At 43.0% G+C, this 252,286-nt stretch overlaps 7 protein-coding genes across 35 annotated transcripts in view; 2 read left to right on the forward strand and 5 right to left on the reverse strand.

The window, feature by feature from the left end:
- The window catches only part of LOC106576966 (calcium/calmodulin-dependent protein kinase type II subunit gamma), a 114,535-nt gene extending 87,610 nt beyond the window's left edge, over positions 1-26,925 (reverse strand). For 5 of the 26 annotated variants that reach the window (XM_045700804.1, XM_045700796.1, XM_045700801.1 and 2 more), the window contains exons 1-2: positions 26,597-26,921; positions 24,417-24,511 (exon numbers count right to left, since the gene is read on the reverse strand). In XM_045700804.1, coding sequence (XP_045556760.1) covers positions 24,417-24,511; positions 26,597-26,661 — 160 coding nt within the window. In that variant the 5' untranslated portion in view covers positions 26,662-26,921. Of the gene's footprint in view, positions 1-24,416; positions 24,512-26,596 lie in introns of all 26 variants that reach the window. The other 21 variants (XM_045700803.1, XM_045700799.1, XM_045700802.1 and 18 more) reach the window with 13 other exon arrangements.
- Positions 26,926-39,119: 12,194 nt separating this feature from the next.
- LOC106576967 (arylsulfatase I) lies at positions 39,120-43,117 on the reverse strand. Its single transcript, XM_014154576.2, has 3 exons — positions 42,312-43,117; positions 41,666-41,998; positions 39,120-41,416 (listed from the first exon to the last, which is right to left on the reverse strand). Exons 1-3 carry the CDS (start codon positions 42,614-42,616, stop codon positions 40,321-40,323), a joined length of 1,734 nt encoding a protein of 577 aa, XP_014010051.1. The 5' UTR covers positions 42,617-43,117; the 3' UTR covers positions 39,120-40,320.
- Positions 43,118-67,240: 24,123 nt separating this feature from the next.
- On the forward strand, positions 67,241-178,007 carry kcnq5a (potassium voltage-gated channel, KQT-like subfamily, member 5a). Of its 4 annotated transcripts, XM_014154577.2 has the most exons (15): positions 67,241-67,876; positions 139,236-139,326; positions 143,015-143,141; positions 149,831-150,006; positions 150,226-150,351; positions 152,123-152,233; positions 152,353-152,448; positions 155,010-155,104; positions 156,270-156,296; positions 161,441-161,676; positions 163,367-163,475; positions 166,616-166,747; positions 167,633-167,737; positions 171,434-171,560; positions 173,167-178,007. In XM_014154577.2, exons 1-15 carry the CDS (start codon positions 67,539-67,541, stop codon positions 174,277-174,279), a joined length of 3,009 nt encoding a protein of 1,002 aa, XP_014010052.1. In that variant the 5' UTR covers positions 67,241-67,538; the 3' UTR covers positions 174,280-178,007. The 4 variants fall into 4 exon arrangements, with proteins under 4 accessions (XP_014010052.1, XP_045556771.1, XP_014010054.1 ...); XM_045700815.1 differs by lacking the exon at positions 156,270-156,296; XM_014154578.2 differs by lacking the exon at positions 167,633-167,737 and having other exon boundaries at positions 67,242-67,876.
- A 7,802-nt stretch (positions 178,008-185,809) lies between these two features.
- ddx43 (DEAD (Asp-Glu-Ala-Asp) box polypeptide 43) lies at positions 185,810-209,516 on the forward strand. The gene is made up of 17 exons (XM_045700816.1): positions 185,810-186,346; positions 186,506-186,561; positions 190,034-190,157; positions 193,046-193,234; positions 193,404-193,485; positions 193,706-193,868; positions 194,990-195,108; positions 195,296-195,406; positions 195,641-195,782; positions 195,901-196,001; positions 196,177-196,264; positions 198,329-198,456; positions 202,546-202,655; positions 208,186-208,324; positions 208,472-208,559; positions 208,664-208,805; positions 209,302-209,516. Exons 1-16 carry the CDS (start codon positions 186,010-186,012, stop codon positions 208,793-208,795), a joined length of 2,109 nt encoding a protein of 702 aa, XP_045556772.1. The 5' UTR covers positions 185,810-186,009; the 3' UTR covers positions 208,796-208,805; positions 209,302-209,516.
- cgasa (cyclic GMP-AMP synthase a) lies at positions 208,889-211,707 on the reverse strand. Its single transcript, XM_045700817.1, has 5 exons — positions 211,121-211,707; positions 210,817-211,033; positions 210,443-210,703; positions 210,204-210,303; positions 208,889-209,988 (listed from the first exon to the last, which is right to left on the reverse strand). The coding sequence occupies exons 1-5, from the start codon at positions 211,559-211,561 to the stop codon at positions 209,610-209,612; spliced, it is 1,398 nt and encodes a 465-aa protein (XP_045556773.1). The 5' UTR covers positions 211,562-211,707; the 3' UTR covers positions 208,889-209,609.
- A 2,583-nt stretch (positions 211,708-214,290) lies between these two features.
- On the reverse strand, positions 214,291-227,409 carry eef1a1a (eukaryotic translation elongation factor 1 alpha 1a). The gene is made up of 8 exons (XM_014154581.2): positions 227,166-227,409; positions 225,586-225,760; positions 222,940-223,119; positions 222,440-222,736; positions 219,614-219,764; positions 215,781-216,037; positions 215,214-215,448; positions 214,291-215,108 (listed from the first exon to the last, which is right to left on the reverse strand). The coding sequence occupies exons 2-8, from the start codon at positions 225,727-225,729 to the stop codon at positions 214,984-214,986; spliced, it is 1,389 nt and encodes a 462-aa protein (XP_014010056.1). The 5' UTR covers positions 225,730-225,760; positions 227,166-227,409; the 3' UTR covers positions 214,291-214,983.
- A 6,116-nt stretch (positions 227,410-233,525) lies between these two features.
- slc17a5 (solute carrier family 17 member 5) lies at positions 233,526-248,457 on the reverse strand. Its single transcript, NM_001173835.1, is given in 11 exon segments — positions 233,526-234,339; positions 234,595-234,685; positions 234,911-235,058; positions 235,258-235,390; positions 235,465-235,626; positions 236,081-236,199; positions 236,489-236,575; positions 236,733-236,820; positions 237,019-237,252; positions 237,428-237,621; positions 248,276-248,457. Coding segments are annotated over 11 exon segments (1,479 nt in total). The 5' UTR covers positions 248,361-248,457; the 3' UTR covers positions 233,526-234,201.
- Positions 248,458-252,286: the final 3,829 nt, after the last annotated feature.

Below are 252,286 nucleotides of genomic sequence, written 5' to 3' on the forward strand. Positions count from 1 at the left end.
GGAGAGTTAACAGTCTAGCCAGACACCTAGGTATTTGTAGTTGTCCACATAAGTCAGAACTGTCCAGAGTAGTGATGCTAGTTGAGCGGGCGGGTGCGGGCAGCGATCGGTTGAAAAGCATGCATTTAGATTTACTAGAGTTTAAGAGCAGTTGGAGGCCACGGAATGAGTGTTGTATGGCATTGAAGCTCGTTTGGCGGTTTGTTAACCTGTTGGGGAAAGGGGGCAGTATTTGCACGGCCGGGTAAAAAAACGTGCCCGATTTAATCTGGTTATTACTACTGCCCAGAAACTAGAATATGCATATAATTATTGGCTTTGGATAGAAAACACCCTAAAGTTTCTAAAACTGTTTGAATGGTGTCTGTGAGTATAACAGAACTCATATGGCAGGCAGAAACCTGAGAAGATTCCTTACAGGAAGTGCCCTCTCTGACCATTTCTTGGGCTTCTACACTCTCTTTATTGAAAACTGAGGATCTCTGCTGTAACGTGACACTTCCTACAGCTCCCATAGGCTCTCAGAAGGACCGGCAAAACGCTGAATGATGCCTTTGCAGGCCCTGGCTGAAAAACAGTAGCGCATTTGGATAGTGGTCGATCAGAGAACAATGAGACTGGGGCGCGTGCACGAGGCGACACCATGTTTTTATTTTTTCGTCTTTGAACGAAAACAGGGTTTCCCGGTCGGAATATTATCGCTTTTTTGCGAGAAAAATCACATAAAAATTGATTTTAAACAGCGGTTGACATGCTTCGAAGTACGGTAATGGAATATTTAGAATTTTTTTGTCACGAAACGCGTCGGGCGCGTCACCCTTCGTCACCCTTCGGATAGTGACTTGAACGCACAAACAAAACAGAGGATATTTGAACATAACTATGGATTATTTTGAACCAAACCAACATTTGTTATTGAAGTAGAAGTCCTGGGAGTGCATTCTGACGAAGAACAGCAAAGGTAATCACATTTTTCTAAAAGTAAATCGGAGTTTGGTGAGGGCCAAACTTGGTGGGTGTCAAAATAGCTAGCCCGTGATGGCTGGGCTATCTACTCAGAATATTGCAAAATGTGCTTTTGCCGAAAAGCTATTTTAAAATCGGACATAGCGATTGCATAAAGGAGTTCTGTATCTATAATTCTTAAAATAATTGTTATGTTTTTTGTGAACGTTTATCGTGAGTAATTTAGTAAATTCACCGGAAGTTTGCGGTGGGTATGCTAGTTCTGAACGTCACATGCTAATGTAAAAAGCTGGTTTTTGATATAAATATGAACTTGATTGAACAAAACATGCATGTATTGTATAACATAATGTCCTAGGAGTGTCATCTGATGAAGATCATCAAAGGTTAGTGCTGCATTTAGCTGTGGTTTGGGTTTATGTGACATTATATGCTAGCTTGAAAAATGGGTGTCTGATTATTTCTGGCTGGGTACTCTGCTGACATAATCTAATGTTTTGCTTTCGTTGTAAAGCCTTTTTGAAATCGGACAGTGTGGTTAGATTAACGAGAGTCTTGTCTTTAAAATGCTGTAAAATAGTCATATGTTTGAGAAATTGAAGTAATAGCATTTCTAAGGTATTTGAATAACGCGCCACGGGATTCCACTGGCTGTTGAGTAGGTGGGACGATTTCGTCCCACATACCCTAGAGAGGTTAACACAGTGTCCAAAGAAAGGCCAGATGTATACAGAATGGTGTCGTCTGCATAGAGGTGGATCAAGGAATCACCAGCAGCAAGAGCGACATCGTTGATATATAAAGAGAAAAGAGTCGGCCCGAGAATTGAACCCTGTGGTACCCCCATTAAGACTGCCAGAGGTCCGGATAACAGGCCCTCCGATTTGACACACTGAACTCTATCTGAGAAGTAGTTGGTGAACCAGGCGAGGCAGTCATTTGAGAAACCAAGGCTGTTGAGTCTGCCGATAAGAATTCGGTGACTGACAGAGTTGAAAGCCTTGGCCAGGTCGATTAAGACGGCTGCACAGTACTGTCTTTTATCGATGGCGGTTCTGATATCGTTTAGTGCCTTGAGCGTGGCTGAGGTGCACCCGTGACCAGCTCAGAAATAGGATTGCACAGCAGAGAAAGTAAGGTTGGATTCGAAATGGTCAGTGATCTGTTTGTTAACTTGGCTTTCGAAGACTTTAGAAAGGCAGGGCAGGATGGATATAGGTCTGTAACAGTTTGGGTCTAGAGTGTCACCCCCTTTGAAGAGGGGGATGACTGCGGCAGCTTTCCAATCTTTAGGAATCTCGGACGATACGAAAGAGAGGTTGAACAGACTGGTAATAGGGGTTGCAACAATGGCGGCGGATAATTTTAGAAAGAGAGGGTCCAGATTGTCTAGCCAAGCTGATTTGTACGGGTCCAGGTTTTACAGCTCGTTCCGAACATCTGCTGTCTGGATTTTGGTGAAGGAGAAGCTGGGGAGGCTTGAGCTAGTAGCTGTGGGGGGTGAGGAGCGGTTGGCCGGGGTTGGGGTAGCCAGGAGGAAAGCATGGCCTGCCGTAGAGAAATGCTTCTTGTAATTCTCGATTATCGTGGATTTATCGGTGGTGACAGTGTTTCCTAGCCACAGAGCAGTGGGCAGCTGGGAGGAGGTGCTCTTATTCTCCATGGACTTTACAGTGTCCCAAAACTTTTTGGACTTAGAGCTACAGGATGCAAATTTCTGTTTGAAAAAACTAGCCTTTGCTTTCCTAACTGACTGCGTGTATTGGTTCCTGACTTCCCTGAAAAGTTGCATATCGCGGGGACTATTCGATGCTAGTGCAGTCCGCCAGAGGATGTTTTTGTGCTGGTCGAGGGCAGTCAGGTCTGGAGTGAACCAAGGGCTATATCTGTTCTTAGTTCTACATTTTTTGAAAGGGGCATGCTTATTTAAGATCGTGAGGAAATTACTTTTAAAGAACGACCAAGCATCCTCTACTGACAGGATGAGGTCAATATCCTTCCAGGATACCCAGGCCAGGTCGATTAGAAAGGCCTGCTCGCAGAAGTGTTTTAGGGAGCGTTAGACAGTGATGAGGGGTGGTCATTTGACCGCGGACCCATAGCGGATGCAGGCAATGAGGCAGTGATCGCTGAGATCCTGATTGAAAACAGCAGAGGTGTATTTGGAGGGCAAGTTGGTCAGGATAATATCTATAAGGGTGCCCATGTTTACGGATTTAGGGTTCCTTGATCATTTCTGTAAGATTGAGGGCATCTAGCTTAGATTGTAGGACTGCCGAGGTGTTAAGCATATGCCAGTTTAGGTCACCTAACAGAACGAACTCTGAAGATAGATGGGGGACAATCAATTCACATATGGTGTTCAGGGCACAGCTGGGAGCTGAGGGGGGGTCTATAACAGGCGGCAACAGTGAGAGACTTATTTCTGGAGAGATTCATTTTTTTTATTAGAAGCTCGAACTGTTTGGGCATAGACCTGGAAAGTATGACAGAACTTTGCAGGCTATCTCTGCAGTAGATTGCAACTCCTCCCCCTTTGGCAGTTCTATCTTGATGGAAAATGCTGTAGTTGGGGATGGAAATCTCAGAATTTTTGGTGGCCTTCCTAAGCCAGGATTCAGACACGGCAAGGACATCAGGGTTGGAAGAGTGTGCTAAAGAGATGAGTAAAACAAACTTAGGGAGGAGGGCTCTGATGTTAACATGCATGAAACCAAGATTTTTACAGTTACAGAAGTCATCAAATGAAAGCGCCTGGGGACACTCAGGGCCTGGATTAACCTCTACATCACCTGAGGAACAGAGGAGGAGTAGGATGAGGGTACGGCTAAAGGCTATCAAAACTGGTCGTCTAGTGCGTTGGGAACAGAGAATAAAAGGAGCAGATTTCTGGGCGTGGTAGGATAGATTCAGGGCATATTGTACAGACAGGGGTATGGTAGGGTGTGGGTACAGTGGAGGTAAACCTAGGCATTGAGTGACGATAAGAGAGGTTGCATCTCTGGACGCACTAGTTATGCTGGGTGAGGTCACCGCATATGTGGGAGGTGGGACAAAAGAGGTATCTGAGGCATGTAGAGTAGGACTAGGGGCTCCACAGTAAACTAAAACAATGATAACTATCCTAAACAACAGTATACAAGGCATATTGACATTAGAGAGAGACATAAAGCGAGGCAGAAAGCAATCACAGGTGTTGATTGGGAGAGCTAGCTAAGACAACAACGGGTAAGACAACAACAGCTAATCAGCTAAGACAACAACAAAAGGTAAAATGGCGATGAATGGGCAGAGGGTCAGTTAACTACACACAGGGCCTGAGTTCGAGGCTGGGGCCGACAGATAAACAAAATAAACAAAATGGAGTACCGTGATTAATGAACAGTCCAGCAGGCATCAGCTATGTAGCCAAGTGATCATAGGGTCCAGTGATCAGCAATAGATGAAACAGGGAATCCGGTAGGTAGTCGTTAGTACACTAGCAAGCGGGAGACACGGCGTTCAAAAAAGGTTAGCAGGCCGGGGCTAGTGGAAGCGTCTGCACCGACGTCCGGCAAAGGCCGGTTGAGGGCGCAACGGATGGAATTACATCGGCAGACCAGTCGTGATGGAACGGCGGGGCTCCGTGTCGACAAAGGGTCCAGGCCAGTTGGCAAAAGAGGTATTGTAGCTGGAGTAATTTCGTTTGCTAGCCGGGAGATACGCCTGGCTCGAGGCTAACTGGTGCTAGCTTCGGGACAAGGGCATTAGCCACTATAGCCACTCGGTAGCAGCTAGCTAGCAGCAATGATCCTATGCAAAGGTCCAGAGCTTACGGCAAGAATCCGGTGGTGTAGTGGATTCTAGTCGTGTTAGTGAAGAGTCCACTGAGTAGGCCAGGAGATGGGCCTGGCTCAAGGATAGCTTCGGGGCTGGGCCACTCGGTAGCAGCTAGCTAGCTGCGATGATTAGGAGTAATGGTCCAGGGCTTGCAGCAGGAATCAGGTGTTGTAGTGGAGTCCGGTATGCTCAGGGTTGATAAAGCGCTGTGCAGACTGGCAAGTATTATCCAGGCTAAAAGCGGCTGGTGTCTGTGCTAAAGGTAAAGGCCGCTAGCTTGACTGGGAGAGATGCGAGGCGGGGGAGACGAAGTGAATGAACACATTTGTTTATGACAATCAGCTTTGATATCAGCAATATGTAGCGTTATGGTATCACAGACAAGGTACTAGGGTAGTGAATCTTCTTGCATTGTAAAGTGCTCTAGCGTGTAATTTACATTGTTTTGCGAACAGTAATCAACAATTTCAACATTTCCACATGCCGTGTTGCATTATTCAAGTTTGTTAACTTCTGTGCAGCATGAGTGATGATTCAGCCCAGACTCTCAGTGAGAGCAGTGTTTCCTCATGGCAGGCTAGATCTAGCAATGAGTAAGTGGAGCAGTCAAGGTGCTCTCATGCTATAAGGGCACATCGACTGCGTTGATAGACAGACTTGACTATCTCTCAATCAGTAGACGACGTAAGACATTTGACAGAAGTACCGAAAGTAACAAAAATTCTAGTAACGAACCATTTTTCATGTTCTAGTATCGGAAAAGTACAGAGGCAACATTAGTGTGTGTGTGTGTGTGTGTGTGTGTGTGTGTGTGTGTGTGTGTGTGTGTGTGTGTGTGTGTGTGTGTGTGTGCGTGCATCCTGTCACATCTGTGTCTAACAACACAAGACACCCTCAGATGGTTGTGGGCACTGGGCACAGAGGATAGAATGCTCTGATTGGCTGGTTGTATTAGAGCCGGGACGATGAACCGAAAATTATGGTGAAAAAACTGTGGTGAACGTTCATGTTATTAATGTATGGTTCTATTTTTCGTTATTGCATCAATTCAGGCAATTTCTCGCGATATATGGATATTTTGTCCATATTGCCCAGTTCTAGGTTGTATCCAGGGGGGCAGAGCCTGGAGAAGAGAGTTTATTTGTGGCCAAACAGTGGTGAGGTCTGGAAGGTATCAGGGCAGGCAAAGCTAATGACTTGTGACACCTCACATCACACAGATCAAGATGATTAAGTAGGCACAGAGAGAAAGAGAGCAGGATAGACTGCAGAAGGCCACCTTAGTACCAGTACACACCATTCTTCCAGCCAAATGAAATCCGAGCTCAGATTGACACCACTTCCATTCCAATTCTCCAATAAGACCAGCCCCTACACCAGCCAAGAACACCCTGTCCCACTCCAGACTGACAGTTCCACCACCAGCACTCCAAATCAAATCAAATGACATTTTATTGGTCACATACACCTATTTAGCAGATGTTATTGCGGGTATGCTCCACCGCAAGCACTCCACTGGATCAGACGCTGGTCTCTTCATCTCTCTCTACCGCCATCTCTCCTCTCAGGGCCACCTGGGTCTGCTCTTCTCAACCCTTCATCCCTTCAGCCTCAGGCCCTCCACTCCACTCACCAGCTGTCTGAGCAGACTGAATTAGCAAGACAAAAGGCCGCGCACAGAGACAGAGATGGAGAGAGAGAGGGAGAGGTAGAGAAAGAGATGAGGAAGGAAGGAAGCAAAGGGAGATAAGGGAGAAGGAAGACAGAGCCATCCACGAACCTAAAATCACAAAAGGTCTCCAGTATAATTGTAATAAGTCATCACTTGCTTTATATATGGTCTACAGAGTACATGATTCAAGTATTAATACAAAGAGAAGACAAACGACACACTGTCTTACAATGACTACACCTGCACCACCCAGCAGTGGCAGTCTCTCTGTTCCCCTTATACAAGTGTGTGTGTGATCTATTCATCTCCTAGGAATAACTCCAGACCCCCCCCCCTCCCCGCTATCCCACAGGAGGAGGGGTGAGAAGAGAGATAATCCACTATTTAAAGCTTATACTGCTGACAAAGAGCCTCGGGGGCTAAGACCGACGCCATGCACCTCTCTATACCTCAAGCCCTCAGTCTTCATCTCTGTCTCTCTCCCTCTACGTGCGCCTTGTCTCTCCTCTATTATGACATTCTATCCTCTCGCCTGCCATGGTAACATTCACCTGACCCCCTTTTTCTGCCTGCCAGATCATTCCCTCTCTCTAGTGTACTTCGTCGCCCTCTCATTCCTTCTTTCCTCTCTTCTTTCCCTTTTCTAACTCTCTGTGAATCTCTCACTTCCTCTTATATCATTTGAACTCATTGACTAAGTCAGTGGAAAATGTGCCTGGAATGCACACACACATAAACACACACTCCTCTGAAAAGGTCAGATCGTCCACCAACCGGCCGGACGAATCCCAATCCCACAAGTCCAGTGTGGCTGGTGTGTGAGAACACCCAACCTCACACACTGTCAAGCTGTAACAAACAGGTGGCTGATATGCATTTAACTTAGCACGACTTCATGGCTTCCACATAGAGAAGCAGCATGTTGTTTGACAGATGTGCCATGTGTGTTTGCACAGATAGAAGATCTACACAGACAGGGTACTGCACCATAGCACCATGCTGCTATTACAAATGAACATGATTTACTACTGACTAAGTTGTTTCTCAATACCTAGCCGCGGTTATGTCAATATTGTGATGAGATGATACAGCGGTGTACACCGGCTGATGTAAACAACCATAGCCTTGCCTTGTGATACACTGTCAACCAAGCGAACCGGGCTAGTAACACGATAACCTGTTTTGTCGCTTGTCTCTTTCTGCCTCTCTCAATTTCACACACTCGCACACGGGTCCATGCTATCTGGGATTCTTGGGACGTCTCTACCCTATTGAAGTTGACATTTAAAATGGTTAAGGTAAAGGTTAATATCGGGTCAGGTAAGGGCTATGGTTAGGATAAAGGTAGGGGTTAAGGGTAGGGTTTAGGGTAGGGACGTCCCAAGGATTCCGGATAGCACTGACTAGAAGTCGACCGACTAATCGGAATGGCCGATTAATTAGGGCCGATTTGAAGTTTTCATAACAATCAGTAATCGGTATTTTTGGCCACCGATTGCCTATTTTTTTTCAATTTTGTTTTACACCTTTATTTAACTAGGCAAGTCAGATTAAGAACACATTCTTATTTTCAATGACGGCCTAGGAACAGGGGTTAACTGCCTTGTTCAGGGGGGATTCGTTTTTGCAACCTTCCAGTTACTCGTCCAACGCTCTAATCACCTGCCTTACATTGCACTCCACGAGGAGCCTGCATGGCAGGCTGACTACCTGTTACGAGAGGGCAGCAAGAAGCCAAGGTAAGTTGCTAGCTAGCATTAAACTTATCTTATAAAAAACGATCAATCTTAACATAATCACTAGTTAACTACACATGGTTGATGATATTACTAGTTTATCACACGTGTCCTGCGTTGCATATAATCAATGCGGTGCCTGTTAATTTCTCATCGAATCACAGCCTACTTCGACAAACGGGTGATGATTTAACAAGCGCATTTGCGAAAAAAGCACTGTCGTTGCACCAATGTACCTAACCATAAACATCAATGCCTTTCTTTAAAATCAATACACAAGCATATATTTTTAAACCTGCATATTTAGTTAATATTGCCTGCTAACATGAATTTGTGTCACTTCTCTAGCGTTCCGTGCAAGCAGTCAGGGTATATACAGCAGTTTGGGCCGCCTGGCTCATTGCGAACTGTGTGAAGTCCATTTATTCCTAACAAAGGCCGTAATTAATTTGCCAGAATTGTACATAATTATGACATAACATTGAAGGTTGTGCAATGTAACAGGAATATTTAGACTTAGGGATGCCACCCGTTAGATAAAATACGGAACGGTTCCGTATTTCACTGAAATAATAAACGTTTTGTTTTCGAAATGATAGTTTCCGGATTCGACAACATTAATGACCAAAGGCTCGTATTTCTGTGTGTTATTATGTTATAATTAAGTCTATGATTTGATATTTGATAGAGCAGTCTGACTGAGTGACGGTAGGCAGCAGCAGGTTCGTAAGCATTCATTCAAACAGCACCTTCGTGCGTTTTGCCAGCAGCTCTTCGCAATTCTTCAAGCATTGCGCTGTTTATGACTTCAAGCTTATCAACTCCCGAGATTAGGCTGGTGCAACCGATGTGAAATGGCTAGCTAGTTAGCGGGTGCGCGCTAATAGCGTTTCAAACGTCACTCGCTCTGAGACTTGGGAGTGGTTGTTCCCCTTGCTCTACATGGGTAACGCTGCTTCGAGGGTGGCTGTTGTCGATGTGTTCCTGGTTCGAGCCCAGGTAGGAGCGAGGAGAGGGACGGAAGCTATACTGTTACACTGGCAATACTAAAGTGCCTATAAGAACATCCAATAGTCAAAGGTATATGAAATACAAATCGTATAGAGAGAAATAGTCCTATTATTCCTATAATAACTACAACCTAAAACTTCTTACCTGGGAATATTGAAGACTCATGTTAAAAGGAACCACCAGCTTTCATATGTTCTCATGTTCTGAGCAAGGAACTTAAACGTTAGCTTTTTTACATGGCACATATTGCACTTTTACTTTTTTCTCCAACACTTTGTTTTTGCATTACTTAAACCAAATTGAACATGTTTCATTATTTATTTGAGGCTAAATTGATAGTATTTATGTATTAAAATAAGTTAAAATAAGTGTTCATTCAGTATTGTTGTAATTGGCATTATTACAAATAAATAAATACAAATTTGGCAGATTAGTATCGGCTTTTTTTGGTCCTCCAATAATCAGTATCGGCGTTGAAAAATCATAATCGGTCGACCTCTAGCACTGACCCTGGCAAACGCAAACACACACATTAGCATGCAACCACACACCCTGGCGACAGAGCAGTGTGCTTCGGTAGTGAAGACAACAGCAAGACCATAGCAACCCTCCAGACACCACCATCACACTGCGGCACAGGGAAAGCCCTCTGCTCTTTCGCTCCCCTCTCTGTCTCTCTATCCCGCCCTCCCTCTCTCTTTTAAACCCTCTCTCTCTCTCTCATCCCTCCTCTCCCTACTCTCTGCATCACTACCACCTGCTGCAGACTTGTCCTCCGCCTTTTCTGTCATTTCCACTCCCTAACCTGCATGAATTATGAATCATCCATCCTTCCCCTGCGGGTGCATCCACTAACATTTACAATCACACATACAAACACACAATGCTGGTATTTGCATGCATACACACACACACACACGCACACAAGCTAGATAAATACATGACAACATTATCCCTCACAACCCTGGCTCCTTCACCCCCAACCACCGCCCACACCAAAGCCCACCCATGCCAGCCCTGTCGCACCTCCACCCTCACAGCCCAGCAGCCAGACTGCTGAAATCCTCTCCACTTCATCTCGGAAATCATTATATGGGTGAAAACTGGTCAGACACAAATCAAGCTTCATGTATGTATGTGTATATTATGTACACTGAGTATACAAAACATAATGAACACCTGCTCTTTCCATGACATAGACTGACCAGGTGAATCCAGGTGAAAGCTATGATCCTGTATTGATTTCACTTGTTAAATCCGCTTCAATCAGTGTAGATGAAGGGGAGGAGACAGGTTAACGGAGGATTTTTAAGCCTCGAGACAATTGAGACATGGATTGTGTATGTGTGCCATTCAGAGGGTGAATTGGCAAGACAAGATATTTAAGTGCCTTTGAACAGGGGTACGGTAGTAGGTGCCAGAACCCTGTAAGAATCCGGGATCTAGCTGTCAGACCGTTTTTGAATAGAGCTCAGAAATGCAGTGTAACTACATAGCATTTCGTGTCTCCTTATGTTAAAGGGTGAAAACAGTTTCCATGGGCAAACCAATCCCCCAAAATGTGTGTGATTGCAAAATCGAATGCTTCAAACAGAAAAGAGTCACCTCACCGTGATACCTAAAACTTCAATCGAAACTGTCATCAATGTGGTTCTTTGATAATTATGCATGATACCTGTTGGATGCGCATTTGGTGTCGAGCTGTTAAATTACGGCGTGATATTTTCACACATCATCATCTGATCCAGGAAGGAATTTTCTGAATGACAGTCAAGTGACGACTAGCTACTGCGAGAGAGCATGCCATACAAAAACACCCCAAGTGCTGGGGAAAAAAAGGTGTTTGTTAGGAATGTCCAGAATATGTTGGTGTCTCATTGGTTACGCCGGTGAAGACAGCTGTGCCTGAATCCACGTTGGATCTAATATCCCCAGAGAACTGAGGTTGATCATCTGTTGTTGTCTGCCATACTTACAGCAGGGTCTCCTTAGATTTAACAGAGAAAGCATCAAGGTATGAGTTCATGTTTTCATATGTTTTTGTGCCTCGGACTGGACAGAGCCTACTGTGCGCAATTGTTCCTATGAATTACTCTGGATATAATGACAACAAATGACATAGCCTAGTGGGCTTCTTCACCATATGATCTGGTAATGAAATAACATGACAAATACATTTGTTTCATGTTACACCTACAATTTTAAACAATACAAGGGGTTTGAAGTAGCCAACTTGAACTTGAATTTGGAGCTCAGAAATGTAAGTGCTGGAATAGGCCTACCTTGAATATCAGACATTTCCTCAATTTGGTGCTTGAAAAGTCCTTGTAATTATTGTAGCCAATTTATAAGTTCTCCTGCTCCCTTATAATTATCTGGGATTTCTTTTTTGATCCGTTTTTGTGAGAGATGTGGCCACTTTCGTTTGTTTCCCATCGCCTCAATTGATGGGTGTTGTGCTCTGTTGCAGTAAAACCCATGTGTGGTTATTATGAGTACGACAACATCTAATGCTGGCTTTCCATACAAATCCTTCCATTTCAAAAGGAACTGTTTTTTGGTTGCTTTCTCATTATAAAAACCACCGATGGTGAGATTTAAATGGTGAGATTAATGCTAGCGTTATTCCTGGCTTTATTATGTGTGCTCGCGTCGGCCTCATAGCCTACAGAAAAATCGGCATGCATGCATCCAATCTATTTAGCCAAGCAAGTCCACATTATTCTCATATATTTTAGAATGTAATAATCATTTGAATATCAATGCATTGGATGGTCTAAAACATGTATTATTCTTAAAGGGGTAATGGCATACTTTTTTGTTTTTACACTTTTTGCATGCTTTTTGGGTAGGAGGGTTCTATATTAGACCCTATATCTACAATTATATAAATTATACAAATGTATGACATTGAAAATTACAATTAAGTGCTTGAAAGTGTCCCTGAAAGTCCTTCAATTTGACTTGCCAATGTCTGTGTGAGCCCTGCTTAAAGGATGACTAGCCCTAGGCTTATTTCGTTGTATTGTTGGAGTTATGGGCGAATTTGCATATATTCCTCTAAGTACACATGTGGAACTGCATAAAAAAAACATTTTTATTTATGTTTCAAACCATTTTAAAATGTTCATTCCAATTCTTTTTTATTTAACCTTTATTTAACTAGGCAAGTCAGTTAAGAACAAATTCTTATTTAATGCCACACACTATTTATAGAAACATGGATACGGATATGAATATAGGCAGTGTGTTGGCACCTGTGTTGGCATACGTGTGCATTGTGTGTGTGAGTGTGTGCATGGTTGGCATATATTGCTACCAGAGAGACAGAGAGCTCCAGCTGTTTTAGAGGATTACATGTTAAAGTGTATGCTCCTCACCTCACCTCCTCTCCCTTTCAACCTCCCTTCAGAGACGGTAACGCTACATTCACTAGATGTATGTATGCAGCGCCGCTCACATCACGGGCAACCAAGTGAGACGCAACCTTGTCAACAGGGTGTGCACAATTAGTGTGGCTGAATGAGGCCACTAGCACTGATAGGGATGTACACAAACATCAAACATCCTACACAGCACAGAATAAATAGGCTGCTGGGTTACAACAATGGTATTCCACAGCCTCACTCAGCCAGTTAGGAGCTTCCAGTTTGAGGTCAAGGGTGAACTGGGAGAGGTGGACTAGGGTCAGCGCGAAGGCCGCTTAATTAAAACGCTCTTCAAACTGAAAAAATAGTTGTCGCCAAAACTAGGGTTGTGACTTCTCACGCAACAGAGAAGTATTGTAGAGAGACAAGTTGAACAAGTATTTTGTTCACCGAGACAACTATTTACTGTTGCAATACCTCCAGGGTTAACATGTCACACACATGATTATGGTGTAGTGTCAAGACACACGTGTACTATCCAGGTTTGTGCAAATATAACATCATTAGCTCATGGTCACGATCAACCTAATCACCATTCATTACCCCCCGAGTGACCCTACTCTGCCTTTGTTGCCGTACAGTGCGAGCAAACTTGTGTTCTACTCATTACTGACAGACAATAACTTCCTATACACCACCATCTAACCAAGCACTTTTAAATGAAGGGTTTGGTCTCTGTTTGACTCTTGTCTGAGGTGGTCTAAGCTGCGATGGCTACCCGTCAGTGACTGAGTTGATGACTACACAGTTTGCGGGTCAGCTTTCTCCATTTCTCCATAACATTCGAATTATTCCACGATCTGACGACGGATCAGCTCGTAGAGAGATATTATCACCTACGGCAGCAAATATTGAGGTGGCTTATTCTAACGCTTACCCTATAGACCCGTTTCTGTGTTTACAAACATTACCGCATGAGGGTGATGCGCGCAATTTGGTGACAGAACAAGGGGGAGTTCTTGTAGAACGCCAGCAAAAAAAGCCTCTATTTACATGTTGCTTATGAGTGCATTTCACACTATTATAATTGGATTTGAAGGCTCGTATGAATGTCCTGCTTAATATAATGTCATCATAGCAAATCAACTGCATTATACTTTAAAAAAACACTTCAACTTCAACCAGTAAAATGGATCTTTGGCTAGCTTTTGCTACAGCCTATCTCAATGAGCGTTAGCCTTCCAGCTAACAACTGCTGCATCCAAAATAGTTTTTGCAAAGATCACAACCAAATACAATCTTAGCGACTGTTCAAGCAAGAATCAAAACATCATTGTAAGCTTATGAGAACCCCAAAAAGTTATTTTGTTTAGAAGTTATAAAAACGCTATGTTGAATGGGCGCAGATGGTGACGGCTTTCTAACAGCCGCCAAGAGTCACGTGCATCTGTGCATTACGTCAATGTTTCGTGTACTGGAAAAGGGTCTATTAAAATGCACAAAATGGAGCTTTAGCACATCATTGCGCACGTTAGGCTACACATAACTAAATATGTTGAGGCAAAAATTTGACATTAGCCAAATAACCAAATAAAACTCAATTGAATGAACATGAAATTGAAGTCAAAATCATTGAAATATAGAAGCTTATGTAGCCTATACTGTAGATAGGCAATTTATATTTTAATGCAGTCATCTCAGTTTAAATTTTTATCCTTTGCTTGTTTATAACCATTGCAGTCATTAGCAACTTTGTATTTGTAGTCAACTTCCTTGTGAAGTTATCGGCGGTCACAGAGAGACAGACAAACATCTTGACGCCATGTTTAGCAGAGATATTCTGTGTATAAAGTGGCGCGGTAGGGGAAAAAAACGAATCTAACGACGCACTTAGCTGTACTACGAGTGGTCTGAGGCAGGTGGTAAATAACAGCTCTGAGATTTAACAGTGCTTTTAGGTTCTAACGAAGGACAAGGCCATTCCAACACTGGGCCATGAAGCAAGACTCTGCATGCTTTGTGGGGCATCTAGGGCCACTGGGGCATCTAGGGCCACTGGCCAAGACACTAAAGTGCCTACATTTATCTTGTGCACACGAGGGGCAGACATCCTCTTAAGAAATACTGCAGCTGTCAGTGAGGGACAGGAGCGACAGCATACACATAGATTATTATGACAAAAGGTCCATCAATATTTACTCAGAGGAGCACCAGAGAAGGGTGTGTGTGTGTGTGTATTTGCATGTTATACAGTCTCAAGAGGATAAAGACAGACTTATAAAGAGAGAGAATAGACAAACATTTAGAGAACGATTATAAACTGTTGAGGATTACACCCCCACATTACCCAATAGGGCCCTGCCTTATCTCTCACAAAGAGAAACAATTGTGACCAACGAAAGCATCCCTCACTCAACTATTTAGTGACTCTTGTTGGTGGCACAGACAGACTGAAAAAGGCTACAATAAACCAGCAGATTGTCCAGCAGCAGCACACAATGTTAGACAGTGTAATCCTGTCCATTGGGAGTAGTTGTAGTGTTAGACCAGGTCACTGCAGACTACCGGCCAATAAACATGGTTCTCTGCTCTGTTCTGTTAAATGGCCATATAAACTGAGCCATCCAAACAGAACAGCAGCCAATGAAACCACTTTATATAACCGTTTAGTCATTAGGCCCCTGAATGTAAAAAAGAAACACAGAAACACTCCATAGTTACAGTACTTATCTTGGGTAACTAAGTGTGGACTGTGTATAGTATATAAAAGTGTAGTGTACTATAAGGCTGAGCGATATATCGTGAACACCAGTATACCGGTATGGATCCACATACAGGTAAGGATATTCACAATACCGTCTATAACGATATTTTGATACAGTAAATTGAATGAAAAGTTCTACAAATTGTACTATTTCGCTGTGAGTTTTGTACTAGTTGTTAGAGTATAAAACCCTCAGAATTGGAAAAAGACCATTAAAAACACTTAAAATTCATTTGTTGAGATTCAAGTACCGATCATAAACATATTTAGAACCTGTTTTATTCCGGAACATAAAGTAACTTAAAATACTGCCATACTGCCAAAAAGGAGAAAAATATTGGTATATGTTATTTTGGCCATATCAAAATCAAATAACATTTTATTGGTCTCGTACACATATTTTGCAGATGTTATCGCAGGTGTTGTTTCTAGCTACAACAGTGCCGTAATACCTAACAATACAAAACAATACACACAAATCGAAAAAAAATAAAAGAAAGGAATGAAGAAATATAGAAATACCAGAACTAGCAATGTCAGCATGTGGAATATAAATGTATATGTACTGTATATGATGGTGTGTATAGACAGTATAGACAGCATATGAATAGAAAAGGTGCGTACAACAGTAGTCGGCTCCTCTCCTTGTTCGGATGGCGTTCGGCGATCGACGTCACCGGCTTTCTAGCCATCGCCGCTCCATTTTTCATATATCCATTTGTCTTGTCTTGTTTCCTTACACACCTGGTTTTCATTTCCCCAATTAAGCTACTTGTATTTAACCCTCTGTTTCCCATCATGTTTTGTGTGTAATTGCTTCATGTTGCTGTGGTGTCTTTTTACGAGCTTTACTTTTGTTATGTTCCGTGTTTTGGAGCGCATTTGATTTATGTTGTGCTCTCGTTTTGGAACTTTAATAAAGTGCGCCTGTTTACATCACGCTACTCTCCCGCACCTGACTTCGCCTCTTTTACACACGCTGACACAGCCCTTGTGTACTGTAGTGTAGTATGGTATAGTATAGTAAATCATACTTTATCATGTTTATATTTAGTGATTTCTGTATAATGTCTGGTGTTCCAGATCAATACAGGCCAGACTTGGTCAAGTAGACAGTAACAGTAGTGGTAGTAGGGTTGATCATTGCCAGGCGACAGGTTGATTGACGGTGTCACGACGTGTCTCTGCGATCCGGCTGGGATTATCCTATTACGTGCCTCAGAGGCTTGGAGATCCACAGCCATGGCCTGGTCTGGCAGGCTCACTATGAAACGCAGGTACCTAATACTACACTACACACACTTGACACAGAAACCCTTTCCAACCACAGAGAGAGAGAGAGAGAGAGAGAGAGAGAGAGAGGCAGGGAGAGAGTGGAAAAGAGAGAGGGAGTGTGTGCACGTACGCAGGCCACACAAACACCTTCACATCCAGAGCAACAATTCAGCACACTTTTCAGAAAGGGCCTTGATTCTTCAGGGTAGTCATGGACCACCCCGCTCAGAGGAAGCAAAATGAAAGTAGCAAACACAAACCCAGTAATTCTTCATACTGAAGCCAGGAATAAGGACACACAGTTCTGCAGTGCGTGGTGATTCCTCACTCTGCCTGAATCCAGGGTAAAGTGGACTGAACAGTGCCTGTACATCCCCACGTCCAGCCACCTACCCCTAACTATGAGTAATCATGACTTGACACTTCTCAGTTCTGGGCGTGAGGAGTTTTCATTCTCCTTGGATTACACACACACACACACCCACACACACATCTCTGTTCCTTCATCTCTGGGGGTTGGGGTTTCAGCCAAGCGGGTGGGCGGAGAGAGAGAGAGACACACGATTTCAGTTTTTTAAAGGGAGAGAAAATACCAACTTCAGGCATTCAGTCTCTGTGCTGAGAGAGATTCCATATGCAGCAGCAGCAGAGGAATGACAAGTGGAGAAAAGCAACAAAAACCCGAGGCTTAGGACCCACAAATCAGGACTACAGTATGACTCAAATACAGAAAACACTAAACACACAGTTGATCGCAGTGAGCCGATTTGAGGATTCCAGCAGAAGTAATTAATCAGATCCAGTCTAATATAATAGAGTATAATGTAATGTAGTCTAATGGAATGCCACTAGTAAGATCCCCACCACAGAACAAATGAGCACTTCATTTGTGAGGTCAATGTGTGAGTCAGAAAAGTACTGGCTGTGCTGAAAAAGATGCTGAGGAACAGAAAGACACACTGTCCCCCAAATGATCAGAATTTATTCAGTCACAAGCGAGCTACAAATTTGCTCCCAAGCTATCTTTATATAAGTAATTAGCGTCGTTCTTTTTTGGGGGCCCATTTTGAAGGACAACATCAGTCTTTTAATAGCGTTATCTGTAGGGATGAAATGATTCACCGATATGCATCGGTCCCTGGTTCAAATGTTTAAAAAGCGAGTGCATCAGTCTGCTGGAGCCCGAACCGATCCAAATGAAGCGTGCATCGGTAAGAAACCCATTCAAAAATGACGAATCTCCGCTTCTCTTAACGCATTTTACTCATATAAATGTTTTCTGCCTTATTCCGAAAATACCTCGTATCTGTTGTGACTGAACTGATGCGTCTTCTCATTCCTCCTATCAAACTTTTATGCATGTAACTGCGTTACATTGATCTAGTCAAGTCAGATAACAACTATGCTCACAGAGCGGGAGACGCAGCTGTTCGCGCCAAAGAGAGCTAGGTGTACCCTAACCCTGCTCTAATATTCGCAGGCTACATCTGCGCAGCACCTTCAGCATTCAGATGTTTGTAAAATGGCTTTCGCAATATTAAATCATAGGCTTTATTAATTGCGGGACAACCAATGTAATTTCCTGGGTCATTGTTACCAAATGCGCTGTAGAGAATTGTGTTTTACAGGCTACCAGAGTGGACACAACTAACATCTTGCTGATTGCACATCTAACTGCTGATTGGGGCTTTCAATTACCAGGTTCACTGTACAAAATATTTTTGGTAGTTCTGCTTTAAACAGCATTTGGTCATTTTTACATGAACTGGGTAAAGGTGTAATTTCACTTAGGACTGCAATAATTTTTGCGAGCTGGGAGAAGAGAGCAGTTCTCCTTCATGAAGTTCCAAACGGTCAAACCATTTGCTTTTGAGATGGGGGTGGAATCCAAAGCTGTGTTATATTAATTGGCTATGTACTGTATGTCATATCTCATTTCGAAAGATAAATATTGACATACTCCTAGCGCAAAACATTTTCATCTGCTACATGACAGAGTTAATCAGTGGGTGATGAGGATTTAGATGCTCAGTCTGCCCTATTGCTCAGCTCACAAATTACATCAAGTACTATTTGAGAAGGTCCGGTCACACAAATTTCCTAGGTGGCAAAGGTCCGGATGGATAATGTAATTTATCGGCGTAGTAACAAACCCCCACCTCGCAACCCATGCGACCCGGAACTGTTCACACCCCTCTTGTTGGCGGAGAGAAAATGTTGCCGTTTTAAACCTATTCTACACATTTTGCATTTTAAGCAAATTTCCTGCAATTCTATGCATTCTCCATGTCGTATTTGTGTTTATATGATACCAGTGGTCGAAGCCCGACCGAGTAAGGAGGAATCATTCATTCATTCATTCATTCAATCAATCATTAATTCATTCATATATCACACACACACACACACACACACACACACACACACACACACACACACACACACACACACACACACACACACACACACACACACACACACACACACACACACACACACCAGGGCCACTCAGCTCCTGAGCTCCATCTATATAAGAAATTCATTTAGAAATGAAAATGAATGTGTTCATGCAACAATTGTTAGTGCATTGAATCGTATTGAACCAAATCGCATTGATTCGTTCCACTAATCAAATCGCACCGAATCGTTTCAAACTAAAAGTATTGTTCCTGTATCATGTCGGAGCCCATGTACACTACCAGTCAAAAGTTTGGACACACCTACCTTCTTTATTTTTACTATTTTCTACATTGTAGAATACTAGTGAAGACAACAAAACTATGAAATAACACATATGGAATCATGTATTAACCAAAAAAGTGTTAAACAAATCAAAATATATTTCATATTTGAGATTCTTCAAAGTAGCCACCCTTTGCCTTGATGACAGCTTTGCACAATACACTTTTGGTCCTTTAAAAAACCTACAGTATGTAAAATATTGAGTTATATAGCTTGGAAAATAAACATGTGATTCTGGGTGACAACATCAGGCTGTTTGTTTCCAACAGTAGGGCTGGTTTCCTCAGGAAATTCAATCCGCTTCATGTTTTGTTTCCTTGCCACGATACCTCTGAGTATAACGATACTGGTATCGTAACAACCCTAACCATGTCCTAACAATGCTAAATATGTGCAAATAGGGACTTTCCTTATGCATACACCTAATGATATCTCTCGAATCACAATAATCACCCAGCACACAAGATGCCTGGGAGAGAAAGGTCTATTAAGGACAGACTGAGAGAGAAAACAGGACAGAAGACTGGGAAAAGGCCTTTGCCATTCAGGCGTGAGAGAGAAGCCCCAGAAATACACATCGTCACATAAGTGGTTAGTAACACACACACACACATCCATGCACACACCCACACCTCCCCCCACTGCTGCCATCCAGTGAAAACACACTTGCTCCCCACTAATTGGCCTGTGTTTATGCCCCACAACATAAGAAGGGGAATGGGCTGTATGAGGGGGCATTATGGTTATGTTATGATATTTCATCCCACATCTACCCTGATCCAAACCCTGCACCCACATACTCTCTCTTAAACACACAAACACTAGGCTTGGTGTCATAAAAAATTCACAGTTTGTCCTATTAAAAATTCACCAGGGCAGTACTGCCACGTTTATCAGGCCTCCGCCAATCGACCTCCAGCGAGCAGCGCAGAGGAAGCCTTCCAATGCCCTGATAACAGGCCTGCCTGGGCCACGATACGGCAGCTGATCTGGGAGAGGAGGACATTGAGGGAGAGAAAGAGAGAAAGAGAGATCGAGATGGGGAGAGAGCAAGAGAAAGAGGGAGGGAGGGAGAGAGAGAGATTGGGAGGAGGGAAAGCGAGAGAGACAGGGAGAGCAATGGAGAGAGAGAAAGATGGAAAGAGGTAGAGAGACAGGCCCTCTCCTTTAAACCATTTCCATCCAGCACAGCCTCGTGCTAGCGTCAATTATTCAGCAGCACAAGTCCATCAGCCTCGACACCATCCAGGGCCTCTCAGGCTGCTCAGGCTCAGACTATAGGGTTCTGGATCAGGGTCCGCTTAAGTTCCATCCCATCCAGCCAGGCATATAGCATCAACCAGCTAGCTAACCCCCCCGTCCCCCTCTTATTCCCCATCCAGCCCCTCACGGCCCCTCCAGCCCACAACAAACACTGTGAGTGACAGGGTACATTTTAAAAGGGGCATAATGACACACGCGCACAGTCGCACAGACAGGCAAGCAGGCAGACGTACACACACACACACACACACACACACACACACACACACACACACACACACACACACACACACACACACACACACACACACACACACACACACACACACACACACACACACACACACACGGTGGAGCAGGAGAAGGTTAACCCCTGTAGTACTGGTCAGAGCCCCCCAGGAGAGGGTGTCCAGAGGGTCAGCTGCCGTATCGTGGCCCAGGCAGGCCTGTTATCAGGGCATTGGAAGGCTTCCTCTGCGCTGCTCGCTGGAGGTCGATTGGCGGAGGCCTGATAAACGTGGCAGTACTGCCCTGGTGAATTTTTAATAGGACAAACTGTGAATTTTTTATGACACCAAGCCTAGTGTGTGTGTGTGTGTGTGTGTGTGTGTGTGTGTGTGTGTGTGTGTGTGTGTGTGTGTGAGTGTGTGTGTGTGTGTGTGTGTTTAAGAAAGTGTGTGGATGAGATGTTACTGACTGTCAAAAGCCCAGACCACATTTAATATACACCCAGTCCTACTGGCCTGGGCAGCTCAGCTTGCCTTGATACACTGGGCTAAGAAACATACAATGACATAATCTTACAGACATGAGAGTTTATGGCATGAAATAGTGCATTATGCAAAGGGTGCACTGTGTATTAAACCAACCAATATGTACTTGTGTAAAAAAGTATTGTATAAAGGGGTGTGTGTGAGAGGGTTGACATCCAGCACCTCAGCTGACACTTAAAACACTCATCGGCTGGGCCGCACTTCACATGGTTTGGATTAAGACTTGGAGTATTGACATTTGAGCAGCTGGTAGACCGTAGCAATCAAATAGCCTGGAAGAGGATGGCTGATGGAGAGGTATACTGTTGCTTCCTCGCAGTCCAACCTACAGTAGGTGCATGGAGTAAGCAGCAGACTTTACATGTGAGATCCACAGGCATACTCACTGACCTATACACGGCTGGCCCCTGACCTCACATAAACAGTAACACACACACACACACAGAACGGGATTTAATCTGACCCCACATCACGCACTCAATGTATCTGCACAAATGCGGCAAAGCTCCCAACTCGCACGAAAGATCTGTTCGCCATTGCTTTTTACAAACACACATCACACAAGATGAACACACACACAGTCATACAGAATGAACACACATTCCCATTGACAATGCTATTTTCCCTAACCCCTAACCTTAACCGCAAAACCTAACCTAAAACCTAAACATAACCCTAACCTTTAACCATTAACCCTAATTCTAACTTCTGGTCCCCACACATATAGTTAAAAATGCCCCCCCCACACACACACACACAAACACACACAAACACTGAGCACTGTAAGCTAATAGCAGCAGCCTAAGCTTGTTTGTCTTCTCTAGATTGTTCCCGTCTTCCTCCTGTTAACTTTATACATAAAGCACTGCTGGCAGTGGAGGCTCTGCCCCATGTCTAGATGGATGGTACATCTGAGGGAAATTATTACAGCTTCTGTTTCTGTAAAACATATTGGCATGTCCAGGGCCTTCAGCTCTGATTAAAGGGATATTGTGACAATTTATCTACTTTCCCAGCATCAGATGAACTCATGGATACTATTTTTATGTCTCTGCATGCAGTTTGAGGGAAGTTGACGGTAGTTTCGCAAGCAATTGCTAACTAGCGTTAGCGGAATGACTGGAAGAATCTGGGATCAGCTAGAGTTAGCGCAATCAGCTAGCTGATCCCATAGACTTCCAGTATTTGCACGAATGCTAGTTAACAATGGATCACAAAACTTGCTTAAACTTCCTTCAAACTGCACGCAGAGACATAACAATGGGGCAGTCGGTATGAGGAGCTGTAGGGAGATAAGGGGGGCAAGGGGATCTGGCTTAACTTGGCCCTCCTCTCTTCTCCTTTATTCAGCTCAATAGGACTGGAGCGTTCCTCTCATTCTGTGCTATTCAACGTGATGAACAGTTTCAAGAACCCAGTTGCCAGGTTACTTGACGGGATCTCTGCCAGACGCAGCTGAAACACAGCAGGTCTAATTACTAGTTGTTGTTTTTTCAAGGCAATTTTAAAGAAATTCTTTGTTTACTGGCCTATCCGTTGAGACCGTTGCAGAGGGGGGCAGAGGGGAAACTGGGGCTGATTGTAATTCAGCTGGCATCCCCAGAGGACAGCACAATCTGACACCCAGACCTGGCCTCTGTAATTCTCATAATAATCAAACAACCTCCACTCCCTCTCCATCGCCACAGCTAAAGCCTTCTCAAGACATGGCAGGGAGGCCATTATCTGCAACAGTGTGGCCACTGTTGAGATACTGTTAAGACTTGCAGTTGAAGACTGCTTGGTTTAATAGGTCAATACCCAGTCGGCAGAGCTACAGTAAGACTGTGCTTCAGGAAGATTTGTTCTTGGAGTAATTTACTGGCAGCCGGGCCTGACGCAAGCAAGGGCTTCGACAACAATGCCCCCGAAAAATTGATGACGCAAACATGGAATTGCAGCGTAATTACAGTCTAACAAGCATGGCGTAGTTACTTGAAGTTTCAGTGCCCTTAGTCATTGCAATTTATGCACTAACGCGCGCAGTGACATAGACAGAACGGCCAAAAAAATCGAATTAACATCTCCATCACAATGTCAGGCGCAAACAAGAGATGGGCCCACTCGATACCCAAACGCACAAGTATCAGTAGTGTCCCGAAATAGATCCATAGCCTTTTGTCTCTGCTGCTGTAGCAGCGGCAGATTGGCCACGTCTGACGTATCTCCATGCAGTCCTCCTGGCCAAGGCTTGATTAGAGCAGATGTGACAGTCTCCTCCGGCCAAGAGGACGTGTTTTTCTGACTGGACTCCATGTCTCTGATCAGGAGATCTCACAAGGTGGAAGGGGGGGGGGGGATATTGTGAGAGGCGTAACGTAAACTGAGATTCACCAAAATTGCATAACGACATGAATTTACAGTCAACCCTCCATTATGGATTCAATTATCCCGTTCCTTGACTAAATCATTTTGTGATAAGAGGTGAGGCCTCTTAAAGGTCACTTATTCATTTATGTATGGTCCAGATTTCTGTGAAGAAAACATGAGCAGCAAAGAGTAGAAATGTGACTTCAGCTATGACTAAACAACACAAAGGTGATCCAGATGCTTCTAAAAGGCCTCTGGAAGTCTATATTCACAAACACACTTGGTTTCTGAGCTACAGTGTCACGGGTAGGCAGGCACAGCAACAATATGTCCTGCTGGACTGGAACATCATGAGATGAATGCTTCTGTTTATCTCATTGAACAAGGAGCTCCCAAAAATATGCTGCACTCACCTACACTATGCAACTTGGCACACACCCTTCGACAAGTTGATGTATGTAATGTTAACCTAAAATGCAATTGTATTATGTTGCTTGAACTAGATATTTAATGGATCAAGCGCTTTCATGTGCACACGGGTAATTGAATAAACTAACAATGAGAAAACTACCTCCAGTGTCGATCTCCTATTGGACTATATCTGATTAGTCAAAACAATGCCACAGGCATCAATGCACTCAACATAGTAAGTGGTGTAATATTTCCCCTTTGTCTTACCTCTTGCTGAGAGTTTTTTCGTGTTGATTATTTTAGCAGCAAATTCCTGGCCGTTGGACTTTTTAACGCATCGCCGGACAACGGAGAAGGCGCCCCTGTAGTGAGACAAATTAATAAACAAAACAGCTACATGAGCTCAAGTCACAACTCTCACTACCGCAAACAAAACACAACCCACCAAAATCAGTACTGTGTCTAGTTTAATCCATCTCTGAGAAATAAAGAAAATGGTAGAAAGTAAAAATAGTGTTACAATTGACCCCACTCTCCCCTACATGTTTTAAATTAGAAACGTTGCAATATGAATAGGTTACAACTAATATACAGTAGTAGAGCTAAATAACCCGTCGCTGTGGTACACAGGTGCAAAAAGGCAGTGCAAAGCAGTGCATGATGATAACTGTTGTTTGGCATGTGATAATAAAATGATGTGTCATGTGATAGAGAGCAGTAGTAATGCCGTATTTTTGTAGGCACTCACTCCGCCATGGCTCATTGGCCAAAGCCTATGGAGAAACTAATGGGGTTTTGTAGTTTTTTTGGGATAAACACTGAAAATAAGGTCTGTGGTAAACACAGGTTTAGGAGATTGTATACGTTTTGTTCTGAGATAATCTTAATCAGCTGTCACTTTTTGTGAATTTTGAAGCCTTCTAAACCTGTGTTAACCTCAGAGGTTATTTTCATTGTTTATCACGAAACCCAATTCTCTCCCCATAGGAATGGCTGAACAAACCAAAGGTAACTAATTTCCGGTTTATTAGGACACATTGATATTTACGATGACGGTCTACCCCGGCCAAACCCCGGTCAAATCCTAACCCGGGCGATGCTGGCCAATTATGTGCCGCCCTATGGGACTCCCAATCACGGCCAGTTGTGATACAGCCTGGAATCGAACCAGGGTCTGTAGTGACACCTCTAACACTGAGATGTAGTGCCTTAGACCGCTGCGCCACGCGGAAGCCCTCACTTGCTGCTTGTGCGTGAAAGTCAGCTCAGAGCAAATTGTAATGTGGATGGGCCGAGTCATAAGCCTACACAGGAACTACTGTGCAAAGAAACGTGAGCTATCTGAGATTATAAACTGGGTGGTTCGAGCCCTGAATGCTGATTGACTGACAACCGTGGTATATCAGACTGTATACCACGGGTATGACAAAACATGTATTTTTACTGCTCTAATTACGTTGGTAACCAGTTTATAATAGCAAATCAAATCAAACCAAATAAAATTGTATTGGTCACATACACGTGTTCAGCAGATGTTATAGTGCATGTAGCGAAAGGCATCTGGAGTTTGTGGTATATGGCCAATATACCACGGCTATGGGCTGTATCCAGGCACTCCACGTTGCTCTGAGCAGTGGTATATTGGCCATATACCACAACCCCTCGTGCGTTATTGCTTAAATAAACCAAAGCATGAGACAATAACGAAAAGTCTACTGTAGGCTATCTGAATTGTGTAGTAAGCCTATCATAGGTCTGTCTATATTATGATGTCATCATGCATACTTGAAACCGGAAAAAAATGTTTATAGATGGTTGGACGTACACCATTGCCACTGCTAACTGCAAAAAATAACGCAGACGGGTTACACCGTATTTGTCTACTTGGTGGTTTGTGTGTAGCAATTATTTGTTACAATGCACAGAATGAAACACAGTGGATACATTTTCGATGTGGATGACATAGTTATAGCTGTATATCGTTACACAAGTAGTGCAGCATTCCTTCCTGCGTGGCTCACTACCAATTACAAAATAATACTGAAAAGTGAAATTATAATAAATAGATACGAGGGGTGGGTTCGGGGGGCTTTAAAATGACTTATATGAGAAAGTCCTGCCTTAAAATAAATCAACACTATACATATATATATATATATATATATATATATATATATATATATAATCCGCTACATATCTATAACACACAGCCAGGGTAAGTTCCGTACAAATCGCATGCATGCTCAAGCCATTCGGTACTAGCTCGAGATGTATTCTAATATAATGTTGTTCGACTATAAAACGGGCTTAATTAACGACCGTGGGGGGTGCCTTCCCTGTTTTTTACAACCTGTCTTGTCAACAGTGGACTAGACACGCACAATGATAGTCTACAAAGCAGTACAGGAAAATGTAAAATAGGACTATATAATGTTAATGTCGCTTACTTTCCGAGCTCTTCGTACAGCTGATATTCGTCTGTAAATCTGGTCGAGGTTACAATTGTAGCCATGTTGTGCAGGAGGGTATCGCCTCTCGTTTCGGTGACTGCCTCGCTCAGGATTCGGGGGGAGATCTCGTAAACGCAAAGGGAGATACTAAAAAACTAAGACGTCTAAATGGGATCCTTGGGAGGACTCTGAACTCTGACGTCACCCAATTGAAGTTTACATTTAAAACGGTTAAGGTAGGGGTTAAGGTTAAGTTTAGAGTTAGGTCAGGGTTATGGTCAAGATGAGGGTAAGGGTATGGGTTAAAGTCAGGGTTAGGGTTCAGGGCTTAGGGAAGGGACGTCCCAAGGATCTATGTTAGCATTAACCAGGGGAGAAGGCGGAGGAGAGCGGTAGTAGCAGAGACGGAAGAGGAAGCGAGACACCCCACTCCCTTATTTTTTCTGGTTAAATTACCTTCAACTACACAGAACAGCCAGCTGCTGTCGCGCTTGGTGTCTTTGGGAACAGAGAACTGACAATATTTTTCAATGGTAAACAGCTTGAGTGAACTATCTTCATTTATCCACCATCTTTGGTAGTAGCCCTGGTGGTGATGGCTGTGGTAGAGGAAAAAAGGCTAGCAACGCGAGATCCCTGGTCTCGAGCGCTACGGATCTAGGATCAGCTTCCTCTCATACATCCTTTAGGTATTATAAAGTAAAACTGACCCCAGATCATCAAAATGGACGGCGTTATCCTACAAGGGAAGGCAAGAGGTAAAGTAAAAAGATATGGCAGCCCAAAATGAGTGATCACATTAAATTACAATCTAAATGTGAGTGTTGCAGATTTCCCATATTTGTCAGTATATGCATTTCAACTGTAAATATACTGTAAAGATAGGCCTGTGCCTACTATTAAGATATTTATCTGAAAAATCATAGTATGAAGTGACTAGGCCTACCAGTAGGCCTTGACTGATTTTGGTTGATGTTGTAGGTTGAAATGGATCTATCAGGAGTAAAACTGACATGCCCTGCATTGAAATTGATTTGATCACAATCAAACACATCTTGCAAAAGCACACAAATAATGGCGCTGGAGGGAATGACACCCTTTTTACGGGTTCATGACCAATTGTTCTATTTTGTGTATTTTTTTGCACTGATCTTAACTTTTTTTGTCATGATGGTTCCACCATCATTTCCTATGACCGAAAATAGCTTCTGGACATCAGAACAGCTATCCCTAACCTCCATTTGGATGAGGACCTCTACTTCAATGAGTCAGAGGCGAAAGACATATTGATTGTTGCAACCAGGCCCAAATCCCCGACACTCGAAGAAGGAGATGACGCTATAGAGTCCGGGGTGCGGGATACCTGATAAGACTATGTTGGAGAGTGGATAAATCGCCTCTACCCACCGTTCTATTGGCAAACTTGCAGTCACGGGAGGATAAACTGGATGAGCTCTGTTTGAGACTATCTTAACAAAATGCTCTGAAGAACTGTAATATTCTATGTTTCTCCGAGTCGTGACTGAACAAGGACATGGTAAATATAAATCTAGCTGATTTTTCTATACATCGGCTGGACAGAACGGCTGTGTCGGAGAAGCTCAGATGAGGTGGTGTGTGTCTCTTTGTTAAAAATAACTGGATCATGATTTCTAATATAAGGAAGTCTCGAGGTTCTTCTCACTTGAGTTAGAATACCTCATGATAAGCTGTAGACCACACTATTTACCAAGAGAGTTTTCATCTATATTTTTTGTAGCTGTCTATTTACCACCACAAACCGATGCTGGCACTAAGACAGCACTCAACATGCTATATAGGGCTATAAGCAAACAAGAAAATGCTCACCCAGAGGCGGCGCTCCTAGTGGCTGGTGAATTTAATGCAGAAAAATCAGTTTTACAAATCCGTTTTACATTATTTTTTACCAGCATGTCACCTGTGCAACTAGAGGCAAAAAAACTCTAGATCCCCTTTAGTCCACACACAGAGACGCATACAGAGATCGATCTCACCCTCGGTTTGGCAAATCTGACAATAACTCTATCCTCCTGATTCCTGCATAAAAACAAAAGCTCAAACAGGAAGTACCATTGACTCGCTCAATACAGAAGTGGTCTGATGAAGCGGATGCTAAGTTACAGGACTGTTTCACTAGCATAGACTGGAATATGTTCCGGGATTCATCCGATGGCATTGAGGAGTTTACCACATCAGTCACCAGCTTCATTAATAAGTGCATCAACAACATTGTCCCCACAGTGACTGTACGTACATATCACAGGATGTTTCCATGTGTTTGAAACCATTCCATTCACTCCATTCCTGCCATTATTATGAGCCATCCTCCCCTCAGCAGCCTCATGTGGTACATATCCCAACCAGAAGCCATGGATTACAGGCAACATCCGCACAGAGCTAAAGGCTTAGAGTTGTCGCTTTCAATGAGCAGGACACTAATCCGGACGCTTATATGACATCCCGCTACGCCCTTCGACGAACTATCAAACAGGCAAAGTGTCAATAAAGGACCAAGATAGAATCCTACTACACCAGCTCTGACGTTCATTGGATGTGGCAGGGCTTGCAAACTATCACGGATTACAAAGGGAAACCCAGCCGCAAGCTGTCCAGTGACGCAAGCCTACCAAACGAGCTAAATAAACTTTATGCACGCTTCGAGGATAGCAACACTGAACTATGCATGAGAGTACCAGCTGTTCCAGACAACTGTGTGATCACGCTCTCCGTAGCCGATGTGAGTAAGACCTTTAAACAGGTTAACATTCATAAAGCCGCAGGGCCAGACGGATTACCAGGACCCGTACTCAGAGCATGCGCTGACCAGCTGGAAAGTGTCTTCACTGACATGTTTCAAGCAGACCACCATAGTCCCTGTGCCCAAGAACGCCAAGGTAACCTGTCTAAATGACTATCACTCCGTAGCACTCACATCTGTAGCCATGAAAATGCTGGTCATGGCTCACATCAACACCATCAGCCCAGACACCCTGGAAGCACTCCAATTCACATACCGCCCCAACAGATCCACAGAGGACGCAATCTCTATTGCACTCCACACTGCCCTTTCCCACCTCGAGAAAAAGGAACACCTACATGAGAATGCTGTTCATTGACTACAGCTCAGCGTTCAACACCATTGTGCCCTCCAAGCTCATCACTAAACTAAGGACCCTGGGATTAAACACCTCCCACAGCAACTGGATCCTGGACTTCCTGACGGGCCGCCCCCAGGTGGTGAGGGTAGGCAACAACACATCCACCACACTGACCCTCAGCATAGGGCCCCCTCAGGGGTGCATGCTTAGTCCCTTCCTGTACTCCCTGTTCACCCATGACTGCGCGGCCGCGCACGACTCCAACACCATCATTAACTTTGCAGACGACACAAGGGTGGTAGGTTTGATCACTGACGACAATGATGCAGCTTTCAGAGAGGAGGTCAGAGATCTGGAAGTGTTGTGCCAGGACAACAACCTCTCCCTCAATGTCAACAAGACAAAGGAGCTGATCGTGGACTACGGGAAACGGAGGGCCAAGCATGCCCCCATCCCCATCGACAGGGCTGTTGTGGAACAGGTTGAGAGCTTTAAGTTCATCGGTGTTCACATCACTAAGGAACTATCATGGTCCACACACATCAACACAGTCACGAAGAAAGCATGACAATGCCTCTTACCCCTCAGGAGCTGGAAAAAATGTGTCATGGGCCCTCAGATCCTCAAACATTTCTACAGCTGCACCATTGAGAGCATTTTGACTAGCTACATCCTCACTTGGTATGGCACTGCTTGGCATCTGACCGCAAGGCGCTACAGAGGGTAGTGCGTATGGCCCAGTACATCACTGGGGCCAAGCTCCCTGCCATCCAGAACCTCGATATCAAGAGGTGTCAGAGGAAGACCCTAAACATTTTCAAAGACTCCAGCCACCGAAGTCATAGACTGATGCACCAAGTCTGGAACCAACAGGACCCTGAATAGCTTCTACCCTCAAGCTATAAGACCGCTAAATAGTTAGTTAAATAATTAACCAATTGCCACCAGGGATATCTGCATTGACCCTTTTTGCAATAATCCCTTTTGACTCATCACTTACACTGCTGTTACTGTTTATTATTTATCCTGTCCATATCTACGACCCTGCCTCACACAGGAAGCGGCGCAGGTCCTAATCCAGGCACTTGTCATCTCCCGTCTGGATTACTGCAACTCGCTGTTGGCTGGGCTCCCTGCCTGTGCCATTAAACCCCTACAACTCATCCAGAACGCCGCAGCCCGTCTGGTGTTCAACCTTCCCAAGTTCTCTCACGTCACCCCGCTCCTCCGCTCTCTCCACTGGCTTCCAGTTGAAGCTCGCATCCGCTACAAGACCATGGTGATTGCCTACGGAGCTGTGAAGGGAACGGCACCTCCATACCTTCAGGCTCTGATCAGGCCCTACACCCAAACAAGGGCACTGCGTTCATCCACCACTGGCCTGCTCGCCCCCCTACCTCTGAGGAAGCACAGTTCCGCTCAGCCCAGTCAAAACTGTTCGCTGCTCTGGCACCCCAATGGTGGAACAAGCTCCCTCACGACGCCAGGACAGCGGAGTCAATCACCACCTTCCGGAGACACCTGAAACCCCACCTCTTTAAGGAATACCTAGGATAGGATAAAGTAATCCTTCTAACCCCCCCCCCTTAAAAGATTTAGATGCACTATTGTAAAGTGGTTGTTCCACTGGATATCATAAGGTGAATGCACCATTTTGTAAGTCGCTCTGGATAAGAGCGTCTGCTAAATGACTTAAATGTAAATGTAAATGTAATCTACCTCAACAACTTTGTACCCTTGCACATCAACTTGGTACTGGTACCCTGCGTATATAGCCACGGTATCGTTACTCATTGTGTATTTATTCCTGGTGTTATTATTATTTTTTTTAAATCTACTATTTCCATTTTTTTGTGCTATTGGGAAGGGCCCTTAAGTAAGCATTTCACTGTTAATCTACACCTGTTGTATACGAAGCATGTGACAAATACAGTTTGATTCGATTCAAGCAAATTCATGCCTGCCCTGTCTCTCAGAACATCTAATTCCCAGTCCACTCTGAGGCTCAACCTTCCTTTCAGATCACAACGCTGCCTTTGCATGTCACGTTCACACCCAACCACACATTTCCTCCTCTCCTGCACCATGTTCCTACTGATGGCCTTTCAGCATCTTCCTCTGTTTGCCCTGACTATACTGTAGGCTGTGGGATGGCGCTCCTCTAACATCTCCTGACATGAACTCATGTTGTAACATATGTGTGTAGAGCACAGTCGATAAGTAGAGAATGGGCAAGGGTTCAAGAGCTGAGAGCATGGTCTTCATCATCACCATACCCTCCCTGTGTCCAGCTGCCACTGGCCTCCACCAGCTTCCATATTCACCCAAGGGATATATGACTACCATCTCTCCAGGAATCTGGAAGAGCTGCCTACTGTAGCATTCATTATCTGTGTGTAACACCCTGGCCATAGAGAGGGGTTTTTGTTCTTTATTTTGGTTAGGCCAGGGTGTTACATTGGGTGGGCGTTCTATGTTCTTTTTCTAGGTTTTTTGTATTTCTTTGTTTTGGGCCGTGTGTGGCTCCCAATCAGGCACAGCTGAAGTTCGTTGTTGTTGATTGGGAGTCACACATAAGGAGCATGTTTTTCCTTTGGGTTTTGTGGGGGATTGTTTTCTGTCTCGTTCGTTTTTGACCAGACAGGACTGTTAGCTATCGTTGCTTTTTGATGTTTTGTTTATAGTGGTTCATTTTATAAAATATTTCTAATGAATCCACAACCTCCGCTGCATCTTGGTTTTCTTGCGACGACAGCCGTTACACTGTGCTACTGTCTCCATCATAACACACCCATAAACCCGAGAGCTGCTGCTGTGAAAGAGAAATCTGTGTCTTGGGTTATAGGTTGAGCAAATTGAAAAAATGAATTGTCTCTTTTTTGTCTTAGCGTAGTATTAAAAGTTGCACTATGCAGAAATCGCTCCACCATTTCCTGGTTGCTAAAACTCTAATAGTTTGACTAATTTCAGATTTTGTGACAAAATAAGATAGTATAGTGTAGAGAATCATTGCACCATCTAAACCACTATAAAATATATTTTCCATAACCAAAAATATTGTTGTTTCAGCTGTTTGAAGCTGGCGTACAAAACTGAAAGTAAAAGACACAAAAACAAAACTTAAGAATGGGAAGCAAATAAATAATGCACATAGAACATATCTACCAGTCCTAGACTAGCTTTCAAGTAGAATGATAGATCTATAACTCACATTTTTATGTGAATTTGGTAGGGTTGCCCAAAAAGTTACGTATTGCCACGTTAACTGTAGGTTGTTGGAGCATCATTTTTAAAAGGCTGAATTGAATTATGCCTGTTATGTAATATCATGCTCACTGTAAAGATTTATCTGAGCTTTAATGATTTTATTATGAGGAATATTAATAGGACTTGTTCACAGTATGTCTGTGTGCACACATGCGTGCAACTGTAGAGAGAGAGAGACAGATAGAATGCTCTGCAAGTGTATTTGTATACAGCTGTGCTTCTGTTCATCAATGTCTGTTCAGAGAAATTACAGTGCATTTGGGGTATTCAGACCCCTTGACTTTTTCCAGATTTTGGTACATTACAGCCTTATTCTAAAATTGATTAAATATTTTCCCCCCCTCCATCTACACACAATACCCCATAATGACAAAGGAAAAACAGTTTTTTAGAAATGTTTGTACATTTATAAAAAATACAAAACAGAAATATCACATTTACATACAGTGCCAGTCATAAGATTGAACACACCTACTCATTCAAGGGTTTTTCTTTATTTTAAAACATTTCTACATTGTAGAATAATAGTGAACACATCAAAACTATGAAATAACACATATGGAATCATGTAGTAACAAAAAAAGTTTTAAACAAATCAAAATATATTTTATATTGAGATTATTCATAGTAGCCACCCGTTGCCTTGATGACAGCTTTGCACACTCTTGGCATTCTCTCAACCAGCTTCATGAGGAATGCTTTTCCAACAGTCTTGAAGGAGTTCCCACATATGCTGAGCTCTTGTTGGCTGCTTATCCTTCACTCTGCGGTCCAACTCATCCCAAACCATCTCAATTGGGTTGAGGTCAGATGATTGTAGAGGCCAGGTCATCTGATGCAGCACTCCATCACTCTCCTTCTTGGTCAAATAGCCCTTACACATCCTGGAGGTGGGTTTTGGGTCATTGTCCTGTTGAAAAACAAATGAAAGTCCCACTAAGCGCAAACCAGATGGGATGGCGTATCACTGCAGAATGCTGTGGTAGGCATGCTGGTTAAGTGTGCCTTGAATTCTAAATAAATCACTGACAGTGTCACTAGCAAAGCACCCCCCACACCATCACACCTCCTCCTCCATGCTTCACGGTTGGAAGCACGCATGCGGAGATAATCCGTTCACCTACTCTGCGTCTCACAAAGACACGGCAGTTGGAACTAAAAACCTCAAATTTGGACTCATCAGACCAAAAAACACATTTCCACCATTGCTCGTGTTTCTTTGCCCAAGCAAGTCCCTTCTTATTATTGGTGTCCTTTAGTAGTGATTTCTTTGCAGAAATTTGACCATGAAGGCTTAATTCACAGGAGTCTCCTCTGAACATTTGATGTTGAGATGTGTGTGATATATTAACTCTGTGAAGCATTTATTAGGGCTGCAATCTGAGGTGCAGTTAACTCGAATGAACTTATTCTCTGCAGCAGAGGTAACTCTAGGTCTTTCTTTCCTGTGGCGGTCCTCGTGAGAGCCAGTTTCATCATAGCGCTTGATGGTTTTTGCAACTGCAGTTCTTGAAATGTTCCGCATTGACTGACATTCATGTCTTAAAGTAATGATGGACTGCCATTTCTCTTTGCTTATTTGAGCTGTTCTTGCCATAATATGGACTTGGTCTTTTACCAAATAGGGCTATCTTCTGTATACCACCCCTACCTTGTCACAACACAACTGACTGGCTCAAATGCATTAAGAAGGAAAGAAATTTCACAAATTAACTTTTAACAAAGCACAGCTGTTAATTGAAATGCATTCCAGGTGACTACCTAATGAAACTGGTTGAGAGAATGCTAAGAGTGTGCAAAGCTGTCATCAAGGCAAAGGGTGGCTACTTTGAAGAATCTCAAATATAAAATATATTTTGATTTGTTTAACATGTTTTTGTTTCTACATAATTCCATGTGTGTTTTAATAGTTTTGGTGTCTTCGCTATGATTTTACAATGTAGAAAATAGTTAAAAATAAAGAAAAACCCTTGAAAGAGTAGGTGTCTCCAAACTTTTGACTGGTACTGTAAGTATTCAGACCCTTTAATCAGTACTTTGTTGAAGCACCTTTGGCAGCGATTATAGCCTCGAGTCTTCTTGTGTATGACGCTAAATGCTTGGCACACCTGTATTTGGGGAGTTTCTCCCATTCTTCTCTGCAGATCCTCTCAACCTTTGTCAGATTGGATGGGGAGCTTCACTGCACAAATATTTTCAGGTGTCTCCAGAGATGTTCGATCAGGTTCAAGTCCGGACTCTGGCTGAGCCACTCAAGGAAATTCAGAGACTTGTCCCGAAACCCCTCCTGCCTTGTCTTGTCTGTGTGCTTAGGGTCGTTGTCCTTTTGGAAGGTAAACCTTTGCCCCAGTCTGAGGTCCTGAGCACTCTGGAGTAGGTTTTTGTCAAGGATCTCGCTGTACTTTGCTCATCTTTCCCTCGATCCTGACCAGTCTCCCAGTGGCTGCCGCTTAAAAACATCCCCACAGCATGATGCTGCCACCACCATGCTTCACCGTAGGGATGGTGCCAGGTTTCCTCCAGACGTGATAGTTGGCATTCAGACCAAAGAGTTCAATCTTGGTTTCATCAGACCAGAGAATTTTGTTTCTCATGGTTGGAGTCCTTTAGGTGCCTTTTACTGAGGAGTGTCTTCCGTCTGGCCACTCTACCATAAAGGGCTGATTGGTGGAGTGCTGCAGAGATAGTTGTCCTTCTGGAAGGTTCTCCCATCTCCACAGAGGAACTCTGGAGCTCTCTCAGAGTGACTATCGGGTTCTTGGTCATCTCCCTGACCAAGGCCCCTCACCCCAGATTGCTCAGTTTGGCCAGGCGGCCAGCTCTAGGAAGAGTCTTGGTGGTTCTAAACTTCTTCCATTTCAGAATGATGGAGGGCACTGTGTTCTTGGGGACCTTCAATGCTGCAGACATTTTGTGGTACCCTTCCCCAGATCTGTGCCTCGACACAATCCTGTCTCGGAGCTCTACGGATAATTCCTTCGACCTCATGGCTTGGTTTTTGCTTTGACATGCACTGTCAACTGTGGGATTGTCACGCCTTGATCTGTTTCACCTGTCTTTGTGATTGTCTCTACCCTCCTCCAGGTGTTGCACATCTTCCCCATTATCCCCTGTGTATTTATACGGGTGTTCTCAGTTTGTCTGTTGCCAGTTCGTCTTGTTTGTCCAGCTTACCAGTGTTTGTCCTGTCAGCTCCTGTTTTTCCAAGCCTCTCTTTTTCTTGCCATCCTGGTTTTGACCCTCGCCTGTCCCGTCTCTGTACCCGTCTGCCTGTCCCTGACCCTGAGCCTGCCTGCTGAACGGTACCCTTGCACCATCTCTGGATTATTGACCCCTGCCTGCCTTGACCTGTCTCTTGCCTGAATGTTACTTTGAATTTTATAAAGCAAAGAAGTTAAAATGTTTACCTGCGACTGTTTCTTGAGCAACAGAGAACAGTATTTAGATATTGCCGTCTATTCATTTTATTAAACCATTGTTTATTCAACGTGTCTGCATCTGGCTCTTCCCTTGATTCCTGATAGGGACCTTATATAGGAAGGTGTGTGCCTTTCCAAATCATGTCTAATCAATTGAATTTACCACAAGTGGACTCCAATCAAGTTGTAGAAACAACTCAAGGATGATCAATGGAAACAGGACGCACCTGAGCTTGATTTTGAGTCTCATGGCAAAGGGTCTGAATACTTATGTAAATAAGGTATTTCTGTTTTTTACTTTTTTACTTTCCGAAGGCACTGTATCTTTATTTGTGAGTGTGTGTTAAACAATGAGTGTTTGTGTATGTTTTTTGTTGTTGCGAGATATAGTGTTAATGTGTGCCTGTTTGTGAGTGTATTTCTCTCACTGACGCAATGCTTTGTCTCTGGACTGGGCATGCCTTTTACAGGCAGGCAGCATTGTGGAGGGAGAGTGCCAGTGATTACAGAGTGTTTGCGGTGAATACAGGAGCTGTGCTCTGGCTTCTTCTGTAATTACAGGGAGGCAGACTGATATGAAAGCCTAATTAGAGCGGTGCAGAGGTGCCTCAATATTAATTGCAGCATTTTCTGTGATGTTCCTGTCGGACGAGACTTCAGCAGGCGGTGTGCTGGGTTGAGTGGTGGGTGGTAACAGTGGGATGTCAGATCCTGGGAGGAGAGAGGGAAGAGGAGAGAGGGAAGAGGAGAGAGGGAAGAGGAGAGATGGAGGAGGGGGAGTTGCACTGTTAGCCACTTTCCCCTCTGCCAAAGAAAAGCTGAATGTATCATGGGTGAAGGAATGCATCGGCCTAATATGGAAACAGTGTCCGATTCCAAGTCAGTGCCCATTGACCTTTCCTGAATGTAATCCATTTCATTTTTTTTACCTTCTTTTAACTAGGCAAGTCAGTTAAGAACAAACTCTTATTTTCAATGATGGCCTAGGAACAGTGGGTTAACTGCCTTGTTCAGGGGCAGAACGACATATTTCTACCTTGTCAGCTCAGGGATTCAATCTTGTAACCTTTCGGTTACAAGTCCAACACTCTAACCACTAGGCTACCTGCCGCCTCATTGCCAATTGCCAATATTATGTGCACTTATTATGTATTCCAGTGCTGGTGTATTGCTGCAAGGGTGGTTGTCTCCTAGATGTAAAGCTGTTGTGAAGCAGTAAGTGTTATAACTGGTATACAGTACCTTAGGTGAAGGCATATCAAAAGGTCCCGAGTTTCAGACTAGTCCTCCATACGTATAAGCCTTGATTCTTCTTCTTAAATTGGTCACGAGTCCTTCATCCACACCACATGTACATTGCACACACACACACACACACACACACACACACACACACACACACACACACACACACACACCCCATTGGGCAGCAGAGCCAAATTTGAGCTGAGTGAGGAAAAAGCCTCTCATAAACTGAGACAATATAGCCCTCCCCTCTCTTCCTGTTTTTGTTGCTCTGTCGTCATTGTATTACATTGCATTATTTATATGCGTAGCAGACACCTCCAGCCACGGCTGGCTGAAGAGCTTCTACGTTCCACAGCAAACAACTCTGCTGCACAGCAGTGGAGAGAGATACAGTAGTGGAACCATTGAGGTTGAGTGACTCACTCAACAAGAATTATGCCAATTTGGCTGGTAGATGGCCTCTCCTCTCTTCCTAGGTCATACTCCAAGGAAGGAGTGAACTTTGAAATGGTGTGTAGAGCACAGCTGATGAGTAGAGGATGGGCAAGGATTCAAGAGATGAGAGCATCGCCTTCCTCATCCAGCCCTATTGACTCTCTCTTACAGAGGAAAGGAAAAAGGACTGTACTCAATTCTGCACTTCTTTCCAAATGCCTGTTTGTTATCACTCTATCTACACAGAGTAAGGATGAGCATGACATTGTTATCACCAACGAAAAACAATACATGAAGTATACTATACTGTATCTGAGTCGGTCTGTCTTTCACCACAGGGAAACGATGAGCAAGACATTATCGGCAATCATATGGTGAAACCCCAACAGAAGACATGGAGGTATCTGCATAAAGCTCTTCCTTCCCTTTTTCCTCGCAGCTATTGGATATCACTACTGTACGCCCACAGGCTGTCTCTGTTGATTACAACACCATAGGATTCTTCTAATGACCCAGTTACCAATGGACACTGTCAATGTGTTTCTGCCCATTCATTGTCATCACACAGTTTTAATGAGTGACTATTTAACTGTGTTTCAGTGTGTTAATACTACAGTATGTATCCACTATCTACACTATCTTCATGTGTACTACACACGACTTCACTCAACACGCTAGAGGTATTTGAAGGCAGAAAGTCCAACTCTGAACATCTGCCATTGTCTCTGTGAGCTCATTACAGGTCACTTCCTCCCAGCTGGCCTTCTGGACACCTCAGCGATTTATAGGTTCTGTCGGTTCCTCATTCCTGCAGGACTCACTGTGTCACTACACAGGAAATAACTTGCTATATGCCTTTTGACACAGACTGACGAGGCCTCTAAGTGGCTCATCTCATTCCCAGATTCCAGTTTCAGTATTTTGGCTGCAAGGATAGTACTATGCATGTATCTACATGGAATGTGCACACACACACAGACACACACGCACATACACACAGACGCTCAACACAAGTGACAAATCGCCCACACATTCTGTCAAAGAATATTTATAAATGGAAAGCAGCAAAAGGCAGAACACATTTTGGTTAGCATCAAATTATACATAGGCACTTACTGGTATGTTATGACATGTTCATCTTCACAAATGAGGAGAATACAGATAAGACAGGGAATGCTTCAAATGGCCTTGCTGCCCCTTAGGGAGCCTTCCTCCTTCTTCTCTCCTCCTCCTTACTGTTTATGTAACTCTGCACATCAGTTCTCATTTCTCACAAACATATTCATCCTCCCTTTCACTTATGAACTGACCTGATCTCTGAATGAAATCAGAAAGATTCAGGAGGAAGAAGACGAGAAGAAGATGACGAAGAGAGAGGAGGAGGATGAAGAAAGGTTTCCTACTGCTGTGGGAAAGAGGCAAAGAGCAAGAGAAAATTTGATGAAATTAGAGAAAGATAGGGAGAGAGGACAAGAGGGAAGGGTGAGACTTGGCTAGAGAGGAGGAGGCAGGGATGTAGTAGGCAGCTTGATGCACACTCGGTCAGACTGCTGTGCGTGGGTTTGCTGCAGGATTGCTGAACATAGCCTACATTATCTCCAGTACATGCATAATCACACACATTCGTTTCTACACAAATGACTTACAGTCAAGAGATGCAAGCTTCACATCTGATCTGATCTGGCTTCTGTATTGTTGCATGTCCAAACCTTGGTCACCCTGATCCAGTTATATCTGCATTATTTCACAGTCTGGGATTTGCCAGCTGGCATATCACACTTACTTACAGTATGAGCTACATATGTCTGGAACATGGCTTAAGTTCTAGGTGTACTGTACTGTAACAGCACTGAAGAGCACAACGGCCACGGTATCTCTGGCTTAGCTTATGCTGGCCAGTACCCACTTTAGAATTTTGACGCAGTGAGGTGTTGTTTAGAGTTGGTTTGGGAGTATTTGATAAGCAGCGTGTAGCCTAGAAGGTCCATTCTATCACCACATACAAATAACAAAACAACAAATGAAAGAAATATCTCTCTGGGTGTCCGAGTGTCATTCTGATCGTGTCCTTCTGTTCATGGGCAGATGAGACATCAAAACATCACTCTCAACATCAATCTCACAGTTGCACAAAGTCACCCTGCCAGGGGACAGCCAGTGACTAAGATCCAGTCTCATGTAGGCCGGTCAGTCCTGCCTGTACATCCACGTGCTTCTTCCCTCCCTCTGTGGACTAAAAGAAGAGAGAGGACCTCTGCATCCGGGAGCCCACCTTCTTAAAGAGGGCTTTCAGTTTGCACACCTTACAGTGCCTCATTTTACTACTCTTCCCCTTCCCTTTCCCTCCCTCCCCGCTGCCCTCTGGCCCCTCGCTGCCTGGCTCACCCAGCCACGGTGTCCACACCCCCCCATGGAGCTGGGGGTCCGCCATGTGGTCATCGGGGGGGTTTCGGGGCGGCACGGCCGTCTGGTTGTACTCGGCCAGCCTGGCCAGCAGTATTTTGACCACCTCAGGCCTTGCATCGGCTAGGTCTGACCTCTCATAAGGGTCAGCGGTGATGTTGAAAAGCCACACAGACTTCCCCCTCTGATCCCGACGTTTCTCCATGCCCTGCCACTGATGGGGCCCCCCGGGCAGGGTCTGAGGGGGCACCCAGTCCCCATCACCCACATTTCCCGTCAGCAACTTCCAGTCCCCGGCCCGGATTGCCGCCCGCAATGCCGTGTCCCAGATGCCAAAGCCGTTAAGGGCCAGGGTCCTGGAGTCTGCCTCCCCAGGCCGTCGGGATACCGGGTCGATGTTGAACAGGATCTCAGTGCGGGGGCAAGGCAGCCCCTGGCTGATGGCCCCCCACACATTGTGGCCGTCCAGCTGGCCTCGGTCCTTCTCCGGTGCCCCCGCCAGAGACAGCAGGGTTGGGTACCAGTCAGAAACATGGATCAGCGCCTTGCTCACCTTTCCTTTCCTCTTCAGGAGTGGGCTATGGACGAAACCCACCGCCCGTACTCCCCCCTCCCAGTACGTGCCCTTCCCCCCACGCAGGGGCCAGTTGCAGCCCCCAGAGAGGGGCTGGCCCCCGTTGTCTGAGGAGTAGACCAGGACAGAGTTCTGGTAGAGGCCACGAGTCCTCAGCTCCTGCACCAGCGCCCCCACACCCTCGTCAACACAGCTCACCATGGCTGCGTAGTGTCGTCGCGGGCGGTTGTCCAGGGCACTGTAGCGTTGCAGAAAGTGGTTTGGTGCCTGGAGGGGTGTGTGGACAGCCTGGAGGGCCAGGTACAGGAAAAGGGGCTTCCGAGGGTCATGGGCCCTCAGGATCTTCTTAACCCTGGACAGAAAGAGGAAGCAACCAGGTCTGGGTTACATCTTTATATAACTGAGACATTATGTAAAATACATAGATTCCGTGGTGTCCAAACCTTGGAAATAGCCCAAGATTTTGAAATTCACAATTCTAATCAAATGCAAATCAGTCTAAAAACCTCTTCATTCCGTTTCCAACATGCACAATAGTGTTTACTACTAGATAAGCTCCTTCTCATAAATATCACCAGATGTGTGTAAGACCTGGCCTCACCTTTCTATGTAGAGCGTTGTGGAGTAGTTACCGCTCATCTCCCAGGCTGGTCTCTCCCCATCGTGCAGGTCGAAGCCGCAGGCCTCAGCCTGGTCACAGCTCTGGTAGGAGAAGTGGTCACCGCTGCCAGTCAGGGAGCCCAGGAAGCTCTGGAAGCCGCGGCCCGTGGGCAGGCAGCCCGGCCGGCAGAAGCCCAGGTGCCACTTTCCTACCATGTGGGTGCTGTAGCCCGCTTCCTGCAGCCGCTCAGCCAGGGTGGGCGCATCCGGGGGCAGGCACAGCGGCTGGCGTGCCCGGATGATAGAATGCTGGAGGCCCGTGTGAATCTGGTACCTGGAAGAAACGGGAAGTGGAGTGGAGGTCAGGGCGAAGCCAAGATTATGTAATTTCCCAAACCACGAAGGGAAAGATTCCCAGAACCAGTGAGACATCCCTCCCATTTATTAACAGGGATCAACGTCACCACCTTCACACATTTGTTCTAAACACATACAGTACATGTCTATTCACAACCAAATGCAACGTGTTGACAGATCACTCCTCTATTTAGAAGAAAGGTTATAGAAGTGTGAGAGGAATTAGATCATTCCGGATAATACTAGATAGGCCTAATAAGCCAGTGCAGTACAGAAAGTACATTACTCACCGCCCGGTCATAAGCTGGCTGCGTGAGGGTGAGCAGATCGGCTGGACATAGTAGTTCTCCAGCTTCACCCCTTCTCCAGCCAGCTGGTCCAGGACCGGAGTGTGGATGTCCGAGCCATGGTAGCCCACGTCCCCATAGCCCTGGTCATCCGCCAGGATGAAGATGAGGTGGGGAGGCATGGTGCCTGGGATCCCCCCAAAGCCCGAGTCATCCTGGGTCTGACCCCCTCGCATGCAGCAGAGAAAGCCTAGTACGGCCACTCCGAGCAGGGGGAAGCCTGACTCAACTGCCCCTCTCATAACCATCGTCAGTCTGGAGGTTAGTCTCTGTCTGGGATCAGCTACTCCGATTTAGAGCAGCCTTGCGGAGCCCTCCCTGCGCTCTGTCTGCACAAACAGTGGGGGTGGTGAATGCAGGAGGCTACCTGTTGAGGCCAGTGAGTTGCATGGGGAGCATGGTGAGTGTACGTACACCCGAAGAAGGATTCATCTTTCTTGCCCCTACCGCTCTGTTGTCTCCCTATTCATCTCCCGTTGCATAAGACGTCCTTGATGTGGTGCGAGTAGGTGAGGGTAGTGGATAATGTTGCTGTCTGTGAGATAGTTTGGTGTGTGTCACACTTAGTGTCCCTCACACTGCTCTGTCTCTGTCTCTGTCTCAGGTTCTGTCTAGGTTGTGTCTGTCTGGGCTATGTGTGTGTCTGTGTGTGTGTGTCTAGTCGTAGGTACATAGGCTTCCCCTTCACAGCAACTTGCCACATTCTTCTATCCCTACAGGCGCCTCCTGGGTCGGCTGGGCAGAACTGGGCCACTATCTGGCACACACACACACACACACACACACACACACACACACACACACACACACACACACACACACACACACACACACACACACAGGAACATCTCTCGGAAGGATTTATTTTGCCCCCGAGTGGGTTCATTCAGTTGGTGCTGAGCTGTAGGTTAGAGACCACTAACACACACAAACACACACACACACACACACACACACACACACACACACACACACACACACACACACACACACACACACACACACACACACACACACACACACACACACACACACACACACACATAAACTCCGAAAAAAAAGAAACGTCCCTTTTTCAGGACCCTGTCTTTCAAAGATAATTCGTAAAAATCCAAATAACTTCACAAATCTTCATTATAAAGGGTTTAAACACTGTTTCCCATGCTTGTCCAATGAACCATAAACAATTAATGAACACACACCTGTGGAACGGTCGTTAAGACACTAACAGCTTACAGACAATTAAGGTCACAGTTATGAAAACTTAGGACACTAAAGAGGCCTTTCTACTGACTCTGAAAAACACCAAAAGAAAGATGCCCAGGGTCCCTGCTCATCTGCATGAACGTGCCTTAGGCATGCTGCAAGGAGGCATGAGGACTGCAGATGTGGCCAGGGCAATAAATTGCAATGTCCGTACTGTGAGATGCCTAAGACAGCGCTACAGGGAGACAGGACGGACAGCTGATCGTCCTCGCAGTGGCAGACCATGTGTAACAACACCTGCACAGGATCGGTACATCTGAACATCACACCTGTGGGACAGGTACAGGATGGCAACAACAACTGCCCGAGTTACACCAGGAACGCACAATCCCTCCATCAGTGCTCAGACTGTCCACAATAGGCTGAGAGAGGCTGGACTGAGGGCTTGTAGGCCTGTTGTAAGGCAGGTCCTCACCAGACATCACCGGCAACAGCGTCGCCTATGGGCACAAACTCAGGACTGGCAAAAAGTGCTCTTCACTGACAAGTCGCGGTTTTGTCTCACCAAGGGGGACAGTCGGATTCGCGTTTATCGTCGAAGGAATGAGCGTTACACCGAGGCCTGTACTCTGGAGCGGGATCGATTTGGAGGTGGAGGGTCCGTCATGGTCTGGGGTGGTGTGTCACAGCATCATCGGACTGAGCTTATTGTCATTGCAGGCAATCTCAACGCTGTGTGTTACAGGGAAGACATCCTCCTCCCTCATGTGGTAGCCTTCCTGCAGGCTCATTCTGACATGACCCTCCAGCATGACAATGTCACCAGCCATACTGCTCGTTCTGGGCATAATTTCCTGCAAGACAGGAATGTCAGTGTTCTGCCATGGCCAGCGAAGAGCCCGAATCTCAATTCCATTGAGCACGTCTGGGACCTGTTGGATCGGAGGGTGAGGGCTAGGGCCATTCCCCCCAGAAATGTCCGGGAACTTGCAGGTGCCTTGGTGGAAGAGTGGGGTAACATCTCACAGCAAGACCTGGCAAATCTGGTGCAGTCCATGAGGAGGAGATGCACTGCTGTACTTAATGCAGCTGGTGGATACTGACTGTTACTTTTGATTTTGACCCCCCCCTTTGTTCAGGGACACATTATTCCATTTCTGTTAGTCACAGGTCTGTGGAACTTGTTCAGTTTATGTCTCAGTTGTTGAATCTTGTTATATTCATACAAATATTTACACATGTTAAGTTTGCTGAAAATAAACGCAGTTGACAGTAAGAGGACGTTTCTTTTTTTGCAGAGTTTATAATGGTTTTGAAACTCCCCCAAAAGCTATTGAAAAACACGTGGAAGATACAGATGTATGATCTTAATTTGATCACCATGTTGCAGGAAAACGTTTTGCAGGACATTTGAAATGTGTAGTGTATTTGAGGTTTAAAAAGGCTTGTGAAGTTTACAATTTCCACTTTGAAATTTCACCTGATTTTCCCTTGCGAAAAATGCATCAACCCCTAAAATAAATTTCAATAAATATAATCCACATAATAATGCAAATTTCCTGTTGCTGTAGGATTATTTTCCTGCTGCGGCAGGTATCCTAGTGGTTAAGAGTGTTGGGCCAGTAACCAATAAGTCGCTGGTTCGAAACCCAGATCCGGCAAGGTGAAAAAATCAGCCGTTCTGCCCTTGAGTGAGGCAGTTAACCCCCAACAACAACTGGTCCCCGGGCGCCGATGACGTCGATTAAGGCAGCCCCTTGAACCTCTCTGATTCAGAGGGTCGGGTTAAATGCGGAAGACACATTTCGGTTGAATGCATTCAGTTGTGCATCTGACTAGGTTTCCCTTTCCTGTAGCAAACTGTCTCAAATTATGATCCTGCATCTGTATAGTTCACGGTGAAATACAATGTTGACACCTCCTGGCCACAAGGTAAACTACAAACCCAAGCTCCAGCTGCATTGACAAGTACAGTGCCTTCTAGAGACACAGCTGCTGCTTTAAAGCAACATGTGAAAGGTCTGCTGTGCGAAACAACAAGTAGAATCAATGCCTCCCATCCCTCACATTTCAGTTTAATCATAGATAAGCTTTGAAAACACAGAGCATCAATAGATCCGTCTGACGCTCTGATGCTCACACGCCAAATCATATTGATTTATTAAGTTACCTTTCTGTAACCACAGGAAAGTGGCGGTTTTGCGCTCATTCAATTCCCAGAAGAGAAGATTTATGAAGGAATATTTTCTCCATACAGTATTAGTTATATTAGGCCTAATAGTGGTCAAATTGAAGTAATGATGAAAGATTTATTTTCAGTTCTGAAGCCTGTAATTGGATCAGAATATCACACTAATAGCTGGATTATTAAACGCACATTATGTGACAGAGAGTAGATCTTCATTAGGGTAAGTCAACCTAGTACAGTGCAGTATATGTGTAGTACCAGACAACCAGGTCCTATTTCAGAGGACATTCTCTCACTATTAAGATCTGAAGCAAATATGACATTTCAACAAAATAATTTGTCTTTCATTACTTAATACCAATTGAACGAAACCACCATTGATGACAATTCAACTTCCCATACGTACACAAACAGTGAACTCCATCTCGTGATCAGCGAGTACAGAAACACTGCATCCTGTATAGTGAGCAACATACCCTGGCTGCCTTCCACTTTGTGGGCCTATCGACCAGCCGGTCTCTGGTTCGCCCCCACAACACTACTTTCCCATAAAGCTGAGAGAAAATCAATGCCACAGAAACAAGTCCATTTCCTACAATAGGGCCAAAGGAGATACAGTAGCTATTTGATTTGATTTCACAGCCCTTTAAAAAAAATGATAGTCATACAAAGAGGAGATGTGGGGAGCAGTGGGAGGGGGTGGGGGGGGGGGGGGAAGAGTAACAACGGTACGAGAGAGGTGGGAGATTGGAGACGGAAACATAAACAGACAAACACTCAAAAAAAAGAACAGTTGTTACACAGAGCCATCAGTGTAGATCAGGTCTTGGCAGGAAGGAGCAAACCCGGGGTTGGATAGGGATGAGAGGGGATAGAAATAAGAGGTTCATGGAAAGTGACAACTGTCTTCTTGGGGGAGAGGGTGGCTGTATTAGGCAAGTGCAGGGTCTTGTGCTGCTCCTTCCTCTGCCTGGCTGCTCTCCAAGGAGCCACAGAAAGATGTGGAATAACCGAACATACAGAAATAACATCTACCAGTTTTCAAAAAGACAACACACTCTCAGGACATGAGTCATATAAGATCTCATGGAGATATTGTTATAAGAGTTCATAAAATAAATACAGTATTGTAAATGTTTTGGTGAGCTGAAAAGAAGCCCCTCTCCGAATGTGGTAGGATCATGTCAGACAAAACCATTTGGTGATTTCTGTTTACCATAGGCAGAAGAGCTAGGCTTAGATAATACAACCCTAGGTTGTGTGTGAATTGACTCTGTCATAGTGCCTAATGCCTCTTCTGCCTAGCGTGCAAGCATGTGTGTTCTCCATGACATAGACACCAGTGACCTCCCAGACATGTTTTGGAAAGAAAGAAGAGTATATATGGCAGGCAGGGTCTCAGGCAGACTGGCAGGCAGGCAGGCAGATCTCAGGGAGAGAGAGAGAGAGAGATGTATCTGGATAAATAGGGTTTTCATTCTCCTCCTACAAAAAAAATGTCTGAGGTAATACATACATTCACAACACACTGATTTCTGATAGAGACGCTGCCTTGTTCTTGGTTCTACATTTTGTGGGTGTTAGCAAGCGGTGGAGAAAACCATAGTGGTAACCAGTCATCAGCAATTTAAATTAAGTGGAGATGAGAACCGCTGAGGTCACACACGATTAAAGAGACAGACAGACAGACAGACAGACAGACAGACAGACAGACAGACAGACAGACAGACAGACAGACAGACAGACAGACAGACAGACAGACAGACAGACAGACAGACAGACAGACAGACAGACGCAGAGGAGGACATCAAACATGACACATGTCAGTAAGAATCATGTAAAACTCGCTGCACTATATTTGTATTTATTATAGACCTCCATTAGTTACTGCCAAGGCAGGAGCTACTCTTCCCGGGGCCCAGAAAAATCAAGGCACTTCTATACCATAAAAAAAGGAAAAAAGAAATACAATACATTTCACAACAGATTTCACAACACATTAAGTGTGTGCCCTCAGGCCACTACTCTACTACCACATATCTACAACACAAAATCCATGTGTACGTGTGTGTATAATACGTATGTTATCGTGTGTGTGTGTATGCATGTCTGTGTGTGTGTGTCTCTAAACAGTCCCCATAAGGTCTATTTGTATCTGATTTTTAAATCTGATTTTACTGCATGTGTTACTTGATGTGGAATAGAGTTCCATGTAGTCATGGCTGTATGTAGTGCTGTGCACCTCCCATAGTCTGTTCTGGACTTGGGGATTGTGAAGTATCCTCTGGTGTCATGTCTTGTGGGGGTATGCATGGGTGTCTGAGCTGTGTGCTAGTAGTTTAAACAGACAGCTTGTGCATTCAACATGCCATACAGCCTAAAGGAGATGTTTCACAATTGCTGCTCTGAAATTCACCTTATTCCATTACAGTCCCACTGGTGACAGGATTCATAATTCACACAGAGACACATTAATGCTCTTACACACATGCACACACACAAACACGTAGATCGAGTGGCTCGGGGTCATGTATAGGCCTACATGCATTGAGAGATATACTAGTTCTGTGTCTCCCTGAAGTGAAGATAGTTTTGATAACTGGCCACTGACCTTGTAATGCAGTCCCAGTAGTACTCTGGTATCATTTTGGGTATCACAATGGAAACCCAATTCTTTCCCCATTAATCTCCATTTCCATAGGAAATATGATATTCTGAGCAAGACAAGGGCCATACCAAAACAAGCCTTTAAACACCATTCCATCATTGCATGAAATGAAAAACTTTGTTAAATGAACTAGTTTGTACTGTACTGTACTTTCTCCTCCTTCCTCATAGGCTAGCCCGTGATTGCATCCTCCCCATCAAGCCTGTCCCCTGAGGAGAGCGTCGCTCCGTTAGACTGATCAATAAGGAAGAGGATTACACAGCCCCAGAGCTGCCTACAGCCAGTGTTGCTAACTAGTTTTCACTGAGAATCGCTATTGGCTCTTTGATTTGTCGCTAGGTGACGTTTTGCTATTGCCGCGACGACTCCAAGAGCAACAATTTGTCTTGCTGAGGCAACAACTACGGTGCCCAGATTCGCGTTTCGCCCCCTCTCCCGCCGCACACCCCCTCTCTGTGTTTATCTGCCTGTGTGTTCCCTGTGTCTGTGACTTCTGTTGCGCAGACAGCTTCTCCCTCTCTCGTGTGTGGCAGAATATAATGGAAAAGGCCCTAAATGCTGTCAAAACCATAGAAATCCTCGGTGTCAAAACTCCCCAAAGGCAGCTTGAAAATTAGCTGAATTTGTCGCTGGAAAGGGCTGAAAACACAGTAATCAGTCTGCTCGACTGTGTTGGAGGGCTGCCCTATGCATAGATAGAACAACGAGTTATTGCACACGACGCACTTCACAGAGTAGGCGTTCCCCAACGGAAATATGCAAATGTTTGCTAGAACGCGGGAATCGGATCTCGCTAGCTCGTGGTTGGCTCTTCTCACCTCCTTGCTTGTTCTGCCCACTATGGCTGCTTTGTTACCATTTCAAACGACAGGCTTTGGTCTATCTTGGTTCAGTTAGAAAAATCTTTGGCCAATTGGTGACAGCGCCATCCGGTGGCTTAACAGAGCAATGCATGCAGACTGTTGCGCGGATATCCCTGTAGTAAGGGGGTGTAGGGTTCTTTGACCAATTAACAGTGGTGGAGGTATTCTATTTCATACTTGAGTAAAAGTAAAGATACCTTAATAGAAAAGGACTCAAGTAAAAGTGAGTCACCCAGTAAAATAATACTTGAGTAAAAGTCTGAAAGTATTTGGTTTTAAATATACTTAAGTATCAAAAGTTAACGGAATTGCTAAAATGTACTTAAGTATCAAAATTAAAAGTAAAGTATAAATCATTTCAAATCCCTTCTATTAAGCAAACCAGACAGCACAATTTTTTTTTCTTTTTTTTTGCCAGATACTAGGGGCACACTCCAACACGTAGACATCATTTATAAACAATGCATTTGTGTTTAGTGAGTCCGCCAGATCAGAGACAGTAGGGATGACCAGGGATGTTCTCTTGATAAGTGTGTGAATTGGACCATTTTCCTGTCAAAATGTAACGAGTACTTTTGGGTGTCAGGGAAAATGTATGTAGTAAAAAGCACATTATTTTCTTTAGGAATGTAGTGAAGTATAAGTAAAAGTTGGCAAAAATATAAATAGTAAAGTAAAGCACAGATTCCCCCAAAAACTACTTAAGTAGTGCTTTAAAATATTTGTACTTAAGTACTTTACACCACTGCCAATACACGACCCATTGCTGCTGAAAAAAGGCATCTCAAATTTGAAGAGGGTTTTTTTCATTATGAAGGTAAGAGTTTCTCCTCATAGTGCCCTATCCATAGAGAGAGACCATATGAGGATGGTTACAATATACATACTTCACTGATAGACAGTCAACCAGCTGGCCCATGAGAAAGCTGTGTGTGTGTTTATGTGTGCGTGCATGTGTGCGTGCACATGCACAGGTGTGTGACTCACAGCTGGCAGCAGGCATGGGTCAAAGAGGGCCACATGGCTCTCTCAGGTCCATGCCACTAAGCAGCTGGTACAGGCAGTAGCTGTGAGTGGGTAAAATCACTGGGGAAGCCAGAAGAAAAAGCCATATTACAACCTATGTTTTGTGATAAATGCATTGTTTGCTCAATAACCTGTTAGTTCATATGCCTTATAACTGTGATATATTTGTATAATTTTTTTTAACTAGACAAGACAGTTAAGAACTTGTTATTTACAATGACGGCCTAACCCGGCCAAACCCGGACGACGCTGGGCCAATTGTGCGCTGCCCTATGGGACTCCCAATCACGGCAGGTTGTGATACAGCCTGGAATCGAACCAGGGTCTGTAGTGACGCCTCTAGCACTGAGATGCAATGACAAGAAGAGGCCGAGACAAGAAGACGCAATGGCAGAATAACTTCAACCACACCATTGTTCATCACAAAACCAGAGAGCAACCTCTGTCCGGTGAAGTCCACAAAGCATACTGCATGTAACAAACAGACCTACAGCATGGTCAAGCAAGTTAATGTTTCCGAGGGACACCATGCACATATAACACTTTCAATGTATATAACACTGCAATTTCAGACAGAGATTCACATACAGAGTACCTCAGTAGTCTATAGTAAAGATCTGTGTGGCGAAACAGGAGACAACGCTCCTTATACTAGTGGGTGTGGACAACCTACCGTCAATCATACCTTAACATTGTTGCATTGGATTAGATACAAAGTATCTAAGATGAGAAAAACATGTCTAGACTGTGGTTTCTCACTCTACTATCTCGGCCTTGAGCCTGCGTGACTATCAGCAGGTGCACACAATTCTCAGCCTGAGAACTAAAGCAGTACATCTCCATTTACCCAGTACTTTTCCATCATTGTATGCTTGCAATGCACAAAGGTTATCACATATATACAGTAATCATGGCACTGGTGTAGGTTGGAGTGAACTGGGTTGGGATAGGGTAAACAGGTCCGGAGGGGAATCCAAGGGAGTGATGATGAGTTGAATCCAGAACAGGGTAGCAGGGTGGTGAGATGTGGAACAGGAGACAGGAACCAGAGTCAGAGCGGCAAAGCTGCAGTGAGAGGAGAAACAGCGTCAGGGAAGGAAATAGGCACAGCAGGATACAGGATCTTAAATAACAACAAATAGCTAGAAGCATGAATGACTGAATGGAGATTACAATCTGGCAGAGTGGAAGTGGCAGGACTGAGTATTTGCAGAGGTCTTGATTATGGAACGGGTTGCAGCTGGTGGAGAACTGCTCTGACTCCAGCACACCTGTCTCCAACCACACAATCACACACACAGAGAGAGAAGAAGAGGGAGAGGGAGAGAACTGGGGGAATGGCTGCAGGTCAAGGAGACACCGGATGTCCACTAGGGGGTGTAGCAGGAGCAGATTTGACATTAATTAGCTGTATCAAGGTGTGTTAGTGCTGGAGCAAGCGCGGGCACACAGGAGGTCCCGTGAAAAGAACGTGCCCCCTAATGGAAACCAAATGCCCGTCCAAATGATTCGTTCTGGTGCTGGCCCTGTATCTGTGTGTGTTTGTGCATGTGCGTTCATGTGTGTGTGCTTGTTCTCTGTTCTTAATGTACGAGGTCACGTAGTCTGGTCATCCTGCTCATCCCTGAGGAAGGTATGCATTTGTATGAATCTGTGTGTATGTATCTTGAAGGAGTTCCCACATATGCTGAGCACTTATTGGCTGCTTTTCCTTCACTCTGTGTCCCAACTTATCCCAAAACATCTTAATTGGGTTGAGGTCGGGTGATTGTGGAGGCCAGGTCATCTGATGCAGCACTCCATCACTCTCCTTCTTGGTCAAATAGCCCTTACACAGCCTGGAGGTGTGTTGAGTCATTGTCCTGTTGAAAAACAAATGATAGTCCCATCTGGTTTGCGCTTAGTGGGACTGCGTATTGCTGCAGAATGTTGTGATAGCCATTTTTAAGGCTAGGCGTCCCGCTAGCGGGACAACTTCCGGTGAAACTGGAGGGCGCACAATTCAAATAAATAATCATAAAAATTATGGATATTAAACATTTAGATACATACAAGTGTCTTTCATCGGTAGAAAGCTTAAATTCTTGTTAATCTAAGTGCACTGTCCGATTTACAGTAGGCTTTACAGCGAAAGCATGCCATGCGATTGTTTGAGGACGGCGCCCCACATCAAAATAGTTGATGACGCTTGTCATAATTTATTTAATCTGTAGCCTAATACACTGGAGGACCACACACCATATCATCATGCGACTCCAATTTTACTTCAAAATTATGGTTATTATATCAATGTGTGCACATAAACGCGTTTCCACCACCATATCTCACATAATTCATTTCAAAATGTTATTTGTCACATACACATTTTTAGCAGATGTTATTGCAGGTGTAGCGAAATGCTTGTGTTTCTAGTTAATTTTACCTCACAAAAAGATTCCACTATGTTGAACGAACAAATTGTCTGTCGGCATTTATAAAATTGTACTGGCAGCCCGGTCGTGACTTTTTTCATGCCACAGGTAATTCATCCATATTAAATGGTTGGATGGAAAAGTTGTTAGTGAGATTTAAACATGAACACATTAAAAACGAGTTGGCTACTGCTACTCAAACACAACAGAGGCATGGCAGTACCACTCATATATCGGGTTAGATATGGTGCTTTTGCGCCGTTATTCAAATTACATTGTCACTGCAGCCTAGAGTAGAATTTTGAAAATAATTATGCAATTATTCATTTCATTGTGTTGTTGTAGGCTAGTCTAGGTAGGATAATTGCATTGTCCCTAAACAATATCAATAGGGGAGCTTTTTGAGCTGCGTGTTTCATGTTTTCATTGTTCTTTCATGCGCAGTTACACACCTGGCCTCTCCACTGCCTATCAGCTAATCTTGTTTGTTCTTATGGATTCATTTTGAAAATTGATGCAGCATTGAATGCTTTTATGTGTGGAAAGATTGCTAGTTAGCCTATTGCAGGTCTAGACAAATGATCCACCTACCACTACTGTCACTATGAATGGTGGATAGAGGGCAGGATAGAAAGACCGGTAGACTACTGACCTGTGGTATAGTAAAAGTTAGCACATGGAAAAGCATTGTGCATAAGGGAAGTACCAAAACACCTTGATATAAATTTGGCTAGGATGGAAGAAAATATCTCATCTACATACAGTACCAGTCAAAAGTTTGGACACAGCTACTCATTAGAGTTTATTTTTATTTTTACTATTTTCTACATCAAAACTATTAAAAAACACATATGGAATCATATAGTAACCAAAAAAGTGTTAAACAAATCAAAATGTATTTTATATTTGAGATTCTTTAAAGTAGCCACCCTTTGCCTTGATGACAGCTTTGCACACACTTGGCATTCTCTCAGCCAGCTTCATGAGGTAGTCACCTGGACGCATTTCAATTAACAGGTGTTCCTTGTTAAAAGTTCATTTGTGGAATTTCTTTCCTTCTTAATGCGTTTGAGACAGTCAGTTGTGTTGTGACAAGGTAGGGGTGGTATACAGAAGATAGCCCTATTTGGTAAAAGACCAAGTCCATATTATGGCAAGAACAGCTCAAATAAGCAAAGAGAAATGGCAGTCCATCATTACTTTAACCTGTTAGGGCTAGGGGGCAGTATTGACACGCTGGATAAAAAACGTACCCGATTTAATCTGGTTACTACTCCTGCCCAGTAACTAGAATATGCATATAATTATTGGCTTTGGATAGAAAACACCCTAAAGTTTCTAAAACTGTTTGAATGGTGTCTGTGAGTATAACAGAACTCCTATGGCAGGCCAAAACCTGAGAAGATTTCAAGCAGGAAGTGGCCTGTCTGAGAAGTAGTGTTTCATCTTGGCTCTTTTTATTGAAGACTCAGGATCTGTGCAATAACGTGACACTTCCTACGTATTCCATAGGGTCTCAGAGCCCGGGAAAACGTTGAACGATATCGAGGCAGGCTCTGGCTGAAACACTTTATCGCTTTTGGCAAGTGGCCACTCAGAGTACTATGGGCTTAGGCACGTGCCCGCTTCGACCGAATGCTTTGTTTTCCTTTGTCTGTTTATCTAAACGCAGATTCCCGGTCGGAATATTATCGCTTTTTTATGAGAAAAATGGCATAAAAATTTATTTTAAACAGCGGTTGACATGCTTCGAAGTACGGTAATGGAATATTTAGAATTCTTTTGTCACGAATTGCGCCATGCTCGTCACCCTTATTTAGCCTTTAGGATAGTGTCTAGAACGCACGAACAAAACGCCGCTGTTTGGATATAACGATGGATTATTTTGGACCAAACCAACATTTGTTATTGAAGTAGAAGTCCTGGGAGTGCATTCTGACGAAGACAACAAAGGTAATAACATTTTTCTTATAGTAAACCTGACTTTGATGAGTGCTAAACCTGCTGGGTGTCTAAATAGCTAGCCCTGTGATGCCGGGCTATCTACTGAGAATATTGCAAAATGTGCTTTCACCGAAAAGCTATTTTAAAATCGGACATATCGAGTGCATAGAGGAGTTCTGTATCTATAATTCTTAAAATAATTGTTATGCTTTTTGTGAACGTTTATCGTGAGTAATTTAGTAAATTCACCGGCAGTGTTCGGTGGGAATGCTAGTCACATGCTAGTCACATTCTAATGTAAAAAGCTGGTTTTTGATATAAATATGAACTTGATTGAACAAAACATGCATGTATTGTATAACATAATGTCCTAGGGTTGTCATCTGATGAAGATCATCAAAGGTTAGTGCTACATTTAGCTGTGGTTTGGGTTTATGTGACATTATATGCTAGCTTGAAAAATGGGTGTCTGATTATTTCTGGCTGGGTACTCTGCTGACATAATCTAATGTTTTGCTTTCGTTGTAAAGCCTTTTTGAAATCGGACAGTGTGGTTAGATTAATGAGAGTCTTATCTTTAAAATGGTGTAAAATAGTCATATTTTTGAAAAATTGAAGTAATATCATATCTAAGGTATTTGAATAACGCGCCACAGGATTCAACTGGCTGTTGAGTAGGTGGGACGCAAGCGTCCCACCTAGCCCATAGAGGTTAAGACATGAATGTCAGTCAATGCAGAACATTTCAAGAACTTTGATGTTTTTCAGAGGCAGGGACTGGGAGACTAGTCAGGATCGAGGGAAAGATGAACGCTGCAAAGTACAGAGAGATCCTTGATGAAAATCTGCTCCAGAGCGCTCAGGACCTCAGACTGGGGCGAAGGTTCACCTTCCAACAGGACATCGACCTTAAGCACACAGCCAAGACAATGCAGGAGTGGCTTCGGGACAAGTCTCTGAATGAGTGGCCCAGCTAGAGCCCAGACTTGAACCCAATCGAACATCTCTGGAGAGACCTGAAAATAGCTGTGCAGCGACGCTCCCCATCCAACCTGACAGAGCTTGAGAGGATCTGCAGAGAAGAATGGTAGAAACTCCCTAAATACAGGTGTGCCAAGCTTGTATCGTTATACCCAAGAACACTCAAGGCTCTGAATACTGAATACTGAATAAATGTGATATTTCAGTTATTTTTCTTTTGGGGGGCATTATGTGGTATTGTGTGTAGATTGACGAGGGGAAAAAAACTATTCAATCCATTTTAGAATTAGGCTGTAATGTAACAGAATGTGGAAAAAGTCAAAGGGTCTGAATACTTTACAAATGCACTGTATACAGTATCAACACAAGAATGTGCTGCATGTAGTATAGTAATACCATGTATAGTAGACTGTATAATGTTCTAATAGTAGAGTCATGCTCTAGGGATGTATTAACAGTAATACAATAGATTACATTCTACTGTTAGGTCGCATTCCCAGTCAATGTATCATGTTTCTCTATAAAAGTGCACATTGTTACAAAACATTAAGGACACCTTAATACGGAGTTGCACCACCCCCTTTTGCCGTCAGAACAGCCTCAATTTGTCAGGGCATGGACTCAACAAGGTGTCAAAAACATTCCACAGGGATGCTGGCCCATGTTGACTCAAATGCTTCCCACAAGTGTGTCAAGTTGGCTGGAGGACCATTCTTGATACACACAGGAAACTGTTGAGTGTGAAAAACCCAGCGTTGCATTTTGACAGAAACCTGTGCGCCTGGCAAAAGAACTTCAATCTTTCGTCTTTATCATGACACAAGGTGAGACCCAGATGCAGACACAGGAGGCAGATGGTTGGAGTCTTACAATATTTATTAAGCCAACAGGGTAAGGCAAGAGAATGGTCGTGGACAGGCAAAAGGGTTAAAACCAGTTCAGCGTCCAAAAGGTACCAAAGGGCACGTAGAATCAAGGTCAGGGCAGGAGGGAAAGTAGTCCAGAGTCAGGCAGGGATCAAAACTGGGAAGACTATCAAGAGAATAGCAAAAGAGTACGGGAAAAACACACTGGATGACTTGACTAACATACAAGATGAACTGGCACAGAGACAGGAAACAGGGATAAATACACTGGGGAGAAAAAGCGACACCTGGAGGGGGTGGAGACAATCACAAGGACAGGTGAAACAGATCAGGGCGTGACAGTCTTGCCCATTCATCCTTTGAATGGCACACAATTCATGTCTCAAGGCTTAAAAATCATTCTTTAACCCGTCTCCTCCCCTTCAACTACACTGATTGAAGTGGATTTAAGTCACATAATTAATGGATCATAGCTTTCACCTGGTCAGTCTGTCATGGAAAGAGCAGGTGTTCTTAATGATTTGTTCACTCAGTGTAGATGATAGATCATGCAAGTGGATAAATGATGTGAATTGGTATCAATGTTATAGTTGACATGTCATACTGTGAGCCCTCAAATAAACCTACTGCAAGCATCATCCATTGTTAACCTTGTTAAGCTCTGCAATAGTTAAACTAATTATCCACACAGCCTAACTATATTCCTATGTAATGTAAATGCTGGGAGTCGAGAAGCAGGTGCAGTTAGTACGTTTAATATAACAAAGAACGATATAACAGGAGTAGCGTCTTGACATGAAACAAACAATACCGTCTAAGGAAAGAATCTAAGGGAGTGCCAGATAAAGGGGAGGTAATGGAGTCCAGGTGTGCCTCATGATGAAGCGCGTAATGATTGATGCCAGGACCGGTGGTTAGTAACGGATGACACCGGCCAAAGTGACGGCCCCGAGGATGAGAAGCGGGCCGGGCTGCGAAGATGGAAATCCCAGATGTTGGGATCCAGAATGTCCTCCACCGGAACCCAACACCGCTCCTCTGGGCCGTACCCCTCCCGGTCCACCAGGTACTGGAGCCGAACCCCACGACGGCCAGAATCCAGTAGGGATCTGACAGCATAGGCAGGACCTCCCGACGTCCAGGGGGATGCGGAGGGGTGTCAGCCAGCATCAGCCAGGGGACCATGAACCACCGACCTGAGAAGGGAGACATGAAAAGGTGAGATACAGTAGTCACTGGGAAGCTGTAACCGATACGTCACCTCGTTGACCCTCCGGAGAACCTTGAACGGCCCTACAAACCGGGAGCTCAGCTTCTTGCAGGGTAGGCGGAGTAGGAGGTTCCTGGTAGAGAGCCAGACACGATCCCCAGGATGGAACATGGTGTCTTACTGCAATGGCGGTCTACCTGCGCCTTCTGACGGTGGACGGCGAGCTGGAGTCTCACGCCACACTTCTGCGCCCCGGAACCACTCATCCACTGCAGGAGCTTCAGTCTGGCCTGGGGTCCACGGAGCCAGGGCCAGCTGAAAACCAAGAACACTGGAAGGGAGTCAGCCCAGTGAACGAGTGACGTAATGAATTCTGGGCATACGCCGCCCATGGAAGGAGTCGGGCCCACTCTCCCTGCCAGTGACACCCCAGCTCCTGGTTCATCCTCGTCACCTGCCTGTTAGATTGAGGCATATACCCGGAAGTGAGGCTGACCGTGACCTCGAGCTTCTCCATAAAGGCGCTCCAGATCCGTGATGTGAATTGGGGGCCATGGTCGGAGACGATGTCCTACAGAAGGCCATAATGCCGGAAAACCTGCTGGAACAGTACCTCCGCGACCTGGAGAGCAGTAGGGAGCCCAGAGAGATGGATGAAACGACAGGATTTGGAAAATATTTCCACAACCACCAAAATGGTGGTGGGGAAACTGTCTGAGGGGATATCGGTGACAAAGTCAATGTGTAGATGAGACCAGGGACACTGAGGCATGTGAAGGGGAAGGAGTTTCCCTGCTGGAGCATTGCGGGGAGATTTGGTTTGGGCACATACGGAACAGGAGTTGACATAGCGAATAACGTCCTGCGCCAAGGTAGGCCACCAATACTTCTCGGAGATAGATTGAATAGTACGAGAAATACCAGTTGATCTCTTATCCCCATGGGAATGTAGATGTGCTCAGGAGGACAGGTAGTGGGTGCGGGCCTGGCGAATGTCCACAGCTACGTCCCAGACCACAGGAGCTATGACTTGAGGGGAAGGGATTATGGGTGCACTCTGGACAGGACCCTCTCCCGAACCGTAGAGATGGTCATCAAGCCAAACCTTAATCCAGAAAATATATTTTTTTAAACTATCGGCCTATATTGAATCTCCCAATCCTCTCAAAAAAAATTGAAAAAGCTGTTGCGCAGCAACTCACTGCCTTCCTGAAGACAAACAATGTATACGAAATGCTTCAGTCTGGTTTTAGACCCCATCATAGCACTGAGACTGCATTTGTGAAAGTGGTAAATTACCTTTAAATGGCGTCAGACCGATGCTCTGCATCTGTCCTCGTGCACCTAGACCTTACTGCTGCTTTTGATACCATCGATCACCACATTCTTTTGGAGAGATTGGAAACCCAAATTGGTCTACACGGACAAGTTCTGGCCTGGTTTAGATCTTATCTGTCGGACAGATATCAGTTTGTCTCTTTAAATGGTTTGTCCTCTGACAAATCAACTGTACATTTTGGTGTTCCTCAAGGTTCCGTTTTAGGACCACTATTGATTTCACTATATATTTTACCTCTTGGGGATGTCTTTCGAAAACATAATGTTAACTTTCACTGCTATGCGGATGACACACAGCTGTACATTTCAATGAAACATGGTGAAGCCCCAAAATTGCCCTCGCTGGAAGCCTGTGTTTCAGACATAAGGAAGTGGATGGCTGCAAACTTTCTACTTTTAAACTACTTTTAAAACAGAGATGCTTGTTCTAGGTCCCAAGAAACAAAGAGATCTTCTGTTGAATCTGACAATTAATCTTGATGGTAGTACAGTCGTCTCAAATAAAACTGTGAAGGACTTCGGCGTTACTCTGGACCCTGATCTCTCTTTTGACGAACATATCAAGATTGTTTCAAGGACAGCTTTTTTTCCATCTGTGTAACATTGCAAAGATCAGACATTTTCTGTTCAAAATTGATGCAGAAAAATTAATCCATGCTTTTGTTACTTCTAGGTTAGACTACTGCAATGCTCTACTTTCCGGCTACCCGGATAAAGCACTAAATAAACTTCAGTTAGTGCTAAATACGGCTGCTAGAATCCTGACTAGAACCCCCAAAAATTATCATATTACTCCAGTGCTAGCCTCCCTACACTGGCTTCCTGTTAAGGCATAGGCTTATTTCAAGGTTTTACTGCTAACCTACAAAGCATTACATGGGCTTGCTCCTACCCATCTTTCCGATTTGGTCCTGCCGTACATACCTCCATGTATGCTACGGTAACAAGACGCAGGCCTCCTAATTGTTCCTAGAATCTCTAAGCAAACAGCTGGAGGCAAGGCTTTCTCCTGTAGAGCTCCATTTTTATGGAATGGTCTGCCTACCCATGTGAGAGACGCAGACTCGGTCTCAACCTCTAAGTCTTTATTGAAGACTCATCTCTTCAGTAGGTACTATGATTGAGTGTAGTCTGGCCCAGGAGTGTGAAGGTGAACGGAAAGGCACTGGAGCAACGAACCGCCCTTGCGGTCTCTGCCTAGCCGGTTCCCCTCTCTCCACTGGGATTCTCTGCCTCTAACCCTATTACAGGGGCCGAGTCACTAGCTTACTGGTGCTCTTCCATGCCGTCCATAGGAGGGGTACGTCACTTGAGTGGGTTGAGTCACTGACATGGTTTTCCTGTCTGGGTTGGCCCCCTCTTGGGTTGTGCCGTGGCGTAGATCTTTGTGGGCTATACTCGGCCTTGTCTCAGGATGGTAAGTTGGTGGTTGAAGATATTCCTCTAGTGGTGTGGGGGCTGTGCTTTGGCAAAGTGGGTGGGGTTATATCCTGCCTGTTTGGCCCTGTCTGGGGGTATCATCGGATGGGGCCACAGTGTCTCCTGACCCCTCCTGTCTCAGCCTCCAGTATTTATGCTGCAGTAGTTTGTTTCGGGGGGCTAGGGTCAGTCTGTTATATCTGGAGTATTTCTCCAGTGTCCTGTTTGAATTTAAGTATGCTCTCTCTAATTCCCTCTCTTTTTTTCTCTCCTTCTTTCTTCCTTTCTCTCAGAGGACCTGAGCCCTAGGACCATGCCTCAGGAATACCTGGTCTGATGACTCCTTGCTGTCCCCAGTCCACCTGGTCATGCTGCTGCTCCAGTTTCAACTGTTCTGCCTGCGGCTATGGAACCCTGACCTGTTCACCGGACGTGCTACCTGTCCCAGACTTACTGTTTTCAACTCTGTAGAGACAGCAGGAGCGGTATAGATACACTGAATGATCGGCTATGAAAAGCCAACTGACATTTACTCCTGAGGTGCTGACCCGTTGCACCCTCTACAACCACTGTGATTATTATTATTTGACCCTGCTGGTCATCTATGAACATTTGAACATCTTGGCCATGTTCTGTTATAATCTCCACCCGGCACAGCCAGAAGAGGACTGGCCACCCCTCATAGCCTGGTTCCTCTCTAGGTTCCTTCCTAGGTTCTGGCCTTTCTAGGGAGTTTTTCCTTGCTACCGTGCTTCTACACCTGCATTGCTTGCTGTTTGGGGTTTTAGGCTGGGTTTCTGTACAGCACTTTAAGATATCAGCTGATGTAAGAAGGGCTATATAAATACATTTGATTTGACATTGGCTTTGCCGTTCTTTGAACCTGGGCGATAGGTCAGCGTGAAGTTAAATCTCGTAAAGAAAAAGGCCCACCTCGCGTGGCGCAGATTCTGCCTACTCGCTGTCTGTATGTACTACAGGTTCCGATTGTCGGTGAGGATGACGAATAGATCCTTGGCGCCCTCCAGCCAGTGTCTCCACTCCTCTTATGCCAACTTCATCGCCAGGAGCTCGCGATCGCAGACGTAGTAATTCCTCTGCAGGGGACAGTTTCTTAAAGTAATACAGACACGGATACAATTTGTGGATTACCTTGAGACAGAACTGCCTCCATGCCCACCTCTGAAGAGTCCACCTCCACCAAAGGGTAATGTGGGATCTGGGTGTTTGAGCAATGGGGCGGAGGTGAAACGTCCCTTCAGTAGGCGGAAGGCCTTGTCAGCTGCTGGACTCCACACCAACCTATGGGGGACCACCCTTGAGAGGTGAGAGGAGCTAAAGTTCCTGATGAAACAGCGGTAGAAGTTGGAAAACCCCAAAAACAGTTGTAACCCCTTTATGGTGGTTGGGACTCGCCATGACCTGACCGCATCTACCTTCTTGATATTCACTCCTAAGGCTAATTTAGTAGCCTTGGAAGGAGACAGCCTCCTGATGAAACTGGCACTTCCCAGCCTTGACAAACAGTTGGTTAGCCAGGAGCGGTTCCAGGACTACGCGGACGTGAGTGATGTGATCCGCCAAGGTAGCCGAGTAGACCAGGATGTCATCAATATACACGACCACCTGGCGACTGAGCATGTCCCGGAACATCTCGTTGATGAATGCCTGGAACACTGACTGAGCATGGCTAAGCCAAATGGCATCACCAAGTACTCGTAGAGACCAGACAGTGCTAAAAGCTGTCTTCCATTCATCCCCCTCCTGGATGCGGATGAGATTGTATGCATGCCGCAGGTCCAATTTGGTAAAGAACTGGGCCCTGCGGAGCTGTTCGATGGCTGCCTGCACCAACGGGAGAGAGTAACAGTACTTGGTTGTGATCTCATTGAGTCCTCTAATCAATACACGGATGTAACCCTCCATCCTTCAGACGCAGGAGAAGTGGACATGCGGCTAAAACCTTGTTGGAGTGCCTCATGGATGTACTCCTACATGGCCATTGTTTCAGCCACTGACAGAGGGTAGATGCGTCTGCGCAGAGCCTGCAAGCAGGTCGATGGCACAGTCCCAAGGGCGATGAAGATGGACTCCACGGTGAGGGTGAGTGGTTTGGTGATGTGTGTGATGGTCCCTGAACCTAATGGCCAATTATCGAGGGCTTGAACCGGGAAAGGAGAGGAGAGCGGATATGAGGTGATGTTAAGAGAGGGTCGGGTCAATAAAGTCTGCCGTGGCACCGGAATCCACTAACGCAGTAGAAACAGTACATGAGGGACAGTCAACTAGCATGCAACACCAAAAAGGGTTTGGCAGAAAGTGATACTCACACCTGCCCCAGGACGTGGAAGATCACATGACCATCCCTCTGCTCTCATGGATCCTGAGTTGGGACATACTGGACACTGCTGGAGCCCTCCTTGACCACAATAGAGACAAAGCCCCAGCTGTCTCCGTCTGTGTTGCTGCGAGGCGTGTGACCCCTACCTCTATGGTAGGGGGTCACACGTTCTGCTCTGATTCAAAGTGTTCCCTGAGGGAGGGAGAGAATTGATGAGTGCTGATGATCCCAAAGTAGGTCATCCAGACGGATATCGCAATGAGTGCGTCCAAGGATAGGTTGTCTCGACAGGCCAGTTCTGTCTGGACCTCCTCGCACAGTCCTCTTCTGAATAGCATTCCGAAGCGCTGGCTCATTCCATCCGCTGGATGCTGCTACTGTCCGGGAAGGTGAGCACGTACTCGGCAGTAGTCTGGTCCTCCTGCAGTAGTTGGAGTAGGCTTTCACCTCCCTCTCTGCCCTCCAGTGGATGATCGAAAATACATTTGAACAGAACTATAAACCCCTCGTGAATCTAGCTCCTCTCCCAGACGGCCGTGGCCCATTCCAACGCCTACCCAGTCAGCAGACCGTGGCAACCTTGGACCTCTCGGTGGTTTGCGCTCCCATCTGGTGCGCAAAGTAGAGGCAGCACTGTAGTAGGAAGCCACGGCATTTAGATGGGGTGCCATCATATTTATCCGGGAGGGACAAACGGGCATCGCTGACCTGGACGGGTTGTTGAATGGGCTGGTGTGCTGGCTCCACTGGTGGTAGAGTATCCTCTGCTAGTTGAAGGCAACACCTCTCGGGTATGTTCAAGACGTTGAACCTCTTCCATAGCCGTCCCCAGTTGTGCTAGCTGGTCATGGTGTTGACAAAGTAGATATCTCTGCTCATCAACCGTCTGGGAGGTGTTCTGATTTCCTGCTGCTTCCATTTTGTGAGGCAGTATTCTGTAACGTAGACACTGGGAGTCGAGAAGCAGGTGGTAAGTTTAATATAACAAAGACCATGGACTGATAAAACATAGGTGTAGCGTCTTGACAATTAACAATACTGCCTGAGGAAAGAACCTAAGAGAGTGCCAGATAAAGGAGAGGTAATGAGTGAGGTAATGGAGTTCAGGTGTGCCTCATGATGAAGCGCAGGTGTGCGTAATGATTGCTAACAGGTGCGCATAATGATGGTTACCAGGACCGGTGGTTAGTATACTGGCGATGTCGAAAGCTGGAGGGGAGGAGCGGGAGTAGACGTGACACCCTAACTCTAACCCTGTTTGGTTGCTAACTTGAACTGAGTTTATTTCAGCTGGAGGTGAGAAGGTGCTCAATCTCCTTGCCTGGCACAACATTCCGCTATGTATCAAAATCATGACCACTGTGGTGTAAAAAAAATCTCTTGCTATAAAAATAATCTGATTTATAACCTGGATCTAGAAAATATGCTAAGGAGCATATCAAGTCTGGAACTCATCTCCCGCTAGCGTCCACTGCTAATGTTTTAAGAATCATTACTCATGGGGCCCTGCCTTGATCCCGATAGCCATGTAATCTCCTCAGTATTTTAATGGCACACATTATGAGGGTGCTTGTCTGGCCTCATGCTCTGCCTCATGGCTGTGCCATGCTCCGGCAGCTCCGAAAAAGTATGGCACAGGACGAAGAGAGGCCTAAACATTCCATGAACCAAACTGGTCTCTCACTGGTCTCGGTCTATCTCCCTATCTATCTCTCTCCCACTGTCTGTAGTACATTTGCTCTCTCTCTCTCTCTTTCGCTCTATTCCCTTTTTACTCTCTCACTCTGTTAGACTCCCCATATACTGTGTTATGCCCAATGGTTGAATAATTTCTACTAGCAGTTTTTCCAAACTGGTGCATCATCTAATTCATTTTGTAGAACCATTGGTTTTATGAAACAGAATAAAAGAAGATGAGTTGCTGATAGATCCCACAAGGCTATATGACTGACAACTGAGAGGAGTTCATGTATGTGTGGATGCTTAGATTAGCTGCTTTGAAGGGAGACCTGCAGGCTAACATGCAAGTTTATTGACCTCCATTGCTGCTTCATGAGTGGATTTACACATTTAATTAAGTCTTCCTAAAGACTTCTTTATCACTCTTACCCTTTGAATGCATCCATGATTATATTGACTATTGTAACAGTAGAGCAAAAGTGACATGGGGACTTAGTTTCATGCTATAATAAGCATGCAAGAAAACAGACAACCCAGACTTCTTGTGATGTCAATCTGTCACCACTAGATGGGGTACTTTTGTTATGACACAGATAGCAGATTCAGAATACTAAAAGGACAGTTAGTGGTCCTGCTAGGACTGCTCCGGAATGAGAGGTACAGTCGCAACAGTGATGTAGAGAGTATGGTTCTTACGCTGTGCAAATTGCCCTTCTGAAGTAGTTTCACAGATGCTTGTGGTCTTACTGATATTAGAGAACAGGATGATGGCCTTCTGCCCTGCTGAGAAAGGCAGGGGATATGGCTCGGTAATGGCCTACTAGTAACTTAGTAAGACATTATCTTCGTAGACACCCTGTCCATAAAGCTCCCTCATCTGACATAACACAGTAAATGCATGTATGCTACACACACACACACACACACACACACACACACACACACACACACACACACACACACACACACACACACACACACACACACACACACACAGTCACTTGCTGTGCTCCTCTAGCCAAGTCTCTTCTCAAATCCACTGTATTTATTCATCTGGTGTTTTATATCCTCTCATAAGGATGCCACTGTATTTGTGTGGATATAATTTATTCCACTCCGTAGGCCTAATAGTCTACAATATAAGGTGTTTCACTTGAGATCACGTGGGCAGAGAAACTCTGTTGCATATGAATTGCGGTTTGAGGAGCGTGTGACCTGCAGCCATAAACGCAAAAAATATCAAATAAATGTACATAAATGAGAAATGAGGACAGATAGTCATATTTGAAACGGAAACAAAAAAAGAAGGAAGTCCAACCAAAAAACTTTGGGTACGTATGAATCTCATTGCCCATATTCTGGCTACAAGAGAGTCTGACAATCTGGGATACATTGAGTAGGAGGGAGGACAGTGCTAAACTGGACCAACCCGAGGTTTATGCCCTCTTCTATTGACACAAGTTATTTGTGATGTAATATCAACTTTGTTTTGTTCTGAATTAACTAATCTTATTTGTGTTCACAATCATTAAAATGGAAGCGTAGGGGAGGGAGAGCGGGGAGCAGGGAGCAAAAAGTAACACTTTTAGGCTTTTGCTTTTGATGAAATATTATTTGAGTTAAATGAATAATATTGTTATGATTTAAACTGATATTTGGATGATAATACAATAAATGAACAACAAATATTTTCATTTTATCGTTTAGGCATGTCATATGGACCAAAAACTCAGAAAATGTTTTGTTCTTATTTTAGTTGTACTTTTAAACTTGGTGTAACATTTTATATAATTATGGGAATGTGTCTCTGCTAGCGAGTGGTGGAACACACCTTCCACCTTGTTCATTATTTTCCATAGAATGCACATCCCCTTGTTGATTATCCCTTACTTAATTGAAGCCCAATCCACAGGTGCCCGTTGATATTTTGGATAAGATTACAGGCAGAGGCATCATGCCCATAGCGGGCACAGGGGAAAGTGCCCCCTCAGATTTGTCTTCAGTTTTTTTCTCTGTAGGCCTAATATTACTATTACTATCTTAACTGGCATGTCTGATGGCAAGGTACCAGACTTTAGAAAAGTAGACCTACTTAATAAGACTCACATTCCTTTCAAACTTTTACCCAGATTTTTGCATAGATGCAGAGAAGCATATTTTGTTTCTTTAAATATAAGAGCTACCAGTCAGGAGGATACAGACAACTCAAGATGTGAGCTTAGATATGCAGAAAAAAAAGCAGAATTATAAATGGGTCTAGATTGCAGGAAAAAGCTGTTTCAGGTGTTTGAAAAATGTATTATATTGAGGCAGCATTTCAGAATACAGATGATTAACTCCTGAATAGGTTTTCCTCAGCACCACACGTGCCTGTCCCCTGCTCTGCTGAAGCCTCAATACAATTCCCAGGTAGCCATGGGCTTGTTGCTGTTCTCTAATTCCACATACTTTCTTTTCGAGGGATTCAATATTCTACACAACTGCTGTGCCATGATTGAATACGCGCGCACTGAAGAGCCAAACTAAGCGCCACTTTGGAAGGCAAGCTTGAACCGGGTTCAGAAACATCGAGCTGGTTGTCTGTCTGTGCAAATCCAGAGCCGCGTGGATATTACGAAGTCAGAGAAAGAGAGAAAGGGGGAGAGAAAGAGAAAGAGAGGGAGGGTGGGAGGAAGGATGAGTGAGTGTCGGGTGATTCCCTCCCCTCGCCAAATATCTGTCTAGGAGACGTTGACACTCCTTCATAACCCCGCTCTTCCCGCGCCTCACGCAGATGCCCAAAGCGCCGTGAGCACAGAAGTCTCCAAACCCCAGAATTCTACTTACCGCACCGAACCCCAGTATATGACAGCATAAAATAGCCTAGTGTTAATTATAGTTATTTACATTCATTCATCAATATAGCAGTATGCTTTTCTTTCCTACACCTTAGTTTGCTTTTCCAACAGACCTCTTTGTGCAAACTCTTTTATACTCTATGTGCACGTCCCCGTGGTTACTGCACATCCCCAGCCGGTATTGGTGATGCCATGCCCCGCAACCACAGTGGCGATGAAGCCAGTTCTGGGCTCTGGATGAAAACCTCTCCAGGGCGTCGGGCTCAGAACTATAGGTTGAAAGATGTGGAGTCTGGACGGAGGATGATGAACAACGCTGTTCGAGTCGGAGACGGGATGCTCTCGCCAGGCGCGGCAGGTGCAGGGGGCGCGGAGAGGCGAAAGGACGCCCGGTTGAGTTTGCTCGGGAAGCCGCTCATCTACAGCGCGCAGAGCGGGCGCAGAAACGCGCACTACCGTCGTCTCCAGAATTACCTCTATAATGTACTGGAGAGACCCAGGGCATGGGCGTTCATCTACCACGCCTTCGTGTGAGTATACAAGCTGTTATCATGTAGGCCTCGTGTAAACAGATTTAAACAGTAATTTAATGGTAGGCTACTTCATCAGTCACCTGTTGCTGGGAATTCTTCTAGCGCACAGAGCTACAGAGGGGGAAAGACAATGATTAGAGATTTTGTGCAAGTGAAGTAAGTGTACTCAAAAAAGTGGGTTCCTCAAGGGAAGGGTGATGGTTCTATGTGGAACCATACTGACACTTTGAGCTCTTCACTGGTTCCTTGCCGCTCAATAAAGTTTTTTTTCTCCACACTTTAAGTGATAATTAAAATTTAGGGGCAGCAGCTCATATGTAATATTTTGCAGCGTGGTTTGTTTACAGCTCTTTTTGTACAACCATGTGTGAGAGTGTCATCCCAGTTGATCTAATCTGTTGTATTATGCTATATCACATGTTATATAGGACTATGGACAGTGATGGTGTCTTGTGACAGACTCACATATGGCCTTGTGTCAATTGAGAACGTTTGACTGAGTCAGTAGTTCCCAATGCTCTCCCCAGGGACCCCCTGTCATTCCAGAGTTAACACACCTGATTTAACTTCAACTTGTTAATAAACACGTTAATAAAACCTATAGAATTTTAACAATATAATATGGCTATTAAACTAGAATAAAACCGCCTGTATAGTTCTACAAATAACATTTAAGAGTTAGAAAGGTTCTTTATAGAACCATTCTCCATAAAGATTATATAAAGAACGATAATATATAGCCCCAAAAAGGGTTGTAAACATTGCGTAACAATTTTTTGGGGGCTATATAGAACCTTTTTTTAATGGTTCTTTATAGAACCGTAGGAAAAGGCTCTTTATAGCACAATTAATGTTCCATTTAGAACCTTATAAGCATGGTTCTTTATAGAACCTTTACAACAACAAAAAAACATATTGAACAATATGCACCATATAAATGATATTGGTGTGTGTGTGTGTGTGTGTGTGTGTGTGTCCAAGTGCCTTTTCTGAATTGTTTCATTGTAACAGCTGGATGCTGCTGTTGTAGAAAATACGTCTCTGGATAGAACCAAAAAGGTTTCTATTGCTTGCTTCATATATCGCACCCCTAAAAGTTCTATATTTAACCCCTTTGTGGGTTGAAAATGGCAGAGTTGGGCACTAAAAGCGCCTACGTTGGAACGTAGTGGCTGTACAGTAACATGTTATACATGACGTCCGAGCTCAGGCTCTGTGCTTCACAGCGCTGTATGGGTTTTCACTGACAGCCGTTCTAAACTTGAGCAGCTTGCGAGACAAGAAGTTGCCCCCATCCCTCCCGGTAATTGGGCAACTTTTGCACATGTTTTGTTGTCTGAGTGGGGGAAATGCTGTAAATGAAGATGACTTGATGTGTTTTGAAAGATGAGGATTATAATAAATGCTGCTTTCATGTCATACAAGCAAGACGAACACCCGTGAGTCCGTATACAGTGTCAACGTCTATGATCACTATGTTTGATGCACATTTACAAGACGACAAGTCGTCATACCCTGGGTTGTTCTGAACAGAATGACTCTATGTTTGTTTATTGTGAAGAAAATGTGTCTCTTCACACGCACCTGAATGCACTCACGACTCCTCTCTATGTGCACCAAAATGACGGTCTGTTTCTCTGAATTGCCTTGTGAAAGACTAACACTGTAAGATCATACTTTATAACTTGGCTAGTCATGTTGGCAATAGAACAAGCTTTGGAATCATGCCCACCTGACCCACATTGCGATATATAATGGACCTTTTTTGGATTGCATAAACAACAACAGAAATTGTGTGATGGCAGGGATGCAGGGTTGTGTTGCAAACTTAACAACTACACGTGTGCTTGCTCTAGTTCCTCAGCAGCACAACTAGGAGAGCTAAAAGACCTTATAGTTGAAGACTCTTCTTTCAGCCATAAAAATGCATTGAAACTGTGCACACTTTGGAGAGGTGTGTGTCCACTTGGAGACACCAGTTAGTTAGTCTCATGCTGCACTTACCCCATGTTTTCCAGGAATAGTCCAATCATGTTACTGAATGTATCCAGAGTATTTTCAGATTTTGTTATCAACAAATATGGCGAAAAGCACAGTAAATGTAAAATGCACATAAAATCAACAGTGTAACGTTTGGATTCAGTCTTGTGTCAGGTGAACTATTGTGTAGAATGTTATACTTTCTGTTATCTGACTCCTTCAGTCAAAGTTAGAGATCAAATTTCTCATCATGGGATGCGAAGCACTAAAATACATTGCACCCACATATATGCTTTCAATTATATAAGATGACATTTAGAGAGAACTGAATTAAGCTGGTCTGATGTCTTGCTGTGACACACACACGAACACACACACACACACACACACACACACACACACACACACACACACACAGGGGCCGGCAGGTAGCCTAGTGGTTAGAGCGTTGGACTTGTAACCGAAAGGTTGCAAGCTCGAATCCCCGAGCTGACAAGGTAAAAATCTGTCATTCTGCCCCTGAACAAGGCAGTTAATCCACTGTTACTAGGCCATCATTGAAAATAAGAATTTGTTCTTAACTGACTTGCCTAGTAAAATAAAAAAACACACACACGTTTGTGCTGAATTTTGTATTAATAGAAGTTAAAACAGTCTACTTACACACATTTGTGATGAATTTTGTGTTAGTAGAAGTTTTAACAGTCTACTAACAGTCTCCTAAGACTACAGTTGCTTCATGGCCATGGTGTGGAGTGTGAAGTAGGAAATTGAGCTGTCAGGTTGGGTAAGATGGGGAACACAGATGGGCTGTGAAGCAGGATGTTGAAGTTTTATTTGTTCATGCGGGACAGCAGGGTCACCGGGGTGAAGTCCTTACATCTTCCCTAACCATAGCTACAGATTGTACGCCAGATAATGTGATATAACCAAAGATTTTTGGTGTCCATTACTGGACGTTACAGGAAAGACCCATGTTTTGTACCACACAAGGAGGCTCCTCGCCATCTATGCAGGGAACATCTAGCATTTCTCAGAAAACTCTTTCTATGCGACGCGGCCACGGCCACGTGTAGAAATAGATGACTGAGATGCAGTGCCTTAGACCACTGTGCCACTCGGGAGCCCATATGTCTGATCACAGAATCAAATAGGCTCAGGTTCCTAATTTACACACTCATTCCCTCATCCACACAATGAGACAAACATTTAAAAGGGGTTAACCGATTCACAGTAAAGGAAGTCACTCAAATAAGTAAATAATAAGTAATCCAAAACACAGCACAACATTTTGAATAGGCAAATACTGTATTTAAAGCACTTCTAGGTTAATAAATTCAAAATAAAGCACACACGAGGGAATAAGGAAAAATAACAAAAATAGAATCCTAGGCACACGTGACACTTGGGCTATCTCTAGCCAATGTAAATAATCAATCACGGTCATGACATGCACATAGTGAATCTATTCTATAGCAGGAAAATGCCCAAAGCACTCACTTAATATTTTTTTTAATTGTAAATCCGCAGTCTTGTTGCTCGCGCAATAAACTCCCCGTCTAATTGAGTTCTATGCCTCTTTCTTATTGACTGTGTGAGGTTGAGGTTATTATAGCTTTTGGCTTTAACAATAAAGACTCAAGTCAATCAAGTCATTTCAAAAGTGTAAAGAGCTAAAAACGCACTGGGCTCGTGTCTGAATTGCAGCACTGGTAACAGCTAGTACACACTAAAACCAACTAAGAGGCCATGAACTCCCAGAGGAATGATGGATGGATAATTGTTGAGGTTTGAGGTTAGAGTCGGACCCTGGTCTCAGGGGGTTTCAGGTTCGAATCCCAGATATTGTGGGATATGAACTAGAAACTGTTGGGTTGCTGACACAGAATATCAAGTGTCTTCTACTGCTGTTTTCCCCTAAAAGAAGGCACTCAACACAAATTTAACTCTAGGGGCCCTGTTCTGCTTCCTTCCTCTCATGATAGTGTGTTGTCCTTGAGGTTGGGGACAGTAGACAATTGTCTGGTTTCACAATGAGTAATAAGGTACTATTTAAAGTAATACGAGAACCCAATTGTAATGGCTTCAAATATCGCAAATAAAACACTTTGTCCTCAGATCATTTGCTTTGTAGTTGATGAGAGACCACAGTAAAGAAGAATAGAGTCTATGTTCATTTTTATTGCCACTTCGAGATCAAGTTATATAAATGCGTGTGCTTTAATTCCATTGAGGTTCAGTCTGGTGGCTCCCTTCAAAGCGAATGGATTTTTCATTGGTCATTTCAATAAGTCACAGTGGTGTGCTTACTCCAGCGGAAGTTTTTATTTTGCCCCCGAGTGGGTTCATTCAGTTAGTGCTGAGCTGTAGGTTAGAGACCACTAACACACACACACACACACACACACACACACACACACACACACACACACACACACACACACACACACACACACACACACACACACACACACAGGAACATCTCTCGGAAGGATTTAACCCCCGAAAGCACATTTTCCCATTGTAGTCTAGATAAATATATCTAAATGCACATGTAAAAGAAATGTCTCCACTGCTATTTTTACATTTATCAAAATGCTGCAGTGATATCCAACCTGAGCTCAGGCACAGATGTTTTTTTGTGTGCTTGTGTGTTATTTTATAAATCCTTGCTGTTTGTGTATGTGTGGGAGGTCATTTTACTCTCTGCGTAGGTGTGTGTATGGGAAGCTGCCTATGCCTGTGTGTATTGATATATATGTGACACTGGGGAGTGTGTGTGTGTGTGTGTGTGTGTGTGTGTGTGTGTGTGTGTGTGTGTGTGTGTGTGTGTGTGTGTGGGCTGACCACTTCTCTCCCTTTGAATGTCTCCATTGAACTTAGCTCAGGATTACTGGTGTGCGATCCTTGTAGGTATGTCTTACAGAGAAAGAGAGAGAGCGATGGGGGAACAGGTAGGAGGCTGGCTGGGTCTGGTCCTGTAGATATGTGATGAGCTTGTGAGTGCTTAACTTACTCTGGATACAGGTTGCCCATAGATATACAGTTGAAGTCGGAAGTTTACATACACTAAGTTGCCCGTGCCTTTAAACAGCTTGGAAAATTCCAGAAAATGATGTCATGGCTTTAGAAGCTTCTGATAGGCTAATTGACATAATTTGAGTCAATTGGAGGTGTACCTGTGGATGTATTTCAAGACCTACCTTCAAACCCAGTGCCTCTTTCCTTGACATCATGGTAAAATCAAAAGAAATCAGCCAAGACCTCAGAAAAAAAATCGTAGACCTCCACAAGTCTGGTTCATCCTTGGGAGCAGTTTCCAAATGCCTGAAGGTAGCACGTTCATCTGTACAAACAATAGTACGCAAGTATAAACACCATGGGACCATGCAGCCGTCATACCGCTCAGGAAGGAGACGCATTCTGTCTCCTAGAGATGAATGTACTTTGGTGTGAAAAGTGCAAACCAATCCCAGAACAACAGCAAAGGACCTTGTGAAGATGCTGGAGGAAACAGGTACAAAAGTATCTATATCCACAGTAAAACGAGTCCTATATCGATGTAACCTGAAAGGCCTGTCAGCAAGGAAGAAGCCACTGCTCCAAAACCGCCATAGAAAAGCCAAGCTACGGTTTGTAACTGCACATGGGGACAAATATCATACTTTTTGGAGAAGTGTCCTCTGGTCTGATGAAACAAAAATAGAACTGTTTGGCCATAATGACCATCGTTATGTTTGTAGGAAAAAGGGGGAGGCTTGCAAGCCGGAGAACACCATCCCAACCGTGAAGCACGGGAGTGGCAGCATCATGGGCTGAAATAAATCATTCTCTCTACTATTATTCTGACATTTCACATTCTTAAAATATAGTGGTGAGCCTAACTGACCTAAGACAGGGAATTTTTACTAGGATTAAATGTCAGGAATTTTGAAATACTGAGTTTAAATGTATTTGGCTAAATCAAATCAAATCAAATTAATTTTTATATAGCCCTTCGTACATCAGCTGATATCTCAAAGAGCTGTACAGAAACCCAGCCTAAAAACCCCAAACAGCAAGCAAAGCATGTGAAAGAAGCACGGTGGCTAGGAAAAACTCCCTAGGAAAAACTCCCTAGAAAGGCCAAAAACCTAGGAAGAAACCTAGAGAGGAACCAGGCTATGAGGGGTGGCCAGTCCTCTTCTGGCTGTGCAGGGTGGATATTATAACAGAACATGGTCAAGATGTTAAAATGTTAAAATGTTCATAAATGACCAGCATGGTCAAATAATAATAATCATAGTAGTTGTCGAGGGTGCAACAAGCACGTCCGGTGAACAGGTCAGGGTTCCATAGCCGCAGGCAGAACAGTTGAAACTGGAGCAGCAGCACGGCCAGGTGGACTGGGGACAGCAAGGAGTCATCATACCAGGTAGTCCTGAGGCATGGTCCTAGGGCTCAGGTCCTCCGAGAGGAAGACAGAAAGAGAGAAAGAGAGAATTAGAGAGAGCATATTTAAATTCACACAGGACACCGGATAAGACAAGAGAAATACTCCAGATGTAACAGACTGACCCTAGCCCCCGACACATAAACTACTGCAGCATAAATACTGGAGACTGAGACAGGAGGGATCAGAAGACACTGTGGCCCCATCCGATGATACCCCGGACAGGGCCAAACAGGCAGGATATAACCCCACCCACTTTGCCAAAGCACAGCCCCCACACCACTAGAGGGATGTCTCCAACCACCAACTTACCGTCCTAAGACAAGGCCGAGTATAGCCCACAACGATCTCCGCCACGGCACAACCCAAGGGGGGCGCCAGCCCAGACAGGAAGACCACGTCAGTGACTCAACCCACTCAAGTGACGCACCCCTCCCATGGACGGCATGGAAGAACACCAGTAAGCCAGTGACTCAGCCCCTGTAAAAGGGTTAGAGGCAGAGAATCCCAGTGGAAAGAGGGGAACCGGCAAGGCAGAGACAGCAAGGGCGGTTCGTTGCTCCAGCCTTTCCGTTCACCTTCACACTCCTGGGCCAGACTACACTCAATCATAGGACCTACTGAAGAGATAAGTCTTCAGTAAAGACTTAAAGGTTGAGACTGAGTCTGCGTCTCTCACATTGGTAGGCAGACTATTCCATAAAAATGGAGCTCTATAGGAGAAAGCCCTACCTCCAGTCGTTTGCTTAGAAATTCTAGGGACAATTAGGAGGCCTGCGTCTTGTGACCGTAGCGTACATGTAGGTATGTACGGCAGGACCAAATCGGAAAGATAGGTAGGAGCAAGCCCATGTAATGCTTTGTAGGTTAGCAGTAAAACCTTGAAATCAGCCCTTGCCTTAACAGGAAGCCAGTGTAGGGAGGCTAGCACTGGAGTAATATGATCACATTTTTGGGTTCTAGTCAGGATTCTAGCAGCCGTATTTAGCACTAACTGAAGTTTATTTAGTGCTTTATCCGGGTAGCCGGAAAGTAGAGCATTGCAGTAGTCCAGCCTAGAAGTAACAAAATCATGGATAAATTTTTCTGCGTCATTTTTGGACAGAAAGTTTCTGATTTTTGCAATGTTACGTAGATGGAAAAAAGCTGTCCTTGAAACAATCTTGATATGTTCTTCAAAAGAGAGATCAGGGTCCAGAGTAACGCCGAGGTCCTTCACAGTTTTATTTGAGACGACTGTACAACCATCCAGATTAATTGTCAGATTCAACAGAAGATCTCTTTGTTTCTTGGGACCTAGAACAAGCATCTCTGTTTTGTCCGAGTTTAAAAGTAGAAAGTTTGCAGCCATCCACTTCTTTATGTCTGAAACAATTTTGGGGCTTCACCATGTTTCATTGAAATGTACAGCTGTGTGTCGTCCGCATAGCAGTGAAATTTAACATTATGTTTTCGAATGACATCCCCAAGAGGTAAAATATATAGTGAAAACAATAGTGGTCCTAAAACGGAACCTTGAGGAACACCGAAATTTACAATTGATTTGTCAGAGGACAAACCATTCACAGAGACAAACTGATATCTTTCCGACAGATAAGATCTAAACCAGGCCAGAACTTGTCCATGTAGACCAATTTGGGTTTCCAATCTCTCCAAAAGAATGTGGTGATCGATGGTATCAAAAGCGGCACTAAGATCTAGGAGCACGAGGACAGATGCAGAGCCTCGGTCTGACGTCATTAAAAGGTCATTTACCACCTTCACAAGTGCAGTCTCAGTGCTGTGATGGGGTCTAAAACCAGACTGAAGCGTTTCGTATACATTGTCTGTCTTCAGGAAGGCAGTGAGTTGCTGTGCAACAGCTTTTTCAATTTTTTTTGAGAGGAATGGAAGATTCGATATAGGCCGATAGTTTTTTATAATTTCTGGATCAAGATTCGGCTTTTTCAAGAGAGGCTTTATTACTGCCACTTTTAGTGAGCTTGGTACACATCCGGTGGATAGAGAGCCGTTTATTATGTTCAACATAGGAGGGCCAAGCACAGGAAGCAGCTCTTTCAGTAGTTTAGTTGGAATAGGGTCCAGTATGCAGCTTGAGGGTTTGGAGGCCATGATTATTTTCATCATTGTGTCAAGAGATATAGTACTAAAACACTTTAGTATCTCCCTTGATCCTAGGTCCTGGCAGAGTTGTGTAGACTCAGGACAATGGAGCTTTGGAGGAATACCCAGATTTAAAGAGGAGTCTGTAATTTGCTTTCTAATGATCATGATCTTTTCCTCAAAGAAGTTCATAAATGTATTACTGCTGAAGTGAAAGCCATTCTGGCGGATCTGAGACTCCATCTTGGAAGATTCTTTCATATCAAAATGAAATGTACAAAAATAAAAGGTCCTTCGACTATTTTGCTAAGATGTATGTAAACTTCCGACTTCAACTGTACCTTCTGCATCATAAAACTGACCTTAGATCTGATTCTATTAGCAACTTCTTCTATCAACTTCTATCAGCCTTAGTCCCCCCCAACCCCACTCTCCCCTCACTAAGCCTGTTTGGATTTCCCTGAGTCGTTGATATCTGCAGGTCTGATCCGACCACTCTAGCATGAATCTGATAAATACCAGGCCCTACACTTGCCAAATAGTGCTCCATTATTGAATCAATAATGGCATTACGATCCAAAAATGTACTGCTGTGTGTTTGGGTAATCAGATTTTCTGACCCGGGACAGAATCACCAATTTGCATCATGTGCTAGCCTAGGAACCAAAGTAAGTTTCCACGGACTTATTCTGTGTGTTTGTGTGTGTGATTGTGATGAAGAGCCAGTTTGTACTAAGTAAATGTTTGTGTATGTGTAAGCGGACGCTTACGCAGAAATGATAACTGGATTGTGTTGCTCAGATGCTTAGCTTAAGTGCGTCAGCACAATTGATTCAAGAGACTCTGCAGTGCATTGACAGGTAACACAACTCATCTTGTTGGTACTCTGACATTAGCTGCATTAACATTACTTTAGAACTAACCTTATTTACACTGTAACTCAGTTCGATTTTTACTCCATTTTGTGTCACTGTTGTCTCAAGGTCAACTAAACACAACCCACATACACATAAAACACCCAGGGTTTTGTTTCACTTTTAAAAGGCACATTGTGTGTTGGCAGGTACCCTATGGACAAAGTAGGCAAAATAGAGAGAGAGGAAGAAAGGATGAGAGAGAGAGAGAGAGAGAGAGAGAGAGAGAGAGAGAGGAAGAGGCACATAAACAGTGTGTCACTGAGATTATGAACGGACACGGACAGAGAGAGGCATTAGGTGAACGAGACACTGTTTGATCCTTTACTAGGCTCTGTGACACAACCCAGTCACCACATCCCTGCTGAGCTTTTTCTTTCATCTGCGCCCAGAAAGAGAGAGAGGTAGAGGGAGAGAAGGAAGGGGAGAGAGCCTGGTGCCTGTGAGGAAGAGAGAGATGGTTATCTCTTAATCTTTAAACTATCTCCTTATACACCAACCCTAATGCATGCACAGAGACCCTCGCGTCTATGAAAGCACCCCTTCTCCCTTGACACATCTCATATCATTAAATCAAGAATAGTGTAATAGGGTAACAATATTAGCCTATCACTTGGGAATGATATATTAGCACTTGTGAATCCTCCCCACTTTAAGGCAAACAGCGCATTCTTTTTTTTGCGACTTTTTCATATCATAGTCTCACACCTCATGCAGCCTAGCCCATAGGTCTATATATGTTTTGGTAAGGTTTGTATCAAAACTAAAGTGTCCAAATAACTTCTTAAAATAAAGCACATGAATCCAGTTTACAACGGGTGTAGAGCCTAACTGGCATACCTACGTAGAGCGTGAGTTTCAAGTTTGGGGAAGATCATTTTCAACATTAAAATGCACCTTTATAATAAAAGCATTACATGCACAATTGCATTTGTGGTCACTTTTGAGAATTATGTTTTCCTGCTAATGGAACATTCAAGGCTTATAGCCTGCTGCTATGTGCACATTGCTCCCCTATAATGTGAAGAAATAGCCTAATAGTTTATCAACATTTTAAGCGAAACGTTCTGATCTGTTGCGTCAGGCTCATTGCTTAAAACAGGTTTTGTTGATGCTAGTGGTTGTATTCATTTGGGGTCTATTGCATCCCACAACTCTCCCAGATTGTTTGGAATATTTTTTTCTCGCACAGAATAGAATAGTTAAACTTTTATACTATGGGGGATAGTAGATTAAAATAGGCTAGTGTTTTTGCTGTTCAGTAGGCCTATTTATGTTGTTGGCTGATGAAAAGTAAATGTGGACAGTTCTTTCAATATCTTCAAAATGCACCTCGGAATTGGATAAGGACGCTCGCAGTTGCGTCCCCGATGTGTCTGTCTTCACTTGTAGCCTGTGAGAAAGACCCAATCATGTGATGGAGAGCCACGTGAGTGAGAGGTGCTTTGGCACGCAGCCTGGAGAAGGGAATTATAGTTATTATATTCAGCCCAAGGGCTCAACGGCCACCGGCCGCAAAATGCATGGATTTTTTAAAAGGGGTATTACGACCCCAAAAGAGGATGCAGCCAGGAAATTCGAGGCATTATAAAGTGCTTGTCAAATTGTGAATGAGAGACTGATGAAATGTGTACAGCCTGTGCAAAAAACAAAGCAGAGCTCATGCCTTTCATGCAACTTTTTTCAAATCATCATTAGTCACATCATGCAGCCTTACAATGTATGAAAAATCAAAACATATAGCCTAACATTTGTATCACAACTAAAGTTACATAAATAACTCTAAATTAACCGCTCAACACAGAATAGCCGCATGTGCGCACTCCCTCAAATTGTTTGGAGAAAATATCCTTTCTATTTTATTCAGCTATGCTCAATTGTATTCTTCATACCATAAAATACTATAAAGTAATGCCATGGAATTCTAAGCAAATCTAAATAAACTAGTGTAGCCCACAGTCATAGGGGGTACACCATTTAATGGAAAAATATCTGTAACGGGTCAGGGTTAAGGTTAGGGTTAAGTTTAGAAGTTAAGTCAAAGGGTTAAGGTTAGGGTTAAGTTTAGAAGTTAAGTTAAAGGGTTAAGGTTAGGGTTAAGTTTAGAAGTTAAGTTAAAGGGTTAAGGTTAGGGTTAAGTTTAGAAGATAAGTCAAAGGGTTAAGGTTAGGGTTAAGTTTGAAGTTAAGTTAAAGGGTTAAGGTTAGGGTTAGGGGAAGGGCTAGCTAAAAGGGTTAAGGTTAGGGTTAGGGGAAGGGGAAGGGTTAGCTAACATGCTAAGTAGTTGCAAAGATGCTAAAAATGAGTAAGTAGTTGAAAGTTGCTAAGTTGTCCATGATGAGATTTGAATTTGCAACCTTTGACGTTCACATTATACACCTCCCTATCCACCCATGTGTGTTTCAGTGTGTGACTGGATGTTTTTCTGTGGCAATGTGTGTGTATGTAATAAAAGGTTCTTGAAATCACTGTGCTGAGAACATGTTAGTGGATCTGTGTGTATGCCTATTAGTCATATACTAAACCCTCAGGAGAGATGCCAGTTCCCCCAGTTGACTGTGAAGCTGATTGATAGAGACAGACCACTCTGAGTGTTCTCTGCCCACACAAAATGCATTCCAGTTGGGGTTGAGCTACCCAGGACTCCCTTGCCCAGCAACACTGGAGCAATCACTCTGTCAGATCTCACCATGCAGGAATACCCCCCTGCCCTCAGCCCATCACTCAGCCTAACTCTCTGATTGTATGTCAGCATAAGGAAGTTCCGCTGATTCAAGAGATTGTAATTGAGGGCAGGGGAGTTTGTGTGCCTGTGTGCGTGCTTTAGAGACCCCTCCCACGCACACACATCATCTTGCTGTTGCGTTAGCTAGTCATCCTGATATTTCCCTGACAGCCTTCCTGATTCAAGCAGGGCTCTCTCACCTGCCCCACACCTACACGCTTTTCTCCAAACACAAATACATTTTCTTCACCATGAGACAGACAGGCAAGGGCTTAGGGTGAAGTACTGTGCTTTTTCACTGCGATAAAATAGCTGACAGTGTCCAGGCATGTTTTGTCTGGACCTCAGGAACAGTAACTGCTGCTTTTGCAACAGCTAATGGGGATTCTAATAAAATACCAAAATACCAAACTATGCCCATGGGCAGCTAGCATCGGTGATTCATATATATATATCTATATAAAAAACTCAGCAAAAATAGAAACGTCCTCTCACTGTCAACTGTGTTTATTTTCAGCAAACTTAACATGTGTAAATATTTGTATGAACATAACAAGATTCAACAACTGAGACATAAACTGAACAAGTTTCACAGACATGTGACTAACAGAAATGGAATAATGTGTCCCTGAACAAAGGGGGGGTCAAAATCAAAAGTAACAGTCAGTATCTGGTGTGGCCACCAGCTGTATTAAATACTGCAGTGCATCTCCTCCTCATGGACCAGATTTGCCAGTTCTTGCTGTGAGATGTTACCCCACTCTTCCACCAAGGCACCTGCAAGTTCCCGGACATTTCTGAGGGGAATGGCCCTAGCCCTCACCTCCGATCCAACAGGTCCCAGATGTGCTCAATGGGATTGAGATCTGAGCTCTTCGCTGGACATGGCAGAACACTGACATTCCTGTCTTGCAGGAAATCATGCACAGAACGAGCAGTATGGCTGGTGGCATTGTCATGCTGGATGGTCATGTCAGGATGAGCCTGCAGGAAGGGTACCACATGAGGGAGGAGGATGTCTTCCCTGTAACGCACAGCGTTGAGATTGCCTGCAATGACAACAAGCTCAGTCCGATGATGCTGTGACACACCACCCCAGAGCATGACAGACCCTCCACCTCCAAATCGATCCTGCTCCAGAGTACAGGCCTCGGTGTAACGCTCATTCCTTCGACGATAAACTCGAATCCGACCATCACCCCTGGTGAGACGAATCCGCGACTCGTCAGTGCCAGTCCAGTCTGGTCCAGCGACGGTGGGTTTGTGCCCATAGGCGACGTTGTTGTCGGTGATGTTTGGTGAGGACCTGCCTTACAACAGGCCTACAAGCCCTCAGTCCAGCCTCTCTCAGCCTATTGTGGACAGTCTGAGCACTGATGGAGGGATTGTGCGTTCCTGGTGTAACTCGGGCAGTTGTTGTTGCCATCCTGTACCTGTCCCGCAGGTGTGATGTTCAGATGTGCCGATCCTGTGCAGATGTTGGTACACGTGGTCTGCCACTGCGAGGAGGATCAGCTGTCCATCCTGTCTCCCTGTAGCGCTGTTTTAGGCGTCTCACAGTACGGACATTGCAATTTATTGCCTTGGCCATATCTGCAGTCCTCATGCCTCCTTGCAGCATGCCTAAGGCACATTCACGCAGATGAGCAGGGACCCTGGGCATCTTTCTTTTGGTGTTTTTCAGAGTCAGTAGAAAGGCCTCTTTATTGTCCTAAGTTTTCATAACTGTGACCTTAATTGCCAACCGTCTGCAAGCTGTTAGTGTCTTAGCGACCGTTCCACAGGTGCATGTTCATTAATTGTTTATGGGTCATTGAACAAGCATGGGAAACAGTGTTTAAACCCTTTACAATGAAGATCTGTGAAGTTATTTGGATTTTTCCAAATTAGCTTTGAAAGACAGGGTCCTGAAAAATGGACGTTTCTTTTTTTGCTGAGTTTATATATCCATCCCTGTCCTCTCTCTCTCTCTCTCTCTCTCTCTCTCCCTCTCTCTCTTTTCCCATCTCTCCTTTGACGATCGTTTATCTGCTTCCTAAGCTGGTCTCATAGTTTGCTAGAAAACCCTTCCAGGTGACCTGCTGACGTGACCCCTGGCCTAGCAGGAAGTGACCTCTCATGCCCTGGCCTGAGGAGGGTGGACCTTGTTGCCATGTGTCTAGCAACCTGCCTGGGAGTGTAATGGGTGGTTAGGAACCTGACGAGTATCACGGCTACTCCCCAGCCAACCTGACACAGGCAGGAGGAGAGAGCGAAAGGGAGGGAGAGGGGGAAAGAAAGTAAAAAAGAGTGGAAGACAGAAAGAAAGAAAGAGAGAGAGAGAGAGATTGAGGGAGAAGGAGAGAAAGTAAGGGAGTCAGGAGGGTGAGGGGAAGAAAGGTATTATGGGAGGAAGATGTATAGAGAAAAAAATATGAGAGAAAGAGGAGAAGAGGGAGAGAGTAGTCAGGTTGGCGTTTTTCCTCATCTGTGTCTTTTATCTTTCTCACGTATTGTGCCTTTGTCATTGGGGCTTGCTCAACTACTACGGTTTGCTCATCAGTGATTCTTTGGCAGCACAAGTGAACAAGGCATACCTAGTCTTTGATGAAAAGTTGTTGAGGTTAAGTGAAATGGAATTTCAACCTCCATATCACCACATCATCCCTCGCTCCTCTCCTCCTCTGCGGGAGCCGGCCTCTGATGATCATCCAGACATTCTTCCCTCCCTCTGTATGTGTCCTGTCTTGATGAAATATGCATTGAAAGCACATTAACAGACTTTTGGTTAAATTAAATATTTAAATCATTTCCCAGTCCACACTCTTTTTTTTCAAGCTGCTGTGAATCAAAAGAAAACTTGAATCATGAGCGCATATTGCGTTTTTGAGGTTTAAGATTGCTCTTTGTTGTGGCGCGTCTGCCAGTAAACGTCCTTTTAGTATTTAGGTATTTGGTATTTTATTAGGATCCCTATTAGCTGTTGCAAAAGCAGCAGCTACTCAGCCTGGGGTCCACACAAAGCATGAAACATGACATAATAAAGAACATTAATAAACAACAACAGCTCAAGGACAGAACTACATAAAACATAATTTTTTTCATTTTTTAAGGCACACGTAGCCTACATATCAATACATACACACAAACTATCTAGGTTAAATAGGGGAGAGGTGTTGTGCTGTGAGGTGTTGCTTTATCTGTTTTTTAAACCAGGTTTGCTGTTCATTTGAGCAATATGAGATGGAACGGAGTTCCATGCAATAATGGCTCTATATAATACTGTACGCTTTCTTGAATTTGTTCTGGATTTGGGTACTGTGAAAAGACCCCTGGTGGCATGTCTGGTGGGGTAAGTGTGTGTGTCAGAGCTGTGTGTAAGTTAACTATGCAAACAATTTGGGATTTTCAACACATTAATGTTTCTTATAAAGTTCAGTGAGTGTGGAATCTTTGCATGTGTGTTAGTAGCTTAATGAAATCGATAGATTTTCCATTTGTCACTACCCACTGGGCACAGACATGAATTTAATGTCATTCCACGTTGATTCAATGGAATTTCATTGAAATTACATCAAAATAACATTCAACCAGTGTGTGCCCAGTGGGCAGAGCCATCAGAAACGGTGAATCTGCATGGATACCATTCCTGTCAGGGACTCTTCCCAAGGCTGCTGTATCAAGGCTGTGTTCAGAGTTCATATAGATAGACACTTGAACGCTGTGTCGTGACCAGGGCTGTAAAGTGCCACCAATTTGGTCGCAAATGCAGCAAAATATTTTGCTCTGCGACCAGGAATTTTATTTTGGGAGCACTGTGCGACTATGAAAAAAATCTCCCAGATATTAATTGATGCAATGATAATGGTTCGCTGTACCGTTGTTTCTGAGTGCCCTAGAGAAACAAACAAATACAGATTGGTTAGCGTCATGGTTGCACCATTACTACAGTGAAAACAGATTGCTTCTAGACCAACCATGTCAAAAGATTCGGGCCATATTACCGGGATGACATTTTACATTTATAAATCATGTTGTGGGCCGTTCTAAAACTACTTGCGTGTTGTTAACCATTTGTTTACACTTTGTTCAGTCATGTTACCTCAGTGGTTAGCTAGTTAACAAACAGAGGGGTATACTACAATCGAGGTCAATGACTTAGCTAGCTAACTTCACAGAATTTTCTGAAACTATTTATTTTTTAAGAAGATAAGCATGAAATGGGCATGGACTAATAGACTCAACAACCAAAAACAAATATCTAACTATAGCTTTCCTAACGAACCAGAAAATCAATAGTTATTTATAGTTGTTTATCAAAGTTATACTTTACCAGTATATCCAAACATTTGGTGGCACAGAAAGAAAGGAACAGGGATATCTTCTTCAGGAGATCAATGATCATAGCAATGAATGCATGTTGTCATCACAAACCGGATTCTTCTAAAGAGACAATGTACAATATTACAAAAGCAATGTACAAAAGCAAAATAGTGCTTTTACACAATGTAGAAACACAATATTCCACAAATTACTTTGTCATTTCAATGACAGGTGTTTTTACCAACATTTTAGCATTTATAATAAACTAATGTATTTGCAGTGTTACACATGTGTTTCTAGGGTACAACATGTGCTTCAAAACTAGCTAGAATTCATATAGACCCAATATAGGCGTTTATCTATCTGGTGCTCCTGGTGCTCCTAAAGTTCATCTGGTGCTTCTATTTTTTTATTTTATTTACAGCCCGGCGTGTGACTTTATCAGCTGGGAAACATCCCCTTTATTGGACTTATGCCGGAAATTTAAGAAGAACGTTCACATGTACACATGCTACCTTACAGTCTCACTAATGTGATGGCAAGAGTGTGTCTACTGCATGTGGTATACTACAATGTGGTATATTTGTGTGTGTGTGTGTGTGTGTGTGTGTGTTTAATGTGTGTGTTTATTCAGCATCCTTCTGGTTTAGAACAGCCTGTCGTGCAGTGAGGTGTGTGTGGTGTGTAAGGCGACCCCACAGATCAGTTCTCCCAAAAGTGGACGTTGCTACTAGCAACCAAGGGCCTAACCGGAAGTCAGTGACTCAAATTATGCAAAATAAAAAGCTCATTGTGCTATATAAAGTGAGTGTGTGTGAAAGAGTGCCTGTCAGTCTGTCTGTCATTGTGTCTGTCTATTGTTGTTGGTATGTGCATTGTGTCTCTGATGGTTGTGTGTTTGCGGATTGGTGTATGTGTGTATGTGTGTGCATCAAGGCTTTGGGCCCAGTCCATTGACTGGAGCCTAATGCACTCTGAGGGTCTGTTTCTCTAAGCTACCAGGACTCCAGCCAAGACAAGTGAGCCTGGCACAACAAGACAGCTGGGTGTTTGAATAACAAGGTGCTGTGTGTGTGTGTGTGTGTGTGTGTGTGTGTGTGTGTGTGTGTGTGTGTGTGTGTGTGTGTGTGTGTGTGTGTGTGTGTGTGTTTGGTTTAACCTAACGGAGTAGCATGGATGGAGTGAGTTTTATGGATGGAGGACAGATGCCGTCATTGAAAATAAGAATTGTTCTTAACTGACTTGCCTAGTTAAATAAAGGTAAAATAAAATAAAAGGGGGATGTATTAGTGTGTTGTGTTGTGTGTGTGTGTGTGTGTGTGTGTGTGTCCAGAGTCCAGAGTGTAAATCTGACACTTGTTTCACCTCTCTTCATCCAAGGATGACGTCATCCTCTTCGGTATAATGCTCTCTCTCTCTCTCCCTCTCTCTCTCTCTCTCTCTCTCTCTCTCTCTCTCTCTCTCTCTCTCTCTCTCTCTCTCTCTCTCTCTCTCTCTCTCTCTCTCTCTCCCCCTCACATTTATTTGCACACAGAACTTGTCTAGCTACACTGTTTAGATAGTATGGTATAAGGGAGGAAGCAGCCGTGCAGAGGTTTGGGTAGGCTGAGATAATTTATGTTTGTTTGAACAGGGCCTGGGATTGTGAAAAATAGTTATTGTCCCTGGCACTTAGAAGGAGATGGAAAACCTACAATCGTTACTGGCTTTATTGGAAAATTGAGAATCATTTTATGAGCAATTTATATTGAATTTTTATTCCGTCATAATTGACTACACATGCATAGTACACACATGTACGCATAGTACACACATGTACGCATAGTACACACATGTACGCATAGTACACACATGTACACCTAGTACACACATGTACGCATAGTACACACATGTACGCATGCGGAGAGATGCACATACCCACACAGTTGGTGTGAGTGAGTGTGTGAGTGAGTGAGTGTGTGAGTGCGTGTTGGCTTTCAGCGGCTTTCTCTCACTCTTTTTCTCTTTTTCTCTTTATTTCTCTCTGTCTATCTCCAACACTCCCCATCTTTCTCCCACTCTGTCTCTAATAAAGTTGAATCAGTAGCGGCTTGTTGTGGCTTGTTGCTCTGTCATTTATGCACAGTGGGAGACCTGCTTTTATGAGACACCTGCTGTCGAGGATTTCCAGTGTGAGGATCCCTGGCCGTTCAGCCATTATGTGAATAGACTATTGATCTTTTGTTCCTTTGTGAAATTGTGTAACGACATAAAGCTGTGTCTACATTTTTCTTGGAGGCAGCACAAAAATGCAGAGATGGCATATGTATTAGTATTAGTATAGAAAGAATACAGTATCTATGACTCCCCCTCATCTGTGTAATCTTACCTCAACTAACCTGTACCCCCGCACATTGACGTGGTACCGGTACCCCCTGTATATAGCCTTGTTATTGTTATTTTATTGTGTTACTTTTTATTCTTTTTATTATTATTTTTACTTTAGTTTATTTGGTCAATATTTTCTTAGCTCTTTCTTAAAGCTGTTGGTTAATGGCTTGTAAGTAAGCATTTCACGGTAAGATCTACACTTGTATTCGGCGCATGTGACAAATAAAGTTCAGTTTGATTTGATTTATGATATGAGTTACAAAATGCTATCGGACTCTCTCTCTCTCTCTCTCTCTCTCGCTCTCTCGCTCTCTGTTAGGTTATATGAGTTCATATGTGATGTTTTCTGGCCCTCATATAGTACATTTACTGCAAACATCCACATCTCCACGACAACATGTCTCATCCACAGATTCTTCCCCAATTACCTATAACAAGCTGCTCTGTAGCCACCAAAAAGCTACAGAGGAGACATCTTTAGAGAGCTGTGGAGTAGTAGATCTTAATGATGTCTGTGTGTGCGTGTACTCTATTTCTCTCTCATCTCTGCTTAATATGTCATCAGCACTATTCACATTTTCACTGCTGTTATCACAATGCCACCCCAGAAAGCAATATTGTTTGTTTTGCAATGTGGCTATTATTGAAATTTCTGAATTAATATCTTGGTTATGTTGCAAGTGGAGGGATGCTGGAATACACTTATAACATATGGGGACCAGCGCTAGTTTCTTGGTGTGTGTGTGTGTGTGTGTGTGTGTGTGTGTGTGTGTGTGTGTGTGTGTGTGTGTGTGTGTGTGTGTGTGTGTGTGTGTGTGTGTGTGTGTGTGTGTGTGTGTGTGTGTGTGTGTGTGTGTGTGTGTGTGTAATAAAGCTCAGTCCCACAGTGAGTTACTGTGCCAAATTACTAGACATTTGTCATCACACTTGTCTGTATGCTAGCAGAATACTTGGTTGGTACAGTGGTACCGCAGCATTCTGATATGGTGAGTGGCCCTGTAGCATTGTTATATTCACGTTAACATTTCTCTATTTCTTTTATACCCATATGGCAACATTATGTAAATCGTTTCTCACCATAACCGTTACCACAGCATGTGGAGATGGAGGGAGTGAATGTCCCAGATGTTCTCATATCAATATGGTAATCCAGCAAGTCATGTCCTCAAAGCATACATGTAGATATTTGAGTGTGTGGGTGTGTCTGTAGCTGTTTTGAAGTGTGTATCTATCTGTTTGTCTTTGTTCCATTGTGTCTGTGTGTGTCCCTTTGTCTGTGGTGCTGGGAGGCATTGTGTGTGACTTCAAATAAAAATGATTTATCAATCTCCTCCTAGCTCTGTGGGACTCTAACAATGGCCAAAGTGTTTGTGTGCATTAAAACAAATATGAAAAAATATACTGTATATATTCCGGGGCCTTGAAGTAATTGCTGGATTTAGCATGTGGTGGGCAGGCTGTAAAACTATTATCCTTTTATACCTCTTCTCTGGCAGCCAGAGACACTATGTGTGTGTGTGTGTGTGTGTGTGTGTGTGGACTTATTCTTTTTTCCATTATAAATCACTTTTATTTTTCATAATTAGGAAAAGGAACCCAGCTAATACTACAAAGCAAACAAAACCACCCCCATTTGCTGTAATGCAGCTGGTACATAATCCATTTCTAATTGAAACTAAATTAGAGGAAGAGATCATAATGTCTGCACAGAGGGGGAGGAAGGTACGTGTCTGTCTGCACGTACCCTTCTCTTAGCTAACGGCTGGATTCTAATAGACTTCATGCCTACACTTGGAAGGGAAAGAGGAGGAATAAGTGAAAGAAAACAAAGCATGATAAAAAACATAGAGTTGCAGAGTCAAAGAAAAAAAGCCACCCTCTTTTAGGGTGATAGTGTCTCTCTCAGGACTTTTTTTTATAGGTAGATCAGCTTTAATATTGCAGATATATTGTAGCTTCCATCAATGTAATTGTCTGCATCACTTCCAATCCCCCATATATTTTTTTGCAAATATATATATATACACTGCTCAAAAAAATAAAGGGAACACTTAAACAACACATCCTAGATCTGAATGAAAGAAATAATCTTATTAAATACTTTTTTCTTTACATAGTTGAATGTGCTAACAACAAAATCACACAAAAATAATCAATGGAAATCCAATTTATCAACCCATGGAGGTCTGGATTTGGAGTCACACTCAAAATTAAAGTGGAAAACCACACTACAGGCTGATCTAACTTTGATGTAATGTCCTTAAAACAAGTCAAAATGAGGCTCAGTAGTGTGTGTGGCCTCCACGTGCCTGTATGACCTCCCTACAACGCCTGGGCATGCTCCTGATGAGGTGGCGGATGGTCTCCTGAGGGATCTCCTCCCCGACCTGGACTAAAGCATCCGCCAACTCCTGGACAGTCTGTGGTGCAATGTGGCGTTGGTGGATGGAGCGAGACATGATGTCCCAGATGTGCTCAATTGGATTCAGGCCTGGGGAAGGGGCGGGCCAGTCCATAGCATCAATGCCTTCCTCTTGCAGGAACTGCTGACACACTCCAGCCACATGAGGTCTAGCATTGTCTTGCATTAGGAGGAACCCAGGGCCAACCGCACCAGCATATGGTCTCACAAGAGGTCTGAGGATCTCATCTCGGTACCTAATGGCAGTCAGGCTACCTCTGGCGAGCACATGGAGGGCTGTGCGGCCCCCCAAAGAAATGCCACCCCACACCATGACTGACCCACCGCCAAACCGGTCATGCTGGAGGATGTTGCAGGCAGTTCTCCACGGCGTCTCCAGACTCTGTCACGTCTGTCACGTGCTCAGTGTGAACCTGCTTTCATCTGTGAAGAGCACAGGGCGCCAGTGGCGAATTTGCCAATCTTGGTGTTCTCTGGCAAATGCCAAACGTCCTGCACGGTGTTGGGCTGTAAGCACAACCCCCACCTGTGGACGTCGGGCCCTCATACCACCCTCATGGAGTCTGTTTCTGACCGTTTGAGCAGACACATGCACATTTGTGGCCTGCTGGAGGTCATTTTGCAGGGCTCTGGCAGTGCTCCTCCTGCTCCTCCTTGCACAAAGGCGGAGGTAGCGGTCCTGCTGCTGGGTTGTTGCCCTCCTACGGCCTCCTCCACGTCTCCTGATGTACTGGCCTGTCTCCTGGTAGCGCCTCCATGTTCTGGACACTACGCTGACAGACACAGCAAACCTTCTTGCCACAGCTCGCATTGATGTGCCATCCTGGATGAGCTGCACTACCTGAGCCACTTGTGTGGGTTGTAGACTCTGTCTCATGCTACCACTAGAGTGAAAGCACCGCCAGCATTCAAAAGTGACCAAAACATCAGCCAGGAAGCATAGGAACTGAGAAGTGGTCTGTGGTCTCCACCTGCAGAACCACTCCTTTATTGGGGGTGTCTTGCTTATTGCCTATAATTTCCACCTGTTGTCTATTCCATTTGCACAACAGCATGTGAAATTTATTGTCAATCAGTGTTGCTTCCTAAGTGGACAGTTTGATTTCATAGAAGTGTGATTGACTTGGAGTTACATTGTGTTGTTTAAGTGTTCCCTTTATTTTTTGGAGCAGTATATATTTATATGAAGTCGGAAGTTCACATACACCTTAGCCAAATACATTTAAACTCAGTTTTTCACAATTCCTGACATTTAATCCTAGTAGAATTTCCCTGTTTTAGGTCAGTTAGGATCACCACTTTATTTTAAGAATGTGAAATGTCAGAATAATAGAAGAGAGAATTATTTATTTCAGCTTTTATTTCTTTCATCACATTCCCAGTGGGTCAGAAGTTTACATACACTCAATTAGTATTTGGTAGCATTGCCTTTAACTTTGGGCTAGACGTGTCGCTAGCGACCCACCTCGACAACATCCGGTGAAATTGCAGAGCGCCTAATTCAAATGACAAAAATTGTAATATTAAACATTCATGAAAATACAAATGTCATACATCATTTAAAAGCTTAACTTCTTGTTAATCCAGCCGCGTTGTCAGATTTCAAAAAGGCTTTACGGCGAAAGCACACCATGCGATTATCTGAGGACAGTGCCCTGCACACAAAAGCATTACATATATTTCCAACCAAGCAGAGGGATCACGAAAGTCAGAAATAGCGATAAAATAAATCACTTACCTTTGAAGATCTTCATCTGGTTGCAATCACAAGGGTCCCAGCTACATAACAAATGGTCCTTTTGTTCGATAAAGTCCTTCTTTACATCCCACAAAAGTCAGTTTCATTGGCGCGCTTGACTCAGTAATCCACCGGCTTCCCTCGTTCAAAATGCATACAAATGAATCCCGTAAGTTACCAATAAGCTTCTTCCAAACATATCAAACAACGTTCCTAATCAATCCTCAGGTACCCTAATATGTAAATAAACGATACAATTTAAGACAGAGAATACCGGAGACATTACCGGAGATAAATAACGGAGTACGCGCCCTCACCAATACGCGCAACAAACACTACAGCTAAAATGGGAGCCACATACTAAAACTACAAATTCTAGCTAATTTTTCAAAAAACAAGCCTGAAACTCTTTCTAAAGACTGTTGACATCTAGTGGAAGCCCTAGGAACTGCAATCTGGGAGGTATTACTTTTATATTCCCATTGACAGCCATAGTAATCAGGGGTGAGCTGAAAATAAAAAAAATCTGTATGGATTGTCCTCGGGTTTTCGCCTGCCATATCAGTTCCGTTACACTCACAGACATTATTTTAACAGTTTTGGAAACTTTAGAGTGTTTTCTATCGAGTACTATCAGTACCATATGCATATCCTAGCTTCTGGGCCTGAGTAACAGGCAGTTTACTTTGGGCACCTCATTCATCCAAGCTTCCGAATACTGCCCCCTAGCTCGAAGAAGTTACATTGTTTAACTGAGATCAAACATTTTGGGAAGCCTTCCACAAGCTTCCTACAATAAGTTGGGTGAATTTTGGCCCATTCCTCCTGACAGAGCTGGTGTAAATGAGTCAGGTTTGTGGGCCTCCTTGCTCGCACACGGTTTTTCAGTTCTTCCCACAAATGTTCTATGGAATGTTCAGGGCTTTGTGATGGCCACTCCAATACCTTGACTTTGTTGTCCTTAAGCCATTTTGCCACAACTTTGGAAGTATGCTTGGGGTCATTGTCCATTTGGAAGACCCATTTGCAACCAAGCTTTAACTTCCTGACTGATGTCTTGAGAAGTTGCTTCAATATATCCACATCATTTGAAATTGCTGCTGCCACCCCCGTGCTTCACGGTTGGGATGGTGTTCTTCGGCTTGCAAGCCTCCCCCTTTTTCCTCCAAACATGACGATAGTCATTATGGCGAAACAGTTCTATTTTTGTTTCATCAGACCAGAGGACATTTCTCCAAAAAGTACGATCTTTGTCCCCATGTGCAGTTGCAAACCTTAGTCTGGCTTTTTTTATGGCTTCTTCCTTGCTGAGCGGCCTTTCAGGTTATGTTGATATAGGACTCGTTTACCTGTGGATATAGATACTTTTGTACTTGTTTCCTCCAGCATCTTCACAAGGTCCTTTGCTATTGTTCTGGGATTGATTTGCACTTTTCGCACCAAAGTACGTTCATCTCTAGGAGACAGAACACATCTCCTTCCTGAGTGGTATGACGGCTGCGTGTTCCCATGGTGTTTATACTTGCGTACTATTGTTTGTACAGATGAACGTGGAACCTTCAGGCATTTGGAAATTGCTCGTAAGGATGAAACAGACTTGTGGAGGTCTACAATTTTTTTTCTGAGGTCTTGACTGATAGCTTTTGATTTTCTCATGATGTCAAGTAAAGAGGCACTGAGTTTGAAGGTAGGCCTTGAAATACATCCACAGGTACACCTCCAATTGACTCAAATTATGTCAATTATCCTATCAGAAGCTTCTAAAGCTATGACATAATTTTTGGGAATTTCCCAAGCTGTTTAAAGGCACAATCAACTTAGTGTACAGTATGTAAACTTCTGACCCGCTGGAATTGTGATACAGTGAATTATAAGTGAAATAATCTGTCTGTAAACAATTGTTGGAAAAATTACTTGTGTCATGCACACAGTAGATGTCCTAATTGACTTGCCAAAACTATAGTTTGTTAACAAGAAATTTGTGGAGTGGTTGAAAAATGAGTTTTAATGACTCCAACCTAAGTGTATGTAAACATATATATATATGTTTATATATATATATATATACACAGTGGGGGGGAAAAGTATTTGATCCCCTGCTGATTTTGTATGTTTGCCCACTGACAAAGAAAGGATCAGTCTATAATTTGAATGGTAGGTTTATTTGAACAGTGAGAGACAGAATAACAACAAAAATATCCAGAAAAACGCATGTCAAAAATGTTATGAATTGATTTGCATTTTAATGAGGGAAATAAGTATTTGACCCCCTCTCAATCAGAAAGATTTCTGGCTCCCAGGTGTCTTTTATACAGGTAACGAGCTGAGATTAGGAGCACACTCTTAAAGGGAGTTCTCCTATCCGCAGCTTGTTACCTGTAAAAAAGACACCTGTCCACAGAAGCAATCAATCAATCAGATTCCAAACTCTCCACCATGGCCAAGACCAAAGAGCTCTCCAAGGATGTCAGGGACAACATTGTAGACCTACACAAGGCTGGAATGGGCTACAAGACCATCGCCAAGCAGCTTGGTGAGAAGGTGACAACATTTGGTGCGATTATTCGCAAATGGAAGAAACACAAAAGAACTGTCAATCTCCCTCGGCCTGGGGCTCCATGCAAGATCTCACCTCGTGGAGTTGCAATGATCATGAGAACGGTGAGGAATCAGCCCGAACTACACGGGAGGATCTTGTCAATGATCTCAAGGCAGCTGGGACCATAGTCACCAAGAAAACAATTGGTAACACACTACGCCGTGAAGGACTGAAATCCTGCAGCGCCCGCAAGGTCCCCCTGCTCAAGAATACATATACATGCCTGTCTGAAGTTTGCCAATGAACATCTGAATGACACAGAGGACAACTGGTGAAAGTGTTGTGGTCAGATGAGACGAAAATGGATGAGAGTGTTGTGGTCAGATGAGACCAAAATGGAGCTCTTTGACATCAACTCAACTCGCCGTGTTTGGAGGAGGAGGAATGCTGCCTATGACCCCAAGAACACCATCTCCACCGTCAAACACGGAGGTGGAAACATTATGCTTTGGGGCGGTTTTTCTGCTAAGGGGACCGGACAACTTCACCGCATCAAACGGACGATGGACGGGGCCATGTACCGTCAAATCTTGGGTGAGAACCTCCTTCCCTCAGCCAGGGCATTGAAAATGGGTCGTGGATGGGTATTCCAGTATGACAATGACCCAAAACACATGGCCAAGGCAACAAAGTAGTGGCTCAAGAAGAAGCACATTAAGGTCCTGGAGTGGCCTAGCCAGTCTCCAGACCTTAATCCCATAGAAAATCTGTGGAGGGAGCTGAAGGTTCGAGTTGCCAAACGTCAGCCTCGAAACCTTAATGACTTGGAGAAGATCTGCAAAGAGGAGTGGGACAAAGTCCCTCCTGAGATGTGTGCAAACCTGGTGGCCAACTACAAGAAACGTCTGACCTCTGTGATTGCCAACAAGGGTTTTGCCACCAAGTACTAAGTCATGTTTTGCAGAGGGGTCAAATACTTATTTCCCTCATTAAAATGCAAATCATTTTATAACATTTTTGACATGCATTTTTCTGGATTTTTTTGTTGTTATTCTGTCTCTCACTGTTCAAATAAACCTACCACCAGTCGTATTTATGATATCATTTACGAAGATTATACCTTTTTAAATAAAAAAATAAAAAAAGTAATGTTTTTTTTAATCAATTAGTATATTTGAGTTTAACCACAATATTTGTTGTATTATTTGTTCTGTCTTTTCTGGTGGATTAAATTGAAATTGCAACCAACTTTCTATGGCTTGTTTTAAAAATAGCAATATTTGGGAGATAATTTCCTTTTCAAATAACTGAAAGTGAGAGGTTGAAATCTGAATAAAGGGAAAAAGGCCTTTCTTAAACATAGGGTGAGACATTCTCTCTCAGGTCTTAGTCCACCCTCCCTACAGGTGTACCCCATCCCCCCATCCCTTTACCACTCAGACCTGTCCATCAGCAGTTTCCACGGCAATAACTGGCCCTTCCCAAGCGACGGTCGCAGATCGCCTTATAATCAGTGTCAAGACAGCAACGAGTCCGATAGAAACTCAATTATTTACTATAGCACTAATGCAGGGAGGTGTGTGTGTGTGTGTGTGTGGAGAAGGAAGCACATTTCCTTCTTTCTTTGTTAACTTGCCATGGTCACCACTTCTGTGTAAAGGACTGACTTGTGGAGAAATAGGGCAGCAACTACAAAAGTAGACAAGGGAAGTAATGGAGTCCAGCCCTGCCAAGCTAACATCTCAGAACCCATAGTCTAGCCAGAATGCAAAGCTGCTAATTAAATGAAATAAGTTCCCCTACTTGGTTTTATGTCTGATGGTTTTGCTTTGTAAGCTGATATGGAGGGCTATTGATGCTCCACTGTCAAGTCCATAAAGACAAATAGAGTATGAAATCATTCCACCCCATGATGATTTCTTACTGGGATTCTGCTGATCTCATTCACACCATCAGACCTACTGTATATAATATTGTATACTTTGTAAATAGGAGAATGAATGTACATTTTACATTTTAGTCATTTAGCAGATGCTCTTATCCAGAGCGACTTACAGTAGTGAATGCATACATTTCATAAAACATTTTTTTTTTGTACTGGCCCCCGTGGGAATCAAACCCACAACCCTGGCGTTGCAAACACCATGCTCTACCACCTGAGCCACAGGGACACACAAGAAATGGGCTTTAACGTTTGAGACATCTAATATATTCTAAGTTCAATGAAATGGATTGTTTAGGATGCCAATGTTAGCGTCTGAGGCAAGTCTGCACAGTGAAGGTTGTCTTAGGTTAACAACACCTACATTCTACAAATTAAATCAAATCAAATGTTATTGGTCACATACACGTGATTAGCAGATGTTATTGCAGGTGTAGCGAAATGTTTGTGCTTCTAGCTCCGACAGTGCAGTAATATCTCAAAAGTAATATCTAACAAATTACACAACATATACCCAATACACAGAAATCTAAGTAGGAATGAATTTAGACTATATACATATGGAAGAGCGATGTCAGAGCGGAACGGACTAAGATACCGTAGAATAGTATAGAAAACAGTATATACATATGAGATGAGGAATGCCAGATATGTAAACATTAAGTGACTAAGATACCATAGAATAGTATAGAATACAGTATATATATATATATATATATATATATATATATATATATATATATATATATATATATATATATATATATATATGAGATGAGTAATACCAGATATGTGAACATTTACAGAATGTGCTTTCATAAAACCAGTGGCTCCCATACATATAATTCTACAATATACTGCAGTGGATGAAACATACATTTACAGCCCGTGTTTTGCTATGAGTGTCAGAACCTAATTTTTCTATGTTTGCCATAGCTCGCCCACTAAATCTGTGCAATATTGGAGAGAGGATTTTAAGTGTGTGTGTAAATGAATGAAACCTTTTTATAGGGTAAACGTGACCCAGTCTGCTCCCACACAGCTCACAGCTTCCTGTGACAGAGAGCTATTGGTTATAATAATAATAATGTGCTCACTTGGTCATGTCAATCAAATACGCTCTCATAACCCCACAAAGCCAGCCAGCCTAGGTGGATGTGGGGGTGGTGGGTTGATTCGTTTGATGAAAAAGTTAAGGGTGACAATGCTTGCAAGTGTGAGGGGGATGTTTTCTATATGTTTGAGTGTGCGTGTGAGTGAATTGGACACGCATTGATTCTGTCTCGTACAACAGACAGACATTTAGAATATGACTGACTTCAAGATACATCTCAAGACCTTTCTTACTCATTGTTATCTATCTCCAATATCTCTGTCTTACAATGCTCAACTACCTCAGTATTTCTTTCTCTCACCCCTTTTCTCACACTTTGCTACGTTACTCTCCCCTCATCTTCTCTCTCCCTTTATATCACTCTCCTCCCTCGTGCACTTGCGTTCTCTTTATTTTCTATCCCACACTCCCTCCATCTCCCACTCTTGTCTCCTCAACTCCCTCAAATACTTTTACAGTGGAAACTGAGTGTGGACTGGAGTGTGTTAAAATTCTCAAAGCCTTGTAAAGTTCTTTACTAGTCTTTTACAGCCGTCTAACTCGCTGCCTAACTGTCTCACGATGTTTTGGGTAAAGTAGTGTAGTGCGTTATGCTTTACTGTAAGCTTGAAGGGACATCTACTGACTGATAGTGGACTGATAGTGGATTGGCTCTTTAGCTAATGTTGCTCCTTAGCTAAGTGTTTATACTCAACAGAGTTGTATGAAGTTGCCCCTAGATTCTGATCTAGGGTCAGTGGAGAACTTCTTCCTGGAATGTTTCTAGCATTCCAGTGTTGAATCAACTCTGAGAGTGTTCAATTGAACACGTTTTCAGAGTCTATACAGGTACACACATTTCAGAGTTTAGTTAACACTTTGCTTAGAGCTGATGCCGTTACACTTTCTCAGTGTTAGGGAAGTAACACCTGCAGTGTTACAGTAACTTCTTTGGGTGTTGTTTTAACACTGTAGGGTTTAAAGCCTTATTTGCTTATTTTCCAGGGTGCCTTTCGAGTGAATTATCAGTATCACCCATGACTGTGTTTGCTAGTGACAGAGAGTCCTTTAGCTTTCACCAAGTGAGTGCCTAAGTGAATATGTTAGCGTTACAATTTAACTTTTTATGACAATATATTACATATATAATAAGGCCATACTTTGACAGCCTAGCTTTACCCTAACACAGTTGTCTGAAACTCCTGGTTTGCAGGCCACATCAGGCAAGTCATATTATGTTGGCAGTGATATGTAATTCCTGTTGGAATCCAGCCAGAGTTAGGATTTCCAACGATTAGTCACCCACGACCTCTATTTAGAATGACTGCCAAGGTAGGAAAGATTAATAAATGAGACTACCTAAACTATCTAAACTGGAACAACCATCTTAGTAACGGGTGCAATAAGTCCAACTACTAACAGATTGGATTAGTTTTGAAAAATATATGTTGTGTATCAATCAATCAATCAATGTACATACAAAAACACAGATATTAAAACAAACAATTCTAAAAATCAATCTGCAATAAAGCATGCTGGGAAGTATGATAATGATGGGCGTGATTTTGAGTGTCTGAGTGTTTTACTCTACACAGAGTAAAATGACAATCACACTCAACTCTGGTTATTAACACAGGAGTTATTTTACACCGCTGAGTGCTAATTGAACTCTTCACAGAGTTAATTTAACTCCTGAATCAACTCTAGAAATGTTACACTGGAAAATCAGCACTAGATAGCAATTTGCTGTTGATACTTAGCTCAAACACATGACATGTTCTGTGTGATAACATTTTCTCTATCGAATCCCAAGCTACATGAATAGCATCAATTTTGTAACAGCTTTAGAAATGGCTTTCAATTATGTGTAATTGAATACAATTCAGGAAAATTGCGTCCTATGTAGATCTTGGGCTCTTGGTAAGACAGTTGATAGGTTCATCTGTTTAGGTTTGGTGTTTGTCTTAGTCAATGTTTGTTTGTTTATTTGCATCCCTGTCCTTTTTGCAAATGGGAGCCACAGTGGAAATAGCAGTCTAGTCATGTACTGTACCGCTTGTCTTTGATGACGTCAAAGCAAACATACACCCAGGAGGACGAGACATATGCAAACATGGACAACCCCCCCCCCCACACCACACGAACGTGCACGCACGCACACACACACACTCATTCTCACAGACAGGATTATGCTGTGTAAATGGTGGGGATTAGGGGCTCTGTCGTGTGGCTTCTGGTTGGTACCAGGGAGTTAGCCTCCGAGACACAGCCTTCACATAAAATTACCCAGCGGGCCTTCGGGCCTGAGAAACAGTGACATGGCACGGAGAGAGTGCGGGAAAGAGGGTCAGAGAGAGAGAGAGGCAGAGAGGGAGGGGGATACAATTACCTATAGGTAGGCTTGGACAGTATCCAGATTGTCCTACCTTCATACCGACCTTGTGCCATCCGAGATATTCGGTAATACCGGCACTGAACACAAGGGGCACTATTTTCAAACCCCACTGATCCTCTGTAAACCGAAGGTTAGCAATGCTAACAAGTATTTTTTTTGTTGTACCTTTATTTAACTAGGCAAGTCAGTTTTAAGAACAAATTCTTATTTACAATGACGGCCTACACCAGCCAAACCCGGATGACGATGGGCCAATTGTGTGCCACACTACGGGACTCCCTAATCACGGACGATTGTGATACAGCCTGGAAGTAGGTGTAAAATCTCATGGCAAATGCTAGCTAAATGCTAATGAGAGCATTGCGAACATTTTATATAGTCTCTGACATAAAGTAGCAAAAAAATGCTACTCACAGTTTGCTGCACGCACAAAGCAAATATTAGACGGCAAGGTTCTTGATCAGGAGGATATTCTCTGCGGTTACTAGGAGATGCTTGATTTTGCAAGAAGCTAACCACTTAGCCATATAACTAGCTACTAAGTTAGCAAACCAAATGCACAACTGTGGAGCATTTAGCACATTTTAGACAGTTAAAATACTACAGTATACTACAGTCATGTCTGCAAAAACAGTACTGTGAATACTATAGTAAAGTCCACAAAAACACTACAGTCAATACATTACATTACATTTAAGTCATTTAGCAGATGCTCTTCTCCAGAGCGACCTACAAATTGGTGCATTCACCTTATGATATCCAGTGGAACAACCACTTTACAATAGTGCATCTAAATCTTTTAAGGTGGGGGGGTTAGAAGGATTACTTTATCCTATCCTAGGTATTCCTTAAAGAGGTGGGGTTTCAGGTGTCTCCGGAAGGTGGTGATTGACTCCGCTGTCCTGGCGTCGTGAGGGAGCTTGTTCCACCATTGGGGTGCCAGAGCAGCGAACAGTTTTGAGTGGGCTGAGCGGGAACTGTGCTTCCTCAGAGGTAGGGGGGCCAGCAGGCCAGAGGTGGATGAACGCAGTGCCCTTGTTTGGGTGTAGGGCCTGATCAGAGCCTGAAGGTATGGAGGTTCCGTTCCCTTCACAGCTCCGTAGGCAATCACCATGGTCTTGTAGCTGATGCGAGCTTCAACTGGAAGCCAGTGGAGAGAGCGGAGGAGCGGGGTGACGTGAGAGAACTTGGGAAGGTTGAACACCAGACGGGCTGCGGCGTTCTGGATGAGTTGTAGGGGTTTAATGGCACAGGCAGGGAGCCCAGCCAACAGCGAGTTGCAGTAATCCAGACGGGAGATGACAAGTGCCTGGATTAGGACCTGCGCCGCTTCCTGTGTGAGGCAGGGTCGTACTCTGCGAATGTTGTAGAGCATGAACCTACAGGATCGGGTCACCTACTTGATGTTAGTGGAGAACGACAGGGTGTTGTCCAGGATCACGCCAAGGTTCTTAGCACTCTGGGAGGAGGACACAAGGGAGTTGTCAACCGTGATGGCGAGATCATGGAACGAGCAGTCCTTCCCCGGGAGGAAGAGCAGCTCCGTCTTGCCGAGGTTCAGCTTGAGCTGGTGATCCGTCATCCACACTGATATGTCTGACAGACATGCAGAGATGCGATTCGCCGCCTGGTTATCAGAAGGGGGAAAGGAGAAGATTAATTGTGTGTCGTCTGCATAGCAATGATAGGAGAGACCATGTGAGGATATGACAGAGCCAAGTGACTTGGTGTATAGCGAGAATAGGAGAGGGCCTAGAACAGAGCCCTGGGGGACACCAGTGGTGAGAGCGCATGGTGCGGAGACAGATTCTCGCCACGCCACCTGGTAGGAGCGACCTGTCAGGTAGGACGCAATCCAAGCGTGGGCCACGCCGGAGATGCCCAACTCGGAGAGGGTGGAGAGGAGGATCTGATGGTTCACAGTATCAAAGGCAGCAGATAGGTCTAGAAGGATGAGAGCAGAGGAGAGAGAGTTAGCTTTAGCAGTGCGAAGAGCCTCCGTGACACAGAGAAGAGCAGTCTCAGTTGAATGCCCAGTCTTGAAACCTGACTGATTAGGATCAAGAAGGTCATTCTGAGAGAGATAGCAGGAGAGCTGGCCAAGGACGGCACGTTCAAGTGTTTTGGAGAGAAAAGAAAGAAGGGATACTGGTCTGTAGTTGTTGACATCGGAGGCAATACTATAGTATTTATAACAAAGTATGCTATAGCATTTTTTATGTGGGTGTACACAAACACCATGTGACTGGGTGAAATGAAGAACGCAATATGCTTTATCTCCTAACGTATTGCAGAAGTTGACTGTAGGTACTAAATTAAAAAGTAGCTACAAATATTGAAGTTTATTTCAAAACTTCAAAGAAGTAGTTTCAATGGTATTGACAGTATTGAAAAACGATTTATATATTTCCAAATACCCCAGTATATGGTATACCACCCAAGCCTACTGTAACGTCCGTTGTTGGAATGAGACCAAGGCGCAGCGTGGGTTGGGTTCATCATATTTTAATATAAACAGTGAACCAGGAAAAAACAAAACAAGAAGCAACACAACGAATGAACAGTTTCACAGGCTTCTCACAGCAATGCAAAAACAACTTCCCACACAGACAGGTGGAAAAAGAGCTACCTAAGTATGGCTCCCAATCAGCGACAACGATGTACAGCTGTCCCTGATTGAGAGCCATACCAGGCCAAAACACAGAAATACAAAACATAGATAGGGAACATAGAATGCCCACCCCAACTCACGCCCTGACCAAACCACAATAGAGACATAAAAAGGAACTCTAAGGTCAGGGCGGGACACCTACTGTACCTAGAGGGCCACCGGGCCCTGAGAAACAGTGACCTCTGGGGCAGAGGGAGCGAGAGAGGGATGGAGAGAGGGAAGGAAAGAGGGACAGAGAGAGTGATGGAGAGATGGATATTTTGGGAATTCACAGTCCATTGTGCAGTTGTTCTTTTGTTGATTTAATCTGTAATTCATTAATTTCACTCCTACCCATTTCCCACCCACCTCCTTCAGTCAATCATCCCCCTCACTCCTCTGTTCCTCATTCATTTGTTCAATCATTCATTGTTTTCATTGTTCATTTACTAAATCAGTTGTTTCTACATTTATTCGTGCAAGTGTGTGCACACGCATGTGTTTGGTGCTTTTGTGGATATGTGTGTATGATGGTCGTTGGCTGTTCCTCTGGCTCCCCTCTTGCACTAAACCTCTGCAAGGCCAGTGGGGTTATGTGGGAGTTTAACAAGGTTATATCAGATATGGCTAAGCGATATCAAAGGCTGTTAATGATCTTTGACTCAGCCCTCGTTTCATATGCCTCCTCTCTAGTGCTGAAATGGTAGGAATCTGATATCCATTTAGGTAATATTTCTCTTGGTAACCATATGTATTTTGAGGAGTCCCCACCCCTTTCGCTAGTTGCCATGGATTTGTTTAGCGACGGTGTGTGTGTATGTGATTCTCCAGTGGGCTGTGGTACGGTTATGAGAGGAAGGGAATTAACGGTGTGTGTAACCGTATATGTGTCGCCATGGAACCGACAGACAAACGATACTGTCAGCACCTCAACTCCACACACACATTTGCATATACAGACCCTCATTAAAACTGTGATTACCACAGAATATCTTAGGTTCTGACAGGGGATCTCATAGAAACTATAACTACTGTAGAAGGGAGAGGAGGGGAATGGAGAGGAGGGGAAGGGAGAGGAGGGGAAGGGAGAGGAGGGGAAGGGAGTAGAAGGGAGAGGAGGGGAATGGAGAGGAGGGGAAGGGAGTAGAAGGGAGAGGAGGGGAAGGGAGAGGAGGGGAAGGGAGTAGAAGGGAGAGGAGGGGAAGGGAGAGGAGGGGAAGGGAGTAGAAGGGAGAGGAGGGGAAGGGAGTTGAAGGGAGAGGAGGGGAAGGGAGAGGAGGGGAAGGGAGTAGAAGGGAGAGGAGGGGAAAGGAGAGGAGGGGAAGGGAGTAGAAGGGAGAGGAGGGGAAGGGAGTAGAAGGGAGAGGAGGGGAAGGGAGAGGAGGGGAAGGGAGAGATGGGGAAGGGAGTAGAAGGGAGAGGAGGGGAATGGAGAGGAGGGGAAGGGTGTAAAAGGGAGAGGAGGGGAAGGGAGAGGAGGGGAAGGGAGTAGAAGGGAGAGGAGGGAATGGAGAGGAGGGGAAGGGAAGGGAGTAGAAGGGAGAGGAGGGGAAGGGAGAGGAGGGGAAGGGAGTAGAAGGGAGAGAAGGGGAAGGGAGAGGAGGGGAAGGGAGTAGAAGGGAGAGGAGGGAATGGAGAGGAGGGGAAGGGAGTAGAAGGGAGAGGAGGGGAAGGGAGAGGAGGGGAAGGGAGTAGAAGGGAGAGGAGGGGAAGGGAGAGGAGGGGAAGGGAGTAGAAAGGAGAGGAGGGGAAGGGAGAGGAGGGGAAGGGAGTAGAAGGGAGAGGAGGGGAAGGGAGAGGAGGGGAAGGGAGTAGAAGGGAGAGGAGGGGGTAAAGTAGTAGACGCTGTATATTTTCTATGAGAGGAGAGGAGAAGGCCGTAGACATTGTTAGTCATTGTGTGTTTGATTAATTAGCTAATTATGGAGCTGATGAATGTGTGTGAGCAGACAAGACTCGGAATGGGCAGCTGGAACGGGAGGGATACACTCCCGGATGACTCTCTCTTCTCTCTGCCTCTTTCTTCTGTTCATCATGAGAACGTGTTGACTCTGCTGTACATTAACAGACGGGCTAATATCAGAGGCCTGAGTGATTAAGTAGATGTCGGTTTACTCTGGCCTCACTGTGTGTGTGTGTGCATGTGTCTAATGTAATAGCTGTTGAAGTATTGAATGGGATTCCTAGAGGAGAGAAGCGCTTTCATTTCACATGAAAAGCATCTGCCAAAAAGTAGAAAGCATTATAGGTTATTAAACACAACAGATGGAGAGAGCTATTGAGAGAGAGAGAGAGAGAGAGAGAGAGAGAGAGAGAGAGATAAGGGGGGTGAGAGAGAAACCAACCTTTATTTGTTTAGCATAATCCAAGATCTTTTCAAGTATGATTTTGTAACATTGTGTGTTTCCTGTTTTTGTCTGCATGTGAGAGAGTAGTCTCTCGTCTATGGTGATGACTGAAGGCTATGAGCAGCTGGTGTGGATGGCTCCTCTGAGTCAGCCAGCAGAAAGTTGCACATACTGTAGCTGGCATTGCTAGGAGTGGCAGGTAGCCTAGTGGTTAAGAGTGTTGGGCAAGTCACTGAAAGGTTGCTAGTTTGAATCCCGTAGCCAGCAAAGTGGAATAATCTGCCGTTCTGCACTTGAGCAAGGCAGTTTACTCCCAGGGTGCCGATGATGTCGATTAAGGCAGCCCCTTGATTCAGAGGGGTTGGGTTAAATGCGGAAGACACGTTTCAGTTGAATGCATTAAGTTGTACAACTGACTACATCTCAGAGCAGGCTGTGGGGAAATACTTGGCTATAAAAATAAGTCCATCATTAACCTTCTCTCAGGCTAATTATATACTTTCCTTTGATTTACGCACTTGGGAAATCTTCCCTTTGACTTAATCATTATGTCTATGAATGGGGTGATACATTTTTTTCATTAGTTCCAATTACGTATTGATTGTATTATGTAAACCTAAACTAGTGGTATGGACAAATGTTGTGCTAATGATGTGCCTATGATGTTCACGGGAGTGCCCATATTGATGGTTTTTTCACCTATATGTGTGCTCTGGGGTTTTGCCTCTGGGTACCACAGGAGGTTGGTGGTAATGGCTGGAGCAGAATAAGTGGAATGGTATCAAGTACATCAAACACATGGTTTCTATGTGCTCAATGCCATTCCATTCGCCATTATTATTCCTCCGCTCAGCAGCCTCCACTGCTGGGTACTCCTGTAATTTAAACGTTGCTCTATATATTTTTATATACATGTAGCTATGGTTCCAGAAAAGAGTTTGCAACGTTTACTTTTAGTCTTGACGTATTTCGGTCTGATCCTGTGATGATGGTGATGATGATGATGATGATAATGATCATGGTCATGATTTGCATATTCAACGCGCCACTTCTCTCAAACTCCAAGCTCCTTCAATAGTAATGTATAGTGTTGTATGTTGTTGTTGTTTGGTTGTTGCTAGCATGACATTTGACTTCAACCAGCAGGAAGACTAGAATAGCCCTGTCAAGCCTTGACATATTGTTTGACCACACCACCCTCTCTGGGCTCTCAGTTAACACATAAACATGCTTGTTACCCCCCTCACCCGTTCCAGGGTCACACCATCACACCGAACCCCTTACAGAACTTACAGCTGTGTCCTCTCCTGCTGATCTCCAAACCTCACACACTGATAATCTCTTGACATACACTCAGAGAGAGAGAGAGAGAGAGAGAGAGAGAGAGAGAGAGAGAGAGAGAGAGAGAGAGAGAGAGAGAGAGAGAGAGAGAGAGAGAGAGGCCTAATACTGAAGGGGAAAAAATGGCAAGCGGAAAAAGAGAGGGCAGGTGAGTGGAGAGTGGTAAGGTAGATAGGGGGAGTACGGGAGGGGGGATAGAAGGTGGGGAATCTGCAAGAGATAGTTAAGTAAAAGTTATGAGAAAGGGGATGGTCAGCAGAGAAGTGAGGGGGAGAGATGGAGAGATGGAGAGAGAGAGAATTTCAATAATGCACTATAAAACCACCACTACCTACAGAAGAGATTAAGCCCCCATAGAGAGGTAAATAGGAAGTGACATAGGCAGCACACATTGTATGTTTGATTCATTTGATGGCTGTTTTAATTCCCAGAGGTTTCAGGAATTCATTCTGTGCTGTAACCCCCTCACACACACACACACACACACACACACACACACACACACACACACACACACACACACACACACACACACACACACACACACACACACACACACACACACACACACACACACACACACTGACACACACACTGACACAAACACAAACACAGCCTGAGAGAGAGTTGCTAAAATAGCTACTAAAGCACAGAGTATCATTTTGATTTTAAATTACAACACTTAAGTCATTATCTGACTCAGTAAGTGACTCACATCACAACACTGACTGTTTCAGATGTTGAAATCCAAGCATCCCTCCAAGTCATAACAACAATTCACCCCTGCTCTGATATCTACTCACAGTGAGTGGAGGGGATCAGCTCCATATGGCTGTGTGTCATTTCACAGTACGTGGCGTTTGTCCAAATTGGAAGAGTAGTTGCTGGTGAGAAAAGTCCTCAGTTCAGTCATACATAATGAAGCCCACACCCGTCCCTCCCTCCCACACTCAGCCGTTCCCTGACAGTCTCAATGTATACTTCCCCCTGCAGCTAGTGTTAAAGTTTATTGGCCCAAATCTGCAGAAACAGACAAAACAAACAGCAATGTGTTGACAAGAAAAAGCATTGTGTTTATCCCTCGCCTAGCCCCAGGGGTTATTTGGAGTTCAACGGAGGCCTGCAACTTCGAAACGAGACTGTAACGACAGAAATAGAAAGCAAAACCAAGACAGTGAGGCAAAAAACCTTGGTGATATGCCCTAGAAACGGGTTAATTTAGTGTGTTTGAAAACAGATACTCATCAACTTGTCTCCCAGTGTTTTCGTGCTGTCCATTAAAAAACCCACAGCCCAGCTCTAGTCGTTTAGGAGACTTCTTGGCTCACACTTTATTGTCTGTTAGCAATATGAACTCATCAACTCACTGCCTTATTTTACATGTATCTCGGGACATTGGATTTTGACTCGGGAAGACACGTAAAATAATGACTTGTAATGTGATGAAAGGAGGTTTGGAGGTGCAGTAGTTTTGAGTCAACAAAAATAAGGGGTTAAATATGTGCAAAAGGTATACAGTGCCAGTCAAAAGTGTGGACACCCCTACTCATTCAAGGGTTTTTCTTTATTTTTGCTATTTTCTACATTGTAGAATAATAGTGAAGGCATCAAAACAATGAAATAACACTTATGGAAACATGTAGTACCAAAAAAGTGTTAAACAAATCAAAATATATTTTATATTTGAGATTCTTCACACTCTTGACATTCTCTCAACCAGCTTCATGAGTAATGCTTTTCCAACAGTCTTGAAGGAGTTCCCACATATGCTGAGCACTTGTTGGCTGCTTTTCCTTCACTTGTTTTCATTGTTTTGGGTCATTGTCCTGTTGAAAAACAAATGATAGTCCCACTAAGCGCAAACCAGATGGGATGGCGTATTGCTGCAGAATGCTGTGGTAGCCATGCTGGTTAAGTGTGCCTTGGATTCTAAATAAATCATTGACAGTGTCACCAGCAAAGCACCCCCACACCATCACACCTCCTCTTCCATGCTTCACGGTGGGAATCACACATGCAGAGATCATCCGTTCACCTACTCTCTACTATGTCTCCCAAAGACATGGCGGTTGGAACCAAAAATCTCAAATTTGAGATTTCCACCAGTCTAATGTCTATTGCTTGTGTCTCTTGGCCCAAGCAAGTCTCTTCTTCTTTTCATGACTGTCCTGTGAGAATCACAATGGGTCAGATCAGCTTGGCAATGGTTGACAATAACCAGACCTTCTCTCACCCACAGAAAAGGGAAGGAGGGAACTGGGCCAGTTTGACAGTTCACACCCTTTTGTAAATTAAAAGAGAAGGGGGCTCTTTCTCCCCTTCCAGTAAAACCCACCAAGGAATGTTCTTTGTTAACATACTTTTTACAGCCGAAACTCTAACACATTCAGAAGTGAATACTGGAACAATATTTCTAACATAAGAATGTGGGGAATGGTCAGTGGGGAGCTATAGAAAATGAATGTTATATTGGTTTTTATTTTGTGATGTCATTAAAAATGGTATGAACGAAATACTGTAACTTGGAAATTATATCCCCTTTATCTGTCAAGTTTCCATCCAATACATTGTGCATATAATATAAAAAAATAGGAAAGTGTTTTTGTTAAGATAGGAATGTGATTTTAGGAGTCATAAGAGATAACTTGCTATAATATACACTACCATTCAAAAGTTTGGGGTCACTTAGAAATGTCCTTGTTTTTGAAAGAAAAGCTACTTTTTTGTCCATTAAAATACAGTGTAGACATTGTTCATCATTTTAAAAGGCTAATTGATCATTAGAAAACCCTTTTGCAAATATGTTAGCACAGCTGAAAACTGTTGTTCTGATTAAAGAAGCAGTAAAACTGGCTTCAGACCAGTTGACTATCTGAAGCATCAACATTTATGGGTTCGATTACAGGCTCAAAATGTCCAGAAACAAAGACTTTCTACTGAAACTCATCAGTCTATTCTTGTTTTGAGAAATGAAGGCTATTCCATGCGAGAAATTGCCAGGAAACTGAAGATCACGTACAACGTCGTGTACTACTCCCTTCACAGAACAGCACAAACTGTCTCTAACCAGAATAGAAAGAGGAGTGGGAGGTCCCGGTGCACAACTGAGCAAGAGGACAAGTACATTATAGTGTCTAGTTTGAGAAACAGACGCCTCACAAGTCCTCAACTGGCAGCTTCATTAAATAGTACCTGCAAAACACCAGTCTCAACATCAACAGTGAAGAGGCGACTCCGGGATGCTGGCCTTCTAGGCAGAGTTGCAAAGAAAAACCATATTTCAGACTGGCCAAGATGGGCAAAAGAACACAGACACTGGACAGAGGAACTTCGCCTAGAAGGCCAGCATCCCGGTGTCACCTCTTCACTGTTGACGTTGAGACTGGTGTTTTGCGGGTACTATTTAATGGACAAAAAATGTGTGCAAATGATATGATTACTGTGAGAATAGTTCTGAAATGTATCGACGGTAAGTGTCTTTTTCTCTCTGTCTCTCTCCCTCTCCATGTTGTTGTGTACAAGCCGTTATATTTTGTCAGTCCACTAGGGACCTTTGTCTCATGTAAATGGAGTATGTTTATTCTGTGTTATTATTTAGTTAGCTAGTAAATAAATAATTAAACCAATGTGTGTAGTACTGAATCATGAGTAAGGCTGGGGTTTTTGCAGAACAAAGAAGGTTACGAATGTTCAGAATGATGATATGATAAGAGGTTGGGATTAATAAGATAACTGTTTATTGATATCAATTCGGGAGATGGTAACTCTTTAAACAACCTCTTCCGTGGTGCCCCAAATCCTAATGAGTTAATTGTTATATGATTCATTTAATTGGGTAAATAACAGTCATCAGATTAATGAAAGTAATGAAAGTAAAGTCACAACATTCTTACTGGTGTCTTTTAGTACTGGATTCTTTGCAGCAATTCGACCATGAAGGCATGATTCACTCAGTCTCCTCTGAACAGTTGATGTTGAGATGTGTCTGTTACTTGAACTCTGTGAAGCATTTATTTGGGCTGCAATCTGAGGTGCAGTTAACTCTAATGAACTTATCCTCTAGCGGAGGTTAACTTTGGGTTTTTCTTTCCTGTCGCGGTCCTCATGAGAGCAAGTTTCATTATAGTGCTTGATGGTTTTTGCGACTGCACTTGAAGAACTTTCAAAGTTCTTGACATTTTCCAGATTGACTGACCTTCATGTCTTAAAGAGACGTTTCTCTTTGCTTATTTGAGCTGATCTTGCCATGATATGGACATGGTCTTTTACCAAATAGGGCTATCTTCTGTATACCACCACTACCTTGTCACTAATTGGCTCAAACACATTATGAAATAAATTTCACAAATTAACTTTTAACAAGGCACACTTGTTACATTCCAGGTGACTACCTCATGAAGCTGGATGAATGCCAAGAGTGTGCAAAGCTGTCATCAAGTCAAAGGGTAGCTACTTTGTGTCATGTTATAGTTTTAATGGCTTCACTATTATTATACAAAGTAGAAAATAGTAAAAATAAAGAAGTAGGTGTGTCCAAAATGTTGACTGGTACTGCATATATATCTATATATCTATCTATCTATCTATATATCTATCTATCTATCTATATATATATATATATATATATATATATATATATATATATATATTTCCTGAGATTTCTTAGATATAGGACAGACACTTGTTCCTTATGATTTATTTTTTGTCTGTCTTTTATGAAAGTGTTATTCTATACGTTTCTATGGGCTAAAGGCTGAATTCAATATTTTATCAAATCATTTTTCAATATTTGTTTTTATACCTAAAATGGTCCTATAATTCTAAATCCAATAGCTAAATGATCCATGGTCTGACCTTCTTAAAACAATTATATATGTCAGCTTAGGGAGTATGACCCCACCACCAAGCCCCATAATGAGACCGTCTGTGTGGGCATAACCTCACCGGCTGGCCCCCTTAAGGTGGGCCCCATTTTAGAGGCGATTAAAACCAGGGGAGACGGAGGATGGGATCTATGTGTCCCTGGTATGATAATTCCATAAACGGGGGTAAAACTGGGAATACATCCCAGATGCATTGGGGCCCCTGTAAACGATCCATCAAATACAGCACTCTGCCGGTGTGGGCTTTGAATAAGGCCGGGAACACCGGATCTGGGAGGTTTTTTTCTGAATCAAAAAAGGGGCTTAGGTGGTGGGTGTAGCAGGGGGCGTAGCAGGGGGCACGGTCGACCCATCGGCGGGCTGAATTTTAGAGGCTGTTTGCGTTTTTAACCGATTTCCTGCAATTCCACACATTTATCTATGGAGCTAAGAGAAATCTTCACAGTTTTAAAGCTATTTCCTGTAATTTTGCATATTTAGCCATGGAGCTATGAGAATTTTGTTTTGTTTTGAAGCTAATTTCCTATAATTCACTGCATTTTGCCACAGCTAATGCTGTGTTGTTTTGCAAAAACAAAACAAAATCTATATTGCTAAATTCAATGTTTTTGGAATTCAAGTCTTCCTGACTGTTTAGCTTTTATTTTGGTGATTGTTAGATCTCAACGATTACATTAAAGAAACATATATAGGTCCATTAACTTTTTTACATACTTTATATCTGGTATTTGTCATTTAAGTTAACACTGAATGGAAGTCTGAATGGGTCCCCTGTAGGTCCCCACAACCTGCTATAATGACACTGTTCACACAACAACAGGAGCCTTCACCATAAAACATAGTGTTTATTATGGTCTGAGCTTGGAGTCTGTGTGTGTGTGTGTGTGCTACTTCCTGAATGTGTCTGTATATGGAGACACGTTTGGTTAGATTGTATGGCATTAGTGCTGTGTGTATGTACATTGGGGCAAGGAGGCAGAACGAGAGAGAGGACAAGAGAGAGAGCAAAAGAGAGAGAAAGAGAGAGAGATGGTGTGTGCACGAGTGTATGTGTGAGTGTATGTGTGTGTGTGTGTGTGTGTGTGTGTGTGTGTGTGTGTGTGTGTGTGTGTGTGTGTGTGTTTATCTGTCCGTCTTGTATATGGCCCAGACCGTGCCTGTGGCAGAGGGTGATTCTGTCCAGATGTCCAGACGCAGAGGCACACAGGAGTCTACAGACACTACCGTGTGTGTGTGTGTGTATGTGTCTGGTTGTGTCAAACGATGGATGGGACAGGACAAACTATAAGCTAGACACGAGACAGCACAGCAGAGATTCCATTACGTAGTGCTACTGTCCTTTTCCACAACAAGACTACTGCAGCACTGTGCTGGATCACAGTCTGAAACACATCAGATCAGAACAAATTCACTTACATTACTAGTTATCACTCTTGGTTCTGTTTATGCTCGACTTACCTTCAATTGCAGAAGGATTCAACACTCTAAAGTATCCATAGATGGCCTAACCTACCATACCAAATTATGCATTAGTATAAAATAACAGTAGATATGCAGGGCCCATGAGTAAGCCAGAAGAGGAGAATGTGAACTGTGGTACTTTCCCAGCCAGCACATAATGTTCTGAGAACCATATGTTTCTTAGAGCTTGGTGAGAGCATAGTTTTCCTATGGTTATGTTGCATACAATCTTCCCACAACTTTCTGGAGATGGTGCCGGATAGTTGCTTGGCTTTAAAACATTCTCAGCACATTTAAGGAACTTGACAAAAAAATGTTATTTTCTTGGTATTTCAAAACTTTAACAGAACATTTCCTAAAAGTTCAAACACGGTTACATTTAATTTCACTTTTGGTAATGTTCTAGGAAGGTTCTCCAGCTGGTTTGACATTGGGAATGTTCTCAAATAGTTCAGTGAACATTAAGAAACAACTTTGTTTTGTGGGGATTTCAGTACTTCAGCATAACGTTTTCTACAGGTTTCCTCATGGTTCTATTTAAAGTCATGTTCTCACATTGTTCCGACAATGTTAAGAAACTTTTTCTTCTGTGGGAATTTCAGTACTTCAGCATAACGTTTCCTACAGGTTTCCTCATGGCTCGATTTAAAGTCATGTTCTCAAATTGTTCAGAGAACATTAAGGAAACGTTCAATAGAAAACTACAAGAAAACGTTAGTAACATTCAGAGAACATTCTAAGAATGTTATTTAAAAACCTATACATTCCGTTCTCATCATCAACAAAACTCTCTCTATCCTCCATCTTGTTAAGTGTGTTCAGGTGTGTTGGCCACGCCCACTAATTGGCCACACCTGATCTTAATGAGTGCTTGTTTTCTTTGAAATATGGTCTTTTTGAATAGACTGAAATTAACAGCTTTGTATGAGTTATAAAAAACATGGCAACAACCATAGTATAACGTTCTCAGAACCTCCGTGTAACCTAAAAATGAACGTTCCCACAACAGGCAAAATGTTCACTTCCGTTCGAAGAACGGTTAAAAATTGTTCGGGTTTCACCAGTCCGAAAACATTTGGCTTTGTTCCCAGAACCAATGGGAAACCAAAAACATACGTTCCCACAACTTCCAAGGATCCAAATGTGCTAGCTGGGTTGTATGTTGTTCTAATCTCTACATCTCTTCCCTTTTTTTCCTTGGTCCTGCCCTGTTCACATGTCTCTGTTTCATACGTAGGTGAGTACAGTACTTTGAATCATTTGTCAATCATTTTGTAAAAGAGAACTTTGTTGTCTTTTTATTATTCTTGGCACACACACATACATGCAAACATTAACACGCATCAGTAGTTTATTAACAATAGTAAGTGGAATTGCGAGAAGTTACACACGAGAGTGTGTGTGTGTGTCTCTGGGAGCACGGCCACACTAATGGATGGAAAATCTCTCCACACACTCTGCCCACGAGACAAACGGCCCCTCATACAGCCTCCTATGTACTGTCTGCTCATCTGTCTCTTCCCTTCCTGCTTTCTTTGCCCCCCCCCACCCCCCTCCGTTCCCAACACGTCAACACATTAAGCCCTATAGTATCAATAAAGTTATTTCAACCAAAAGTACATGACGTTAAATACTCATAGATGTTTTTTCTCAGTCATTGAGTTTGGCTGAGGTTCAGATTACCTTCTGAATGGAGTGTCTCAGCAGGTTTATTGGTTAATGTGCTTTGCCTCAATAGTTCTCAAAGGTAAAATAGCAATTTGATCCTTGTAGGTTGTTGTGTAACATTTCATGTTTCGGATAATAGATTGTAGCAGAGATAATTCGAGTGAATTAATGTTTAAACATATCACAGCATAATGTGTTTGATATTACTTTGATTATTACTGTGTGAGAGTTTCTGGAATGAAATTAAGTAATAAAGTTTGAGCACATTTATATGAGAGAAGTGTGTGTCTGATAAGGTGTGTATCCTAGATGCACAGTAAAACGTGCCCAGTGGGTTTGAATAAAGTGTATTTTTAAAGACTACGGTTTGATGTATTATATATACTACAGTTCAAAAGTTTGGGCTCACTTAGAAATGTCCTTGTTTTCCATGAAAACATACATGAAATGAGTTGCAAAATGAGTAGGAAATATAGTCAAGACGTTGAGAAGGTTATAAATAATAATTTTTAATTGAAATAAGTTTCCTTCAATAAGTGTCCTTCAATAAGTGTCCTTCAAACTTGGCTTTCGTCAAAGAATCCTCCAATTGCAGCAATTACAGCCTTGAAGATCTTTGGCATTCTAGTTGTCAATTTGTTGAGGTAATCTGAAAAGATTTCACCCCATGCTTCCTGAAGAACCTCCGACAAGTTGGATTGGCTTGATGGGCACTTCTTACGTACCATATGGTCAAGCTGCTCCCACAACAGCTCAATAGGGTTGAGATCCGGTGATTGTGCTGGCCACTCCATTATAGACAGAATACCAGCTGACTGCTTCTTCCCTAAATAGTTCTTGCATAGATTGGAGCTGTGTTTTGGGTCATTGTCCTGTTGTAGGAGGAAATTGGCTCCAATTAAGTGCTGTCCACAGGTATGGCATGGCGTTGCAGAATGGAGTGATAGCCTTCCTTCTTCAAGATCCCTTTTAACCTGTACAAATCTCCCACTTTACCACCACCAAAGCACCCCCAGACCATCACATTGCCTCCACCATGCTTGACAGATGGCATCAAGCACTCCTCCAGCATCTTTTCATTTTTTCTGCATCTCACGAATGTTCTTCTTTGTGATCCGAACACCTCAAACTTAGATTTGTCTGTCCATAACACTTTTTTCCAACCTTCCTCTGTCCAGTGTCTGTGTTCTTTTGCCCATCTTAATCTTTTCTTTTTATTGGCCAGTCTGAGATCTGGCTTTTTCTTTGCAACTCTACCTAGAAGGCCAGCATCCCGGAGTCGCCTCTTCACTGTTGACGTTGAGACTGGTGTTTGCGGATACTATTTAATGAAGCTGCCAGTTGAAGACTTGTGAGGCGTCTGTTTCACAAACTAGACACTATAATGTACTTGTCCTCCTGCTCAGTTGTGCATCGGGGCCTCCCACTCCTCTTTCTATTCTGGTTAGAGACAGTTTGCCCTGTTCTGTGAAGGGAGTAGTACATGGCATTGTACGAGATCTTCAGTTTCTTGCCAATTTCTCGCATGGGATAGAATTTATTTCTCAGAACAAGAATGGACTGACGAGGTTCAGAAGAAAGTGCTTTGTTTCTGGCCATTTTGAGCCTGTAATCGAAGCCACAAATGCTGATGCTCCAGATACTCAACTAGTCTGAAGAAGGCCAGTTTTACTGCTTCTTTAATCAGAACAACATTTTTCAGCTGTGCTAACATATTTACAAATGGTTTTCTAATGATCAATTAGCCTTTTAAAATGATAAACTTGGATTAGCTAACACAATGTGCCATTGGAACACAGGAGTGATGGTTGCTGATAATGGGCTTCTGTATGCCTATGTAGATATTCCATTAAAAATCAGCCGTTTCCAGCTACAATAGTCATTTACAACATGAACAATGTCTACACTGTATTTCTGATCAATTTGATGTTATTTTAATGGACAAAAAATGTGCTTTTCTTTCAAAAACAAGGACATTTCTAAGTGACCCCAAACTTTTGAACGGTAGTGTATCTTCCTAGTGCAAATCAAAGGTTGTGTGTACTATCGTTGCTCAGTAAAAGGTGTGTATTCAATGGGTTGTGTGTAAGGTGTGTATCTTCTAGGTCCACAAAGGTGTGTATGATGGATGCTGAGTAAAAGGTGTGTGTGTCAGCAGTTTGTGGTGCTCTGGAGCAAAATCTTCTGTGGTAGTTGTGCTGCAGACACCCAGGTAAGCAGGTAAAGGTCTACACTGTGACTATGTATTTATAGAAGACCACATCAATTAAAAACGCAGTTCTGTCGAGAGCACACACACACACGATACTCATTCATGTGCATAGTTTACACTCACAGTTAATATGTGTTCAAACTTTTGACTGGTACTGTACACACACATGAATGCAGGGCCGGCTCCAGGCATAAGTGGTCGCTTAGGGCCCCCAACTACGTTTATAGGAACTCAGTTGGGGTCTCAACTTAATGTTGAGAGTTAGAATAATGGAATACACAAGGTGCAAGTTTGAAATTTGGTTGTGCAATTTGGTTGTGCAAACTGCCTGCTATTTCCTGAGCAGTCTATTACGACAGCAGGTGCAACTGCCTCTCACAGTGATATTTCACAGTAGAAAAGGAAACTGTCTAAGCTGACTGTAAAGTAATTTGAAGGAATATAGCTCAACAGCTAACCAGCTCAGCAGCAGTTTTTCTTTTTGTCTTGTCAGTCACTTACAGTCACTCAATTAGCCATTTTAGCTAACAAGTTTTTAGATTGGTAAGTTAGTCTAGCTATTTATCGAAATTTGTAGTAATGATGGCCGAATACCTACTGGGCACACATGGCAGGTGCCCACGTGCCCTGACCTCCAGGGGCCCCCATTGTTTTTGTTAGTCACTCTCAATTAGATATCATTAACATGAAATAAGTCAAGGCAAAATGTGTAGAATTGCAGGAAATTAGTTTTAAAATGGCAAACATTTCTCTCTGCCCGTTGAAAAAATTTGTAGAATTGCATTAAATTTGTTATGACATTTCATCATTTTCTTTCTGTCCTATGGCAAAATGTGTGGCACTGCAGGAAATTAACTTTAAAACTTACATTTTTTACTCCTCACTCAAGAGGGAGGCCACAAAAATGTGTTGCCCACTTGGTGGGGGGGCCCCCAACCAAATCTGTCTTAGGGCCCCCAAAATGCTGGAGCCGGCCCTACACAAATGCTTATGCATTCTTAGGCATGCTTACCCACACACTCATACGCTGCTGCTGAGCTGCTTAGCTGTTGAGCTATATTGCTTTAAATTACTTTCCAGTCAGATTAGACAGCATAATTTTCCACTGTGAAATATCATTGTGAGAGGCAGCTGCACTTGCTGTCGTAATAGACTTTTCAGGAAATAGTAGGCAGTTGAGTGTGTGGACACACACGCACACATACATGCACACTGTTCTGGCTGCTTTCCTGTCAGTCGGCAACAGCTGAGCACAGCTTAAGTTGTATGCAAGTGTAAAGGCATGTGGCCACACAGTTCTCTTCAGCACTTCCCCTGAATGTGTGTGTGTAACTGTGTGTGTGTTCATGTGCGTGCACGTGTTTGTGTGTGTGTGTGTATGTGTGTGTGTTCACGTGCGTGCACGTGTTTGTGTGTGTGTGTGTATGTGTGTGTGTACACGTCACTATCCTTACCATGCTTGGATGTTTTAGTGGAGATGTACACTGTATCTCAGCCACCCAGACGCCAGCCCTGGTGTAAATCTCTGAGGGCGGAAAGCACACACAATAGCACTTCTGTGTGCTTTCTCTTCTCCTTTCTTCAATTTTCTTCTCCTCTCCTCTCATCTTCTCTGTTTAGTTAGCAGCTTTCATCACTTTAAATAATGACATTGCAAAACAGTCCTTTTGCTTTGTTGAAATTGTTAAACCTTTTAAGCTGATAATCAGATTCCTTTATTCATTAAAAGGACAATAACTGCAAGCTATTGTTGTTAATCACAGACATTATTGTATTTACATTTTTATATTCATGTACATTTATTTTTGATTATATACTGTAACTTATTCCACTGTTTACAATACTTGGTGTCAGCGTATTTACGAGTTATCTGAAGTGCATTGTTTTGTTGAATTGCTGATACCATGCACAAATCAAAATGTGACCCACCGTCTCGATTCAGTGTTATGTAGCAAATTTTGAAATTGCGTTTTTTACATTGGATAAAAAAAGACTAAGAGATACAAAATGTATGCCGTGCGTCACTACTTCACACGAGAGCCATGTGCATTTTGGGGGTTGGCAGGAATGCCTTCTGCAATGTGAACTTTCATGTGCCTTAATAACAAACTTGTATGCCATCTGTAAATATGAATAAAATTGTTAAATTACGAGCCTAGTTGGTTTAGCCACAGAAAAAGCCAGCAACCTTCCCGCTAGCCATGATTGGCTCAGATAATGTGTGGGCTGGACATGCCGAGAGATCATTTTGGATTGGTCTGCCATGTAGCGGGCCTTCTGTCTATAATATGAGCTGGTCAGTATGTGTAGGTAATCCTTTCTAATGTGGCTTTTTTGAAAGACATCACGTAGTACAACTGTATGAGTGTTGCTCTCCACTTTCTGGAGGACAGAGTTTTGAAATCAGTGAAATTAGAGTATGATAGCTCAGGAGATGGAGAAAATTCTGGCGTTTGATTGCAAATATGCAGACGGAGTTGGAAAGAGAACACACAGAAGGCTGTTGTATAAAACACCTGTTTCCGGATTACATCTTCAAACTAAGGGCAACCATGGCATCCATGACAGAGAGGGAGAAGTGTCCACCCATTTATACGGGTAAGATAGTTTAGCTAGTCCATCTTTGTCAATAGTGCCTGCTAAATTCTTGGCAGCAATGTTATTGAGAGCAGTAGCAACCCTTTTGCAGATCTCCATGGCTAATGTTATATATTTAAAAAAATCTGCGGTAGCAAGTATTATCTACACATACTGAGCAGCTCATATTATAGACAGAAGAGTGTTACATGGCAGACCATTGGCCTACCAATCCGAACTCATCTCTCGGCATGTTCAGCCTATCCATTATCTTAGCCAATCATGGCTAGCAGGAAGGTTCCTGTTTTTTACCGTGGCTTAATCAACTGGGCTTGTAATTTAACAATTGTATTCATATTTGCAGATGGCATACAAGTTAGTTATTAAGGCACATGATAGTTCACATAAATGTTCAAATGCTTCTCCTGTGAAGTAGTGACATGCAACATATGCCTAGCTTCTTGAAACGGGTCACAAATGGCATAATAGGCACATAGCAGTGGAATAGCGGGCACCTAATGGGCACAGAGCAGTGGTCTCTCTGGTAGTCTAGTGGGGGGTATGCAACACCCCCTCTAGGGCATGTTGTGTCATAGCAACTCAAGGGTAAATATATGTGCATCTCTGTCTGTCCGTTCGTCCATCCGTCTGACTGTCTCTGTGGTAGTCCTGTCAGCATGGGCTGCATAGAAAGACTTAGAGCAGACCTTCCTGGGAAATGTATATGCTGTTGACTCTTTCTATGTTAGTGCCCTTTGTTGTGAGCGACTGTCATAAAGAGCACATGTTTACCTTCATAAAAAAACACATTTTGCACGAGGCCTCCCAAGTGGCACAGTGGTTTAAGGCATTGCATCGCAGTGCTAGCTGTGCCACTAGAGATCCTAGTTCGAGTCCAGGCTCTGTCGCAACCGGCCACGACCGGGAGACCCATGGGGCGACGCACAATTGGCCCAGCGTCGTCCAGGTTAGGGGAGGGTTTGGCCGGCAGGGATGTTCTTGTCCCATCGTGCTCTAGTGACTCCTGTGGCAGGCCAGGTGCAAGGCACACTGACACTATCGCCAGGTGTACGGTGTTTCTTCTGTCACATTGGTGCGGCTGGCTTCCGGGTTAAGTGGGCGTTGTATCAAGAAGCAGTGCGGCTGGGTTGTGTTTCGGAGGACTCACTGCTCGTGACCTTCGCCTCTCCAGAGTCCGTACGGGAGTTGCAGCGATGAGACAAGACTGTAACTACCAATTGGATACCACGAAAAAGGGGTAAAAGTAAAAATATATATATATGAAAATTGCCATCTCAAGAGGTAAAAAAAAGAAAGACTACAAGTGCCTCTTGTCAGCTTTATTAAATAGCTTAAATATATATATTTCTTACAAATACATCTAAATGCATGTTGGAATATATTTTACAAAACATTTCCAAATACATTTTAAAATATATTTAGCCAATATATCGATAAATGGATGTGAAAACATATTCAAAAATGCATTCTTGAATGTATTTGAGAATGTATTTTGAAATACATAAATACATTTTCCGATGTATTTAACCTATATTGTGATATACATTTATATATACATTTTAAATACATTCCGTAATATATTTTGGAATGTATTTAAAATTGATTAAATACATGTTTTATACATTATTTGGCCAATTTCACATGTATCCTAAAAAATGTATCTCAAAATATATTAGAATTCTTTTCCCGTATGAGACACACTGAAAACATTGACAGAGTCAGAGTGGCGTTAATAAAGATAACACGAGCGATATTGATGTGATTCAGTCAGTAATCAGCTGGAATAATCTTGATGCTGTGATAGGGCTGCATGGGTCTGGGCCAGCCATAGACATCAAAGGAGACGCACTCCAACAATAAAGGCCTACTCCTGCTACTCTGCATCCCAGAGTGTGTACGTTGGGTCCGATCGTAAGACACACAAAGGTCCCATGCACCCACAAAGACACACTTGTACATGCACATGCATAAACTGGTCCTAGCTCCCCTCCCTTTACCAATCAAAGTTCCTATTTAGATCACAGGGTTCATTGCCAAAGGTTCTCATCTGTGTTTATCTATCCTGAAGTGGTGTCTTTGGAACGCACCAGCACCTTTCTCCAATCCTCTCATCGAATCCCTCATCTGCTTTATTTGGAGACTACCATCACAATAGCCCGGCATGTATCCCTACTGTTTATTTTTCCCATAATTGCAAGTTCAGAGGCAGACTGATTAGGACATTCTGAATATTCCTACTGTTGGAATGCTTGTTCTGCTAGACATATTGTCTTACTTTAATGTTATTGGCTGTGATGTCTCCAAGAGAGACCTCTGTTAAATGCAGACACCACAGGAGGTTTGTGGCACCTTAATTGGGTGGAATGGTATCAAATACATCAAACATGATTTCCATGTGTTTGATGCTATTCCATTTGCTCTGTTCCATCCATTATTATGAGCCGTCCTCCCCTCAGCAGCCTCCACTGGCAGACACACGGTCAACTCATGGCAAGGTTAACTAAACTGTTCCTTGGTGGGGAATTCTGGGAATTTGACCAGTTAGCATTCTATTTTATGCTATTCTGTTCTATTTCATTCTAATATATTATTATTATTATTATTATCTGTCTCTCTTTCTATATCTCTTTCTCTCTCTGTGTGTGCACTCAATGCTGATAAAGGGCTATCTGCTATTGATGGGGGTAAAGCCTGTGACGGGATGAGTGAGTGTACAGTATATGAAGGAGGCCCACTCAGCATAACTAGTGACACTGTATTTTACTGCCCCGCCAATACAGCTCCAGATATATAGACCATAAGAACCTTTTCATGCCGACTCAAGAAAATGGAGGGTGATATTTCCATTCCTTTATGGGTCATTAACCCCTTCTTCTCTGTAATACATTGGCAGAGCAGACCTAGAGTCAGCAAATTAGCACCTCACACTGGTTAGGCTTTCACTCTTGTTCTTTCTTTCTTTTTGGCAAGGCTCAGATAAGGAATCGTAGCCACTGCTTTCTGACGTATGATTACCCCAACTATCAGTGGGTTTCATTCACACATAGATAAAAGCAATTGCTAAAATGACCTTATACATGTACAGTACATCTGTGTATTGCTCTGCTATTGGTTGTACTAGTCTGACAGACACCAGCTCTTGAAATCTTCCTGACTTGAGAGTCTTGAACGGCTGCTTTGATGTGTCTACACGAAACGTAGATAATGAAGGGGCTGTGCCCTCAGACTTTAAGGTGGCACCCTACGCTGGTTGGATATCCCCGTTTCGAATTGAATTAATCATGATCTATTGTTTTACATAGGACCGCCCCAGCCCTTCCAATTCCAGCCAGCCCATCCGGATAAGCAAACACACACAGTAGCTAGTACAAACCTTCTGAGTTCGGACACGGTTTGCCGCTAACACAATGAATAGGGTGCATAAATCATCACACACATTTTCAAAACGTTATAACAACCCTTCTACACTAAAACAAGTGACATATTAGACAACTGCAACCTGTTAAATGTTATGATCTTGTGTCTAGCAAGTAGAATAGCATAGCTAATGTTAGCTAGCATTGTTCAGCTCATAGAAAGCCAGCGAACTATTACCTTTAGTTTGCTTGCTATCAACTCGATATCGGCCAGCTAATCAAATGTATGTTTTAGTTGTAAATTAACTAGTTAGCTAATTATATGCTGAATATTTCCTTATCCCTGTGAAGTTATTAATTCTCCTTCTTGGATGTCCTTCTTGGATTTTTTTCACCTTTATTAACCAGCTAGGCTAGTTGAGAACAAGTTCTCAGTTACAACTGCGACCTGGCCAAGATAAAGCAAATCAGTGCGACACAAACAACAACACAGAGTTACACAGGGAATAAACAAACATATAGTCAATAACACAATAGAGAAAAAAAGGATATATACAGTGTGTGCAAATGAGGTAAGATAAGGGAGGTAAGGCAATAAATAGGCCATATGGGTGAAATAATTACAATTTAGCAATTAAACACTGGAGTGATAGATGTGCAGAATATGAATGTGCAAGTAGAGATACTGGGGTGCAAAGGAGCAAAAAAATAAATAACAGTATGGGGATGATGTAGTCGGATGGGCTATTTACAGATGGGCTATGTACAGGTGCAGTGATCTGTGAGCTGCTCTGACAGCTGGAGCTTAAAGTTAGTGAGGGAGATATGGGTCTCCAGCTTCAGTGATTTTTGCAATTCGTTCCAGTCATTGGCAGCAGAGAACTGGAAGGAAAGGCGGCTTTGGGGGTGACCAGTGAAATATACCTGCAGGAGCGCATGCTACGGGTGGTTGCTGCTATGATGACCAGTGAGCTGAGATAAGGCGGGGTTTAAATTGTCGGGCAATGATGTGAATCACCCTTGCATTCTAGCTAGCTAGCTACTAATGCACAAAACAAGCTGTCACAGTCTCACATCAGAATTAGATGTTTATTAGATTAGCACATTAAAATACAAATCAATTTATAACATTTTTGACATGCGTTTTTCTGGATTTTTTTGTTGTTATTCTGTCTCTCACTGTTCAAATAAACCTACCATTAAAATTATAGACTGATCATTTCTTTGTCAGTGGGCAAATGTACAAAATCAGCAGGGGATCAAATACTTTTTTCCCTCACTGTAGCTCCTCATGTTTAACTCTCTGATACCACTTTTGAACATCATGTGCTCATATATAGTAATCTCATCTTCTTTCACCAAAGAATGCAGTTCTCCAAGCTTGCAGAAACTCACCAGAAAGGCAGGTTTTCATTTTGAGTGCTGAGTGTGATAAAACAGTAGGCTATAGATTGTTAATTCCCATCCTCATTCAGAATAAGTGTATAATTGGTACCAATATAAAGACATTGAAGGACATTTGATTATAACACTAGTAGTTCTTGCTTAAGAAAATGTTATGTGTGCGGTTCCCATAATTTAATCCAGTAAAAGTTCTTTCTGTAGTGCCTCTTTCATCCCTTATGCTGCCTGCCACCCAGTCCTTTATGATGCTGTAATATCACTTTATTTAGGCTACTTAATGTCTTATAGGCCTATCATGCAAACATTTCATGCACTTTCAATCAATCATTCACTGGTGTGTCATCACTATAATTTCTATTCCAACATTACGTGTATCCATCGATGTGCCATTCTATACCTTCGAAGTACACTTCTAGGTCATTGTACATACCATGTGTAGTTCATATGGACTTCATCCACAAGGATTCCGATGATTTTGGAGCTGTATAGGACTAAGGCACACATCTGTCCTGGTCTTCCCCAACCAACTCCCCTGGAATTCCAAATTCAAGGTCGCATGCGCTCTTGTTTTCCTCTACAACCACCACTCTGAGACCCAGGCCCTTTTTACTTGCAGATTTGGTCCTCCGTCCACCACAGCCTTTAGCAGGGACACGACTGTCAGAATTGGAGACTGCTTTCCTAGCTTCTTGAAGACTAGAACTAGCTAGATAGCTGGAAAATTAGACATGTGCCTCCCCACATTCTGAAATTGCATTTTTGTCGCCCCCCAGTCTTAACATTGGAATGTGATACAAAACGAGGCAACGGTGTGCTTTAGGACCATGCGGATGCCTCCTAGCGGTCCGGTAAACTGTTTGGAGTGTTAATCTGACTGGATAAAATATATATATATATATTTCTAAAACCAAAGTTGTGCCCCTGGTCGTTGCTATGTGGCAGTGTCATCTCTCTATCTTCTTTTCAGAAAGCTCCATCGGTTTTTCTCCCTACAGTTCTAGTCAGCTAGCCTAACTTTAGCTTGGCTTGTTTACCTCTCTAGTGGAGGAAGCGTGGGGGGCGTTGCGCATGCAAATAGCATTCATATGAGAACCAATCAAAAGGTTGGTTCTCAAATGTTTTGGGCTAAGCCCGAGTAACCAGACCAGTGAGTCACAGCTCTCTGTGTAGTCACGTGGGTTGTGTGTCAATCAGGTACTACCTCCTTTGGAAGCTGTTGCATAAAGCCTTTTTCTGTCTGTTAACACTGTTTGGTTTAATTTAACAGAGTAGCATGGATGGAGGGAGGGAGTTTTATGGATGGAGGACAGATGCCCTGGAATACTAAGGGGATGTGTGCGTGTGTGTCACCTCCTTTACCCCGTCTTACCATGGTGACGTGAGTGGGACAGACGAGTGAGCAGGGTCAGTCTCTGCACAATGGTTCCATCACCCCTGACAAAACAACAACAATCAATGAATCAATTGGCCATTCCTCAAATAATGAAATGATAGTGTCTTTTTCCTGAACTGCTCCACAGACCAGCTCCTCCACACACACACACCCATAGGCACAACAGTTTAAAAGGTCGAAACGGCACAGATGTTATAGAAGTTGTGGGGAGTTTGGAGCAGCTGTATGTACAGTAGCACTTTAGAAACCCTTTGTCTCGCTCTGACAGGAGACAGCCGCAGACTCTCCATCATCAGACAGGAGACTCTCACAAGCTCACATGAACACACAGAAACAGCTTTATTTCCCCTCTTAGTTTAACCATAGGCACTGCAAATTAACTTAAAAATACCAATTTTGCTGAGATATTGAGAACAAGTGTAAAAAAAAAATGATATACGACAATATGATTCCGGTCTGGCACAGGTTTAAACACAATTAAGCGTTATGAGTATTGTATTCACTCAATCATATATCCCTATGGTCTATTCGTTGGTTGTGAATTATTACTATATATACCCACTGCACATTTTGCCAAAGAAAAACTATGAGGTATAAATCATGTCCTTAATGTAAACCCAAAGGACTTCCTGTAAGTAATGCTGGAATGCCTAGTCAGAAGGTACAGAATCTGCTTGCTACACAAAATGTTATTATATGTTTCATGTCTGGGCCGAAATAGTAGCCTATTTGTTATCTTTCAAATACTTTAGATGAGCTTAAATTTAGCTTTATCAGTGCAATGGAACCAATGGATTAATCCCAAAAGTGCAAACCACATCCAGAGAAGCTAATGTTTGAAATAAAACAAATAATATTTCAACCTAGGTCTGCACTGTTAGAGCCCAGAAATAGAAAAAGAACAGTACAGTATATCTAGATGGTTTAGACTCGCAGAATAATGTTTAGAAAAATTCAATGTGTGGCTTCTGTAGGGATGGAGAAAAACTCTACCAACTCCTTTGGACTTGAGCGAGTACTTTTAGAGAGCTGTTTTCCCTTGAGTCCCTTTACTTCCAGGATAAAGAACGAGATGGGTTTCTAAACGTTTCTAAACGTATTGTTAAGGATCTCCCCTTTGCACCCATCTGCTGTTACATGGTTGAAGTGTCTCTGCATTGTATGGTACACATACTCACAGGCAATCGGCACAGGCACACACATTCCCACAAACACATGCACACACTCTCTCTTTCCTTGACATCTGCTTGACAGTGCGGCGTTGACCAGTAGTGGAGAGGGTGTGCTGATGAGAATCTGCTGTGCAATGTTGTGTGTGTGTGTGTGTTACCCAGCTTCAGTTATGAACCTTCTCAGCTGTTGGCTTTACTCAGTATCCCTGTCTGGGTCAAGTTAGCGCAGGATTTTAGCTCCACACATGGAAAAGACCCCCCCCCCTTCTATTTCTCTGACTCTCTCATGCACGGACATACAGCCACACACACACACACACACACACACACACACACACACACACACACACACACACACACACACACACACACACACACACACACACACACACACACACACACACACACACACACACACACACCTTAATTTTAAGAGCACGCACTCCCTCCTTTTCTGCACCTTCAAAGCCTCATGCAGCATCATGGAAATTTGGCCACTTGAACTGGTTCATTAAAGATCTCTCTCTTTGCCATTAGAATCTCTCTTAGTTATCCATGTGATCTCCATACGTTTCAGACAGTGGAGGCTGGTGAGAGAAGCTATAGGAGGTGAGTTCATAGTAATTGCTGGAATGGAATAGAACGGAGTCAAACATGCGGTTTCCATTCTGTTCCATTCATTCCATTCCAGCCATTACTATGAGCCCGTCCTCCCATAGATCCTCCCACCAGCCTCCTCTGGTTTCAGATCACTGAATAGGAAGTGGATTGATGTACAACATTTGGAGAAAGTTTGGAAGGCTGATGAGTTTTGATTTTCATTTGGATAACCTTTGGAGAATGTTTGGAAGGCTGAGGTGATGTGGCTTTTCATTTAGAGAATGTTTGGAGCAGTGGCATTTCTAGGATTTTAACATATTTGGGGCTTAGCCCTAAGCCAGGAGGTGGGTCCAGGGGAATCCTCCTCTCAAATTAAATGGAATTTCAACAGCTAAATGCATAATTTGATGCACTTTGAGATGAACATTGAGAGATCAGAACATTGAGAATAGATATTTTAAAGGTAACACGCACCTCCCCACTTGCCACAGCAGACACGGCCAGTACTCAATTACAGTAGCTACTGTGGGTCTCTCTACTCTGGAACACATACAGTACATTCACAGTGTATTGCAAAAAACCTCCATACCGCTCAACAACTACAAACACAGAATCCCACAGTACCCAAACACCCTCACTCTCTCTCTCTCGCACACACACACACACACACACACACACACACACACACACACACACACACACACACACACACACACACACACACACACACACACACACACACACACACACACACACACACACACACACACACACACACACACACACACACACACACACACAGTGCAGTAATTCGAATCAATAGAGCAGCTTTAAGTGAAACAGTCTACTGTGTGCTCACCACTCCTCTGTCTCTCTCCATCGCTTTCTCAGTGTCGTCTGTTGCTCTTAGTATTCTATATTGCTGTCTATTTTGTCTACCCTGCTCTCTTGTCCTATCCTGGTTGTAAAAGTAAACAATTGCTTTAAAAGTAATTTTACAGGCTTTTTCAACTTGCAAAATCTTTGTTAACCATGTTGTACTTTTTCACTGTCTGTATTTCACCTGCTATAATTTGAGCAAATATAACTAATAAGAATATATAGAGCAGCTTGAAGTAATACAGTATAATTGTGCTCAACCAACCTCTGTTCTCTCTCCATCTGCCCTCTTCTGCCACTTGCTCTGTGTCTTGTCTGTTGCTGTCTCAGGTTCTTGTTTGTCTCCTTTGTCTATCCTCTTCTGTTATGGCCTGTTCTGTTCTTCTGGTGTCTCTCTCCATCATATCCCATTCGTCTGTTGCTGTCTCTGTGTCGTGTCTAGTGTCTCTCTCTCTCCATCATCCATTCTTCTGTTGCTGTCTCTGTGTCTTGTCTGGTGTTTCTCTCCATCATTTACTCTTCTGTTGCTGTCTCTGTGTCTTGTCTGGTGTTTCTCTCCATCATTTACTCTTCTGTTGCTGTCTCTGTGTCTTGTCTGGTGTTTCTCTCCATCATTTACTCTTCTGTTGCTGTCTCTGTGTCTTGTCTGGTGTTTCTCTCCATCATTTACTCTTCTGTTGCTGCCTCTGTGTCTTGTCTGGTGTTTCTCTCCATCATTTACTCTTCTGTTGCTTCCTCTGTGTCTTGTCTGGTGTGTCTCTTTTAGTTTTTCAATCCAAAACGGTCAAGGGGATACTGGAGTAGCTGAACTTGTTTTGGGCCTATGTCTGGGTCACCTAAAGCATCCTCTTCCCTACCAGCTGCCCCTGGCTGCTGCTGTTCTAAGTGCTCCACTGGCCTGTTGTTCTCATCTGTCATCCTCCTTGGCTCATCTACAAGGTAGCAAGGTAGAGGTGCAACATGTCATTAATTCGTTTTAAATTTACTAACACGACCAGGGCAACTCAACTCAACTAAAAGAAAACCAAGAAGACATGAGACAAAACAATTTACCTGTAGAATGGAATAAGGTACAAGACATCTATGATTCATTTCATTTTGTCAGTTCTTCCAGCTAATGTCAGATTTTTTGATTACATAACATTTGAGGACACTTAAGGGTCTACAGTTTACAGAAGTTTACATATACTTAGGATGGAGTCATTAAAACTCGTTTTTCAAACACTACACACATTTCTTGTTAACAAACTATAGTTTTGACATATCTGTTAGGACATCTACTTTGTGCATGACACAAGTAATTTTTCTTTTTTCTTGTTAACCTCTCTGGGCTAGGTGGGACGTGACCGTCCCACCTGCGGGACACACTATTCAACAGCCAGTGAAATAGCATGGCGCGAAATACAAAACAGCAAAAATCTCATAATTTCATTTTCTGAAACAATCAACTATTTTACACCATTTTAAAGATAAGACTCTAGTTAATCTAACCACATTGTCCGATTTCAAAAAGGCTTTACGGCGAAAGCATAAAATTAGATTATGTTAGGACATAAACTTCACAAGAAAAATCACACAGGCATTTTCCAAGCAAGGACATGCATCACAAAAACCAAAAGTACAGCTAAAATATTCACTAACCTTTGATGATCTTCATCAGATGGCACTCATAGGACTTCATGTTAGACAATACATGTATGTTTTGCTCGATAAAGTTCATATTTATATCCCAAAACAGCATTTTACGTTGGCGGGTGATGTTCAGAAAATGTATTGCCACCAAAACTTGTGCACATCAATTTACAAAAATACTCATCATAAACATTGATAAAATGTACAACAGTTATTGAAAGAATTATAGATACACTACTCCTTGACGCAACCGCTTTGTCAGATTTCAAAATAACTTTACGGAGAAAGCACATTGTTCAATACTCTGAGTACATAGCTCAGCCATCGAAGCAAGCTATACAGCTACCCGCCAAGTTCTGGCATCAACAAAACTCTGAATTAGTATTATAAATATTCTCTTACCTTTGCACTCCTGCATTCCACAAGAAATGTTCATTTTGTTTGAAATACTCCACATTTATGTCCAAATACCTCCGTTTTGTTATTGCGTTCAGATCACTATCCAAAGGCATAACGTGCGAGCTTAAATCAGGACACGAAAAGTCAAAATGTTCCATTACCGGTCGTAGAAACATGTCAAACGTTGTTTACAATCAATCCTTAGGGTCTTTTTAACCTCTTACATCTAGACGTTCCGCTAGCGGAACACCTGCTCCAATATCCAATGATAGGCGTGGCGTGAATTACAAATTCCTCAAAAATACAAAAACGTCCATTTTTCAAACATATTGTCACGTCCTGACCAGCAGATGGAGCTATTGTTTTAGTTTTGGGGTCAGGACGTGGCAGTTTTGTGTATGGGAATGTTTGTATTGTTGATTGGGACTTCCAATTGAAGGCAGGTGTGTTGAGTTGCCTTTGATTGGAAGTCCTATATAGGTGTGTGTGTTTTTCTTTGGGGTTGTGGGTGGTTGTTTTTGCACTGCGTTTATAGCCTGCAGAACTGTAGCTGTTGTCAGCTTTATTGTATTGTTAAGTGGATGCTTTACTCCTTATTTGTAATTAAATATGAGTATTCACATACCTGCTGCGCCTTGGTCCATTTCTGAAGACAGCCGTTACAGAACCACCCACCAAACCAGGACCAAGCAGCAGAAGAGGAGGAAGCCACAGGAGAAGAAAAGGGAGGAATGGACATGGGAGGACATCCTGGACGGCAAGGGAGCCTACACCTGGGAAGAGATCCTGGCCGGAAGGGATCGCCTCCCATGGGAACAGGTGGAGGCACTCAGGAGAGTGGAGGCAGCTGGACAGAGGAACCAACGGGAACGTTATGCTGGAACACGGTTGGGTAGGAAACCTGAGAAGCACCCCCAAGAAAATGTTTTGGGGGGGCACACGGGTAGCTTGGCCAGGCCAGGGAAGAGCCGTAAGCCAGCTACCCGTGACTACAGGGAGGTGCGTATGAGGTGGAGGGCGCCATGTTACGCTGAGGTACGCACCATCTCGCCTACACGGACGCACAGCTCAGTCCGCCCGGTACCAGCGCCCCGCAGGTGCCAGGGCAAGGTGAGCATCGGGCCGGAAGGGGTGATGCCAACCCTGCACCCCAGACCGCCAGTGCGCCCTTTCGGTCCGGTGTTTCCCGCTAGACGCACTAGCATGGAGGTGCGTGTCTCCAGGCTGGCACGTCCAATACCAGCCCCACGCATCTGGAGTCTAGTGTGTCAGCCCAGCCTCGCCAGTCAACAGTCACCAGAGCTGCCTGCCAGTCAACAGTCACCAGAGCTGCCCGCCAGTCAACAGTCGCCAGAGCTGCCCGCCAGTCAACAGTCGCCAGAGCTGCCCGCCAGTCAACAGTCGCCAGAGCTGCCCGCCAGTCAACAGTCGCCAGAGCTGCCCGCCAGTCGTCAGTCGCCAGAGCTGCCCGCCAGTCGTAAGTCGCCAGAGCTGCCCGCCAGTCGTAAGTCGCCAGAGCTGCCCGCCAGTCGTAAGTCGCCAGAGCTGCCCGCCAGTCGTAAGTCGCCAGAGCTGCCCGCCAGTCGTAAGTCGCCAGAGCTGCCCGCCAGTCGTAAGTCGCCAGAGCTGCCCGCCAGTCGTAAGTCGCCAGAGCTGCCCGCCTGCCCGGTTCTGCCAGAGCTGCCCGCCTGCCCGGTTCTGCCAGAGCGGCCCGCCTGCCCGGTTCTGCCAGAGCGGCCCGCCTGCCCGGTTCTGCCAGAGCGGCCCGCCTGCCGGTTCTGCCAGAGCGGCCCGACTGCCCGGTTCTGCCAGAGCGGCCAGACTGCCCTCCGGCCCAGCCCGAGCGGCCAGACTGCCCTCCGGCCCAGCCCGAGCGGCCAGACTGCCCTCCGGCCCAGCCCGAGCGGCCAGACTGCCCTCCGGCCCAGCCCGAGCGGCCCTCCTGCCCTCCGGCCCAGCCCGAGCGGTCCGCCTGCCAGGGTCAGCCCGAGTGGTCCGTCTGCCCGGCGCAGCTATCGGCGCCACCAAAGTGGGCGACGCCGAAGGTGGAGCGAGGTCCACGTCCTGCACCTGAGCCACCTCCAGGATAGGTGGGTTGGGGAGGGAGGGTGTAGCACAGTGCCGTCGGTGACGGCAGCCACCCTCCCTTCCCTCCCTTATTGATTAGGGGTTATTGTTTATGGTTTTTTTGTTGGTGTTTTCTGTTGGTAGGTGCATTCCGGGGTCTGCACCTTGAGGGGGGGGGGTACTGTCACGTCCTGACCAGCAGATGGAGCTATTGTTTTAGTTTTGGGGTCAGGACGTGGCAGTTTTGTGTATGGGAATGTTTGTATTGTTGATTGGGACTTCCAATTGAAGGCAGGTGTGTTGAGTTGCCTTTGATTGGAAGTCCTATATAGGTGTGTGTGTTTTTCTTTGGGGTTGTGGGTGGTTGTTTTTGCACTGCGTTTATAGCCTGCAGAACTGTAGCTGTTGTCAGCTTTATTGTATTGTTAAGTGGATGCTTTACTCCTTATTTGTAATTAAATATGAGTATTCACATACCTGCTGCGCCTTGGTCCATTTCTGAAGACAGCTGTTACACATATGACTATTTTACAGCATTTTAAAGACAAGACTCTCCTTTATCTAACCACACTGTCCGATTTCAAAAAGGCTTTACAGCGAAAGCAAAACATTAGATTATGTCAGCAGAGTACCCAGCCAGAAATACACCCATTTTTCAAGCTAGCATATAATGTCACAAAAAACAAAACCACAGCTAAATGCAGCACTAACCTTTGATGATCTTCATCAGATGACAACCCTAGGACATTATGTTATACAATACATGCATGTTTTGTTCAATCAAGTTCATATTTATATCAAAAACCAGCTTTTTACATTAGCATGTGACGTTCAGAACTAGCATTCCCACCGAACACTTCCGGTGAATTTACTAAATTACTCATGATAAACGTTCACAAAAAACATAACAATTATTTTAAGAATTATAGATACAGAACTCCTTTGTGCAATCGAGGTGTCCGATTTTAAAATAGCTTTTCGGTAAAAGCACATTTTGCAATATTCTGAGTACATAGCCCGGCATCACGGGCTAGCTATTTAGACACCCAGCAAGTTTAGCCTTCACCAAAGTCAGATTTACTATTAGAAAAGTTTGATTACCTTTGGTGTTCTTCGTCAGAATGCACTCCCAGGACTGCTACTTCAATAACAAATGTTGTTTGGTTCAAAATAATCCATAGTTATATCCAAATAACGGCGTTTTGTTCGTGCGTTCAAGACACTATCCGAAGTGTAAATAAGAGTCACGCGCATGACGCATTTCGTGACAAAAAAAAATCTAAATATTCCATTACCGTACTTCGAAGCATGTCAACCGCTGTTTAAAATCAATTTTTATGCCATTTTTCTCGTAAAAAAAGCGATAATATTCCGACCAGGAGTGGTGGTTTTCGTTCAAAGATAAAACATGGAGTCCCCTCGTGCACGCGCCTGAGTCTCACAGTACTGTGAGCAGCCACTATCCAAACGCGCTACTTTTTTTCAGCCAGAGCCTGCAAAGCCACGATTCAGCTTTTTGCCGCCTTCTGAGAGCCCATGGGAGCCGTAGGAAGTGTCACGTAACAGCAGAGATCCCCTGTAATGGATAGAGATAATCAAGAAGGCCAAGAAATTGTCAGACAGGGCACTTCCTGCATGGAATCTTCTCAGGTTTTGGCCTGCCAAATGAGTTCTGTTATACTCACAGACACCATTCAAACAGTTTTAGAAACTTTGGAGTGTTTTCTATCCAAAGCTAATAATTATATGCATATTCTAGTTTCTGGGCAGGAGTAATAATCAGATTAAATCGGGTACGTTTTTTATCCGGCCGTGAAAATACTGCCCCCTAGCCATAACAGGTTAAGATAAAAAGTTGATAATATTCCAAACGGACAATAGCGTATTCATTCCAGGAGAAAAAGAAGGAATGGCGCGCTCGCGGGCTCGCGCATACCCAAGCCCTTTGTCCATAGGCAGTCCACTCATTGACTGAGCTACTATTCTCTGCCGAGTAACAGGAGAAGGATGAAAAAATGTTCTAAAGGCTGTTGACAACCAATGGAAGCCTTAGGAAGTGCAACGTGACCCCACAGACACTGTAGTTTTGATAGGAATTCAAAAGAAGAACAAAAATTCTCAGATTTCCCACTTCCTGGTTGGATTTTCCTCAGGTTTTTGCAGTTTTAGAAACTTCAGAGTGTTTTCTATCCAAATATACTAATACTATGCAAATATTTGACTCTGGGCCCGAGTATTCGGCAGTTTACTCTGGGCACGCTTTTCATCCGAAATCGAAAATACTGCCCCCTATACCCTAAAAAGTTAACAAACTATAGTTTTGGCAAGTCGGTTAGGACATCTACTTTGTGCATGACACAAGTAATTTTTCCAACAACTGTTTACAGACAGATTAGTTCACTGTATCACAATTCCAGTGGGTCAGAAGTTTACATACACTAAGTTGACTGTGCCTTTAAACAGCTTGGAAAATTCCAGAAAAGGATGTCATGGCTTTAGAAGCTTCTGATAGGCTAATTGACATAATTTGTGTCTATTGGAGGTGTACCTGTGGATGTATTTCAAGGTCTATCTTCAAACTCAGTGCCTCTTTCCTTGACATCATGGGAAAATCAAAAGAAATCAGCCAAGACCTCAGAAAACAATTGTAGCCCTCCACAAGTCTGGTTCATCCTTGGGAGCAATTTCCAAACGCCTGAAGGTACCACGTTCATCTGTACAAACAATAGTACACAAGTATAAACACCATGGGACCATCAGCTGTCATACCGCTCAGGAAGGAGACATGTTCTGTCTCCTAGAGATGAACGTACTTTGGTGTGAAAAGTGCAAATCAATCCCAGAACAACAGCAAAGGGCCTTGTGAAGATGCTGGAGGAAACAGGTACAAAAGTATCTATATCCACAGTATAACGAGTCCTATATCAACATAACCTGAAAGGCCGCTCAGCAAGGAAGAAGCCACTGCTCCAAACCGCCATAGAAAAGCCGGACTACGGTGGCAACTGCACATGGGGACAAAGATAGTACTTTTTGGAGAAATATCCTCTGGTCTGATGAAACAAAAATAGAACTGTTTGGCCATAATGACCATCATTATGTTTGGAGGAAAAAGGGGGACGCTTGCAAGCCGAAGAACACCATCCCAACCGTGAAGCATGGGGGTAGCAGCATCATGTTGTGGGGGTGCTTTGCTGCAGGAGGGACTGGTGCACTTCACAAAATAGATGGCATCATGAGGTAGGAAAATGATGTGGATATATTGAAGCAACTTCTCAGACATCAGTTAGGAAGTTAAAGCTTGGTCGTAAATGGGTCTTCCAAATGGACAATGACCCCAAGCATACTTCCAAAGTTGTGGCAAAATGGCTTAAGGACAAGAAAGTCAAGGTATTGGAGTGGCCATCACAAAGCCCTGACCTCAATCCTATAGAAAATTTGTGGGCAGAACTGAAAAAGTGTGTGCGAGCAAGGAGGCCCACAAACCTGACTCGGTTACACCAGTTCTGTCAGGAGGAATGGGCCAAAATTCACCCAACTTATTATGGGAAGCTTGTGGAAGGCTACCCAAGTTAAACAATTTCAAGTCAATGCTACCAAATACTAATTGAGTGTATAAATACTTCTGACCCACTGAGAATGTGATGAAAGAAATAAAATCTGAAATAAATCATTCTCTCTACTATTATTCTGACATTTCACATTCTTAAAATAAAGTGGTGATCCTAATTGACCTAAGACAGGGAATTTTTACTGGGATTAAATGTCAGGAATTGTGAAAAACTGAGTTTAAATGTATTTGGCTAAGCTGTATGTAAACTTCCGACTTCAACTGTATGTATTTTCAATGTGTTGTTCACCTACAATCTAACCACAAAGCTGTCCATATTTTCCTTCTCTTTCTGGCTGCCCTCCCACTTCCCTTGTAAGTTCAAATTCAAGTTTGTTTATTTGTCATATACACATGATATGCATGGAGTACACATTGCAATGAAATGCTGACTTGCAGGTTAACCTGTCATCAATGCAACAACAATAGAAAAGTAAGTAGCTAAGTGAATAGAAAGAATAATACAAATAAAAGCTAAATTAAATAATTTCAGCAAGCCAGCCAGTAGCTACGGAACTGGCTAGCCAGCCATGCTAGCTACAGAAACGAAACCCAAATACACGCTAGAAATAAACACTTTTCCTTATATCATGACATATCAACATCTTTAGCTTGCCCATTCACAAAATATACTGTTAAATAACCTAACAGCTTAACGATGCTGAGCGCTAACGCTAGCTTATTAGCATTAGCCAACCATATGCTGAGGGAGACTAACGTTAGCTAGTTAGCTACACAAACCTCATTCACTGCTGCCTGCTCGTGCTCAACCTGCAAGATTTATTTGCCTCTCTTCCGGAAAAGAAGTTCAGAATGTACATGTTTACTGTGTGCTATACTGCAGACTCTGACTGAGTAACAGGCATTTTGCTGAGTGATAACATTGACAAGGGACATAAACGGTCCACTGCGTTGTGAAATCTTGACCAATCACAGCAGGCATCGCATCACTCCAGGGTTTTCTTGCCTCCTACTGCCTTGCGCAGGATATTGTCTTGTTCATTTTTGTCATAAATAAATATCAGTGAAAAGTAAATTACAGCTCTAAAATCAATCAAGGTTAGAGTGTGGTTGTTACACATCCAGCTGCACAGCACAAGTGAATTGTGGTTATGGAAACACATATTAGACTGAAAAAGAAAATTACAATAATAATACTTTTATTGGACCATCAAAAGGTTTGGAGCTGCACCAAAAACGTCCGGGGCTGAAGCCCAAGAAGCCCAGGCTTAATGACGCCACTGGAAAATGTTTGGAAGGCTGAGAGGTTGTGGTTGTTCACTTGGAGAACGTCTGGAGAAAGTTTGGAAGGCTGAGAGGTTGTGGTTGTTCACTTGGAGAACGTCTGGAGAAAGTTTGGAAGGCTGAGAGGTTGTGGTTGTTCACTTGGAGAACGTCTGGAGAAAGTTTGGAAGGCTGAGAGGTTGTGGTTGTTCACTTGGAGAACGTCTGGAGAATTTTTGGAAGACTGAGGGGTTGTGGTTTTTCATTTGGAGAACGTTTGTCTCTTCAGTCTGAGTGGCCTTGGCCCTGGTGTGTTTTGTTAAGTAGTTGCTTAGAAATAAAACCTTGTGCTTTATCGCTCCCATCAGCAGGTAAGATATTACACTACACTTGATAAAACACAGGGATGAACTAATAGACTCTTGGCAAGGAGACAATATGTCTGTGCCTCTCACTTTCTCAACTCTTTTCTCCCTTCTCTTCTCTTCTCTTCTCTTCTCTTCTCTTCTCCCTCTCTCCTTCGCTCTCTCTCCCCAGAAACAGACATACTCAGGGCCAGCTTTAATTTGTCACTTACATTAGTGGGCAAAAACAGGAAAGCAAACACACACACACAGACACACACACACAGACACACACACACACACACACACACACACACACACACACACACACACACACACACACACACACACACACACACACACACACACACACACACACAATCCCAAACACACACACACGCAGGCACACTGCAGAGGTTGTCGTCAGGGTGCTCCATGCTGCCATGTAATGCTGTTGTGTATTTATAGCAGAATGTTTGATCATATCTGCACTACCGTTACCCTAAGAAGCCTTTCTAATTCCACTCCACATATTCACGTGTCGGTATTCAATCACTGGAATATTCAGAAAATTGATAATTGTACATAGAAAAGTGCTTAAAATGAATTTGCTATTTCACACTGTCCTGTTCTCCATCTCCTTTTAGTATTATCTATTTTGTTTGTATTTTTAGCACTTGCCTTATTCTCCCTCCCTCCCTCCTTCCCTCTCTCCCTCTCTCTCTGATTGAAGGGCTGGCATGGCATGGCTGGCATCAAAAGAAAGGAGGAAATAGATAATGGTACCAGGCAGTATGTTGTGGAAAACACTGACCTCTCACATAGCTGATCCGTCACACACACACACACACACACACACACAAACACGCACACAGACACGCACATGACACAGACACATTGCATATCAATATACACAAACTACATATTTTAGGCTGGGTTTCTGTACAGCACTTTGTGACATCAGCTGATGTACGAAGGGCTTTATAAATACATTTGATTGAAATTTGACATATACCATTTACAGTATACACACACTCTCTTTCGGTCATGCACACACACACACACACAGCTGTATTTCTGCTCCTTGACTCTAAATCTTCTCCCAGTTGGATGAGTCCGCTTAAGGGAGATTTACGGCCCAGATGAAACAGGATGGTAAGATGTGTTTTGTGTGTGAGTGTGTGTGTGTCAGTCCATTCTATAATGTAGCTCATGGATCATTGACAAAGAGAGACTATTTGGGGCGGAAGAATTACTAACAATAAAATGATATATTAAAGGACATACAAGGCATGGCTAGCTAGACCCTGCAATTTTTGCCTTCTTCACTTTCTCCTCCACTTCCACCCTGACCTGAAGCCATCTCCCCAGCCACATCCCCCTAAACCGGGGAAGCAGAGCGGCACTCCAACAGAACACACTCCTACGGTGCTAACACACTCACACTGGCTGTTCCATTCCATTAAGTTGGGTATGAGGTTTAGGGGCGTTTTGGCTTTATATGGTTTTGTCTTTGCTCTTCTGTGCGCTCATCATTACGAGAGGAGAGAGAGAGGCACTTCACCTCTCCATCTCTGTATTTGTCTCCATCTCTGTCTCTGTCTGTCTGTCTCTCTCTCTGTCTGTCTCTGTCTCTGTGTCTTTCTCTGTCTCTGCCTCTGTTTTTCTGTCTCAACCAGTTGCACACTAGAAAGATGCCAGAGATATGCAATTTACACACACCATACATACCAGCCACAAGCAAGTTAGACACAACAAGTTAGACAATGATTGATCCTCCTTGTGATTAGTTGGTTATCGATCCCTCTGTCCAGGGACTGATTGATGGATTGATTGGTCCAGTCATCGATGAGGTCATTAGTTACAGAGGTGTCAGTCATACTGTCAACTAATCCAAATGTAATGACCCATGGTGGGTTGTGGTGTGTCAGGGATAAAAGTCCATCCACAGGCCACGACACACATTGATATTTCACAATAGAAAGGGGTTCTGTGCCAATGTGGGATGAAAAGTGGCAACCCATTGTTGATTCCACGTTGTGTTAGATTGATCTTGTGAAATGTATCATTGATCTGTATTATTGTAAAAATAGCAACACAATAAAGTGTAAAACTCTCCTCATCTACAGACACACACACACACACACACACACACACACACACACACACACACACACACACACACACACACACACACACACACACACACACACACACAGCTACTCTCTGAGCAGCAGCTGGGAGTGGATCTGGTGGCCATGCCTGGTCTTTCTGACAGTAAAGGCGTATGAGTGTCTGCTGCTCTATCTATGTTCCCCGGCTGTTAGGTCCATACCATGCCCTAACTCACCTCCCTCTCTAGGTTTACTGTAACTCAGCCTGGAGGGGACCGCCAACAGCCCTTTACTCACCCTAATATTTCACATGAATCCCATGGAAAATAAATGATGTTATGAATCACCGTCTAAGGGGAAAGGGCTGAGTTCAGCTCCAGGAGAGGGGAGAGGTGGAAGAGGGAGACAGAGGAGAGAAGGGAGACGGTAGAGGAGAAAGGGCTGAGTTCAGCTCCAGGAGAGGGGAGAGAGGGAAGAGGGAGACAGAGGAGAGAAGGGAGACGGTAGAGGAGAAAGGGGTGAGCGAGGGGAAAGATGGAAGAGGGGTGAGGGGTGAGAGCTGTGGCGATAAGACTTAAAGAGTGACACTCACGTACACACTCATAGCAGAGCGTGAGGGAAGAGCAAGTCATAAGACAAAGAGAATAACAAAATGCCTCTTGCTGACTCTTGACAAGATGAACAGTCTTTTTAATGAAATGGAAAAATCCTGTACCAGCCATAGCCCTAGGCAGAGTGGACTTTCTTAGAGAGAAAGAGATGGAGAAGAGGGGAGAAAAGGGAAAAGGCAGCAATAAAGGTGAGCAGAAGATGAAGAAAGAGGAAGAAAAGAGTTTAACACAGTATAATCATCACACACTTTCATGCTGTGTTAACTGCTTGTTCTGCAGTTTTATCCTCAGCAGTGTACCTCATTACAGTAATAAAGCTGGGGGGGGGGGGTTCTGACAGCGCGACCTGACCTTGATTTCATGTGTATTGCGTATTATCTGTAGGTGATATATGTGTTATCTAATGTAGTGTATGTCTGTTTCTCTCTCTGTCAGGTTCATCTTGGTGTTTGGCTGTCTGGTTCTGTCAGTGTTCTCCACGATCCCTGCCCATCAGGACCTGTCCAACCACTTTCTGCTCATCCTGGTGAGTATAATGCCTCATTCACATTACCAATTAGCAGTCTGTTGCATTGCGTTGGATGTCATTCATTTCAATGGGGACCGTTTCAATTGAGTGGAATCGCAGCGCCCCCTTGCAGTTGAAGACTCCGTTCCAAAACGGATGCCATATACTTTGAATTTTTTCAAACTTTGTGTCGTCTTCAGTTCAGCCAGAGTCCGTCAATAGAACAGGAAGTTACCAAACCACAGAACAAGATGAAAATATGTTGTTTTCGGTAATGGCTTTATGGGATAGCTAGCAACTTGTAAACAATTACCCATTCCTATAAGTGAGTACTGTTTTATTAGTTATATTAAATAATACACATTGGCTGCTAAGCCAGTTATATTATATGACTGTTGCTTCCCATTTTAGTTATTGTGATGGTAATGACGTTTTGTTTTTGATGATATTAGATTGTCATTAGCTACAGTATCTTCAACCTAGTCTAGCTTTTAGCTAGCTATCTGCTCTGTAAGCTAGCTTGACTTGCTAGAAAGTTAGAGAAACAAGTTGAGTAAAAAGTAACTCAACGAAACAGGTTTTATTATCACCTAAAACAATATGTTTCTCCTGTATTGAATTAAAAGGTCATATCCCAACGGAGTTGTGTACGGGGCATGAGGTGTGTGTGTCTGTGCTCGTAGGTGTGTGTGCGCGTGTGTGTATCCCTACTGATGAGAGCACAGTGTGTGTGCCAGGCTCAGAGGATCAGACAGACTGTAGGATAATAAACACTATTCTATGGGGAACTCTGTTTTCATTTGAATCTGAATGTCAGAGACAAGGCCCCAAGCAGCATGAGCACCTAATGTCCTGTACCTACCACTACATTTCCCCTCAAGGCTGCAGGACATATAAGTAAGAAGTAAGTAAGCATTGGACAAGGAAGCCTTGTCCGAGGCCAGAATGGCCCTTAGGGACAGGACTCTGTCTCCTCTTTCTGTGTTAGGCAGCTTGATGTAAATGTACACCCCATGGGCAGGACGCTAGGACATACACATATTTTTACAAAGGTGCCGTTTCAGAGATGTATTTTTCTAATTATTATTATTATTATTATTATTATTATGTGTATAGCGCTTTCCAGTACAAGTAAGGAAGGTTTCACATAATGAAATAAATACAATTGCTAACAAAGAAAGGAGGAAGGAGAATAAAAAAAGATAGCTAATTCAAATGATACATTAAAGCATCTTTATGGAGATTTATAAAGAAGCACTGAATCTGCAAACCTGATCTCTTCTGATGGACCATTCCAATGTTTAGGGGCCCGAATGGCAAATGCCCAGTCTCCTTTAGTTTTCACCTAGACAGTGGTCAACAGTTCCCTGCCAGAGGATCTCAGGCTGCGTCCTGGAGATACAGGATGGGGCTAAACCAAGCCTTAAACGTGATTAATACAATTTTGAAATCGATTGTAAAAGTGACTGGTAGCCAGTGTATAGAAGCTGAAATAGGTGTGATATGGTTGCATTTCCTGGTGTCTGTTCAAAGCCGAGCTGCAGCATTTTGAACAAACTGTAGACGATGGAGAGATTCCTGACTGAGACATGTATACAAAGAGTAACAGTAATCTAGGTGTGAGGAAATCAAAGCATGTATAACGTTCTCCAGATTTGTTACTTTTATTTCTTATTTTTTACTTATCTATTTTTTACTTAACATGTATTTTTCTTAAAACTGTGTTGTTGGTTAAGGGCTTGTAAGTAAGCATTTCACTGTAAGGTCTACACCTGTTGTATTTGGCGCATGTGACAAATACAATTTGATTTGATTTCACTGAAATAAAATACTTAACTTTAGTTATATTTCTTAGATGATAAAAGCAAGACTGGACAATCTTCTGTAAATGCAGCTCGAGGTTTAGGTCAGGGTCAAAGAAGACACTAAGATACTTCTGGCCGTAGGCTTTACATTGGTGGACAAATGACCAAGGTTATTTACAATCTGGGTTCTGGCAAGGTGAGGGCCAAATAAAACACATCTCTTATCATTGAGCTGGAGAAAATGGTCAGACATCCATCATTTGATGTCAGCAAGACACTGGTGAAGGGTAGCTACGCTGGCTTCGTCACTGGATATGCTTGGTAAATAAAGCTACGTGTCATCCACGTATCAGTGAAACTGAATGTTATGATTGAGGATGATGTCACAAAGGGAAAGCATGTACAGGAAAAAAAGGATGGTGCCCAGAATTGACCCGATGGACACCGTGGTGAATAGGTGCTTGGGACAATACTAAACCACCCATGCTCACTGAGAAACATCTGCCACGTAGATATGACCTGAACAAGTCGAGGGCAATGCCGGAGGTTCCCACCCACCTCTCTAGCCGGTCAACAAGGATGCTATGATCAATAGTATCAAACACGGCACTCAGATCCTAAAGAACTAGAATAGAGCATTCACCGGCATCGGCAGCCAACATTAGGTCATTGTTGACTTTAAAGCTATAAAGGAGCCAGAGTTCAAGGAGCTATTTACAATAGACAGAATGTTGGGGCCAGCAGTAGGCATAACCTTTTTGAGTAGTCTAGTAGGGATCACGTCCAAGGGGCAGGAGGAGGTCTTCATGTGAGCTATAGTGTCAATGAGGGACCCAAAGGATATTGGCTGAAATAAGCTAAAGGAAGCAGTAGACAGTTACAGAGTAGTTGCCTGAAGTGTCTCCTGACCAGAAATGCTGGTATGGTGTCGGCTACTGTCAATTTGGGATGTAATATTTTTTACATTTTCTGTAATGAATCTTAAAAACTGTTCGCAGAGGTCAGCGGGATGCAAGCATGTCACTGTTACATTCAAGGGCAGGTACACGCTGACGTGCGTGTAGACCTGTGTCATTTCTTATCATCCACGGAAATTACAGCCTCTCTACTGTACACTACATGGGGCACTGATGGACTGCAAACATATTAATTACTGGGTCTGCCTCTAACTGCGTGTGTGTGTGTGTGTGTGTGTGTGTGTGTGTGTGTGTGTGTGTGTGTGTGTGTGTGTGTGTGTGTGTGAACTGTACATGTGTGTGTTGAAGTGAAACAATGTAGAGAGAAAAATACGTATAAATAGAATAGAAATAGAAAAATAATAACAGGAGGAATAAATACACAATGAGTAACGATAACTTGGCGATACACACTTGGTACCAGTACCATGTCGATGTGCAGGGGTACGAGGTTGTTGAGGGAGATATGGACATATACAGTAGGTAGGGGTAAAGTGACTAGGCAACATGATAGATTAAAAGTAACAGCAGCGTATGTGATGAGTCAAAAGAGTACGTAATGAACATAATGTGTGTGTGTGTGTGTGTGTGTGTGTGTGTGTGTGTGTGTGTGTGTGTGTGTGTGTGTGTGTGTGTGTGTGTGCTACAGTGAAACAACACAGACTTAACACTCTGCATACTAATCTTCCTGACTGCTCTCTTGTTATTTTGCAGCACCGCACAAATTAAAACACATGAATAATGGAGACATTTAATTTACTGCAACTATAGTTTATCAAACTTAACAACCCGAGATGCTATATTGATTATTGGTGATCATTATTAATCATTTGCCTTTATACTAAAACTGTCTGGAATAAATATACCATTTTGCAGTATATTAAACTGTCTCCTGTCGCCTCTTGACTGACAATAATGGTCTATGATATCATGTGTGCCTTGTAGGAGTTTGTGATGATCGTGGTGTTTGGGCTGGAGTACATCATCAGGATATGGAGCGCAGGCTGCTGCAGTCGCTACAGGGGCTGGCAGGGACGACTCCGCTTTGCCAGGAAACCCTTCTGTGTTATAGGTGTGTGTGTGTGTGTGTGTGTGTGTGTGTGTGTGTGTGTGTGTGTGTGTGTGTGTGTGTGTGTGTGTGTGTGTGTGTGTGTGTGTGTGTGTGCACCCATACCGGAAATGTAAAATAAATATCTACTGTATATTCCAACATATATTATGGAATATATTTGAAATATACAGGTAACCGCCAAAATAAAGGAAGCACCAACATAAAGTGTTTTTTATTTGGGCTTTGGGCCACCACGAGTCAGAACAGCTTCAATGCACCTTGGCATAGATTCTACAAGTGTCTGAATGTCTAATGGAGGAATGAGACACCATTTTTTCACAAGAAATTCTATAATTTGGTGTTCTGTTCATGGTGGTGGAAAACGCTTTCTCAGGTGCCACACCAGAGTCACCCATAAGTGTACAATTGGTTTGAGATCTGGTGATTGAGACAGTCATGGCATGTGGTTGACATAGTTTCATGCTCATCAAACCATTCAGTGACCATTCGTGCCCTGTGGATGCGGGCATTGTCATCCTATGGGGTATAGCCATAGCTATAGCCCATGAGGTATAGTCAAAATAATGGCCAAAATAACGGATTTTTATACATGACCCTAAGCATGATGGGACGTTAACTCAGGAACCACACCTGTGTAGAAGCACACGCTCTCAATATACTTTGTATCCGGCATTTACTCAAGTGTTTCCATTATTTTCGCAGTTACCTGTATACAGTATATAAATGTATGTCAAATGCATATCACAATATATGTTAAATGCATCAGAAATGTATTTAATGTATTTCAAAACACATTCTGAAATACATTAAAGAACGCATTTTAGAATATATATTTAAAATATATTCCAATATGCATTTAAATGTATTTGTAATAAATATATTTTTAATTAAAATGTATAGTAAATATCAAAATTTGCCAAGTTATATTGGAACAAAATGGTGACTGTCTAGTAGGTTCTTTGGTATCACATGCACGTATGTCAGTCTCATTAAAACCGCAGAACTGGCAGTGTACAAGCTTAACCTTTAATCACAGAACACAACATACTGTAACACATTAACTGGCATGACAAAATACACTATGACAAAGCCACGCCCCCAACAAGCCACACCTCCAAGTCTTCTAATAGGCTGCCACCGCTACAATATATTTTATCAAAATGCCTTTTTAATGTACTTGACACACACCAAAAGCACTAACATGCATTTACATGCATTTAAATGACTACAAAAATTACTACAAACATGATACATTATTGGTCATGTAGTAACTCCATGTCTTTCATGTGCATATGACAAAAACAAACAAACTTGAGGAGTGCATTGCAGCCAACATCCAAGAGGCAGAACTTAACGTGTACTGGGTGGTTCCACGAAATGAGTGCCTTTTGTGTCCCTTTGATATGTTAAGTAGAAATGATGCACCAATATTACATTTTAAAAGCCTGTTATATAAAATGAAGTGGCCTATAATATAGACCACATGGAGATTTAATAAATATGATTTTCAATATGAATAAAGACTTGCTAAAATGCCAAAATTCTGCATTTTGACATGTCCCTCCGTGCACCCTCTAGGACTTCTAGAACCATCATTGTGAAGCCCTAGTTATTTCGTTGCTTTGACAAACTTTCTGAATTTTTTTTTTTCATGTGATTAGTGATTCATTTAGGTCTGTCCCTCATTTTAAGGTCAACCCTGGTAACCTGAACTGAACTTTAGTAAAATATTTAATTCAAAAGAAACATTGAACATCAAATCGTAGCGTAAAAGCAGGTGAGCTGGTTCTATTCTTTTTGGTAATGTTCTGGTGTTTTGTGGTGAAAAACTGAGTGGGTCGAGCGTAACACGTCAACCCTGTTACTCATATATAGACAGGCTAGAAATGTTTTAACAATACATTTTTGGGTGTGAATTAGGTGAAATCGAAATATTTTTTTTACTCATCACAATTTCAATTATATCACCGGCAAAGTTTTGGCTTGGGGGCCCCAAAAATGATCTCCATTGATCAATACCTAGAGAGTCATTTAAGAAGCCGAATTAGGAACCACTTTGGCCACCCTGTAGACTAGATGTCATAGCCATGCATTTCTGGAATATTGTCAGGTGTTAAATGCTTTGAGCAAAGATGCAAATGTATATGCATGCATTTCAAATACAGTTTACGTAATGAAATCTAGTGAAATAATCTAGTGAAATACAGTGCATTAGGAAAGTATTCAGACCCATTGACTTTTTCCACATTTTGTTACATTACAGCCTTATTCTAAAATGGCAAAAGCAAAAGCATGTTTTTATACATTTTTGCAAATGTATATATAAAAAACAATGAAATATCACATTTACATAAGTATTCAGACCCTTCACTCAGTACTTTGATGAAGCACTTTTGGCAGCGATTACAGACTCGAATCTTAGGCATGATGCTACAAGCTTGGCACACCTGTATTTGGGGAGTTTCTCCCATTCTTCTCTGCAGATCCTCTCAAGCTCTGTCAGGTTGGATGAGGAGCGTCTCTGCACAGCTATTTTCAGGTCTCTCCAGAGATGTTCGATCGGGTTCAAGGCCAGGCTCTGGCTGGGCCACTCAAGGACTTTCAAACCCGAAGCCACTCCTGCGTTGTCTTGGCTGCTTAGGGTCGTTGTCCTGTTGGAAGGTAAACCTTCGCCCCAATCTGAGGTCCTGAGCACTCTAGAGCAGGTTTTCATCAAGGATCCCTGTACTTTCCCTCGATCCTGACTAGTCTCCCAGTCCCTGCCACTGAAAAACATCCGCACAGCATGATGCTGTCACCACAATGCTTCACCTTAGGGATAGTGCCAGGTTTCCTCCAGACATGACACTTGGCATTCAGGCCAAAGAGATCAATCTTGGTTTCATCAGACCAGAGAATCTTGTTTCTCATGGTCTGAGAGTCCTTTAGGTGCCTTTTGGCAAACTCCAAGTGGGCTGTCATGTGCTTTTTACTGAGGAGTGGCTTTCGTCTGGCCACTCTACCATAAAGGCCTGATTGTTGGATTGCTGCAGAGATGATTGTCCTTCTGGAAGGTTCTTCCATCTCCCACACTTCTTCCATTTAAGAATAATGGAGTGCACCGTGTCCTTGAGGACCTTCAATGCTGCAAAAACATTTTTGTACCCTTCCCCAGATCTGTGCTCGACACAATCCTGTCTCTGCGCTCTACTGACAATTATTTCGACCTCATGGCTTGGTTTTTACTCTGACATGCCCTGTCAACTGTGTGACCTTATATAGACAGGTGTGTGCCTTTCCAAATCATGTCCAATCAATTGAATTTACCACAGGTGGACTCCAATCAAGTTGTAGAAGCATCTCAAGGATGATCAATGGAAACAGGATGCACCTGAGCTCAATTTTGAGTCTCATAGCAAAAGGTCTGAATACTGATGTAAATGAAGTATTTCTGTTTTTTATTTTAATACATTTGATAAAATGTATAAAAACCTGTTTTCATTTAGTCATTATAGGGTATTGTGTGTAGATTGATGAGGAAAATTTTTAATTAATCCATTTTAGAATAAGGTTGTAACGTAACAAAATGTGGAAAAAGTCAAGGGGTCTAAATACTTTCCCGAAGGCACTGTATATTTTTGTATCGTTGAGTGTGCTGCACTGCAAAGGCCCTATCACTCCACCAAGAGATCTTCAACAAGGCTGATTTCTGATTGAAAGATAATGCACTTAAATACACAAACAGGGAGAACAGAAGCTGGCATTGAGTTCTCATAAAAGAAAGGATAAACACAGTTTCCAAAAACCTAGATCACAATCTATGTCTTCTTTCAATAAAGGTTAGTTTCAGAGTTTGAAATGAGTTTGCTGAAATGTGATTGATGTGAATTTGAGCGTAACAATATTATCGTGGTTTACTGTAGGAGCAATAGTGGTTTGTATGCTTCAGGACCCTCGCTGTGATGGCCCTAAGTATGTCCCTCTTTGCCCCTGTCACATCGGTTGAAAGGAGAGGACCAAGGTGCAGCGTGGTGAGCGTACATATTCTTTTTATTTGAAAAGACGCCGAACAAAACAATAAACACTACCCAACAAACCGTGAAGCTAAAGGCTATGTGCCATAAACAAAGTCAACTTCCCACAACACAAGGAGGGAAAAGGGCTACCTAAGTATGGTTCCCAATCAGAGACAACGATAGACAGCTGTCCCTGATTGAGAATCATACCCGGCCAAAACATAGAAAATAAAGAACATAGAAAAAGGAACATAGAATGCCCACCCTAGTCACACCCTGGCCTACCCAAAATAGAGAATAAAAAACCTCTCTATGGCCAGGGCGGGACAGCCCCTCTTATTCTCACTCTATCTCTTATACTCTTCCCTTTCTCCTCTGATCATATGAAAGTGAATACTAGGTACTTTAGATCCCTGTGATGACTCCTCCAGTACACATGTCTATTTTCTTAACCAGTCTTAGCGCTCCAGATCAACACAGTTGAGGCCTCTGGCCCTCTCTCCGGTGTTGGGCATCAACAGTCAATTTGACCCTCCCGATAATATACCATGATAAATTTGATGAATTGGAAATTATTTTCCTACAGTAGCTACTGGCTTTCTGTGGCTTTACACTACACAGTACTAATCTATTCCTAATTTTATGATTGGATCCCCCAATCGCCAATTATGCTTGGTTTGGCCTGGTCCTCAGAGGCCGTGGTTAGTGAAGGGAAAGAAAGTTGCGCAATGTTTGTAAGGAGAATGGAGCAATAGCTTCTCTCTTTCCTCTCTCTTCTTAATAAAACCCTTAATTCTGTGAGCTAACTTGTAAGAAGTAAAGAAGTACAGTCACATTTAACATGGTAAATTCATAAGCATGAATAAATATATACCACTTTTTAAATGCAGAAGGTTTCTATTGCTAAGTGATGAGTGCGAAAATCGATGAATAACTGCTAATGGTTATATTGGGCTCAATTTAGTGAGTTCATAGACAACTTTGGTAGTATTATAAACTTTGAAACAACTGGTTTCTTGTAGGCTACAGAATTAGAGAAGGGCTGTTTCTCTGAAACCAGTAGTTTCAAGCAAGCCTGTTTCTCTCCCCAGTCAGAGGCAGCCTGCCTGTCTCACAGACTCTGACCAGCAGCAGCAACCTATTTATGTTTAGAAAACAAATGTGAAGGCCAAAATTGAAGGGGGATAGCACTCATCATGTTTATGCAACCTAATAATCACCCTAACAATACTTCCAAAATCACCATTATATTTTATTTCAACTGAGAAAACCTACAAAATAAATTGGCTCACCCCTTGCAACAGTAAACTGGTTTATTTCTCCTTTATAAAAATGTTATTCTTGATTTCAATTTGGAAGAGAAACCAGATACTGGTGTTTGTATGTACTGTTTCTTGATGAGTAAAAGGTTTCCCCGTTTCATGATAGGATGTTCCCCCATGATAAAAGGGGGCCCATGACTGAAAAAGTTTGGGAAGCACTGATCTAGCTAATGATTAGCACAAATACAGATAGGCATGCTTCAGCCTATTTATTTATAGCAAAGTCACCAGGGCTGAGTTCAGTATGAAAAAAACGTATTGCAACATTCAATTAAATGGAAACGGTGCTGTTCTGAACAACCAGTTAAAAAACAGGGAGGTGTTTGGTTGTGGGTTCAAAATGCACTGCTGCCCTTTAAATACGTCACTCATTTCTTCAAGCTAGAGGTCTTAACGGGTCCCAAAAAAACAGAGAGCCGTTCCAAATGGACCCGAGGACAATCAGACCTGTTCCGAAAAGGCAAGTTTAAAAACAGACGTAAACAGACACGTGCCAGTTCGGATCCAAGAGACCCATTCAGATTTGAGAGTAGAAAGAGAGCGAAAAGGAAATATCCGACTGGGCACTTCCAGCACCATCAACAAATTAACGAAATTGACCAAATGTTCCACAGTTACGTGTCCTTAAAAACTGGCGATAACAAATGACAAAAAACGACTTGTTCTGATTTGATGTGAAGCATATTCAGAATCATGTTACCGACACCGACATCATTTAAAAAAATCCTTGTCAATAGGCTTCTACTGCAGATACAGTGCATTCGGAAAGTATTCAGACCCCTTTACTTTTTCCACATTTTCTCACCTTATTCTAAAATGCATTAAATTCCATCTTTTCCTCATCATTCTACACACAATACCCCATAATGACAAATCGATTTTTGCAAATGTATATATACTGCTCAAAAAAATAAAGGGAACACTTAAACAACACAATGTAACTCCAAGTCAATCACACTTCTGTGAAATCAAACTGTCCACTTAGGAAGCAACACTGATTGACAATACATTTCACATGCTGTTGTGCAAATGGAATAGACAACAGGTGGAAATTATAGGCAATTAGCAAGACACCCCCAATAAAGGAGTGGTTCTGCAGGTGGGGACCACAGACCACTTCTCAGTTCCTATGCATATATATATATACACTGCTCAAAAAAATAAAGGGAACACTAAGGAAGCCATTGACCCAATATGCAACACAAAGTTACGCCTTTGTGTGATAGTATCACATGTATCATTCATACACACTGCAATACATTATCGGTAGGCTCTCATGGAAGTTTACAAGACTGTAAATACTACTATAGTATTGAAGTTGCTTTTAGTGACTTTTCCCCATTCCCCTTTATCTGTCATTGTCTCTTTCCAGACATCATTGTACTCATAGCTTCCATTGCTGTGGTGTCAGCGGGTAGCCAAGGTAACATCTTTGCCACCTCGGCATTGAGGAGCCTTCGCTTCCTGCAGATCCTGCGAATGGTGCGCATGGACCGCAGAGGGGGCACCTGGAAACTACTGGGATCTGTTGTCTACGCACACAGTAAGGTACGACCATGCCTACATAGTCCTATGTACTCTGTCTCCTATAACAAATAGGAGGATGAGCTCCCTAGTGTCTGGTTCCTCTCAAGGTTTCTTGCTAGTGAATGTTTTCTTCACTGTCACCGCAACTTGATCTTTAGGGATTTAGGACCTGGTTGACACAACAAATACAGTGAGATCGGATGTATTTGTTTACATGAATAATACATTGATTTCCTATAGGAGTTGGTGACAGCTTGGTACATTGGGTTCCTGGTGCTTATCTTCTCTTCATTCCTGGTCTATCTTGTGGAGAAGGAGTTCAACAAAGACTTTGCCACCTATGCCGATGCTCTGTGGTGGGGCACAGTGAGTCTACACACACACACACACACACACACACACACACACACACACACACGCACGCACGCACGCACGCACGCACACGCACACACATGCACACACATGCACACACACTGGCCCATGCATACACCACACAAACACACGTGCACACTCCTCACATACACACAATAATGTGTAGTTTGATCAAGATGTTTCTATGTAGCCCATATTGATATTCACAGGACTGAAGTTTAATCAGCAGATACAAGAAAACAACCTAACCAGCCCATCTCTGAAAGACAAAGAGACAGACTAGCTTTAATATCATTACTGGACTTGCCGACCAGTCTATAATATGACCTTAAGATATTTATTTTTACAACAAAATCAACAACAACAAAACATTAATTAAATAGCACATTATAGAAGGGTCCAGACATGCAATTTCACTTGTTTTGGAGAAACGTACACCCAATCAGGGATTCCTGGTTGTGTACTATGGGAGCTCTGAAAAATCATGAACAAAGGCTCCAAAAACACCCAAATACGTCCTTTTAGAAATGGAAAAGCTCTCAGTATAGTGATGCGGGTCTTTATAAGTTGTACACATGAAATTGTGTGATTCTGAACTTTATCCGCAACATTATATTGCATTGTGTTGTGACTTGAGAGATACCTGTCTGTTCGGTCTATATGTAACTGCCAAAATAAAGGAAACACTTGAGTAAGCGAGGGATACAAAGTATATTGAAAGCAGGTGCTTCCACACAGGAAGTTCCAGACACTTGTAGAATCTATGCCAAGGCTCACTGAAGCTGTTCTGGCGGCTCATGGGGACCCAACACCCTGTTAAGACACTTTATGTTGGTGTTTCCTTTATTTTGGCAGTTACATGTAGCAACAGGCTTCACGGCGAATGGAACAGCTGGATATGGGAAAACGGCTTGAGTCTCACAAAATGGAATAACGTTGCGGACACATTTTGGAATGACACAATTTCACGTGTACAACAGCTAAAGACCTGCATCACTATACTGAGAGCGTTTCCGTTTCTAAAAGGACGTATTTGGTTGTTTTTCAAGCATTCGTGCATGTTTTTTCAGAGACCCCATTTTCAGAGACCACGTACTGCACAACGAGGATGAGGAAATTAATGATTGGGGTAAGTTTGGGGTAAGTTGGGGTAAGTTTCCCATAACATGTGAAATCGCTTTTTTTTAAATCTGGACCCTTAACATCACATTTACATAAAAAAATGCACATTTGGTTGTAAAAAGCAAACTTATCCTTTAATGACCATGTGGCATGGTAACAGACCTACAAGGTCATGCTTGGCTGGTCTTCAAACACCTCTCGTTCCCTTTCCCAGGCACTACTTACCAGACTTTATACAATGTCGACACAAACAATGAATGCCCACTGCTTCAGACCTGCTAAAATTACCCAATCGATGAATGTAATTTACAGTGTCTGTCAGGGGAGACTGGGCTATTAGATGTGCAAGGGGAGACAGGGACAGGGAGAGAAAGGAGGTCACTGAAATACACAACACACAGTGCAGTGTTATTCAAACCTCGTCCTGGAGGGCTCTATAGGGTGGATCTTTCTATTCAGGAAGGAATTGACTGAATTGAAAATGGAATTTACCCAAATACTACAAAACGGCATTTGGGAAACACTGGCCTAGGGTAATGGTGGATAATTGAGTTTTTCTGTGCATCTTGTGGGGCTGTGGGAGTTACAGTGTAACTATTGTGTTGTGACTTCTGAACTCTGTGATGATGATGTGTGTGTCCAGATCACTCTAACAACCATCGGCTACGGAGACAAGACTCCTCAGACGTGGACGGGTCGTCTGATCTCAGCTGGCTTTGCTCTGATGGGGATCTCCTTCTTCGCCCTGCCTGCCGTGAGACACAGACAGCCACACAGACACAGACACACACACACACAGTTTGAAGTTGATTCACCAAACATGGTGTCAAGACCCACAGATTCAGTCCATCGTGTGTATGTGTGTGTGTACAGGGTATCCTGGGCTCAGGCTTTGCCCTGAAGGTACAGGAGCAGCACAGACAAAAACACTTTGAGAAGAGGAGGAACCCAGCAGCCAGCCTCATCCAGGTACACAACACACACTAACAACTTTATCACCAGACATGCTATAACTGTTCCATTGGAGGCTGGTGAGGGGAGGAAGGCTGATAATGGTGGAAGGATTGGAGTGAATGGAATGGTATCAAACACATTAAAAAACAGGTATCTGATGTGTTTGATATCATTCCATTCATTTTGTTCTAGACATTACTATGATCCCGTCTTCTCCATTTACAGTGCCATCTGCTACCACTGAACTGTTCTGTGTGTGTGTGTGTGTGTGTGTGTGTGTGTGTGTGTGTGTGTGTGTGTGTGTGTGTGTGTGTGTGTGTGTGTGTGTGTGTGTGTGTGTGTGTGTGTGTGTGTGTGTGTGTGTGTGTGTAAGTGAACATGCCCGCGTGTCTTTGTATCAGAGTGTGTGTGTTTATATACAGTACCAGTCAATAATAATATTGAAGACATCAAAACTATGAAAGAACACATATGGAATCATGTAGTAACCAAAAAAGTGTTAAACAAATCAAAAAATATTTTATATTTGAGATTCTTCAAAGTAGCCACCCTTTGCCTTGATGACAGCTTTACCAAATAGGGCTATCTTCTGTATACCACTCCTACCTTGTCACAACTCAACTGATTGGCTCAAACGCATAAAGAAGAAAAATAAACCACAAATTAACTTTTAACAAGGCACACATGTTAATTGAAATGCATTCCAGGTGACGACCTCATGAAGCTGGTTGAGAGAATGCCAAGAGTGTGCAAAGCAGTCATCAAGGCAAAGGGTGGCTACTTTGAAGAATCTCAAATAGAAAATATTTTTTGATTTGTTTAACACTTTTTTGGTTACCACATGTTTCCATATGTGTTATGTCATAGTTTTGATGTCTTCACTATTATTCTCCAATGTAGAAAATAGTAAAAATAAAGAAAACCCCTGAATGAGTAGCTGTGTCCAAACTTCTGACTGGTACTGTATGTGTATGCGTGTGTGTGTAGAAGCATGCACGTGTGTGTACAGTATGTGTGTGTGTTCGTACGTGTGTTTGTGTGTAGTCGATACCTAATCGTGGATGAGACTCTTTGTCCTCTCTCAGGTCCAAAGGAAATACAGAGGTGATATTTATGAGCTGTTTCCACTAGAGCCCTGGGTGGATTTCCCTCTACGCAATAGCTCATCCTATCAGACAAGACCTGGACTATTACAATACCCCATCAACGCAACATACACAATGACCTCAAAAACAAACACAAAACACACACAGATCTTGTTTTTCAAGAGATTTTAACATCAAGCAGGAAAAAAAACGATTAGGCTACTCGTTTGATTCATGTATTCAATTTAGCTCCCCTTTTCCACCGCTTTAAGGCCCGCAAAAGGCAACTCCATTTGCTCTATTCATCATTTCTGTATAGTATGGCTGAGTTGATAAGGACCTCAACACTTCTTCATCTGACCAGATATTTTCTCTCGACAGATGGACTTACATCTGCAGTCGGCAGGAATGTGTTACCTCTGTTGTTTGTTAGCCCCTGGTCTTTCGCTTTGTATATACACTGAGTGTACAAAACATTAGGAACACCTTCCCCACTTTTGCCCTCAAAACAGCCTCAAAGCATGGACCAATATGGCAAAAGCGTTCCACAGAGATGCTGGCCCATGTTGACTCCAATGCTTCCCACAGTTGTGTCAAGTTTGCTGGATGTCCTTTGGGTGGTGGACCATTCTTGATACACACAGGAAACTGTTGACCGTGAAACATCCAGCAGCGATGCAGTTCTTAACACAAACTGGTGCGTCTACCACACACCATTCAAAGGCACTTAAATATCTTGCCCATTCAGCCTCTGAGTGGCACACATACACAATCCATGTCTCAATTGTGTCAAGGCTTAATAATCCTCTGTTAAACTGTCCCCTCCCATTCATCGTCTCTGATTGAAGTTAGATTTAACAAGTGACATCAATAAGGGATCATAGCTTTCACCTAGATTCACCAGCTGAATCCATGTGGAAAAGCAGGTGTTCTTAATGTTTTGTACACTCTTTGTATGTGTGTCTGTCTGTGTATGTGTTGTGCACCTCTATCCGTGTGTGTATGATTATGTGTACCCTATCTCCTCACCATATTGCCATTGCTCCCGTCTATGTATGTCTCTCTATGCGTGTCACCTCATATCCCAGGCTGCTTGGCGTCTCTACTCCACCGACGGTGCCCGTACCTACCTCAGTGCCACGTGGCAGCACTACCAGGGCGCCCACTCCCCCTTCAGGCATGTATCCCCCCCTCCCCCCGCCCCATGATGCCTTGACACCACCGGTTTTACTAATCACTCTCTTTGTTTTATTTCTCTTTCTTTCTTTCTTTCTTTCTTTCTTTCTTTCTTTCTTTCTTTCTTTCTTTCTTTCTTTCTTTCTTTCTTTCTTTCTTTCTTTCTTTCTTTCTTTCTTTCTTACCCCAATCCTCCTTCCTCCCTCCTCCGTTCCCTCTGGCCTTGTTTTATTTTTTATTATCCCCCCGTTCTCCCTCCCCTCTCTCTCTCTCTCTCTCTGTTTTTCTTTTGTTTTCTGTTGACTCTGCACGTAGTGTGTCTGGCGTAGTTATGCTGCTGATGAGAACTCGGTTTCCATAGCTACCTGGAAGCCTCATTTGAAGGCGTTGCATACCTGCAGTCCTGCAAAGTAGGTAACAACTAAAGTATGGCTGCTGCTCTGCTCTCTTCCTATTTGGTCTCTGTGCTCATCTAGTTTTTTTCACAATTTCCTGCTCTACTTTTTTAGCGGTTGGTCCCTTGTGGATATTTCTCCCTACTTGAGTTTTAATCAGCTCGTCAACTCCTTTTGACATTCCTTCCTATACTTATTTTGCTGTTATTATAATTTGATACTTGTATGGTTACAATACTTTCATATGAACTTTTTTTTTTAAAGGCTCACAGTCATCAAATATTCCAATATTTCCAGGCGCCCACACACAAAGAACCAACTTACAAATACTTTGCTTTCATTAATTCATTTAAACATTGAAAGTAAAACAGAGTGTACAAACATGAACATTTTCTAGCTTATGTTGTCTTGAAATGACATCCATGTTTTCTCTGTAGATTTTAGGGTGTGTTTTAGGGCACATGAGAGGATCCTGGAAATATTCACAGGATGACCCGCTTTATCGCTCGCTCTTTCTCACGCAAACATACACATACATACCCTATAGGTCTACATATACACTTTGGCCGCAAACACAAACATCTGCTCTTTCAATCACAAATATACACACACACCCCACTGGGCACAGACGTCAGTTCAACGTCTAGCTTTGAATTACCTTTGGTTGAGTTGTCAACTAATGTGAATTCAACGTGAAATCAACACAACATTTTACCAATATCCGCATTAATTCAATGTCATCACATAGAATTTTGGGGGTGAAGTGACGTGCAAACAACATTGATTAAACCAGTTTTTGACCAGGGACACACACCTTTCTATCTTCTATCTCTGTAGGGACACACACCTTTCTATCTTCTATCTCTGTCTGCCGGTGCTTTCCGAGCCCAGTTGAGTGGCACAGCTATTGCTTGCTGCAATGTTCTGTAAACTAGTTGACAACATTGGTCTTGCACAAGGCTTTGACTGTAGTAGTTTGTGTTCTTCAAGCCTGACGGTTTGTCTTCTGACATCATGTCCCGCATGCGATACACACAGGGAGGACGTTACAGTATGAAGCTGGCTGACTCCTTCATCTCTCTGTCCCTGTGTGTGGTGTAGGGAGACCCTGTAGACTCTGTCATTAACGACTGATATCTCTTCCCTTGTCTCTCTCCTCTCTTCTCACTAACACCTAAAGGAAAGAACAGGGTGAGACGATTAGCAGGTTTGTAGCACTCGCCTCTACACACATCACGCAATGGTTCATTCAAAGACATTCACTCTAAAAAGAAGAACTATGCTGGTTGATAAACGTGTTGAAACTGAACCCTTATTTTCAAATTGTTTTGAAAGTCACTGTTTAGCCAGAGCTTGCACTCACCTGGTGTCCCTGGTCAGAATCAGTCCCTGGTCAGAGGGGAACAACGGTGCTATGAAAGTCGCCGTCCTGGTTTGAGAAATGGCTCTCTAGTGTAGCAGCCTCTGTCTCTCAGAGCACCATGGTCTCTCTTGGCTCCTGGCTTTCCAAGCCACCATGACTGGAGTACCACTTTTCTGTGTCTCTGTCGTGTTTGAGAGAGTTTCTGGGTGTGTTTCTTTGCTTGCTTGCTTGCTTGCTGTGTGTGTGTGTGTGTGTGTGTGTGTGTGTGTGTGTGTGTGTGTGTGTGTGTGTGTGTGTGTGTGTGTGTGTGTGTGTGTGTGTGTGTGTGTGTGTGTGTGTGTGTGTGTGTGTGTGTGTGTGTGAGAGAGAGGTTTGTGTGCGTATTTCTACACTGTCTATCGGTGTGTGTGTGTGTGTTTCTACAATATGTGTGTGTTATGTGCAAACCAGCGTCTGTACCATGTCTGCACCATGACGCGCGTTTTCCATTCCAAGGGTATTTATTTAACTTGTCAAACACCAGTCTCGGTCGGCAGGCCCGAGAGACAAGGAGGAGGAGGGAGAGACAGAGAGATCTGTGACTTTAAGTATGATTTCAGGTTATTGTTTTTACAATACAGGGCTCCTTTAGCAACGGTGGATTCCTCGTGTCATGCCAGTGCAGCTAAATTTGGACTTTATGTTGAGAGACATATGCACAGCACATGCGCAGGCACACACACACACACACACACACACACACACACACACACACACACACACACACACACACACACACACACACACACACACACACACACACACACACACACACACACACACACACACACAACCAAACTGTCATTCCCTGCTAATCCTCCAAGCTGTTAGAAGTCCTGAGGTTTTGTATGCTTTCATTGGCTTCTCAAGTAACTGTTGTGGTTTAGTCAATTAGGCGAGAGCTTTAGAAATCATAATTATAGCCCAGCTTTTCATACCCTAAAATGTATACTATACAATTAGCTGTATAATAGGATTTTTCCTAAGCATCGCTCACATCAACGGTTGAGAACTTAGGTAATGTTATAATTGCTTTACAGTAGCAAATTAGTCTGGTAAAACTGACTTATATACTCAACAAGCACTAAAAAGCTAAACACTGTGTGTGTGTGTGTGTGTGTGTGTGTGTGTGTGTGTGTGTGTGTGTGTGTGTGTGTGTGTGTGTGTGTGTGTGTGTGTGTGTGTGTGTGTGTGTGTGCGCGTGCACGTGCGTGCGTTTGTGGGTGTGTGTGGGTGCGTGCGTGCGTGCGTGTGAGTGCACGTGTGTGGGTTGTTGTGTGGGTGAGTTGGTGGGTGGGTGGTCTGTTTATATGTGTGAGAGTATGAGAATTGGGGTGTGTCTGCTTATTCTGCTCTTTTCACAACTTCTGACTTCTGACTATCTGGAATGTAAGGACACAACCACCATAAATGACTCTCATGGTTTGTATTGCAACTCCTACAGCTAAAGGTGTATGAGCTACTGTATATAATCAGACCATAGTTCTATAGTTCTGACCACAGGAGGTTGGTGGCACCTTAATTGGGGGGGGGGGGGGTGATGGTGGGAACGGGCTCGTGGTAATGACTGGAGCAGAATCAGTGGAATGGTATCCAATACATCAGACACATGGTTTCCAGGTGTTTGATGCCATTCCATTTGCTCCGTTCAGGCCATTATTATGAACTGTTCTCCCCTCAGCAACCTCCACTGCTTCTGACAGTATTGACCGTACAGATGTCTCTCGTCCCTCCCTTCCCCACTCCTTGGTGTTTTAACCCCTTCCTCCTCTATCTGTCTTCCTCCCTACCTCCCTAGTAAGGCTCATAGTAATAGGAGGCGCTTCAGAAGGTATTACGCACGGACATTTAGGAAGTACCCACTACACAGCATCCTCTCCTCCCTGGTCACATGAGCTCTGGGAATGCTGACTAACTGCCAGGTGCATGGAGGATGATGAGAGAACCCCAAAACTGCCACCTACCCCCTCCCCATTAAATAATTATATTAGCCCTTTGCTTGTCTAATGGGACTGCTGCCTGTTACATGTTGCCTGTTGGTTTCGACCCCCACCTCCCTTGGACCCCCTTATCAGACACAACCCCTAAATAACTGTATCCCGGTCCCCTTATATAGTGGAAGTAGTTCTGTGTGTAGAAATCAGAACTCTTAACAGTCTTTCATCGCCATAAAATCTACAGTCCATCTAGACCTCCATTTGTCTGCTGAGGTCTCTTGGCTTGGCTGCATGGTGCCAATGCATGTCCTCATAAAAAAATGGTCACCACCACCCCGACTGACCTTTGACCCTACTCATCCCACACGGCATTGATGCATCTTCCTTTACCTAGGCTTGGGCAAGGTCCCTGTTATCATGAATAACTTCCTAATGGTTACTGGAGCGCAATATTCCCTCCTGAAGTTTCCACAGAAACTGGGAGTTTGCTCACTGATCATTGGTGCCTGAAGAATCAAGCTTGACCATTGGGCCTGCTGTCACGCCATCTGATTGGTTCACAGTATTGCATGCTTCTCTTGTTGTCACGGCAAGGGTTAGGGTGTGTCTCAGGTAGAGGCTGTCTGCATCTCCCACCCATCTATAAAGCTACAGTATGTCTAAGCACAGGCTCACTGGCACAATACAGGTCTAAGTGTCCTACAGATACTGAGACACTAGCTTACAGTATAAATAGGAAGAGTGCTTCTATGCATCTGTATAAATTGTAGATCTTGCGGTGTTCCCTGGTTATTGTCTTTGTCTTGGAACACTGATCTCTACAACAGTAGTCCCCAAGAGCTACTATAGAGATCCTGGAGAGCTACAAGGTGTTTTAGAAAAAAAGGGTTCTTCGTTTGTCCCCATAGGAGACACCTTTTTGGTTCCAGGTAGATCCTTTTAGTGGTGAAATAGTTCCACATACAGTGCCATCGGAAAGTATTCAGACCCCTTCAATTTTTTCCACATTTTGTTGCGTTACAGCCTCATTCTAAAATGTATTAAATACATGTTTTTCCTCATCAATCTACACACAATACCCAATAATGACAAAGCAACATTTTTGCAAATGTTTTAAAAATAATAAACAGAAATACCTTGTTTCCATAAGTATTCAGACCCTTTGCTATGACACTCGAAATTGAGCTCAGGTGCATCCTGTTTCCATTGATCATCCTTGAGATGTTTCTACAACTTGATTGGATTCCACCTGTGGTAAATTCAATTGATTGGACATGATTTGGAAAGGCACATACCTGTCTATATAAGGTCCCAAAGTTGACAGTGCATGTCAGAGCAAAAGCCAAGCCATGAGGTTGAAGGAATTGTCCGTAGAGCTCCAAGACAGGATTGTGTCGGGGCACAGATCTGGGGAAGGGTACTTAAAAATGTCTGAAGCATTGAAGGTCCCCAAGAACACAGCTGCCTCCATCATTCTTAAATGGAAGAAGTTTGGAACCATCAAGACTCTTCCTAGAGCTGGCCACCCAGCAAAACTGAGCAATCGGGGGAGATGGGCCATGGTCAGGGAGGTGACCAAGAACCGATGGTCACTCTGATAGAGCGCCAGAGTTCCTGTGGAAATGGGAGAACCTTCCAGAAGGACAACCATCTCTGCAGCACTCCACCACTCAGGCCCTTCTGGTAGAGTGACCAGACAGAAGCCACTCCTCAGTAAAAGGCATATGGCAGCCCACTTGGAATTTGCCAAAAGCCACCTAAAGACTCTCAGACCAGGAGAAACAAGATCGGATGAAACCAAGATTGAACTATTTGTCCTGAATGCCAAGCGTCACATTTAGAGGAAACCTGGCACCATCCCTACGGTGAAGCATGGTGGTGGCAGCATCATGATGTGGTGATGTTTTTCAGCAGCAGGGACTGGGAGACTAGTCAGGCTTGAGGTAAAGATGAAAAGATCCTTGATGAAAACCTGCTCCAGAGCGCTCCAGACCTCAGATTGGGTTGAAGGTTCACCTTCCAACAGGACAACGACACTAAGCATACAGCCTAGACAGCACAGGAGTGGCTTCAGGAAAAGTTTCTGAATGTCTTTGAGTGGCCCAGCCAAAGCCCGGACTTGAACCCAATCAAACATCTCTGGAGAGACCTGAAAATAGCTGTGTAGCAACGCTCCCCATCCAACCTGAAACCTGCTTCAACAAAGTACTGAGTAAAGGGTCTGAATACTTATGTAAATGTATTATATTTCCGATTTTTTTTTTTTATACATTTATAAGAATTTCAAAAACCTGGTTTTGCATTGTCATTATGGGGTATTGTGTGTAGATTGATTGTTACGTAACAACATTTGGAAAAAGTCAAGGGTTCTGAATACTTTCCAAAGGCAATGTTTAACGTTGTATTAGTGGTGGGTTCCACTAGGAAGCAAAAAGAGTGCTTTTCAGAAGGTTCTCATATGGAGACAATTGAATAACCCTTTATGGTTCTAGGTAGGAACTTCTTTTGAAGAGTTTAAGCTTTTGTTTCTGCCCAGCTGATTCAACTCCTTTAGTGCTGGGCTTGCGTTAGTTGATTAAACTCAACTCTGTGATTTACGACAGAGTTGAGCGTCGACTAGTGTGGGCGGATTAGAGCTCCGACATCACATAACATTTTTATCATAAACTACTGATTTCAGAACGCAAAGAAAAGCTCGCAATTACACACAACGTTCGTAAATCGTAGAGTTTAGTCGGCTAGGCTGGAGCAAAAGCCTGCACACCCTATATCTCCTCAGGACCAGGGGACCAGGGACCACTGTCTTAGAGAGTAGATGGGGTACTCTGAGTGTATTGTGGATGAGGTAAGCATGTTTGTAATGTTTGAGGAAAGGAAAGGACAGTACACTGCACTACACTGTGACTACACTCTGTCTGCACACATTTGTCTCTCTCAGGGGGAATGCATAATAAGAGGCTTTTGCTCTCTCTCTCTCGCTCTCTCTCTCTTCCTCTCTGTCTTTCTCTTTAGTACTAAGTTGAGCTTTAAGGAGCGGGTTCGTATGGCAAGTCCTCGCGGCCAGAGTATGAAGAGCCGCCAGACGTCTGTCAACAACGATCGGCGCTGTTCCCCGGGTAACAATGTGGCGGGTGCTGAGACGCGCAGCAGCCCTGCCAAGGTGCAGAAGAGCTGGAGCTTCAATGACCGCACCCGCTTTAGACCCTCCTTACGCCTTAAGAGCCAATCACGCACCGCGCCCTCCGAAGGTGAGTGGAGAGGATGTGTGCCTCTGTGTGTGTGTGTGTGTGTGTGTGTGTGGGGGGGGGGTTACGTGAATGTGTGTGTATGTGTGTGCATGCCTGCGTACATACGTGTGTATATGGTATGAGCTTTTTTTCCCACAAGGGTAGATTAATGAGTCAAGACTTGCAATACACAGAAGTAACAATATCCTCCAACATGACATATGGAGTTCCAGTCCACTGCCATATACACAGAGTATACCAAACATTAGGAACACCTTCCTAATATTGAGTTGCACCCCGGACTTTTGCCCTCAGAACAGCCTCAATTCGTCGGGGCATGAACTCTACAAGGTGCCGAAAGTGTGCTGGCCCATGTTGACTCCAATGCCTCCCACATTTGTGTCAAGTTTGCTGGTTGTCCTTACACATAGACAATCAATTGTCTTTAACCTGTCTCCTCCCCTTCATCTACACTGATTGAAGTTAGATTTAACAAGTGACGTCAATAAGGCATCATAGCTTTCACCTGTGTGTTTCTGTCACCTGGTCAGTCTGTCATGAAAACAGCAGGTGTTCTTAATGTTTTGTACGCCCAGTATATGTCTGTCTGTGTATGTGTTTTGCAACTCTATCTGTGTGTGTATGATTACGTGTACCCTATCTCTTCACCATGTTGCAATTTCTGTCTGTGTCTGTCTGCACGTGTCACCTCGTACCCTGGGCTGCTTGGCGTCTCTACTCCAACGACGCTGCCCCCGTACCTATTTTGCACCCCACGTTTTCTGAGCAAAAAATAATCATATTTGTTTGTAACTTATTTTTCAATTTTCATTGTTGGACATAAAAGACTAAAAACACCAGGAAATCAGCTCCAATTGATTTTAATTGATGAAATCTGTTCCCAAGTATTCCCACGCATAATAGAGAGATATGTGATTGTATACAAATGTTAGCAAGTTTTGAAATTATGTTTTAGTCAAACATATCTGTTTGGGCTTCTTGAGGTCAATTTGCAGTCTACAAATTATTTTTAATTATGTTCCAGCCCCCTGACTATTTAAGTGGATTTAACAAGTGACATCAAAAAGGGATCGTTGCTTTCACCTGGATTCACCTGGTCAGTCTATGTCATGGAAAGAGCAGGTGTTCTTAATGTTTTGTACACTCAGTGTATAAACCTCTACTGTAACAGAGAATTCAAGCTGTATGTAACCTTCTAATAGAGGGGGGGAAGTGTTTGGCTGAGAAGTTCCCTGTTTCTGTCACCCCGCCTCTCCCCTGTATATCTATGCTCTTTATCTGTGCTCTTCAGGACACTTATCCTATTAAAAATCAATCTAACCTGAGAAACTCTGACTACTCTCATATTATTGGCTAAGTGATGTATGCATCCTTCGCTCATCACGCATACAGCTGAGTGGACAATTATTGACCATTCCTAGAGATCCAATTTTCATTTGAGGAGAAAATGGAAAGCTACCAACTTATATTGAAATATTATATTGTGGAATTTCAGCTTGGAGCTGAAGTCTGTCAGGAAGGACACCTTATTTGGACACCTTTAATTTAGAATGCATTCTCTTTTGTAATTATGACCTCGGGAAGAGATGCAACGGTGAGGGGTTTAAAGAGCCAATTGGAAGCTGACTAGCGGGCTATGGCAGTATAAGAGACAAGTAAATTTGACACAACCCCTCTGTCTGTATCTCAGTGGACACAGGAATGGGGAATGATGACACGTTCGACGACAGGGGCTGCCACTGTGATGTCACCATGGAGGACATATCAGCTCCACAGAAGGCTGTCATCAGAGCCGTCAGGTGAGTGCTTATCATAGACTGTTCTCTCTGCTACCACTGCAAGCAATACCGATGCACCAAGTCTTCAAACAACAGGACGCTGAATAGCTTCTACCCCCAGGCAATAACACTGCTAAATAGTTCATTAAACAGTTAACCAAATAGCTACCCTGACTATCTGCATTGACCCTTGTTGCACTAACTTTTTTGACTCACCACATACGATGCTGCTACTGTTTACTATCTGTCACTTTATTCCTGGTTATATGTACATATCTACCTCAATTACCTCGTACCCCTGCACATCGACTCTGTACTGGTACTCCTTGTATATAGCAGTGGAGGCTGATAAGTGGAGGAAGGCTCATAATAATGGGTGGAACGGAGTGAATGGAATGGCATTTTACTTTTCTATTATTTCTCTATTTTCTTTCTCTCTGCATTATTGGGAAGGGCCCGTAAGTAAGAATTTCATTGTTAGTCCACACCTGTTGTTTATGAAGCATGCGATGAATAGAATCTGATTTGATTTATCTATATCTCTATACAAATCTCTATGTAGACTTGTGTTTTCTTACACAATCCTTTGTAAAACGTTCATTCTATTTTGTTCAGGGCTTGGCTGTTGTAAACAGTGTACATAGCGAATGCATACACTACAACAATCATAAACATAGACATATATTGTAAGAATATATATCTGAGCCTTCCAGGTTCTTAGATCCAGATCCAGAGCATGGACCTCCTCTATGTTGTTCACATACTCTCACAGGGCAAGACATGTGGATACTACGGTACTGTGGTTGTCTGCCTGACCAGGGAGGTGTTTTCGCTGACAGTCTCTGTCAGTCCACAGCCTACTGCTGTGAGGCTCTGTGGTGCTTCAGGGGATTCTGTTTACTCAGTGAGAGGTCAGGGAGTACAGTTTTGGGGGCTGTGTTTTTTGTTACAGCTGTCCAGTTACTCACTCTCGCACCAGCAACGTGTCTCTGTTTACTAATGTGGCCACCCTAATGGTACTGTCTCTCCCTCTCCTCCCCCCTCTCCCTCACTCAGCACCTCTCACTCTCTTTTTTACTACCTCTTCTCTCTCTCTCTCCCTCCCTCCCTCGGACTCTCCATTTTCCTTTACCTCCCCCTCTCCCTCACCTCTCTCTGACGGTGTCGGAAGATGTCCTATTTTGATTGGCTGCCAACACCCCAATTCCCAACACCAGGTTGTTGCTCCAGAGGACCCCCTCTCCCCTGGCCCAGCCTGCCCACTCAGCAGGCCCCCTCAATGGGCAACGGGAGTGGAGACATGCCCCTGGCTTTCCCAGGGTGTCGGGTTGACACCCTCTCAGTCAGAACTATTATTGCAGTAGCTCATCTGTCATGATGGTTTTCATTTATACAGTGAGGCTAATGAGCAACTGGAGCAATTCTGAAGCCATCAGGGGGTCAGAATGAACCAACTGTAGATCCACTTACCTGCATCAATATTATTTACCCAGCAGTAGTTGTACTTGTACAGTACATTAAGGTTGAGGGATAATACAATTCTAGCATGGTTTGGTTTCAACATAGCTCAGTCAGGTTTTGTTGACATGAGCTAAGGTTTCATAATGTTCTTGTGAAAATATCTGAGTAATATTTTTTTAACTGATGCTCTGAAAATAAAAGGTAAAGGCCAGGGGTTGGAACCAAAATGATTTTCCAGTCGTTTAGTTCTGAGCAGAATCATCCGTTCCACTGTTCTGACCAGCCAAATAATGTTCTGAACCGGTTCAAACCCCCCCAAAAATACCTGTTTATATCATTCCTTTCTGTTCCTTTTTAGACCTCTGAAATCATTGTTTTCTTTACATTTAGCTCAACATTAAATTACTTCATGAATTATGCAGTGCAGATAGGGCAGCTTGCTATGGAGCAGGCAAGCTGTTGCTCAGTGAGTTGTTTGTATTCGTGATGGAAAGACAAGTGTAGAGTACGAGATGCAACTAACATTTTGCAGGTTGGGAGAGAGTGAAAGAGGAGGCTTGGCTTGAAGCGCTGGGCATTTTGTGATGACATGCATTATCTGAATTAGGCCCACAGAATTATACCTACGGAGGAGCAGCTTCTGTGGAGGAACTCTGAATGTCTGAACTTCAGAGTTGGATTAACGTTGGACCAGAGAAGCTAGCTAGCTAACAAGCTTCCGTGTGCGGAGCGGCACCAGAATTAAAAACACATCTTACCTTTATGTAGTTAATAATCCAATGTGAAATGTCATTATTTTCCGGTTTTTGGTTCTGTTCACCGAACCAGATCCAACACCTGGTGAAAAAGTTTTTAAACAAATTAGGAACTGATGGATGGAACTGAAAATGAGAAGAACCATCAAAACAAAAGGAGGAGGGGGTGAACAATGGGAAGTTCTTGACTTTAGATTTTTTTTATGCATTATCATACATACATAATGTAAATGTGATGGAACTTACAATGTATGATGTTAATCCAGTTTAAAAATAATAAAGATAGCCTAATTCTTTTTTAAAAGCAACAACAGTTGTGACTGCTTCACGTGATGTATTGTTGTCTCTACCTTCTTGCCCTTTGTGCTGTTGGCTATGCCCAATAATGTTTGTACCATGTTTTGTGTTGCTACCATGTTGTGGTCATGTGGTGTTGCTACCATGCTGTGTTGTCATATGTTGCTGCCATGCTATGTTGTTGTCTTTGGTCTCTCTTTATGTACTGTTGTGTTGTCTCTCTTGTTGTGATGTGTGTTTTGTCCTATATTTTTATTTTATTTTTAATCCCACCCCCTGGTCCCGCAAGAGGCCTTTTGCCTTTTGGTAGGCCGTCAATGTAAATAAGAATTTGTTCTTTTAACTGACTTGCCTAGTTAAATAAAGGTTAAATAAAATCAAAAGTTACAAAAACAAGAAGTGATGCAAAGAACTGATTGTATCTCAAGAAAGATAAAATAAACTGAGAAATATATTTTTGAAAGCTGGTCTTGTTTTAAAAAATGTTTAAATACACAAAAATAAAGGCTACAATAACAACTGTCAGCTTCTTGCCAACATACAGGGTTATGCATAGTTAAGCTGTTGTTACCCTCTAGTGGCTGACTTAGAGATGACAGGTAGAACATTGACGGCTCTCTTTGTGATTCTCCCTTCTTTTCCACTCAGGATCATGAAGTTTCATGTAGCAAAGAAGAAGTTTAAGGAGACTCTGCGTCCATACGATGTGAAGGATGTGATAGAGCAGTACTCTGCAGGACACCTGGATATGCTCTGCAGAATCAAGAGTCTACAGACTAGGTGAGATGCACAGACACACACTCTTAGAAAAAAGGAGCTATCTAGAACCTAAAGGGTTCTTCAGCTGTGCCCATAGGAGAACCCTTTGAAGAACCCTTTTTGAGTTCCAGGTAGCACCCTTTTGGTTCCCGGTAGAACACTTTTGGGTTTCATTTAGAACCCTCCACAGAGGGTTCTACATGGAACCCAAAAGGGTTCTACGTGGAAACAAAAAAAAATTATCCTGGGAACCAAAAATGGTTCTCCTATGGGGACAGCCAAGGAACACTTTTGGAACCAATTTTTTTCTAAGAGTGCACACACTACACACACAAGCAGACACACAGACACTGAAACACACGCACTCACACACCTTTCTATATACGTATGTTCACCTTCTCCACTTCATTAACGTGTGTGTTTGCGTGTGTGTATATATCTGACCCTCCTATGTACCTCTCCCTCCCAGGCTGTGCCCCCCCCCCGCATTTATATTACAGCCAGGCCAGGAGGAAGTGCATGCCAGGGACGAAGTCTGACCCAGGGTTAGACAACCCCCCCCCCCGCCTAATTGTAGACATCTCATACATCTCTATGTGTGACTGTAGTCTCTTGCATTGCGTTATTGTCTGAGACTAACCAACCATAACATTTCAGGAGTTTAGATTGTTGTCTTCGGTTATATCAGTGATATAATCCTGTTAGACATGACATTACATTGTGTACTTTTACTGATTAATAGAGTGGAATCTACTAGTGGATTCTAGTAGTTAGTCTGTTTTGGAGAATGTAATTGTAGCGGGTACGTGGTGCCTGTAGTTGTCCTTTTTTGCTACGCTTCAAGAGTCTGAATGTGTGTGTGTGTGTGTGTGTGTTGTATCTGACCCCCATGTCTCTCTCATACAGACTGGACACTGGAGTGGGCCACACCCTGAGCAGCAAACCCAGGAACATGTCCTCCCCCTCCCTGCAATTATATTACAGCCAGGCCAGGAGGAAGTCCGCCCCAGGGTTAGACAACCCCCCTCCCACACCAACCCCTAATAACATAAACCCCCTAGCCACTACCCCCAACTCCACCCTGTCCCCGGTCCCTCACACAGAAGACAGAGTTTGAAAGGAGATGGTACTATGTCCATGTGTCCATCAGGGAGCACAAAGCCTGTGTTTGTAGATCCACAGAGACAGGATAGGTTTAAAGGTGAAATGGTGATGGCTCAACCTGCAGGCTTCCAATGGGACTAGAAGAGTTTCTACCATATTGCTTACACTATCTAGTTACTTTTAGATCTTTTGATTTCGATCACTATAGTTCTGCATATTGACTAGACAGGAGACACTGCTTTCCCAGAAGCAACCCAGTTGTAGGAGCTCTGGACTCCCTGATGACATATGCTTTCTAACCAACGGACGCATTCAACAAGCAGATGTTACGTGTGTAACATCTCGCCAAGCGTGTGGTAGAAGAAAAGCTGTTATGAATGTGTGGTCTGTTTCAAATCTTTTGCATGTTGCTGTGCTTCGGGGAAATAGATTGACAGCTGCTGCTGTATCTTTACTAACAGAATCGATTTTCCTCCTTCAAAGGACTGGCTAATGACTAAGGATTTTGTCAACCAGAGGAGGCTAGGAGGGCGGGCTCATTGTAATGGCTGGAATGGAGTAGTATCAAACACATCAAACATATGGAATCTACATGTTCGAATCTGTTCCATGAATTCCATTCCAGCCATTACAATGAGCCTATCCTCCCATAGCTCGTCCCACCAGTCTCCTCTGCTCTCAACATGGATATTTTGTGAACTGAATGGCTGTAGTTACTAGTTGGTGCAGATTGTTGTTTTTTATCATGCACTGTAGATTGCATTGTAGTTGATTTAAACTGTAGTTTAGAAACACTGTATGATTGTGTTTTAACTATAGCCTGCCCTTACAAAAAACACATGTCAAATTTGCAGTTTTTACATGTGAACGTGTGTTTAATTTCACATGTGAAACTGCAGATTATATATTTACATGTGATCGTTTTTGCACATTTGAACTTGAAATTCCACATGAGAGAGTGAAAATCAAAATTTCAGTTTCACATGTAAGAGAACTCCACATGTGAAAATCTCACTTTCACATGTGGAATAATGTTATTCTCCTGATTTGAAAAATGTTTGTTTAACCATATAGACATGGTTAAAACTAAAATGTTGATATCATGGATGGTCAATATCAAGCAAAACTACAGAAGTAGAGGACACAATTCTAAGTATTGCAAACAAAAATAATGATATCGAAAGCAAAACATAAACCCTAAAGTATTGGTAGCAAAACAAAATGTTGCATGGAAACCACTTCTTGCAGTTTTCCATATCTTTGGTGATGTTACCCTGGCCTTTGCTTTCACTGCCTTGTTCCAAGTTGCAAGTTTTGGCACATTCATTCCAGCAACATAGCACCCTGCATCCCACTGCTGGTTTGCCTCGGAAGCTAAGCAGGGTCGGCCCTGACCGGTCCCAGGATGGGAGCAGGGCCAGCGCCAGAAGGAATCAGTTGGAGGGGCATTTGATTTCCATAGGCAGGCACGTTTTTTTCAGGGACCTCCTATGTGTGCACACGCTTGCGCGTTCACAATTGTTTTAATGAGTGTTATAGTAAAGACTATAGGCAGCTCGTGAGTTTCAAGTTTGAGGAAGCTTACAATTTCTTCTACCACTTTTACCGATCTGCATGCCAGTTATGATTATATTATGTGCATTTTCGTGGAACAGTTTCATTTAAATAATAACGTTTTCGTCTCTCAAAATCATTGTCACCTGGTTAATCATAAAAAGTAAAACGATAAAAATCTAAAAGTTAAAGAAGCTAGCGAAGTAGCAACATTATATCTATCAACTAGCCTATTCCGGGCTCTCTGAGTTTTCCGCACCAGTGAGCTCCGGACAGACCGCTGTATTTTAATGAAGTTTCCACTAGATATATGGAGTCATCAGATCATGACATTTTGCTCTTTCTCAACTAGGCTTGGTGATCATCCAGGCCGGCAGTTTTGGAAATATTTTTCATATACCGAGGAGCTATCATTAGCAATGGATGTTAAAAAAACTGACTTCATTGACTTTCTGTGTGAGGTGAAGAAAAAATGACTAAGCTCAGCTTATTAGAGGTGGACGTGATAAATTATGACAATCAGAAATCAAACATTGCTAATTGGGCACTTTCCTACTTTTGCACGCAGCAGGCCAAGTAGGCCTACTTCTGTGTGCTCAGGTGCACGTGCTCGCCAACATTATCAGGAAAGACAAAACCAGACATGTGCTCATTGCTCACATGGAGCACTCCAAACAAAATACAATATATATATATATTTTTTACAAAACTAGTAATGGTTATGAAATAAAACATCGTGTTTCTCACAAATAGAGCAGGTTGGGAATTCTGAGAATGACTGTAGCATAAGTAAAACATGCATTAGCAGAAATTCATATAACCAAATGATGGGGGATTAACTGTACATTTGCTAGCCCTACTGGTGACATAAGTTATGGGGAATTGATCAAACAAATAAACAATCAAAGGGAAAACAATTCACACAATGAAACAATGAATGCGCCAGAATTGGCGGGAGACAGCTGAGTACATTCTGGATAGAGATGCGCCATATCTTTGCCACACACCACTCCCCTTCTTCATGCAACATTTTCAATTATACTCAAGACACATTATCTTCACATATATTGTAGATGCGTATCACTGACAGCCACAACTCAATCAGCTAGACATATTGCCACACGCGTTAACCAAATTGCGGGCTTCCCAAATAGGCATAGGCCTAAACGATTGTGATTTGAAACAATACACAGCTATTTAAAAATAAAATAAGCTAATGATCCTCTGTGGCTAAGTCATGCTCCCTGGTGAATAATTTTTTATTATTTTATTTAGACAGGAGTAATTATAGCCTATAACGGCGAAATATCCATTTATTTTAGGGGACTCCAGCATCCTAACAACTTTCCTTTCCAATTCGCAAAAGGCTGAACTCAGAGATCCGTATATAATAACGAGATGCACGTCTCCACCCTAACAATGGACGTTTTTGTACCAAAGGCGGAAGGCAGGCGAAAACCTTATTTCTGTATATTATTCCCATAGAAACACATTGGGCTTATTCTGGACAAATGTTGGCGAGAGTGAGCCCTCTCGCTTCGTCTCTTCCTCTCTGCTAAACCTATGTCACCGGAGAAAACATGCGAGCTAGCGAAACAGCGCCCCCCTACATTATAGCCCATGTACAATATTTGATTCTGTCTGGCCAGAAATAGTATGACATGCCATACTCATTTGGTCCAGACAGCATCAGATACTTGGTCTAAAAATACTGAGACAGAGGGGCGCTATTTCGCTGGCTCTGATGCTTTAAATGAGATTGTCTTTCTGTCGCGGTGCGTCTCGGTCAAATAACATTTGATTTGAATGGGCTAAATCAAATCAAATCAGGTGCGGACCTGAATGGGCGACCAGATGTAGTGGAAGTGGGAAAATGTATGTGTGAAAGAAATGCCACATGTGGGGAATTATTTTTGTCAAGAAAGAAAAAAGTACATGTGAAACTTCACACGTAAAACCACCTGTCTGAACCATGTGAAAATATAATGTACCAACTGGCTATCAAAGTCCACTATTTGTGTTTAATTCAATGAAATGTGTGTATCACAGGGTGGATCAGATACTGGGTAAGGGCCAGATCCCCATGGACAAAAAGATCAGGGACAAGCTTCACCCTGATGGGGACACACTGGGGGACATGAGTATGCTGGGACGTGTGTGTAAAGTGGAGAGACAGGTGAGCATTTGAGTCAATTATACTGAACAAAAATATAAATGCAACATGTAAAGTGTTGGTCCTATGTTTCACGAGCTGAAATAAAATATCCTTGAAATTTTGTGAGCATTTCTCTTTTGCAAAGATAATCCATGAACCTGACAGGCGTGGCATATCAAGAAGCTGATTAAACAGCACGATCATTACACAGGTGCACCATGTGCTTGGGACAATAATAGGCCACTCTAAAATGTGCAGTTTTGTCACACAGCACAATGCCACAGATGTCAAGTTTGAGGGGGCGTGCAATTGGCATGCTGACTGCAGGAATGTCCAAAAGAGCCGTTTCCAGAGAACGTAATGTTCATTTCACTACCATAAGCCATCTCCAACGTTGTGTTTGAGAATTTGTCAGTATGTCCAACCGACATCACAACCGCAGACCACATGTAACCACGCCAGCTCATCTGAAGCTCATCTGCATGATCGTGGTCCTCACCAGGGTCTTGACCTGACTGCAGTTCGGCGTCGTAACTGACTTCAGTGGACAAATGCTCACTTTCGATGGCCAGTCAAAAGTTTGGACACACCTACTCATTCAAGGGTTTTTCTTATTTTTACTATTTTCTACATTGTAGAATAATAGTGAAGACATCAGAACTATGAAATAGCACATATGGAATCAATGTAGTAGCCAAAAAAGTGTTAAACAAATCAAAATATATTTTAGATTTTAGATTCTTCAAAGTAGCCACCCTTTGCCTTGATGACAGCTTTGCACACTCTTGGCATTCTCTCAACCAGCTTCACCTGGAATGCTTTTCCATCAGTATTGCAGGAGTTCCCACATATGCTGAGCACTTGTTGGCTGCTTTTCCTTCACTCTCATCCCAAACCATCTCAATTGGGTTGAGGTTGGGTGATTGTGGAGGCCAGGTCATCTGATGCAGCACTCCATCACTCTCCTTCTTGGTCAAATAGCCTGGAGGTGTGTTGTGTCATTGTCCTGTTGAAAAACAAATGATAGTCCCACTAAGAGCAAACCAGATGGGATCGCTGCAGAATTCTGTGGTAGTCATGCTGGTTAAGTGTGCCTTGAATTCTAAATAAATCACAGCAAAGCAACCCACACCATCACACCACCACCTCCATGCTTCATGGTGGGAACCACACATGCGGAGATCATCCGTTCACCTACTCTGCATCTCACAAAGACACGGTCTGGCCCAAAAATCTCAAATTTGTACTCATCAGATTTCCAACGGTCTAATGTCCATTGCTCGTGTTTCTTGGCCCAAGCAAGTCTCTTATTATTGGTGTCCTTAAGCAGTTGTTTCTTTGCAGAAATTCGACCATTAAGGCCTGATTCACGCAGTCTCCTCTGAACAGTTGATGTTGAGAGGTGTGACCAACAGATGCATATCTGTATTCCAAGTCATGTGAAATCCTTAGATTAGGACCTAATTCATTTATTTCAATTGACTGATTTCCTTATATGAACTGTAACTCAGTAAAATCTTTGAAATTGTTGCTTGTTGCGTTTATATTTTTGTTTAGTGTCTATAGTGTGTGTTTGTCACTTGCACAGTGAACCCTTGTTGCTTTTAACTGTCAACCCCCCCCCCAGGTGACGTCCATAGAGTCAAAGCTGGACTCTCTGCTAGATGTGTACAGGCAGGGCTCCTCTGCCCTCACCCTCTCCTCCCTGCCCCTTTTCGAGCTGGAGCACCAGACATCCGACTACCAGAGCTCCATCCTCAGCAAGGACCTGTCCTCTGGCTCCCCCCTGGGAGGGGAGGGTGTAAGAGGGCATCCAGGTGAAGGGGGTGGGGGTATGTCCCGGTCAACAACAGGTGACCATCTCCCCAGGGGCCTCCAGCTCATACTGGCCCCCAGCGAGCTCACCCTCAACACCTGCCCCCCCTCCTACCCTGCCTCCACCGCATCCCTCACACCCTTGCCCTTCCTGCCCCCTGATAGCCCCTACCCGCTCCTCGTCACCCCCAGTAGTTTCCCCAGGCGAGCTCATTTCTCTAACCTCCTGCCCCCTCCACCATCCGCTGGTGCCGCCACTCTCCAGCTGCCCACCACTGGCCCCCAGCACAGACGCCCCCTCTGCCCCACCCCGGATGCTCCTCGAAGGGGTAGGCTGGAGGAGAGCTCAGGCCCCTCTGTGATGGTGGGCTCCAGGGTGGACGATGGAGAGGAGGACAGAGAGGGGGAACATGCCCAGAGTAGAGTGCAGCTGAGGGGGAAGCCCCACTTGAGGGAAGAGGGCCCCTGGAGGAGGCACTTGAGCCTGGAGGTGGACCCCTTGCTGCTGCTCTCCTCTGGATGTGAGGGGGTACCCTCTGAGCGGGGACAGGGACAGGGTCTGGGGAAGTCCTGGTCAGCACACAACCTTACCCAGCCATCTGCAGACAACCATCCCAACCTGTCCTCCCCGCTCGGCAACAGTAGCAGTTCCAGTGATGGCTCCCATGGCAACCCCGACGTTAGCAACTGGCGTGAGACAGACCTTTTCATCACCGTCTGTGACCTGGAGCCGCAGGTGGACCAGTTTGATTTCCTGTCCCAGGAGAGTGGCTTCCTGTCCCATCCCACAGCAGACGGTACTGGCTGCTTGGACCTCTTGCTGACTGAAGATGGGGGGTCCTCAAGCAGTTTGACCGGGCCCCACATCACCACAATGGACAGTGCAGAGTCCCTCAACCAGCCTCCCCATGTACGACTAAAATAACTATTCCATAGGAGTGAATAAAATAACCCCTTCTCCCCAACACACACATTACTAATACGACCATCCAGCATAAAGGATTCACTGGACAAAAAAAAAGAAAAAAAGATTTGAAACTGTTGATTATAACTCTGTTTTTAAGATGTTTGAGATGTCAACAAAAGATGTGCTCTCATGCATATCATTGCATGGACTATTTCCTAAAACAGCAACAAGCTGAGAAACTAACAGGGGAAGGGGAGATGGGGGAGGAAGATTGAACAAAAGAGAGGATGGTCAGATAGGGGTACTGTTTGCTCTCTTGACTATGCATGACCACCGCATGTCTAAACCGCACTTTAGGGTCGAGAGCATTCAAGCCCCCGAGCCCCTTCGATAGCCTTGGAACCACAGTTATGATGGCTGAGTCCAACCTCATAAGCCCACATCTCACCTGTTTACCTGCATGTTCCATTCATGTATCTTCCAAACCCTTGAGAGGCAATTTGGAGCAGTCAGCTATTATTACCCAAGTATTCCTAACAAGCTCACCATTAGTAATAGATAATACAATAATTAATTTGATATTAACATAAGAAGATAACCCTATTGAAGTAAATTTGTCAATTATTTTCCTAATAAATTCTACAATCTTGTGAGGCCATTTGATTTTGAACAAATCCAATTTGCTGATTGCGTGCTCCAGTAGGATTCATTGTTTTTGACTTTTAAAGGCATTTAGTGAAAGACAAACAGCAGCCAAATAAGATCAGTTATGACTGTGATACAGTAGATAGTGAAACAAGGCTGTGGTACACTGCAGTTGTAGGTCACAATAAACACTACAGAATGCAGGGTTTCTTGTCTTACAGCTCATGTGTACCACTGCCTTGTGGTACACAGGCAGCAGCACTGTTTGACTGCCACTCAGCCTGAACGCAGATGACTGCTCTTGAGTGAGAATATGCCCAAAACTGTGTCAGACATTTTGATTTCCTCTATGTTGCACCTTTTTTGTTCTTGAAGAAGAGACAGACACAACAGTCTTAAATGTCTTCTGTGGAGTTAACGATGACAACTTCCATTCAACACATTTGTTTTTATGGTGCATAAGTGCACTTGGCTTAGCTGATTAACAATTACACTGTAGAATGCAATATGTACAGATAACTGCCAAAATAAAGAAAACACTTGAGTAAATTAGGGATTCAAAGTATATTGAAAGCAGGCACTTTCACGCAGGTGTGGTTCCTGAGTTAATTAACATCCCATCATGCTTAGGGTCATGTATAGAAAAAGTCCAGTTGCCTATTATTTTGGCTCCCATGGCTAGAAGATCTCAGTGACTTTGAAACAGGTGTCTCAAAGTAGCAGAAGGGGTTTATTAAAGGGTGTGCGTGTTTGTGCGCACATGACAAAATACTATTGTATACTCTGGTATAAATACTATAGTATTCACTGTAGTGTTTTTGCAGACTTTACTGTAGTATTTACTGTTAACTATAGTGTAAATACTGTAGTAAAAGGAAAACTGTAGTATATACTGTAGTAATTAATGTAGTGTTTTTGCAGATTGTAATATACTGTAGTATTTACTGTAGTGTTTTTGCTGACATTACTGTAGTATTTACTATAGTGTTATTGTATTATAATCTTTGACAGAAGTGAAGGCTTTCTCCTTCAAGAAACCTTCTGGAGAACTAATAAAAGAGCACATTTTGCATAACCTGTAGGTAGGTAGGACTGGGGTCTGAACGGATAGTTCAGAGCTTCTGCTCTTTTCCATAACCTGTAAGGAACACAATATATGGTCTATACTTGGCATGTAGGTTTCTCACTTATGGGTGGCACAAATTGCGATATTGAGTAGGGGAATGGTCAGGGTATATACAAATGAAATACTGTAGTATTTACTATAGTTAACATTTTTTTGTATATTTTCAGTCATTACTGTAGTATTTACTAGTGTTTTTTTGTCGGGATAATACTCTAGTAGTTACTATAGTATTCTACATTATACTACAACCTTCTATAGTAAGTACTACACATGATCGAGGGATACTACATTGTGTAGTATAATATTCTACATTTTACTATATCATTATTTTCTATAGTAAGTACTGTAGTATTCTACAGTAAACTGTAGTATATTTTCATGTGTGTGTGTCTCTCTCAATCAACAGATCTCAACCCAATTAACCCTTATGGGAGATACTAAAACGCGATGCCTGAGACAGCGTTTTCCACAACCATCAACAAAACACCAAATTATAGAGTTCCAGACGTTAGAATCTATGCCAAGGCACATTGAAGCTGTTCTGGCAGCTCGTGGTGGCCCAATGCCCTATTAAGACACTTTATGCTGGTGTTTCCTTTATTTTGGCAGTTACCTGTATATAATTTATGTTAATACAGTATGTGACCTGCAAAATCTACATAGCTGTGTGTTAAAATGGGATATTATATGACTATGGCCGCAGTGTTTGAGCAGAGTTGGTACGATAAATGCACAACTGAAAGCACAATCGTTTGGAGACTTTGGAACCTGCATATGTAACTGGTGGTTTTATGCTCTGTAATGAAATGTTTTTCAGATACATAATCAAAACAATGTGACAGACAGGAGGTACTTGTAGAGGTCTGCTCCATTGGAAGAAGGCTGAGTTTAGTTAACTATAGAGTATGGAGTCTTCCTTTGAAGAAATGTCATGCTTGGTCTGCAGACTGAAGTTATATAAAATGTACTGGTTAATTAATGGTTCATTTCCCTTAGTTTCTTCTGTAAATGCTTAACAGTGCCTTTCTTGCGTTTTAATATGATTATATCTATATTTTCTCCACTGGGCTGTATATGTAGCTACAGTGCTTAGCTACGTAGAATAACTCATACAGGTGTAAGTTCAGTTTCTGAAACTTGGATAACACACTTTTAATGGCTGCAAATCTACTACAGTACATGTTCTATATCACTTGTACTGTCATTTATTATCCAAAACAGGCCTAAAAGGGCAATTCCAACACTTTTCAACCTTATTTTCATTATCTCCAGCACAATTATAGTGTCTTCATATGTGAAAATGGCGCATTTCTAGAAAACATATATATATAAAGTAAAAAAGTTCTATGTGAACGTAAAAAAATAAACATTTATTTAACAGTGATTCCCTAAGACTATGAGACTCGCGGTGATGTGGGGAGCATGAAAATACCCTCGCTCTGGCTAGAAAGTCATTGCAGGTTTTGAAAATCACAGTTTTCTTTACTTTTAATCCTACCCTGTTTTTAGGACTTTCCCTATTATCTTTTTAACCACAGATCATAGAAACGCACTGTTTTCACATATACTGAGGGTGTTTCTCCATATGCATACTACCTTGCTCCACACTCTCATGCTCTGAGTGCATTCTCTGATGCTTTCTCTTGAGTATGTTCTTGTGAGGACGAGAGTGTGGAGAATGTATAAAACATTTACAGGACTACAGGACATACAACATTACGTTTGAGAAGCACCCCCTACTGTATTACCTCACGCTTCACTTCCCCATTCCCTGAACCTTCATCCAGCCAGGACAATGGCAAGAATAGACTAAACAAAAAATGACCTAAAATGAATATTATGCAAGATAGATGTCAAGTTTTCATGGGTAGCTAGCTAACTATTCTTTGTGGCTATCTGGCTAGCTAAAAGTAGTAGCTAGACAGTTAGCCCTATTGACTTATTATGGGCTTGAGATCTACGGTACGTAGGCAGGTAAACATTAACACAGCATGTATTTATTAACGTATCAAGATAAAATATTGTAGTCAGGCAACATATGAGATGTGAATAGGCAACATTTCATTCTGAATTCAGAGTGTATTTTCTCTCGCTTCAGCTTAAATAATGGCCGTCATTTTTTACGTGGCTGCGTCATATTTCTTTGCATACTTTCCATACTTTCAATTGAAGCTTGCATCGATGCATGCTTCAAAATATGTACTATTATACAATGGGTGGGTCTAATCCTGGATGCTGATTGGTTAAAACCACATTCCAGCCGGTGTCTATTCCACAAGTTACCACCGGCTAATGCTATGACATTGAAATACCTATTTACTCTCACTGCGCAATCCACTGTCTCATCAACCCAGCCAGGCAATTTCTAAACTTGATCTCCACTATAAAAAGCATCTACACATTATCTCCCATTTCTTTTAGACTATCATTTGGTTTTCAACAGCAGAGATTTGTGTAAACCTTGCAGTCTGTCCTCCAACATTTGCAACATTGTTTCAATATTTAAATGTATCTCCGGCTGTCCCATAGTAATGAACATGTCGGGAGTCGGGACTAGACAGACAGGCAGACAGATGTTCTTAGCCAGTCGAAATCATGAATCAGCTGGTATCATTTTTATGAATATATACAAAGAAATGTCAACAGAAAACAGGTCAAACTAAATGAAGTTGAAGAGCAGCTAGTTTGCAGTCTTTCTAGCTTCAGACTGAAGTGATTGTGTTAGCTGTGTTGTTGGCTAGCTCCTATGAACAACAGTGTCCTAACGAGAGAGCACATTTTCTATGCCAGGCGAAATCGCGCATCATTAGCTCATTGTTAAGGATGTATCTAAATAAATGTCACTAGAAAACAGTTTAAACAATCGCAAATGCAGCTACTTTGCTGTTATTCTGGCCGTAGTTAGCCGTAGTTGGCTAGCTATCAAACGAGGAATAAGAACGTTGCCAGCCAGTATGGCAATGGAACATTTAGAACAAACTACTGAGTCGCGTCCATGGATACAGAACAAAAAGGTCTAACGACTGGATCGCGTCTCTAGCAACCGAACCAATAGAACGAACGACCAGCCGGCTTGTGTAGCAACCCTAGATTTGTGTCGGGACTATATCTTGTGGAAGAATGAAATGATATGAATTCATTTATCAAAATAATGTTTTTATGAAAATATGTCAATCATTATTTGAATATGTTGGTAACTCCTTGAATAAAAGTGATAATTCCCTTGAAGCCGGTGTTTGGAGGATATATTGGCATTTATAACACCAGTGCCAATATATCATCCAAACACCGGGCATTATTACTTAAACAGAGTACGCATTCAAGAAGTGCTCTCAGTGCTCCGTTTCGCATACTTTGATTTTGGCTCATACTCTGACCCTCCCATGCTCCAATTTGCGTGCTCGGAGCACAGTTGTATGCATTTTGAGAAACATCCTGAGTGTACAAAACATTAGGAACACCTCTTCTTTCCATAACATAGACTGACCAGGTGGATCCAGGTGAAAGCTATGATCCCTTATTGAAGTCACCTGTTAAATCTATTTCAATCAGTGTAAATGAAGGGGAGAAGACAGGATAATTGTAAAGAATGATTTTTAAGCCTTCAGACAATTGCGACATAAATTGTGTATGTGTGCCATTCAGAGGGTGAATCGGCAAGACAAAAGATTTAAGTGTCTTTGAACGGGGTATGGCAGTAGGTGCCAGGCGCACCGGTTTGTTTCAAGAACTGCAATGCTGCTGGGTTTTTCACGCTCAACAGTTTCCCGTGTGTATCAAGAATGGTCCACCACCCAATAGACATCCAGCCAACTAGACACAACTGTGGGAAGCATTGGAGTCAACATGGGCCAGCATCCCTGTGGAATGCTTTTGACGCTGTGTAGAGTCCATGCCCTGACGAATTGAGGCTGTTCTGAGGGCAAAGGGGGGTGGAACTCAATATTAGGAAGGTGTTTCTAATGTTTCGTACACTCAGTGTATGTCGATACTGTTTTGGTGCTGGAGATAATGAATACATCAGAATTGCCCTTGAAAATACATGGTTGATAATGTTAACATTCCTAATTCTTTCAAATTAATGTATTAAAATGCACATAACAGAGGTTACAAGATCTCTGTGGAGGAGAAATACAAAATGAATTGTAATATTATACATCAATAAACTACAAACATGAAAGTATTTTTTGGTCTGGATGTCTTGAATGAAATACTGTATAACCACACCAAGTTGCACTATAAAAAGAGGCTTAGGGCTAGGATTGCAAAACTACTGGTAGTTTACAAAAGTTATCAGAATTTCCGGTAATGTTAGTAATTAACAGGTAATCTATGGCAATCTATGGTAATTCTGGTAATTTACACTTGATTAACTTTAAAAAATGTATTCATATAAAGTATTAATTTGTAATATCTGTGTCCATATTGTCCATGGGTTTCTAGATGATAGACATAAGGTTAATGAGGAATCAAATCAAATACATTTTTATTTGTCACATGCGCCAAACACAATGTCACGCCCTGACCATAGAGAGCCCTTGGTTCTCTATGGTGTTTAGGTCAGAGCGTGACTGGGGGGTGTTCTAGTCATTCTATTTCTATGTTGGTGAGTTGTATGGTTCCCAATTAGAGGCAGCTGGTAATCGTTGCCTCTAATTGGGGATCATATTTAGGAAGCCCTTTCTCCCACCTGCTTTGTGGGATATTGTTTTGTGTATGTGCTTGTTGCACCAGTTAGGTCACATTTCGTTGTTTGTTTATTGTTTTATGGAAGTTTCACTGTATATTAAAGATGTGGAACACTAATCACACTGCGCTTTGGTCCGTCTTTCCTCACGATCGTGACAGAATATCCCACCAAGCAAGGACCAAGCAGCGTGTGATGGAGGTAAAGGAGTTTTGGATCTGGGAAGAAATCATGGGAGGACACGAGACCCTTCCTTGGCGGGAGTCGCAGAGGACTCAGGAAGGACAGCGACGACGCCGGGGACCGCGGCCACAGAAACCCCAAGATTATATTTTTTTTGGGGGGGGCACGAGGGGTGGTCGGCCGAGCCAAGGAGAGAGCCTGGGAGTCGATGGAGCAGTGTGAGGAGGGATATTGGAGAATGATGTTGGAGAGGAGTATGCTGCAGCGCAGGCGTGCTGAAGAGCGTGACACCAGTCCGGTGCATCTGTGCCAGCTCCCCACACTCGCCCTGAAGAGCCAGAGACTGTCAGAGAGGCGATGGAGAAGTTGAGAGGAGAGAGATGTTGTGCAGGTGTGTTCTGCACAACATTCGACCTGAAGAGCCTGTCAGCAGTCTGGAGAGTCCTGTGCCAGCTCCCCGCACTCTCCCTGAAGTGTGTGTCACCAGTCCGGTGCCACTTGTGCCGGCTCCACGCACCAGGCCTCCAGTGCGCCTCCCCAGTCCGGTACGTCCTGTGCCGGCTTCACGCACTCGCCCTGAAGTGCGTGTCACCAGTCCGGTGCCACCTGTGCCGGCTCCACTCACCAGGCCTCCAGTGCACCTCCCCAGTCCGGTACGTCCTGTGCTGGCTTCACGCACTTGACCTGAGGAGCGTGTCATCAGTCTGGTGCAACCTGCTCCGATGCCCAGTCCAGGCACGGTGTCTAGTCCCGCTCCAAGGCTGGAGCCTTACTCTGCGCCGGTGCCCAGTCCAGGCACAGTCCAGGCACGGCGTCCAACCCAGCTCCATGGCCGGAGCCCTCTGCGCCGGTGCCCAGTCCAGGCACGGCATCCAGTCCCACTCCAAGGCCGGAGCCTTCCTCTGCGCCGGTGCCCAGTCTAGGCATGGCGGCCAACCCAGTTCCATGGCCGGAGCCCTCTGCGCCAGTGCCCAGTCCAGGCACGGCATCCAGTACCGCTCCAAGGCCGGAGCCTTCCTCTGCGCCGATGTCCAGGCACAGTGTTCAGCCCGGCGCCATGGCTGGGTCTGGGCGGGGGCTACGACCCGCACCGGAGCCGTCACCGACACTAGTCACCCCCCCTACCCTCCCCATCTGGTTTCAGGTTTTGCGGCCAGAGTCCGCACCTTTGGGGTGGGGTACTGTCACGCCCTGACCATAGAGAGCCCTTGGTTCTCTATGGTGTTTAGGTCAGAGCGTGACTAGGGGGGTGTTCTAGTCATTCTATTTCTATGTTGTTGAGTTGTATGGTTCCCAATTAGAGGCAGCTGGTAATCGTTGCCTCTAATTGGGGATCATATTTAGGAAGCCCTTTCTGCCACCTGCTTTGTGGGATATTGTTTTGTGTATGTGCTTGTTGCACCAGTTAGGTCACGTTTCGTTGTTTGTTTATTGTTTTGTGGAAGTTTCACTGTATATTAAAGATGTGGAACTCTAATCACGCTGCGCCTTGGTCCGTCTTTCCTCACGATCGTAACACACAACAAGTGTAGACTTTACCGTGAAATGCTCATTTACCATCCCTTTCCCAACAATGCAGATAAAAAGTAAGACAATTAACAAATAGATAACTCTGCATCTCTTCCAACTATTTACTTTTTCACAACTGTCACCAGTTTGGTGTGACATTGACATTGTTAAATAAATAAAAATGTGAACAATATGTAAAGGATATTTCATGTTGAAACTCTCATATTAAACATCAATCGTATTCACTAAGTTGATGAGTTGTATTTAAGATAATGTTTACAGTTTTGTCATTCTATTTTTGATTTTAAAATCATCTTATTTTATTATTTTATAAGAGGGCCAGAGATAATTAATGACACCTGTGATAATCTGAATTACTCAAAAAGCCACTAGATAAAAAAATACAAAAAATGTGATAAAATCCTAAAATCCCATAAAATCCTTAAGTTACAAAAACTCTGGTAGTTTACTGGTAAACTTAGAAAGTTACCAGTAATATACCGTCCCTTTGCAACCCTGCATAGGGCACTCAACTCACAAAAGCCAGATCTTTCTGCAGCCTACAGAAAGCTTGGCAGCCAAGTGCGGGCTGTCTGAGAAGTACCTTGGACAGACCTGTCACTTTAAGTATACTGAACAAAAATAGAAAAGCAACATGTATAGTGTTGGTCCCATTTTTCATGAGCTGAAATAAAAGATCCCCAAAATGTGTTTACATCCCTGTTAGTATTTCTCCTTTGCCAAGATCATCCATCCACCTGACAGGTGTGGCATATCAAGAAGCTGATTAAAAAGCAAGATCATTAAACAGGTGTACCTTGTGCCGAGGACAATAAATGGCAACTCTAAAATATGCAGTTTTGTCATACAGCACAATGCCACAGATGTCAAGTTTTGAGGGAGCGTGCAATTAGCATGTTGTGATTGCAAGAATGTCCTACAGAGCTGTTGCCAGAGAAATTTCTCTACCGTAAGCCATTGTTTTTGAGAATTTGTCAGTACATCCAACCGGCCTCACAACCACAGACAGCTTGTAACCTCGCCTGTCCAGGACCTCCTCATCCATTTTTTTCACCTGCGGGATCGTCTGAGGGGGAGGAAGGGTGCTGAGGAGTATTTCTGTCTAATAAAGCCCTTTTGTGGGGAAAAACTAATTCTGATTGGCTGGGCTGGCTCCCCAGTGGGTGGCCTATGCCCTCCCAGGCCATTAGGGCCTAATTCATTTATTTCAATTGACTGATTTCCTTCTATGAAGTGTAACTCAGTAAAATCTTTGAAATTGTAACATGTCGCGTTTATATATTTGTTCAATATAGATAATAGCCTACAAGAGAGGAGAGGCAGAGCCATATGAAGAATCTCAATTGCATTTCTTTGATTCCTCGCTTCCTCTCTCCTCGCCTCCTTCTCAAAACCCATTGGATTAGAAGGTCAAAGGTGGGTGATGGAGGGGGATTCTCCTATATACACCAGTCAATATACACCACCATCTTTGATACTACAGCCTATGCCCTACTATGCTAAGATGTCTGTGTAAGAGGAAGCTCCTCTAAGTCTGGTTCATGTTGCTTTCATAACCAAGTGGGAAGGTGGTAATTACCAGTTGTGAAGTCGTAAATACCAGTTGGATGCATTCATGAGCTATGAACTTATTGAGAAACGCTGACTGGCTAAAAAACAAGCTGTGTCATCCATGAACTAAAAGTACAGCTATCATGCTTGTGGGAGAAGTCGGAGCTCAGGGATGATAAACAAGTTTTCCACTAGTAATTACGAGTTTGAGGGGGGTTCAAGTACATTTTTCCCAATCATATGTGGTAAATAACACCTACCCACTTTGTTATAAATGCAGCACTACGCCTAACTTGAAGTCCTCAAAGGGCTGCGTTCAGCACGAAAAAAAAAATTGTTGAATGTTCAATTAAACGGAAACAGTGCTGCTCTGAACGACCAGTTGAAAAACAGGGAGGGGTTGGTTTGTGGGTTCAAAATACACTGCTGCCCTTTAAATACGTCACTCATTGCTTCAAGCCACACCCACCTGCCGATTTCTTTATTATTTTTTTTATTTAACCTTTCTTTAACACCTGCCAAACATGCTATTATTGAGGTAATTTCCTTAGTAGGTGACATCAGAGGTCAGTATGTGGGAGAAGTTGGAGCTCAGGGATGATAGAAGAGTTTCACCACTAGTAATTACGAGTTGGAGGGGTGTTCAGTGGATTAGTGATGGGCATTCAGGCTCTTTTCAGTGACCCGTTCGGCTCAGCTCACCAAAAGGAGCCGGGTCTTTTGGCTCCCAAACGGCTCTATTTTTTCAAGTCAAACAGTTTGCAATAGTTTGACTATGATTGGTGTTAAAACAATTCTAATTAAATTATTAAATGAAATCATACTCTACCTTAACCACAATGTATTTAAAAGTGAATTGGTTTGTTATGAAAAAGAATGCTATTAAACATTTGCATTTAAAGTATAACTTTTTAATGTATATAAACAAAGTGCATATAAATCTAATCATTCAAAACTAATACAATCTGAACAGCATAATATAATATTGCACCATATCAAAGAAAAATAAATAACAATTTGCAAAACTGCAACATCCCACAAATTGAAATAAATGTAAAAAAAAGAAGGATGCTATTACCCATGTGCATTTGAAGTATAACTTTTTTAACGTATATAAACAAAGTGCATATAAATGTAACAATTCAAAACGAATACAATCTGAACAACATAATAATAGAGTATTGCACCATATCAAAGAAAAATAAATAACAATGTGCAAAACTCCAACATCCCACTTAAAACATTAAACTGGTCCCTCTTTTCTCTCTCTTCCTTATTGCCATGTTATAACCAGCAGCACACAGCAATGATGACCATACTTTGCTTTTATGAAAGATTTGCATTCAGAAATGCAAGCTGCCTCACTTTTGAGGGGATAATGCGGTTTCTTCTCTCAGTAATTATTTGTCCCGTTTTCGAGAAGACCCTCTCAAAGGGAACGGATGTGGCCACTATGCAGAGTCTCCCTGTCATGGCTTTAGTAAGCTGTGGGTAGACAGAGGCCTTGTTCTTCCACCAGCTCAGACGATCTGCAGATCTTGTGTGTGCGCTTAAGCATTTAGGCCTATATTATTTTATTTATTGTTTCGTTCTTTGAAGTAGTTAATTCTATTCATTTAAATCTTTCGATTATTCATATCTTATTTTAATTTTTTTATGTATAAATAGATTCGGCTCATTTGATATGCATGCCGGCTCCCAACGTTTACCTACAAGAGCCGGATCTTAGAGAACGACCCATCACTACAGTGGATCTTTTTCCAGTGAATGTGGTAAATATCACCTTCCCACTTGTTTATGAACGTAGCATAATCTCACCTAGGGAGGAAGACAAAAACACACAAAAAACAATCCTCCTAAAAAGATTTGATGGATTTTCATCCACCCCACTGAACTGCAAATAGCTGATTGTGTGAAAAATAGAAAGGTCACATAAGGTCACAAAACCGGATGTTAGGGAACACAATCGGCATCAAGTGAGATGATATCAAATTAGCTAGTCAGTTAACGTTCATTCTCGTTTGTAATGTCGGACTGGGAGGAGGAAAACGATGTACCTACGCCTGCTATCACAGCACCACCCACAGATTGGAAGTATTCGTGGAAAGGGAGTGCGAAGGAAAATGTGTGCTTTGGGGTGGAAAATGCAGGTGGTTTCAGAGCGACAAGAGGGAGAGGGGATCCCAACGGATCGCATTGTCAAAATTGGAGGGACAGCTATGGAGGCAACGACCGCGTGTTCTCCAGAAGTGGAGATCGTTATGCCTGTAGAGGTGGGCGCAGAGGCCGTGGAGCAGACGGGTCGGCTTCAACTCCGCCCGTCACTTTCACGGTGGAAAATACCTCAATTGGAAGGGTTATAGGTAGGTCACCAACAACAACAAAAACATTCCTCACAACAAAGCTGCCATGAAAATGCTAGCTAGTTAGCGAAATGTGTGAATTAGCTAGCTAGCTAGTTAGTCAAGTTAGCTTGGCAAGTCTTGCATGTGCAGTAGTTCATGTAACGCTTCATTCAACAGGTCGCGGAGGAGCTAAAATACGTGAACTTGAAGAAACCAGTGGTGCACGAATCAAGGCAAGTAGCCAACTAGTAACTAGCTAGACAATAGTAGAAAGTTGCAATGTATAGGTAGAATGTAGCCAACTTTAGCTAGCTAGTTATCTAACAAAAATAATTGAGGCAAAGTGACTGACACCAACATGATCAAATCAAATTGTAACGTTATTTGTCACATGCCCCAATACAACAGGTGTAGACCCCTTACAGGTGAAATGCTTACATAGAAGCCATTAACCAACAATGCAGTAAAATAGAGTTAAGAAAATATTTTATAAATAACGTTAGACTAAAGTTTAAAAAAAGAATCTTTATAAATCTAAAAGTAAAACAACGTTACATGTACATAACAATAACGAGGCTATATACAGGGGGTACCGAGTCAATTTGTAGGGTTCAGTGGTTAGGTCTGAGATGTTAAGTAGTGATGCTAACTAGCTCTTTTGGAAAGAATGTGGTTGTTTGCTTTTTCTGGCTACCAAACCTAACCCCATGAAAGTTTTTACTGCATTAGCATCGAATAGCCCCGCAATATGCCACCTTTCAGGCAAGTTAGGAACCAATGTACACAGGCAGTTAGGAAAGCAATGGACTGTAAAGTCCATGGAGAATAAGAGAATAAGAGAACCTCCTCCCAGCTTCCCACTGCACTGAGGCTAGGAAACACTGTCACCACTTATAAATCCATGATAATTGAGAATTTCAATAAGCATTTTTCTACGGCTGGCCATGCTTTCCACCTGGCTACCCCTACCCCGGTCAACAGCCCTGCAACTCCTATTTATTAGCCTGTTCAACCTCTTTCGTTTCGCCTGAGATCCCTAAAGATTGGAAAGCTGCCTCGGTCATCCCCCTCTTCAAAGGGGGAGACACTCTAGACCCAAACTGCTACAGACCTATATCTATCCTACCCTGCCTTTCTAAGGTCTTCGAAAGCCAAATTACCAAACCGATAACCGACCATTTCGAATCCCACCGTACCTTCTCTGCTATGCAATCTGGTTTCAAAACTGGTCATGGGTTCTCCTCAGCCCGCTCAAGGTACTAAACGATATCATAACCGCCATCGATAAGAGACAATACTGTGCAGCTGTATTCATCGACCTGGCCAAGGCTTTCGACTCTGTCAGGCCAGGCAAGGTCCTTGCCTGTGCAGGCCAGGCAAGGTCTTCCCCACCGATCTCACCAAAACATTTCTGTATGGACCTCGCTTTGTGCATGGGGCATTGTCATGCTGAAACAGGAAAGGGCTTTCGCCAAACTGTTGCCACAAAGTTAGAAGCACAGAATCGTCGCATGTCAAAACAGCCCCAGATCATTAGTCCTCCTCCACCAAACTTTACAGTTGGCACTATGCATTTGGGTAGGTAGCATTATCCTGGCATCCACCAATCCCAGATCCGTTCGTCGGACTGCCAGATGGTCAAGTGTGATTCATCACTCCAGAGAACACGTTTCCACAGTCCAATGGCGGCAAGCTTTATACCACTCTGGTGATCTTAGGCTTGTGTGCGGCTGCTCGGCCATGAAAACCAATTTCATGAAGCTCCCGACGAACCAGTTCTTGTGCTAACGTTGCTTCCAGAGGCAGTTTGGAACTCTGTAGTGAGTGTTGCAACCAAGGACAGAAGATGTTTATGCGCTTCAGCACTTGGAGGTCTTGTTCTGTGAGCTTGTGTGGTCTTTCAACTTCACAATAACAGCACTTAACAGTTGACCGGGGCAGCTCTAGCATGGCAGAAATCTGACACTGACTTTTTGGAAAGTTGGAATACTATGACAGTACCATGTTGGAAGTCACTGAGCTCTGCAGTAAGGCCATTCTAATGCCAATGTTTGTCTATGGAGATTGCATGGCGGTGTTCGGTTTTATATACCTAGGATAGGATAAAGTAATCCTTCTAACCCCCCCCCCTTAAAAGATTTAGATGCACTATTGTAAAGTGGTTGTTCCACTGGATATCATAAGGTGAATGCACCATTTTGTAAGTCGCTCTGGATAAGAGCGTCTGCTAAATGACTTAAATGTAATGTAAATGTAATATACCCGTCAGCAACAGGCGTGGCTGAAATAGCCAAATCCACTAATTTAAAGGGGTGTCCACATACTTTTGTGTACATATATTAGCTAGCTACAAGTAGCTATGTGTCCCCTCCACTGAGCTTTATTGTTCCCTACCACAAATTCCTCGCACACTGGCTGTTCTTCTGTGGGGTCTCCCTGGCTGTTGTTGCCGGGACAGCCTAAAACTCCACCACATCGATACAGCTACTACCGAAAATGACTTGCTAGCAGGCACAGGCAGCTTCTCTTCCTTACCGAAACCCCGTGTACTGTGTTTGACAATCAACACAGGTCAAACAATAATGCAAATGATGAAACGAAATAGCAAAATGAAGCATTGCGATTCATTTATCTAATTTGATCATTTGAATTTTGAGTCTTAAACCCCACAGATTATGGAAAGGCAGTGTTAATTGAGAATTATTTTTGTCGCAATTCATGCTATCACAAGGAAATGAAATGGCACATTTTTTGTAAAGATTTGCCATTTTAAGCATTTCGATTTTTAAATGTGTCAGTGTTGTACTGGATAGAACCATGGAAATAAAATATCAAACATACTTTGTTATTTTTAAAATTGGCAGACATTATGCATACCAGTCATGAAAATGATTTTGTGACAATCTGTTTAGGAAAAGGAATTGTAAAAATTATATTGATTTATATTTTGTGCATTTGCATTTCAAATTGAGTTTCGGCAGCTAAATGCTTGCATAGTATAATTAGCTAGCTCTAAGAGTATGGGCTACCATTAAGCTAGACAACTAATCTCAACTCCATGATTTACGATGGAGTTGAGCGGCCACTATTGTGGGCGGACTGGAGCTCTGACGACACATAATGACGTTTTTAACAATGTCATTTTTAAATGCGGCTATTTTTTAGGTTCTGAAAAAATATATAACTTCATTTTATGACCCCAGAGCTCCAGTCTGCAACATTGAACTCAATGGAGGCCAGAAAAGTGATAAAAATCAGGAAAATTATATTGTGTCAGCTAGGCTGAATTCTGTGCCATAATTAAGGCTACTGGCTACCTGACAGGCTCACTAACCTGTTGAACTCATCTTTCTTCACGAATCCGCAGGACATAAAACAATCGAGGTAAGATTGATATCGATTTTCAGACATGACATTTCCTTTTTTAGTGTATGCTTTTTATATAAATTTGATTTGAAATGTCCTGTTTTACGCTTGTTTTTGAGAGAACTAGTTGAATCTCTGTGAAATGTCAATGGAGCACTGAGCTTAAACCAAGCTGTTTATTTTCAAACCCTTCTACATTTAATTCAGCTCGTGTCGTGCTAATTTTGCGAACTGCGGAAACCACTTTGAAGACAGTTCAAAGACACATTTTCTACACTGCACCGAATCAAAAGCCCTCCCCCTGTAGAGTTAACCTCCCTGCATGTGTTTGTGTTGTAGATCAGCAAGGGGGACTATGAGGGTGAGGTGCAAATCTTCGGGAGCAGCAAGGTTCAGCAGAAGGCCCGAGAGATGATCGAGGAGTTGGTAGCCGGAGACAATGGCCCTGGGGGATTCCGCAGAGGTAAAACTCCCTTAAACCAATAGGAAAGGGAGAGAGCACTGAGTGTGGTACTGTAAACTGCAGATTGGACGGCAGTACTTTCATGTTGCTAACAGCCGGTTCCATCTAATCCCAAAGATGCTATATTGGATTGTTGTCTGGGAACTGCTCATGCCACTCAAGTAAACTTAACTCTCATGTTCCAGGCGATGTTTTTCCACTCCTCAATTGTCCAGTGTTGGTGATTGCGTGCCCATTGGAGCCGCTTCTTCTTGTTCTTAGTTATGAGAGTGGGAACCCAGTGTGGTCGTTTGCTGCAATAGCCCATCTGTGACAAGGATCAACGAGTTGTGCCTTCCGAGATGCCATTCTGCACACCATTGTTATACTGCGCTGTTATTTGACTGGCCTGCCTGTTGGCTTGCACTATTCTTTCCATTCACCTTCGACCTCTCATCAACAAGCTGTTTTCGCCCACAGGAATGTCACTTACTAGATGTTTTTTGTTAGTCGCACCATTCTCGGTAAACCCTAGACACTGTCGTATGTGTGTGAAAAGGCCAGAAGGACGTTAGTTTGAGATACTGGATCCGGTGAGCCTGTTACCTACGATCATACCACGCTCAGTCGCTTAGGTCACTTGTTTTGCCCCTTCTAATGTTCAATCAAACAGTAACTGGATGCCTGTCTGCCTGCTTTATATGGCCAGCCACGTAACTCACTGTCTGTAGGAGCAATCCATTTTTGTGAATGGGTTTGGTGTACCTAATTAACTGGCCGGTGAGTGTGTTCTTGAAGGACCTCTTCAACTATATAGCTTTTTGCATTTACTTTGATCTTGTCTTAAAGGCCACTTTTCAACTTTTCATTCGACCTCATTCATTATCTCCAGCACCAAACCAGTGTCTTACATATTTGAAAACAGTGTGTTAAAAATAAAGACATATATTATTAATATATATAAATAATGTGTGTATGTGTGTGTATATATACACCGAGTACGAGTCAAATGTTTGTCTATCTACTCATTCAAGGGTTTTTATTTTTACTATTTTTGACATTGTAGAATGATAGTAAAGGAAGACATCAAAACTACAAAATAACACATGGAATCATGTAGTAACCAAAGAAGTGTTTAAAAAAAAATCGAAATATATTTTATATTCTTCAAAGTAGCCACGCTTTGCCTTGATGACAGGTTTGCACTCTCGGCATTCTCTTAACCAGTTTCACTTGGAATGCTTTCCCAACAGTCTTGAAGGAGTTCCCACATATGCTGAACACTTGTTGGCTGCTTTTCCTTCACTCTGCGGTCCAACTCATCCCAAACCATCTCAATTGGCTTGAGGTTGGGTGATCGTGGAGGCCATGTCATCTGATGCAGCACTCGCATCACTCCTTGGTCAAATAACCCTTACACAACCTGGAGGTGTGTTGGGTCATTGTCCTGTTGAAAAACAAATGATGGTCCCACTAAGCGCAAACCAGATGGGATGGTGTATCGCTGCAGAATGCTGTGGTAGCCATGCTGGTTAAGTGTGCCTTGAATTCTAAATAAACCAGTCCTCAGCAAAGCACCATCACACCACCACCTCCATGCTTCACGGTGGGAACCACACATGCGGAGATCATCCGTTCACCTACTCTGCGTCTCACAAAGACACGACGGTTGGAACCAAAAATCTCAAATTTGGACTCATCAGACCAAAGGACAGGTTTCCACCGGTCTAATGTCCATTGCTCGTGTTTCTTGGCCCAAACAAGTCTCTTATTATTATTATTGGTGTCCTTTAGTAGTGACTTCTTTGCAGCAATTCGACCATGAAGGGCTGATTCACGCCGTCTCCACTGAACAGTTGGTTTTGAGATGTCACTTTCTTGAACACTCGGATAGGATAAAGTAATCCTTCTAACCCCCCCTTAAAAGATTTAGATGCACTATTGTAAAGTGGTTGTTCCACTGGATATCATAAGGTGAATGCACCATTTTGTAAGTCGCTCTGGATAAGAGCGTCTGCTAAATGACTTAAATGTAAATGTAAGAACCTCAAATATAAAATATATTTTGATTTGGATAACACTTGTTTTGGTTACTACATGATTCCATATGTGTTATTTCATAGGTTTGATTTCTTCACTATTATTCTACAATGTAACAAATGGTACAAATAAAGAAAAAACCTTGAATGAGTAGGTGTCCAAATTTGACTGGTACTATTTTTTTTATTTTATGTAATGCCTTTTGTGACCGAACACTAGCACTTGACTTTTTACCCCCTACTAGCACTCTTTGCTGATGAACTTCTTTATTGAGGAGAAATGTCATGTGGTTGTCTCACCTAGCGATCTTAAGATGCACTAACTGTAAGTCGCTCTGGATAAGAGCGTCTGCTAAATGACTAAAATGTAAAAAGATAAAGGTCCTAAAAAATAAACACATGGTAGGATTAAAAGTAACAAAACGGTGATCTTCAAAACCTGCAGCGATTTTTCTAGCCAGAGGGAGGGCATGTCCTTGTTCCCTACGTTACAGTGAATTTCATAGTGTTTGAAAATCACTGTTTTTCAAAATGTTTTAACTTTTGATGTCATCGGGTAGAACTTTTTTAACTTAATATTTTATATTACAAAATGTGGAAATGTTATTGTGCTGAAGATAATGAAAATGAGGTTAAAAAGTGGTGGAATTGCCCTGTCACGTTTTTTAATTTCACTAACATCACATCTTTTGCTCTATCAAGTCAGTGTTCTTACAGTATAGAGTTCTCTGAAGCTTTTCATTGTCTGCTTTCCATGAAGGCTTTCCCTGCTATAACGGGCCTCCTGTATTGTCCGGTGGATTCATCTGGTGAACGAGACTACTAGTTCATCAGACTGAGTTTGTCTTTGTGTATTGCATTCTCTCTCAGAACATGGGTGTGATGGAGGATTTGGGGTTAGAGGTGGAAGATTTAGGGGTGCTGGTGGCGGAGGCCGGAGCGGCTCCATCTGGTCAGCTGCAGCCCTGCAGGCGTCTGTGGAGGACAATCCTCCACAGGCCATCGACTGGGTCTCCATGAGGGCGAACCGGCACAAATACGAGGAGATGAAGTGGCAGGGTGAGTGGGGGAGATGCGCGCGTGCACAACACACACCGGTACTGCGTCACTGCTGATTGACAGCTGTTCCTACACTTGATTCTCATGTGTAGGAACAATACATGACAGTATTCTGATTGATGGAGTTCTTAGTGGCTGAATAGAACGTTTTGATTTGGGGTCCCTGCAGATCTCCCACCTCTGAAGAAGGATTTCTACTTTGAGTCAGAGATTGTAGCCAGTCGGTGTGAAGAGGAAGTAAAGGCATGGAGGTAAGTTGGGGACGAGGGCTTAATTTTGTCTCAATGGGGTGTAGTTCTTGTCCAGCAGAGGATGCTGTTTATCTATCCACTTTCTGAGTTAAATTTTTATTTTTTCTGCTCAGTGAAATGTTATCAACTCAACTCTTCTCAGTAGACTTTGGTTTTGTACCAACCTACATGAAAGCAAAATACCTATATTCCTGACTAATTCCACCCTCTCTTCCCGTAGGAAAGCGAATAACGATATCTTTGTGGATGACCTGAAGGAGGGAGAAGGGGAGAAGCGTCCCTTTCCCAACCCTGTGGTCACGTTCGACGAAGCCTTCCTGCACTATCCTGGGATCATGGAGAATATTGTCAGAGTCGGCTTCGCCAAGCCAACTCCTATCCAGGTCCTTATTCAGAGTCCAACCTCCCTTCCAAAACATTACTGTTTGTATACAACTTTTGACCGTCTCTGAGCAAAGACTTGAGTGACTTTCACTGACCAATACACTCCAAATTGAACTGACCAATATAGTGCACTCACTCCATGCCCTTCAAGTTGGAGCATGATGGGAGCGGTTCAACTAATCTAACATATTGATTTAAGATGTTAATACCATGCATCATTTCGCCATTATATTGTAGTACCCCTTTAGTTATCAAAATATTGAATTTGACCTTTACTACTATAGCCCATAGAAACGCATTGAATAACACATTCATAAATGTCAAAAAGACAGTCAGTTAATAAGGTTTTGAAGTGCCTGTCCTATATCTAGGAGATATGACATATTTACCCCCAACAAAATGTTGGATACATTACAGTTGATGATTTACAATAACTTAATGGGTACATTACAGTTGATGATTTACAATAACTTAATGGGTACATTACAGTTGATGATTTCCTGCAAAATATACAAATGAAAAGCACTACGGATGAAGAGATTTAGAAAATAATACTTCCCAATTCTCTACTTCCTCCAAAAGTGTTTACTTGTTCACTTTCCTTCACTGATTGAATTAAAAGGAAATGGCTGGTATTAGAAATATGTTGGAAACTCTATCCCATGCCTCCACCAATCCAATGTGTTTACATTTGTGGGAAAGAGTGAATGTGTACATAATTCAGTAGACATTTTGGCGCTGGCAAAAAAAGGCATTTCGTTATACTTGTTCACTTGACATTGAAACTTTAAATGTGAAAGATGTTATTGGGAAAAGCCCTTTTGAAGCTCACTGAACAACATTTTTTCAGAGGTCTATGCTTGCAATTTGATGACTCATAGCTTACTGTTGTCTGTAGTTATTTTCAGTATGCAGAAACCTTCTGCGTGCATGCACCCAGTTTCTGTTACGCCTCTGTTAGTCACAAGGTCTTTATTGTGAGAAAATATTTAGTTTTCGCTAACAGAAAACCCACTACTGTGATGCCACATTTGATACTTAGTACCATACACAGTTGCACTATAACTCCCATGTTGTCAGTGTCATTCCCATGCTGATGACAGTTGTCCCCCTGTCCCAGTCTCAAGCCTGGCCCATGTCGCTGAAAGGAGATGACCTGATTGCGATCGCCCAGACAGGCACAGGGAAGACACTGGCCTACCTCCTACCTGGCTTCATTCACATGGATGGCCAGCCTGTGTACGTTTTTACCACCATACTGGTATTTCTTCCAGCCATGTGTCTTTCACACAATTGCTCATTCCAAGATTGACCCCTACCCCTAATGGTCATGTGTAGTTCAGAAATAATGGGATAGGCATTCTTTACATTTTGTGGGTGTGTGGCATTTTTTACATTTGTGCCTGCATGGTTTACCCACCCACAGAAAACGTGATAAGCAGGACGGCCCTGGTATGCTTGTTCTGACTCCCACTAGAGAGCTGGCTCTGCAGATTGAGTCAGAGTGCAACAAGTACAGCTACAAGGGCTTCAAATGGTACCATACGTGCTCCTAACACTGTATAGAATTATCATACCAAGGCTTCAACAAGCGCCTCATCTATTCTACTGTACTAACACCATAATACACACTAACTTATTGAGGTACCATACCTATATTACTAACGCTACTTATGAAACCACAAGGGCTTCAAGAGATCGCATCTATACTATGACCTACAGGGGAGATGTCTGCATGTGGAGCTTCCCCCTCTGTGTTGTCTCTGTGTAGTGTGTGTGTCTACGGAGGTGGAGACCGCAGGGCCCAGATTAAAGCGATCTCAGCTGGAGTAGACATTGTGATCGCTACGCCTGGCCGGCTTAACGACCTGCAGATGAACGAGCTGATCAACCTGCATTCCATCACCTACCTGGTGTGTGTATGTGTGGGGGGCAGTGGTGAGAATGTGTATGCGCGCGACTGTATTTGTGCGTGGCTTTGTATACTGCTGGTAGCGTGTGAGCATGTGTGTAACGGGGTTTCTGTGTTAGGTGCTGGATGAGGCAGACAGGATGCTTGACATGGGCTTTGAGCCTCAAATCATGAAGATTCTTCTGGACGTCCGTCCGGACAGACAGACTATGATGACCAGGTAAAAGGACCCTAAGATGCGAACACCCCGTTACTTCAGACAGACTACAACTCTGTCAACATTCAGTTCCACAGTGTATAGAGCTCATCTGTTTTGTAAGAGTTAAAATGCCTACCATTCTTTTGTTGATCTTTGCCCATCTTGATGTCGTCTCTTCTCCGATTGGCTGATTCAGTGCCACCTGGCCCACGGGAGTGAGGCGATTGGCCAAGACGTACCTGAAGAACCCCATGATGGTGTATGTGGGAACTCTGGACCTGGCTGTGAGTGGAGCTAATGCTTCTGCTGCTCATTCCAAATAAATAAGAAATGAATGGGATGTGTTAAGACCTAGGCTGGGATTCAATCTGATTAAGAGTTATATGTATTGTGGCTTTTAAAGGCAATTTCCGATTTAAGCCGACATGCTGCGTTTACCGTGAATGGGATCTCTGTGAACGCGGGAACATTTTTAAAGCCGCAATGCCTATAACCCACAATTGGATTGATTGCAGGCCCTAGCTTAGTCCGAGGTGCTAAAGGAGCTCCTTAAACTTGACCCAAAAAAGCCATCTGGGTCAGATGGTTTAGACTCTATCTTCTTTAAGGTTGCTGCCCCTGTCATCGTAAAGCCTATCTCCAACCTTTTTAACCTGTCCTTTCTGGGGAGGTTCCTATTGCTTGGAAGGCAGCCACAGTTCATCCTTTATTTAAAGGAGGAGATAAAGCTGATCCTATTTCTATTTTGCCCTGTTTATCAAAAGTGTTGGAAAAACTTGTCAATAATCAATTGACTGGCTTTCTTGATGTCTATAGTATTCTCTCTGGTATGCAATCTGGTTTCCGCTCAGGTTATGGATGTGTCACTGCAACATTAAATGTCCTCAAGGATGTCATCTTGCACTTGATTCTAAGCAATATTGTGCTGCTATTTTTATTGACTTGGCCAAAGCCTTTGATACGGTAGACCATTCCATTCTAAGGAGTATTGGTGTCTCTGGGTCTTTGGCCTGGTTTGCTAACTACCTCAGAGTGCAGTGTATAAAGTCAGAAAATCTGCTGTCCCAGCCACTGCCTGTCACCAAGGGAGTACCCCAAGGCTCAATCCTAGGCCCCACGCTCTTCTCAATTTACATCAACAACATAGCTCAGGCAGTAGGAAGCTCTCATCCATTTATATGCAGATAGTCTTATACTCAGCTGGCCCCTCCCCAGATTTTGTGTTAAATGCCCTACAACAAAGCTTTCTTAGTGTCCAAGCTTTCTCTACCCTTAACCTTGTTCTGAACACCTCCAAATCAAAGGTCATGTGGTTTGGTAAGAAGAATGCCCCTCATCTGTGTTATTACTACTTCTGAGGGTTTAGAGCTTGAGGTAGTCACTGCATACAAGTACATGGGAGTATGGCTAGACGGTGCACTGTCCTTCTCTCAGCACATATCAAAGCTGCAGGCTAAAGTTAAATCTAGACTTGGTTTCGTCTATCGTAATCGCTCCTCTTTCACCCAAGCTGCCAAACTATCCCTGATTTCAGATGACCATGCTAGATTACGGAGACAATTTATAGATCGGCAGGTAAGGGTGCTCTCGAGCGGCTAGATGTTCTTTACCATTCGGCCATCAGATTTGCCACCAATGCTCCTTATAGGACACATCACTGTACTCTATACTCCTCTGTAAACTGCTCATCTCTGTATACCCATCGCAAGACCCACTGGTTGATGCTTATTTATAAAGCCCTCTTAGGCCTCACTCCCCCCTAGCTGAGATCTACTGCAGCCCTCATCCTCCACATACAACACCCGTTCTGACAGTCACATTCTGTTAAAGGTCCTCAAAGCACACATCCCTGGGTCGCTCCTCTTTTCAGTTCCCTGCAGCTAACAACTGGAACGAGCTGCAACAAACACTCAAATTGGACAGCTTTATCTCAATCGCTTCATTCAGACTCAATCATGGACACTTACTGACAGTTGTGGCTGCTTTGTATGATGTATTGTTGTCTCTACCTTCTTGACCTTTGTGCTGTTGACTTTGCCCAATGTTTGTACCATGTTTTTGTGTTGCTACCATGTTGTCATGTTGTGTCGCTACCATGCTGTGTTGTCTTAGGTCTCTCTTTATGTAGTGTTGTATCTCTCTTGTGATGTGTGTTTTGTCCTATATTTATATTGTTTTTATTTTTTTAATCCCAGGCCCCCGTCCCCGCAGGAGGCCTTTTGGTAGGCCGTCATTGTAAATAAGAATTTGTTCTTAACTGACTTGCCTAGTTAACTAAAAAATATTAACAGCACTCATGTTGTCCCTCCCCAACCTAATAATCTGTAGGTTTCTCTCTACTCTCTCAGGCTGTGAACACAGTGCAGCAGACTGTTCTCTTTTGTCAAGACGAGGAGAAGAAGGCCTATCTCTTTAACTTCGTCCACAACATGGAGCCTGAGGACAAAGTGCTCATCTTCGTAGGCAAGAAGATAATGTGAGTGTTGCCCTGCACCCCTCTGTTCTCTCCTTGTTATATGTCCAATGTCAGCAAGACATTGATGGTCAGCGAGACATTGAGAAAAGTAGAGATAATCCCTAGTCTGATTCTAGAGGCACTTCATGTATATTTGACAGAATTAATTGGGTATAAGATTGGATAAGTGTAAAAAAAATTACAAAATTAAAAATTAAAACAGGAAAGAAATCCCTGGCAAAAATCAAAGTCAACACTTTGTTTTCAGAGGATTTTAAAATTCCCTAATTACTTTTATCAACATTTTAAGTGCTTTATATGATGTGTTATTTGTCATACAGTTCTTTAGAAGAATAATCGCATGTCAAATGTCTGGCACCCCTGCAGTTAACTTTTAAAACATATGTCCCCCTTAGAATATAGTTGAATAGCCTTGGTGTAATGGATATTGTAGTAGCTCCACCTTGCTTCTGATAGGTTAAGTGGAATTTTCACAAGGGCGAAAAGAGGTAAGCGTTCTACCCATCGCAGATGTCCAAGTCAGGGAAACAACATGATGGGTGAACTGAGGAAAATAAATGACCAAAACTGGAGAGAGATTGCCAAGTCATAATTTTAGCAGTTATTGTATCTGATTCTGGCACTCGTTATATTTGTATTTATTATGGATCCCCATACTCTTCCGGGGTCCAGCAAAATGAATGCAGTTTATACAATTTTAAAACATTACAATACATTCACAGATTTCACAAAACACTGTCCCCTCAGGCCCCTACTCCACCACTACCACATATCTACAGTACTAAATCTGTGTGTGTGTAGTGCGTATGTTATCGTGTGTGTATGCATGTGTCTGTGCCAATGTTTGTGTTGCTTCACAGTCCCCGCTGTTCCATAAGATGTTTTATTTAAATCTGTTTTTTTAAATGTCATTTTACTGCTTGCATTATATGGCGTCTCCTCCGTCCTCTCTCGCTTCCTCTTGCTTGAAATGAGACGGTCCTTCTCAACTCGCATGTCATTAGGCAAATGGCATTCACAGGGCTGGGTCCCAAAAGAATGGTGTTGACAGGGCTGGGTCCCAAAATAAATGGTGTAAAATGATCAAAACAATTTCAGTTAGTTATGCAAGACATTTTATAGTTGAAACAATAAGTAGAATATTGCTTTTAAATGTGACGAAACAAAACTGACTTGGGGCATATTTCTAAACTCATCTACGGTAGGATACACGTGAGTATCCTCAATGAAAGGTGGCTATAGGCGGGGAGGACACTTCTGTTTGCCTACTAATGAAATGACACACTTCTCGACGCCTTACTGGTTACCGGGTCTCGGAGGAGAAGACTAAGGATGCTTTTTTTCCCCAAACGAGAGAACCTGTATGACTCCACTGTGTATGCAGCAGCCCACACTGGTTTGATTTAGACAATTAAAATTGAGATTTTTTTGTCACTGACCTACACACAGTCAGTGGAATTATGCTTTTTGACATTTTTTACAAAATATTATGGTAAGCCTAAAGTTCAGGAGTACTTGCATGTACTGTACTCACTGTGTGCAATTGTGTTTAACATGATTTTTGAATGACTACCTCATCTCTATACCCTACAGTGCATTTGCAAAGTATTCAGACCCCTTCACTTTTCCACATTTTGTTACAACCTTATTCTAAATGTATTACAAAAAACGTAAAAAAAAAAAAAAAAAGGAAATCGTGGGTAGAAGGGCCTTGGTCAGGGCAGTGACCAAGAACCCGTTGGTCACTCTGACAGAGCGCCAGTGTTCCTCTGTGGATATGGGAGAACCTTCCAGAAGGACAACCATTCCTGCAGCACTCCACCAATCAGGCCTTTTATGGTAGTGGCCAGATGGAAGCCACTCCTCAGTAAATGGCACATGACATCCCGCTTGGAATTTGCCAAAAGACACCTAAAGGACTCTCAGACCGTGAGAAACAAGATTCTCTGGTCTGATGAAACCAAGATTGATCTTTGGCCTGAATGCCAAATGTCACGTCTGGAGGAAACCTGGCACCATCCATACGGTGAAGCATGGTGCTGTGAGGATGTTTTTTGGGACAAGTCTCAATGTCCTTGAGTGGCCCAGCCAGAGCCCGAACTTGAACCTGATTTTGAACATCTCTAGAGACACCTGAAAATAGCTGTGCTGCAACGCTCCCCATCCAACCTGAGCTTGAGGATCTGCAGAGAAGAATTTGAGAAATGCTCCAAATAGGGTAGATGCTGATCTTCTCTCCCTGGTACTGCAGTCTCCCAATCTCTCCCGCCAGGTAAAGAATAATTTATTTAGCCTCGCAGCCATGTTATCATGCCCCAGTTTCCATTTTATCATAGGTCTGATGTGATGAGCAATGTTGACCACCTCTCTAGTTTCTTACCTCCCAAAGAGGAACAAGAATGTGGTCCTCCTGAGCACACGGCACTAAACGGCTGAGATCAGTGATCGTGAGGACAGGAAGCCAGCCATCATCCTGGACTACAACCACAACAAAGGAGACGTGGACAACCTGGACAAGGTGATTGGAACTTAGTTGCAGGAGGATGGCTGCCTGCTGGCCCTTGGTCATCTTTCATAACATCATTGATGTGTCCTTCATACAATGCCTTTGTGATATGAACAAGATCAACCCTACCTGGATACCTGATAAGTGGGAACAAGAGGGTGTTCCTGGAGCAGCTGGGAAAGGCACTTGTAACCCCACACATTCAAAGAAGGGAGTGCCTCCCCCGCACAGCAGCCTCTGCAGCGCTTGTGAAAGCTGTTCAGGGGGCTGAATCTTGTCCTGATCAGCCTGAGGCTGCAGCTTGGGGCAGGCAAGAGGAGGAGATGCCAATTCTGCCCCCCCCGAAGAAGGACTGTAAAACAAATGCTATGTGCTGCACATGTGAGAAATACATCTGCAAAGTCCATGCACCATGGTTGGCATAGTTAGAAAACTGACATGCCACAAGGGGTCTTTTCATAGTCCCCAAATCCAGAACAATATCAAGAAAACGTACAGTATTATATAGAGCCCTTATTGCATGGAACTTCCATCTCATATTGCTCAAATAAACAGCAAACCTGGTTTCAAAAAGCAGATTAAGAAACACCTCGCGGCACAACGCCTCTCCCTTATTTGACCTAGATAGTTTGTGTGTATGCATTGATATATGTAGGCTACGTGTGCCTTTTTAAAAAATGTATGTAATGTCCTTGAGCTGTTCTTGTCTAATGATCTGTATTATGTCATTCTGTATTATGTTTTGTGTGGACCCCAGGAAGAGTAGCTGCTGCTTTTGCAACAGCTAATAGGGATCCTGATAAAATACCACGCACACACACACTTGCATACTGTCCATGTGCTAATTAGAGTTGATTTGATTTATGTTCTTCACATCTTACTTTATTCTTGTTGTTTATACACCTTGTGAGTGGGGGCAATGGTTCAAAAAATGGGAGAAGACTAGTATTTTGTATTTGAGTTCCTCATTCTACAGAGTTCCTCATTCTACACTGCCAGAGAAGTTGAAGACATTGTTTCCCTTCAATTATTTTTTTATTTTTTATTTTACCAGTATTTTACCAGGTAAGTTGACTGAGAACACATTCTTATTTACTAAATGACAGAGTTTGACTGTGTGATATTAGGTTCCTTCTTGTGTAAATATTATCCATCTGGAAGCTACTTTCTGCACATTTCTGCTACTTTCTTAGGCTATATAAGTACTATCTCTTGCAAAAAATGTTGCCGTATCTTTAGCAATAATAATAATAATAATAAACCTCTACTTTAGTAAAGAAAACAATTATGACGGGTGTGTTGTAATAAAAACGAGTGACGTCCTCTGATTAAATGCAGTCTTTCTGCGTTGTGAAGAGGGAAAACCCAGATATTCACAAAGTTTGATGAATGACCGGTTGTTTCTAAATGCAAAATAGATTTGGGGTTTATAATTCAATTAAGTTGCTTTATTTTAGGGGTTTAGTGAAGGCGGGTAAAAAAAAATGTAACCCTTAGGACAAGGGGAGTATACAGAATGTTAAGACTACACAAGGGTTAATCTATCGCCAAATACTATAAGGTTTCTGATTTCTTACCAAAAGGTGTGACGATCTGTCCAGTGACATGTGTCTGCGGGGCCTGGCAGTACAGAGTCTTCATGGGGACCGGGAACAGTGTGACCGTGAAGAGGCGCTCAAGGACTTCAAAGAAAGTAGGTTGATAAGTAATCCCTAACCACTGATCTGAGGTCAGTGGTCATCTGGAGCTCGGTTGATGGAGCGTGGCTCTTGCAACGCCAGGATAGTGAGTTCGATTACCAGGACCACCGATATGTAAAAAAATGTATACACGCATGACTGTAAGTCACTGGATAGAACAATGGCATATACAGTTGAAGTCGGAAGTTTACATACACCTTAGCCAAATGCATTTAAACGCAGTTTTTCACAATTCCTGACATTTAATTTGAGTAAAAATTCCCTCTTAGGTCAGTTAGGATCACCACTTTATTTTAAGAATGTGAGATGTCAAAATGATAGTAGAATGAAGTATTTATTTCAGCTTTTATTTCTTCACATTCCCAGTGGGTCAGAAGTTTATATACACCCAGTTAATATTTGGTAGCATTGCCTTAAATAATTTAAAGTTGGGTCAAACGTTTTGGGTAGCCTTCCACAATAAGTTGGTTTAATTTTGGCCCATTCCTCCTGACAGAGCTGGTGTAACTGAGTCAGGTTTGTAGGTCTCCTTGCTCACACACACTTTTTCAGTTCTGCCCACAAATTTTCTATGGGATTGAGGTCAGGGCTTTGGGATGGCCACTCCAATACCTTGACTTTGTTGTCCTTAAGCCATTTTGCCACAACTTTGGAAGTATGCTTGGGGTCATTGTCCATATGGAAGAACCATTTGCAACCAAGCTTTAACTTCTTGGGGCTATGTGGGACGCTAGCGTGCCACCCGTGGTGCACCCTATCAACAGCAGGTGCATTTCAAGAGCGCAAATTTGAAACCAAATAAATGTCAAAATTCAAATTTTTCAAACATACAACTATCTTACACCCTTTGAAAGATAAACATCTCCTTAATCTAACCACGTTGTCCGATTTCAAAAAGGTTTTACGGCGAAAGCATAAAGTTAGATTATGTTAGGAGAGTACATTGACAATAGCTGTGTGTAATGTTTTGTCAATTCAAAGACAGGCGTCACCAAAACCATAAAACCAGCTAAAATGATGCACTAACCTTTGACAATCTCCATCAGATGACACTCCTAGGACATTATGTTAGACAATGCATGCATTTTTTTGTTCTATCAAGTTCATATTTATATCCAAAAACAGCGTTTTACTATGGCGTTGATGTTCAGGAAATCGTTTCCCTTCAATAACCGGCAGTCAAGTCAGCACCACAAATTAAATAATTAAAATTAGAAAACATTGGTAAAATATTATATTGTCATTTAAAGAATTATAGATTTACATCTCTTGAACGCAATCGACTTGCCAGATTTAAAAATAACCTTACTGGGAAATCACACTTTGCAATAATCTGAGCACTGCGCCCAGAAAAATACGCTTTGCGATACAGACAAACGGCCATGTTGGAGAGATCTAAAATCGAAAATACTATGTAAATAATCCATTACCTTTGATTCTCTTCATCAGATGTCACTTCCAGGAATCACAGGTCCATAACGAATGTAGTTTTGTTCAAAAAAGCTCATCATTTATGTCCAAAAAGCTCCGTGTTGTTAGCACATGATCTAAGCCCGCCGGACTTCACTTCATGAACGAGGGGAAAAAATATATTTACGTTCGTTCAAACATGTCAAACGTTGTATAGCATAAATCATTAGTGCCTTTTTTAACCAGAACATGAATAATATTCAAGGTGGACGAATGCATTCTCTTTTAAAACGTATTGGAACGAGGGTACCCAACATGACCTCGCGCGCCAGAGTCTAATCGGCCATCACCGTTCCAAGGCTCTTGTTCGGTCAGATCTCATAGTAGAAGACTCAAAACACTTTGTAAAGGCTGGTGACATCTAGTGGAAGCAATAGGAAGTGCCAAAACATTAATCAGCCCCTGTGTGTTTCAATGGCATAGGCTTAAAGGTAATTCAACACATCAGGTATCCACTTCCTGTCAGAAAATGTCTCAGGGTTTTGCCTGCCAAATGAGTTCTGTTATACTCAGACACCATTCAAACAGTTTTAGAAACTTTAGGGTGTTTTCTATCCATATATAATAAGTATATGCATATTCTAGTTACTGGGTAGGATTAGTAACCAGATTAAATCGGGTACGTTTTTTTATCCAGCCGTGAAAATACTGCCCCCTAGCCCCAACAGGTTAACTTCCTGACTGATGTCTTGAGATGTTGCTTCAATATTTCCACTTCATTTCCCCCCCCCACGATGCCATCTATTTTGTGAAGTGCACCAGTCCCTCCTGCAGCAAAGCACCCCCACAACATGATGCTGCCACCCCCATGCTTCACTGTTGGGATGGTGTTCTTCGGCTTGCAAGCCTCCCCCTTTTTCCTCCAAACATAACAATGGTCAATATGGCCAAACAGTTCTATTTTTGTTTCATCAGGCCAGAGGACATTTCTCCAAAAAGTATGATCTTTGTCCCCATGTGCAGTTGCAAACCGTAGTCTGGCTTTTTTATGGCGGTTTTGGAGCAGTGGCTAATTCCTTGCTGAGCGGCCTTTCAGGTTATGTCGATATAGGACTTGTTTTACTGTGGATATCGATACTTTTGTACCTGTTCCTCCAGCATCTTCACAGGATCCTTTGCAGTTGTTTTGGGATTGATTTGCACTTCTGCACCAAAGTACGTTCATCTCTAGGAGACAGAATGCGTCTCCTTCCTGAGCGGTATGACGGTGTTTATACTTGCGTACTATTGTTGAACATGGTTCCGTCAGGCGTTTGGAAATTGCTCCCAAGGATGAACCAGACTTGTGGAGGTCTACCATTTTTTTTCTGAGGTCTTGGCTGATTTCTTTTGATTTTCCCATGATGTCAAGCAGAGGCACTGAGTTTGAAGGTAGGCCTTGAAATACACTGCTCAAAAAAACAAAGGGAACACTAAAATAACACATCCTAGATCTGAATGAATGAAATAATCTTAAATACTTTTTTCTTTACATAGTTGAATGTGCTGACAACAAAATCACACAAAAATAATCAATGGAAATCCAATTTATCAACCCATGGAGGTCTGGATTTGGAGTCTCACTCAAAATTAAAGTGGAAAACCACACTACAGGCTGATCCAACTTTGATGTAATGTCCTTAAAACAAGTCAATATGAGGCTCAGTAGTGTGTGTGGCCTCCACGTGCCTGTATGACCTCCCTACAACGCCTGGGCATGCTCCTGATGAGGTGGCGGATGGTCTCCTGAGGGATCTCCTCCCAGACCTGGACTAAAGCATCCGCCAACTCCTGGACAGTCTGTGGTGCAACGTGGCGTTGGTGGATGGAGCAAGACATGATGTCCCAGATGTGCTCAATTGGATTCAGGTCTGGGGAACGGGCGGGCCAGTCCATAGCATCAATGCCTTCCTCTTGCAGGAACTGCTGACACACTCCAGCCACATGAGGTCTAGCATTGTCTTGCATTAGGAGGGACCCAGGGCCAACCGCACCAGCATATGGTCTCACAAGGGGTCTGAGGATCTCATCTCGGTACCTAATGGCAGTCAGGCTACCTCTGGCGAGCACATGGAGGGCTGTGCGGCCCCCCAAAGAAATGCCACCCCGCACCATGACTGACCCACCGCCAAACCGGTCATGCTGGAGGATGTTGCAGGCAGCAGAATGTTCTCCATGGCGTCTCCAGACTCTGTCACGTCTGTCACATGTGCTCAGTGTGAACCTGCTTTCATCTGTGAAGAGCACAGGGCGCCAGTGGCGAATTTGCCAATCTTGGTGTTCTCTGGCAAATGCCAAACGTCCTGCACGGTGTTGGGCTGTAAGCACAACCCCCACCTGTGGACGTCGGGCCCTCATACCACCCTCATGGAGTCTGTTTCTGACCGTTTGAGCAGACACATGCACATTTGTGGCCTGCTGGAGGTCATTTTGCAGGGCTCTGGCAGTGCTCCTCCTGCTCCTCCTTGCACAAAGGCGGAGGTAGCGGTCCTGCTGCTGGGTTGTTGCCCTCCTACGGCCTCCTCCACGTCTCCTGATGTACTGGCCTGTCTCCTGGTAGCGCCTCCAAGCTCTGGACACTATGCTGACAGACACAGCAAACCTTCTTGCCACAGCTCGCATTGATGTGCCATCCTGGATGAGCTGCACTACCTGAGCCACTTGTGTGGGTTGTAGACTCTGTCTCATGCTACCACTAGAGTGAAAGCACCGCCAGCATTCAAAAGTGACCAAAACATCAGCCAGGAAGCATAGGAACTGAAGTGGTCTGTGGTCACCACCTGCAGAACCACTCCTTTATTGGGGGGTGTCTTGCTAATTGCCTATAATTTCCACCTGTTGTCTATTCCATTTGCACAACAGCATGTGAAATTTATTGTCAATCAGTGTTGCTTCCTAAGTGGACAGTTTGTTTTCACAGAAGTGTGATTGATTTGGAGTTACATTGTGTTTAAGTGTTCCCTTTTTTTGAGCAGTGTACATTCACAGGTACACCTCCAATTGACTCAAATGATGTCAATTAGCCTATCAAACTTCTAAAGCCATGATATCATTTTCTGGAATTTTCCAAGCTGTTTAAAGGCACAGTCAACTTAGTGTATATAAAATTCTGAACCACTGAAATTGTGATATAGTGAATTAAAGTGAAATAATCTGTCTGAAAACAGTTGTTGGAAAAATTACTTGTCATGCACAAAGTAGATGTTCTAACCGACTTGCCAAAACTATAGTTTGTTAACAAGTCATTTGTGGAGTGGTTGAAAAACAAGTTTTAATGACTCCAACCTAAAGTGTATGTAAACTTCTGACTTCAACTGTATATTCAAAGCTGGGGTGGCCAACCCTCCTGGAGAGCTACTGGGGTTGCAGGCTTTCGCTTCAACCCCGTTGTAACGCACCTGATTTCACTAATCAAGGTTCTGGTGAGCAGCTAATTAGTAGAATCGGGTGTGATAGATTAGGGTTGGCTCCTGTAGGAGATTAGCTCTCCAGGAGGCGGGTTAAGTAATGTGTCCTCCTGGAGAAGTCAGGCATGTAGAGTGCATCATATTAATTGCAATTGGCATGCTGACTGCAGGACTGTCCACCACAGCTGTTGCCAGAGAATTGAATGTCCATTTCTCTACCCTAAGCCACCTCCGTTGTTTTAGAATTTGTCAGTACGTGTAACCAGCCTCACAACTGAAAATCACATGTAGCCACGCCAGCCCAGGTCCTCCACCTTGTTCACCTGCAGGATCATCTGAGACCAGCCACCTGGACAGCTGATGAAACAGGAGTATTTATGTCTGTCGCAGCTCTAGCAGGGCAGAAATTTGACGAATTTACTTGTTGGAAAGGTGGCGTCCTATGACGGTGCCACATTGAAAGTCAGAGGTCTACAGTACAGGCCATTCTGCAGCCAATGTTTGTCTATGGAGATTGCCATGGGTGTGTGCTCGATTTTATACACCTGTTAGCAACCTGTGTGGCTGAAATAGCCGAATCCACTAATTGCAAGGGGTGTCCACATACCTTTGCCTATGTGTGTGTGTGTGTGTGTGTGTGTGTGTGTGTGTGTGTGTGTTGCCATAGGTGTTGTCCGTATCCTAGTGGCCACTGACCTGGCCTCCCGAGGGCTGGACGTGACAGACATCACACACGTCTTCAACTTTGACTTCCCACGCAACATTGAAGAGTATGTGCATCGCGTGGGCCGCACGGGCCGGGCAGGGTGAGTGAGTGTGTGGGTCTCCTTTCTCTACCTGAGCTGTTTCAAGATATATCAGCATGTTTCTTCACTAATTGTCAAATATTTTTTTTCTGATGTGTCATTGTTGACAGTTAACTTTTTTTTCCTTCCTTTTCTCATAACTGGTAGACGCTCTGGGGCCTCTATCACCTTGGTAACAAGAGGAGACTGGAGGAAGGCTGCTGACCTGATCCCCATCCTGGAGAGGGCTGGACAGGTACTCTGCTCGCTCTCACACACACAGCCCAACACACACACAGATAGTATTCACATTGTCTAACAAATGAGACCTATTTGGATTGAACCTGAATTCCTGTGTAGGAGGTACCTGATGAGCTGGTGCTCATGGCGGAGAGGTACGAGAAGCACAAGCGAGAGAAGGAGATGTACGGCTCCAGAGGCGGCGGGGGAAGAGGCGTAAGAGACAGAGGAGAGTCTAACTGGAGGTTCTAACCCATTACAGGTACACAGGTTAAGCATATGTGGGAAGAGAAGGGCTGATGTGTCAACAATAGTCTAGTCCTTTGGGTTCACAGATGAGACATCTTTGCTATTTATTCCCTTTTATTGGAAAGTAGGATATTTGGCACATACACGTTGCAATTTATTGATATTCAGCTGAGAAAACCCCTGCCCTCAGGTCTTAAATTCCAATGCATGGCTATTAACAAAGAACCCGCTTTTGGTGGAAAAGGCTGAACAGAAATACAAATGCTGTGGAAAACAGAACACGCAGTGCGTTCACATCACACACACACATTCTCTCTGTTAGACAGTTTGAGTCCGATAATATGACAGTGTGGTCACACCAAATATAGCTGGTGTTGACGTACTTAGTAGGAAGATTTCCTGAATGCTATTATTGTTAAACAGTTAAATCCTCACTGACAGCTCATATTTGCCCCTAGAGTCCAATATCCCTTTGCCAATTGTCAAATCTGTGTTTATTCATTTTTCAGGAGAGGAAGAAGCAACTTGCAACTTCAGTTCAGGAATCTCCAGCGTTCATCCTTTTTTGTGTTACACATTTTTGTTTTATTGAATAATTCATAGTGTTGTACAGACATGGTTTAAATTACCTTTTTATAATTTGAGTGAGCGCCAACTGCTCTTCATGTATCATCTCTGAGAAGACTCAAAAATGTTCTGATCTGAATAAAATCTCAACTTCTGACTCCTATCTCCTCTGCTCTTCAATTCCTCCTGCCTATGCCATTGCTTTTAGAATAGACAACATTATGGGACCACAGCTGTACTCCACTTATTTCTATTGGGGCTCTGGATGAGTCACTAAGGGGGCAGTGATCGAGGTAGTCCCGAAGATGGGGAAACCTTTGTTGCGCTGCTCCTCAATGCACTGGGCCAGGATCTGGCAGCTCTTGCGGGCGTGGCCAGAGCCCAGCAGGTTGTGTGTGGGGATGAAGAAGTTGGGGAGCTTGCCGTCTTTCAGGTGGCCCTCAAAGTCCTTCAGCAGCTGCCGGAAGCATGGTCCCAGCTGCGTCACCTCCCAGTCACTGTCCTTGGTCCTGGAGCAGCATGCGTGCAGAAGGGTGGTCTTTGCATGGTAGGAACAGAATTTGGACAGACTAGGGTTCTCTGCCTTCAGCAAGCCCAACAGGTGCTTCAGAAGCTTCAGACAGTCCTTCCTGAAGGAAGAAAATGGGCAGCCTCATGCACACATGATCATACACAATTTATCAAAGGAAATGGGTTTGGTTAATAAATTAAGAAATATACAATTTAAAGGTCTACTTCATGGAAAGCACACTTGTCGTTAATGATTCCCTGTACTGTAGCTGACAATTTGTCAAGGTCTTGCCAGGGCATTATGCCTACAGTATATATTCTACAGTAGGCTTACCTGCAGCAGCGAATTCCCCCGCCCTCGCAACAGGTCTTCTGGGAGCCATGATTTGTCATGATACTCTTCTCCACATGCGAGAATGAGATGCGCCAAGAGTCTATGCATAACACGAAGAGAAAAAAACATTTAGGAAACTTGGCAAAAGGCCATACATGCCACTTCTCCTTTCAACCGAACTCTCATTAATGAACGTGATAGCATGTTTTATGTGTAAATCTTGTTGACCTAATGGTTACCTCTAGTGCAGACCCCTTCCAGTTCCACCGTGCCCTTTCCCTCATACTTCGGAACGAGGTAGTATGACTGTGACTTTAGTTCTTTCTTCACTTTGGTCCCAAGCCACTTGTCTATTTTGAAACCTTCCTGGGCGAAAGTGGGCCAGCTCGATTTGACCTGTAGTCCCAGAACAATGTCCAGTGAGATGGGGTCAGTTCCCGTCCCGTTTATCTTTAAGGTCACCGCCGGGCAACCCTTCTTCTTCGTCTCCAACGACACGTCTTGAAAGAAGTGAAATGCAAATCATTGTTTTTCGTTACAGCATTTTTCTACTTATACAAAGCAATCAATCGTTGATGCATTTGGGAAGCGCGCGCTCTGCAGTCATACACACCTTTCTGTTTCTTCACAGACCTTTTAACTTCGTTTCTGAACTCTGTAAGCATCCCACTCGCAGATACCGTGTTGTCCTCATTTAGAAAGCGATCCAGAGGGTGTTTTCCCCGTTTAAATGCCACGCTATAAAAAGCGCCATCATCCCCAAATGGCCTAATGTCCACCCGCTCGACCGGAATATTAAACATCACGTCAAATTCGTCGGGATGAGAAATCTATATTGATCAAAACATAAGATGTCTGTAAGGCATGAAAGCGTATTGGATCACGTTAGTGGTACACAATTTAATTGAATGACCCACCTTTAGATTTTCGTAGTAACTTCCAGTGCGCAGAAGATCTACATTTTTGAAGCATGTTGTAGACGTTTTCATGTGGTCACTTATACACTTTACCACGTCATTGACAATTCTTGATGAATCCGATTTATCTGTCCTCTTAATCTTTAATTTATCAAGTGTTGTAAACAGGATCTTATCCTGATGTGAGTCAACAATCCTTGAACCGGTCTCTGGTGGCACAGTTGGCGTTTCCTCAGTGGTGCACTTAGGCTGCTTATGCTTCTTGGGTTTCTTTTCCTCAGGAATCTGTTGCAGTTCCTTTGTGTCCATCACTGCATGGCAACCTCCAATGGAACCATTCTCGTCCCGAACCAAACTCTTTTCACACCCTGGTTCTGGCCCCGGCTGGACTCTTTGCGCGGGCCCGGCTGGACTTTTTCTTGGCTTCCTTCTCCCGCTCATTGTAGTATGTATGATCGTGATGCGACACCCACTAGTGTCTACTATGCCAGAGAAATGATCGTCTTCGCTGTTTTGGTTTGATGAAATGTGATTGTGAACACTCCACTTTCTATATACAGTATCAGCTCATCGCCCTCGTGACGCAAGCTAGTGAGGCAGAATAAACAAAAGCACATTAACGCCTACGCTTGTCACATAATGATTGAGCTTCTAAAATACCATAAAGATCAATGGAACAAAATATTTGCATTTTGAAATGTATTTAATAAAATGCATCTTTTGTATTTTACAATACAGAAATACATTTGCAAGTAGCTGACCCAAACAGCAACAACATTCTCAATGGTTACAGAAACATTTTTACTTGCTATGACTTGTTTATCTACCTCAGTTGAATGCGCTGACTAGCAGTCACTCTGGATAAGTGTCTGTTAATAAAATGTATATGTGAACATACCAAAATGAACTGCAAAACACACTGGGGATTATTGTTTGCCTTGTTTTGGGGTGGAGCTCATTAGAATAATACTCGGCATGCTTTGCATATGGATTTAGTTCATATACTTGAAAGGGAGCCATAATGGTGAACGTCTATATAAAACATTTTTTTTTTTTTTTTTTTTAAAGACCTCTCGAAAGTATCTTGTTAGAAAATACATTGCCGTGTAGTTCAGCCCAGTGTAATACATGTAACAGAAATGTGCTATTGTCAGGTAAATCACGTGATAAATGTATGACAACACTAAATCCCCATCAAGGACTTGCATTTCAATATGATGGATTTTTCTTTTATTTGGCCTAGGGACAGTGGGTTAACTGCCTTGTGCTGGGGCGGAACTACAGATTTTACCTTGTCAGCTCAGGGATTCGATCTAGCAACCTTTTGATTAAAGGCCCAACACTAACCACTAGGCTACCTGCCACCCCGATACAACGATAGATACTGTATGTAACTTGCACTTTTCTTGACCCTCATTAACTACACTGCTCAAAAAAATAAAGGGAACACTAAAATAACACATCCTAGATCTGAATGAATGAAATAATCTTAAATACTTTTTTCTTTAAATAGTTGAATGTGCTGACAACAAAATCACACAAAAATAATCAATGGAAATCCAATTTATCAACCCATGGAGGTCTGGATTTGGAGTCTCACTCAAAATTAAAGTGGAAAACCACACTACAGGCTGATCCAACTTTGATGTAATGTCCTTAAAACAAGTCAAAATGAGGCTCAGTAGTGTGTGTGGCCTCCACGTGCCTGTATGACCTCCCTACAACGCCTGGGCATGCTCCTGATGAGGTGGCGGATGGTCTCCTGAGGGATCTCCTCCCAGACCTGGACTAAAGCATCCGCCAACTCCTGGACAGTCTGTGGTGCAACGTGGCGTTGGTGGATGGAGCAAGACATGATGTCCCAGATGTGCTCAATTGGATTCAGGTCTGGGGAACGGGCGGGCCAGTCCATAGCATCAATGCCTTCCTCTTGCAGGAACTGCTGACACACTCCAGCCACATGAGGTCTAGCATTGTCTTGCATTAGGAGGGACCCAGGGCCAACCGCACCAGCATATGGTCTCACAAGGGGTCTGAGGATCTCATCTCGGTACCTAATGGCAGTCAGGCTACCTCTGGCGAGCACATGGAGGGTTGTGCGGCCCCCCAAAGAAATGCCACCCCGCACCATGACTGACCCACCGCCAAACCGGTCATGCTGGAGGATGTTGCAGGCAGCAAAATGTTTTCCATGGCGTCTCCAGACTCTGTCACGTCGGTCACATGTGCTCAGTGTGAACCTGCTTTCATCTGTGAAGAGCACAGGGCGCCAGTGGCGAATTTGCCAATCTTGGTGTTTTCTGGCAAATGCCAAACGTCCTGCACGGTGTTGGGCTGTAAGCACAACCCCCACCTGTGGACGTCGGGCCCTCATACCACCCTCATGGAGTCTGTTTCTCACCGTTTGAGCAGACACATGCACATTTGTGGCCTGCTGGAGGTCATTTTGCAGGGCTCTGGCAGTGCTCCTCCTGCTCCTCCTTGCACAAAGGCGGAGGTAGCGGTCCTGCTGCTGGGTTGTTGCCCTCCTACGGCCTCCTCCACGTCTCCTGATGTACTGGCCTGTCTCCTGGTAGCGCCTCCAAGCTCTGGACACTATGCTGACAGACACAGCAAACCTTCTTGCCACAGCTCGCATTGATGTGCCATCCTGGATGAGCTGCACTACCTGAGCCACTTGTGTGGGTTGTAGACTCTGTCTCATGCTACCACTAGAGTGAAAGCACCGCCAGCATTCAAAAGTGACCAAAACATCAGCCAGGAAGCATAGGAACTGAAGTGGTCTGTGGTCACCACCTGCAGAACCACTCCTTTATTGGGGGTGTCTTGCTAATTGCCTATAATTTCCACCTGTTGTCTATTCCATTTGCACAACAGCATGTGAAATTTATTGTCAATCAGTGTTGCTTCCTAAGTGGACAGTTTCATTTCACAGAAGTGTGATTGACTTGGAGTTACATTGTGTTGTTTAAGTGTTCCCTTTATTTTTTTGAGCAGTGTAGTTTACACACAATGACAATGCAAACCCAGTTAAACAGTATAAGATTTCTCCTCAGTTATCGATGAACCCCAGAGGGGATTCATGAAACAGAACGCACAGCTTAGAGCAATTAATGATTCACTTCAATCATACTCATCATTCAATCGAAAAAAGGGTTGAGACATTCTGGTTGGTTAAACTATCTTTAATGTCATGACGAGTCTTGTGCCATCTCGAACAGAGTAAGGTGCAACAGCTTCTGCCAATTAAAAGTTTTCCAGTGCAAAGATAGCAAAACGCCAATTAAAAGTGCTTGGAGAGTCAACGATTGGTCTACTCAGTGTGCCTAGAGTAAGACAATATATATATAATTTTTACTTTAAAGCTATAACACAACATACACTTTAGAGAAATTATTTTCTACTTGTAAGAGTTAAGTTATTACCAAAGGCTACTATAAAGCACCAGGTAGTTTACAAACAAACACTAAAAGCAAGACAACAGACCACATGAAGAGTGACTTAAAACCGCAGTACAGAGAGGAAGGGGGTGGCAGTTTACACGCCCCTCTATGGTTACAATATCTCACACATGGGGAACATGGTCATTCACATATTTAACAGTACACGTTTAAAACTAGCAATGTGCTATTACAACGTAAATAAATACACATGAATCTAACCACTTTGAAATGAGAGTGGGAACAAACGCTGTCTTAAGGACTAGGCTTAATATTTGTTTCTTTCCTTCTGATACTTTTGCGATGCATTGTGATTATTAACCAGTCTTTGACTATGGAGTTGTAGCAGCCGATAGGGGGGTGGAGTTGGATGACTACTGTCCTGCTATGGGTGACTCTTGAGTCAGCAGCACAGCACAACATTCATTTGGTCTTCTGGGCCTTTTGGGCAGACTTGGTGACCTTACCAGTGGACGGGGCTTTCTTCTCAACACCCTTGATCACCCCGACTGCCACTGTCTGGCGCATGTCACGCACTGCAAAACGACCTGCAGAGAGAGGATGTCAGATCCAAGGTAACTTCATGGGAGAGTGGAATCATTTTCAAAGAATTCCAACCAGGCCCAAGAGTTATACTACCCAACAGTACTCACCCAGTGGAGGGTACTCTGAGAAGCTCTCCACACACATGGGCTTTCCCGGGACCATGTCCACAATGGCGGCGTCTCCAGACTTCAGAGCCTTGGGGTTGTCCTCCAGCTTCTTGCCTGAGCGACGGTCAATCTTTTCCTTGAGCTCAGCAAACTTGCAGGCGATGTGGGCAGTGTGGCAGTCCAGCACTGGGGCATAGCCAGCACTGATCTGGCCTGGGTGGTTCAGGATGATCACCTAGAGGAGATATCAGACACGGTCAACATGGTTGTTCTGTCAGCACCTGTATCAGCACTGATTTTAGATGTTGGCCTCTTTACTGCCAAAAATGGTTCCCCACAGCTCATCACACTGTGCCACAAATAGATATTTGTGAGAGAAGAGCAGAATGAATGAGGAAATGAATAGATGGGATATTAATAGTAACTGCCAGCTGTATCATCACCAATATTTTTATCCATGTGATCACTACTGTGCATCATAGTTAAACATTTTTAGTTGTATGTCTTTTGGTTCTATGGTTTTTACACCTCTACAGTAGCTGTGAGTGTGTATCTAGCCCTGCCCACCTGAGCAGTGAAGACTGCTGCCTCCATTGGGGGGTCGTTCTTGCTGTCTCCGGCCACGTTGCCACGGCGAATGTCCTTGACAGACACATTCTTGACATTGAAGCCCACGTTGTCTCCGGGCATTGCTTCGGTCAGAGCCTCGTGGTGCATCTCCACAGACTTCACCTCAGTGGTCACATTAACAGGGGCAAAGGTCACCACCATGCCTGGCTTGATCATGCCCGTCTCCACACGCCCCACAGGCACTGTGCCAATACCTGAGGGAGAGCGGATAAGAAAGTGAAGGTGGAGAGAGGATGAGGAATGGATGTATTAGGGATGTGCATCTTTCCCTTTCAAGACGATACATATCTAGATACATGGGCTCTGATACGATACAGGAACAATACGTTTTAGTTTGAAATGATTCGGTGCGATTCAGTTTGATGCATAAACACGATTTTCCATTCTAAATACAATCTGCTGCTGATGGAGCTCATGAGCTGGGCCCAGTGAAGACATCAACTCATATGGAATCATGTAGTAACCAAAAAAGTGTTAAACAAATCAAAATATATGTTATATTTGAGGTTCTTCAAAGTAGCCACCCTTTGCCTTTTGACAGCTTTGCACACTCTTGGCATTCTCTCAACCAGCTTCATGAGGTCGTCACCTGGAATGCATTTCAATTAACAGGTGTGCCTTGTTAAGAGTTAATTTGTGGAATTTCTTTCCTTAATGAGTTTGAGCCAATCAGTTGTGTTGTGTAAGGTAGGGGTGGTATACAGAAGATAGCCCTATTTGGTAAAAGACCAAGTCCATATTATGGCAAGGGTTAGCTTTCACAATTCATGAATACTTTACTAACTGTGCTTCCTCACTAATCCATTTCAACAGTATACACTAATATAATTGCTAGGTCACCTCACCAAATAATAATTTTGGTTGAGTGTCACCTGTTTGATCTATACTAAATCATTTCTAAACATTGACTACAAATGACTGAAGACATGAAGTAAATCAGATTGTTTATTAGTTATGTTGCTAGTCTAAGGCAGTACTATTTGCCAGTCTAAAGCAGTACTTACAAATGTTTGAGCTGTATTGTAGCATGTGGAGAGGCGTGGCCTCCAAGTGCACAGGTCATTATTGTCTAATCATTAAGGGACACTCCATTACTAATTGGGGGAAAGAGTTTCTTCCCTAGTCCAGCTCTTTAAAAGTATTCTAGATAATTCTGTATTGTACAGGTTATAGTATCTAAACTGTTATTGTAGTTGTTTACTTTGCAAAGTGTTTCTTGGCTTAGTTTGACAAAGTGCTTTCAATTACAAGTGTTTCTTGTCACCTGGTCTATGCCAGGTTATAAATGCTCAGATGTAGGCAAAGGCAATCAACATCACTCTAATCACAGTCAGAAGACCGTTGAAGAAACTTGTGTGGACCGGTCGGGAGCTGGCCTAGGCTACTAAGTGACTGCGAGTGAAGAGCAAAATGATCCTAACATTTCCAAATAAAAATCTGATTGATTAATCAAGACCAGTCCATGTCATTCAGTGATATTTATTCCCTATTGTCCTGCTGATAGTTGAAATAAACATCTGCATTTTTGAAAGAGTATTTATCATTATTTTATTAAGGAAAGCATAAATACTGTACAATATATGCCTGATCTGACATTTTGCGGTTACATGAGGTTTAGAGTTAGAAATGGAAACCTTTAGAGTACTTAATACATTGGAAGTGGGTGGGGGGGTTCACACCTACAGTAGCCGAGCTATTAGACTATCCTTTGTAAAGATTGAATCTATTGTCCTGCTATTAGCCCATCCTAGAAACGTTGTTTGCAGAATTCACAGCTTGCTACATTTGTTTTCTCTTCCTGTTTTTAGAGGGTGAGAAACCAAAAGCCCGCCGGCCAGCCAAACCCTCCCCTAACCCAAACGACAGTAGCCAATTGTGCATCGCCTCATGGGTATCCCGGTTACAGCCAGCACGGGTATCGAACCAGCATCTGTAGCAACGCAGTTTTCACTGTGATGCAGTGTCTTAGACCGCTGTGCCACTCGGGACCCCATCCAGTTGTTAACGCTGATCAATTTCCTTGCACAGTATCAAAATACTAAAACAGGACTCTTAAAGAATTTAATTTAAATGTTCATTTTATTTTTTTATCACAGAAAATAAATAAATAATGAAATGTTAATTATATAAAGCAGCCCCTGTAATCATCTGCCAGAGAGTAGCCACAATCGGCCCGAGCCCCAAGTAATACAATTGGGCCAGATAACTTACACCGGAATCAACCGGAGCATCATCAAGAGATATGCTGGACCCTATGTCAGAGGTGTTTTTGGGACCATATCGTGTCTATTGTCCTGCTAATAGCCTACAGTAGATCTAAAAATATATTTTTTAATCTCTACATGTAGGTCTCCTGATTTAAACCCGATCGAACTTGTTGCAACTAAAATGTAGTTGAAATAATCATCTGCATGTTTGCCTGGTATAGATTGTGACTCCATCTTGTTCCTCGTCCTCTTCAACTCCGCCAATGCCGCCTGACTCTCCGGCAATTTAATTTAGAGGATTGGAGGATTCTAAATTAATATCTAAGGGGCATTTTTCATTAGGGCAAATCTGATCTGTGAGAATATCTAATGTAGGGTTAATAATAATGATCACTTTGGTTAAAAAAATTATGATATTTTGTTGATTTCGTTTCAAATAACCGAAAGTGAGCTTTTGTAGTAATCTGAATAAAGGCCATTCTTGAACATGGGGTGAGACATTGTTACTAATTTTGTAAATAAAGCCAGTTAGTTATTTAGAATTATTTATATTTTCAGAGGGAGAGAAACCAAAAGCTCACTGTGCCTATTTTTGTGGAAAATCGTCAGTCCACATGTCAAGTGAAATTCCCCCATTTGTATTTATCCAAGTTCTCTCTTAACTCCAGGACCACCGACAGTTGTTGTTGCCTGATGCAGGACTCTAGTGCCAGAGGAGACTATGACTGAAAACGCCACAGCTTAGACCTACCGATAGATCAGCGTTCTAACTCCCCCTTGTGATAGTGTGGTGCAATGACAGAATGCCACCAACTACCACAAACGGTCACAGCATAAACTCGTAACTTTTAAAGGAAGAACCACTGCTGGCTTAGATGTCAAACTTTAAAAAAAATCTGCACCCCAAACGAATAGTGGTTAATACTGCTTAAGTTCAAGGTCAGTATACGCGTAGAGAGAGAAGTGCATAAAAAGGGAGTTACGTTCCATTTACGGGCGCTTAACTCGGGTTGGAATTCCCCCCATAATGATTAATTACTATTTTGCAGTGTCAGCAAAGTTGTATGCAGTTTGACACAGAAGGAGCCAACACATCAGTTGTCACAATAGATTAGGTATTTTCGGAAGGTAGAATTTTTTTAAATATAACTGAACCAGCAATTTTGTTAATTTTTAATCCATTTTCGGGACTAATGCATGCTTCAGTTCGGGGTACGCAGACTGATGCACTTTACATTTATTTGTTATACAACACTACCACCAGGTGGATACCACTGGAACGTCCTGCCCCAGAACTCACACGCGACACATTCCGACCAAGGGCCCTGTTCGCGAACAGCCAGGTGGCCCCCGTACTGCCCTTGGGCCCCGTGTGAGTTTGGGTATGGATTCTAAAAACGCCCCCTTTCCTACACTACCTTCCCTTTGATGTGGACATTGTGTGTGTTTGTTGTTATGTATCTTAAACATTTGAATCAGGGACCGATGCATATCTGTGAATCGTTACATCCCTAGAATGTATCATTATGGATGGGCAGCCTCTAAAGTGGGTGCGATGCTCACCTCCAATCTTGTAGACATCCTGCAGGGGTAGGCGGAGGGGCTTGTCGGTGGGGCGGGACGGGGGCTGAATAGCATCCAGAGCTTCCAGCAGGGTGGTCCCGGATGAACTGCCATCCTTCCTGGTGATCTTCCATCCCTTAAACCAGGTCATCTGAGGATGCAGGAGACCCGAGTGAGCAGTAGGTCAAAGTTATAAAGTGTGCCGTGCTCCACATTTGTCATTGACTTACTTTATTCAAATTAAAGCGGAGAGCAGATTATATTAGGGGTGTGCCGAATACTCTGAAAAAAATAGTATCATAACGGATATGGAGAATTTTCATAATACGATTGACAAGTATTTTTTTTGTCATTATCAGTGATCGGACATGTTTTATTTTCATCTGCCATCATGCATCTTTCTTTCACTAATTTAGTGTGAAGCGCTGTGTGCTCCAAACAATTGACTAGTTCTTCTGTCTGTAAAGAAGCTGCAACAATTGGATTAGAACAAGCCGCTCTCCGTCTGCTCTAATTGACCCAGCCATGCACGGCTGTTTCACTAACAGTCACTCTTCTCGGTACACAAGTCTCCCCTTCTCCAAACATCATGTATGAATCCGTAGCTAGTGATTTCAACAACAATCTAGTTATTTTCTGTAGACTTTGTTAAGGCCATATATTCTGTCTACTTGGCGTTGTTTAGTAGTCCTACTTTGTCTGCCAGTATAATTATTCCATTGTTGACGTCATCTTATGTCGTGATCCAAGCCCATGCTTCTTGCTATTATTTATTCTGGCCCAGTCATGTTTACCGAGTGATAGAAAAGGAAATGACCAATGTTGATATTTTAATTGTACAAATGTTGTGGCATAAGTGTCGGGAGAGAAGTTTTGCTGTGAAACAATATATGGGGCAAGAAAATGTGCCTATCTTCCTCTAAATCTGTGTCTGGAATAAATGCATGCAGTAGTAGCCAGCCATGCATTAGGGTATTTATTAGCTTATTTCGTTGATAATTGAATAGTACGCAGTAAATGGCCCTAATGTGCATTTATCTGTCTGGGTCGTTTACCTTTGAACAATGTGTGTTGTCATGACGTTGCCCTCTTTGGGTTTTCTATGCACCATCCCCCTACCCAGGCTCTGTGAGAGCGGTCGTAAATTCCTAAGAAAATGTCCTGCCTCATGGCCACAGTATAAAGAGAGAGTGGGTTTCATATAAAGAAGCCAGGAATTCTTCCACCTCACAGACTGGAGAACCGAACGACATTTATGTTCTGGAGAAGGTATAAAAGATCGGTGAAGAATCCAGCTACGAACTGGTCCGTTTGGTACAATTTTGTGAAGCTCATGAGAGACAATACAGCCACATTACCATGGCTCTGTTTATATAATAGCCTCAGTTGTGAGACTTACATCTAATGGTTGTATAAAAATGAATGAATAAGGATAAAGCAATTGGGAATATGTTGGGATGCTTGTAAGATGTTAATGTGAGAGAATTGTATTTCTGTTTAAAGTTTCACCAAGTCATCGGCACGCCCCCATGACCAGACGGGACCTGGCGTCATGAGACAGCCCTTTCTATGTTCTGACTATAACCCCCACCCAGATTTTCTATCACCAGACCGAGCTTACCTCCATTACGAGTGGCTAAAGGTTGGAGACCAGCTTACCTCTAACGAGAGGGCCAAGGTTTGACCATGCATTCCTCGTTCTGAACTTTGACCATACCACGTGGTTAAACTCTTAGACTATCGATACCGACAGAATAATAACAAGTCTTTGATATTAATTACTAGTCTGCAGCTAGGAATTCGGTATCATTGAACGCGAAGACCGACGAAACATCTATCCTATAACGACATTAATGAATGTCACTTTGAAATATCCAGAGAAAGAACGTGAGGACGAAACTCTCCAACAGAACAAACTTTTCAACAAAGATCCCGACGACACACTGAGCGTAAATACACTGCTCAAAAAATAAAGGGAACACTTAAACAACAGATCCTAGATCTGAATGAAATAAATAATGTTATTAACTTCTCTAGGGCCAGTGGGACGATTTCGTCCCACCTACGTAACAGCCAGTGGAATCCCGTGGCACGTTATTCAAATACCTTAGAAATGCTATTACTTCAATTTCTCAAACATATGACTATTTTAAAGACAAGACTCTCGTTAATCTAACCACACTGTCCGATTTCAAAAACCAGCTTTCTACATTAGCATGTGACGTTCAGAACTAGCATACCCCCCGCAAACTTCCGGTGAATGTACTAAATTACTCACGATAAACGTTCACAAAAAACATAACAATTATTTTAAGAATTATAGATACAGAACTCCTTTATGCACTCGCTATGTCCGATTTTAAAATAGCTTTTCGGTGAAAGCACATTTTGCAATATTCTAAGTAGATAGCCCTGCATCACAGGGCTAGCTATTTAGACACCCACCAAGTTTAGCCCTCACCAAAGTCAGATTTACTATAAGAAAAATGTTATTACCTTTGCTGTTCTTCGTCAGAATGCACTCCCAGGACTTCTACTTCAATAACAAATGTTGGTTTGGTTCAAAATAATCCATAGTTATATCCAAATAGCGGCGTTTTGTTTGTGCGTTCAAGTCACTATCCGAAAGGGTAAAGAAGGAGCATTTAAAGCGCACTTCCTGGTTTTACGGGTATCAAGTGATAAAACGGATACGTTTACGTGTATGACGAGATCGGCACACCGCTAGATTATATTACATATACTCATAGATCGCTCACTGTGGCTGCAATGCTATCCTAGTATAAAGATAAAAAATAAATGCCCTTTAGCTTCTTGCTTACGTACATTAGGACTGGCCTCCAGCATGTTGTCTCCGTTCCAGCCAGAGATGGGAACAAAGGCTACCGTATCCGGGTTGTAGCCAATCTTCTTGATGTAGGTGCTGACTTCCTTCACAATTTCCTCATAACGCTTCTGGCTGTAGTTGGGCTCAGTGGAGTCCATCTTGTTGATACCCACGATCAGCTGCTTGACCCCCAGGGTGTAGGCCAGGAGGGCGTGCTCGCGTGTCTGCCCGTTCTTTGAGATGCCGGCCTCGAATTCACCCACGCCGGCTGCCACAATCAGCACAGCACAGTCTGCCTGTAAACACCAGAACATGTGAATAATAAATACAATGCAACTAAGATGGCACTTTGAGTCTGCAAATTGCCTGTGGTTATAGTACAGCATAAGCTAGCCTGGAAAACCAAAGTTGCAAGTTTAATAATAGACTTCCAGGCACTTGAATGAAGACCTGGCAGGTGTCTGTGTGTAAGGAAGGACTGTGTCATTGTGATTCAGACCTGGGAGGTTCCAGTGATCATGTTCTTGATGAAGTCCCTGTGTCCGGGGGCGTCGATAATGGTGACGTAGTACTTGCTGGTCTCAAACTTCCACAGTGAGATGTCAATGGTGATGCCACGCTCCCTCTCTGCCTTCAGCTTGTCCAGCACCCAGGCATACTTAAAGGAGCCCTTCCCCATCTGAGAAAAAACACACGTCACTGGTTGTATGACGTTTCTGAGGAGAAGTCAATGGTAGTGAATTCTATTGCCAAGATGGATTGTCAAATTAGACAAGATTAGTTAGAGGTCGACCGATTATGATTTTAACGCCGATACCGATACAGATTATTGGTGGGCCAAAAGGGGCCGATACCGATTAATCGGCAGATTTTATTTATTTATTTTTTACTTTTTTTGGGGTTGTAATAATGACAATTACAACAATACTGAATGAACACTTATTTTAACTTAATATAATACATCAATAAAATCAATTTAGCCTCAAATAAATAATGAAAAATGTTCAATTTGGTTTAAATAATGCAAAAACAAAGTGTTGGAGAAGAAAGTAAAAGTGCAATATGTGCCATGTAAGAAAGCTAACGTTTAAGTTCCTTGCTCAGAACATTACACTTACGTCATTTAGCAGACGCTCTTATCCAGAGTGACTTACAGTAGTCAATGCATACATTTCATACATACATACATTTTTTCCCCCCCGTGGGAATCGAACCCACAACCCTGGTGTTGCAAACACCATGCTCTACCAACTGAGCCACACGGGACGAGAACATATAAAAGCTGGTGGTTCCTTTTAACATGAGTCTTCAATATTCCCAGGTAAGAAGTTTTAGGTTGTAGTTATTATAGGAATTATAGGACTATTTCTCTCTATACGATTTGTATTTCATATACCTTTGACTATTCGATGTTCTTATAGGCACTTTAGTATTGCCAGTGTAACAGTATAGCTTCCATCCCTCTCCTCGCTCCTACCTGGGCTCGAACCAGGAACACATCGACAACAGCCACCCTCGAAGCAGCGTTACCCGTGCAGAGCAAGGGGAACAACTACTCCAAGTCTCAGAGCGAGTGACGTTTGAAACGCTATTAGCGCGCACCCACTAACTTGCTAGCCATTTCACATCGGTTACACCAGCCTAATCTAATTGATAGGCTTGAAGTCATAAACAGCGCAATGCTTGAAGCACAGCGAAGAGCTGCTGGCAAAACACACGAAAGTGCTGTTTGAATGAATGCTTACGAGCCTGCTGCTGCCTACCACCCCTCAGTCAGACTGCTCTATCAAATCATAGACTTAATTATAACGTAATAACACGCAGAAATACGAGCCTTTGGTCATTAATATGGTCGAATCTGGAAACTATCATCTCGAAAACAAAACGTTTTTCCTTTCAGTGAAATATGGAACCGTTCCGTATTTTATCTAATGGGTGGCATCCCTAAGTCTAAATATTCCTGTTACATTGCACAACCTTCAATGTTATGTCATAATTACGTAGAATTCTGCCAAAATAGTTCGCAACGAGCCAGGCGACCCAAACTTTTGCATATACCCTGACTCTGCGTGCAATGAACGCAAGAGAAATGACACAATTTCACCTGGTTAATATTGCCTGCTAACCTGGATTTCTTTTAGCTAAATATGCAGGTTTAAAAATATATACTTCTGTGTATTGATTTTAAGAAAGGCATTGATGTTTACGGTTAGGTACAGTGGTGCAATGATTGTGCTTTTTTCGCAAATGCGCTTTTGTTAAATCATCCCCCGTTAGTCGGCTGTCTTTGTTAGAAAAAAATAGTCTTCACAGTTCGCAACGAGCCAGGCGGCCCAAACTGCTGCATATACCCTGACTCTGTTGCAAGAGAAGTGACACATTTTCCCTAGTTAAAAGAAATTAAAGTTAGCAGGCAATATTAACTAAATATGCAGGTTTAAAAATATATACTTGTGTATTGATTTTAAGAAAGGCATTATGTTTATGGTTGGAGCAACGTGTACCTAAGCGATTATATGCAACGCAGGACAGGCTAGATATACTAGTAATATCATCAACCATGTGTAGTTAACTAGTGATTATGATTGATTGATTGTTTTTTATAAGATAAGTTTAATGCTAGCTAGCAACTTACCTTGGCTTCTTACTGCATTCATATAACAGGCAGGCTCCTCGTGGAGTGCAATGTCAAGCAGGTGGTTAGAGCGTTGGACTAGTTAACCGTAACGTTGCAAGATTGAATCCCCGAGCTGACAAGGTAAAAATCTGTTGTTTTTCCCCTGAACAAGGTAGTTAACCCACCGTTCCTAGGCCGTCATTGAAAATAAGAATGTGTTCTTAACTGACTTGCCTAGTTAAATAAAAGGTAGAAAAAACAAAACGGCCAAATCGGCGGCCAAAAATACCGATTTCCGATTTGTTATGAAAACTTGAAGTCGGACCTAATTAGATCGGCCATTCCGATTAATCGGTCGACCTCTAGACAAGATATGGCAATATAAGTGTCAATCTTTAGGTAGCCTATGAAGATTATTGGTTAATACAATATAACAGCAGTGTACAGAGCCTTTTTATAACACGTTGGCCAACAGAAGAACGGACTATCAATAGATGTTTGCAAAGTACAGTACCAACTCTTACTCACCTCAGCAGCCTCCTTCTCAAACTTTTCGATGGTCCTCTTGTCAATGCCACCGCACTTGTAGATCAGGTGGCCAGTGGTGGTGGACTTGCCAGAGTCCACGTGGCCGATCACCACAATGTTGATGTGGAGCTTCTCCTTGCCCATGGCTGACTGGTTAAAGTGACAGTGAGAGAGTCTGCAGGTGGAAAAGTGCAGCACGGTCTATTGATCTGAAAGGATTTCCTGGGCAAAGACTCCGCAAGGGAATACAGTGAATTACAGCACCATGGACAAGGACACTACAGCTGACTTCCCATTGAGTAACAGCCCCAGCAGCTACTGCCTCAGCATAACTTCTAAGGACAAGCACAGTTTACACACAAAAACAATCACATAAATGGCACCACGAGACCAATCAGCAATCATTTAATGTTAGCAAACTGTCAGTGGGCACAGAACTGCATCAAGCTCAAGTTTCAGAACTGCATCAAGCTTAGTTTCTAGCTAGTTATCCCTCCTTTCCTCAGCCACCCCAAAGAATGTGTATTGTCACACACCAAATGGGTGCAGTGAAATGTTGTTTAACAGGGTCAGACGTAGTACAGTGATCCTGGAGCAAATTAGGGTTAAGTGCCTTGCTCGAGGGCACATCAACTGATTTTTCACCTCGGCTCAGGTATACTCGCCCAACACTATAACCGCTAGGCTACCTGCCACTGCTCAGCAGTGAGACATTGAGACAATCAGCTCTTATGTCACTGAATATCCTCCCTATTCCATATCAACTTGCTAACTGTAACCTCAGACAGTCCTCCATTTTGTCATGAGCCTTGGCATTGAAAGTGCAGCAGCCATTTCTGAAGCCAGACTACTGCAGTGGAATGCACAGGTTAAATGCTGGGGAATAACACCATAACACAAATTATATTTAAATAAATGCCGTTTTACTAGGACAGTAATGTGATTCCTTTTTATTGACTTGCATGACAATGACAGAAACACCACAAATTCACCTCATTTTCCAATTGCAAAATTGATCAACACCCTAGGTTGTTGATATTTATGACATGTATGGAAATGGTTACAGTAGCCTAGTTCTGCATGCTTATCTAGGTGCACTGGGAGTTGATACCAGATATAACCAGAACTGACTGCTATTTCTAAAATACAATTCTGGTAGCTTTGCAATAGTTTATTTTTCTTTGCAATAGTTTTTGTTTTTCCACTGTTCATTTGACTTTGCTGTCCATGTAGCCTATTTAAAAACAGGTGACTGGAATACGGGGGCTAGGTGCTACAATTAGCAGCGCGACCGGATAATTCTGATGAAGTCTAGAGGATTTAGCAGGATTTCCAAACCGTCCTCCTGCCCCTGCCGCCATGTTCTCTCATCGCCTACGCTTACTCGAATATGGCCTATCTATGCGCATTAGCGGTCGACTGTCGGCTTCCAACAACAATGCAATATTCACACGCCCCCAAACGTTACGCACAACAATATAAGGGCAAATTGAAAATATAAACATTCAGGCATTCGCCATTTCTAGAATTAGATTTGAAACAATGTATCACATGCGTAGTTATTGGAAAATATTGCCTACCTGCGCAAAAGAACGAGTCAAGTCCGGTGCTGAATGAGACTGTGACGAGATGCTGATCCGTTTATCGCAGACAGGAGGGGGTTACGCAATTGCGTTCAACGCTCATACCCCTTCCTAGATCGTTCGTATTATATACTCCAGTGTCCTAGACACAGGGCCAGTAGCGGTGCGCGGGTAAAATCACTGGGGAAGCCAAGCCATATTTACCACCTGTGTTGTGATAATGGCGTTGTTTGCTCTATACATCCTGTTCATTAATGTGCCTTGTGACCATGCTATATATTATAGGCCTAAAGCCCGAGACAACGGCAGAATAAATTCACACCTTTTATTTATCATAAAACCGATATCAACCTCTTTCCAAGTGAAGTCCACAAAGCATATTGCTTGTACAGTTACATGACCTACAGCATGGTCAAGCAAGTTAATGTTTCAGACATTTTCAGACCACTAAACAACTATTGATTTAGAACCACAGAGAGTTACCGCAAGTCACAAACAGGAGCTGCCTCCACTATGGCAGCACAATTTCAACTTCAACATCATCACCTCGGTTTAGTCTAATAAAGTGACAACTAAAAGATTCCAAAAACAATTTAGTCCAAGCTAAATATGTGGCTGTCCATGGGTCTGATTTCTGTGTGTGTGCATGCGAGTTTGTGAAAGTAGAAAAACATGTTGACTCACCCATGTTGTCTCAAACATCAATGCCATCCTCTCATGTTGACGAAACGGTCTGTCACTCTGTCATACACTACACGCTTTTTATTTTTTGTTGTCCTGGCTAAAATGCTTGCTCACTAGCCTAACTTCCATTCATGGGCAACGTTAGCTGGTTGACATTAGCCTTCTACATCTAGATACATATTGATCTTCCATCCTCTCAGGCCAGGGGAACAACAAGGTATGAATTAATGGTTGGATCAAAATCGCTGTTATAATCATTGGCCAGTACAGAGAATGAAATAAAACCACAAGTCTAAATCCATATCTCCATCCATGGCTATTTTTGGAAAGGGCCAATTTTAGCTAGCTAGCTTGCTAACCACTGGAGGACAACACGAGATGCAACAATTCAAGTGTTTTTGTCAATGACATATGCTCTCAATGGGATTTGATAGGAGTGACGCTAAATCCAAACTGGCTTCCCTTGACACTTTGGTGTGCCAGGACCAATCACAGTTGAGCTCGCTCAGTTTAGCTCAATGCTGATTGGCTAATTTTTAAAATACATTTTTTTTGTCAGGGGAGGCCCTATGCTCGCTGGCTTCCCTTGCCTTTGCGGTCGCCCGTAGCATTGATGTCATACTTGTTTAGACTAGACAGAATCAGATGGACTACACGTAGAGAGAGAGAGGCACTGTTTCGCTCGCTCACAATACTTTCTCCTGTGAGATACATTCAGCCTCTTGCAAATTGAAGAAAAAGTATGAAACACCGAGACTAAAGATACATTAATAATTTTTTGGGGAAAGCCTGGCTTCCCTTGGCAATCATGAATACACGCCACTGCGTAGAGCAGGGATGGGCAACTGGCTGCAAGCCCGCATCCCCCTTTTGAAGGCTCTCGGATCAATTTCCAAAACATCATTTTTTTTTTAGGGGGGAACTCCGTCTGGGTCTCAACTTGTTCCGAAGTAGAATACACAAGGTGCAATTTTGAAATTTGGTTGTGAGTCAACAGTTTTTCTCGTCATTCACTGATAGCCACTCAATTCGGGGCGGCAGGTAGCCTAGTGGTTAGAGCATTGGGCCAGTAACCGAAATCGAATCCCTGAACTGACAAGGTAAAAATCTGTCATTCTGCCCCTGAATAAGGCAGTTCACCCACTGTTCCTAGGCTGTCATTGTAAATAAGAATTTGTTCTTAACTGACTTGCCTAGTAAAATAAATAATTAACCCATGTCAGCTAACATTTTTTTGATTGGTAAGTGAGTCTAGTAGCCTGCTGTCTAAACTTGTAGTAATCAAGGTGTCAGTGTCACTCGTATATTAAAAACTGAAAAGATTTCTCTCCATCCTATGACAAAATGTGTAGAATTGCAGGAAATGATCTATAAAACGTACATTTTTCCTCTCCGTCTCATCTATAAATGTGTAGAATTGCACATAATTCATACCCCTGTACTTATTCCACATTTTGTTGTTACAGCCTGAATTCAAAATGGATAACCAAAACATTTTCTAAATTCTCACTCCATAATGACAGTGAAAACATGTTTTTAGAAAATGTTGCAAATTTATTGAAAATGAAATACAGAAATCTCATTTCATTAAATAAGTATTCACACCCGAGTCAATACTTTGTAGGAGCACCTTGGGTAACGATTACAGCGGAGTCTTTCTGGGTAAGTCTTTAAAGCCATGTTCACATTGGCAGTTGTTTTTGCACATCCAATTCGAATCTGTTCTTTTTCCTTAAGTCTGAACAGCCAAAAAGCACATGGAATCTGATATTTCAAGCCACATTTCAAACCACCTTCTTAGGTGGTTTGAAGTTAGATACAAATTTGTTTCTTGGCCATGTGACTTAAGAATGGTCAAATCTGATTGATTTGCCTCAAGTGGTTTTTAGACTTATTTGTCATATCTTGTTGCTTGCTAGCTTCTCTGTTGACAGTTTGACAAGAACATGTGGTAGCTAATTAGCTTGTTAATTGTTTACAAACAAATTAGTGAATGTGCTAGAAAGCTAAACAGCTAGCAAGTTGACTGCCTTGGCTAGCCAAAAATAAATACACTCAGCCAAAAGGAAACGTCCTCTCACTGTCAACTGTGTTTATTTTCAGCAAACTTAACATGTGTAAATATTTGTATGAACATAAGATTCAACAACACATAAACTGAACAAGTTTCACAGACATGTGACTAACAGAAATTGAATAATGTGTCCCTGAACAAAGGGGGGTCAAAAGTAACAGTCAGTATCTGGTGTGGCCACCAGCTGCATTAAGTACTGCAGTGCAGCTCCTCCTCATGGACTGCACCAGATTTGCCAGTTCTTACTGTGAGACGTTACCCCACTCTTCCGCCAAGGCACCTGCAAATTCCCGGATATTTCTGTGGGTAATGCCCCTAGCCCTCACCCTCCGATCCAACAGGTCCCAGACGTGCTCAATGGGATTGAGATCTGAGCTCTTCGCTGGCCATGGTAGAACACTGACATTCCTGTCTTGCAGGAAATCACGCACAGAACGAGCAGTATGGCTGGTGGCATTGTCATGCTGGAGGGTCATGTCAGGATGAGCCTGCAGGAAGGGTACCACGAGGGAGGAGGATGTCTTCCCTGTAACACAGCGTTGAGATTGCCTGCAATGACAACAAGCTTAGTCCGATGATGCTGTGACACACCGGCCCAGACCACGACGTACCCTCCACCTCCAAATTGATCCCGCTCCAGAGTACAGGCCTCGGTGTAACGCTCATTTCTTTGACGATAAACGCGAATCCGACCATCACCCTTGGTGAGACAAAACCGCGACTCGTCAGTGAAGAGCACTTTTTGCCAGTCCTGTGGGTTTGTGCCCATAGGCGACGTTGTTTCTGGTGAGGACCTGCCTTACAACAGGCCTACAAGTCCTCAGTCCAGCCTCTCAGCCTATTGCGGACAGTCTGAGCACTGATGGAGGGATTGTGCATTCCTGGTGTAACTTGGGCAGTTGTTGTTGCAATCCTGTACCTGTCCCGCAGGTGTGATGTTCGGATGTACCGATCCTGTGCAGGTGTTGTTATACGTGGTCTGCCACTGCGAGGATGATCAGCTGTCCGTCCTGTCTCCCTGTAGCGCTGTCTTAGGTGTCTCACAGTACGGACATTGCAATTTATTGCCCTGGCCACATTTGCAGTCCTCATACCTATTTGCAGCATGCCTAAGGCACGTTCACACAGATGAGCAGGGACCCTGGGCATCTTTCTTTTGGTGTTTTTCAGAGTGTGGGCATCTTTCTTTTGGTGTTTTTCAGAGTCAGTAGAAAGACCTCTTTGGTGTCCTAAGTTTTCATAACTGTGACCTTAATTGCCTACCGTCTGTAAGCTGTTAGTGTCTTAATGACTGTTCCACAGGTGCATGTTCATTAATTATTTATGGTTCATTGAACAAGCATGGGAAACAGTGTTTAAACCCTTTACAATGAAGCTCTGTGAAGTTATTGGCATTTTTACGAATTATCTTTGAAAGACCAGGGTCCTGAAAAAGGGACGTTTCTTTTTTTTGCAGAGTTTAGATTTGAAAGTGGGATCATCTTATCCTTTGAGGCTTTAAGTGTTCTTACACTATGATTTTGAACATTCAAAGCAACTGGGAAATGTCCGTGGCAGGCATCGTCACCTTAGCTTGCTATATAACGTCTGAGTGATGGGAAGCACGAGCACCAACACCAATCAGCCTACAACACTGCTCACACACCCGTTGTTACTATGACAACTAGCATAGCCATGTCAGCAAATGACTGCTGTCTGAACACACACATATCCGATTTGGTCACTTGTAACTTGTCTAGACAGTCAGTATTCCAAAAACAAAACTGATTTGAGCTTTAAGGCCTGCAGTGTGAACAAGGCTTTCTACACCTGGATTGTGCAACATTTCCCCATTTTTCAAGCTGTCAAATTGGTTGTTGATCATTGCTAGACAACAGACATGTAGATTTAAGTCATAACTGTAACTCGGTCACTCAGGAACATTCACTGTCTTCTTGGTAAACAACTCCAGTGTAGATTTGGGCTTGTGTTTTAGGTTATTGTCCTGCTGAAAGATTAGTCTCCCAGTGTCTGGTGGAAAGCAGAGAACCATGTTTTCTTCTAGGATTTTGCCTGTGCTTACCTCCATTCGGTTTCTTTTTTTAAATCCTGAAAAACTCCCTAGTCCTTACGATTACAAGCACCACTATGCTTGAAAATATGGAGTGGTACTCAGTAATGTTTGTATTCAGGACAAAAAGTGCCACATTTTGGTAGTATTACTTTAGTGTCTTGTTGAAAACCGGATGCATGTTTTAGAATATTTATATTTTCTACAGGCTTTCTCCTATTCACTGTCATTTAGGTTAGTATTGTGGAGTAACTACAATGTTGTTGATCTATCCTCAGTTTTCTCCTATCACAGCCATTAAACTCTGTTTTAAAGTCAACATTGGCCTCATGGTGAAATCCCTGAGCGGTTTCCTTCCTCTCCGGAAATGGAGTTAGGAAGGACGCATTTGTTGTGACTGGGTGTATTGACACACCATCCAAAGTGTAATTAATAACTTCACCATGCTCAAAGGGTAACTCGATGTCTGCTTTTATTTATTAATTTAAATCAATTTTAAATTCAGGCTGTAACACAATGTGGAAAAAGTCAAGGGGTGTGAATACTTTCTGAAGGCACTGTATAAGACGATTATCCATGTTTTGCATAGCAGGCACATGATTGGACTTTACAGCCATACCCTGGTTGGCTTTAGAATTACCCCAAATTAACTTGTCAGTGTAATTACAGCCTAAATGAGTCAAGACGCCCATGCATATTCAATACAATTTCCTTTAAATGTTTTATTAGACTTACATCGGTCATTGACTGAAATGTGCGGTTCCTCATTTGACCTCGCTTAAAGATCAGGCATCAAATATGCCAATATCCACATTTAAATTAAATGTGATTACTGTGGCTGCGTTTAGACAGTCCAATTTATTACCACGGTTGTATTTTTTGTTGATGGGTTTACAGGTACATTATCCATTTCAATTTAGGTTTATAAAATATGTACCTGTCGGCTGACTCGATTTGTTTTCAATAATATTTTCCAGTTAAAGGGTTCTTTTTTCATGGCTAGCTCAAAATTAGCTTTCCAAAAGTTATTTATATTGAGATCAGTTTTTCAGGAGCCCAAATGGTTTGGTAGTTGGGTTTCCCAAGGGATGCCATAGGCCAGCATAAGTAAATATTTGGAGTATGGGCATGCCCTTTTGATTTCCAGTTACATTGTTGTGAGCAAGAACAGGCAGCCCGATTCTGATTTTTTGATAGATCAGATGGGAAAAGATCTGATGTGATTGGAAAATAGATCAGAACGTCTAAACGCTGCCTTGTGTACAAAGCTTATACAGAGACGGTATGTAACTAACATCACGATGAAATGGCAATTTGAGAACCGGACCATTTGAGGTCTCAAACATAAGTACTGTTCCTTTAGGTGGGGGAAACAAAGCCTGTGCAATAAATATCACCCTCACATAAAGCAACCAAATTGGCAGTATGCCATGATTAACATTGTAAGTAGCGTGTAAAGCAGCTCTCCATCCTCTGAAATGTTGGCGGGCAGAATTTCTGATAAACATTGAAACATCGTCATTAAAAATAAATCAAGTAGACAAGTAAGTCCCTTTAACTCCTTCATTGTAGTTGGTCCAGCAAGTAAACATAACTGATCAGTAAAAAAAATAAAAGACACATTTGGATGATAGACAAATTTACACAGGGAATACTGCTGTTTATGAGTATTCTGTCACATGTATTGATTAGATGAAATATACTGGGTTGATGATCATAGTTCTATACTTTAGGCACAAGCGGAAGGCCAAAAAAACAAATTTCTCACAAGTAAAGAAACCCACATGGATTCTATCCTGGGTGATTGTGCTCTTTCAGTTGGCAATAACTCTGCTACATACAAAAACCTTAATTTATATGGCTTTTTTTGTCACCTGAGCATCTAACAGAGGAGCAACAAATGACAGTGGAAATGCTACTTGTCTGATGTCAGTCCATGTAAAACTTAAAATGTAACGGATTTTTAAAAACAAGCAAACAAAGTTAAATACCACATGTGGTTATCATAATCACAAGAGCCTACAAAGAGTAAAATATTAATTGATTTAAAAAAATGCACTTATACCCGTTATTGGGTCCACTTACCAAAACTAAAAACATTAAAATATTAGAGGTTACTTTAGAAAGCTGTTTCCCCACTAGGGTTGTGTGTAGAATAGCTTGGTTGAAACGGTCCCGTGGATGTGAGTCCATTTTGGTCCACAGGGGGTCACCCTTTGTCCCCCTCAGTTGCCATGGGAATGGGGATTGTGGACAGCCCAGGGTTGCACCACGCCTTGACCAAACACAGTGTAGAAAACTGCTCCAAACAGGTTGATCCCAGCAGAGATGTAGAACACTGTCTGCCACTCCTCTATAGTGTTCTACAATAGGAAGCAGAGACATCTGTGAGACCAATAAAGTAGGTTGAAGTTGCCCCCATCTATACACTGGTTTAAGGTCAGTGCTGCCTTTTTTCTCCCAAATACTAGTTAAGGCTAAGCTGATCCTAGATATGTGGCAACTTTTCCCCCACATCCTGAGCCCAACACACACCCTACACTTCCAACAATCATGAGTTTTGTAACGCGGTGCTTTCATTGTCTGAAAGATATGATGAAACCAGATGTGATTCTTACATTTTTGGTCAAGGCTCTTGCTATGACTGGTCCCACCATACCAGGTATTGTGGCAAAGGAGTTGGTGATTCCCAACAAAATTCCAGCATAACTAAAAGGGAAAAGGAACATTCACACTACACAATTATACATCTCTCAACAAGACAATTTGATGGTTATATCTGTGTTACCATTTTACTATGCCATTTAAGTACATTTCTGGTAATTTCTCTTGCATATCAGGCAGTCAAAATTTCTCAATACTGCCCCCGAGCCTCAACAGGTTAAAATTAAGCACTACCATAGTAACAGTATCAATAGTGATGACCAGTCTTACGATGGGGCAATGTCGAGATGGTTGATGTTGAAGCCGGAGGCAACGATTCCTCCCAGGGAGGAAGAGATGGAAAGGAAGGCTACTGCCAGGATGTAGTTACAGCCTGTATACCCAGCAGCCACGATGAACACTGCCGGCCCAATCATACCTACATACACAGACCGAACATGGTAAACGTAGGCTACGTGGATAGAAGACATTGACAACAAAAATGTGATTTATCCAAATGTAGAGGTAACCAGCTAAAAGACAGACCATGTGGGTGTTTGAATTGGCAGATTGTGAGCAGAGATGGGTCTTGTGTAAGCATGACTGCATGTGTGTGTTACGATGATGCTGCTCCTCACCTACGAGACTGAAGGCCTTCCTGACAACCACAGTCCGGTAGAAGCAGTTCTCCCTCAGGTAGTCAGCCAGCTGGCCTCCCAGCACGGCCAGCAGCCCACAGCCAATGTAGGGCAGAGCCGACAGGGCACCGTTCTAATATGGGAAAACACTGGGTTAATAACAAGTCTGTGGGTGTGTATAAACTCAGAACAAGTGTATAAACTCACCTCTTTGATGCTGAAGCCCAAGACATCACTCATGTATGTGGGCAGCAAAGTGAGTAGTGTGTAGAATGTCCAGTTGTAGGAGAAGTGAGCCACTACTATGGCCCACAGCGGCATGGACGTCAAGATGGACCCCCAGGGGATGTGGTCACCCGACAAAGTGAGCTGAACAAGAGAACAAAAAGACTGCCATCTTAAAATACCACTTGACTTGCACGTGAAATATTACTGTTCTCACAGGCTTATTTGAGGGTGGCTGAGAAAAGCACTTTGTGGATGTTAAAAAAAAAAATTAAAAAGGGGGGAAAAAGGAGTGTTTCTAGTCAATGTCTGCCAAGTGTTGTATAACAAATGTGAAGTAAAATATAATAAAAAAGTTATGACTGCAGTAAAAAGGTTTGCAAAAAAAGGTGTTGCTCCAGTTGAATGTTGTTACATTTTACACTGTAACAATGACTTTTTATTTTCTTCTCACATGTACTATACATAACTTCACTGTATTCTACATTTCTGAACTAAATCCTCACGAGCCTGACACAACCAGTCTGCCATTTGACCAAGAGATTGGGCCTTAGATAAAGTTCAGACACTACAATTCCCAGCTGCCTTTGCAACGTACCTCCTTATTCAGGGAGGAAGTGATGTAGAGTCGCTCCTGTTCTGTGATCCGCGGGTGTGTGCTGGGAGTGTTACTGACAAGGAGCGCCCAGAGGATGAACCACACAATTCCCACAATACCTAAACACACACAGTCAAATAATGCACAAACTAAGTTGCTTTGGATAAGAGTGTCTGCTAAATAACTCAACTATACATTTTTTTAAAAAACAAGCATTGCTTGTGTCATAGACTTAAATTTCCCCCACTCAAATTTTCCACTAACTGTTTTCCCCTTCATGTTCCGTAAAAAAAGATTGTATAAACAAGGAAACAGTGTCTGTATTCATTGCATGTGTAAGCATGAAAACAGACAAAACTGTCTCTCTGCACAAAGCTGACACTACGGAAAACCCTCTGCTAGCCTTACCAAAGATATAGAAGACCCAGGTCCAGTCAAGGTAGAAGCAGATCTGAGCAGACAGGGGAAGGGCGACCACTGTACCCAGCTGAGCACCTGGAGAGAGGTGTTTTTTTAGTAAACTGCCTTGTGGAGAAAAAAAATACAAATATCACCTCAATTTAGGAAAGGTATAAGTCACACATGCAAACATGAGTGAGTTCCCAGAGTAAGAAAGGGTGTGTGTGCAGGGTGGGATAAGAGTGAGCATTACCAGTGTAAGCGATGGTGAGCAATCGGCTCCTCTCCATTGGCGGGGCCCAAAATGCCCACATGGCGTGCATGGCTGGAAACGTCACTCCCTGTTGAGAAATTCAAAAATATTCCTGGGTTACAGACTCGGTACACACTGAGAAGTAATCAGGTAAACATTATGAGCAAAATAACACCCGTTTTTTTTTTTTTTTGTGAATAGAGGTCATAAAGATGCTAAAGTGTGAGTTCTCATGAGTACTCGACAGAGCTTATAGCAATCCTGCGTGTACACACACGCACACTACCTCTCCGATACCCTCCAGCACTCTGACAGCGATAAGGTAGCCTGCACCCAGGTCGGCAGCCACGGGGGTGAGTAGGGTGAAAACCACAGTTCCCAGGATTCCTAGGCCCAGTAGCCATTTGGCCCCATACTTGCGTGCCAGGTAGCCCCCTGGGATCTGAGTCAGGATGTAGCCGTAGAAGAAGGAGCCCAGGATCCAGCCTTGGGTCTCAGAGTCCCAGTCATACACACTGGCCTGCCAGACACACAAAAACACAGATAATGCTTTCTTTCTGGCCAGAGCAAACGGGACAGTCAACACAGATGTGGTTGCTAATCATGTGGTTTCGTGATTAAGTGTTACAGTCAGTCATAGTGTGGTTGTGTAATGTGTGCAGTAATAGTGGTCGTAGTATTACATGGTTACTCACAGTGTGGTTGTATATGGGGCGAGCAGGGCTGGAGTGTGCAGGACATATTGATTTGCTGGTGTTGCCGCTGGCGTCTGTGTTGTTAAGCATGTCCACCATGGCAACGCTGAGGTTGACCCTAAGGGCATAGGCCACAAAGAAACCATAACAGGAGAGCAGGGACAGACTGTACCTCGAAGAGCAGCACGCAGGGGCTGGGAGAGAGGGGAGACCACAAAGAAACAGAGAGAGTTGTGAGGTGCTATAATTCATTGGATCAGGCATAGTACAATATCACAGGATAATACATTATGAGAATGCTAAATGTTAACAGCTACATCTTTTGTCCTTCACAATATTCAACAGCAGTGAAAGATATATTTCTGTCGAGGCGCACTTTGAAGATGCTAGAACAGTCCACATTAACAAACAAAACGAGTAAAGAACAGAAAACTATTCTACTATGGGGTAATCTATTTACCTAGTCGGCTTGTTGTTGTGTGCACACTGCTGTTGGAGCAAGGAATACAAGCATTTCGCTACACCCGCAATAACATCTGATAAATGTGTGTATGTGATCAATACAATTTGATTTATGCGAGATAAATATTTCCTTGAGGTGCATTCAAGTTACAAGTGCCATAGGGAGGGAAACATGCATTCAAAGCATAACAATTCTTGTAATCGTGGGGGATATTTGTTTTGTTTTAATGGCCTTTGTTAAAAAGGCCACCCTACCTCAAAACATACTTTAGAGAGAGACTTCATTTGTGATGAGACAGATGACATTTTTAATTGGGCAAGAGTAGTGGCAACCACAGAAAGCCATGCACAGTGCAATATGTTTTTAAAAAAAGTATAATAATTTTACTAAAATATGTTACTGGGCTCATTTCCGGAGGGAGAAATTATATTGTAAATAGTGTCAGCATAATTTTATTTGCAATATATATATTTTTAATAATGTCCTTTAAAAAGTCACCAGAACTGACCTTTTCAGTCCTACATAAAAATTATCCGGGGGGGGGATAATGCCCTCTAAAAATAATGTATGCCTTGTGGCAAAAGTGGCAGTTGTGCCCTTGGACTGAATATAATAATTATAATTCCCTTCTCCCGGCTGCCAATCAGCATAGCCTACTCCAAAGAAGCTCTCACTCACATGGGTCTCTTAGATATCTCAATTCTTATTAGCCAATGCCTGTCACGTGATCAGGTCCTTCTCACAGGCATTTCAGATCTGAAGTAAGCTACAAGTGAAGACCGACACATCAGGAATGCAACAGCGCGAGTCCTTATTGAATTCCGAGTCGCATATTGAAGATGTTAGAAGAACTGTCCACATTTACTTTTCAACAGCCAACATGATGAGTAGGCCTAACGAACAGCAAAAGCACTAGCCTATTTCAATCTACTATCCCCAAACAAAAAGTTGACCTATTCTATTGGTCAGCTTGTCCTGTGTGAGAAATAAATATTCCAAACATCCTCTGGGAGAGTTGTGGGACCCAATAGATCACAAATTAATACAAATCTCTGTCATACACACATTATGTGTATATATACACATACACATATATATATATATATACACACACACACACATATATATATATGTGTATATATACACACACACATATACACACACACACACATATATATATATATGACAGAGATTTGTATTAATTTGGGATCTATTGGGTCCCACAATATATATATATAGCTTAAAATTGTAATAAACTATTAGGTTATTTCTTTACATTATAAAAATTCAGCTATGTGCACACAGCAGTAGGCTATAAGCGCGAACGTTCCAAATGCAGTAAGCGGGAAAACACTGTTCCCAAAAGTACACCGCAAATGTGAGCGGTTTCATATGAGATAAAAATATCCTTTTCAAATGTAGAAAGAGGGAAGCTCTAAAGATGCATCAACAAGCATGGGTTGTTAATATGACTAGGATTGTGTCTTTGGCTGCTGGACAACAAAAGTTGAGAACATGAGAAATACTGGTGTCAATGAGGAAGGGTTTATAAAAGAATCCCCTAAACATTCCTATGGTTGGAACATGGTAAGACATGCCTCATAAAAATGCAAAAAATAAATAAAGGAATTACGTTTATGGATAAATTTGATCTAAATGTTGACTGCCTCGGCTCAGATTACAAGGAGGGTGATGTTGCAAAGCGCAACAGGCACTGCCCTTTCTCTCCTATCGTGTGATCTGTGTGAACAATGTGTGAACAATATCGGAATGAACAATGCCTCTAGTATGTCACAGAAGCAAGCCTTTAGATATGAGTAATTACATTATATTTGCAAAACATGACTGGCGTTTAGCGCACACACATAACCAAAAGTATGTGGACACCTGCTCGTTGAACATCTCATACCAAATCATGGGCATTAATATGCCCCCCCCCCCCCCCCTTTGCTGCTATAACAGCCTCCACTCATCTGGGAAGGCTTTCCACTAGATGTTGGAACATTGGAAGCAAGTCCCCGCAGCATTCAGCCACAAGAGCATTAGTGAGGGTATTAGGTCTGGCTCGCAGTGGGCGTTCCAATTCATCCCAAAGGTGTTTGATGGGATTGAGGTCAGGACTGTGCCGGCCAGGCAAGTTCTTCCACACTGATTTCGACAAACCATTTCTGTATGGACCTCGCTTTGTGCACGGGGGCATTATCATGCTGAAACAGGAAATGGCCTTCCCCAAACTGTTGTTGCCACAAAGTTGGAAGCCAAGAATCGTCGAGAATGTCATTGTATACTGTAGCATTAAGATTTCCCTTCACTGGAACTAAGAGGCCTAGGCCAAACCATGAAAAACAGCCCCAGGCCATTATTCCTCATCCACCAAACTTTACAGTTGGCACTAAGCGGTCGGGCAGGTAACGTTCTCCTGGTATCCAAAAAAATGTCTCCAAGGTCCAATGGCAGCGCTTGGCATTGCGCATGGTGATCTTAGGCATGTGGGCGGCTGCTCGGCCATGGAAACCCATGAAGCTCCCAGTGAACAGTTCTTGTGCCGACGTTGCTTCCAAAGACAGTTTGGAACTCCGTAGTAAGTGTTGCAAGCGATGACAGATGATTTTTACACAATACACGCTTCAGCGGAGCCATTCTGTGAATTTGACAAACTGACTTGTTGGAAAGGTGGCATCCTATGACGGTGCCATGTTGAAAGTCACTGACCTCTACAGTAAGGCCATTCTAATGCCAATGTTCGTCTATGGAGATTGCATGGCTGTGTGCTCGATTTTATACACCCGTCAGCAACGGGTGTGGATGAAATAGCCGAATCCACTCATTTGAAGGGGTGTCCACATACTTTGTATATATATACACAGTACCAGTCAAAAGTTTGGACACACCTACTCATTCAAGGGTTTTTCTTTATTTTTACTATTTTCGACATTGTAGAATAATAGTGAAGAGATCAAACTATGAAATAACACATATGGAATGATGTGGTAACCAAAGTATTAAACAAAGATTTGTGTTAAGCAAATCAAAATATATTTCATATTTTAGATTCTTCAAAGTAGCCACACTTTGCCTTGACAGCTTTGCACACCCTTGGCATTCTCTCAACCAGCTTCATGAGGAATGCTTTTCCAACAGTCTTGAAGGAGTTCCTACATATGCTGAACACTCGTTGGCTCCTTTTCCTTCACTCTGCAGTCCAACTCATCCCAAACCATCTCAATTGGGTTGAGGTTGGGTGATTGTAGAGGCCAGGTCATCTGATGCAGCACTCCATGACTCTCGTTGGTCAAATAGCCCTTACACAGCCTGGAGGTGTGTTTTGGGTCATTGTCCTGTTGAAAAACAAATGATAGTCCCACTAAGCACAAACCAGATGGGATGGCGTATCGCTGCAGAATGCTGTGGTAGCCATGCAGGTTAAGTGTGCCTTGAATTCTAAATAAATCACCAACAGTGTCATCAGCAAAGCACCCTCACACCTCCATGCTTCACGGTGGGAACCACACATGCGGATATCATCCGTTCACCTACTCTGCGTCTCACTAAGACAGCAGTTGGAACCAAACATTTCAAATTTGGACTCCATTGCTCGTGTTTCTTGGCCCAAGCAAGTCTTTTCTTATTGATGTCCTTTAGTAGTGGTTTGTAGTGGTTTCTTTGTAGCAATTTGACCATGAAGGCCTGATACAGCGGTAACTCTGGGTCTTCCTTTCCTATGGCGGTCCTCATGAGAGCCAGTTTCATCATAGCACTTGATGGTTTTTGCGATTGCACTTGCAAAGTCCTTAATTTTCAGGATTGATTGACCTTCATGTCTTAAAGTAATGATGGACTGTTGCTTCTGTTTGCTTATTTGAGCTGTTCTTGCCATAATATGGACTTGGTCTTTTGCCATATAGCTAGCTACCTTCTGTATACCACCCCTTCCTTATCACAACTGATTGGCTCAAACGCATTAAGGAAAGAAATTCCACAAATTAACTTTTAACAAGGCACATGAAGCTGGTTGAGAGAATGCCAAACACGTGCAAAGCTGTCACCAAGGCAAAGAAAGGGTGGCTATTTCAAGAATCTCAAATAGTTTTGGTTACTACATGACTCCATGTGTTATTACATAGTTTTGATGTCTTCACTATTATTCTACAATGTCAAAAATAGTAAAAATAAAGAAAAACCCTTGAATGAGTAGGTGTGTCCAAACGTTTGACTGGTACTGTAGATGTAATTAAAAGTCTCATTAAACTTTGGCTACATTTTCAGGCGCCTCCCACATGTCAGCATAGGTCTGGACATGACAGGATGTAGCCAAAGGCTATCCCCTGCACTTCAACATGTAGGCTAATATTTATGTACATTTGCATACCACATGCTCTTAAGAGAATAAGCTACTGTTTTTTGGTTGTCAAATAAATGTAATTGGCTATTTTGGTTAACTGGGAACCTCTTGAAGGCCAAATGGCCTTGCGCCTAAAATCACAAAATTCCAGCCCTGGACCTTGGACCCCTTTTGTGATCCACACTGTTCTACAGCATCTCTCTGTTTTTAGTACCATTAACTATGGCTGAGAGCAGTTTATGAGACTGAAGATTGCCATGATTCAACAATAACATACTTTTTTTACCCAAAGCATTCCTTCCAGAACAGAAGCTCGTTTCATGCAGCCTGACAAATATTCCTCTCATGACCACCATTCAAAAATCGATATGTCCGTGGGAATGAAATGGTGTCCGTCTACTCTTTACCATGGAGTATCTAAACCTGGAACCTGAAGGTAATACAAGACATGCAACTCAGAGTGAAGAGGATGGCGCCTCGTTCATTTAAATGGTTAGGCCTATAGGCTACTTCTGACAGTTGAGGCGCCAGCAGGTCTAGAATAAATATTTGACAGATGAATATGGTAATATTGGTAAATAGTGCATAGGAAACAAATGCTTGGTAAAACAGTTTTTAAAAAATGCCTGTTTTAAAATAAACCTGCAACAGTTGTAAATGACACTTGTTCTACAACCCGTGACACAAGCAATAAACTGCTGGCATGAAGAAAATCCAAATCTCGAGACTGTGGAGAAATATTAAAACCGTGGCACTGACTACACAGAGAAGGTAGGGTGGTTGGTTGAGATGTGTCCCCCATATTCAGCTGCTGTTCACATGGTAGACTGCTTGTAGGCCCCACTCTTGTTCGGGAAACACTGGATTAGCCTTACTTCTCCCACGACTACCACTCTCCCCACTCCAAATTACATCAAGACAACACAAAAAAACTACGGGGCAACTTCCAGACAGTTACATAGGCCTAACAGGCTGACTATGTCTAAATTCTTACTTGACAGGACGGCAGTTATCCATTTCCGTAACGCACTTGAGTTCATTTCCATATGCTATTTTGCGTAGTTCTAAAACTCAATATACTTAACCAATATTGATCTGTCCAGAAGAAAAACGTTATGGCCTTTTAACAGATTGAGGATGTGTTGATTCCTGCTTGCTGGCTTCAATTTGCTACAGGAGAAGCGCATCCCCAGTAGGCTAATCAACCTTATGTATACACACCCTAAGTCGATTCCTGGGCCAAAGGAGAGGTGGAGTCAAGGAGTATACGATACGATCCTCAAAAATAATATCCCGATATATAACTATCCCCCCCCCCCCCATCACTAGTGATTAAGGACCGTTTAAAACAGACACCAGTTAGAGAGCCCTGAAGGAACAATGTCTCACAGGGGAATGTCCCACTATTAGTCCAAGGGCCACCAACCAAAAAAAGTGTTTTGTGACCTAGAAAACAAAACCGTAAAATGTCTACATCATTTTATAGATCATTTTATTAAGAATTTGTGATCTACAACTTGTAAAAAAGTTGCACATTAAATATTACAAATCAAAAAGGTACAATTTTGAAATCATAGTGCATTTTGGGTAAGTTCTCCCTTGTTACTTCTTGGTTACAATTGTTACACACTTTCTCATAATTGCAGAAAGCAACGCATGTACCGAGTAGGGTCTATCTAGGGCTGGGCGATATGGCCTACAACTTGTTGGGCCGGCAGGTAGCTGGGCGATATGGCCTACAACTTTTGGGGTGGCAGGTAGCCTAGTGGTTAGAGCGTTGGGCCAGTAACCGAAAGGTTGCTGGATCGAATCCCTGAGCTGACAAGGTAAAAATCTGTCATTCTGCCCCTGAATAAGACAGTTAACCCACTGTTCCTAGGCTGTCATTGTAAATAAGAGTTTGTTCTTAACTGACTTGCCTAGTAAAATAAAGGTTACATTGAAAAAAAAAAAAAAAAATGGCCAAAATTTCCCCTTTTTTTTTTTTTTTACAGCATTTAATGTTTTTGAATAATAAACGTTCACAATTTTCTCAATGCATAACCCAGGGTGGCAACACATACATTCTAAGTGATTTCAATGGGCCTTTTCTACTGTTCAATTCAACTTCAACCAAAACAATGTCAGCATTTTCATCAATTTCTGTATTTGTTGCACTCATTTCCACACTGCCACGTAGGGCTGCACGATATGGGCAAACAATCTAGACCTTATTTTTAACCAAATGCTGCAACTGCGATTTGACCTATGATTAGATCAAAACACTTTGATGAACCGTTGGAATCATGGAAATATAATGATTATTCCAATTCTATAGTTGGAATATAATAGTGGGCAATTTGAATTCAGTGTATGACAACGAATGAAAATGCCTGGGAGGAGTTATTGTGACAGGGTAGGAACTGTTGATAAGTGTTTACTAGGGGACCCTATAATATTTGGCTACATTGAATGTTCTCTCTTAGCTACTTCATGTAGCTAACATATTCTTGCTTCGCATATTCCTCTAATTTAGACAACGTACTGATTTAGGTCTACACCATCCCTGGAATTATCAGGCTGTATAGCTAATTACGCTCAGTACATTTATTAGCTAGCTAGCGATTAGCGGCCCAACTTGCTAAGAAAAGACCAAACTAGCTGTTTACAGATGTAAGAAACACAAACCAATAGTGTAATTATAGAACGCTGGTGGATTTATAGTAAGAAGCAAAATGAAAACAGCATCGTTGTCATCAACATTGTTGCATGTGCTGCATTGCCCATGCAGCCTGGATGAGGAACAAATGCTCTCCTTGAGTGACAGGGGGCAAGGCTAGGTCTGTCTGGAAAGCAGCATGGAGAGAGCGGAGATGACTCAAGTAGCGAACTCCAAAAATGGACGTTACAGGCGTATCACAAACCAAAACATTCAAATACCATTATAGAAGGTAAAGTAAAAACCGGTCCGTGCATCAATAACGGTATATCGTCAGATACAGTATACCGCCTAACCCTAGATCTACTTTTATTTTACCTTTATTTAACTAGTCAAGTCAGTTAAAGAACAAATTCTTATTTACAATGACGGCCTACCCTATCTAGGGACTGCAGTTTCTACATACTGTTCCCACTGCTATTGAGGCTCCAAGCTAGCTAGGACATTGAACAGTGTCCTTTGCTCCCGCCTGACGAGCACTTCTTTCCTGCAGTTATTTTAACATTACGGCGAGGGTAGTGCCCCACAACAGTTGGGTTTGCTACACTAGCTAGCTACTTGCACTGCAGTAACCTTAACTTGCTATGGATAGGGGGCAGTATTTTCACAGCCGGATAAAAAACATACCCGATTTAATCTGGTTATTACTCCTGCCCAGAAACTAGAATATGCATATAATTAGTAGCTTTGAATAGAAAACACTCCAACGTTTCTAAAACTGTTTGAATGGTGTCTGTGAGTATAACAGAACTCAAATGGCAGGCCAAAACCTGAGAAGATTCTGTACAGGAAGTACCCTGTCTGACCATTTCTTGGCCTTCTTTGTCATCTCTATCCAAAACAAAGGATCTCTGCTGTAACGTGACACTTTCTAAGGCTCCCATAGGCTCTCAGAAGGCGCCAGAACGTTGAATGATGACTCTGCAGTTACTGGCTGAAAAACAGTAGTGCATTTGGTAAGTGGTCGATCTGAGAACAATGAGACGTGCGCGCGCGTGAAGAGTCCATTTTACTTTTTCAGTCTTTGAACGAAAACGACTCCCGGTCGGAATATTATCGCTATTTTACGAGAAAAATTGATTTTAAACAGCGTTTGACATGCTTCGAAGTACGGTAATGGAATATTTAGAATTTTTTTGTCACGATACGCGTCCGCGCGTCACCCTTCGGATAGTGTCTTGAACACACGAACAAAACGCCGCTATTTGGATATAACTATGGATTATTTGGAACCAAACCAACATTTGTTGTTGAAGTAGAAGTCCTGGGAGTGTATTCTGACGAAGAACAGCAAAGGTAATCCAATTTTTCTTATAGTAAATCGGAGTTTGGTGAGTACCAAACTTGGTGGGTGTCAAATTAGCTAGCCCGTGATGGCGAGCTATCTACTCAGAATATTGCAAAATGTGCTTTCACCGAAAAAGCCATTTTAAAATCGGACACCGCGATTGCATAAAGGAGTTCTGTATCTATAATTCTTAAAATAATTGTTATGTTTTTTGTGAACGTTTATCGTGAGTAATTTAGTAAATTCACCGGAAGTGTTCGGTGGGAATGCTAGTTCTGAACGTCACATGCTAATGTAAAAAGCTGGTTTTTGATATAAATATGAACTTGATTGAACAAAACATGCATGTATTGTATAACATAATGTCCTAGGCGTGTCATCTGATGAAGATCATCAAAGGTTAGTGCTGCATTTAGCTGTGGTTTTGTTTTTTGTGACATTATATGCTAGCTTGAAAAATGGGTGTCTGATTATTTCTGGCTGGGTACTCTCCTGACATAATCTAATGTTTTGCTTTCGTTGTAAAGCCTTTTTGAAATCGGACAGTGTGGTTAGATAAAGGAGAGTCTTGTCTTTAAAATGGTGTAAAATAGTCATATGTTTGAAAAATTGAAGTTTTCGGATTTTCGAGGAGTTTGTATTTCGCGCCACGCCCATCATTGGATATTGGAGCAGGTGTTCCGCTAGCGGAACGTCTAGATGTAAGAGGTTAACAGAACTGCGGGAGAGCAGTGCTCGGCAGGCGGGGGCGAAGGACAATGTGTACCGGTGTCCTAGCGAGCTAGCAGCCTCCTCCTCCTTCCGTGGGGTTTTTGGCGGTTGGCATCCAACGTTATTGGTGCATTACCGCCACCTGGTGGCTGGACCAGAGACAGCGCTAGCAGCCTCAATGGCAGTGTGCCCGGCCTGTAGTGACACACATTGTGTGTGGCATGTCGTGGGCAGGGCATGTAGTAACCGCAGTCTGCAGATAGATATTATAGCAGGTACTGGACCGGAGGAATCACATAATCATATGGGATATGATGCTATTGAAACATATTACATGTATTTTTTGGCAGATTGGTTGCCACGCAAGACCGTTTTGCATGGCTGCTTGCTGCTTCCTTGTAGCATTTCAGCTAAGCCTAACACATTCTCCTAACCGGTTTAGCTAAATAGGCAACAGCCGGGTCAGGGATACAGTATTTTCAATCCACCTCAGGTATCTTTGTAGGTCGTCACTAGTTACTACAGCCAAAGTCCTAAACCCTGCCTATTTCCACAATTTATCTTAAAATTGTATTTTCAAATGAACCCCACAGCTAACCTTAAGACCAAAAAGTACATTTTATTTTTCATGAATTTTTACGATATAGATGGCTTTGTGGTAACTAGTGGGAACTGTCTTTCTACGCCTGCTACGTTAGGTTTCCGTATTCTAGCTTATGTCGATCCACCCACTTATTTTGTAACGCTCACTTTCAGACACACCCCACGTATGCAGTTACCCATACCTGGTTTTCTGGGTCACGGGACAACACATTTTTTGGTTGGTGGCCCTTGGACTATGGTCCCCACCATTTCAATAATACATGTCACTAATAGCAAATGGACATGCATGGGCTGGTCAAACAAGTTGCTAAAGACTATGGTTTACAGTAAATCATACATATGAGCCAAAACATTCTTTATGAACAGTTCTCATATTACCTGTGTAAATACGTTTTGTTTTTTAAAGTGCCCTGGGGGTAAGGAATGTTTTTTGGATTTTTAAGTCTCTCAGCGGAGCACATGATTAAATGTTTGGTTCAAGCTGGGCTGAAGCGCGTTTAGGGTACGCTTTCTTTCCATCACCTGATTCTCGTAAACAAAGAAAAAAAGGGTGAGGCAGTATGCAAGCAGCAGAGGCATTAGTTTGCTACTGTAACTAGTTAGTTACGCAGATAATTTATCCGAATGTTTCGAAATTAACTAGTAAGTTAGACATTTTTTCTGTAGCCTATGTCAATTTAAGTACTCCGATTGTAAATATTAGTTAGCTATCTAACAAGGCAGGTGTTTCAGCTGACACTCACCTTTTTCGACTTTATCATCTTGTCGACTGAGCAACAACGGTTGTTCTTGGTCATCGGTCTCCGTGTCCGATATATATCGGTCCATTGCACATCAGAGTTCAATGTTTTGAGTTGCCATACCTGCAGTTAGAATTGAATGTACTGAGCTAGCTAGCTATATGAACGATTGAATCACGAGAACTGTGAACGGAAGTTCGGAAAGGAACCGGTGTGAGGTCCATTTCTTCTTCTTTGGTGGGGTTTTACGGCGGACTATATCCTCCAATGGTGTATTGCCGCCATCTATTGGGTGGAGTGAAAACTAAGCAGCGTTAACTCCAAAAAAAGGGGGAAGCTTGAAAAACATAATATTTTATTTAACTAGGGAAGTCAGTTAAGAACAAATTCTTATTTACAATGATGGCCTACATCGGCCAAACCCGGAAGACGCTGGGCCAATTGTGCACCGTCCAATGGGACTCCATTGGGACACCACAGCCTGTATTCGAAAGAGGGTGTCTGTAGTGACACCTCAAGCACTGAGATGCAGTGCCTTAGACCACTGCACCCCTCAGGAGCCCCTATAAATCACAAACAAAACACACACACAAAACATACTCAGTCTTACTCAAACGTCTACTCAGATCACTACACAGGCTCCAATAACATTTGTACCATGTTGTGCTGCTACAATGTTCACAACCGCCCACAACCGCAAGACTGTCCAGAGGGTGGTGCGGTCTGCACAACTTTATGTTGGCCCTAACAGTTTGTGGGCTCCGTTTGTCACCGTTATAGTGCAATTAATGTATTGTTTAGTGTTGTGTTGTGTTGTGTAGTGGCTTTGCTGGCATGTATCCCACATTTGTTTTTGTTGCCCCACCAAGATTCACATGCTAAAATCGCCACTGGGAGCTTCCGATAACTCCGACAGTAGGCCTATGTGAACACTACAATAATTTCAAGCTCCCACATTTGGGTTTCAGAATATCAAGGTATATTATTCTATCAAAACAGTTTTTTGTGTGTTTCTATTACAGATGACTGAAGAAATAATGGAAGCACCAACATATTGTCTTAATAGGGAGTTGGGCCACCATTAGTACCTTGATCATGACTCTCAGTTCCATTACATTACACATAAGAGTCATTGGACGAAGGTGTCTTCTGTAGGGGAGAGTTTTGTTCAGAACATTAACATGCATCGCTTGCGGTACAGTTTTGGAAGCATAAGGAACTTATCTTTCAAATCGGCAAGAAATAATTGTGAAAAAACTAAAGGTTAAATTGATACACAACTTTATTGGGCTAGGGTTCCCACAGGGCCATATTTCCATGTTACAGCGCTTGTTTACGTAAAAGAGATGGAAGACAGAGTGGACTACCTGTGCTAATTAACTTTCTGCGTCTCTAAACACCTGTGTGTAATCGGAAAACTGACGCCACAAACGTGCTAAAACAGTAAGTGTGTATTTTGCATTTGTGAAATTATTTTGATGTGATATGAAAGTAGAGGGATTCATGTTTCTAGAACTGTACCGCAATTGAGTATCGATTCACATTTAGATGGAGTATTTGGCTGTTTTGGCTTCCAGGGCCAATTCACCCTTTAAACAGAACATGTAAGGTCTTTGGACTCAGTGGCGGTTCTAGACCATTTCAACTGGGGGGGCCAAGCTGGGGCCAGTTGTACTGTTAGAGGGGCCAGTTACATTAGACGTTATTGTTGTCATATCGTTTTCTTCACTGCATTGCAGACATTAGCAGGCAAAAGACCATGTTCATAATCATCATTGTTGCCACTGTCTAATAACGGATGTAAAAAAAAGAACGATAGCAAAAATGTGTTATGTAAAAATGATTTCATACTCCACATTTAGGGGGGCCACAAGGGGGTTCCAAATTGTTGTCACAGGGGCACTGCCCCCCCCCCCCTGCCCCCCCAGAACCGCTAGTGCTTGGACTAGGAGTAACGTTAGGCTCCTTTATTCCAATATTGGGCTAGGCCACCAGAACAGCTATAAGGCACCTTGGCATAGATTCATTCTTTCACAAGAAATTCCCATCATTTGGTCTTTTGTTGATGGTGGTGGAAAACGCTGTCTCAGGCGCCGCTTGATGGCCTCCTTTTGGCGAGGAAGCACAAGTGTATCCTACTGTGGAAGAGTTTGGCATACGTTCAAAAACAATATGCAACTTATTGTTTTAGCTATAAAATGTCTTGCTTAATTTGTATAAATGTACACATTTATTATGGGATCCACCCGTGTAAACATAATTTGCCTGATGAAGCACGAGTGGAGGAGGGTCTCATTTAATAGAAATGGATTTCTCTCCAAGCCGCCTCTCCTCGATTACCTTTCAACCTTTTTCAAAAGTAGGTGAGAAAGGATGGAGAGGGGATGCAGGAGGTGAGCAAATCTAATTGAGAAAAGGCCATTGTCCTTTTAAGACCTTGTTGCCCCTTTAAGAGCTTTCTTGTGCAGTTACGCCTAAAAAGTACAACTCCGATTGTAATTCTATTTAACAAAACGGTGCCATGTATGCAATTTTAAACATTGTTAGAATTATAATTGAATTATTTCATATTACAGTGTAAAGCAAACGGGTTAAAGAAATCATCTAAAAATAATGATTATCTTTGTAAGTAAGAATCTTCAATGGGCTTATAGTAAAATAACACTAAAATAAGATAACACTGCATTCATGACAAGTTGGAAACTCGGAACTTCTGAGTTAAAATGAACATACTTTATTTGCATAGAGCTTCATATTGGTTGATTCAGATACTGTCCAATTGGGGAACTCAGGTATCGTCTTTCTGCAATGAGTTTCCAAGTTGGAAATTGTTGAGTTTCCTAGTTCTGAGATATCATGAATGCTGCATTAAATCCACTCTTCTAGGCCTATTCTTCAGCAGCTTTATATTAACCTCAGACTGTCAACTTTAAATGGATAGTTCACCCAAATTACAAATTAACATATTGGTTTCCTTACCCTGTAAGCAGTCTAAATATGACAGCTTTCCATGCTTTGGTTTAGTTTCACTGGCACTGTTTTGAAATGCCATTGTTGCAGCATTTGTGGCACAAATCCCATGCAAGTCATGGTACCTATATTAGCCTTTTTTGTGCATCATATCCAAATCCTCCTAAAGTATCTTAAATTGAGTATGGAGCTCAGAAACGTCACTCAGATGACTTGGACTTAATGAGCGAAAAATGCTAATCTAGGTATCATGACTTGCATGGGATTTATGCAACAAATGCTGAAAACGTTAGCACTTGGAAACAGTTCCAGGGAAAATAAACCAAATAATGGATTACTGTCATACCTTCACATGTGCACCAATTGCCTCTGGTGGCCAAAGCTCCAGTCGGAGGGATGAAAAACCAGGGTGGGAGGAAAAGGCGACTGTGCTTGAATCCGAAAGTGCGGCAAGTGATGTGTGTGATTGTTGAAGGAATTTTATATCTAGATGATAATAATCAATAATCAATTCGCCTTGACTAATGCCCAAGGTTTGTAAGACAATGGGTTAAAATAATTAGGCAAGGACTCAGCTTTCTGCAAAAGGTTTCTGTAGCTTTATTCATGAGAACGTTCTGGCGTCAGGATAACAAAACAGTCATTATATAGTTCTTTCTTACTTACGCACATGCATTTACACACAATCTGTTGGTGACCTGCAACCCCCATTGACTTCTAACGCTGTTTATCACTGGCTCAGCCTGTTCCTTTCCTTCAAGGTTAGGAACTCTTTGAAGTTTGACTCCCTTGACCATCTGTTTCTGTAGCTATACTAATTGCATACACACACATTTCTTTCCCTCTCCAGTGGTTCCTGGACTTTCTGGAACTAATCAGACCAATCGATCCCTACATTGATCATTACATTGATTATTCATTAACCATGCTGTATGACTAATAATTCATCATGGTTTATTGATTCATTTACCTTTATTAGATAATTCTCTTATCAGTGATAATGAATGGAAAATAGTGAAATCAAAGAATGGAACAAAACAAGCA

Source organism: Salmo salar, chromosome ssa18 (assembly GCF_905237065.1).
Source record: "Salmo salar chromosome ssa18, Ssal_v3.1, whole genome shotgun sequence".
NCBI lineage: Eukaryota > Metazoa > Chordata > Actinopteri > Salmoniformes > Salmonidae > Salmo > Salmo salar.

Bases quoted from the DNA above. Each gene is read 5' to 3' on its own strand.
- LOC106576967 (XM_014154576.2), bottom strand. From the start codon at position 42,616: ATGGTTATGAGAGGGGCAGTTGAGTCAGGCTTCCCCCTGCTCGGAGTG. The intron at 41,999-42,311 runs GTGAGTAATGTA...CGTTTCTTCCAG, and splicing joins AGCCAGCTTATGACCGGGCG to GTACCAGATTCACACGGGCC. The intron at 41,417-41,665 runs GTGAGGCCAGGT...CTTTCTGTCCAG, and splicing joins ACAACGCTCTACATAGAAAG to GGTTAAGAAGATCCTGAGGG.
- kcnq5a (XM_014154577.2), top strand. From the start codon at position 67,539: ATGCCCCGCAACCACAGTGGCGATGAAGCCAGTTCTGGGCTCTGGATG. The intron at 155,105-156,269 runs GTAGGTAACAAC...TAACACCTAAAG, and splicing joins CATACCTGCAGTCCTGCAAA to GAAAGAACAGGGTGAGACGA. The intron at 166,748-167,632 runs GTGAGATGCACA...TCTCTCATACAG, and splicing joins ATCAAGAGTCTACAGACTAG to ACTGGACACTGGAGTGGGCC.
- ddx43 (XM_045700816.1), top strand. From the start codon at position 186,010: ATGTCGGACTGGGAGGAGGAAAACGATGTACCTACGCCTGCTATCACA. The intron at 195,407-195,640 runs GTACCATACGTG...GTCTCTGTGTAG, and splicing joins AGCTACAAGGGCTTCAAATG to TGTGTGTGTCTACGGAGGTG. The intron at 208,325-208,471 runs GTGAGTGAGTGT...CATAACTGGTAG, and splicing joins GGCCGCACGGGCCGGGCAGG to ACGCTCTGGGGCCTCTATCA.
- cgasa (XM_045700817.1), bottom strand. From the start codon at position 211,561: ATGAGCGGGAGAAGGAAGCCAAGAAAAAGTCCAGCCGGGCCCGCGCAA. The intron at 211,034-211,120 runs GTGGGTCATTCA...TGATCAATATAG, and splicing joins GTTACTACGAAAATCTAAAG to ATTTCTCATCCCGACGAATT. The intron at 210,304-210,442 runs GTAACCATTAGG...TGTTATGCATAG, and splicing joins GGAAGGGGTCTGCACTAGAG to ACTCTTGGCGCATCTCATTC.
- eef1a1a (XM_014154581.2), bottom strand. From the start codon at position 225,729: ATGGGCAAGGAGAAGCTCCACATCAACATTGTGGTGATCGGCCACGTG. The intron at 223,120-225,585 runs GTGAGTAAGAGT...GTTTTTTCTCAG, and splicing joins TTGAGAAGGAGGCTGCTGAG to ATGGGGAAGGGCTCCTTTAA. The intron at 219,765-222,439 runs GTACGTAAGCAA...CTGCATCCTCAG, and splicing joins TGCTGGAGGCCAGTCCTAAT to ATGACCTGGTTTAAGGGATG.